This window comes from Sinohyriopsis cumingii, chromosome 16 (assembly GCF_028554795.1).
Source record: "Sinohyriopsis cumingii isolate HCF-2022 chromosome 16, ASM2855479v2, whole genome shotgun sequence".
In the NCBI taxonomy this organism is placed as follows: Eukaryota; Metazoa; Mollusca; class Bivalvia; order Unionida; family Unionidae; genus Sinohyriopsis; species Sinohyriopsis cumingii.
This window is the reverse complement of record NC_142976.1, coordinates 6,886,582-7,174,939: the sequence shown is the minus strand read 5'-3', so window position 1 is coordinate 7,174,939 and position 288,358 is coordinate 6,886,582. Positions and strand designations below refer to the sequence as shown.

General features: G+C 36.1%; 3 protein-coding genes across 7 annotated transcripts; 1 reads left to right on the top strand and 2 right to left on the bottom strand.

Moving 5' to 3' along the window:
• Positions 1–15,438: 15,438 nt before the first annotated feature.
• LOC149779890 (uncharacterized) lies at positions 15,439–98,936 on the bottom strand. 4 transcript variants are annotated; one of them, XM_089936575.1, is made up of 18 exons: positions 98,711–98,936; positions 95,985–96,094; positions 93,639–93,753; positions 81,238–81,311; positions 73,343–73,363; positions 61,670–61,761; positions 59,685–59,738; positions 58,335–58,413; positions 55,694–55,775; positions 47,057–47,177; positions 45,179–45,261; positions 43,314–43,377; positions 41,665–41,793; positions 33,862–33,934; positions 30,330–30,459; positions 22,596–22,740; positions 21,298–21,381; positions 15,439–18,771 (listed from the first exon to the last, which is right to left on the bottom strand). In XM_089936575.1, exons 1-18 carry the CDS (start codon positions 98,809–98,811, stop codon positions 18,601–18,603), a joined length of 1,728 nt encoding a protein of 575 aa, XP_089792701.1. In that variant the 5' UTR covers positions 98,812–98,936; the 3' UTR covers positions 15,439–18,600. The 4 variants fall into 4 exon arrangements, with proteins under 4 accessions (XP_089792701.1, XP_089792702.1, XP_089792703.1 ...); XM_089936576.1 differs by having other exon boundaries at positions 59,685–59,735; XM_089936577.1 differs by lacking the exon at positions 73,343–73,363.
• A 28,917-nt stretch (positions 98,937–127,853) lies between these two features.
• On the top strand, positions 127,854–214,637 carry LOC149779889 (valine--tRNA ligase-like). Its single transcript, XM_089936572.1, has 25 exons — positions 127,854–127,981; positions 132,591–132,672; positions 135,946–136,052; positions 136,807–136,931; positions 137,346–137,513; positions 139,759–139,840; positions 141,296–141,415; positions 144,572–144,680; positions 147,741–147,920; positions 154,530–154,758; positions 162,974–163,055; positions 163,985–164,061; positions 166,236–166,308; positions 168,928–169,033; positions 171,418–171,488; positions 172,874–172,999; positions 173,533–173,637; positions 175,012–175,159; positions 179,767–179,891; positions 182,232–182,387; positions 185,876–186,082; positions 186,676–186,787; positions 192,760–192,935; positions 212,669–212,818; positions 214,432–214,637. The coding sequence occupies exons 1-25, from the start codon at positions 127,862–127,864 to the stop codon at positions 214,498–214,500; spliced, it is 3,105 nt and encodes a 1,034-aa protein (XP_089792698.1). The 5' UTR covers positions 127,854–127,861; the 3' UTR covers positions 214,501–214,637.
• A 4,676-nt stretch (positions 214,638–219,313) lies between these two features.
• On the bottom strand, positions 219,314–253,125 carry LOC149779888 (uncharacterized). 2 transcript variants are annotated; one of them, XM_089936574.1, is made up of 3 exons: positions 252,866–253,125; positions 227,662–229,065; positions 219,314–225,112 (listed from the first exon to the last, which is right to left on the bottom strand). In XM_089936574.1, exons 2-3 carry the CDS (start codon positions 228,977–228,979, stop codon positions 224,796–224,798), a joined length of 1,635 nt encoding a protein of 544 aa, XP_089792700.1. In that variant the 5' UTR covers positions 228,980–229,065; positions 252,866–253,125; the 3' UTR covers positions 219,314–224,795. The 2 variants fall into 2 exon arrangements, with proteins under 2 accessions (XP_089792700.1, XP_089792699.1); XM_089936573.1 differs by lacking the exon at positions 252,866–253,125 and adding an exon at positions 239,790–239,967.
• Positions 253,126–288,358: the final 35,233 nt, after the last annotated feature.

The following is a 288,358-nucleotide window of genomic DNA, read 5'->3' as shown; positions in this document are numbered from 1 at the left end:
CGGATTGCAAATATCACAGCTAGATTTTAATACTCGCTATCCTATCTATTACTTTTCCCTGGAGCATCTCGACCTGATAAAGCAATCCGTTGTTGATATTCATTTCAAAGCTAGAATTCGCACAGGAAATAATTTATATAGAGCCATCGCGGTGATCCTCAGCGATAGAACAATGATCTTGGAAGGAATCAGCGGCAGAATGAGAGTCATCGATGCTCCTGTCGAAAACATGTGACAAATTCCAAATTTAGATTAAGCGATTATTAATATGCCATACGAACACGTCAGTGTAACTCTGACCCCGGGTCAGATAAAAAAACTCCAATCAGCGATATCAAAGCGATGCGGTATGAAATTAACACTGAAAAACGATCAGATTCACGGTGGGCCTAACAAACTGTCGCTAACTAGAGGTCAACGTGAACGATTTACCAAGGCCAAATCAGCAAATTCTGGCGTTCATGTGAGCCTTTCCATAGGCGCCATCAGAGATATGGTCAAAACAGGCGGTATTTTTCCTCTATTTGCCGCTCTTCCGGGACTGCTAGCTGGGATTCTTCCGGCAGCCGCAAAAGCAGTAGGATTAAGTGCGCTCGGAGGTATAGGTTCCAAATTAGCACAAAAAGTGATGGGAGGAAGATACGGTAAAAAAAAGGGGAACGGCCTTTATCTAAGACGCCCCCCATATGGATCCGGCCTAAGATTAGCACGGCCTATTCAAATTTAGATCTACTTAGCGAAGCAAAGAATAAAAAAATAAAATTTTTCAGAGGCGTATTTATGCGGGATCAACTACCAGAAAAACCAAACCCTACCGAGACGGGAATAATAAATCTCGATAAAAATACCGGCCCTGGCACGCATTGGGTTGCCTACGCGATTAATCCTCGCGAAGTCGTTTATTTTGACTCATATGGATTAGCACCACCGAAAGAATTTATCAACTACGTGTCTTCGCTGAATATTCCGATTTGGTATTCGACTCTTCCAACACAAACATTAGCGGATCCACCGATATGCGGCCCAGAGTCAATTGATGTTCTTGACGCAATTTCAAAATCATCCGACCCTTATAACAAAATTTTATTTGAATATACCGTAGATAAATATCATGGTTGACATTTATGGTAGATCCCTCTACAGGAAGGAAAAAACAGAAACAGGCGACATCGATACATCAAAATTTGCAACCAAGAGCGATATTAACAATCTCCTATCGCTGTCAGAAGTAGATCCTGGCGAAGTTGCTGTTTTTCAAAATACCGAGGGAAGATTACACACCAGCAATGTCAAAATAACTGATATAATCAAGCAAGAAGAATATAACGATCATATCAGTCAATTTACTCGCCAATCTGAGATGGTATTAAAATCTATCGCTGATATCGCCGATATTATCGCGAGGTTCCCACCAAAGGCCGATCTCGTGGATATAAAACAAAAAAATAGTGAGTTATCAGCGGCGATGCTTCTAAAGTCCGATAAGGCACCAACCGATGATTTCCAGGAAAAAATAACAAAAAGATTTAACAAGCTAAATAGTGATCTTAAAAAACTCGAGGAGGTATCAAAAAATCTCAGTAAAAAACTCGACGAGGATATAAAACAATTCATCGATACCTCCTCAACTACACACAGCGATCTCAGTGAGAAAATAAAAAAAATCAACGAGGAAATTACTAATATTCTTGCCGAAATTAACGAAATAAATATCTCGTTGGGTCAGAGAACAACAATCGACGATCTCAACAAAAAAATCAGCGAGGAAATTAATAAACTCAGCGATGTTGTTGTTCCCGAATTTACCAAGGGGTTTAACGCGGCGCGTGAATCGACAGATGAGAAAATAAAAAAAATCAACGAGGATATTAACGCGGTACGTGAATTAGCGCGTCAAAAGGTCGATACATCAGTGTATGACGGAGAAATTCGAGACTTAAATGCGAAACTTCTCGACGCAACTACAAAAATTAACGATATTAGCACAAAAATATCGTCAATGAATCTTGGAAGATTATCGCGTATTTCGATACCAACGGAGGTAGAAACAAAAAATCTACCCTGTCATGTGCCATTTGTGTTTAGGACATATAATCTTACCTGGACACCTGCGAGTAACGAAATTACTTTTACCGCGCCAATTACTGGTGTATATCGAGTATATATTATCTCCGAGATAAAATTTAAGGTACGACCAGTACAAGAAAGACAACCAAATTCTGGTTATAAATTTCATGAATTTTACCCCGGATTTTTTATTATTTCGTTAAAAGAAAATAGCAACACTTTTTTCATGTTAGATCCACCAGATAGATCTTTCACAGAACAAATTGCCTATTTTGCAATTTTCGAATATCTATCCCGGATAAACACAATTGGTAATCCGTAATTGTTATCGTAGATTAATAAATGACCGCATCCGATTACCGCTACAATCAGGCGAGGTCATGGCAGGATTCGCTAAAAAAACTCCTAGACGAGTATCAGATAAAAATAAAAAAATACCAGCGTAGATTAGTTATCATTGACGTCGCCGTGTACGCGGTATCCGCGGTAGTCGCTGGTGCTGGAATAATTTTATCCGCGGTAACAACGATAGCGCCGATCGTAGCAACGATAATAATCTCGTCAACAACGACAATCGCTGGTGTTCTCAATATCGTAGCGAAAAAGATATCCTCGTGCATGAGTGAAAAGTTATCATTGTACAAAAACAAATTATCCCAGGTCAACGACGCGTATTCGAAATTATGATCGCTGCTTTCCGAGAGTCTCAACGATGGCGTTATCTCCGATCTAGAATTTTCGGCAATGATCAGTATTTACTCGGAGATTGAACAAATGAATATTAATAATGTCCGAACTAGCCCAGATCGTGACAAACACGACACCGCCGACAACAACACTAATATCGTTAAGCTCAACCAATCCAGAATTTAGCATTAATTTTTCAACACCAATCAGCGTCAAAGAAATTGCGTTAACACAATTGCGTGTCTACAATAGCTGGCCCAATGTTAGATCGAAATCATTTGGCAAATTATTATCAAACAATTCACTTGTTTTTGCCAACAAAAGCAAACCCGATGGAACACCTGATTGGATCGTCGTTGGCATACCAACAGGCAGTTACGAAATTGAGCAACTAGGTAAGGAATTTACCACCAGAATATCAAATATAACCGGCGATGCTACTCCGGGAATAAAGATATCCTCGCACGATCCCACGCTGTCATCGATGATAGAAGTGAAATCACCTTACATGGTAGATATTTACCAATCATCGATTAGGACCATATTAGGTTGGCCTGAAATCGCACCTCTGGCAAAACCAGAAAAACCAGATGTTTTTATTCCAGGTTTTCACGAGGAAGCTCCTCCAGAGCAACCGGAGCCAAAAAAAGAAGATTTTACCACCGACGAAGGATGGTACGGAGATATCAAACACAAGTCTCTAATCCACACTGCCATCAGCTTCGTGAACATCCACAAATTTAACATGTTAATGTTCGCTTTTACTTTTAGGGACGAAAAAATTCTCTCGTGGTTGGTTCTTCCCAAAATTTACCCCGGTGTGAAAATCTTCGACGCTACCCACATTAACAGGAAAATATTCCCCATAGACGGTATCTTGGTAAGAAGAACCCTCGACGAATTTAATCAAGAACATAAATTACATTTAAATTTATTGCGGGAATCCTTTCATGAATGCATCTTAAATAAATCAGGCTCATGTAGCGAAATTATCGGACGCGTGAAAATTTTAAATCAACTCGCGAATGATGTTGAATATTATCATGGTATGTTTATTCAGGCGATAGTCGACGATATATAAATTGCCGATTATGTTCTTCCTATTAGCAAATTCGAGTTGATCAGAAATTCAGGAGAAAAACAAAAATTCATGAGAGTATTTGGTTTAACCGAGGAAACGCTACCAAATTTCAAATTTCCCGATTATGATGTTGATAAAATGAGAAAATCTGTTACTGATACCATCGATGATTTATTTCCGAAGTTACATGCCGCGTGGACTAAAAAAATACAATCAGAATCGATTCCCAAACACAATAACGATCCTGCCGGGCAGGGGCGGCATATCTCGCCAGGTATCGTTAACATAACGGAAGTTATCGCGATTTATCTTCACGCGGATGTTGTCGAGGGCAGCTACAATGTTGATTCGTCAGAGTCAAATCAAGCACAGCAGGGATTTATATTGTATTCGTTTTCACCTAGCGCATCTCCTGGTTATTTGATAATAAAAGAACCAGTGAATCCGTTTTACCTGCGATGCCACAATCGATTATTGTCGAGGATAAATTTCAAACTAACAGATCAGAAAGGAAATTTGCTTGATATACGCGGGGAAACGATAAGTATCAATCTGCTGGTAAAATCGTGAGAATCGCAGATTTTTTGAATCTGTACACCAGGGAAAAATGGGCCAAAAAAATAAATAAAAACCGGGGAAATTTTCAAAATTGGAAGAATTTTTTAATTTTTGTTTTTTTTTGTTTGCGGAAATCTTCAGGAAAATTCAAGGATCAGAAATTTCCTTGGCCTTGCTCTCATCGACAAGTTTTTTCAGTTGTCTGACACGCGAGCTTGTAATTTTTTTTGATTCATATGCATCCGATAAAATCAACCTAGCTTTTTCTACCAGCGTCGATAATTTAACAAAATCCTCGATTTGATCATCGCTGACTGTCGCAAGTGATTGATACATGGCAATTTGGATCTTTTTTATTAATTTGTACTCTGACGGCAGCGTGTATTTATATTCGAGTTTTCCCTGAACAATCGTCTCGAATTCGGATCGGATTTTATTCGCGTCCAACTCCGAGGGAAGATTTATTTTTTTCTTTCTCAGATCATCGATGGCTTCGATGATGTTATTTATATTTTCTTCGTCCATATATAATTTTTGTAATATTCAATTAATTTTCTTCGGATATTATCGGAATATAGTAAAACTCGATCCATTCGCCAAATTCATAGGAAAATGCTGCGTTGATTATTTTTTCTGCCGCGCGTTGCACCGATGCTTGATTAATACCAAAATACCTTGCGGCGGCGTTCATCGACGTGAATACAATTTCTTCATTTGTTTCTCGATTTAATGATTTTACCGCCTTAGCTGATCGATATCCGCCATTAAATTTACAATTTACACTTTGAGTTACAGCCCGGAGATTGGAGAGTTTGTTGTTAAGTTTATTTCCGTCAATGTGGTCGATAACAAGACCGATTTTTATTGGTCCGTGATAACACTCGTATACGAACCTGTGACAGAAATAAGTCGTATATCTTCGTTTTTTATCATTACCGATGGTAATTTTGAGATATCCAAATCTATTAACACTACCGACTTGATTTTTCGTTTTGATATTTCTGACAACACCATCCGAAGATGCTTCATATCCATCAATGGTTGGATGAGATCTATACTCGTGCGTGATTGTTGCTGGAGGAATCGTCGATTTCAGTTCCATATACAATATTCTGTTTGTTTAAATCATAATTTGCCTTGAATCGATTAATATAATCTTCTTCGCATGTTATTATCGAGGAAGATTTCTTTTTGTAATATCGGCGCAATTCTCGATAATTTTTCCCTCCACAGGATAAACACAATCGAGTTTTTCCTCGCGTGCCAACTTGGCAAACTAAACACCGTTGTGGTCCTTTACTGCCTCGTCGAATTGCATATATGTGAGCGCCACAATAATCGCCTCTGCAGGATTTGTCGCATGATTTTGTTGATCCGATTGGTATCCATTTGCATTGCATTATATAATTTAAACATTTGTCTAAAATATAATAATGGATGCATTTGATCTTGATGAGGCAGAATATATCATTCCTGAGGTTGATCGTGCCAAAAAAGAATTTTTCGATGATGGAGCGGTTCACACTTGGTCGACATGGAAAACTAACTCTGTTGATGCTACGATGAATCTGGAGCGAGCGAAGAAGATAATCGAGCATATAAAAAACGAACATAAAGAAGAACGATTTATCTTCGGAATAAAATTTATTGCACAAATGCCTGACGATACTTGGATTATTCGTGATAAACGAGATCCAGTGCGTGGCAGTAAGAAAAACGTCGTTCTTGATAAAAATTCGAAGCCAGGATTATTATTGGGAATTGACGGTCCTTATTATGCTAGGGCGTATCCATCTAGCGCTGTTGTTTATGGAATTTATCGGCTAAATAATAATCCCGACATGAAAAATCTACCTGCGATGAAAGAATCGCCGATGATAAATTGCGTGGCTGAGCGTGTTATCGAGCATATGAAAAACGCTCGTCGTGGATCTGGATTGACACAGTTGAGATTGAATAAAATTAATTCATGGGCGAAGACAGTTGTTGATGGCGCATCGATTGACGATGTTGCTGTGTTGAGCAAGAAACTTAAATTTCCTAATACCGTGAAAACGCTATCGGGAGAAATATTATATTCGTCGCCGTATAGATCTCGAGGAGTACCAATCGAAATTGTTGATCATAATTCACATGCGTGGTCGCAGTCGGTAATGATATTTCCGCGAGATCGGGTTGTTAAATTTTATCCCGTGGAAGGCGCAAAGGACAATTCCGATGCTATGTTCCGATATATCAAAATATTAGCCGCATCTGATCCGATATCGGTTTGGTTATTTTCGAGCGAAGAAAGATATGATCAGTTTATATTGCCGCGAGGAGATATTTACCGTGATGAAAAATTACATGAATCTATGAAAAATATCGCGGTGAAATATTCGTCAAATCCTGATCAGTTATTAACGAATTGTTTTACGGTTCCGTCTGTTGCTGCTCACGCTGCCAGAGAAAGAAATTCGTGGAAACCTACGAGAAACGAATACCTCACTGATATTCAACTTAGTTGTATCGAATACGGCCATGGCGGATTGTGGAATACCAAGTATTATTTCGAAGATATGATCTCCGTTGATATGAGCGCGTGCTATCCTGGAAGTTTCCTCGGATATGGTGATTGTGCGGATTATTTTGCTAAATTTGGCCATCCCACCAACGAAATGACAAGGGTAGCAATTAACGGACCGTTGCCTGATTTTGTCATGACGGGATTCGCTTATGTAACTTCATTCGAGTTTGCTGAAAATTTACATAAAATTTGTTATATTTGGTTCGGTCGGCATTTATCTCAACGCAGATGGGTCCCTACGGTGTTGTTGAGGTATATGCTGGATTCGTCAATGTTAGTATCGTTGACGGTGAGCGAGGCGATTATATCATATAGGAAACAAACTGAAGTATGGCTACCGACGGATTGTGAAAACGCGAAAGATATCGGAAGAAAAATAATTGGCAAATTTACTCAAGGAGGATCCGTTGATCATAAACACCGACACGCTAGGTTGTTTATCAACGATGCCGAGATGGACTTTATTATTGCCGATACAGTGTCGCGAGGAATATTCTGCAACAGAGAAAATATTATTATTGACGGAGTAAAGTTGGGTACCGTAATTAGCTATCTCGACGGAGAATCAGCGCAGTATACGCATTTGAGATCATCGATGCTCGCTTATGTGAGCATAAATTTACTGTCGATGATAAATAAATTTTCTGATATCGCGGTAAGGGTCGCAACGGACTCGTTTTATATCGATAAGAAATACCAGTATAGGCTGGATAATTTAATCGCTGATGGTTCTTGGGGAACTTGGAGGATAAAAAACGAGGATATCCTAGATTACTGTGAGGACGCTGATGTCGAAGATTGCGATAAATTTCATCGAGATAAATGCGAGGAAATATCGACGGCTGCATCTGCATTTGACCCGATTTCACGTAACAAATTCGTTTACATGAATGGTCCTGGTGGTAGCGGTAAAACAACGCGAGCGATAAATTTATTTGCGAAATCTGATATGATAGTGTTGACTCCAACTCACAGATTAGCGCGAGAAATAAGGCAACGCGACGTTGATTCTTGCACGTATCACAGTTATTTCAAATACGGCGGTGGATTGTGGGATTCGGCTCGCATGGGAAATAAATATATCAATAAAATTATAATATTTGATGAAATTTGCACAGTAAATTTAGTTGTATTAAAATCGTTCCTGACCTGGCTGGAGGGGAAAAATACCGCCGTGGTAATGTGCGGAGATCATGGCCAGCCTGATCCTATTGATGGAGAATCTCCTCACGAATGGCTCAGGAATTTCGTTGACTATTACGAGGAAATTGACGCCGATTATAGATCCGATGATATTTTACTGACTGAGTTTAAGAAAATAATTCGATTACAACCGAATAAGTTTCAATGCGATGTGATGAGAAGAATAATCGACGAGACTCCGATGGATATTTTTCTAAATTTGTGGCGTCCCGATCATCTGATTGTTGCTAGTAGGAAAATTGTTCGCGATGTTATTCAGGATATGTTATTCAAGCTTCATTGCGAGAAATTTCCAACATTGCAGGTGCCGTTGTGTTACAGGCCCGCTGATACCAGGAAACAAAATATCAGTGTTACTCTACCCTGCGGAGAGGAAAAGATCTTGGTACTGAACGATATTATTCTTGTTAATGACGCGATAAACGCAGAAAGATCGCCATGGAAATTAGGATATGCAACAACGATACACTCGTCGCAGGGATTAACCGTAGATGGCCAAGTTTGGATTGTCGATGATAGAATTTCCTGGTCAAATTTAGTGTATTTAGCCGTGTCAAGAGTAAGAAAATTATCTCAGTTAGGTAGAATTCGGTTTCACATTAATGACGCTGGCGGTAGTTGAGTATCTTTCGGTATTATTTGTAATTCTTCCTTGGTAAATCCGCGTTGTGGCGCTAGCGAATCTAGGAAATAAATTGCTGGTCTTCCCGATGATCTTGTTACGGCGGATATTTTATGTGTTGTAACGCTCCAATTTGGATCGGTTGCTCTTTTTCTTCCTCCTTCGGCCTCGCCTTCTTTATATAAATACCGGACAGTGACGCTACCTAGTACAGGCGGAATTGTAGAATCTCGCTTTAGGGGTATATTCGATTTTGTAATTGCAATTGCGGGTTTCATTGCTATTGTTCGTGTTACTTCGTTATTTAGTGCGTTAATCACATGAGGCAATCTTGATACCCAATCATGAGATCGATTATCTTGAATAAATTCACGCGCGTATTGGTATCCGAATAATCGTTCTGCAAGAGTTTTGTTGAATCTCTCAACGATAGCTTGATTGTGATGAACACCTACAATACCGCGACGGATTTTAACATTATTCTTTTTCATCAGTGAAGTAACCGCGCCAAGAAATTCTCGACCTGGATCAACCTGGAGAAGCTTCGGCCATGTTAATGGAGATCGTGAATAAATTTCGCTAAACGCCTTAGCGATCTCCGTTGCTGTTTTATTCGATAACGGTTCCGCCTCCTTGTATCTGCTAGCGATATCAACAACCGTCAACACGTATTTGTATGTGACTCCGTCGACGGTATCGTGAGGAAGAAACATTAAATCAGCCTGATGAACTTCATTAGGGATACTGACAGAGAAACTCGCGTACGGTATTTTCTTAGGCGGGGGAAGATAAATTTGCCAGACTGCCTGTTTCGATAGCCACGATTCAGCAACGGATTGTTTTACTTTAGCGGCCTTGGCGAGTTTGGCTATTGCTGATTTTCCTCGCCAGAATCCTCGCGGAGAATAATATATTTGCTCCATTATTATTTACCAGCGCCGAGTACTAATTTACCTTTCATCGCGCCTTTTATCAACCAGGTTGCCAATTTTTCTTTGAAACTTTTGTTAGGAATCGCGTCTATTGCATGAATTAACCTAATATCAGCGAGATGTTTTTGTTGTAAATCCCCACTACGATACGCAAGATCGTGATAGTAACACGCGTTATCGATGGCGTTTACTGGATCCTCGCCGGGATTTGGTTGATTATTATCGTTGAGTCTTATATCGAGCCTTGTGCCGGGTCCGCAGTAATTGTATCCTGGCAGATGCTTTTCTCCGGGATATTTCGCCCAGGGAGTTCCGGGTAGATTTGACAAGGAGGCGGCAATGTCTCCTCCGATTTTTCTACTTTTTTTTTTACAAATCTGAACTTGCGTGTCTTGCAAACTTCGCATTCTCCTGCAATTGCGTTCCTGTTGTTGCGTGTGATGATTTCGGTTGGATTTATCGTAGCTGTGCGCGTGCGACACTTAACACAATATAGATCCATGTATTCTAGTAACATGAATGTAATTGATTTTTCAGCCACGAAGAAACGCGAGCAGGTGAAACACAACGCGGTGTTACCGAATTCGATAAGGATGATAATTATTGGCCCGTCTGGTTCTGGAAAGACGCAGTTGTTGCTAAATTTGATAATGCGATGGCTAAAATGGGATAAGTTGTATTTGGTTGCACCGTCCGTTGATGATCAACGTTGTTATCAAGTGCTAAAGGAATTTAGCGACAATACCGACGAAGGCACAATCGAATTCATCACAGACATCAATGAAGCTCCATCAGTGGAAAATTTAGATGGCGATGTTAATAATCTTGTTGTTTTCGATGATGTTATGCTGGATAAGCAAACTAATCCGGCTAGGATATTCTCGCGTGGCCGACACAAGAACACCGATGTTATTTACGTGACGCAGCGATATACGCAAATTCCAAAGGTAATTAGGGACAATTGCAATATCTTGTCGGTGTTCAATGGCGTTGATACTCACACGCTAAGAAATATTCATCAGACCTGGTGTAACGGCGACATGGACATAAACAATTTCAAAAATTTCTTCAGCCGCGCCCAGGCAACACCACATGGCTTTATCACGATTAATCTTCATGATCCGCGTAGTAGATATCGAATCGGTCTCGATCAAATTTATTCATGAGACTTGCAGCCAAACTTTGCAAACTTCGTCGACACCAGAATAAATTTCCCCCCCCCAAAAATCTTCGTTTTTTACTTGTCCAGAATCATCGAATTTGCACACAAAAATTGCACTCGAGGACGAATTTACGCAAATTAATTTTCGTGGGAAGGCTTATTTTTGAAATCTGAGGCTTCTACGGAGAAAGTTCTCGTAGGAAGCTTTATTTTGGCGGAACCGTCTGGTCTGTAGAACTTCCCTGCTGCTATCATACGTAATAATAAAAAGCCCGCAAAAACTGTAAATAACCATACTGAATTTGAGAATTTAAACGCAGATGAGTGGAATAAGTTTTTTCCTCGACTCACAGGAAAACAGGTTGTCTTAGACTTCAGCTGTTTCAAAATAAGTTCCTGCTCACAACTGCGGCAAAGAATAATTTTCGCGAAATATTAGAAACATTTCAAATAATTTGTGCTCACTTTGCAAAAACTCTGATTAAGTTTTATGACATTTTTTTTGTCCAGAACCAAATTTATTGAAATGACGAGTGCATGAAGTGAAATCATTTCCACAACTTGTTTCGCAGACAGAATTTCTGCTTATTATATTAGATAAAAGAAAAGTTGAGGATGGGAATTGTCACAGAATAAGGCAAGAAATAACTTCCTTTCGCCTTAGAACGATTTGATAATTTTCGTCGTACTTGCGTACAACTTTACCTAGGGTGAATAACTGTTTTTCTAGATAAGCAACTGAACTAACATGTACCTCGTCGTAGATCTGATTGCGGCGAACTAAAAGCACGGTAAGCACCGGTATTTGACCCTGACTAATACTCACTCTCCTGTGAATTTAAGGCAAGTTCTGTTTCTAACTGACACACTGGTCTATGGATCTTGTCAAGGTGTGGACGTTCTCCAGCCAAAGGGGTAAGCATTACATCAGTATTTTATTTTGACATGTGAAGCGTATTCAGTTTTTAATGTCCTATCGTGAAATTATGCCTTTATTACTAAGCAGATTTGAAACGTTGTGAATTTTGAATTACAAGGTGCTATTGGAGTTTAATTTAGCAGCAATCCACGCCTACGCCAAACACTTTTTGATGGTTATTAATTTTTATTTTGAAAAAAATGACATAAGTACTGCCCTGGGGCATACCCTTCTTTTTGTTTGAACATATCAGAGCTGAACCCACTCATACTAGCCTTTTCTGAAATAAAGCTGATATTTGAGTGGACACACTGCTTTTTAAACCCAGATTGTACAAGTCCTTCATTATTCCATACTTGTGTATGGTATCATTCTTTTGCAGCTTGTTCTTTTGTGATACAAGGATTGCATTGCGAATGTTTCAAGTTGAACCAGATGATCGTTAGTATTTCGGCCATTTTGGAAGCCACTTAGAAAGGAAATATTAAACTTTTAGCCTCCAACTACAAAACACTCCTTAGTTTTTACACATTTAAATCTATGACGTTTAAATCTATGCCTTTATGCAATGTATTATACATGTTCATTCATTTTCAATAAATGTATTTTTGCATATTTTATACTTGCTGTTTGTTTCATTGTATATACCTACTGAGAACCAGTCTGTTGAAATGACTTGTGTCATATCAGTCAAATAACACTCCCAGAACAAATGTTTTGTTACTGAAGACTTAAATTAAATGTATTGCATCTTGTATGAACACCTTGTTGTTGTACTCTTCCTAATATATTTCTGGACCAATTTTTCCCCCCAAAAGACCGGAATGTATTTATACCAGGCCATACTGCTAGACATAAGAAAATTTTAAACATGCATATGAATTGATGTACATTTAATTTTAAAATTCTTAAGTTTCCATTATCCCTGACTGTGATGCTTTATGTCAGCCTTTTAGCATTTTTTACACCACTGTACAACATTACTTTGGATTTGCCTGGTTAATATTCCAAATGCACCTTTTTCCAGTTTTGAACAAAATAGGATCACACAAGTATAGCTTCCAAAATGTCAGATTACCCAAAATGTTTTTGATAAAATCCTATACTAAATCAGATAAGAACTATGGCTCCACAAGAGATAAGGTTGTCAAACTGTGATAAGAAATGTGGCTTCTAGAGTGGTAATAATATTATTGTCAGCAAAACAGATGCTTGATCACAATGATTTAAGCAAACATTCCAAGTTTGATCAAAATCGATAATAAATTTGGAATGAGGGTAAAAATGTCATCCAACCAGATGCACAATTATCACATTATGTGTGCACTGAATCATTATCAAATACATCGAAGATCTTGATAATATAAGCTCTATTTCAAGTTTGAACAAAATCTGATCAGAAGTATCAACCTCAGCCAGTCAGGAACAACAGGCATAAGACTGCCACACTAATAATAAATATGCATGAATCTCACTTATTATTGGACTTGTCAAAGATCTTGATGAGAAAAGCACATTATATTTCAAGTTGATCAAAATCTCTGAAATATGGGTTCCAGAGTGATAATAAACTAAACCATTCAGGGCCATCCTTTTAGTATGTATGCAAAAATCTAGCAAAGCTTGACCCCTCCCCCTCCCTGTACACATTCATACTCTTTTACAACCCCTACTTGCATACGTACGCTTAATGCACACCCCAACCCCAGAATTCTATAGAACAGCCTATATTTAATCCACACAGAAACTATCACGGATTAATAAAACAGATAGTCCACCAATGTTGAATGTCTGGCTGCATCAAAGAAATGAGCTGCATAACTTTAAAAAGTTTGTCTAATGTCCGATAAAATTCAAACGCCAACTGAACCCAATCGAACAGGTTACATATTAGACAAATTATCAAGGTTTCACCCCCCCCCTTTCCTATGCGTGCATGCATTATCAGTAGACCACCCTATATGCAAGCGTTTGCATTTGGGTAACCCCCCCCCTCCCTTCCAGGCATACATACTAAATGGACAGACGCTTAGGTGCGTGATCACCTCATTGTTATTAGTCTCACTCATTATCAAAATTATATAAGCAAACATTCCAAGTTTGATCAAAATCAGATTCAAAATATGGCCTTCTGAGTGGAAACAAGCAACTGGTGATTCATGGGCAATGGATGACACAAGACTGATAATGGATTCAGGGCCACACCATAAAACTTGACCTTACAGCCAGGTGGGCTAAGAATAATAATAATCATCATCATCATTATTAATTACTGCTTTGAGAAACAGTATTGCTTGTTAATGTCAGTCTCTGCTTACACTCAAAGCTGTTGAGTAAAGCTGATGCAAACAGAATGTGCAAGATGAGCTAACACCAGCATAACATCAGTACATTTTTGTTTTTATTGAAAATCAGGATCCCAGTTTAGAAAAATTCCAAAAAACTTCACTTTGAATATTTTCCTATATAATGACATTACCAAGATCAAATTCGTAAAAACAAATAGAACATCACTGGATAATTACTGACACATTACAAAAAGATTGGATAATTATTGACTAGTTAAGAAAAGACTGGACAATTGCTGACTTTTTTTATGAAAAGAATAGCAATCCAGAAAACCCATGTGCTTAACTTGAAAACTGAAGATAAGGAGGAAAGACTGTTTTTACTTCTTTTTCTCTGTGGAAGAACAAAGCTTAATGTTTATCAATTTTCACAACTCTTTTCACTTCAAAAATATGTATTAACTTTAGTTTTTTGTAGCTTTTCATTTACAAATAATACACAAGTACATCAAATGAATATGAACTGCTAAAAGGGTTCCAATAAAACACCATGTTCCACCTTCTAACAAAGATAGTATAGACGTGCCTGTGGTTTTACTTTCACTTCATTATCAAATAAAAAATGGCATCAATTTAACCTCATCAAATTTTAAGGAGTAAAACAAAAAAAAATTTGATACCCAAACTTTGAACAATCAAAAAATTAATAAAAGTAAATTCACCCTATGCAGTATAAATTACCATGAATTTGCTATCATTTATTGGGTACCAGTTTCCATAGATACCAATTTTCATGGATAACAGTTTTCATAGATACCAATTTTCAAAAGAAATCGGTTTTCACAGAAACCAGTATTCACAGATTTCAATTATCAGATACCAATTTTCATGGATATAACTTAAGTGATTGTGCAGAAACACTCTTCTTTCAGTCCAGTTTACTTGACCTTACAGCTTCTGACCCTGGAATCAATAGGGTTCTTCTCTACCCCAAAGTTCAAAGCAATTCGCAAAGCTTGGTAGCACCTTTGCTATCAGTGGAGTAATACCTATCCTTTGTTAATGGATTATACAGGTGAGACAGTAAAATGGGGCTGAATCATAGCAAGTGCATAGTGTGACAGCTCTATAATATACACTTGCTATAACATATATATATATTGTTAAAAACTAAGAAATATATTTCTTAAATACAAAATGCTCCACCAGTACCTAAACACAAACATCTATCAGTCTGTAATGTCTGGATGGACAGACGGCTGCACAGACATACAGAAAATAGTAACAATTATGCCCTACCACCATCATGGTTTGCCATATAAAAAGAAATTATAAAAAATTACAAGATCACCAAAAGCTTAAACTTTTATATCTTCAAAATCTTCAAAAAGATGTAAGTTTAAATAATGCACAATTTAAACTGATGCAAGTTTAAACAGTCACACCTATTTCTTTGGCAACAAAACAAAATAAAACAAAGCATACCAAACATGTCCCATGTCAATCATTCACACATATAAATAAAACATCAAACTATACAAATATCTGTATAGAAAGTGGACACATCTGGGAAGAGGTCTTTGTTGATGAGTTCTGGAATTGAAAATCTATCACAAAGAATTATTCCTTTCCTATTTACATTACTTATCTATGCATCATGAATATACAGCTGCCAAGAAAGTAAATCTAGATACAGTCTTCTATTACTATAACACTATTCAAGAAAGCTATAAAATGAGTACAGGGATATAGGCAAGGTCATATTATATATAATGAGGTACATTAGACATCACATTACAATGAGGTATATTATACAATGGCTCCTCGCTATAACACTGTTCAAGGAAGCCAGAAAAGGGTATAAGGATACATACAAGGTTACATTAAAATGGGGTACATACTATGAAGACCCTCACTACAATACTACTCAGGGGTGTAATACAAGATTACAGGAATATAGTGAGGTCACATTGTAATGGGGTACATAATATGAAGGCTCCTCATTATAACACTATTCAAGAGAGCCACAGAAGGGTACAGGGATATAGACATGGGCATATTATAATGAGGTACATTATACACAGGTCCCTCATTATAACACTATTCAAGAGAGCCAGATAAGGATACAAGCAAGGATACATTAGTATGGGGTACATTCTATGAAGGCCATTCACTACAACACTACTCAGGTAAGCCATAAAAGAGCATTGTGATACGATGGGTACATTATAAGGAAAAATACTTTTTTAGCGAAAATAACAGGACCCTATGACCATTAAAATTTTGAGTCTTGGAACTCAAACTTAAGTCACGTGCTACAAAAGGTTTTAGGAATATGTAAATTTCATACTGTTCTGTTTGCTGTCTGGGTTATGCTCTACAAGGTTATAAGAACACCTAGCTAGATCTGACACTGTTATATTTGCAGTGGGGGGTGGGGGTAATGTTCCAAAAAGGTTACAAAAATATTTTGCTAGATCACCTATAGGAGTCTGAAACTACCCCGATATTTTCCAAGATCACCTAGAATAGACAAAACCTACTATGGATATTTTTTCCAGACCATCTTGGTATAAATTATGGAGCATTCTGAAAGGTTTTGGCAAGAGAAAGTGACAATCTTGGTCTTCATGAAAGTTGTAGTTAGTTTCAAAAGATTCTTTCAACAAGAAATTGTAAACATTTCTTCCATTTCTTTTGGTTTAGGATTGGTTGTTTCTTTTTGTACAAACAGAAGTAATATAACTGGTGGCAAATTGATGCCACCCAGCCTTGCAATGGAGATAGGTTCAAGACTCAAACAGGCAAGCCCAGGTTCAGTATCCAAACAGGCCATCCCAGGTTCAATACCCAAACAGGCCAGTCCAGACTGGCTACCTCAGTGTATCATCTGGAAAGGCACTAGGCTCTCATATCATAAACATGATGTAGCTAACATTGTGCTGATAATGTGTTCAAAGGAGCATTAAAAACCAACCAACATATTGAAGAATTGTCTCTGTTGTTTGATGATAAATCTGACATTTCTCAACAATTCTTTGACATATTGATTGATAATTATGACATATTTCTTGATTGTGTGGTCCTCTTGTGTTAAAATATGGACTTATTCTATATCTTACTTTTCTAGATGATTAGGAATAAATACTGTGAAATCTGTAGATATAAGATACTCATACCTTCACAATGTGTTCTTTATTAATTGGTTGGAGCCCCAAGTGGCCAAGTCGTCTAAAGCACTCACCATTACGGATCAATGATGTCTCGCCTGTCTGAGTGGGTTGGAGTCTCAAGCTTGGCCAATGTCGATATGTGAGAAAGCTTGCCAGTAGCTTCTCGTGGGTTAGTGGTTCTTTCTGGAGGTTTACCAGGTTCTTCCTCCACCACTGATATTGGCCACCATGTATAGCCTATCTTGTGCTGAAAAATGGTGTTAAACCCTACAACATGTTAAATATATGAATTAAGAAAAAAAGGGTTGATGTGTGTTGTCCTTTGAACAGGTACCTTAATTCAGAGGTTAAACATTTAAGTAAGTTAAAAGAAAGGGTTGGATGTTCTTTGTTCCATGAACGGGGATTCTTTCTTAACAGGTTTGATATAGAGTTGAGGGAAAGGATTTGAAGTGCTTTGTCCTGTGAGAACAGGTGTGCTCAACCCAGAGATTAAATATTTAAGTGATTTAAGAGAAAGGGGTTGATACATATTGTCCTGTATGAACAGATCCCCTTTATATTAAGGGATCCACTAAGACAGGTTTCAATAGGCTGATTGCTAAAACAATAATCAGACATTACTAATACAGTCAAATATTTATCATTCAGACTCCTTGCAGGAACAATAATTTTATCTGAGATCAGTAATAATATAACATAATACAATATCGTGTATCCCAACATAATATATTATAAATCAAATAATGGAAGGAAATACCAATCCAAACATTCCCTCAGTCTGGATATTTACTCTATGGATAATACATGGTTTAATTTATATTTCTTATGTTTAAACAGGTGAGAGAAAAAAAGAGCTACAAAACAACATAAAGTCAATTCAGTCATAATGATATCATTGTGGAAGACTGATGCCCTGTTTTTTAATTGCTAAATTAGCTACATCAAAACAATGCACTATTTACATGGCAATTTATGAGTTTACAGAATCCAGATGTGGAATGAAAATTATCCTCAGAAATTGTAAATTGTGGCTACCTTGACTGGTCCTGTCTGTAGTGAACATTTCCCAGTGCCATATGGGAAATGCCAATCTGACTGAAACTCTAACAAGAAATCAGTTTAGAGGTTTTCCTAGACTGCCAACCTGCAGGCAATAAGGAAAGCAAATGCCTCACTCAAAAATACAAAAGAAGGTTTAAATAGTTGGTCAGGCATGAACCAGAACAGCAGTAATGCATTTTGTTCTTCTGAATTGTCACTCGGGCATGAGCTGGAACAATGGTAGCTCATTCTGTTTCTCTGCTCCATAAAGACTGAAAAAAATGAGACAAAAGCAGTCCTAAAAATGTGAAGGTTCCTGGCATGCACTGGCATGCCCATGAGCTAGGGATGTGATAACACAGGTGACAGCTTCCATCACATCCTCAAACAATGGAACTCCCTCCCGATTGGCCAAGTCACACAGATAGTCACGCCCCCTATTGTAGTCCTTGATGCCATTGTCTGTCATCTGCAGCAGAAAAGATTCACAAGTTTGAATCTCTTGCAAGATTTTAATCCATGTATAATAAAACATTAAAGTTAAAACCATGATGATAGCCAAGTAACCAATTACAAAAATAATTCCATCAGCTATGTTTTTTAAGTGTGTATTGCATGATAATGGCAGTTTTATCCCAATTAGCATGTTCTGTTTTATTATGTCAGCAGTATTCAAACTTCAGAATTGCATGTGGTGTTTGAGTACTGTTTCTTACTGACTAAACACCTCCTTTTTTGTAAGAATATGTTGGATAACGTGTGTCCTCAATCACTAATCATGTGAGAATTACACATAATTAGCTGTGGACAAAGGTTAGCTGCAGCCATGCTCTACAAAGGTTACCTGCCTTCATGCTCTACAAATATTACTTGCAGCCATGCTCTACAAAGGTTAGCTGCAGTCATGCTCTACAAAGGTTAGCTGTAGTCATGCTCTACAAAGGTTAGCTGCAGTCACTCTACAAATATTACTTGCAGTCATGCTCTACAAAGGTTAGCTGTAGTCATGCTCTACAGAAGTTACATGCAGTCATACTCTACAAAGGATTGCTGGAGCACTTGGAAAGACTACCAGCCCTTAGATTCATGGTCTCCCCTTATACTAGAGAAACATCTGCACAAATCAATCAGTTATTATTATTATTCATCCTTGCTCATACAGTGCATGTGTGCACAACAAAATATACAGAATTATACAAGGAATGATTTAACACGTGCATTGTAAGAAAATAAAGGATACATTAGTATATGCATTCATTCTTTTTCATTCACTTTCTCTCAAACAAGACAATAGTCATTATTACCAATACTCTACAACATCAAAATGCATAACTGAAATAACATCAATACTCTAAAGTATTTAAAAATATTGGGCTCTCTCGGAGGGGGGGGGGATACTCATGGGATACAGTCTGAATGTACAAGACCGATTCCCAATCAGTGCTAGGCTGATCCCAGCATTACAGTGTATTCTGGGCTGATCCAAGCTGAAGCAGAATTGGTGCTAGATTTATCCCAGCTCAAGTATAATCTGCGCTAGGCTAAGCCCAGCATTTGAGTGCATTCTGGGCTGATCTCAGCATAATGGTGTATTCTGTAGGGCCGATCCCATCTTCAAGTATATCTATGCTAGGCTGATCCCAGCATTATAGTGTATTCTGGGCTGATCCCAGCTTCCATAGACTGTGCTAGGCTGATCTCAGCATAATGGTGTATTCTGTAGGGCCGATCCCATCTTCAAGTATATCTATGCTAGGCTGATCCCAGCATTATAGTGTATTCTGGGCTGATCCCAGCTTCCGTAGACTGTGCTAGGCTTATCCCAGCTCAAGTAAAATCAGTGCTAGGCTGATCCCAGCATTCAAGTGTATTATAGGCTGGTCTCAGCTTAAGTAAACTATGTGCTTGGCTGATCCCAGCATAATAATGTATTCTGGGCTGATCCCATCTCAACTAAATCTATGCTAAGCCGATTCCCATATTCCAGATTAGGAGAATAGAGCTAAACTGATCCCAACATGAATTATTATTATTTTTTTATTATTTAAGACCGTAAAAAGAGATGTATTAAATGGGCATGGCCATTATGTTATTAGTATAACATATGAGCATCTGATTGGGGGAAAATGCCAAACTAAACTTTATTAAAATATATCAAATGTGAGCCCCAAGAATAGATCATGAATAAGTGTGCTGTGTGCTGTACATGTGTTGTTTGAGTGTTGCATGTGCAGTGATAAGATGGTTAACATAGTCCTTATCAACATCTCAGACTTTGAAATAAATATAGCATTGTCAGGGCCATGAATCAACCCAATATGGCTGTCCATGACACGATTTTTTCTGTACGACAATATTGCAAAAAAAACTGAAAGCAAGGTTGAATTAAATAATGAATCTGCAACATGTAACTGTAAGAGAGAACTTGTGTACTGTTATTGATTTCCTTTCCTGATTAAAGAATACAATATAGTCTTGGTAAAAAAAAAACACTACTGTATATTTTGATCTCATTTCAGATTTTGGTTTCCTATAGACCAAGTCGGCTATAGTAAGTCACGCAGGTCATGTAAGCACATTTACTGATTTAAAATTAAACAATAATATAGTTGTAGCAACATTTATTCAATCATTTTTGAGTGATCTGCACATTAATTGTCATTACAAAAATTCTAGACAAATATTATCGATCACTATGGACTTTTACAATGGTTGTTTGGCTGGGTCAACAATGAGCTATGTGAGTTGCATTAATGAAGTTTGACTTCCTTCTGGAAAGACAAGAATTAACTTTATTACACAGAACTGTTTTTGCCACACTCACATGACCAGTTCAGTTAAATTTTATGATCTGATTTCCAAACATTTTGAAGTGTAACTATGGCAACTGAAATCAACAGAATGCAAATGACAACCATGCTGTAATGCTGGTACAGAAATATTGAAAAAATGAAATACATCAACAAAAAGGTATTAAGTGCATGATGAATCTCACCTGTTCTCCACCAAGGAGATGATCTTTCTGAAGTTTCTGTACACACAAGACCAGTTTACAGCCCATTCCAATGTAATACCCAGCCTGAAATAAAACACTCTAGCACATAAATATTATAAAAGTTCTTTCTATGTAATAAACATTATAGTTCCACGTAGGACAGATGAAACACACTGTATCTTCAGCTGGAACAACTGAGACAAGAGACTTCACTGTAACTTTAACATTGGGACACTGTAAAAGGCTAGCATACAGTACACTAGCTGGTAACACTGGGACAAAATAATATATTCTAACTCATAAAATTGGGACAAGAGACTACACTGCAACTGGTAACATTGGGACACTGTACTAGGCTAACATACAGTACATTGCACTTTTAGCTGTTAAATTGGGATATGATACAACATTATAACTTGTAAGGTTGGGATATTGTACAAGGCTGGCATACAGTACATTGTATTTTTAGCTGGTAAAATTGGAACAAAATGCTCCATTGTAAATGATAATATTGTGACACTGTACAAAGCTTATATACAGTACATTGTATTTTTAGCTGGTAAAATTGGGACAATGTACTACATTGTAGCTGGTAATATTGGGATATTACACAATACAAGGATCAGTACACTGTAATTTTAGCTGGTAAAATTGAAACAAGATGCTCCATTGTAAATGATAACATTGTGACACTGTATAAAGCTTATATACAGTACATTGTATTTTTAGCTGGTAAAATTGGGACAATGTACTACATTGTAGCTGGTAATATTGGGATATTACACAATACAAGGATCAGTACACTGTAATTTTAGCTGGTAAAATTGAAACGAGATGCTTTGTTATTTGGTTCTGGCCATTACCCAGTTAGCAAAAGTTCTTAATCTTTAGAATTTTAAATGTAGCACAACCATATTAGCACGCTGTTCACTCCACTATGCTATGACCTGTCTGGGGGAGTTGGATGTGGTGACTAAGTGAGTCAAAAAACAGTGGATCAAAATGTTGAAACAAGACTGCTTTCCTGCAAGTTCAAATATATAAAACACTAATTAGCAAATTCTGTGAGAACCTTCAACTACTGAACACATTTTACATGGTAAAGATGATGATAAGGATTCAAGAAGTATAACTCTATAAACAATTATAAATTCCTGGAAAATATTCTGCACAAACTTTCTGCACTAAACAAACATGCAAAACATAATACAAAGATATATTATTTTACAGCATATGAAATGCATTGCTTATTTAACATAAATTGGCAATAAAAAATAATTATTCTGATGCATATATACCTCAATCATGGAGGCAATAGACCGTGTCTCATTGGTGATGATATACAGAAACATTCTACATTTCTCCCTGGAAGCCACCAGAATTGGAATCAGTTTCCGAGACCATCCATTTCCACAGGGGTTGATATATGACAGTCCCTGTTTCCTAAGAAACAAAGAGCAGACTGTAATTTTATTTATTTTTTGCAGAGTCCATGATGGTTTTGCAAAATATTACTTTTCAGTACGTAAGTTCATTACTGTAGAAGGCACCCTACAAGCTTTCTGAATGGATCAGTGTCATGGAGAAAAATGAGGTACATTTATTTATCCACATACTGCCTGTCTTGCAGAGCATCATAGTAACCCTGATCATAACATCTTAATTCTGAAATCATCATGTTCTTTTTTTTGTCTCATTAAGGGCAACCTACCTGTGAGTTTCTCTCATCAAGAACAACATACCTGACAGTTTGTCTCACTGGAGACAACCTACCCATGAGTTCGTCTTATTAGGACATCCTACATGTGAGTTTATCTAATTAAAAGCAATCTAATTTTTGAACTTGTCCATTAAGGTCAACCTACCTGTGAGTTTGGGGAAGGTAAAGTTATTATACAATCACTTATTTCCTTTTTTTCATATTGTGGTGACCTGACCACCAAGCTTTAGATGTAAAATTAATTACTTAGGCTTACTGGTATTGTCACAAACTGACTCAAAATTATTCCTTTCTTTTATTTATGCATTATAAAAGTTTAGATTCTCAGTATAATAAAGAGCTGAAAATATGTTATCTGAAGTCAACTCTGTTAAAACATATAATCTGAAGTAAGTAATATGATCATGATGGTGGCACAATAGTTCTCACCAGGCGAGAAGCTTGTGCACTTCATGATACCTGCAATGGGTCTGTATAAAGCGACCATATGCAATGTATAACTTGGGCAGTCAAATGTTCAGTTACTATGGACAGGGGCTAAAGCCTGGACATTTAGAACAGACAGATTAAGGTAGGAAATCTCTTTATTTCTTTTATTACTCTGAATAATATCAGGAAAGTATTGCAACTGGAAATTATACTATTGGGAGGTAAAGATTTTTTTCTATTTTTGTTTATATAGAATAGGAGTAGTGTTTTGAGGATTTTATTTTATTCATTACAACTCGGTCTAGTAGACTGTTTTCACTACTTACGTATTTATTATTATAAGTCATTGTTTATAATCTACAAACTATTATGTTTATCAAATACACTCATTGTAATTCATATTAAAGTACGGAATGCTAGTACATTGAATATCCTATGCTTTTATGTTGTAATGTACTTGTATAGGTCAGCTGCAACATAAATATTTCATATTTTCATTGTCTTGTATTCATAAAATGTCCAGTTTACTTTCATATAGTGCACAGAGATAAATATAATTGTAGACACGACATAAAAAGAGCATTGGAATAAAACTGAGCACAAGGGCACTCTACACAAGTCACTCAATGTAATTTATGCATTAACCATACAATATATGACTCAAAACGACTTTTATTTTGTAGCCGCTTCCAACCCTAGAGAGAACAGAAGATGGTGCTACCAAGGAAATCTGCCACAAGGACAGACAAACTCTGGACATCCTAAGAATGTCACATGAACTGCTTAGTTAGGGCCAGTTTGAGAGACTGCTGAAGGGAGTTGTGCTAGCCAGGGAATCCTGCCACAAGGGTGGACAAACCCAGGAAGTTCTAACAATGTTGGGACACAGGTGCCCTGGTCACAAGAATTACCCTATAATTCACTACACAGTGGAGAAGTCATAGGAAGACACACCTACACAATGAATGAGCCCATTGGAGGGTATATGTAATCGGTGAATAATAATTCAGTGAAGATAAATTATTCTTAAGAACTTTCAGAATAGACAATATTTAGAATGATATAACTGCAGTTTATTTGTTTAGCTTTTTTTAATATTATGCAATATAAATTTTTTAATTCATCATTTAGCTTTTTTAAAATATTTTGCAAAATAATTTTTTTCATTCATCACAATCATCAAATTAAATCGTCTTAATTTTTGTGTGTTGTCCCTATATTCTCCATAAGGAGTATTCCAACCATCCATTCATCTGTCCTGTGACAGGTGACAGATATCATAAAAGGCAACAGAAGAAGTGTTGATGCAGGTCTATTTAGTTACATGGAAAGTATATTTCATTCTCAGGTCATGGTGACCCTGGCCTTTAATAACTGGGCCTCAAAATTAATCTTCTTTTACTCTCATAAAGGCATCCTGTCTTTTGAAACATTGGTTGGTCAAGAACAAAGTCACTGCACAGAAAATATTTTGCCATGGATGGTCAAAGTGGCCTTCCCCACTGACCTTTGGACCCACAAATCAAAAGGTTTCTATATCACAGAGTTACACACCTATAGTGTTTGGAAGATGGGCAATTTGTTGTTTCACCTAGCTGCAAAAAGACCTATCACCAGGTGGCACCATAGGTCACAAACTCGACTGAATGTGAAGGGATGGAGAGATCACTGTGTGCCATAGTTGTCCTCTCTTCGACAATGAGTCAGCCACAACAATGAGCCATCCTGGTATGTGGCAGACCTGAATATTTATCAAGAATTTGGCACACCACCATGTGCAATCCCACACCATGACACAAAAGTTCAGTGACTTTGTCTCTTACCTGTTTGAAAAGGTACATGACCACTTAACAACTTCCAACAGTATTAGGACTGTATGTCTGCACAAGCATTCAAACCAATTGTTGAAAGCATTGAGGATTGTTTTCAATTCCAGTAGTAGAGTGTTCTCCAGCCCGACAAACTGGCATCTGAAAAACAAATGATTTCCAGTTGTGGGTTTTCAAGGGGTATTCCTGCTGTAATATTCAACCTTCCACATCATCTATGGGCCACAATGAAACTCTTTCGGACAGGACAGGGTTGTTGTGCAGTCAACCTTGTTTGATGGGGCCAGGCCACTAACCCTTACTGCTGCTGTGGAGCTCTTCAGACCATGTCACACATTGTGGACAACTGTACACTAACAAAGTTCCCTGGTGGACTGCAGGCTCTGCACCTTGCTGACGATGACGTTAAATGGCTGAACATGCACTGCACATGATAATAACTGTAATATTCTGATCTAGGTGACCTCTCAAAGGTCACAGATGTAAAGGAGGCCATGGTGTAACAAATCTGCAGCTATGTTTTGTTTTGTTTTGTTTGAAATCCTCTCCAATGCGTAAATGATGTTTTTGATCCATTTGGGAGGGTGGCATATGAGACAGGAGTGTGCAAGGAATTCCAAGATGAATAAAATGAAGAGAAGGAATCAGGTGAGACTTCTCCATGTTTATTATCTGCCCTAGATTGTGTATGAGGGTAAGAAAGTTGTTCATATACCAAAATCAAATTACCCTATGTTTTAAAAAAATCTTGTCCTGATACACTGAAGTCACTCTGGAATGAGGTCATCCTGAATAATGAGATCAAAGTCTAATGTTCTCATAAAAGCCCATGGGTTAAAGGTGAGATCAAAAGGAAGAACACGGAGTTGATATACTGTATCCTGATAGGCAATGCAAAGATTTATGCATGATGTCATATTGATTGGATTGTGAAAATACATATCAACAGGTCTAATCTGATTGCATATTTGTTGCATCACACTGAAAGATAGACAGACTTCAGCATCTCAGAATGAATTGGATAAGCTTGCTGAGGTCAATCACAGGTCGCAATTTTCCACTGAACTTCATCGCCAGAAAAAGTCTGGATTACAAGCCTTGAGTATATGGCTTTCATATAACTTCCACCACACTTTGAGTAAAACATTTATCTCTTTAGTATATCTTGCTGCTTTCATGGGATCACTTAGGGTTTCCATCCTAAATGAGACACTGAAAATGAATGAAGTCTGAGAAATGATATACTAAGGCCCTCCAACATGACTTGGATCACCCAATAATTTTGCTCAAAAGATTGATCCAAGCTTGATGAAAAATGTGTCTGAAGCCAAAGAGGGCGGGAGTTGCCCATGGGTGGTGAAAAGATTAAGCCACTGATAAGTGGAGGAGGAGAAATATTTCCTACCTCCTTTTGCAGCCTGATGGCACGAAAAAGGAGTGACCTCCTATAATTTGCCAGGCCACAGCTATTCTGTTGTCTTTGGGAATTACCTCTACTCTCTACCTGCTGAGAATTCCTGAGTAGGAAGTCCAAATAAGAAGTTCGCGCTGGCAGATATACTGGTAACTCTTGTGCCATCTGCTTTCTGGCTTCCTCAATTCAACCTCTGAAGAGAAGGGAGGAGCCTAATTGGAAGGTGCGCAAGGCTGCTGCATGGTGCAACTATAAGGAGAAAAAATGCAAAAGTGCATTTCATCTGACTTAGTCAATGTTGCAGGAGGCCATCAGGGCATTAGCCAAGGTGTAGTGAGAAGATCTATTCATGACATCGGTGATATGGCTCATTGAATCCCAGATATGATCACTAGTCATTTTCAATGAGACAAAATATCAAGCCAATTAATGAGGAAGTTTATATAACTATAACAGATTGCCAGATCGCCAGTCTGAGATAAGTGAACTGTGACCACTGCCGTTGTATATTGCACATATTTATGGTTGGCCTGGTTAATCAACCATTTAAATGGCATATGGTGGATGATATATGCCATAATGGTATATGGCATTGCTGGGCATATCTACCATCCTTCCATCTGTACAAATCAAATTGCAGATCATTTGGTCTGTCTGTCTGGGTCAAATAATACACCCTCACATTCAGCAAGAACACTGTCCTGCACAGAGTACAGGATATTGCATATTGCATATTCATGCCTCATGGGCAGAAATATGTATTATTATGTACCCTCAGTCCCCTCAGGCAGGCTTACGTTTGACTTTGAAATGTCACACATGTGCAGGGATAAAGGCTTATCCCAAATTGGAATATGAAATATTCAGTGTTATGTCATTGACAATCTTGACAATAAAGCTTTATTTACTGGAGAAAGCATGTATGATTCCAACTCTTAGTTCGACTCTCATTGCAACTGTATTACGATCTGTCCTTGTCTTTGGAATCTTAAGGCGGGGGGATGGAGGGGGCATCTCAGCATCTCCCATGAGACTTTACAGAGATTATTAAGTGGGATACAGGCTCAGTACCACATGCTGAGAATTATATATATATATATATATATATATATATATATATATATATATATATATATATGTGTGTGTGTATGTGTGTGTGTGTGTGTTAATTAAATGGCAACTGCATTATAAATTAATTATATTTAGAGTAAATTAATAGGAACAATGTCGGGGAAATTCCACGGGTTAAATATGTTGCCATTCGATGTCAAATGTGAAGAAAGAAAAGAGTATGCTAATTAAAAAAAATATCAGTCAATTCACCAGATTTTACAAAAAAAGGTTGTTATATAACATTTTTACTTACTGTACCACTGAAAAAGAAAAGTGAATGATTAAATTTAACATATACAGTTTTAAAGAATTAAATAGATTGTTGGAGAATATCCTAGCATATGGAGTGAAAATGAAAAACTGGTTTAAACTGGTATTCAAACAGTGGGTAGAAGAGGAGATAACCTGTAAAAGTTGCTTCCCTTTTTCTAGATAATCATTATATTAATAATAATAATAATAATATAGACAAAAAGACATTTTTTCTATAATAATAATATAGACAAAAAGACATTTTTTGTATTTCTGGGAGGGCTGAATATGGAAGCAGCAAATAAAGTTATCCTAATGTAATGTGATCAGGTAATGTATTTGCAGGAGAAGAACCAATACTGTTGTTATCTTACTCCACATTACCATATTCTTAAATAAGGCTGACACTTTTTCCACAAGGTTTCTTGGTTATAACTTAACAGGCATATCTAACTATGCCATAACCTCAAATGACATACAAATGGAAGTGACTAGCATTCACTTTAACAAATCTGTATCAAAAAAAGTCCCAACAATTTGATTTATCTCGCTGTCTATAACCGTCAAAATAATGCTATCATTCCCTTGTCTAATCCCCACTGGAGCCTCTTACAATATCCTACCAGAAACACTTCAAACACTATGAAATGAGCCTTGGATGTAAACTTTCCTAGCTATTCAGCTCATGATACCTTCAGAGAGGCAAAACTTTACAATGCAATAGCTGCAAATCATGTGTATGGGTATAATGCCCATACGCATCGAAGAAATCGTGTCACTAACAGAGATACAAGCAAAAATGAGTTACTGTTGTTATACACTCTTCCTTTATAAAACTGATATTCATGTACATAATATTTTCGTTAAACCTCAAAGAGTGACACTTGACCACTAGCTGCTAGGACTTGCCAAAATGTAAGTCCTCTAAGATCCTACTCTATTCACTTATTATGACCTGGAGTGGGGAGGAGGGTTGTGGCCTGGGAGACAAAGAGAGGGGAAGGGATCAAACTTGAAATAAAATACACTTGCTCCTGACTTTTAGAACAAAGTTTTGACATGCATCAAGACCATTATTTTTATCTAAATGTTAAACACTAGAGACCAGATGTACACAATACTATGTGAACTTAACATCACATGTGTTTCTCAGTCCAAATTTTCTTTTTCACAAACTAACATCTTTTTAGTTTTATGCTGTGTTGTGTTGATATTTTATTTAACAACTAATATACATTTGCAACACTAAATCATGACATCGAATAGCAGCTTGGTACATGCAGGAACTGTCCCGACTGACTTGTCATTGACTGGAGGTGCAGTAGCCGGTATAGTGGCCAACTTCAAGTGAGACTGTGACTCCACAGCCGATGCCTAGTGATTCATGTTGATTTCTTTTCTTAAAAAGTCGGGATTTGTATGGCTAACAGTTAATACAGTGTACAGAATTCCGTGCATTTAAAAAATTGTTGTATTCATGAACAATGTTATTTTTTAAATTTAAAGGTAAAAGTAAAGAAAAATCTTTTCATAGTATAGCTGATGTATCCTTTTTATTTTAGAAAATGATGCCATATTATTCTTGTAGAATAAACTTGAGAAAGTACTGACATACCTGTCATAATGTTCAATTGTTCTGATTGTACTTGGCCAATACAAATAGCATGGCATTTGTTTGTAATCTCTTTTTGAGTTTTATATGTATTACTGCTTTCAATAATTCTTGGAAATAGTATGGAAATAAAAGAGAAACTATCACAAATTAAATGAAAAATAGCAAAGAAATGTTAACACTTTATAGTTTCTACAGGTAAATGTATTAAACTGACCCCTGCCAGGGTCGGGTCTTTGGTATTGGGGTTTCTCCCATCTGTGCACTTAGTGTGTTGACCTGCAGAGCAAATACAATAGAACTGGTAAGAGGTGCCATAAAACCCACTAAGGCTGCTTTAAAATTGACCCCTGCCAGGGTTGGGTCTTTGGTATTGGGGTTTCTCCCATACCACAGAACTGGTAACAGGTGCCACAAAACCCGCAATAAAATCTGAGAGACTTCCAGCAGAATGAGCAAATTTTCAACTAGACTGGAGGTGAAACTGACCAGGCTGAATGGACTTCCACAACTCATAGTAAGCATTTAATCACCTGCCCCTCTGTCCACATCCACTAGATTGAGTGGGCAATCCACAAATCATGATGTGTGTACTGACTCTAAATTAATTCTCCATGTAAATTGTCTAGTGAAAACAAAAAAAGTCAATTAATTCTTTGTTACCTAAACAACGGTTCAGCAATGTCTTCCCTCCAGCGAGATCCACCACAGGTTCCTCCGAGGTAAACATCCCTAACATCCTCAATATTCTCACCCTCAAGCAGGCAGGGAGGGCGAGGTTGAGAGGAGATTTCTGTGATATAAAGAGAGGAGTGACGGCAAACAGAATCTACAACTACTACATTGCAAATAACAAACTTCAAGGTGCAAGCATATATTAAATTAAAAAAAATGTTGTAACTGTTTTATTCTAATGTTTTATTTATGCATAGGTAGGCAAGACAAACATTCAATCTAAGTACAAAGGTTCACATTCTAACCATGAGATAACATAATTCTAGACTGTAACCATGCGATAACATAATCCCACACTCTAGCCCTGAGATAACATAGTTCCACACTGTAACACTGAGATAAGTCTCACACTCTAGCTTTGAGATAACATAGTTCAACATTGCAAACTTGGGATAACATAGTCCAAGAATGTAACTTTGAGATAACATAGTTTCACACTGTAACCTCAAGATAACACAGTTCCACAATGTAACCCTGAGACACCATAGTTCCATGTAAACTTGAAATAAACATCACTTAACATTGTGACCATGAGGTAACATTGTTCCACACTGTAAACTTGTAATAACATTCCATATGATTCAATGGTTATAAAAATGTTTTTATTATAAGAAAGTTTCATACACCATATCTACTCGCTTTTAAGTAGAGTCCAAATGTAACATTACAGATACATACTGATGTTGTTTGTTCCTATCAGACTGATCTGCATAAAGACATAAAAACTGCAACATAGAAACTGAAGTTGGTGTATCAGATGAAAGAGATACTTGACTGGCAAAAGACTTAAGTCAACTACTTGTTGTTATTATTGTATGGTTTAATGCCATTTTTCAGCACAAAATAGGCTATACATGGCGACCAGTATAACTGGTGGAGGAAGAACCCTGGAAAACCCTGGGAAGAACCACCAACCCACGCGAAGCTGCTGGCAAGCTTTCTCACATACCCATATTAACCAAGCCTGAGACTCGGACCCAGACAGACAGATGTGAGATGGCAGTGATCTGGAATGGTAAGCACTTTAGACCACTTGGGACCCCGTTGTTGATGGTACCAGGCATTCTGAAGAAATTTCAAGTAAAGGAGATCCTTTACACTAAACGGGAGTGTAGTCTAAACAAGTAGGTCATGGAGGAACCTCAAAATGGGCAGGAAGTCACTAGAAATGCCCTTAGCTGTGATGAATAATTTAAAGTTTCATGTGGATGGTGAATGCAGTTTATGTGACACTACATTCTCACACTTAGTGCATGTACAGAGCCCAGAAATTGCCTCTGGATGTTGATGAAAAAGTTGATTGTTCATTTAATTTTGTTTTAAATGAGACAAAACAGAATGACTGACTGTATGGCACACACTGAAAAAATTGACAAAAATCCCATTTTTGTTCATATGCCAGGAAATTATATTGTACATCAAATTGGAGGACAAAACCATAACAGTAACAATAAGTAACAACTGCAAACAACATTTATCTGTGGTATTAAGCTGCTTAGTAAATGGCACAACAACTGAAGCTCCTAGTTGTGTTTAATTGGAAGGCTACACCTAAATAACGGATGCAAAGTTCAGTTGTTGTAACTGTTACCCATAAGAGATGGGTAGATGAGGCAATTTGTTTGGTCTGGACTGAAGTGTGATGTGATTTGGATTTTTAATGTAGCTTTAACAATTTTTCAGTCATATCACTACGATGTCTGCAATGTGGCAGTTTATAGTGATGTCTAGCACTGGGGCATCATGCCACAGACATGTAGCATGATGTCCCACCCAGTCACATTATCCTGACACCGGGCCGACCAGTCCTAACACTAACCTCTTAATGCTGAGCGCCAAGCGAGGCAGCTGTTAGTTCCAATTTTGTAAGTCTTTGGTATGACTCGACTGGGGATCAAACCCATGACCTCCCAAATCCGAGGCAGATGCTCTAACCACTAGGCCACCGGAGCGGACTGAAAACATATGGAACACAAGACCAGTTGCACTGTTGAAACCAAAGACATTGCTTGTATGGAACATCTTTAGAGTGCATTCGATGTAGTCTGTGAAACAGAAGTGACATCAAGCATAACAAGCTGTGATTCATGGCAGTCCCATATCTGTACTGCAACCATTGGATGTTCCCTTAAACAAGCCTTTTTAGACAAATATGCAAACACAGTGAAACCACTGCATTGCAGAAGGTCCCAAGGAATTGACAAAAGCAACAAATCTGAAGTGTCCAGGAACTGATTTAGTATCTCAGTGAGTAATGCATGAGAGGAATTCCAGTGGAGATAATGTAAAGTCATTCAATAAATGTGGAATTTTCAATGCAGCTATGGATGAGATGGCAGATAACGTACTATTCAGTGATTTCTTTCTGTGTAAGACCAGCACTGAAGCATTCACCAGTGACTTTGAAGACAAGGAATTGGAATCAGACAAATAAACAGATGAGGAATCAGAGTTGGACAGTATTTTACATTGACTGGATGACTGTGGAGGATTTCAGAAAATTATTTAGTTAATCAGATGATGAGGATGAATTTAGGGCTGTGTACCAGATGACGACATAGGATACTGTGAACTAAAAAAAGCATGGACTTTACTTTTGCTGTTTATTTGTGAGACATTTGGAATTAACATATTAAGAGACACTGTGAATCAGATCATTCTGAAGTATAATTTGTAGACATGTATGTGACCTATGACTGAATTCATGAATTTATCATACAAAGCGATTTCAAAATTGTTAAACATTATGGAGTTTCACTGCATGAAGATAGACATATGTAAGTCCTCAATCTTTTCTGTGACATATTCCACTCAATACTATAGTTGTATTTATTTTACACTGGTCTTGAATTTATTTGATTTGCTTATTTTTTCAAAGTGCATCTTGGACTCGCTGATGACAAGTCACCTGTTACAGGTGGATTTAATTTGCAAAGTACACCCCAACTTATAGGAGGGTCAAAGAAAAAACTAGCTTTTAGCAGCTCTAAAAGGGGGAGACATCAAATTATATTAAAGTATCTTATAACAGAATATATATGATAATAGTACATTATGACCCTAGCTGACATCATGATGTCATGAGGCAAAAGTGTATTGATCGAGGATTTCATTTTAAAGTAATTCCATTACATGTATACTATTCTGCAGTTTTGTCAGATAAGATGACCTCACTTGTAACATATTACTTATAACATATCTCAGTATAAGGCAACAACACTTATGCAAATGCAGACTTTTATGGCTTCCAAAAATGGTTTTATAATAAAGAAGCACTGCATCTATTATAAAAACCAACTGTTTAATAATATAAATTGAACAATCTGACTTCTTGAAAACAGATTTAAAAAAATGGATATGACAGTTTTATTAAATGAAGATGAATAATTATTTTAATCCAGTTATTCCATAACTATTAATAAATCAAAACAATTGTCCAAAAAATGGATCAAGTACTTACTTCTAAGGATCCATCTTAAGGGACTAGACATTATATTTGATACCAGCCTCTCTAAAAGGGTGTCATGATGAACCTAAAAGATGAAGTGGTGCACTCTATATTATCACAGCTTACTATTTTTGATGCACTCTATACTATCAAAAGTTACTATTTTTGATGCACTCTACTATCAAACTTACTATTACTGATGCACTCTGTATTATCACAGCTTACTATTTTTGATGCACTCCACTATCACAACTTACTATTACTGATGCACTCTGTATTATCACAGCCTAATATTACTGATGTACTCTACTATCACAGCCTACTATTACTGATGCACTCTACTATCACAGCCTACTATTACTGATGCACTCTACTATCACAGCTTACTATTTTTGATGCACTCCACTATCACAACTTACTATTACTGATGCACTCTGTATTATCACAGCTTACTATTACTGATGCACTCTGTATTATCACAGCCTACTATTACTGATGCACTCTACTATCACAGCCTACTATTACTGATGCACTCTACTATCACAGCCTACTATTACTGATGTACTCTATTATCACAGCTTACTATTTTTGATGCACTCCACTACCACAACTTACTATTACTGATGCACTCTGTATTATCACAGCCTACTATTACTGATGCACTCTGTATTATCACAGCCTACTATTACTGATGCACTCTACTATCACAGCCTACTATTACTGATGCACTCTACTATCACAGCCTACTATTGCTGATGTACTCTACTATCACAACTTACTATTACTGATGCACTCTGTATTATCATAGCTTACTATTACCGATGTACTCTATTATCACAGCTTACTATTTTTGATGCACTCTACTATCACAACTTACTATTACTGATGCACTCTGTATTATCACAGCTTACTATTACTGATGTACTCTACTATCACAGCCTATTACTGATGTACTCTATTATCACAGCTTACTATTTTTGATGCACTCTACTATCACAGCCTACTATTACTGATGTACTCTGTATTACCACACCTTACTAGTTTTGATGTACTCTATTATCACAGCTTACTAATACTGATGCATTCTACTATCACAACTTACTATTACAGATGCACTCTGTATTATCACAGCTTACTATTTTTTATGCACTATGTATTATCACAGGTTACTATTACTGATGCACTCTGTAATGTTACAACTTAGTGTAACAGGAGCATATATTTTATAATTTTATATATTCATGTTTTAATTAGGCAGAAGTAGGTATTTATTATTTGATGTAATTAATGTTCATTGATGAGTGAAATAAAGTTATCAGTTGCAATTATTGTTATTCTCATTTTATGCATATTTAGCCATTTAGGTAACCTTGAACCAGGATTACCTGTTGAGTTTTGTTCACTGAGCAATGAAGCTACCCTGATTACTGTTCTATTGTATAACAACTGCTAAGTTACTTTCTGATTAGTTAGTTTGCTACTTGTCAGTATAAACAATTTAGTATGAACAGCATATTAGTGGTGGTCATTCCTTTGGAGCTTCTGAAGGGAACTGGCCATGGCATTGCAGTAACAAAAGTGCCTGAGGATTCTTTTGCTTCAAGGAAAATGGGACTTGACCTTTGTCCCATATGATAAGGTAAATATATTTATAATATGGTTAATGTAACAGTTTATTTTATACGTACTCTGTATATTTCTCTAGAATGAATGTTGATGTATTTTAGTACCTTTAATAGGTTATCAACCTGCATATTCTTGTATGAGCCTATCATTCTGTCCATTTGATTGTCTGTCTGTCTGCTCTCTAGTTTTGCTCTACACACCGATTGTTGTGTTTAGGTTTATTTGGTCCACTATCTCTCTAGATGGATAATTGTTAATTATATGGTGTTGTATGTTATTCATACTGAATGTACAGTTAACATGCAGAACAATAATGCATTGATGATGGTATTATTTATTGTTGTAGTATTAGTATTTTTATTGTATTTGCAGGGTGTAACAAAGCAGGAGAAATGTATTTTAACAACCTCGTGCACAATAAAACCCAATTTCTTGACTGGACTTATATCATTTATTCTGTGAGTACAGGGCAAGTTCTGTAACATTACTATTACTGATGCCCTCTGTATGATCACAACTTACTATTTTTGATGCACTCTGTACTATTACAACTTACTATTACTGATGCACTCTACTATCACAGATTAGTATTACTAATGCACTCTACTATGACAACTTACTATTACTGATGCACTCTACTATGACAACTTACTATTACTGATGCACTCTACTATTACAGCCTACTATTACTGATGCACTCTAGTATCACAGCTTACTATTACTGATGCACTCTACTATGACAACTTACTATTACTGATGCCCTCTACTATGACAACTTACTATTACTGATGCCCTCTACTATGACAACTTACTATTACTGATGCCCTCTACTATGACAACTTACTATTACTGATGCCCTCTACTATGACAACGTACTATTACTGATGCCCTCTACTATCACAGCTTACTATTACTGATGCACTCTACTATGACAACTTACTATTACTGATGCACTCTACTATTACTGATGCACTCTACTATCACAACTTACTATTACTGATGCACTCTACTATAACAGATTAGTATTACTAATGCACTCCATGACAACTTACTATTACTGATGCACTCTACTATGACAACTTACTATTACTGATGCCCTCTACTATGACAACTTACTATTACTGATGCACTCTACTATGACAACTTACTATTACTGATGCACTCTACTATGACAACTTACTATTACTGATGCACTATACTATGACAACTTACTATTACTGATGCACTCTACTATCACAACTTACTATTACTGATGCACTCTACTATGACAACTTACTATTACTGATGCCCTCTACTATGACAACTTACTATTACTGATGCACTCTACTATGACAACTTACTATTACTGATGCACTCTACTATCACAACTTACTATTACTGATGCACTCTACTATGACAACTTACTATTACTGATGCACTCATCTATTACTGAGCCCTCTACTATGACAACTTACTATTATTGATGCACTCTACTATGACAACTTACTATTACTGATGCACTATACTATGACAACTTACTATTACTGATGCACTCTACTATGACAACTTACTATTACTGATGCACTCTACTATCACAACTTACTATTACTGATGCACTCTACTATGACAACTTACTATTACTGATGCACTCTACTATGACAACTTACTATTACTGATGCACTCTACTATGACATCTTACTATTACTGATGCACTCTACTATTACAGCCTACTACTACTGATGCACTCTACTATGACAGCTTACTATTACTGATGCACTCTACTATGACAGCTTACTATTACTGATGCACTCTACTATCACAGCTTACTATTACTGATGCACTCTACTATCACAACTTACTATTACTGATGCACTCTACTATCACAACTTACTATTACTGATGCACTCTACTATGACAACTTACTATTACTGATGCACTATACTATGACAACTTCCTATTACTGATGCCCTCTACTATGACAACTTACTATTACTGATGCCCTCTACTATGACAACTTACTATTACTGATGCCCTCTACTATGACAACTTACTATTACTGATGCACTCTACTATTACAGCCTACTATTACTGATGCACTCTACTATTACAACTTACTATTACTGATGCACTCAACTATGACAGCTTACTATTACTGATGCACTCTACTATCACAACTTACTATTACTAATGCACTCTGAATTGTTACAACTTACTATTTCTGATACACTCTGTACTGATAAAATTTACTACTTTTTGTGCACTCTGTATTATCACACCTTACTATTTTTTGTGCACTCTGTACTATCACAGCTTTACTATTTTTAATGCACTCTGTATTATCACACCTTACTATTTCTGATGCACTCTGTATCATTACATCTTATTATTTTTGATGCACTCTTTATTAAAACTCCTTACTATTTTTTATGCACTCTACTATCAAAGCTTACTATTTTTGACACACTCTGTATTGTCACTGCACTGTCTTGTCACTGCACTCTGTATTGTCCCAGCTTACTATCTGTTATGCTCTTTGTATTATCAGCTTTTTATTTTCCAAGGACTTGACTCAAAAAAATATGAAGATTTTACATGTTTTTCCTCACAATGTTAGAATTTGACATATACATAAAAATGCCATTATTAAGAAAAGAACAAAATATTCATAACATTATATCAAGGATTTAACATCTATTCTTTTCATCCCAACTTTTAAAAAAGGCAATCCTACTGTAGACTGCAGAATGTTTATTGTGTCTCATTTTAAAATGTTGATTTATGACACAGCAGAAGTTTTTGAAAACCTTAAGTGCTGCAGGCCCCCTTTATAGGCGAGATTTCATATCTAAACCTGTAGTGCTGTATGGACCCTTTTTATGTGAGATTTCAGTGAATACTTGGAGGGCTGCTGACACTCATTTTATGTGAGATTTCATATGAGAACTTGGAGTGCTGTAAGCCATTTTTTGTGAGATTTCATGTTGTTGCTGTCGAGTGTTTAATGCCATTTTTCAGCACATGATAGGCTATAAATGGCGGAGGAAGAACCCAGGAAATCCCCAGAAAGAACCACCGACCCACGAGAAGCTACTGGCAAGCTTTCTCACATACTCACATTGGCCGATTCGGAGACTCAAACCCACACAGACAAGTGAGATGGCAGTGATCCGTAACAGAGCACTTTAGACCACTCAACCACTCGGGGCCCCTGAGATTTCATGTGAAAACCTGGCAAGCTGTAAGACCCCTTTTTATTTGAGATTTCATGTGAAAACCTGGCAAAATACAAACCCCCTTTTTATTCAAGATTTCCAAAGAAAACCTGGCATGCTGCATGTCCCCTTTCTATGTGATATAGACTATTTATATATGAATGATATCTAAATTACTGAATTCTTAGAACTCTCATAGGACTTTGACCCTCGTTCCTCACAAATATGGGGTTCTGATAGGAAAACGGAAAGGTTGAGGTGATTAAAAGAGGAGACCATCAATGTGTATATAATCATTACATGCAAATAAAATTAATGAAACTTTAGCAACTTTATTATACTGAATCTTACTGACTAAACTTTTTGGCCATCTTAATATATCTTGTAAAATTGGACTTTATCTCTGCTTCACTTTTTGAATATAAAAATATGTTATTCCAGTCCACATAATTATCTTTCTGGCCAATTAAAGGCTTTCTTTTGCAACCTATCAGAGAAATTATAATTTCATAAGATTCCGCCTCAGAAAAGTCCGGATCCAATGCTAGTTATTGTGGGTCTATAGGATTCACAATAACAGTAAAGATGTCAGACTAGGATCTGAAGGTCCAGGATACACTAGAAGTGCTTACAGAGTGCTCAGTAAGTTTTAAACTCAATATCCAATTAATTAATCAAAAACATACAAACTTAACCAGGAGGCAATACTGAAATTATGCTTTGTTTCTTGTTTTAATTCTGCTCATGTGGCTGTTATCTGACTTGCATAAACCGATCAACTTTCAATATGTTTCTCAGTTTTTAAAGCAAAAATTATTGATGCAAATTCAATCTCATATTTTACATAAATCTTTCTATTGCTAAAAATATTTATTATGCAACATCTTACCTTTAAATCTAAATAAAAGAAATATATTTTCTTCACGCTTATATTTAAAATTAAAAATGTTAATATCGCACTTAAATATAAAGAACTTCTGGTGTTGCAGTTAGAACTGGCACATAAATCAGTGTAAAGAAGTAGGGCACTGTGCAGTATGCTTGGAGGGCAGTGCGCATTATGATTGGAGGGCAATGTACAATATGTTAATGTACAATAGGATAGGAGGACATTGTACATTATGGTCAGAGGGCAATATATGGCATACAGTATGAAAATTTAAAGCCAGCTCTGTATCATTCTATATTTTCAGTTGATGACCCAAATTACAGACAACAAGCTTCCAAAAGTTATTATCAGTCCATATTTAGACATGCTGACAAGTACAAATTGTCATTTGGTGATATATAAATCTACATTGTATTTTTCTTATATAACAAAACAAATGAAATTAAACAGTTTACAATGTAGATCATTTACTCATTAATGCAGTAGGTGTGGTCTGAAGGCGTGATCCAATTCAGTTCCAGCATTGGTCTACCTCCTTTAAATACTTTTGTTGTGAATTATTCTCATTAGTCTCATTGCTACAGCAGAATTCTAAATTGGACATACTATCCACTTGACTGAAACATACCAAATAAACAACTTATAAGATGCTCAAATTTTGCATAATCGAGCATTTGACAATTTTACTAGGCAGGCTAATGCAAAATTTAAGAACAAAGAAAACAATGCTATGTAATCTGCCTAACTTTTATGTGATGTTGATTTATAACAGTCTGATAAAATATATTTCCAAAGATAAAGTTATAACTGATTTACAAAGATCTTGCTTACAACTGAACTCATCCAAGACCTTAATTATGTATTTAACATTCTATCAAAATCAATCATCATAAGAGGGGTAATAAGCTCTGATCTCGCTTATTACATAATCTGTCAAAGGCCATGATCAATAAGTTTATTTACTAGGTCTGACAATATCTGATTAAAAAGTACAATCTTTAGAGGGGTAACAACCTCATCCAATCAGATGCAAGATTAATTCATAAATGAACTTACATCTTGCCCATAATCAAACTCATCCAATCGGATACAAGATTAACTCACAGATGAGCTTAGAACAGATGAGCTTAGATCTTGCTCATATCAAAATTATCCAATTAAGTACAAGATTAACTCATAGATGAGCTCAGATCTTGCTCATATCAAAATTGTCCAATTAAATACGAGATTAACTCAAAGATGAGCTTAGATCTTGGTCATATCAAAATTGTCCAATTAAGTACAAGATTAACTCACAGATGAGCTTAGATCTTGCTCATATCAAAATTGTCCAATTAAGTACAAGATTAACTCACAGATGAGCTTAGATCTTGCTCATGTCAAAATTGTCCAATTAAATACAAGATTAACTCATAGATCTTGCTCATAATCAAACTCAACCAACATCTTTAAGATTATTAAGTAAGTTCTTATCAGAAATTGTGTGTGCTAGATTGCTGACAAACTCAGCCAATCAGAATGCAAGATCACCTCATTAATATAGGTCGATCTCACTCAATATCAAAATCATCTGACATCTTGATAAGTTTATATTCCATGTTTTATCAAAATGTCATAAGAATATGGCCTCCAGAGTGGTAAAAAAAATCAACCAATCAGAAGCAAGATCATCATATACATCTTTTACAATCCTGGCCAAGACCTTGAGGAAAAAAGATGTTCCATGTTTATAAAAATCAAATCAAAATTACGGTCTCCAGAATAGTAACACACTCATCCTACTGGATGTAAATTATTTCACTGATATGTCTGTATTTTGTTCATTATTTAACTCTTGATGATATTAGTTCAAATTCCAAGTCTATCAAAATTAGATCAGAAATATGGCTTCACAGTGGCAACAAGCAATAGCTGATAGATGATGGATACAAGACCATATCTGTAAGCTCACCTTGTACTCTAAAAATTACACAAAGAAAAAGATACTGACAGATGGGACTTAAGATTACTTTTGAACATTCATGAGGTGATGAATGCATCTCACTTGAAAATTTGTAATAAATTACAATCATTTTACTGAAAATAAATGGAAAGGACATAAAAACTTACATTTTCTCTGTTTTCTGTTACTATGCAGCAAAATTCTTCAAACAAATAATCATCAGTTAGTTTCTGTTTGCGCTTTAACCATTCGATGTCCAGATCCTCACCAGTACAGCACTTATAGGCCAGACAAATCTAATTGAATGAAAAAACATTGGAAAGTGAGTGAACGACTTCTGTAACCTTGACCAAAGACATTAACATGTCAGGTAGCACTAAACAGTTTTCAGTAACAGCTCGAGTCAAGAACATACCAATGAAAATGTACCCTCTCTTACCTCTGAAGCCACCTGTTATTCAAGTAAATTTCCAGTCAACAACATGTATATATTTTATCATTTTTCATAAAGAAACAAAATCAGTAGAAAAGATTAGTATGGCACAGCTGAGTCTTCTCAGAAACTTTTTTGAGACACAGACCCAGGACAAGTGACTTTAAAACAATCACAAGCTTTTACTCCAATTCCAGGTGCCGTAAAGGGCCCAATTTATTTACTATTACTTTGATACAACATCAAAATTGCTTTACTTCAAATACAAAACGAAATCAATAAAAATCATATTAATCTGAATCATGTTTTTATTTACCTGCTAAAATATTTCACACAATGTTTTCCTCCAGGTCATGATGGCAAATTAGTTAACATTTTTTGGGAGGCCCAATGGTCTATTAACTATTAACACAAGATGGCCTTAATCAAGATTTTGATTTAAGTCCTCTCCCCCAAAACTTGAAAATTCAGTAAAACTCAAAAATTATAACAGAAACTCCACAAAGAATCTATACTGAACAAAATCAGAGATTTCAATCACATAAGGTGGTGACAATTCCACCCCTGATATTACTTAATTAACACAAAATTGGACCAATTTCTTACAAAATCAGAACACAGAGTCCCAATAATGCATAAATACAGAGCAAGAAGGCGATGTGAAATTGTTTAAGCAAATTGTAGGCCTAAATTTCATTTTAATTTGCTAAGCACAAATGTGTTTCTGCATAGAATCATCTTGATGTACATACATTAGGAAATTTTTCTTGATGCCACTGTAAATAACAAGGGGAAAAACATAAAGATAAAGTCTGGATTTCTCTTGAATTAAACATCTCCTACACTACCTCAGATCACATACAAAATCTTTCATGTTGCTTAATGATGACAGTCCAAACATTTAGCCAGACAGTAAAACAATTTCAAACAATTTTCACCACAATTAAAATTTTAATAGATGATTGTAATTTAGAGCACATCCAAGCCATTTAATGCAGGTGCTGTGATTATAATATAAGAAAATCATAAGTTACTCTGAATTGTGCAACTATATCATGCTGTGAAACTTCCCTATATTTTTGGCTTGGCAACTAATAAGGAAAGAAACTCTATATGGCTAGCAGATTAAATAAGTACAGATAGGTTATTAAAATTTTAATTCTATCCCTCCCTATTTCTTAATTTTAAACCTTTTTCCAGGGTAAGGCATTTCTTTAAAACATCGCCAAGTAAGATGACAGTAATGTCAAGGTATATTTTACCAAAATAATAAGACTGCTCATGAGAAACTTGTCTTTCGCCACTGTTTTTCTTTGGAGTGGAGGCAATGGGAAGTCTCTCAAAACAGGTATAACTGATGGGGAAAAAGAGAAGAAGACTTACATCTTTTGCACTTAATTTGTCCCTCTTTGTACTGTCAACTGAGTTAAATGCTTCCCTGAGTTGTCTGAAAATGTAAATACATACTTCAGATGTACATAGAGTAAATCATAGCTTTGTTACTGGATCAAGTTTAGCACAGTAAAACATAGACTTAACACTGGATTAGTTTTATTTATAAATCAAGGTTAGCACAGGAAATCATATACTTATTAGCATGTCAAGCTTAGCACAGTAAAATCATAGCTTTATTACTGGAGGGTGGTCTAAAGCGCTCTCTGTTACGGATCACTGCCATCTCACCTCTGTCTGCATGGGTTCGAGTCTCGGATTCGGCAAATGTGGGTATGTGAGAAAGCTTGCCAGTAGCTTCTCGTGGGTCGGTGGTTCTTTCTGGGGTTTTCCCGGGTTCTTCCTCCACCATTAATACTGGCCGCCATGTATAGCCTATCGTGTGCTGAAAAATGGCGTTAAACCCTATAACAACAATTACTGGATCAAGGTTAGCACGGTAATAACTTTAATACTGGATCAAGGGTAACAAAATAAATAAGATTTATTACTGGATCAAGGTTAACCATAACTTTATTACTGGATCTAGGTTAGCACATTAAACCATAACTTTATTACTGGATCAAGGTTAGCAGACTAAATCATAACTTTATTACTGGATCAAGGTTTGCACAGAAAATCATAACTTTATTGCTGGATCTAGGTTTGCACCATAAATCATAACTTTATTACTGGATCTAAGTAACAATCAAAAGTCACTGCTGTCATATTTTCTTTGTGGTCTTTCCCCAAGCTTGTAAGGATTCTATCTCCCCTTAAAAGCTGAACCAACATAATTTATTGGATAATGACACAAGTTGGATAATACAGTCAAACCTCTGTTTGTGAAAAGGCACATCTGGCCATTGTACACAGATGACTGCTGTAAACAGGGTCAGCTTTTAAATTTGGTTTTTGAACCAATACCACGCATCAAATATTATAATTAAAATTATTATTATTATTAATATTTTTTATTATTATTATTATTATCCAATTGTTCTATGTGCACTGTACAACAAAATCATATTTATAGGTATATGTTGTTCTCTTCCAAATGTATGTTCCATATAAGACTACTGTATCCTGTTCACTTTAATCCATAATATAGACGAAATCATCACCAATATAATATATATATATTACTGTAAGTGAACAGTATTACTGATTACTCCATACAAACAGTATAGACCCATATCTGTCATCAAATAATGAAACAGCAGATCTGTATTTATGCTGTCTGTTCTACTGATTACTCCATACAAACTGTACAGATCCTGATCTACTGGCACATTATGCAGTGAGAGCTGGGTTCATTCAGTTTGAAAATGGACTTGACTCATAAGCGAGTATAAACAGTAGGGCTTTTTCTTCACACTTTATGTAATTTCATAAACAAATGAATGCTGCGATCCATCCTGTGCATCTGTTCATTTATAATTTTGCCTCCCCATCTTTATATTTTTTTTAATGATATCTCTGTTCACTTACAATAATGCCTCCCCCTGTTTTAGAATTTTAATGGTATTACTGTTTACTTACAATAATGATTTTCCAGTTTTAGAACATTTTAAAATCTGTTCACTGACAATAATGCCTTCAGAATATTTTAATGATATCTCTATCCACTGACAGTAATGCATTCAGAATATTTTAATGATATCTCTGTCCACTGACAGTAATGCCTTCAGAATATTTTAATGATATCTCTGTCCACTGACAATAATGCCTTCAGAATATTTTAATGATATCTCTGTCCACTGACAGTAATGCATCCTCCAGTTTATAATTTTTTAATTACATTTCTGTTCACTTACAATAATGCCTCCCCCAGTTTTAGGAAGCCATATCTAACAGGTTGTGCTCCATCCTTCAATGTCAAATCTTGTACCCGTATACCCTGTCAAGAAACAAAACAAAAAAATCTCAAACTGTAAAACTTGTAACAAAGCTAAACTAATAAAATTCATTTTATTTTTCTTGATTTTTGTGGGTATGCTTTTTAGTGAATAACGTGTTACAGACCCTGAAGCAGGTAATGTTACAGAATCTATATTTCAGTTTTGTTCCATTTGCATTTAATTCGTATTTATGTCCTATTTGCATTCCATTCACATCTGCATTTCATTTGTGTTCTATATGTATTCCATTTAGATTTGCATTTCATTTGTATTCCATTTACATTTGCATTACAGCAATCATCTCATCATTTTTCATCTAGAGTCTCAGAAATACATTCTTCTTTTTCCTTTTTCACTTCTTTTCATTGCTTCCTTTCATTTTTGTGTATATGAAATATATTTTAACTAAGATGGGATTTCCATTTTCAGTACTATTAAACAGAAGAACTACTGCTTTCAAACTTGTTTTATTACAAGTGTACTTTTAAAAAATAGAAAATGCCGACAATTCAAAACAGCACTGAGTTTACAATAGAAATATAACAGTTACTGCAATTGCCATAAATGAAACAATATAGTTGTCACATATCTGTCAGCAAATTTTTTTCTTATTTCATTTAGATCAAAATGATGACTGAACAGATACAACTAAGGTAAACAGTGATGACATCATCACATCAATCATGGTTATTAGAACAATTTTATTGTTTTTAACACATTAACCCCTAGCGGTGACTTAATGGGGCAGAAGGTAGTAGCCTACTGCTGAGCTCTGTAGCGTCATGGTCATGCACACTAAAGTGGGTGGTATTATAGAAAGGTAGTCAGATGTAGCTCTACAATGATACCAAATAATCTGAAATTTCTAGTTGCACTACAAAATAAAGAGGGAAAAACCTCATAATTGAGACCCGATTTTTTTCTACCCAAAACTGGTCCGTGGTCGGAATCCGATTTTGTGTCTGAATTTTAGACTTTTTGGTCTCAGATTTAAGGCAAACTGGTATGAACTGCAAAGAGACAGATGAGCCTTTGCAAAAAGTAGGATAAGATGGCCATTTGGAATAAAGAGAAGTCTCCATACAAAAATAATGGTTCCATTTAGCAAAAAAAAAAAAAAGAACTTTTATCCTTCTGCTCATGTGCGAGTCAAATAGCCAATGAAAAACAATGTTTCTAACACAACTAGGCAGCATGTTATTGAAAGATGACTGGGGATTTGGTGTTTTCGAGTCTATTCAGAAATAGCTTTCAAAATGTGTTTCCTACTCGATTTTCAGGTGAAAATGACAAAAAGCTCCAGGGGTTAATGTGTTAAAGAGTGAAATTTTTTCACTGTTAGTGCAAAGAAGACCACATGCACATTAACATGTTCAATATGGGAACTTTTTTGCAATACCACAGTAATTAAGTTGGAACTTTAGACATCTGGACTTGTGAAAAAACTGTTAGGACTATTTTGGATTTATTTCACGATACTGTAAATTCTTTTTAATTTTTCACAATGTATTCTAGGGAAATAAAGTAATAGTTAAATTTTACAAAACCTTTTTCCCAACTTTTTCTGTTATTTAAAGACCACATAGTTGTAATAAAATCTATGATTGACATAACATTCAAAATTTATGTCTACATATGCCTCTTAATTAAAGACTGGAAAAAATTCAAAAACCAGTACAAGGTCTCAACAATAAGAATTATAAAGAATCATTTTTTTTCAAAATGTATGGGAATTTTAGGCAAAAACTCTTTTTATAGGTAAATTTGAAGTGGAATGAAGTAGGTTACTGCTACCTTTGAAAGTATTATTTTTGTCCCCTCTAAGGCAGGATCAAGAGAGGTAAAGACTGGAACTGAATTCCTCTCTGCCAAATCTGTCAATACCAAACGTGCTCTCTCAAGGTCAGACAGCTCGCTAGAATGAAACATGAATCAGCAAATAATTTAATCAAAAGTGTATATCCAACCTCTTGTCCTATTTTTCATTTCAACTCAACCACCACTATCAACCCCAAAGACAGCATAGTATATCTAATGTGAAGACTAATACTTTCAAGTTTCCATGAAATCATTGTTTTAAAAAATGTGACCTTGACATCAAGGTCAAATGGCTTAACAAAGAATTTTGCAAAATTCATATTCATAATGAATCATCCCAAATATGAACAAACTCCACCACAAAGATTCAATAACATAAGTAAATTAACAAAATCTTAACAAAAACCTAAATATAGATCATGTATGGCAGCTGCAACTTTGACTCCAAGCCCAAAGAGGGTGAGCATGCTGCAGAATAAATTATCTTAATTTCATAATGCTTAATCCAAGCTATGAAAAAATCCATTAAATGATTGGGAAAATGTAAGCAATTGAAATAAAAACATGAGCCAAATACCTGAACATACATTTTCTGAAACTCTTAAACTTTATCTCAAGGTCAAAGTGGCAAGAAAGCATGTTGCAGAACTAATCATCTTGGCTTCAAAATAATCACCTCCAAATATGACAAGAATCTATACAGGAAATATAAACAAAATGAAAAAAACTGTAACCAAAATCTAAACACAAATTTCAGATCACTGTGAACTTGATCCCAAGGTCAAAGAAGCAAACAAGAATGTCATTGACTGAATAATCTTGGCTTGATGATGATTCATGCCAAATATGATGAGAATCTATTGAGGGGTTTAGGAAATGTATGCAGCTAAAAAAAACTTTAACCAAAACTTTAACAAATTGTTTGTGATGACTGTAAAACAATTTGATACTAATAACAAAGCCACATGCCAAGTCTGGTCAAATCTACAATCAATATTTGTTTCGAGAAAAAAAATCAACAAGTTACTAAGTCGCATTATTCAATGCATTTTTCTAATACATGCAACAACCAGGTTTGATAGAAATCCATTGATACATCATGTGTTTTCATGTTGACAAGCCAATAAAGATAAAAACAATAGTCAACCCCCCTCATCTTAAAGTCAATGTCAGAGTTCTGACTATCAACTTATTCATTGGAAATGTGACTATGTACAAGTCTATTAAAAGTCATATGTAAATGTACATGTTTCTAAGCACAATGAAAAACAAAAAATTTATCAACAACCTCTAACTTGACCGCAAGGTCATTTAAGTCTTTTTCCAAAAGGTCTACTCAAAAGTGCATATATATTCAAGCTAGTGGTTCAATCTGCATCATTTTCATTCAGAATCAATTAAATACTGCAAGGACCGTCTTTGCAAAAATTTTCATGCCAGTGACACTATTCACTGCTCTTGTTTTTATTATCACAACAAGACATCTTAGATGGCCACTACAATGCTATGTTGGATGTCTAATGAGCACCATTTTTTATTCCGAACAAGATACATAATTCTGTAGCAATGTAGTGAAAATCCCATGTCAATATGACAATTAGCAAAAACCATTTGTTCAGGAGCTACAAAAAGATTTTCAAGATGGCTACCTTGGAAGTCTGATCTGCACCATTTTCATTTATGACCAATTACATATCATATATAAATTGAAGAGAAGTAATAACACAAATTTTATTCAGAAGGCTGTACATTGTGGCAATACTTGAGGTAAGACTGGCACAATTTCATTTACAGTCAACTACACAGCATAATGTGTTTTAGTGAAAATTATAATATAACCATCCATTATGAAAAAGTAACACTATTTTATAGATAGTCATCATGGTGCAGTGTCATATTGGATATTAAAGGATCACAATTTTTAACTCAGAATCAATAAAACATCATAAGAAACCATTTAGGGAAAGAAAAAAAAATGTACATAATGTACATACAACCATTGATCTGGATGGAAAAAATTTTTCTTCAAAAAGACTGCTGTAGTGGCCATATTGGATGTATAAGCTGCATTATTTTCATACATGACGAATTAGTATTATAAGAAATCTTCAGTGAGAAACCAAGTCAACAAGACAACTCAATGAGGAGTGATGGTAGCAAGATTTTCATGATGGCTACCAAAAATGTATTCAATGTCAGATTGCCACCATTTTCATTTTAGGTCCAACCTGAAAATAAATGAGATCTTGGAGGAAAAAGCCTACGTCAAAATGACCATCCACTCAGGATAAGTAGCAGTATTAAATTTCCAAGATGGCCACCATGACATCCATGTTGAATGTTGGATCAGCACCATTTTCACTTAGGACCAACTAGACAACATAATATGTCTTGCAGTGAAAAGCTCAAGTTAGAATAAAGATTCATCCAGCTGGAGTTGCTAGATGATGATTTTCAAGTTGGCCACCAAGATGGTCATTTTCATTTCAGACCAACTAAACCTTGGGATGAATGTGCCTATCAAATTATATGGCAATCCTCCCACTAGTTAGAACCAGCATGAACAGGTAAAGGATGCTGGACAGATATGAACTTTATACTGATGAAGGAATAAAACCATCACTGGTACATGACCATGAAAGCTAAAACCCAACCCAATAATTGTCACAAGATCATTACAATCTATAGGAACACATAACTGCAAAATCTAAATAGCTTCACCCACTTATCACTCCTATCCATTTGATCTGTTGCCATGGGGATGGACATCAAATCTTAAACCGTTCCATACAGTTATCACTCCAATCCCTTTCATCTGTTGCCATGGGGATGGGCATCAAATCTTAAATTGTTCCACACACTTATCACTCCTATCCCTTTGATCTGTTGCCATGGGGATGGACATCAAATCTTAAATTGTTCCCCACACTTATCACTCCCTCCCTTAACCTACAGCTATGAAGATGGGTGACAAATATGTGCTTGCTGACTGGGTGAAAACTGTATAAAATGATACATATATGCTTGCTGACTTAATGGAAACTGTACAAAGTGATACATATATGCTTGCTGACTGGGTCGAACTGTACAAAGTGATATATATGCTTGCTGACTGAGTGGAAAGTGTACAAAGTGATATATATATATATATTGGGGGGTGCGTGGCCTGAGCCTGACGTCCCGCTTGCCAAAGGAAAGTGAAGCGTCTCTCATAGCCTCTCCTTCCCAGGTGTAGTGATCGCCGCAGGACCACTGTCTCACTCTGCGGGGCGGGAGGTTACTTGCATATGGCCTCTCCTACACTATTGTGTCCACAGCAGCACCTTCACGCAGTGCCCCCTGTTTTAACAGAGCCTGCTGTGTGGCGCGACCGAGTACCCGGCGGTATAACTGGGTGGGCAGACTGGGCTCATTAGCCTTGGCAGGCAACCAGTCTAAGAGAAGGGAAACTCTGACCCCAAACCCGGGCAGATGAAGCTCGTTAGCCTTGTCAGGCAGTTCATCTAGGAGAAGGAAACTCTGATTCAAAACCAACCAAGTCCCATCCATTGGATTATGGCTCCACTGCCTTGTGGATATCTTTGGGAGAAGGAAAGACTACGGGAGTAAACCCAGACAGAAAATCAGGAGTGGAGCCCCTAAGGCGGCTGGGGGTCGACTACGACCTCCTTCCGGCAGCTCCTGCATCCAAACTGGTGCCAAATGTCATGCTCAGCATTCCTTTGGACCCCATCAGCAAGGACGAGAGGGGGATCCTGACGTCTGGGCAGCCCAGGATCTCCATACTCCATGCCCAGGCTTGCGCCCTGGAGAGGACACTCCAGTCTCGCTACTAAGTGAGGAAACAACACGGAAGCTGACAGTTTACAGGTTATAAGTCCCACCCGATTGGCGTAGGGAAGGGGCGCCACGGGTCAGCTTTGACGGTGGGAGGGATCATCGTGTCCCACTGGCCAACTATCGCCCGCCTCAAGCCGCGCAGCCCCCGGTCAATAAGGTGTTGACCCGCCATCGTCTGCCTGCTCCAGTGGGTGTCTGGAGCTCAGTGTGTTGTTCAGCATGACAAGCAGACGGTAATTCCACACCAGACAAAAGAAACAAGAACCACTATTCCTCCTCGGCAACTTTAATGCCAGAGTAGGTGCGGACCATGAGTCCTGGCCTACCTGCCTCGGATATCATGGCACTGGAAAGACCAACAAAAACGGCCAGAGACTGCTGGAGCTATGCACCTACCATGGCCTGTGCATCACAAACACCTTCTTCAAGTGTAAGCCACAACACAAAGTGTCATGGAAACACCCCAGGTCTCATCACTGGCACCAACTCGACTTGGTCATCACCAGGCGCTCTGCCCTTAACAGTGTCCTCTCCACCAGAACCTACCACAGTGCAGACTGTGACTCCGACCATGCCCTTGTGAGCAGCAGAGTGCGACTACAGCCACACGCGCTACACCGCTCAAAACCAAAAGGACGTCCTCGCATAAACACTGCACAGATGTCAGTCCCTGCCAAGGTGGAGGAGTATGTGTCTGCCCTGAACAAGGCTCTCCAGGACCTGCCTGAGTATGACGCTACAGCCAAGTGGAACGCGATGAAGGGTACCATCTACAGTACAGCTATGTCAGCGTTTGGCAAGAAGGAACGACCCAGCCAGGACTGGTTCAATGCACACCTATCAAGGATTGAACCATAAATCGAGGAGAAACGAAAAGCCTTCATAGCTTACAAAAAATGCCCTAATGAACGGACGCTTGCTGCTCTCAGAAGTGCCCGAAGTAACACCCAACGCATTGCTAGACAGTGTGCGAACGAGTACTGGCAACAACTGTGTGAAGGGATCCAGCGCAGTGCCGAGTCCGGACATGTCCAAGGCATGTACAGTGGCATCAAGAAGGCTCTAGGCCCTACAGTGAAAGGGGTCGCTCCCCTGAAATCCCTGATGGGAGAGAAGATCACAGACCGTGGGCAACAGATGGCCAGATGGGTGGAGCACTACTCAGAACTATACTCCCGAGAAACGTCAGTCACTGATGCAGCCCTCAGCAGCATAAAGAATCTGCCCACCATGGAAGAGCTCGACAAAGTGACAACCTTAGAGGAGCTCAGCAAAGCAATCGACTGCCTTCCAAACGACAAAGTACCAGGTAGTGACAGCATCCCACCCGAAGCTATCAAACGTGGAAAACCAGCATTGATTAAACCACTGCATGAGCTACTTTGCCGCTGCTGGGAGGAAGGAGTAGTCCCCCAAGACATGCGTGATGCCACAATTGTGACCCTTTACAAAAACAAGGGCGACAGCAGTGACTGTAATAATTACAGAGGGATCTCGCTCTTGAGTATTGTTGGTAAAGTGTACGCCCGCATCATACTCAACAGGCTGCAGTTGCTGGCAGATCGTGTGTACCAGGAATCACAGTGCGGCTTCAGAGCAGGCAGGTCGACAACAGACATGATCTTCTCCCTATGACAACTCCAAGAGAAGAGCAGAGAGCAAGGTCAACCACTCTACATGATGTTCATCGACCTCACCAAGGCCTTTGACTTGGTCAGCAGGAAGGGCCTTTTTGAACTTCTGAGTAAGATCGGTTGCCCCCCAAAACTCCTCAGCATGATAATCTCTTTCCATGCAGATATGAAGGGAACAGTCCTGTATGATGGATCATCCTCAACTTCCTTCCCAATTAACAGTGGTGTGAAGCAGGGCTGCGTGCTGGCACCAACACTTTTTGGGATCTTCTTCGCCCTGCTCCTGTCCTACGCCTTCGACATGTCCACGGATGGCATATATCTACACACCAGGTCTGATGGGAGGCTGTTCAACCTGGCACGACTGCGCTCAAAGACCAAAGTGAGAGCTGTGCTCATCAGGGAGATGCTTTTTGCAGATGACGCAGCTCTTGTGGCCCATACCGAGGAAGCCCTCCAGAGACTGGGAGACCGTTTTGCTGTTGCCTGCATGCAGTTTGGTCTCACAATCAGCTTGGAAAAAACAAATGTCAGCGTGCAAGATACCACCATTGCCCCTTCAATCAAAATCAACGGTGTCACCCTGGAAGCAGTCAACAACTTTACCTACCTAGGGTCAACCATCAGCAACACTCTCTCGATTGATATGGAGCTGGACAGAAGGCTTGGAAAGGCAAACACCATCATGGCTTGATTAACAAAGAGGGTTTGGGAAAACAACGCGCTGACAGAGCACACCAAGGTCCGAGTCTACCAGGCCTGCGTTCTCAGCACCCTTCTATATGGAAGTGAGACGTGGAGTACCTACATGAGGCAAGAATGCCGGCTCAACTCCTTCCATATACGGTGCCTAAAACGCATCCTGAAAATCAGCTGGCAAGACCGTGTTCCACACAGCGAGATCCTGCAGCGTGCAAGTACCCCCAGCATGTACTCCCTGCTAATTAAACGCCGCCTTCGATGGCTGGGTCATGTCCGACGCATGGAGGATGGAAGGCTGCCAAAGGACATCTTATATGGACAGCTGTCCACTGGCATGAGAAGAGTCGGACGCCCCTCACTCCGTTTCAAAGATGTGTGCAAGAGGGACATGAAAGCATGCAGCATTTCACCCGATGGCTGGGAAGAGCTGGCTGAGGACCGAGGCACCTGGAGACTGATGGTAAACAATGGTATATCAGTCGCTGATGCGAGGAGAGGCCAGTTGGTGGCAGAGAAACGTAAGAGAAAGAAGAATGCAACAGCAACCACAGTAACGCAGACTTCCCAGTATGTCTGCACCAACTGCAGTAGGGACTGTCACTCACGTATAGGCCTGCACAGCCACATCAGACGTTGCCAACAGAGACAGACAACACCCCAAGGGCGCTATTCGCATGGTCTTTCGAGACCGAGTCGCCAATGATGATGATATATATATATGCTTACTGACTGGGTGGAAACTGTACAAAGTGATACATATATGCTTACTGACTGGGAGGAAACTGTACAAAATGATACTATGATTGCTAACTGAGTGGAAACTGTACAAAGTGATACATATATGCTTGCTGACTGGGAGGAAACTGTATGTCATACTATGCTTGCTAACTGGGTGGAAACTGTACAAAGTGATACATATATGCTTGCTAACTGGGTGGAAACTGTACAAAGTGATACATATATGCTTGATGACTGGAATGAAACTGTACAAAGTGATACTATGATTGCTGACTGGGTGGAAACTGTACAAAGTGATACATATATGCTTGCTGACTGGGAGGAAACTGTACAAAGTGATACCATGCTTGCTGACTGGGTGGAAACTGTAAAAAGTGATACATATATGCTTGTTGACTTGGTGGAACTGTACAAAATGATGCAAGCAGTATATGCTTGCACAATTGGTGGAAACTGTACAAAGCGATACATATATGCAAGCAGAATAGGTAGAAACAGTACAAAGTGATACATATACGCAGGTAGAAACAGTACAAAGTGATACATATATGCAGGCAGAATAGGTAGAAACAGTACAAAGTGATACATATATGCATGCAGAATCGATAGAAAAAGTACAAAGTGATACATAAATGCTTGCTTATTGCTGGTACAAAATAAGTTAAAGCAACTGTCAGAGTAAAATGTTTTTTTTCAATAACACTCACCCAAATATAACAAAAGTACATCCACCACAACATTAATACAGCCCTCTCAAACTAAAAATGCCACACATTTTGGCTTGTTTTAGCAACAAAAATGTTCAAAGATCATTTGTGTGCTGAGGCACAAGTCAGACTAGAGTGATCTCCCCTTACAAGGATTAGCTGTACAGTTCCATCAAATATCTAACTGAAGTAGTTTTGTGCACTCTTCCAAGAACGTACAAGCAGGTTGAGTTTGGAAACACTGAAAACACTAATTGTAACATGTAAACCTTACTGCAGCAAATATTTTTATAAACATTAAAATAAAGTATGAAGTGCATATTGAATATAACATAAAACATACACATTTTGCAAAACACAAGCATATTTTATAAAGTTCTTCCAGCAGAACTTATGGAATTTATTAACATGTGATGCAAGCTTTTAAAATAGCTTCAAATGTAAAGGAAGCCTTGTATATAACATACTCAGCAATAACAAACTTTCTGAAAGTCTACAGTCATGCGGTATTTAAATTTCTTTACTAGTAGGGAAAGCAATGTTAGAGCTCCTGCATATCAACCCTTGTGAATCAACCCAACCCATGTGAATCAACCCAGCTCATGTGAATCAACCCATGTGCAATGCAAGAAAATTGATTACTTCTGAGAGTTAGTAAAGTGCAGCCCATTTTTAAATTGATACCTGTATTCTTACAAAGACTATCAAATTAATAAATATGTTGATCAGCATCAACCATCTATCCCACAGAAGTAAAACAATCAATAGTAAACATCTGATAAAATTGTGATACTTATGTCTATTGTTGACAACAGGCGTTCATGTCAACAAAAAAACCTGTGTTATTGGTCTTTTCATTGATGCATTGTTATACTAATGTAAACTATCTAGTGATTTAGACTTGACCATCATTCACAGTAACACCCTGATATTTTGAAAACATGCTTAATGATTGGTAGATTGGAAAAAAGGTTTTGTGTACAATTCATTACCTGTCACAGATTTTTTCTTCAGATATCATCACTGAGGGCTTCTGATATTCTGGGATAACCATCACCACCTGCCTCTTACAGGCTGAAATACACAGGCAGTTTAATACTGAATGCTCTGTCAAAGTTTATTCTTTAATCAATAAGTTCTACAACTTATTCCACATTCTCTCACACAAAAATGAAAAACAGAATATGAGGTCTTTGATGCGGTGGAAACCAGAATCACCAGTGCAGAGATGATATTTGCTTAAAATAAGAATTAGATATATTTCATCAAGTGGGTAAAACTACTTTTTTTTTTCACCCAAGAGCTGAAATATATGTTATTCACTCCAAGCAAGCAAATTTTCTTTTCATTTTATATTCAAACATATGGGCTAGCCATACTTACCACCAGACCACACAAGCACCTAAAAACAGCTCTGATTACTTGGTTATAATGTTGGCATTGAAAATATTAACCATATTTCACTCCAGTGAATTAACACAATTATTTCACTTGGAAGATCCAGTAATTCAGTCTAGCATAAAATAAAAGAATGTATTTGAGTACAGCAGTAAAATTAAATTACAATTAACATTAATAAATGATGCTGTTCTCTGATTATTATAATGTGGTTCATGGGAGTCAAATAAACTGTACCTGTTATAAGTGAGGTCATGTTATACTTAAATATTTTACCAGCAAGACTGCAACATAACTTGGGTATGTAGTTACAAAAAGAAACAAAAACACAAGAAAGGGAATTTAATGATGTAAAACCACGCTGTAGTTGGTATTCATCATAAAAAACAGAAATTAAATAAATCAGGTAGTCATGAAAGAACTAAATCAAACCAATTTAATGGGATCCATATCCATCTTACATGAGGGACTGCTTCATTGAAAGAAGATGCCGATTAAGTGAATGACAGCATAATAAGCATCCGAGTTGTATAAAGGCTTCACTGAAAGAAGATACCAATTAAGTGAATGACAGCATAATAAGCATCCGAGTTGTCCAAAGGCTTCATTGAAAGAAGATGCCAATTAAGTGAATGACAGCACAAAAAGCATCCGAGTTGTCCAAAGGCTTCACTGAAAGAAGATAACAATTAAGTGAATGACAGCATAATAAGCATCCGAGTTGTCCAAAGGCTTCATTGAAAGAAGATACCAATTAAGTGAATGACAGCATAATAAGCATCTGAATTGCCCAAAGGCTTGTGAAACCTCTGAGAGCAAACATTTTCCATGTATACTTTGTCAACTTTTTTACATTTATCCAACTGGTATGAAGTTTACTGAGACATAGTATATATGCTAGCGACACCATGAGAAAAAAAGTAAAGACTTCCCGAAGGAAATTAAAGATCCACCAGTCACAAACTACCAAAAGTACTGTTTTTGTGAAGGTGATTGAACTGTGCTTGAAAATTCTATAATTAGTAACACCTATAAGTATGAATATTTTCAAACTCTAAATATACAGTAAGCTCAATACTTTAGTTTCATTGCTGTCAATACTTTAGCTACCTGTCGACGCTGAACTGAAGCATTAAAGTCCATCATCGAATGAACTAGATCCCTATTTCCAAATGAATCACTATACAGCCAAGAATACAAATGATGCCATAGGAATGCATCTAATTTTAGAAACAGAGATTTTTCCTAATATAACCACACATATTTTAATTTTGCTACAACCACGTGAAATGATTGGAAATTTTATGTTTTAATATTTGTGTATGTACTTATAACGGTGTTGCCTATTTGTTTAATATGATTTGCTTGGCTATTTTTATTTTAATTTTATTTTCACAAAATAAGTGACGAAAGAAAACAACCATGACCTTATATATCACACTGAATTCTCCAACACTGCACTGCTCAAAATATTTTGTTTTATTTCTTTTCGCTAAATATTGAATCACATATTTAGATTAAGCTTTTTATGAATTCTATATTTTCCATAATGTATGTGCCAGATGAGTTACAAATACAGCCAGTCTAATGAAGAGGTACTGCTTAGATACAGAGATGTCCGCAATATTGTTCTGCCTGTCGACAGGTTTACTTGTGGTTTGAGACTGATATTAAGCAGAATATAACACAAGCACTGCAGTAAAAAATTTCACAAAAAAAAGTTTAAAAAATGCTTTCATCATGTATGGTGATTAAAGACATATTGGTATTTACATACTGATGTTTTAAGTTTCAGAGTTCAAGTTGGAATGTATTTTCAACAAGAAATGATGATAAATAATAACTTGCGGAAATCAGGCAATGATAATAAATGTGGTGGACGTGACTGGGTTATTTACAGCATTTTTTTTAAGTCGATGTTGCCTTACACTTTGCGTTTTTCTTTGGAAGCAAGACTATGACATCATGAACATCATATGTGAGGCACAGGCAAGAGTGTTAGATTTTTATATGGGAAGCAAAGGGTTAATATCATTTTTACACTGGGGATGCAGTGTACAGAGGGGGTTTACAGTGAGATTCAACAATACATATTCATATCAGTGTTACAAGACAAGCTGCATTGTACTGAGGGAGTTTATAGTGAGGGGCATATATACAACATAAAGATGAATTCAAGCATTATAGAAAGTATGGTTTACAGATAAAGTAATAACTTGGCATAGGAGCACTTACCTATCAAGTAAGCTGTCTCAATCATAGAGGCAACTGCCCGAGTTTCCGTATCAATCACAAAGAAAAGGACATCTGCCATCTGAAAATAAAAGCAACCACATACACACACATATATACACATATATGATAATTCTCTCAATATTCATACAGTTCATCTGGTTTGTGGAGATTCATTTTGTGACAAAGACTGTTTCTATTACAATGAAACCTTAGTCAAAACATCAATGTAAAGGACACCTGCTATTACAGGACATTACAATTATAAAATCTTTACATCAGAGGCTGACACTCTAACCTAGTGGTTAGAGCATCCACCTCGGATGCAAGAAGTTGTGGGTTCATTACCCGGCTGAGTCATAAGAAAGACTTATAAAAATGGTACTAACAGCTGCCTGGTGTCAGGATAATGTGACTGGGTGGGACATCATGCTACATGTCTGAGACATGATGCCCCAGTGCTAGACATCACTATAAACCATCACAATGCAGACATTGTAGCGATATGACTGAAAAATTGTTAAGCTACGTTAAAAAAATCCAAATCCAAATCATACATTAAATTTACATATAACTGAACCTGTCAATAAAGGCTTCACTCAATTCTTAAAATAACACACTTTAGCGCTGGTAATCAGTTGAAATTAAACAATTCTTAGTGAAATTAACAATCATTAATTGAGTCATCACAACCAATTAAATTCAATGGATGAAGCGTTACAGTAAACTATAGATTGAAATCGGTTGAAGGTATATTCTATATTTTTCTCTCAGACGATGTTATTTTTACATACTTGGTATTTGTTATTTTGTGTCTCTCTTAATGGTGTTTGGCTTACACTAAGCAACATGAGGCTACATTAACTGGAAGTTATCATTAAAATATTTTCTTTTCCTGCAGGTTTTTATCTGTTGAAATAATAGTGACTGATATTTCAACTGCAAGATATTTCACAAAATTTCTAAAACCAATTGTAATTTTTCATATACTCAGCCTTATGTACAAATAAAATATGTTTCAATTACAAAGTTCTGCAATCAACCACTGCTAACATGTTTTTTCCTTGGCATTTAGTAAATTTACATTACTGAGACATTTAGCCATTTGAATTTGAGGTTGAGTAATGGGCTGTCATCAAAAGATAACTAGGGTTCAACTGAAGCAAAAGTCCATTCATAGAAAATCCAAACCTTCCTCTGATCTGAGGTTTTAACAGTGAGGGTCTACCCTTTTTTAACTAAATCAATATCTCCTGGCAGTTGGGACAAATTAACTCTTTACACTTTTAAATCATGTATCTGATAAAAGATTTCAAATATATAAAAGGAAAAAAGGTATCAATCAAATCCCACCTGTTTGGCTTGAGCCTCCAGCTCCATAAGCTCAGGAATCCAGCTTTGTACCTGCTAAGAAAATCAGTATTATCAATATTAGCATATCTTTGAAGCTTCTTACATACCTATTTAATCTGACATGGCTGATCTGGTGTTCAATATGGACGTTCATAAATTCTATTTTGCACACCCACAATGGAACTATTTAGGTGTTTTTGGTAACTAAAAACACTGTGTTGCTATCACTTTCCATTAAGGAAGAGTAGCAATAACAAGACTCTCAAGACAACAACTAAGGTATCAATACTGGATAACAAATTAGCACCGGTTTCATTTTGGACCAACCAGATGTGATATGAAGTCCTTCAGAGGAAACTCCATGTTGATATGACCAACAGTTCAGGAACAAAAGCAACAACAAGGTTTTCGAGATGGTCACTGTGATGGCCATTTTGTTTGTGTCCATGAATTCCCATTTTTATGTAGGACCATTCTGGGTGTGTCCAAGAATTCCCATTTTTATGTAGGACTAAGTCCAAGAATTCTCCTTTTTATGTAGTACCATTTTGTGTGTGTCCATCCATTTGTATTTAAGACTAAGTCCAAGAATTCCCATTTTTATGTTGGACTAAGCCCAAGAATTTTCATTTTTTTGTTGAACAAAGTCAATCTTGGGTATAAATTGTCTGTAAATTTCATGGCAATCCTTCAATTAGTTTAGGAGTAACAGACAGATGATGGACAACAGGTCATACTATTAGCTACTCTAGTCTATGACCATTAAAGCTAAAAAGTGCACACACAAATTACAAACATTAGACATTCTTCCTTGGTTCTAGTGATTCATTAATACAGGAGTAGTCCATAGAAATTGTTTGAACAAATGATACCCTACAAATTCTTAAAAAAAGCCTCAAAATAAGGCCTATTGTAAACATGTTACAATGTTTTGCACATTAACATAAGTTAAACTGAACAATCCTGAAAATAAGCCACTTAAAATGTCTGATGCTAATGATACATAAGTTAATGTGAAAACAACTTACATCTTCATAGGAGAAACACAGATACTGACAATTTTAGGTCAAAATTTTCCTGTCAAATCGTGTATCAATTAAGATAGAATTTATGTTCTATAAAAGCAGTTTTGAGAAGAATGTATTTTTAACAAGTCATTCATGTTTTTTTTAAATGTAGTGTTCAATGTTGATATAATTAAACTATTTTCCAATTATTTATCAATTTCTTTTACTAAAAATGCACCTAGCTAAAAATAACCATGATCCCAGAACTAAACCTTACAAAAATTATCAATGAACAGTACATGCCACTGCCTATTTTCAAGCTGTTAAGTAATTTTTTCTGTTAGTTTGACTGCATGTATTGTGTAGTCTAGCTTAAAGGATTGTAAGAAAATGTGTTGTGTAGTCTAGCTTACATGATTGTGAAAAGTTGTGTTGTGTGCTTTAACTTACAGGATTGTGAAAAGACGTGTTGTGTAGTCTTGCTCACAGAATTGTAAAACTATGCATTGTGTTGTTTTGCTTAAAGGATTGTAAAAATATGCTGTGTGTGTAGTCATGCTTAGAGGACTGTACAAATATACATTGTTTAATCTTACTTAGAGGATTGTATGCAATGTTAAGTATTGCTTACAGGATTGTAAAAATATGCTGAGTGTAGTCTTGCTTAGAGGATTGTAAAAATATGCATTGTGTAATCTTACTTAGAGGATTGTAAAAATATGCAATATGTAATCTTACTTAGAGGATTGTAAAACTTTGCATTGTGTAGTCTTACTTAGAGGTAACTGTAACAAGATGTGTTGTGTATTCTAGCTTACATGATTGTAAAAAGATGTGTAGTCCAGCTTACAGGATTGTAAAAAGATGTGTAGTCAAGTTTACAGGATTGTAAAAAGATGCGTAGTCAAGCTTACAGGATTGTAAAAAGATGTGTAGTCTAGCTTACAGGATTGTAAAAAGATGTGTAGTCAAGCTTACAGGATTGTAAAAAGTGATTTCATGATCCTTGAAGAAAGGGATTGCTTTATCTGCTCGCCATGTTGTTGGGTTGCATGACCCACCCAGAAAAACTGGAAGATAGAAATTAGAAGAAAATTACAAATCTTTACAAATACTATTTTATATTACATGTAAAAGTTATAAATACAATAAGATTGATCTCTTGAACCTTTTTGTACATTTTACAAATAATGTGTATTTATTCACCTATAGCCATAAAAAGAGCCTTGGTAACTCAGTGGTCATCATGTCAAACTCAAAACCAAAATGGTGCTGGTTCGAATCCTACCAACAGACCAGTATGGCTCAGCAACTGTAGTATGTCCATAGGCAAGGCACTTTCCTCCAACTGCCATGGCACTAAATAACCTACTTCTGTTGCTGTACCATGAAGCACCAAACCAAATCACCTACATAAGCACAATTAAACGATTCAATCAACAGGCCTCCACTGGAAATGTTTATTCATTACTGATTTACAGCAGTAGTAATACAGTATTATTTTAAAACATCTCCATCTTCCATTATCTGTGTTTGCCATATTATCAGAATATGAATTAAAAGTCTTATAGGACTTTGTCTTGACAGAATCATTCCTGAAGATTGCACCTACATACAGGATACAGACTATAATAAAGGAAATTCCCAACAAACAGGATACAGACTATATTAAAGGAAATTCCCAACAAACAGGATACATACTATATTAAAGGAAATTCCCAACAAACAGGATACTGACTATAATAACAGAAATTCCCAACATACAGGATACAGACTATAATAAAGGAAATTCCCAACAAACAGGATACTGACTATAATAACAGAAATTCCCAACAAACAGGTTACAGACTATATTAAAGGAATTCCGAACATACAGGATACTGACTATAATAAAGGAAATTCCGAACATATAGGATACAGACTATAATAAAGGAAATTCCCAACAAACATGATACAGACTATAATAACAGAAATTCCCAACAAACAGGATACAGACTATAATAACAGAAATTCCCAACAAACAGGATACAGACTATAATAACAGAAATTCCCAACAAACAGGATACAGACTATATTAAAGGAAATTCCCAACATACAGGATACAGACTATAATAAAGGAAATTCTGAACATACAGGATACAGACTATAATAACAGAAATTCCCAACAAACAGGATACAGACTATATTAAAGGAAATTCCCAACATACAGGATACAGACTATAATAAAGGAAATTCCCAACAAACAGGATACTGACTATAATAAAGGAAATTCCCAACAAACAGGATACAGATGATAATAAAGGAAATTCCCAACAAACAGGATACAGACTATAATAATGGAAATTCCCAGCATACAGGATACTGACCACTAATAAGGGAAACTGCCAACAAACAGTATAATGACCACTACTAAAGGAAACTGCTGACATAGAGGATACTGACTCCTAATAAGGGAAACCGCCAACAATCACTACAATGACCACTAATAAGGGAAACTGCCAAACAGTATAATTACTACTACTAAAGGCAACAAACAGTACAATGACCACTACTAAAGGAAACTGCTGACATACAGGATATTGACTCCTAATAAGGGAAACTGCCAACAAACAGTACAATGACCAATAACAAAGGAAACTGCCAAAAAACAGTACATTGACCACTATTAATGGAAATTCCCAGCATACAGGATACTGACCACTAATAAGGGAAACTGCCAACAAACAGTACAATGACGACTACTAAAGGAAACTGCCAACAAACAGTACATTGATCACTATTAATGGAAACCCCCAACATACAGGATACTGACCACTAATTTGGGAACATGCCAACTTAAAGAACATTGACAATAAGGGGAATAACCAACATATAGGGTATTAAGTTAATACTATTAAATATTGCCAACAAACAATGTATTAATCACTGATAAGGAAAACTGCCAACAAACAGCATAATTATCACTGATAAGGGAAACTGGCAACAAACTGCATATTAATCACTGATAAGGAAAACTGCCAACAAACAGTGTATCACTGACAAGGAAAACTGCCAACAAACAGTGTAAGTATCACTGATAAGGAAAACTGCTAACAAACAGCGTATTAATCACTGATAAGGAAAACTGCCAATAAACAGTGTATTAATCACTGATAAGGAAAACTGCCAACAAACAGCATATTAATTACTGATAAGGAAAACTGCCAAAAAAACAGCGTATTAATCACTGATAAGGAAACCTGCAAACAGTATGTTAATCGATGACAAGGAAAACTGCCAAAAGTGTATTAATCACTGATAAGGAAAACTGCCAACAAAGAGTGTAAGTGTCACTGATAAGGAAAACTGCCAACAAACAGTGTATTAATCGCTGATAAGGAAAACTGCCAACAAACAGTATATTAATTACTGATAAGGAAGCCTGCCAACAAACAGCTTATTAATCACTGATAAGGAAAACTGCAAACAAACAGTGTATTGATCACTGACAAGGAAAACTGCTAACAAACAGTGTATTAATCACTGATAAGGAAAACTGCCAACAAACAGCGCATCAATCACTGATAACGAAAACTGCATACAAACAGGGTATCAGTCACTGATAAGGAGGCCTGTGTACAAACAGCGTATTAATCACTGATAAGGAAAACTGCCAACAGTGTATTAATCACTGACAAGGAAAACTGCCAACAAACAATGTATTAGTCACTGCTAAGGAAAACTGCGTACAAACAGCGTAATAATCACTGACAAGAAAAGCTGCCAACAAACAGCGTATTAATCACTGCTAAGGAAAACTGCGTACAAACAGCGTATTAATCACTGATAAGGAAAACTGCCAACAGTGTATTAATCACTGATAAGGAAAACTGCCAACAAACACTGTAATAATCACTGATAAAGAAAACTGCCAACAAACAGCGTATTAGTCACTGATAAGGAAAACTGCCAACAGTGTATTAATCACTGACAAGGAAAACTGCCAAAAGTGCATTAATCACTGATATGGAAAACTGCCAACAAACTGCGTATTAATCACTGATAAGGAAAACTGCAAACAAACAGTGTATTAATCACTGACAAGGAAAACTGCCAACATACAACACATTAATCACTGATAAGAAAAAATGCCAATTGTATTAATCACTGACAAGGAAAACTGCCAACAAACAGTGTATCAATCACTGATAAGGAAAACTGCATACAAACAGCGTATTAGTCACTGATAAGGAAAACTGCCAACAGTGTATTAATCACTGACAAGGAAAACTGCCAACAAACAATGTATTAATCACCGATAAGGAAACCTGCCGACAAACAGCGTACTAATCACTGATAAGGAAAACTGCCAACAGTGTATTAATCACTGACAAGGAAAAGTGCCAGCAAACAGTATATTAATCACTGATAAGGAAAACTGCCAACAGTGTATTAATCACTGATAAGGAAAAGTGCCAACAAACAGTATATTAATCACTGATAAGGAAAACTGCCAACAATGTATTAATCACTGATATGGAAAACTGCGTACAAACAGTGTGTCAATCACTGATAAGGAAAACTGCATACAAACAGCATATTAATGACTGATAAGGAAAACTGCCAACAAACAGCGTATCAATCACTGATAAGGAAAACTGCCAACAAAGTGTATTAATCACTGATAAGGAAAACTGCCAACAATCAGCGTATCAATCACTGATAAGGAAAACTGTGTACAATCAGCGTATCAATCACTGATAAGGAAAACTGTGTACAAACAGCGTATCAATCACTGATAAGGAAAACTGCATACAAACAGCGTATTAATTACTGATAAGGAGAACTGCATACAAACAGAGTATTAATCACTGATAGGGAAAACTGCCAACAAACAGCGTATTAATCACTGATAAGGAAAACTGCATACAAATAGCGTATCAATCACTGATAAAGAAAACTGCCAACAAACAGTGTATTAATCACTGATAAGGAAAACTGCCAACAAACAGTTGTTGTTGTTGTTGTGGGGTTTAATGCCATTTTTCAGCACACGATAGGCTATACATGGCAGCCAGTATTAATGGTGGAGGAAGAACCCTGGAAAACCCTGGAAAGAACCACCAACCCACAAGAAGCTACCAGCAAGCTTTCTCACATACCCACACTGGCTGAATCTGAGACTCAAACCGGCGCAGACAGAGGTGAGATGGCAGTGATCCATAACGGAGAGCGCTTTAGACCACTCGGGGCCCCCCAACAAACAGTACAATGACCACTAATAAAGGAAACTGCTGACATACAGGATATTGACAACTAATAAGGGGAACAACCAACATACAGGGTATTAAGTTAATGCTATTAAATACTTCCAACAAACAGTGTATTAATCACTGATAAGGAAAACTGCTGCCAAACAGTGTATTAATCACTGATAAGGAAAATTGCTGACAAACAGCGTAATTTTCACTGATAAGGAAATCTGCTAACAAACAGTGTATTAATCACTGATAAGGAAAACTGCCAACAAACAGCATATTACTCACTAATAAGGAAATCTGCCAAAATAGTATCATTACTACGGGGCCTTTGGATTTTGGTAGCTAATATACTTTAACACCTTCTATATCCCATGATTTTACTACTTCTACCTCAACTGTTAAATCCATGTGCATACAATATGGGGCAGTATAATATAATTCTAACTCTTGCATAAAAGATGCAAAATCAGCAGGCATGAAAGTATGTATTTTTTTTAATTAACTTTTAGGAAATATAATTTCTACAACAATGGCATGTCAAAACACTGTCAGTTCTGTCTTTGCATATACAGTGTCTTTTTGTTGTAACCATTTACATTTCTAAACTGATACTCTTCACAAACACACTAGATAATATTCACTCGCATGTATGTCTGTGTGTGTATATATGTCTATATATCTATAAGCATATCTATCTATATATATCTATATACACACAAACACAAATGGAGACTAAGATACATATACCAGTCATAGAGGCTGGAGTGAGTGCTAGAATAAGTAATGAAAGTAATCAACCATTACCTGCACTCAATAACAAGTAATCAACCATTACCTGTACTCAATAACAAGTAATCAACCATTACCTGTACTCAATAACAAATAATCAACCATTACCTGTACTCAATAACAAGTAATCAACCATTACCTGCACTCAATAACAAATAATCAACCATTACCTGTACTCAATAATAAAGAATGTAATTTTCATTGGATGCTGTTCTCTAATGTTACTTAACATACACATGTATAAACATGTAACATAGTAGAAAGTGAGAATTTCAATTACTATAGGCTAATCCCTTTACCAAAGCAAGGACTGAAATATGCATCAATGCATATATATATATATATATATATATATATATATATATATATATATATATATATATATATATATATATATATGAGAGCACAGTATCAATGGTTAACATTTGAGATAAATATTAATTAACAGAACTTCAATTATAGATTTTGCCCAAGAGGGTAAATATTATCTCAATTTATGTTTAAAAGTGTTTCTAAAAATGTCAAATTTTTGGGATGAGATAAACAATATTTCTCTTTTCTTCATGAGATATAGGAGTATGGAGCTTAATAAGAAATATTCATAATGCTACACCATTATATGCTAATAAAAAGAAATTAAAGTGATTAGCAAAATACTAGGTCTTAACACTGAAAGCAGGCCTCCTGGAAAGCGTTTAAGAATTAGTTATAAAGGTTTATTTTTTCCCAAATGGATCTAGGGTGATGCATAACAGTGACAATCTGACTATCACTCCTTTAACATACATTATGGGCATAGTGTACTGTTATAGATTATTACTCCTTCACTTACATTATGGGCATAGTGTACTGTTATAGATTATTACTCCTTCACTTACATTATGGGCATAGTGTACTGTTATAGATTATTACTCCGACAGTTTACATTATGGGCATGGTGTACTGTTATAGATTATTATTCTTCACTTACATTATGGGCATAGTGTACTGTTATAGATTATTACTCATTCACTTACATTATGGGCATAGTGTACTGTTATAGATTATTACTCTTCACTTACATTATGGGCATAGTGTACTGTTATAGATTATTACTCCTACAGTTTACATTATGGACATAGTGTACTGTTATAGATTATTACTCCTACAGTTTACATTATGGACATAGTGTATCCATCTTAACAATGTGAAAACTAATTAAAATTAACTAATTAACCCACCTAAATTATGATTATGCTGAGTGTACTGGGAAAAATTATGTCAGGGTCTCAAAAATCAAGTGACATTCCAGTTGTGTATAAACTGAAAATATAGACATGATAATTTGTCCATAAGGTAATATGTTTGTCAGTGCTTGTGGCTTCAGCTTTGTGAGAAGTCCTCAGCAATAAGTGAGGAATGTTGATGAAAACATCATCTGAATTCACACTACAAAACATTAAAACTAACTGACTGTACACCACACACAATATCATTCTATTAAACATGCACCAACTATAATTAATTACTGCCCATACCAAATTCTGAAAATGCAAATTTAGCTGTGCTAAAGCAAGGCTGAGAAAGCTCTTTGTTTTCTGGGATGAATAATAGGTCTTGTTTTCTGAGATGAATAATAGGTCTTGTTTTATTTAAGGTGAATAATAGGTCTTGTTTTATTTAAGACAGTGTTAGCACATTTTTTTAATTCAAGCATGAAAGTAATACTACACATTAATTACTTTCTCTGTAAAGTATAATGACATGAAGTGTCTTCCAAAAGAATTCTGAGTTCAACAAATAAATTGATTTGAAAGAATCTTAAGAAAATGTCACATAATGGAAAAATATTGTGAGAGAATACCAGAGAAATTACCATTTATTCATATCCCCTTGTCAGCTATGGCCCTGGGTAGGATACACATGCTTTAAGGTTAAAATCAATTTTAGTAACTTATTTATTGGGTTCACCAAAAAATAATAACTGGTTAATATTTTGTAGCACTGTCACTAACTACTGTATCTGTCCAATAAAATAATACCAATTACAGTTAAAAACAGTCTATCCAGTATTTTCCGAAAGGAGATGGCAACACTTCCCGATTAATCATGATCATATCCATTCACACTATTTCCTGATTAATTATGATCATTTCCATTCACGCTATTTCCTGATTAATTATGATCATTTCCATTCAGACTATTTCCTGATTAATAATGATCATTTCCATTTACACTATTTCCTGATTAATTATGATCATTTCCATTCACACTATTTCCTGATTAATTATGATCATTTCCATTCACACTATTTCCTGATTAATTATGATCATTTCCATTCAGTTTCCTGATTAATTATGATCATTTCCATTCACACTATTTCCTGATTAATAATGATCATTTCCATTTCCACTGTTTCCTGATTAATAATGATCATCTCCATTTCCACTGTTTCCTGATTAATAATGATCATTTCTGTTTACACTGTTTCCTGATTAATTATGATCATTTCCATTTACACTGTTTCCTGATTAATAATGATCATTTCCATTTACACTGTTTCCAGATTAATAATGATCATTTCCATTTACAGTTTCCTGATTAATAATGATCATTTCCATTTACACTATTTCCTGATTAATAATAATCATTTTCCATTCACACTGTTTCCTGATTAATAATGATCATTTCCATTTACACTGTTTCCTGATTAATCATGATCATGTCCATTTCCACTGTTTCCTGATTAACCATGATCATTTCCATTTATAGTGCTTCTTGATTAATCAAGATCATTTCTATTTACAGTTTCCTGATTAATCATGATCATTTCCATTTACACTGTTTCCAGATAAATTATGATCATTTACATTTACACTGTTTCCTGATTAATAATGATCATTTCCATTCACACTATTTCCTGATTAATTATGATCATTTCCATTTACACTATTTCCTGATTAATAATGATCATTTCCATTTACAATGTTTCCTGATTAATCATGATCATTTCCATTTACAGTTTCCTGATTAATAAAGATCATTTCCATTTACACTGTTTCCTGATTAATAATGATCATTTCCATCTACACTGTTTCCTGATTAATCATGATCATTTCCATTTACACTGTTTCCTGATTATGATCATTTCCATTTACAGTTTCCGATTAATCATGATCATTTCCATTTACAATGTTTCTTGATTAATCATGATCATCTCCATTTCCACTGTTTCCTGATTAACCATGATAATTTCCATTTACAGTGCTTCTTGATTAATCAAGATCATTTCCATTTACAGTGCTTCTTGATTAATCAAGATCATTTCCATTTACAGTTTCCTGAGTATCCATTATCATTTCCATTTACACAGTTTCCTGATTAATCATGATCATCTCCATTTCCACTGTTTCCTGATTAACCATGATCATTTCCATTTACAGTGCTTCTTGATTAATCATAATTATTTCCATTATCACTGTTTCTGGATTAATCATGATCATTTCCATTTACAGTGCTTCCTGATTAAACACGATCATTTTCATTTACACTGTTTCCTGATTAATTATCATTTCCATTTACAGTACCTCCTAATTACAAAGCTTTCATTATGATATGGTCACAGATACAATTTAGGTATAATCATGGATCCCCTGTCATTTTAAATATAGACAGCCCAGGGTGATCAATCCTTTTCATTCTGCATTGAACTTTGGCATACATCAACCCTTGGCACATGTGGCTAGCCAATGGTCACTGCCCTACTTTATTCTGCATTGAGTGTAAACATATTTGGCTAGACAATGGTCATCCTCCTGATATGCTCCTCTAAAAGGATGCAGTCTCTTTTATAAAGCCACTGTACAAATCATCGAAATAGTTTATTCAAATTAGTCTCTTGCCATCATGAGACCACCATGTTCATAAGGCCACTTTTTTTACTATAGATGAAGCTACCTTCTATAAGGGCAATGACTGTCAGAACATGAATTATAATCTTTTTGCTTAAATATGGCAATATTGTGATAACATCTGTCGATCTACTCAACCATATGTCTGTCTGTCTGTGTGTCCATAACCATCTCTCCTCCTAATTTATTTGGTACACGAACAACCTATGTGGTAGCTATCTGTAAGAGCTGTATTGCTTTGGTCCATTTTTCATGGGTTCATTAGAGGGAGTTAAGGTCAAACATACAAAAATTACAATTATAGTGACATTTTTGTATATTTCTTGACCAAAACTGTAAATATATCATCACAACAGAAGGACACATATTTGAGTTAAAACTCCTGGTTCACAGCTTGGAAACAAAAAGTATGTGTGTGGGGTGGGGAGATTAAATGTAATAAAAAGTATGGAATCATCATCATTGGAGAGAACATGTAATAAAAGGTGTAGAGGCTGGTAATGGTTGGAGAGAATATGTAATAAAAGGTGTAGAGGCTGGTAATGGTTGGAGAGAATATGTAATGAAAAGCACAGGGATTTGAATTTTAGTTCCAGTGAAGTAATGTTGGATTTTTTGTTTGTATTCATCATGCAATGAACAGGATTGAACTTGGCAGTAATAACAATATATCATTAAACAAGTACACTGCTACCAAGATCTACTCATCAAAAACATCAAATGAAAAATCCTGGTGAAATGAAAGAAAACCTTGATGTGAAAAGTAACCATGCCAGTATATAAGCTGATGCAAAGCTAAGCTACTGACCAAGCAATGGAAAACTGTACCACAATTTGAGTCACAATATTGTGTATGCTCATGTACAAGTCCAACTGCACACAAACAGACCCTGAATTACCAGTGCATTATACAATGGCAGATCATGGTTTATGCTGATTGTTGTACTGATTACTCCTAACAAACTGCATTGAGCCAGATCTGGCAGTGCAATATGTGATGGTAGCTGTAGGCCTATGCAGTTGATCTGACTTAATTATGGTACCTATTCAAAAGTGCCATTTATCATACACAAATATATTTAAATTAAAATCTAGATGGTTGTTTTGAAGAGAAATATTAAAAGCTTTTCAGCAGAAATGCAGGTTAAAGTTAAAATTTATGAAGTGCTACATGAAGCGTGAATATATATTCCATCCAAATATAGTTACAAGACACCATGGTAGGATATATTAATGGTTGATACTGCAAAGCAGTCGGTTTGCTTACAAAGGGAAGGTTGCATATGCTACACATTGTGTGATTGGTCAAGCCAGTAGACTTTAGTGCTTCTTAACCACATGAATCAATCAGGATGTGATAAAACCTAATGACCTTGTAAAGAATGGTGTTGTAGGCCGATTGTCTCCCCTAAACAGTCAATCAACACTGACAATAATGAATCAGGTATCAAGCTTCACTGTCAATCACTTTCAGGTAGTAACACAGGTCAACCAGCCAATCACTTTCAGGTAGTAACACAGGTCAACCAGCCATTCACTCTCAGGCAGTAATACAGGTCAACCAGCCAATCACTCTCAGGCAGTAACACAGGTCAACCAGCCAATCACTTCCAGGCAGTAATACAGGTCAACCAGCCAATCACTTTCAGGTAGTAACACAGGTCAACCAGCCAATCACTTTCAGGTAGTAACACAGGTCAACTAGCCAATCACTTTCTGGCAGTAACACAGGTCAACCAGCCAATCAGATCCTGATCAGAAGCAATTTTCTTTATGACAGCTAAGTTTGGAGTAACCATCACTGACATTTTCCCCTTTGTAGTGGAATCTGCCTTTAACTGCTGATGCCAATGAACTCTCTTGTGAATAAGGAGCCAGTTCAATCTGATCTTCACAAATGAAATAATTGGTAAGTTGTTGCATTATTTACTGAATGGGACACAGAATGAAATACTGTTACTGGTCATTTTGAACAATTAAAAGCATTATCATGTTAGAATATGCAATTACTCCACTACATAAGAGTGAGACATGATTATGACTATCAAACTTAGTTTCTCAATATTAATGGAAAAAATAATATGAAGATCTACTAATTCAAAAATTAATAAATGTTTTAGACTGCTATAAGTGTGGTTTATTAAGGTTTAATGCACTTTTACAAAACAACTACAGCAATATCAGGGGTTGAAAATTTTGTTCTTGACCTCTGGATCCAAATATTTATCTAAAGTCACCAGGCCTATGACATCTTGGGCTATATATTATTCTTACTTCAACCCAAGCTTACAATACAGTAGATACAATTCTTTGCATTGCTTGGTATAAGGTATAATGGTAAATATATTTACTTGTTACAAACCAATATCTCATTTCTGCACACACACACATATATATATATATATATATATATATATATATATATATATATATATATATATATATATATATATATATTTATATTACTGTTACACGTGATTGTTTCATTTGTCATCCCCACCTATCAACATGGTTCAATATACCTGTTATGATTCAACTGAGACTAAGTCAGCCAGATTTGGGGGGGGGGATGGGTCTCAAATGTCAGGCTTAAAATATTTCCAGCCCCTGTGAATATGTGCAAAGTATTTAAAAAAAATACATTCACAAACAATACCAGATTTATGTTATGAAAATTGCACAAAATATCTAAATAATATTGAATGCATACACTACAGGGTGTTACAGAATACCTTGACAGTGTGCTAGGCTCCCTGAAAGTACAGAAAGATTAAAAAGTCATCTTTACAAAGGGAAACATATCTGTGATGTTTCATCACATCTAAAGATCTTTGCAACAGCTACTATATTGTTGCTATAAGTAAAGCAAGAATGCCAGTAAAGTGAAGCAAGGATTAAAATATAGTGATAATATGAACCATAATTATAGTTATTCCTTTTAAAGGCAGAATCCAAAACCAGTCAGTCACTGGTAAGTATTAAATACTGCAAGCCAATTATGACTGTTTGAATAAGTAAAACTTAGTGAATATATAAAACAATGTGTAATAGGCAAACTTCATCAATCTTGTTGTGTACCAAAGCCAACTAAATAACAGCTTCTACAACCAATTAACACTGACAGGTGACCAATTAATACCAACTTGACCAACTTGTGACCAGTTAACACCAACAGGTGACCAACTGCTGCTACTGAAGCTTCACCTATCAGTCCCTACATCAGGTAGCTACAAATGCCTAAGACAGATCATGATAAGCACAGGCAGAAAAAGCCAATTCCTGGGAGTTCTGGACAACTAAAATCATTGCTGGGCAACCATCTCACTAATGTGAAAGATGACAGGGGCACCTGAAAGTATTATTTTTTAAAAATGAATGTCACAAATTATAATGGAATTGTAAACATTTCCTGGTGACAACCATTTGATAAATAAATTGTCCACTTTGGTGCCCTAATTAGCTCCATATAATTCATGGTTAATTGTCGGGTAATCATTATCAGCAAGTGGGCACACTAACGCTCATGTCAGCTACCAGTGCTCATTATCGGATAATCACTGTCCACATTATCTGCTTCAACCTTTAAAGAAAACAATATTCACAAATGTTGGAATACAGTAGTGGCTTTTTTCATCTTGAGCTTGACACACTTAATGCCTATGATCTAGTATTACATCTTGGGCTTGACACACTTAAGGCCTATGATCTATTATTATATTTCATCACTGGTGTGTTGAAGAAATGGGCATTTGCTGTAGACTGTTTTACAGTTGCTTCCACTGGTTAACTACAGCAATGTGAATACTGCAAGCAATCAGACCAGTCAGAATTGTTGTTGCATACAATACTGGTTTGTTAGGTTAAGGCTAAACTAAAATTCCACATGGAAAGTTCACAGCAACAGTTTAGACAGTGGATTAATAGTATAGGATTAACAATAATGTAAACTATAATAATGTAAAGCAAAACATACAGAAAAGTTCCTGGGAAACATTAAGAAAACTTATGAATGACAGAATACCTCAAAAAATGAAATTGCATTGATTATCTTTTATATCCTGATTTGAAATAGATTAAATCTGTGTGTAAAGTTGTGAAACTTTCCGTTAGAAGGAATGATGGAGTTACGTGATTGTGTGCAATTAGACCTGACTAGTATAAACATGACAAAAATTGTTAAATAAGTTACACAACTGCAGTCTTGGGGAAGGGGCCAAGTTCTGTAATTTACTGGTTAAACATAAATCTCTACTTTGAAAATCTGGTTGCCCAGAGACTTTCATAATTTTTCTATCATTGACAAGGACCAACCAAATTTAAACTATATGAAATGGGCAAGACATTCCCTTTTATACTGGTGTCTTTTTTAATGGCTGTGCATAGATGCAAGTCAAAGAAGATAACTCTGTGTGTGTGTTTGTTTGTGCAGGCACATATATATATATATATATATATATATATATATATATATATATATATATATATATATATATATATATATATAAACACATACAGAAACAGAGACACAGAAACCACATTTATAACAAAGCATACATGAACATGTGAATCTTCTAGTGATAGGCCAATAATACTGCTTCATAAACCATCTACAACACATACTGTTTTATAGTTGAAATCTACCACTTTCGAAAATTGAAATAAATTTTGTTTTGACTGAATAAAAGACTATTTTTACATATTCTATCTGCACATAAAAAACATGCCAGAACCAGTCAATTGGAGACTGGAAATGTTATGCTAGTACAATGACAGGTGTGAATGGCGAAATAATTGAATTTGAATTGTAAAAAGAATAGCTAACATATGTACACAATGAGCTGTTAATCAATTATCTTATTATTGTAACTTGGGGTGTTTAATGTCAAGTGTCGCATGTACAGTATTTCTGCAGCGTTATAAATAATAAGAGATTAAATGGTGGTCCATTATGTCTTCTTAGCCTTTGATGTCATTAAACCAACCATTGGAGAAGAGGAGACAAAAGAGACCGAACATAAAACTTATTTTGGCAGACACACTAGAGTAAGTATTTTGATTTTTATTTTGTCTTGCTTAGTTATTATTGGTTGAGATGTGTTAAAAGGACAGCTCTTGGACGTCAGAGTTTAGGTGTATGCAGTCGAGAAGCAAAGTTCCTGAGTTTGTATTTCTATTTCAAAGGTAGGCATCTTTTGTATTTCATAAACTATTTGAAGTTTTCATGCACATAAATTAAGTTCAAGTCTTGGATAAAATATATCATTTACAATTTATTACAAGATAATTAATTTTAAAGCTGGGATAAATTATTAATAAAAGAATAAATACATCATCTGTTTTTCATCACCTATTTCAGGTCTGAATCAAACTTTATTAATTTTTTTTGTTTACAGTGGTGAAACTTTCCAATAGATGTTTGGATCAGATAAAGATGCCCATGATGGTGAAGGTCACAAACACATTGCAAGTCCATCTCAAGAACTTCTCATTGGGATGAACACGGCTTGTATGAGTACTGGCAAGCAACAGGATAGCTTTAAGTGTGGCACTCAATATTCAATGAATGTCATAAATGGTCACCAGATAGCAATCGTGTCAAGGAAACAAAAAGTGCTGCTGGATTTTATTTTTAAAAATAACTGCAGTGAGCTATATGATAAACAACTCTTTCTTTTTCATTAATTGACAATATACTGATTCATATATATTATTATTGTCACATTTTCCATCCAAATCAGAAATTGATTTATGTTCAATAACTTACTGTTTTGTTATAGTATCAAAGAATACATATTATGCAAAAAATGCACTTGTTTTGTTTTGTTTTCAACTGTTAACAATTTACATGAACAACTAAACTGGCCAAAACAGAATAGTCTTGAATGTCTGAAATGTTTCTTTCCTTCCTGTATTCTTTTAAACTTCTGGAGCCTGAAGGCTGTTAAGATATATTTGATAAATCCAAACAAACAAAAAAGAAATTTAATGTCTGAGTTAATACATTCACAAGATCTGTACAGTGAAAAAAAATGAACGTGATGCCATGTATAGAAGATCGTTGACAATGTCCAAGATACTGTCAAATTATTCATATATATATGAATATATACATATATATATAAATGAACTTGTCCATGATATTGTCAAGACATTTATACATGTATAAACGATCATTGAACATGTCTAAGATGCTGTCAAGATTTTCATCAATGTAAAGATCGCTGAACTTGTCTAAGATACTGTCAAAATATTCAAAAATGTACATAATATCACTGAACTTGTCCAATATACTTGTCAAGATATTCATAGATGTCTAGTGGATCAATAAACTTGTCCCAGATATTTATACATGCTAAGTAAGTTAAAATCAATAATTAATTCAACCAAGAGACATAAATGCTGTAATCACAGGTTAAAAGCCTAAGTTATAAAAATTTAGCTAGCACTTGTTCAAGGTAATCTTCAGCTAAATCCACAAACCAGGTTATGCAACAATCCATTCACACAAGTCTATGTTATCATGTGCAAAACTCATTACAAATAAAAACTGGAGTCATAACCCATGACCTTGAACTCAATATCATCATGTTGACTATCAACTTGTTTGTTGCAATACAACAGAATGAAAAAATCTATCATTCATTGTTAATAAGCCCAATGAAGTACAAATATCTAAAAGTAACTTTCAATCTTAACCCTAGGATCAAGCAAGGAGGCTTATCAAGGTCATTCACAATTGTGTGCAGAAAAAGTTATTGTTGTTGTTGTTGGGTTTAATGCCATTTTTTAGCAAATGATAGGCTATGCATGACAGCCAGTATTAATGGTAGAGGAAGAACACTTGAAAACTCTAGGAAGAACCATTGACCCACAAGAAGCTACTGGCAATATTTCTCACATACCCAACTGGCAGAATCCTAGACTCGAACCCAAGCAGACAGGTGAGATGGCAGTGATCCGTAATGGACAGCACTTAGACCACTCAGCCACTCAAGGCCCCAAAAAAGTTATTAAGTTGGCACAAAGTCTATTCTGATTTATCAGTGTCATGGTATTCAAAAGTCATTGCAGAATACCCATAATACAGCCCCTTTAGTAAAACTTAATGTTTTTAAGTCCATTCTACCAGAAGGAGATAAAAGATGTTAAAGATGGCCACGGTGGCAGCCATTTTTGAGATTACATCAACATCAGTTTCATTTACATCAACTATAAAGAATTCTGAGTATTTTAGCAAAAGTCAGCTTAATATTTCCTTTAGGTTTAGCAATAACATGATCTTCAAGCTGACCAAAATTGCAGCCATCTTTGAAGTTCTATCTCCATTACTTTCATTTAAGATCAACTTCACATTATAAAAATCATTCAGTCAACATTTCATGCCAAAATGACAGCAATAACAAGATTTTCAAGATGCTTTCCATGTTGTACAATTTTAATTTAGAACCACATACTGCAGGTTAGAATATTTTATTAACCCAGAAGTCAACATGGCTTTCTTTTCAAGATGACTAGCCATGACAAGATTTTCAGGATAGCTACTGTAGTTTCCAAATGTAAATCATATAAATATTGTAATTTTAAAAACAATGTCACAGAATCTTAAACTAATTTGAAGTAATTTCATGTGTCCTATATGAAACTTTGACTTTGATGTCTAAAATATGCATCAGGTTTGTTCACAGCCAATGTGTCCTATATGTAACTTTGACCTTGATGTCTAAAATATGTGTCAGGTTTGTTCATAGCCAAAAATACTGTTTAGACCCAAGTGAGGTAAAATTCAATTTTAGAAGTCTTTCATCTGACTGAACTATTTAGTAAGTCTAAACCAATAACTATTTAAGTTTTTTATTGTTAGAAAGTGTGTAATATTTAACTGACTACATTCTCACTCAAACAAACGTTTGAATACTTTCATAAAAACAGTATCCTATTTTGAGATCTCTTGTGACTATATATTGTACAAGAGAGAGAGAGAAAGTACAAGAAAGACAGATGAAAATAAGCTTGGGATTGGATACTGAAATAGCAAAAGCTGCATGAAAGAGCAGAGGGACTTTGATCAGAGAAACAAACAAACAAAACAACCAAAAAAAAAAAATATATATATATATATATATATATATATATATATATATATATATATATATATATATATATATATATATATATATATATATATATATGTGTGTGTGTGTGTGTGTGTGTGTGTGTGATGATACAAAATAACAATACATATCATGGCATTCATATCTTACTGCTTTGATGTTCTGACCAAATTAAATACAGACATTAAAGTTTCAGCATCAGGAAAACTAATGAAAATGTGGACTGCTCTGTCATCAGAGATTACATGATGAATGGAAAATATCTGACAATAAAAAAGAGGTTAGCTTCTTAAAACTATTTCCAACTACATAATTTTCAGTTCTGATATTGTTCAGATCCAAGCTTGCACAAATTGTCCCTGTTACCATCCTTTGAAACTGAACTAATGTTAGTGTCGATTGTTTCAGATTTTGTTTTGCTTACCTGAGACACCAAGCCTTGCTCTTATTGTCAAAGTGGATGCTGGTGTTTGACTTACAAAATGCTACAAAAATCATACCGACAGACATGCGAGTCTTTGTATTTAATATAGTCCTAAACCATCAACTTCAAGTCATTTCAATCATTTCTTCCGCAATATAATTTTTTTTTAAGGAAAACTCTGAAAAGAAACCAACAATCTGCTTCTCCAACAAATATGGCATATTGCTGCCTTTAACAGTAAATTCAATATGGCATTGATATTGAGTGTCAACATGCCCCCCAAATATTACCCAAAATTCCATTCTATTTTGGGGAAAAGGTTCACTGAAATGTATTAGTGTTGAGGACATGACTGGTTACAGTAAACATGCTACCCTGCATTTAGTGCTCTGCACTTCAGTTACCTGGTAATGGCTTTGCATGGGATGTTGATAAATCTGATGACAATACATCACAGTGGTGATATAAGGTAACACAGTCAGTAGGAATAACAAGATTTTTAAAATGGATACAGTGGCAGTTATGTTAACAAGATTTCATTATCATGTACAGTAGCAGTAGCAGTCAAGTTTAAAGCCAGGATGGTACCATTGATCTGGGACCCTCCAAAGAAATGTTAATGAAATCGCATGTCAATGCAATATCCATACAGAAGGATTAGCAATAACATTTTAAAAATGGCTGCCAAGAACATCATGCTGGAGTTGAGATGGGCACCATTCTGATTCAGGGTAGTTTTATTTTCAAAACTGATGTGAGCATTTGTTCAAGAGAAAAGTAGTCAAAATAAAAATGTCTCATTTTCATCTAATAAAATCATTAGTGACCACCCCAGGTTGATATGACCTTGAAAACCCCATGTTGATATGACCTTGAAAACCCCATGTTGATTTGAAAAATTTGAAAACACCATGTTGATATGACCATTTGAAAACCCCATGTTGATACGACCTTGAAAACCCCATGTTGATTTGACCATTTGAAAACCCCATGTTGATATGACCATTTGAAAACCCCATGTTGATTTGACCATTTGACAACCCCATGTTGACATGACCATTTTATTAAGAGGTTTAACACTAACATGAGGGTAGCAAATATTTGGATGCATGAGAACACCTTTTTCATTTAGGATGAACAAGACTTCAGATAGACTTTAGGATGAACTAGACTTCAGATTGACTTTAGGATGAACTAGACTTCAGATAGAAATATTACCAAGTTTTATGATCTTCTTTCAAGTAGATAAAGAGGAGTACTGATAACAAGCCATTGCCAATTGGCACAAGATTCCGGACCACTGCCAACTGGCACCAGATGCAGGACCATTGCCAACTGGTACCAGATGCAGGACTACTGCCAACTGGCACCAGATGCAGGACCACTGTCAATTGGCACCAGATGCAGGACCATTGCCAACTGGCACCAGATGCAGGACCACTGTCAAATGGCACCAAATGCAGAACCACTGCATTTTAAACTGTTCAGGTCTTCAACCAGCAAAGCTAATAAAACCATAAAATAGTGTAAACTAATCGTTTTTATGTACAAGTACATTTAGATACCTAGATACATTCCTCTTGCACAATGTCATTACTAACTTCATAAGTTGTATATAAATGTGACTACAGAGAACTGACTACAGACAATATCCTCTGGTTTTAGGGAACTAAAATAAGAGCAGTCATGGGATTAACATAAATAATATAACATTAGTTTATGAATAAGTAGTCATGTGATTAAAACCAATAATGTACATGAATGAGGTTCTTGAGTAAATGAAGTAGTGATTTCTCTGTATACTAACATTGGTCAAATTTTCATAAACACCATGTAAGATTTAGTGCACAGAGTGAAAAATAAAAATAAATGGACTAAACTCACAAAGAAAAAAAGCAAACAAATTCAGTTTTCTTATGCTAGATGTTTTTCCCTTAATTGTAGCCATTATATGTAAGGATGTCTTCACATACACATGAAGGGATGAACATGAATCCTAGCTGCCTTTAGAATAAGAAATGGTAGTCATAGAATAGTGCACATTTAAAAGTATGGTAACATCTGAAACATTTTAGTTTATTTTCAACCCTACCTCTTCTTTTCTTTTTTCCTCCAAACATCTCTATCCTCTCTTTGAAATGACTTCTGGGTCTGGGACTCACCGGGCTGCATGGAAAGGGAGACAACTTTGAGTAATACTTGTACAATGGCTGCTCTGAAATGTCATTACATACCCTGTCCAACCCCAAGAAAAGTTCAAAAAAGCTACCAAATGTGAAAATAGTGCATTAAAATTTCAACCTAACATTTATTTCTTAGTTAAATCCTTTCTGCCAATCCTCATGAAACATTCACAGCACGGGGATAAAATATGTACAAGATAGTGAATATACAACAATATCAGGAATATTTTAGTATGCATTAAGTCATGTTTGCTTTTACCTTCCAAAACTGATAAAAAGCAGAGAAATTTTGCCAAAAATTTCGTAAACTTTTCAAGTAAAAGACTAGAATTGTACTTGATCTTACTCTGTGTTCCCGCGGCAGAAATTCTAGTTCCACATAAAAATCTGCAGTGTTGTTCCAGAACATACTGGTAATAGTCAAAAAGCATACAAGTTTTAAGATGGCTACCACTAATAGCGCCAAAGTTATTTCATTTCATTTAAATTACCAATCTTCTAGGATGTGTGACAGCAGGTTTCATGCTAATTTCTAAGAAAAAGAACATGCTGAAGAATCAGCTGTGTTAAAATCATGTATTACATTTTCAAGCACAACCATTATTTCCTTATAAAATACCTCAATTCTCCACTTCTTCAATTAACAGAGGGGAATTTCCCCCATCATAGAACCAGATCTTCAAATATCATGGGGAATTTCCCCCTGTATGTATGTATGTATGTATACATGTGTGTATGCAAATGTGTGTGTGTGATTTGGATTTTTAACATAGATTTAACAATTTTTCAGTCATATCACTATGATGTCTGCAGTGTGGCAGTTTATAGTGATGTCTAGCAATGAGGCATCATGCTGCATGATGTTGAGCACTAAGCGAGGAAGCTATTAGTACCATTTTGTAAGTCTTTGGTAGGACTCGGCTGGGGATCAAACCCACAACCTCCTGCATCCAAGGTGGACGCCCCAACCACCAAGCTACCAAGCAGTCTGTATGGATGTGTGTGTGTGTGTGTGTATATATGTATGTATGGGTTTTTTGTTTGGGGGGTGTAATCGTATCATTATATATGGGTTTTTTAAGGTGTTGTCTAATGTTGTAAAGTGCTTAATGCTTTTAAAGATTAGGCGCTACACAAAGTCCTCATATTATTATTATTATTATGTATGAATGTACATGGAGGATTGATGGATGGATGAATGGATAGGCAGACTGCTTGTTTGTGGATTTTACTGCACACCAGCACTGTAAGGCTATATAGCACCACAAAAAAGGTATATGATAAAAATGTATCAAAGGTTTTTTGCCAACATGTGATAAAAGTACAAAAACATATTGAGATGGTGAGGATGAAATATGAAGGTTTCTGATCAATGAGGGATGTAAATGGTATGCATAAATTGTAATTAGATTAAAAAAAAGGTTGAATTTATGCGATTATCAGTAAACATGTTGGTTTTAAAATCTCAAAGGATACAGGCTGCAAACAAGCTATATTTTCAAATAAATGCTATCTTCCTGTTTCATGTGCCGAACATTGTAGTAACAATCTTGTGTAGGTTAAGATCAAAGCAATCTATTATAAAGTGTATCATGGTGATGGGTTAATTGCATGATAAGCACACAGTGGGTCTTGGCCCTATAGGACTCACGGTACTAATTCAACTCCAATGGTAAACATATAGAAACACTATCATATTCAAAGTTCAATAACTTAAAATTTCTGGGTGCTGATAATGACACCTATAATTCTTCATGCACATCTAACTTTGGTGCAAGCTTATGTGTGGAGAACACCATATGACCCGCGGCACTTTGTTTACATACTGCACCAAATGAATCAGGTGCTACTTTCGGTATTGAGTACTCCTGAGTCAAGCCTGTAAAAATGCTAAAATTGCATCAGTAGAAATTTGTCAATATTTTTTTTACATTACATATAGGATAAGCTCTCAAAAGATACTTTTCCTAAAATTTTAATTTTCATTATTAACCAATTATGGACCACCAAACCTGCAAATACTCTATTATTTCTTCACCCATTTCTAGACTGATTCACAGTTCTTCCATATAATTAGTACCGTGTGTCCTTTAATACATAGGACTGGGTAACATAAATGTGACCAAATCTAATTCTTGCAATGTATACATCATCCCCATGGATACTTTGGTAGTATGGAGGTCATTCATCTAAGATATGTTTGATTACGTGGAGCTTGTTATTGTTAGTATCATTCCACGACCAATTATAAAAAATATTTTTGGATAACAGATTTAAAATCAGTGCATAGTATTTTAAAATTTAGATAGAATCATTTTAACAGCATGGTCTGCTTTTTCATCAGCTGTTATACCAAAATGGCATAGTAACCAACAGAATACTATACTGTGAGAGGTATACATTTCAGGCAAGGTATAACACCCTCATTTTGGCTGAAAATGTTGTGCCATCTAGCAAGTGAACTTTTGCAGAGTAATTTCCACTAATGAAGGTTTCAGCAGCCTTTCAACATCCTTCGTGCCATACATGTAAATTCTTGTGTCATTCTTAAATTTGGAGAGAAGTTCCTTATAAGAGTTATAGAAGGATCTGTCTCTGATATTTTTCTTTCTTCCTGCATTAAAAGTACTTTTGGTTGTTTTAGAAACCAGGGGAGTGTTACAGTATCAAAAAGGTTTTTGGACATTTCAAAGGTCAAATTTTATGTTATAATGGCTGGAAGATATTCTAATGCCAAAGGTAGGAATGGCATTGTGTTTATTCTGGTATAATGTCTGTATATGTGCTGGAAAACAGATGCACAAGCAAGGTTTAAATGGCTGGATCTTAATTTTAGGGCATATTGTAAAGATAATGTTTCTCTGCTCATTCTCTTCACCCAAAGTCTCTTAACACATTAACCCCTGGCGAAAGTTAACGTGGCAGGAGGTGGTAGCCTACTGCCAAGCTCTGTAGCGTCATGGTCATGCATGATACACTAAAGTGGTGGCATTATGGAAAGGCTGACAGATGTAGCTCTACAATGATATAAAAAAATCTGGAATTTCAAGTTGCACTACAAAATACAGATGAAAAAACCTCATTTTTTGGACCCGATTTTTTTTAACCCAAAATTGGCCTACGGTCGGAATCTGATTTAGTGTCAGGATTTTAGACTTTTTGGACTCAGATCTAAGGCAAACGAGTATGAACTGCAAACAGACAGACGAATATTTGAAAAAGTAGGTTAAGATTGGCATTTGGAATAAAGAGTGGTCTCCATACAAAAATAATGGGTCCATTTAGCAAAAAAAAACCTTTTAACCTTTCTGCTCATGCGTGAGTCAAATAGCCAATGAAAAACGATGCAGTATGTCATTGAAAGATTACCTGGGATTTTGTGTTTTCAGATGTATTCAGAAATAGCTTTCAAAATGTGTTTCCTACTTGAATTTCAGGCAAAACTGACAAAAACCTCCAGGGGTTAATGTGTTAAATGGGAATGTCTTAGATGCTCCCAAAGTGAGATATGTTGATTGATGGTAAATTAGATTGATAAATTTTGATATTAGCCATACAAAAAAAGACAACATCAAAGAATCTTTTCAAAAAAATATTATATAATGTAATATATTTGCTCATTCAATTTCAAGCACCTTGCCCATGGCCTCCTTTAGGTCTCAGGTGAAAATACGTCCCATTCTGTATCACTGTCAACGTCCATATTGCACAACTGTTTCTCATGTCTGATCTGCATGTTTTCACTTCCACCCAGATTGATAATGACTCCACATGCATTTAAAAGATTGTATTATCATTGTGTGGTTTTCCTTCTGTGTTTCAACAGCATTTAGAACTCAGTCAACCATAGTCTGTTTGATGAATGTCTTAATCTGTCTGATAAATGTCTTAATCTGTCTGCTGGATGACTTAATTTGTCTGCTGGATGTCATAATCTGTCTGCTGGATGTCTTAATCTGTCTGTTGGATGTCTTACTTTGTCTGCTGCATGTTTTAATTTGTCTGCTGGATGTCTTAATCTGTCTGCTGTATGTCTTACTTTGTTCATGTAAAGAGGCTGCATACAGATGTGCAGCCTCTGGGTATTATTGATTGCAATATATTTCTGCACTGCAAATGCTTCTTCACCTGATCAGTAACATAAGCCTGGAATGATTGCATTAGTAAAAGTGAAAGCCATCCTCTTGGTGTCTTAGGATCAAGATTTTATTTTAACTTTAAAAGAATCATAGTGTCATAGTGGAATATATCCCCGGAATTTGAAATGGCTAAAATGACAGTAATATGGCTCCTATCTGAGCCAGTGGTACAACTGTATAATACTTTTCATTCCTACTTTGTCCACTATTTTTCCTGGCATAAGATCAAAGTAAATAGGTGTCTCATTATCCACATTAATAATTATACTGTCTTCAAAATTGTCCGCACATCTATCCACCACAAACTTGTCCTCAGCCATCTATCCATCACAAACTTGTCCTCAGCCATCTAGCCACCACAAACTTGTCCTCAGCCATCTAGCCATCACAAACTTGTCCTCAGCCATCTATCCACCACAAACTTGTCCTCAGCCATCTATCCACCACAAACTTGTCCTCAGCCATCTAGCCATCACAAACTTGTCCTCAGCCATCTATCCACCACAAACTTGTCCTCAGCCATCTAGCCATCACAAACTTGTCCTCAGCCATCTATCCACCACAAACTTGTCCTCAGCCATCTAGCCATCACAAACTTGTCCTCAGCCATCTAGCCATCACAACTTTTTATCTTAACATCTATCCTTCACAAACCTGTCCTCACATCTTTATATAACAAACTTGTCATAACATCCATATATAACAAACTTGTCATGACATCTACATACATGCCAACCCTTGGAGAGGAAAAAGTGTAATCCAAGTGGACAAAACGAGTAATTTGAGTGGAAAAAGAGTAAGTTACATATAGCACAAAAAAACTCAATGAGCATATGTAAAAAATGATTTATTTATCCCTCTGGACTTTTAACATCAATTACTGCTTCAAGTTTTTGTATATAACACTTTGAGCTTTAAAAAGCAACAGATTCTCATACTGCATTTCAAAACACTTTGTACCAGCTGAGATAATAAATGTTTTGCACACCAGTAGAGCCTTAAGTGCTGGGTTACAGAGCCTGGATTTGAATTCAGTTTCTTTTGTTAGTACTGAACAATCTCTCACAGTCAGCATTAGAATGATAAAGAAAAAATATTCCTTTCATAACCTGACAAGGAAGAAGAAATATATATCTTCCAGTTATTGGGTCTTTTAGCTGGGAAATAAGGTACCATTGCACATCTGCATGAAGTACATTGTCAGGTAGAATGCCAACTTGATACTTCTGGAGTTCTCCTTCTAATTTATCGGTAGGCTTTCCTGCATCCCGGTGCATAATATGAGAGGGACAACCTGATATGTACACTAATGAAGCCATTTTTCAAAATACAGAATGCAACTCTTTTCTGAATTCGAGTCATCATTGATGCATTATCAGCTGAAAACCCCATACAGTTCAGTTCTGCCAACTTATGTTTATTCAAAGCATTATTAAGCAAATAAATAATGTTTTCTCTTGTTGAATCTACTGTTAATTCCGGTAATGAAAGAAAAACACTCTGACTTTGCCCTTTTCTTTGTCAACGTCTCTTACACAGACTGGGTACAACTTTCTGTCATCATAATCACTGCTCCTGTCTGTTGCAATACTAAACAGTCCCAATTTTCATGGCTTCTGCAATTTTAAGTGAATTATCTTCTGCTAAACACATAACAATATTAGATGATTTTGTTCTTGCACATGCATATTTTCTGCAATTTTGGAATCCGGAAACATTTGTTTGAACAAACCAATGTAGTCTTCTACTGCTACATGGTAGTCCGAATTCTACTAAGACTCGATAAATAACGCCTCTGCATTTATAAAATTTGTATCCACAATATACTTCTGCTGTATAAAAAAAGTTACCTTAGTAGTGGAGTTAGTAAAACGAGCTAATTCAAGGTTTCTTTGGTTTACCACCTTGACCAATATTAAAATCCTTTCCACACTGCCTGCAATGAAACTCCCCTAGAATGGAACTCTGTATTGTGTAATTCATGTATTCATCTTTGAATCAGTTTTTCGTCTTTTTCTAATCCATCTGTGAAATTATTTGAAAAACATTTTTGCTCTAATAAATGCAAAACTAGAATATTTTTAGTGCCAAATACCTACAGACTGGTTCTGTACCAGATTTGAATTAGAACAAAGAATCTGTAAGCAAAGATTAAAAGTTAGAAAACCAGTCTGTTCTAACATAACTAAGCCACACAGCTGCTGTCAATAGAAATGGAGGTCAAAAGTTTGAAATTCGAAACCAGCATGTTTCTTGGAAATAGGGCAGCTGCTACAAATAGAACATAATACTGTTAGGAAAGTGCATGCAAGTCTATGGACAAGCATACTCTTATGTCGTAGTTACATAGAAGTCACCTTTTCTTGAGTATGGTCTGTGGGATCAATGGGATGTTAATAAAACTGAGAAAACAAATTAATTTTGTTGGGAGGGGGATATACTAAAAACACATAATCCAAATACATTTACACATAAAGAGTAATTTAGTGGGAAAAAATGTAATGATTACACCAAATGCTTAATGATTGGCATGTATGCATCTATCCATCACAAACTTGTACTCACATTGTTGTATATCTAATGTTTTTTTGTTTAAAGTTTTTTAATATTTTTAAAAAATTTCATTATATGCAATCGTAAAGTAACATTGTATGTTAGACTTGACCTTGTTCAAAATCTATGTTCATTTTCTATTTCACCCGAATTATTGACTTTTTATATATTCTGTAAACAGCTAATACATAGCTAAAATATTCTCAATGTGTATGGGTTTAATATGAGGATCATTATTAACAGAAGTAAACATATTTATTTGGGTCTGGGTCTAGGTTATTGGAATTCTACTACAAATATACCTGGCATACCTGACATATTCCATATTCTAAATTATAAATTTAGTAATAGACATTCTAATTATAACTAAGATTTTATTTTGTAAATATGATGAAGCTTTTAGAAGGTTATTTTTAACTAGGCAATAGTCTTTTCTAGAAAGTGCTTATTGTGACCTGAGGTCAAGTAGAGGACTATATAATCTTGTTTTTCTACAAATTATTCAATTGTACTTTATGATCTTAGCAGAATCAATTGTATTATTGTGTCTAGAAATTCATTTGAGCTGGAATTTTATTTATTCAAGTTATTCTTCTCTGTAAATACAAAGTGCTCTTTAAAAATAACATTCTTAGAAATAGAGACTTGAACTTATAGTGAAATTTCAAATAAGGAGTTAATTCTTGGATTGTATTCTTGTAATCCAACAAAAGACTGTTGGTACATTAAAACGACTTGGACCTCCTCTTTCAGCATTGGATTTAATTTGGATTTCCACTAAAGTTTATTCAATACTTTAATAATTAAGACTTGTGTCTGTGATTCTAGGATTATTGGGATTTAATTCACAATACTATAAGTTCTGTTTTTTTCATTTTCACTTTGTTTTATAGGGAAATAAATTATTTGTTGATTTTTACAAAGTTTGTTGCTTCTTGTTCTTTTCTGTTACTTATTTTAAGATCACTGAGTCATTATAAAATTTTTCCATCAAAAACTTATCCTCATATTTATCCATCACAAACTTGTCCTCACATCTATCACCAATAATGAAGCTATTTAATCTTCAAATACTTGTGTAAACTCTAATAAACCTGTGAGTTTTCATGAAACAAGTATATATAAAAAAGAGAAAAGAAGAAAACAGAACCAAGATGCTTGCTAAATGTGGATTATCATTATTGTAACTATCAACTATATTATTTGTAAGTCACACTCTGTGGCCACCCACTGAACTATACTGTCATTAATATCTCATCCACACAAAACAGATTAAAGACAACAAAAAAGGCATTATTATTTTACTTAGAAACCACGATCCACCATATTATCTTTTTAAACAATATATCCAAGAGTTGGTATGCATAGTAAATTCAAATGAATTGTGAAACAAAACAAATCCAGTCTCCTTGTCTGTGGTACCATATGCCATGGATTCAGCAAAGTTACTGTTCTATGGGTATTTAACCAGTTGTTTGTTTTATAAGAAGTGAAAATAAAGAGAAAAAATAAAACAGAACCATAATGCTTGCTAAATGTTGATTAACACCATTGTAACTAGCAAATATGTCATCCTATTTTATTGCATTAAACAATATGTCAATGAGCTGATATGCACTGGCAATTTCAAAGGAATCATTTAACAAAACAGAAATGTATCCTTGTCAGCAACATTATTCAGTGTGGATTAAACAAATCATTTTCATGCAGCTAAGAAACCAATTCTTTCATTTAGAAACAACTACACAATAAAAGAAAAGAAAGAGAAACAAAGGAAAGAAAAGAAAGGCAAACCACAACTAATTGGTCACATTTATTTAAGAACACTGCCATAATAATCACAATGATCTCTATATTGATAATTGGTATTTACCCTTCCTCGGCATGCTTACAATACAATCCCCTAGGGATCCTCTCTCTTGATGCTTCAAGACTGACCATCATACATGTATTTCCTCTGTTCATACCAAAATATACATGCATTTTTTGTCACAAATAGCTTTTGAAGCTTCAGTCAATCAAAACTCTCTTGTTTAAGTTTGTTTTCATTTCTTACTTACACAGATATAAAGCCTGAGAGTGTTTAAAAGGTAGATTTCAATGCATACTGATTAACTTTAGGTTAAACAATTGATTAAGAGATTCAAATTATGGCATTTCTTCTGGAAAATAGACATAAAATTATATATTTAAAACATGTTTTGCTGCACTTTTCTGATTGTTGGCCATATTTCAAAATATAAAAAAAATAGTTAAGTATAGACTTTTTAAACTCATTACATGAAGCTAAAATATTTCGCATTTTACTTTATTATATCACATCATCGTGGGTGTCAACTTCATTACTGGTGGATGGGCAATATTTGTCTTCTATTTTAAAAAATTTCAGACACCAAATCAAAGAATTTAATATGTTTTTGGACAGTCGACAAAAGAAGCAATTTTCCTGCCATCCAAAAACATGAAGAAAATACTGTGCAGTATCTTGCTTTCCATAATCCTGTACTAAATTTAAAAAATTATGAAAACTTATTTGGCCAACATTGAATCACTGACCAATCAGATGTCAAATATTTGAGATTGGGATGGGTTTGATCATAAGCATCAGATGAAGAATATTTAAACTACAAGAAGAATCTAATTATTTTGTGTTTACATTTCTATCACTAGAAAATGTAAGGGGATAAAATTTAGTAAATAGTGTATTGCATTTCTTCTACATGTTAATTGTTACAGCAGATCTACCAAATACATCATGAGTAAAAGTTTACATTTATGTAATAAGAATTCCATAAAATGCTATGGGGGCACTCACCAGTTATTATGTACTTTTGAGAGAGAGTGACAAATGTAAGGTGAAGTCTGCATTTGAAACATGCACTAGAGAGAATGCTGACATACCTCTAAGCTACTTTGTTGTAATGTGGCTGACATTTCTTTTGATATTGTACTTGTGGAAACAGTACATGACCTATTCACACTGCTAACTAAAATGACTGTACCCTTGTACTCAAAAACTCTAAAATACATTACGTTTAGCAACTATTAAAATAGGGAAAATGAATTTTGCCAGACTAGACAGTACCAGTTTCTGAAAGTGCAATGAATGAATTACCAAATATATAACATGTATAAAATTATCGGCTCTTTTTTAATTATTTGTTTCTTAAGTCCAGGAAGTAAAAATAATCAAGTGGAGCAAGCAGTTTTTTTAAAAGGTGCACTACCGGAGTTAAGCCAAGCTGCATAATCTATAACCCATCAATCATACACCAAAATAAAGGGCATTAAAGACAGTACCTAATATATACAAGGTCTTCTTCAATTAGCCAGGATAACCAGTGAAGAAACCTGAGGAAATTCTTTTTCTTTAAAATTCTATCCCTATGCAATTACAAAACTGCAGAGCGCCACCTATGACTTGCACATTCAGCAATGGCATAATATATAACAAATTATGCTGATCTTCCATGCAATATGGCTGGCATCACTAAACAAGTGGTCCCAGTGACCATAAGATCACTCACCTGGCTGGCACCTCCCATACAGCCAAATGTAAGAGCAATCAATTATCTGGTCTGTATGATGATTACTTCCAAGGTTTATCTGATTTTTCTATTTTCATCTATTTTTTACAATATATTGTCACTTGTCTAATTGTCCATGCAAGGATTCTTTCTGTCAGAGTTGGTCAAATTCTGTTGAGTACTTTTGTGGTAATGTTTGATAACAGATTAACAGGAGTTGTAGGATGTCTTCTGTTCAGAGGTTTTTCAAATAAAGTCATAAAGATTTTTCTAGTTTTAATAACTGTTATAGCTGCCATATTTGATAACATATTGGATCATTTGCAAGAATTTAAAAGCTCTTCAATCCAGGATAATTGATGAGAAACTTGGTCTGAGAAGATGTCATGAAGATGTATTCCAAGTTTTAGTAACAGCAGCTATATTTGATGATATTTAGAACTTTTGATAAAGTCTCTTAAACGTTTTTTAGAACAGCACCAATATTTAATGACCAATTTGTCACCTGTATAACACTAAAAATCCTTCAAGTCAAGATGTTTTCTTTCAAAAATTGTAAAATTCTGCCTAGTAGTTTTTGTGAAAGTCATTCAATGGATTTTCTAGTTTCAATAATAGAAGCCACACTTGATGGCATATTGACAACTTTTGTATACAAATGTAAAACCTTTAATGCCAGGATACTTTATGTCAAATCTGTGTCAAAGCCTACTGGGAAATTTTAAAGAAATAATAGTTTGTATATACTTAGTAATGGTGGCCAAATCTGACAACAGATTAGTATCACCTGTATAAATTTTAAATGCTTATACTTTCTGTTAAATTTAGACACATTCTCAAAAGCAGTGTTTGAGAAGAAACCTTTCAGAGTTCATTTTATTATTTTTAGTAATGATGGAAGTGTTTGAGAGCGAATCAGCCTGATCTGTGTAAAAATAACAGCTCTTCAACCCAGGATGCCCTCTTCCAAGTTTTGTTGAGACTGGTCCAGTGCTTCTGAGAAGTTGATGCATGATGACTACTGCATGACACACAATGGCAAAAGGGTCATACTATTTGTTGACCTAATTCCAAGGTTAACTAAAAATCTACCAAAGTCACCTGAACACAAAAAGTAGGTCACTGTGATCTTCTCTTGCTAGTGGTGACTGTTACCCTCTGAGATGAATATATCCATCAAGATTCATGACTATTCAAGCAAAAGTGTCATAGAAACCAATCTAAATGCAAATATGTAACATGATCACTGGACCATAAAAAGTAAGTTAATGTGACCTCGCTTTTGCCTGTGATAAGCAGTATCCTCCACAATCTCAAGTTTAATGTATGTACATACATCATTTTTTAGAAAATGAGGTAAATTCAAGAATTTAACACTGATGCCTGGACATCAACCATCAAAGACAAAACTTCCATCAGAGTCAAATTAGAAAATAACAAAGAGACTTCCAAAAATGTCATCATACAAATGAAGTTTACTGATTGTTTACAATAATGACTCACTACCCTGCATAGATAATTTATAAAAACAGGTCCTGACATTATAAGTTTTGTTCTTGTTTTTATAATAGGAATTTTCATCTGGTACAGTGGTTTTCAGTGTAGCACAGCTTATGGTAACACGTAATGTTTTAAAAGACCAGGTAATTCATTACTGATGATACAATCAGGATTGTGACATAACAAGATATATTTAAAACAACACAAACCCACAAAAATAGTATATTAAACAATATAAAACCAGTCTAATTGGTTTTCATCTGCAATCAACTTTTTTTAAAAAGTGAAATTAACCCAATATAATAAAATTCAACCTGAAACGTGAAGAAATGCATTATTCTGTTGGGCTTTACTATAAAGAATCGACGAGCTCTTGACATGAAACTTGATGAAAAGTGACTTTCTTTATGAACTTTTTACCACAGACTTATCAGATATGTGCATCTTTATATTTTCTAGGCTGTCAGTTTTTATGAATTTGACTGGGTATCATGTCTAGACTGAGAATTCTGCAGTAAAAACCAGTGTTGTCGACACCATATCAAACAGCATGTTATTGTCACACTTTCATTAGAGCACCATTCTGATTACCTTAAGGAGTAATAGTTCTGAAGTTCTGAGATGAGAACACAGAACTCCCCAAATGTGATGTGGTCTGGCTTACACGGACTTCCATACTCTACAGCACACTGTACCATCTCATAAACTAGAAACAAAAGAACAAGAAATTAGTTCTTAAATTAGCTGACATATTTTCTAAAATAGGCCTCAAAATTAATTTTGTTAGTACTAAGACCATATTTTCAACTGGCAAATATCAGATAATATTCAAATATCATATTTGACATTTTGAAATAAAAAAATTAAAATAAACAAAAAAGAAACTTCTAATTCCTTTTAATTTTTCAGCTAGTAGTATCATAAGTGTAAGCAGCAAAATACTAGTTTTTAGTGCCAATTTCAAGTCCTGATAATACTTGGTTTGTCTCTACATAACCAGGCTTCAGTCAAGTTGCCAATTTCAGGTCCTGAAAAAGCTTGGTTTCCCACTAAGGTGGCGCTCTACGGTTTCGCATTTTGCATAGGGTTAGAATTTTAAAGAAAAAGAATTTCCCTGGCTTTCCTCACTGGTAGTATAACCAGTATAGGTTATTTTAAAAAAAATTTAAGGAGAACATAGGTATTATTATTGTATGATTTAATTTTGATTGTATGGCTGAAACATTTAAGTCGCAAGCATCAAAACAGTCCTTTTGAATCATTCTCCTGTATTTCCCCCACAGAACAGTATTTATGAGTGTCTGAGTCTCTAACAAGTCCAGCCTCCCCCACCCATGATAAAAATTGCTATTTTAAAAATGCACATTACATTTTGTCAACATAGCAACCAATGTTATGCTGAATGACAGGAACATGAAACTAGCCAGAATTATCTACTTCTGAGATATCAACGATGAATTTTACAGTTTGAAAAGGGATGGAACAGATCAGGTTCATAAAGGTCAAAGTGTAAAATATTTGCCTATTGCTTAATATTGAAGAAGCGAATTTGCCTTCTCATCATTTATTTTTTATTTCATTGCAAATAAATGAAAAGAAACATTTTCACTATATATTTCTTTTACTTATTGCAACAGTTTTAAATTTAAGTTGACTCTATTCCTATATTCTAAGACTTCTAATTTCCCCATAATTAAGGTTACTACTCACACAAACATGCCTCATGGCAAATTATGTAAGCAAGAGCAAAATGAGCATAATTAGCTTATTTTCATGCTTAACATCAATATTAATGTACCATTTTATTCAGAACATCATACATAATGATATGAAAATAAAAAAATTAATTGCATTTTTATATTTGTTTTAAGGTGGCACTCTACAGTTTTGCATTTTGCATAGGGTTAGAATTTTAAAGAAAAAGAATTTCCCTGGATTTCCTCACTGGTTATACTGGCTATTTAAAAAAGACCTTGTACATCTTAGGTATAATTCAAAGAACCTGTAATTCTCTTTATTTTGGTATATGATTGATGGGTGTAATATGGGTTATAGAGTATACAGCTTGGCCTTACTCCAGATGTGCACCTTTTAAAAAAGTGCTAGCTCCACTTGGTCATTTTCACTTCCTGAACTTCAGAGGTAAATTGTACAAAAAAAGAGCCAATAACATTTTTTTACATTCTATATATATCGTAATTCATTCATTGCACTTTCAGAAGAAGGTATTGTCTAGTCTGGCAAAGTCCATCCACACCACCAATCACTCCCATCATGGCAAAAATCTGTGTCATTTATCCCCTACATTTACTGTAAGTGAAAAATGACTGCATGACCTTTAAAAAAGGCCTTTTCAGTATTACTCAAAAGCATGTTTTACAATGATTTGATATATTCATTTTATAATTACGTAAATAATCTGTCTTTGTTTGACATAAGTTGCAGTAACTGAAGTCAAACATGATTTGCATGCAGCATGCAAATGTAGCTGTAACTGAATCATTGTTTCAACTTTATGTCATTTAGGCAATTAAATATTTGGAAAAACAGCAAGTATCATATTGAATGTGATTTCAAAAACTAATTTAAATTCAAAGTGAACCCTATAAAGAAAGATTTTTTGTTATTTTTATTTTTTGAATCTAGATCAGTGTGAGATTTGGATTTTTAACATAACTTTAAAAAAAAATCAGTCATTCACTATGATGTCTGCAGTGTGGAAGTTTAGAGTGATGTCTAGCACTGTGGCATAATGTCCCACCCAGTGAAATTATCCTGACACCAGGCCAACCAGTCCTCCAAATGCTGAGTGCCTAGCAAGGTAGCTTTAAGTAACATATTTATAAGTCTTTGGTATGCCTCAGCCAGGGTTTGAACCCATGACCTCCCACATCTGATATACGATAGCACATGCCATGTTTCCTGGATGGCACTGACCTTGACATTTGGATGGTAGTAGACCAAGTTCGTTACATGCCAGTCGCAGCTTCTGCAAGGGGACATGATCCTGTGCATCTTTGTACTTCTTAAATACCTTCCACAGGTTCCTGAAATACATAGCAATAAGCCTTCTGCATTGTAACATTCTAACACGACATGTCAAAGCAGATCAGGTCAGTTTAATGTCAAACATAGCTTTACACGTTATTTTTCTGGATCAATGAATAAATGTTATAATGAAATAATCTGTGAAGCAAACAGAGCACTTAAGCAAATTGTTCACCCTTTAAGAAGAAAAAACTGGAACTACATGAATAATGTATCACAAATACCATTTTCAAAACAGAATGTTCAGGAACATTAATTTAATGAGTCATTTTTGAATTTTACAAATGTGAAATTCATTCTAACAGCGACTGAAAGGAATCTGATACATAAGAACTAGTTTGGCTTCTTTCTACACACATGATAATGACTTTTATACTAAATTTATTCATCAGAACAAAATTATTGTTGACTCATTTTTTTACCCCAGTTTCCTTTCATTTATCAAATTTGACCTATTCAATAATTTCTGTCAATGTTTACATCATAATAATACAGCAGAACCTGTCTTGATAGACGATCCTTTCTGCCACAAAATTATGATCTCTCAAAACTGGTGGTCTCTCATAACAGGTCATAACATTATATAATCAATAAATCTATGTATTGAGAAAGAATCTTTCAAGACAAGAGGTCTCACATAACCGGTCTTTCAAGACAGCTTTTACTGTAATTTGGGAATTAAAGTCATGCTGTGTTCAACTGGTGTATTCTTTATAATGTGAAAAATCAAATTCAGCTTTCTAGCACTGCTCATGTTGTCAAGTGGATTGTAATTATTGGACTCAAATTGGAAAAGGCAAAACTGGTCATTGCAAACAGAGTCTTGAACAATTGCCATGATGTATGAGGTTAACTAATCATGTGATATGTGTGTAAAAGGATGGTAATATCATTACTTATTATGTGGACCAGGAAAATTTTCAAGCAATGTAACACTAATTCACAACTCAATTATACATCACTCAAAGGGAATATAAAACTTTAGTTCCCAAAAGCCAACCCACTTTAACTCTTTAGGGGTCATTAAAATTTTTATTTGCCATATCATAATAATTGTATTGCTTTATAATAGCAGAAGGCAAAATGTGTGAAATTTTAACTGAAATTAAAGAACAATTATAAAAGAGCATGAATTTGTTTTTTTTAGTTTATCTACACCTGTCAGAACCGCTGACGGTCATCATCACCTACTTCTACCTCAGGTCAACAATTAAAATTCAATACAGTATTTGGAGTTCCTTGAAACCATTTCTCCACATGTTCCCTGGCCTCATATTACCACGTTTCCTGGCCTAATATTAACTTATTAAGGACCTTAGCTTTCAGTTTCTTCTGCTAATAGTTTATATTAATCAAACCTTAGACATAAATAGGATGGAAAGTAGTTTTACTGCCAACAGTTTCTGCCTTTCTCCCATTGACCGCAGAGATAATATATTATACTGGTCACTTTCAAAAGGCTGCAGAGAAGACTAGTCATATCCAACCATATCAACTTCATGTAGGGAGTTACTCAATCAAAATACTGTCAATGGTTTTAGTGGTGCAACTCTTATATGCCACCACTACTGTTTTGAAACACTGGCCTTATAAAGGAGGTGGTCTCTTGCAAAAGAGATAAAATCATTAAATATCCTGTTTTAAAGTACACATGATACATGTCTTGTGGCACTAACTATATCAGCTGTAGGTGTCATTTTGAGAATGGGATGAGATACACCTTTAAGTGGTGATTATTTATTCTGAGCAATATCCCTTGCAAGATCATTATATCCAGGAGATAAAGCCAATAAAATCAGTGTTGAAGTGTGTGGGCAGTTTTACACAAGGTCGGCCAAGTGAGTGTGGTACAGTATTATGTAGCTATGTCATATGGGAAGAAAACTGCACTAACCCTGCACTGGTTAGACCTGTTGTCTGCTTTTGGTATTCACCTGCCGTTGTAATTCTTTAATGCAATCAAAGCACAAATTCTTAGGCATTCCCTGTTTTATAATGACATCTAAAGTATAGGAATCAAGGATTTCTATAAATCTATATTAGTACTGAACTTTAGAACAACAGTAAAGATTTTATTCAGATCAAGGTGTCTAAATGAGCACGCTGTTGTACAATTAAGTATCTCGGCAAGTTGGCCTCAACAAGGGATAGCCTTTCTTTAGAAGGATTTAGTCATTCATGAGGTGGAAAACTTCATATTCTTGTAATTAGAAAGTATTTGGGTAGTTTTCTATTTTTGCATTATAATCGTGAAGGTCAACAGAGGTTGACCATTTTCACTTGCTAATTCTTATATTTCTGTTGCAACTTGGGAGTGCTGTCATAAAGAATGAAACTGCAGCTTAATGAAACAAATTATGTTTTATTTACTATACGTCCAAGTTTTACTGATACATCCAAATAACATGGTTGGAAAAGGTCAGCAGAAACCAGGACTAAACGTGAGTGAATATGGTTCTGTAGTATCGTAACAGTCGCCTTAGATGACTATTGACGGCTTTATTTTTGTTCCTGGCATAACCATAACATGGCTACAGACAGAGAGAGAAAATGAGTTCCAACAAAACTGATGAAGGAAAAAAACTATCATCGAAAATAAGGAGTAGCGTGATAACCTTGTTATTGGACCCCAAATTCGGGCTTTCTCGCTTGCTGAATCATCATTAGCGTTATCTCCTGAAAATGTGTGAAACATGTAACTAATAAGACTAGCCATGGAACACGATCATCTCCGACATTTCAATAATAAGACATAATGAAAACAGCCCACTTTCATTTCCCACATATACACAAAGAACTTCTTCAAAGAGAAACTCTTATTTTTTCTATCCTTGTAGCTCAATCGGAACAACCTATGTTTTTTCCTTCGCAAAGTATAAAAATCGGATATCCAAATATTTACCGGAACAATCCAGAACAAACCGAAAATTCCGGAAGAAACCGCAAATACCAGAACAAACAATTAAATATTTTAGAAAATACTCACTATTTTATTGTTTTCTTACATGTATGTTAATTATTCACTTAACGCCTTCACCAGATAAGATATCTAAACTTTTAGTTACAGTAATAACCAGGTGAATATCCCATTTACCTAACCCTTTTTATATTGTTCTCCTCATTCAGCTTCCGCCTGCACACGGTCATCATTTGTGCTCAGAGAGTTCAAAGCTAAGCGGCACACTTATATACCTATGCACGTAACACCATTTTCTCGTGCAAGATTTAAACTTTTGTCAGCGGTCATCTACGTGTAAATTTTAAGGCTATGTTCATTTAGTTTCCATCGGCTTACATTTACTTAATTATAGTTGTTTTGCTCCATTGCTTTCCATGATCCGGAAGAAAGTATTGTAACAGTCCAGCGGGGTTTCTATACCGAGCGATTTCGACTCTGGCGTGAATCCCGCTAGAAGTAATATTTTCACCCTGATTTCAAAGACTTTCATGCAACTACTGTTGTGATCTTTAAATACCAACGCGTCCAGACTATAAATAAATTCACTCTATAATTAATACATGACCACATATCTCACAACTTCAACCTCACAACTACATGGTTTGTCCTCATTAATTTTCCTTAATGTACCGTCAGTATTCCACGCCGTGAAACTACAACTCAGTCACCTAATACAGGGAACTATTTTTTTACTACGCCACCTTAGGTCAGTCAAAACATAATTTTAAGGCACATTTCGCCTGTAACCTACACTATATTTACCACCTTAGCAACAATAAATGGCACATGCCGACGATTTAACAGTCCCATCTCGTTTATTCCATTGTATAATTTACCAGTCTTCAATCATAAATACTGCACCTGGAGTCACACAATAATTTCACAGAATTATGTTTGAATAGGGACCAAGAACACTCATGCGGCTCGGACCTGAATTCACCAAAAGTAAACCATGACATCATGAAGTCTCACTAGCACTTCACTCCGTGAGGCTTGCTCCTAGTAATTAGTTAATTATTCGGTTTGAAGACTACATCTGCAGCACCGACCTCCCATAATCAAACAAGTAATCACGAAAATCTAAGAAATCCTTAAGATGGAGTACTATAAACAAATGCGCATATTGCAATAAGTGTCCTATTCAGCAATTGAAGGAAAACACTATCTTATAAAGGGAGGTGGATAACACCTTATTGTCTACAACGCTCATTAAGGTGCCAATTATTTAAGGTGCCTGTTATCTTTGAAGTGACCGTCTGATTTACACACTTACCGATACGTTCTGGGATGGGATTGGGGGTGAGGGTTGTTAGTTTGTTTTTTTTATTTAAGGCCTACAAAAAGTCTAATAAAATCAGACTGAACACAACAAATACTGTTACATACACGTTAATCTATCGCTAATTTGAGGGGCCAAACTAGCCCTGATCGGACCTGGATCAAATTCTCATGGAACAAATAAAATATAATGTAAATGAACCTTGTCGAGAGCAACGTATTAAAAAATCGTGGCCGAACAATAGCTGTGAATATTTCAACCATATAACGAAACTAAGAGGAGACTGGAAATCTAGACCTTTACTGGACTTTATATATGCCATAAATGAAACTGTAGAAGCTCAGCCTACGAATGGCCCTCTTAAGTACCAGATAAAATAGACTAGTGGACAATCACAGACATTTATAGACTAGCGGACAGTCACAGACATGTATAGACTAACGGACAGTGATGGGCATTTCCTGATATTTAAAGTCGTGTTGGCAGCCAAAACAAATGATATTCGTGATAAACATTATGTAACCTTTCGCAAATTCATCTAAAAGGATGCAAAAAATGGCGATTTCTTCCGATGGGACAACCACAACTATTCGTGTGACAAAGATAATAATGTTTTCTATTTGGAAATTCTGTTTCACAAATTATGATAGTAGCAGTTGCAGATGTATAAATTGTCGGGTTGCTGAATAGGTTGATCAATACTAGTACTTTTGAGTAGTGTTGAACATTTTCAGTAATGAAATTACATCTCTGGTAGACAAAGCAGAGCATACAGACTGCTCTTGCATCTTACTAAAAGAAAGCAACTGCGTAACAGATGAAAGTATCGCAAGATTACATAAAAACAGTATAGTACTTTATCTGCTAATATTTAGAACAGTCTTACACGTTATATTTCGACAGAAAATAAACTATTGGATGGAGCTGTCAGTTGTCAGAGAACACTGTAACGGCACAACAGAAAACGTTATCATGAAATTGGAACATGCTGGTATGTATTTTGCTTACCAGTGACATGATAATACGGGCTATATCATTAACGATAACAAAAATAATTTATAGAAATACAGCAATTCATTTAAACTAGAATTAAATCTCATCAATACCGAAGGAATAAAGAAAGGTATTCCAAAGGTTGCCAAATAGTATGCTTCAGTACGACAAGAGATGTAGGAAAGAAGAAACAACATAAGTTCCTCTGGGACGTCGACAGTGTTGACCTTAGTACACGTCTTACCGTTCCTACTGGTAAGTCACTTTCAGCCCAAATCTTACTCCATGACGCACAGCAATCAGAAAGAGCAGGCAAAATCCAAGTTAGAAACTTAAAGAAAATCCAATTACAATAATTACCGCATTGCGCATACAAAGTCAGACCATGAAATAAACTGTCATTAATTTTATTTTAATGGTTGTGGAAGCTGGTATAATTTTTTTTAATAGGTTACGTTTTTTTTTGAAGAAACAAGTTAACTGTGTTGACAAACCTGTTATTCAGCTTTCATCAAAAATACAAATAACAAACCCACAGTTCCGAAATGAGTATAAAAGCATGTTCCGCAAGGAAACAAATAATTTTCAAAGCTTGCCTGTTAACAACTTTTGATGCCATCAATAATTCCAGGTAATGCTGTGCTGCTTTTTCTGGCTAATCCGAATAAACAATCAACTAAAATTCTTCAATTCAATTTTTTACTATTATAAAAACACGCATGTAGTAAGAAATTCAAGCAGAGGAACATGTTCAGCCAACACAGTTGCAGTATATTTTACCAAATTTACCACAGACACAGGATCTGTGGATACTGTCGTTGCTATTGTTGTAGGTATAGCAGCTATTGTTACACCATTCCACGGAGCAACAATATTAATCTTTCCACTAGAAAATGTTTCCTTCTGAGCAACGTTTTTCTTCATTCTTTTTCATATTGAACTTGTCATTATATTAAAAGTGTCGAAATATTGAACTTGTCATTATATTAAAAGTGTCAAAATATTTAACTTAATATTTAACTTGTCATTATATTAAAAGTGTTAAAATATTTAACTTGTCATTATATTAAAAGTGTCAAAATATTTAACTTGCCATTATATTAAGTGTCAAAATATTTAACTTGTCATTATATTAAAAGTGTCAAAATATTTAACTTGTCATTATATTAAAAGTGTCAAAATATTTAACTTATCATTATATTAAAAGTGTCGAAATATTTAACTTGCCATTATATTAAAAGTGTCAAAATATTTAACTTGTCATTATATTAAAAGTGTCAAAATATTTAACTTGTCATTATATTAAAAGTGTCAAAATATTTAACTTGTCATTATATTAAAACTGTCGAAATATTTAACTTGCCATTATATTAAAAGTGTCGAAATATTTAACTTGCCATTATATTAAAAGTGTCAAATATTTAACTTGCCATTATATTAAAAGTGTCGAAATATTTAAAAGTGTCAAAATATATAACTTGTCATTATATCAAAAGTGTCGAAATATTTAACTTGTCATTATATTAAAAGTGTCAAAATATTTAACTTGTCATTATATTAAAAGTGTCAAAATATTTAACTTGCCATTATATTAAAAGTGTCGAAATATTTAACTTGCAATTATATTAAAAGTGTCGAAATATTTAACTTGCCATTATATTAAAAGTGTCAAAATATTTAACTTGTCATTATATTAAAAGTGTCAAATATTTAATTTGCCATTATATTAAAAGTGTCGAAATATTTAAAAGTGTCAAAATATTTTACTTGTCATTATATTAAAAGTGTCGAAATATTTAACTTGTCATTATATTAAATGTGTCAAAATATTTAACTTGTCATTATATTAAAAGTGTCGAAATATTTAACTTGCCATTATATTAAAAGTGTCAAAATATTTAACTTGTCATTATATTAAAAGTGTCGAAATATTTAACTTGTTCAGATCTTGTAATTATATAATTGTCCAGTTGAAGTTTGTAATACTGCAGCAATAACAACAGCATCTTCATATCCACCCATCTCTCTTTGTTCCTGTTCGAAAATAATTTTCGGAGAATTTTCTAGTCGTATAGTGAAAGTGAAATTCTATCAATTTATTCTTCATCTTCAGGCAAATATTTTAATCTTTGTGTTTCATACAACAATTTATCTCTTCCAGTTTCCAGTTCTTTTAGTCTATTATTAAAGTTTGCTGAATTTGAGGGGCTATAATTATTCACCTGTATGTCCTAAACTACTCTTAACTGGTTGCCTTTGTAACACAACAGTAGGTTCAATCAAATATTTCAAATTCATTTCATTTTTATCTCTTCTATTTAAGCTACTATATACTTGTTGTACTATGTGGAAGCATTAATATAGTGTTCATGTGATAAATCCTAATTGTTTCATTTGCAGATAAAGATAAAATGTCTCCAGCTTGTCTCTTTACTGAACTAGTAGATAAACATTTTGTAATTAAACATTTTGATTGATACCAACATTAACCACATTGCGGTATCTGGCTTTGGATTTGAACAATATTTAATCTTAACTACTATTGAAATGAGACAAACTCAGACAGCACTTTCTGTTATTTGAACGGTGGTGCAGTAGCAGCTTTAAGCATCCATGTCATATGATTAAAATGCAAAATGGTTTCTTCACAGATTCATTAACATCATGTTGTAACACAGATTGGAATTGAAGAAAATTCGTCACCGCAAACGAGGCCTCCATGGGAACAATATAATCCTGCATTAACAATGGACACTCGACCACGGCGCAACAAAAAAGAATCCACTTGTGCCAGTTTCTAGATGTTTTATTTTTTCATTTCAAACTCAACTGCACATAAAATTTTAAATTTCTGCAATGAATTATATACTTTTCTTTCTTGTTCAATTTGGGTGAAATTCTGTTTGTACCATTGTAATCAAGAAATAAACAAATTTCCAAGGAAGATAATTCAAGTCAAATTATATTAATTTCTATGGATCCAAACAGTAGTCCTTGAAATGATGATTGAGTAGTAATAGAATCCCCAAGCCTCCTTCTAATATGCCAGCAGAATAGCTATTGTCAGATATTTCGAGTAGATCTACATCTAATATGCCACCAGAATCGCTTTTATCAGGTATTTCGACCAGACCTACTTCTAATATACAACCATAATCACTATTGTCAGGTATTTCTACCAGGACTACTTCTAATATACAACCAGAATCACTATTGTCAGGTATTTAGACCAGATCTACTACTATCAATCACATTAGTTCAACATTTGCATATTTGCAATTGTTCTTGGCATGGATTGTCTCTTTCTCAATTCATACAGATAATTAGCGTCTAGATACAACATACATTCTGTTAGTTTTATGTTATCAAATTTTCCGTTTTGTTCTTTCTTCCTTCGTCGCGCACATAAAATTAATTATTTGCTCTAGTGTTGCTATGTGGTGTCATACTAAATCCGATAAGAATTCCAATTTCAACCAATCAAAACATGTCGGAGTCAAGTTTTGTGTCTTATCTTGAAACCCGCACCATTAACTAAACCGGGAGTGATGTAACAGTGCACTGAATCTAAATTATAGTGTCCAATATATGCATTTATAATGCATTTATAACTTCTTTCAAGAATCATACAACATTAAAAAACATTTGTCGATCTTCGGTTTTATTTTTACCTCTTCATCCTCGTGACATGTGGATAACTGTAATGACTGAACATGTTAACAATGGATCGAGTTATCCGAAATTGAAACTATTAGTTACAAGCAGGCTCTCTGACCCTTCCTGTTAAGTGATTGTGATCTCTAAATTTGCTTTTAAATATATTTTTCAGACAGACTGTACATGTATTTCTTAAAGTAAAATGTTTTTTGTCATCTTCTGTGAACTCCATACGTGTTACTTCTTCAGCCTTAATTTAGTCATAAACCGGCTGTGCAATCATTTCCAACCTGTTGTAACCGACATCTGTAGTTAATGAATAGTCTGTAACATTTTATCAATTGAATTATGAATGTAGTTGGATGTTTGGATTTTGCGTGATATATCTGATTGATGGATGGTCTGTTGCAATTCTGAGTCATGATGATGTATTTAAAATCACTGGAAACAATGCGCAGAAATTTTGGATTTTGTAACTGAATACTTTTCAGGCATTATATTTGTCGAGTTGTCGACTTTAACATATTCTGTCGTACTCTGATAACTTTTCTGGTCTTTATAAACTAATGCACAACATCCAAGCTAACCTAACAATTTGCTTACCTCCTACAGCAGAACAACTCTATAACTGCCTGCATTCATTGCTTGACAGACATGCCCCAGCTACCAAGTGCAGAGTATCAGTTCAAAAGTGTTATCCATGGTATAGCAGTGTTAGGGACCAGCTTCACACTGCTAAAAGAGACCGCCGTAAATCTGAGAGGCTTTGGCTTTCCACCAGACTCACTATTCATAAGCAAATCTACGAAGCCCCTAAGAAGAATGTCAAAAATATAGTCCATGCAGCGAAATCAGCCCACTATACTACTAAGATCATGGAAAGTTCCAGCTGAAAAGAGTTCTTCGAGATTACTAACAAGCCAATGTCAAGGAACAAATCTACACCACTTCCAACTACCTTCTCTCCAGTCGACCTTCCGGACATGTTTGCAAATTTCTTCCGTGACAAAGTACAAACCATCAGAGATAAGCTTGACAAGGTGTAGAGAGGTGCATTTCTGATATGAAACATGTAACAAGCTGCAGATGAATGATGATAAAACTGAGGCCATTCTGATCAAAACACAAAGACTTTCTCATTCACATCCTTTACCTCAAACAATAAAGATTAGCAACACCAACATTAAATTCACACAATCAGTACGAAACCTAGGTGTTACTCTGGATAGTACTCTCATATTGCACCAACATATCATGAACATATGCAAGGCTGCATATATTGAGCTGAGACGCATCAGCTCAGTTCGAAAATATCTTTCAGTTGATGCCACTAAAACACTTGTGTGTTCATTAGTACTTTCAAGATTGGACTAGTGTAACTCAATTCTTTCTGGTTCATCTCAATATCTGCTCCAGAAACTTCAAAAAGTTCAAAACACAGCTGCTCGGATCATACTTAGAGTACCACGATCAGTGCACACCTCCCCGCTGCTCTGTACACTACACTGGCTATCCATTTGATCCAGAATCAAACACAAAATTTGTTCTCTGTGCTCCGTTTCACTGTCAGACTCAAGTCTAACATACCTATCCGACCTCACCCATGTGTACACACCAGCAAGATACTTACGTTCCTCTTCGTATACTCATTATTCCCACTATGAAAACAAAGTCATACGGACAACGTTCTTTTGCATACCAGGGCCCAGCAACGTGGAATGAATTGCCCACTGAACTTAGACACAAAGACACAGTGATCACATTCAAGTGGGCTCTCAAAACTCACTTATTTCGACTGCAAGAACAAACTTAAAGACCTAATATTGTTTCCTACCTTAAATATTCTCAGTATGTTTTTTAATGTTTTCTAATTTCATGGTAGTAGTGAAGGGGGCCACTTTAGCGTCAATGGGAATTAGCATTACAGACCCCCCCCCCCCGGGCCACTATAGCGTCAAGGGAAATTTAACATGGAGAAAAACCCTGGGCCACTATAGCGTCAAGGGAAATTGAACATGGAGAAAAACCCTGGGCCGCTATAGCGTCAAGGGGAATTGAACATGGGGAATAGAGTTTGGGTCTGTCTAGGGACAAGGGGAATTTAAATTTTTTTTAAAAAAAAAAATTAAAAAAGGGTAGGCAATCGAAAGTCATTCTCTTTTCGAGAAATGTGGGTGGCCCTAAAAAGGGCCTTTGGTTTTATGTTAATATTAACATAGATGGCATCTGTCACATCTTCTTTTTCTTCTTACACTCCTTCTAACTGCAGGTCCATACACAAGTACCCTCTTGAGACATCCTTGTCTTTCTATGTAAACTCTTCTCATCCATAGACTAGTATCTGTCCTATCAACAACAGTCCACTTGGACCGGACATACATGAGCATGTCCGTCCTAAACATCATTGAAGACACAAGGGTGGATGATTCGACTGTGGTCCACATCTTGAGGCGACGAGAACAGGTGAATCAATGCAGTGAACTGCGCTTATTTATAGGTAGAGGCAGGATTGAAACGGATTGAGTTCATTCACCAATCCGAACACGCGTTACAAAATTCAGTCAGCCCGCATCCAATCCGAAGAGAACAGTCTGTGACGTCACGTGGTCTATATAGATTCGCTAGCGCCTGTGTGCAGTTAATCTATGCGACAGTGATTCAACATGACGGAAACTCAGTAAACGATTCTTTGGGGTGCACCAGCAGTGGAGACCGCCCAAGGGAACCCGGACTTACTTTCAGAAGAGGTACATTGGGATTTTGTGGATTTTCTTACCTCGCAAGAATTTGTTCCGGAACCTTCGTTACCTTCTTCATTACCGCAAGTGGAGAATTTTAGACAGAGACAGAAAGAAGAATTGGAGAAATTTATACAACAACAAAAGGAAGCGGAACAAGCTTTTCTCCTACAGCAACAGCAGCAAGAAGAAGAGGTAAGAAAAAAAAAAACAACAACAACAACAAGAAGTAGCAGCAAAGCAACAAGAGGGTGAAAATCAAACGGTTACAGTACTGTTGGACATTTTAGCGGAGTTAAGAAGTCTGAAACAAATGTATCAGACTTCTTTATTACGACCGAAGAGAATACGACCTTCCCGAGCTAAACACGACAACCCTGTGACTAAGCCTACCGTACCACCCTTAGTGATTTCAACCCAATCATCATCAACAGTACGCAGTCCAGAAGTAGGCCTTGGCCGTGGCAAAGGCTTAAGGCAGTTAAAGTTGATTGCTTAAACTCACCCCTACACCGAAAAAAAGGCCCTTTTTCAGGGCCAACCACGTCTCTCGAAAAGAAATACAATTTCAATTTGCCAATAATTAAAAAATCAACAAAAAAGCCCATTTTACCCCTATAGTACGTGTATATGAGTGCGTGAGTGTAGCTTCTTATTTTAAAATCAAAACTCAAAGACACTTACCTTATATAATTAATTTATTCTTTTATCCATAGTTACAATCCAATTCACAATTCACAACAGAGCACTTTAAAAAGTTCATAGACTTCTTCTGTCTCACTCTTTAGTCTCTCTGTTTTTTCAATTTCTTCACCGTCACAATCTTTTCATCCTCTTCCTCACTTTCTTCCCTTCTTCTTTTCTTCTCTTTGCCTCTTGTAAATAGAATTGTCTTCTTTCTTCCTCTTCTTCCTCTGAAGAATCCCTCTCTTCTTCTGACTCCTTTTGTTTCTTTTTTGCGCAATCTGGAGACCAATGTCCTTTTTCTTGACAATAATAACAGGTATCTTGACTTTTATCTTTTTTAGCTCCTTTTTTTTCTTTTTGACGGTCTGGACACTCTGAAGACCAATGCCCTTTCTTCTGACAGATATAGCAAGTATCTTGACTTTTATCTCGAAGGAAGGAGAGTAGTCCGTCGGCTGGTCTGAAGAGAATTTCTAATGACCCCTCGCAAAGCTCTGATGAAACGTTCGATTTGGCTAGTCTCTTCCATCGTTGTGCTCGGTTAGAGAGTAAAATGAATAGTGAAAGGACAAAGACACACACCCTTTTATATACGCTGGTCTGCCATGACTATAAATTAGTTTATGTTGTTTAAACTTGAGTCATTTGACGTTTTGCACTCAAGATGAAACGATCCAATTCATTCGAGAAGAAAGAAGAAGAAAGTAAGAGGCAGAAACGTGATCTATCGCCTCGTACCAGGGCTGAAGTCTTGGCACAAATTCATGCCAGTGATTTTGAAGAGGACATGAGTGAACCAGAATCCGAACCCTCTAAACCAAGTTCGCCACCCTTAGTCAACCCTGAAAAATACTATTCCATTCGAGAGACGGAAAAGCGCTCCTCTAGAAAATTTAGAACCACAGCTTACAAACACACGGTGAAGTTTAAAGATTTCAAGTCCGAAGTACCGTTAGAGAAAGCAGAAGGGTTCATCACCGGAGTGTGGGATTCTTTGCTCACCACACTCAAGCGACAATGTCAACCCAAAGAAGACGATCGCTTGAGACTTTCCATACAACACGACGGTTTGAAATCCCCTGTTTGGATCGAGTTTAGTACCCCTGCAGAATTGACCACTTCCCCCTGCAGAATTGACCACTTCCAAAGTCATGGACAAAATTCAACACGTGCAACAATCTAATGACCAGTTTGACATCACCGATGGAAAAGCCACGTCTCTCCTCCTCAAGGGACTGGACGCAATAAGGTGTTACTGGTGGACGACCTTCGCAGCACCAAAAAGAGTCTCGTCCAAATTAACAACCCTCAAGACCAGATGTGTTTAGCCCGTGCCATCGTGGTGGGACGAACCTATGCCAACAAGAACGATACGGTAGAATGGAAAAGAGCCTGGAAAACTATTAAACAATCAGACCGGGCCAAACAACGAAACGAAGCAGAACTCCTGTTGCAACAAGCTGGCCTGTCCAAAGACACACCCTGCGGCATTCCTGAAATGCAAAAATTGCAAGATGTCCTAGCTCCACGATACACCTTGAAAGTGCACCCTCAAGAAGTGCGTGGGCCTCTGTTGTTTCGAGGCCAAGATTTTAAGGATGGAAAATACATTCATGTCTATTATCACGATGAACATTTCGATACCATTACCAGTATCACCGGATTTCTAAGATACAGATATTACTGTGAGAAATGTGACCATGGTTATAATAATCGAGAGCAACACAAGCATTGTGGATTGAAATGCTCAGGATGTTTGGCCTCTCCACCCTGTCTGAGCGAAGGACCAGTGCCTTGTTCAACTTGTCTGCGCACGTTTGTCAGCCCTACCTGTTACCAACAACATTTGAAGACACAAGGTTCACAGCAGAAATGCGCTTGTCAACTGCTGAGATTGTGCCCTACATGTGGACAAGGCATATGTACCAATAATGCTAAGGCACACGTATGTTCAAGAAAGAAAAAATGTCACATTTGTCACCACATCGTGGACTTGGAACGCCAATGCTACGTGCAAAAATACCAACCCCCACCAGAGAAAGAGGACGGTCAAAAGAAGAAAGGCAATTTCATCTTTTTTGATTTCGAATGCATGCAAGAGACTGGCATTCACATTCCTAATTTCTGCGTGGCTCATCGAGCGTGCGAGAAGTGCATTCAGGAACCTATCTTCAGTCATTGCCCTCACTGTAGCAAGATTCCCGGAGGGCGTGAAAAAATCTTTCGAGGACCGAACACGTTAGCCGATTTTGCCCAAAGGGTTTTAGACCCCATCGACAAGACATGGAGCCAAGAGGACATCGAACGTTACGGAGATTGTCATCGTCATGCCACGGTGATGGCTCACAATTTTTCCGGATACGATGGACAGTTTCTTTTGAGATGCTATACGGAACAAGGCACCGAGCGTCCTAAAGTCACTTTGAACGGAGCCAAAATCATTTTCATGCAAGTGGGACAAGTACAGTTTAAAGATTCGATGAGCTATTTGGCTATGCCTTTGAGGCGAATACCTAAAACGTTTGGAATGACAGAAATGGCTAAAGGGTACTTTCCACACTTTTTCAATACGGAAGCCAATCAACACGCCGTTCTACCCCATTTACCTGAGGCTCACTATTACGACCCCGACAACATGCGTACCGAACAACGAGAAGCTTTCTACGCTTGGTACCAGGCTCACGCCTCGGACCCTTTCGACTTCCAGGAAGAAATGCTAAAGTATTGTCGTTCCGACGTGGACATTTTACGGCGTTGCTGTGGAAAATTTCGAGAACTGTTCATGGAACACGGAGGGGTCGATCCTTTGAAAGAAGCTTGCACCATTGCCAAAGCGTGTTCCTTAGTGTATCGACAACGATTCATGCCTGAAAACACCGTAGCTGTCATCAGTCCTCAAACGACCCACTATGTCAAACGTCAATACTCGGTCAAAGCCCTACGTTGGTTACATTACTTGTGCGACAAGGAAGACAAATGGATTCAGCTTGCTCGCAACGGAGGGGGTGAAAAGACCATCGGAACGTATTCGGTAGATGGCTGGGACTTAGAAAACCCCAAGATCGTGTACGAGTTTAACGGTTGCTTATTTCACGGATGTCCCGTCTGTTACCCTGACCGTGGCACTAAAAATCAGTTTTTACAACGAACCATGGAAGACTTGTACCAGGACACTTGTCAGCGGCGCCTAAAGTTAGAACAGGAAGGATACCAAGTGGTGGAAATGTGGGAACACGAGTACGATCACCGTATGAAAACCGATCCCGAGTTTAAACGCCTCGTGGAAAGTTACCAGTTCATGGACCCGCTGAACCCAAGGGATAGTTTGTACGGAGGAAGGACCAATGCCACCTGTTTGCTGTACCAAGCCGACGAAGAGAAAGGAGAAGAAATCAAATACTTGGACGTGTGTTCGCTGTATCCCTACGTGTGCAAATATTGTCGCTTTCCTGTAGGGCACCCGCAATTGTTCACGGAACACATCGACCTGAAAAACATTCGACAATACGAAGGCTTGATCAAGTGTAAAGTTTTGCCTCCCACGGACTTGTACCATCCCGTGTTACCTCACCATTGTCAAGGCAAACTGATGTTTCCATTGTGCCGTACTTGTACCGACAACGTGCAACCAAGACCAACCTTGTCAGCACACCCAGGAAGAACGGGCCTTGACGGGAACCTGGGTCAGCGTAGAATTGTTCAAAGCTCTGGACATGGGATACCAACTGTTAGAAGTGTACGAAATTTGCCACTTTCCCAAGACACAACAATACCACAAGGGTGATCCCAGTCAGAAAGGAATTTTCGCTGACTACGTGGATGCCTTTTTGAAACTGAAGCAAGAAGCCAGCGGCTATCCTTCCTGGTGTCACACTCCCGAAGACCAAATACAATTCAAAGAGAAATACTATGAACAAGAAGGCATCTCTTTAGACCACATCGAGAAAAACGAAGGCAGGCGATCGTTTGCCAAAGTGATGTTAAACTGCTTGTGGGGTAAAATGGCACAACGACCGTGTTTACCCAAGACGTTATATTTGACAGAACCTTCCCGCTACTTCCAGATGATTCACGACAAAACCAAATACATGAAACACGTGGACGTCGTTCGCGAGGATTTGATCTTGGTCAATTACGAAGAAGATCTGGACTTTGTACAAGACGACCCTTTTGGAAATGTCATCATTGCGGCTTACGTGACAGCTCATGCTCGCTTAAAATTGTACGAAGCTTTAGAACTGTTAAGGGAACGCGTCCTGTACTTTGACACGGACAGTTGCATTTACATCCATCACCCGAGTCAACAGCACCCTGACATCGAAGGAGACAGTTTAGGAGCCTGGACAGACGAGCATCCCGACGACAAGATTCTAAGTTTCGTCAGTGGCGGTCCCAAAAATTACGGCTACGAATACCGGGACCCACAAGGAGAAGTGCACACGGCGTGCAAAGTGAAAGGACTGACTCTGAATTATCGTACCAGTCGAGTGGTCAACTTTGGGGTATTGAAAGAAGCCTTGTAATCGGGAGAGGATGCAAACTTTAAAGTGACCACCTATCAACCGAACAAGATTGTACGTTTACCCACTCAGCACATCGTCAGTCGGCCCTTGGAAAAAGTCTATCAAATCGTGTACCAGAAGCGAGTGCGACTTCCCAATCACTTTACGTTGCCGTATGGACACGTCGGTATTGGTCTGTATATAAAAAGGAACCCTAGGCAAGTTCGATAGTTCATTGTGACTACCAAGACCGAGCGAACAGGATGAATACTTTCAGAGAAACACAAAACAAGTTTAGAAAGGCACACTTCAAGTGTGGGACTTCTGAAGTGGAATGCGATTGTGAGCCTTGCGATGGGTACGATGCTGTACGTTGTGACCTTAGCGATGCCGTAAAGCATCGTGGGAACTTTGTTCTCACTACCCCTATCATGGAAAGTGATGCTGTGCGTGTCAAACCTGAGGGATGCGAAAGCGATGCCGCTCGTCCTCTTGGACATTTTACTGGGTTTCGTTTTAAAGGGGGATGTTCACCTTCACGTCTACCCCCTACGGATGTCATCCAGCCCTGAGCAAACTCCTGCCCATGTCACTCAACCCTCATCGAAACGAACCTGTGAAAGACGAATATTCGTTTCCTGTGCGTTTGTCGGAATACTGCGACTTTGAAAATCGACTTCAATCGTTCAAAGGAAAATGGCCTAAGTATCTGGGAGGACCGACCCCCGAAGAATTAGCCAGAGCCGGATTTTTCTACTTGGGCGAAGGAGATAAAGTCAAGTGCTTCAGTTGCGGTGTGTCACTCCATTACTGGGGACCGCAAGATTCGGCCTACGTAGAACATGCTCGATGGTCACCGAATTGTCATTACTTACCCTTAGTGGGACCGAGACATTGAAGTAACTTACCATAATCTGTTCATGGATACTTTACACGAGAACATTCGTGCATTGCCTGTGGAGTTGAGAGAACGCATTTACCGAGAGCTGGTGAAAATACAAGTGAAACGTAAAGAATAGTTGCATCCGTTACGTCACCGGTGTTTGAACCACTGGTACCTGAATGTTGACTGATTCAGTTGAAAGTGTTCCATTGGACAGACATTGATCAACGATCCCCTGGTTTTAAAAAGGAATGGTCTGCTCTGGATGATTCTATCTACTACATTGTAAACGTACTGCATCGAATTCCAGAGGAAGAGTTAACGAATTACCAACATCTTTTACGCAATGTCGACTTAGTGAAAGGGGAAACTTCTGAACGAATTGTAACGTGTAAATTAGTAACTAAACGATTTAGATTCGACAATGAATTAAAACCATGTCTGTGCAAACAGTACATGTCTTGTGTCAGACAAAAGAGGATTTAGTATGACCTATTCATGGATACTTTGCTAGAGAACATTCGTGCTTTGCCTGTGGAGTTGAGAGAACGCATTTACCGAGAACTGATCAAAATACAAGTGAAACGCAAACGCAAAGTTATTCATCCGTTTTTAAATTATGCTCTGTTCCAAAGTATAAGAAGACTGATTATGAGTGGATATTACATCAGGCACAAAGGTAAACGAGGCTATTGGCCACCACCCAAGGATTCCAAAAACAGTGTATATACTTATGGATACTTTACAAGAGAACATTTTGGGCTTGCCTGTGGAGTTGAGAGAAAGGATTTACCGAGAGCTGGTCAAAATACAAGTCAAACGTAAAGAACAATTGCATCCGTTACGTCACCAGATCTTTAACCACTGGTACCTGAATGGTATAAGAGGACTGATTCGTCAGAAATTATTTCAGTGGTAAGACCTTGTTGAACACTTTCAGTTTGTGAATGATGAACTAGACGTTCGTAATTTTGGTTACTTCGAAATTCACCTACTGCAACGTATTGAGGAAAACGAGTTAAAGGATTACCAACATCTGTTACGTGGAATCTGCTTAGCGGAAGACGAAACATCTAGACAAACTCTGACGTTTCGGTTACAGTATGTAACATTTAAATTCCCTACTGGAGAACGAACATGTCTAGTTAGAAATTACCTTTATTGCTTCCGAAACAAAGAGACTATCAAATCAGGCTGCCATGCCACGGATTATGTCACATATCATTGAACAGATTCCGTGGAAGGAACTCAATGACCATATTCAAACCGTGGATCATTACCATCGATTATTACAAGAACTGTATCCATTCAATTTGGGTCGACAAGTGGTGTGTGTTTTAGTGACTTGTTTTCTGGGATTTCGTTTACCAGCCGATTTTTTGTGGACTCTTTACGATCAGTACTTACCACCTCAATGGCCTTAAATGGTCACGAAAGACTCCTTTTGCTCAAAGCCTTGCGGTTTCATCTGGATACTTCTCGACCTCTACGGGAAAAAAAGATTCGTCAACTTTTAGCTACCCAAGACGTGTATGACGATGTGTGTGTAGCTTGTGACTTACATCCCCACTGGACAGATGTCCGTGCCTGGAAAGAATGGGATTTTGAGGCTTGGACCCAAGAAGTGGCCCAGTATGCACGAGAGTTGTTCAAGGAAAAAAGTTACTTTTCAACCCGTGTTAGTGACGGTGCCAGAAGAACCCTTCACCCAGGACGGGACGGTCGTGGACAGTCCTGAAAGACCCTTTCGGGAGGACACTTGTGTGACCTTACCCCCTACTATAGAACTGGTCAGAACATTACCCAAAACATGTCGTACAGACACTTGTGTTTATTCCACGTTAATGGTCATCATGTGCCTTTTATCCTTCTACTTAAGCCTTTGGCTTTTATGTATTTTTGTCTTTCGTATTCATGTTTAAAACATTCAATAAACGTGTTCTGAATAAAGTATATAAACTCTCGTCTTCTTTGTTTTCGCGTCACAAGTGACATTCCTAACACTATGGCTACCTCTGCTGTCTCTGCTCCCTCTTCCTCCACTGTCAAAGTCATCGACGAACACTTAGATCGTGCCAGTTGGGAGGCTTTGTATCTTCGCCATCCCTTTAACATGCTCATTGCTGGACCTAGCGGTTCAGGCAAAACCGAATTCGTCAAACGTGTGATCGAACATAAACATCATTTGATCGATCGGCCACCTCAGCGGATCGTGTGGTGTTACAAAGAGTGGCAATCGGCGTACAGCCTCTTGCGAGAAAGTCAAGGCGATTCCATCGTGTTTGTGGAAGGCATTCCTAAAGAAGACGACGGCATCGTCTCTGACTCCCGTCAAACCCATTTGGTCATTTTCGACGACATGTTAGCAGAAGACGAAGAAGAAATTAAACTGTGCAAAGGGCATCACCGTAATGCCAGTGTCGTTTATATCACCCAAAATTTGTTTCAACAAAGTAAAGCCCATCACACCATCAGTCTCAATGCGCATTACTTGGTCTTGTTTAAAAGCCCTCGAGATAAATTGCAAGTGCAAGTCTTAGCCAAACAGTTAGGAACGCCTTGGCTGACTCAGGCGTACGACGATGCCACTCAAACGCCACACGCCTATTTACTCGTCGATTTGAAACCTACGACCACCGAGGATTTGCGATTTCGTACCCACTTGTTTCACCACTGGGGCCAAGACGGAGGGCCTGTCCTGTACACGTCTCCGTCTTCGACTTAATTTCACTCCACATAAAAAAATCTATAAAAACCTCAGACCCTTTTCATCTGTCTCACACACATTTTGAACATGACGTCCCTTCAGTCGCATCTTCCCGTCAAATTGATTCGTGCCTTGTATGGCGTCAGTCGAGAAAAAAATCCACAAATACGAGCTCGTGTGTTAGAAGCTAGTCTCAAAGAAGTCTTACGATGTTTCACGGTGACGGCACGTCAAATACTCCAAGGAATCATTGAGATTCCTCATCAAACCAAACGCTTTTTCGATCGAAACAAAGTCGCTTTGGTCCAACTGGCCGATCCCCGCATCGACACTCAAACCAAAAAAACAAATCATTTTGAAACCTGGAGGGAGCGGTACTCTAGGAGGGGTCATCATTCGCTCTCTCTTAAGATGGGATCCTAATGCCCCCAAACTTCTCCCCAAGAAAAAAGTCAAACGAAGCTCCAAGAAGAAGAAAAAGACCAGGTCCCCAAGAAGGAGAACTTCTCCAGTGGCGGGACCCTCCTCTTACCAGACACCACCACCACCCCGGATAAAGAAAAGAAGCCCTCAGAAAAAGAAACAGAGAAAAAGTCCCCAGAAAAAGAAAAGCCCACAGAAGAAAACTAGTCGCAAAAGAGGCACTTCTTCGGCCATGACGCAACCTTACACTCGCAAACCACGACCTGCCACGGCGGTGACTGCGTCTCCGGCAGCCTCACGTTCATCCACTTCTCCGTTGATGACTCCAAGAACTGAAGAGTACTTGAAGACGTTGATCACACCAAGAACATCTCCGTTGATGACCCCAAAAAGAACTTCCCCAGTGGCAGGACCCTCCAATTTAGTAGCAGTGGCTGCTGCTCACGAAGTACCTGCTTCCAAAATCAAAGTTCAAGAAAGATCGGGCATGTTACAAAGTTTACTGGATTTGTCCAAGCAAGAAATGGCTCGATTTAGTCCGTTGCGTACCCCTCCACGACGTGTCATGCCTGTCCTCAAACTGATACGACGTAAAGACAATCAGTGTCGACGCGTTCCAGTATAAAAAAAGGTGTGTGACCAAGTAGGGTATCAGTGTTTTGGTGCTCCTGAAGATGTCACCCTCCAGAAAACCCCAAGGAAAGAAAAGGAAAGGACTACCACCACGTTTAGTCAAACATGGAGACATGTTTTCTGTCCTGTCCAAAGCTTCTCCACCTCTACGAAAAAAACTCATTCAATCGGCCTCCAAAGAGGTCATCGATACTGTGTGCGAATGCTGTTTGAACGTCTTGAAAGGCACGATCCCTTTGTCCAAACACCAGAAACAATGCTTAAGCAAACATCGTCACGTTCTTCGCCAAATGGTTCAAAAGAAAATTCCGATTCGTCAAAAAAAGAAAATGTTGGTCCAACGTGGAGGTATTTTACCCCTCTTGTTAGGTCCCTTGCTGAAAGGAGTCTTGGGAACCATGTTGGGAGGACTGGTGGGAGCAAGATAAAAAGGCCCTCGGAAGTCCCAATATCTCAGAATCGTCCCTGACAACCCAATGGAAGGACGAAAACTAGCTTTAGTGCCTTACAAACGATGGATGGAATACCATCGGTGGCAAGAACAACGCATCCCGCATTTACCTCCCAATCCCCATTTGAGCGAGATGTCCCAGTTACAACACGAATTGCAGTCCTTGATGGATCGCCAAGATTTGTCTGAAATAGAAAAATCGCAAAAGTACGGTCAACTCTTGCAACGACTGCAACTCTATCACCAGAAAGCTTTAGACGAAACAGCTCCACCCACTCTGAAAGATTTTAAGACCTTGATGAAAAGTCCAGCACCATCACCAGTACCAGTGCCAGTGACCAAGACAGAAAAAGGAGAAGAAGAAGAAGGGTTTCAAACTCCACCAGAAAAAGTACGCAAGTTAACAACACCACCTACCTCCAGAATTGGATGGATTAAAAAGATGATGACCACCCCTTCTTCCTCACAAGAGAAAAAGAAAGTGAAGACAGAAGTGAAGACAGAAGTGAAACAAGAACCGATATCCCCCGCTCAGACGTCCTCCTGTTCAACACCTATTACTGGTCGCACACGCAAAGCATTGCAATCCAAGAAAATACCCCAAGAGAAAAAGAGTAGCATCCTCCAAGAGTGGGTGCCTTATTAACACACAAACACAAAAAAATGGAAAAAGTCTTAGCCAGCATTTACTACGATCCCTCGCATCCTGCAGGTTACGCAGGAGTTCAAAAATTGTATCGTGCTGCCAAAACGCGACTGAAAAGTCTCCGTTTACCTCAAGTGCAACGATGGTTACAAGAACAAGCTACCTACACTTTACACAAACTAACTCGACGCAAGTTTGCCAGAAGTCGCACCCGAGTGGAAGGCATCGATCATCAATGGCAAGCCGATTTAGCCGATGTCTCTCATTTGGCCAGCTACAATCGTGGCTACAAATATTTGTTTTGTGTCATCGACGTCTTTTCCAAATTTGCCTGGGTCGTGCCATTGACTTCCAAATCGAGCAGCGAGTTAGTGCGAGCCCTGCAACGGGTGTTGAAACAAAGCGGTCGTCACTCTCTTCGATGGCAAACGGACAAAGGCACCGAATTTCTGAACCAAGCTTTCCAAAAAGAATTAAAGAAACGTGACATTCATTTTTTTACCACCGAGAATCCCGAAACCAAAGCCAGCATCGTGGAACGTTTTCAACGCACTTTGAAAGAACGCATGTGGAAATATTTTACGCATCACCACACTCTGAAGTACATCGACATCTTACCGCACCTGGTGCAAGCGTACAACCAATTTTACCATCGAAGCATCGGACGCGCCCCGCAAGAAGTGACTCCCGACAACGAAGTGCTGGTGTTTGAGCGCCTGTTTGGTACGTCCCCGACGAGGGCTGTCCCCAAGAAAAGTGGAGAGTTGGCCGTAGGAGATTGGGTGCGCATTGGCAAAACCAAACGCACTTTCGACAAAGGTTACTTACCTAACTGGACGACCGAATTGTTTCGTGTCACTGGACGAGTGCATGGTCGTCATCCTGCCGTCTATAAATTGGAAGACATGAACGGAGAAGTGCTCAAAGGAACGTTTTATTTGCACGAGTTACAACGTGTGACCAAAAAAGAAGACGTGTACGACATCGAAAGCATTCTCGAACGCAGAACCCGTAAAGTAGGCAAACGACGTGTCAAAGAAGTGAAAGTACGTTGGAAAGGATATCCACCCAGTTTTGATTCTTGGATCGACGCTTCGCAAGTCATCGCCTATAAAAAGAAGTGACCATCATGCCCTTCCACACAGACGCAGCTACGTCGACCACTCCTTCACGTAGTTCTTCTGTGCAAGATTTACAAAAACAACCTTTGTGGGTGTGGTGCGGAGAACGTGTGCCTAAAACGGAAATCGTCTTTTTCTGCCAAATCTTCGTGGTGTATTGTGTCATCGGTGCAGCCATTGCGAATTTGAGTTTGCAACAAGGAGACAAACAATTGTGGACCATTTTATTGAGCAGTTTCATCGGTTACCTGCTTCCCAATCCCTCCCTGAAATTTTCTTCCAACGGGAACCACGGGAACCTTGTGTCCAGTGCCAGTGTCAGTCACCACTCCAATAACAACAACCCCATTTTGGGCGGAGACACGCCTCTGACGTCCACTAACCCCTCGGACAGCCACAGAACTCTGGAATTATGAGTCACCAAAACCAATTTTACTTAACCTTACCCAGTGACAGTTCCATGGAGGTGTTTCCCCACAACACGTTGTGCTGTTACACGGCCAAATTACCTCAGGCCATCCCCTTAGATCACGAAGCTCATTGGGAAGTGGCTTTCTTAGAAATGATTCACCCAACACAAATCAAAAACATCACTGAAACTCAAAACACTTTTGACGTCGAAATTCTGGACCTAACAGTGCAGCAAAACATGACGAACAGTCCTCAACATAGATCATTTCTTGCGAAGGAGCCATTACCCCGTAACAGCAGTGAAACTTCTCCTCCTCTTTACGTTTATCACTTTAAAATTAACATTATTTTAGTGGTCAACATCTGGTGGAGGCCATCGCTGACAAATTCTATGCAGCATTTGACAAAGTTCTGACCAAACTAAATACACGTGTCACCATGGAGTACCACAAACTGTCTCACCGTCTACTCATCAGATTTGAAAGTGAGGATAGAAGTATACGTATTAAATTTTGCCCTGAATTGTATGACATTTTGGGTAGAGACCTCAATTTGGTCACGGATAAGCAGACCAAAAAGATTAACATAGCAGACGGGCATTTTGCAAGGTATTTTCGTTTCCCGGTAGAACTGAACCAGGGACTGAATTTGATGTTTGTGTACTCCGATGTGGTGGAGTACAACGTGCTGGGACACACCTCCGTGTCGTTACTGCGTGTCATTCCTTTCAAAGTAAATTCTGCCACGGCCACTGACGAGGAAGGTGGAAACACTTACCACGTCCACCGCGAATTTGTACATCCTCACTATTTGCCTGTCAGCAAGTCGTATTTGGACACGGTCAACATTGCTATAAAAGGAGATTTGGGACAAAATATTCCATTCACCAAAGGAAAAGTCACGGTGAAACTCCATTTTCGAAAACGGTTCTCTCACGACTCTTAAGTCATGTATCCAGTGTACCGAGGGGTTGCTCGACAGCGAGGACACGGTTTAGGAGATATGTTAAAATCGGCCTTTCGTTCGGTGGCCCCAGTGTTGAAACCGATGGTGACACGCGGATTGCACGCCTTGAAAGATGCGGCACTGACGCAAGGCAAAGAATTTCTCCAAAATGTCATCATCGACAAACAAAACCCCAAAGAAGCCTTCATGAGGGCAGGCAAAAATGTCTTGCTGCAAACGGGTAAAGACCTTTTGGGCCGACAAGAAACACCTATAAATGCCCTGCACGCTACCGAGTCAGGCATTCAGCAAGGACAAGGCAGAAAGAGACGACGAAGAAAACACCTTTTCACCAGACTTCACACGTCTAAAGCGAGAAAGGCCAAGAAAAGAAGAACCGTTCGAGACTTAGACGTTTTCGATTATTGAGAAACAGCAACAAAAAATGATGCACCGAGAGTCTTGCGCCTGTTCCAAGACGGAACTTGATCTGTTTGCCATGCCCCCCACCATGATGACGATGCAAGAATCCCAATGGGTGGAATTTCATCCAGTCTCCTCATTGACCGATTCCGCTCCCATCGAGTTTGAAATCAAAGGACAGCCCGAAGATTACATCGATCTAAATAGCAGTTACTTGTACTTGAAAGTCAAAGTTCAAGATAAGGATAGAAATGCTATAGACACTGAGCCAGTAGCTCCCGTCAACAATTTCATGCATTCCTTGTTTAGCGGAGTGGACTTGTACTTGAATAACAAACTAGTCAGTAGCATCATGGATACTTACCCTTATCGAGCGTACCTGGAAAATCTCTTGACGTACGGAATAGACGCCAAGAACACTCATCTCAATGCCTGTGTGGTATGGGAAGCTGACGATGCAGGCGAATTTGAAACATTCAGAACTGATGCAACCAAAGACCACAATGCGGGATTTGTAGAACGAAGAGACAGAATCAAAGACGGACACAGTTTAGAACTGATGGATCGTTTGCATTTGGACATGTGGTTGCAAGAAAAGTATTTGCTGAACGGGGTGGATGTCCGCCTGAGACTGAATCGTAGCAGTACCGCTTTCCATTTAATGGCTGATAGTGACGATAATTACAAAACCAAAATCCAAGAAGCCAGACTCTACGTACGACGCGTGGAAGTGTTACCCAAAGTGGGAAACGACATCAGTCAGACGTTGAGCAGAACGACCGCCAAGTATCCGATCCGACGTGTGGAAGTGAAAACCTTCACTATTCCTGCTGGACAGCGATCCATGATCCAAGATCATCTGTTCCAAGGACAGTTACCCAAACGTTTAATCATTGGTATGGTCCTGAATGAAGCCTTCAACGGAGTCTTCGCTAAAAATCCTTTCTACTTTCAACACTTTGGCGTGTCCAAGATCGAAGTCAGTCGCGATGGCAAGACCTTGTGTACCCGACCTTTTGAACCTGACTTTACCAAGAAGAATTACTTGAGATCGTACTTGTCCCTGTACGAAGCCACCGGACAGTTAGGAACCAACACCAGTCACGGCATTACGTACGAGGATTATGCAAAAGGCTATGCTTTGTGGGCTTTTGATTTCACTCCAGACCAAGGCAGCGACGAGGGACATTTCCATCCTATAAAATCCGGCCAGATTCGTGGGGAAATTCAGTTTGCAAAACGAGACCCTGATGAAACGGTGAACGTCATCCTGTATGCAGAATTCGATAATACCATAGAAATTAACAGTTTGAGAGAAGTCATTCTAGATTACTAGAAGCCATGGAAGACTGTTATCCCTCTTTACCTAGTGGAGAAACTTTGAAGATGGAATGTGAGGAGACCGTGGAAAAAGAAGAAGTGATCATGATGAAGTCCCGATGGCCAGAACAAGAAGCACATTTAGTCTCCTGTTTTGCCAAACACTTGGTCGAAAAAATGACGGAGTTGATCAAGAAAGATTGCTATGGATGTCAAAACGATCATCCCAGTCAAATTCAACACGATAAATGCCTGATGTTGAGTCAAGAAGAAAAATTGGACGAGTATCTGGACGAAGCTTGGAGTCTCATCTCGGACGAAGACGTGTTGCATCAGTGGTATAAAGACTTGCGTGAACATTCTTGTCCGCAATTAACCACTCAAGAGATCCATCGTATCGAAGCTCTCTTGAATCAGAGTGAGAAGACGAAACGAAGAAACGGTTATTTGTCAGACATTTTCAAGCAAAAAGTCAGGATCGAATTGATGACTTATTATTACCTGTGAAGAAGAAGAAGAAAAAAAACCACACAAATAAATGGATACCTGGGAACTTTATTAACTTTTGAACCACAGTTCGTATACGGCTTCTTGGAATCCTGTCGTCTGTGCTAAAGATGAACTCCCTGATCGCAAACCTCAAGACCATCTAGCTTACGTGATCAACACGGACGACAGTCATCTCCCTGGAACCCACTGGGTAGCCGTCTACCTTCCTCAAGAAGGATGTGTGGAATATTTCGATTCGTACGGATTGCCCCCTTTGGAAGACGATATCATTGACTTTATGAGAAGAAATGCTCAAACCACCCGATTCAATAATGTGAAATTACAAGGCACAGATTCCTTGGTGTGTGGACAGTACTGTGTGTATTTTCTGCATCATCGCAGCCTCGGCTATTCCTTAGAACATTTAGTGACTCATTTTGATCCTCGTTCTTCTTCAAGAAACGATGTGAAAATAGATCGATGGTTTTGTGACCATTATGCTTATCTTTTGTCTCAAGCTAGGAAACGTAGTGTTCATCAATGGCCTAATGACTTCCAATAGTGGAAATCACAATTTCATTCACAACGTTGCCAACCCTGTTTAAAGTAGAGTGTGAATTGAAAAAAAAAAGTTTGTCATTTGAAAAAAAATGTTTGATGTTATATGGTTGGATTATTGTTAAAAATGTTAGAGTTGTTGGTTAGTGTTAAGTGATTTTTGAATAAAAAAATGTTGTGTTTTGAAAAAAATACCTTTGTCTTTTGTTTGGCTATAAGAATGTTTGATTCATGCTCTTTGACTTCTTACTATCCCTCTCATGACACTCATTGAACGTTGCGACTCAAAAACCGTAGAGGGATGTTTTCCTTCACGTCCGCGCTTTGACTTTAAGAACCGGGAAAGTTTTAAGTCTAACCATCCATTGTCGACTCATCCTCCTACGAAGATGTGCTCCAAACTAGCTAAGCTAAACGAAGCCTACGTGAATTTGCATAGGGTCAGACACAGTCTGATACCAAAAGCTGAAGAGATAGAGAATGTGAGAATGCTAAAAGTCACTGAAGACCTGATAGAAGAGCTCTTCAGAGAAGAAGTGAACAGGAAGAAGGAAGAATGGACAGAGACGTACAGACTTCAGAGACAGCAGCAGCAACAGCAACAACAACAACAACAGCAGCAGCAGCAGCAGCAGCAGGAACCTAAACCTGACAGAGGCTTTGTCGATTGTCGTATCGACACCAAAGAGTTCTTCTTCTCTTTCCGAAGAAGCAGACCTATCGTCAGAAAGTCTATCCTCAGAGGACGTCGCATTCTTAGAAACTAAAGATTGCCACAGCAAACAAAAAAACAAAAAAACAAAAAAAAAACCAGCCCTTTTCATGGCTACCCCAATACTCTAGAAAAGAAATAACAATCGATTTGTCAATGTGTGTAGGTAGAGTAGTGTGAATAGAAACACTGACTCTTTTTTCCTAGTGTGAGGGTATGTGTTTGTGTATAGGATTGTGTGTTTGTAAGTGCTCACGTACGTTGGTGTTAGTTAGTTAGTTAGTTGGATTATAGTGGTTTTCGTTCTTTTGAACATGTACCACTTTTTTATTCACGCACTGCGTGATTTTTAATTACTCCTGGGGGAAGGAAAAGGAGCCTCATCCCCCAGGCTTTTATGTACTCAAAGAGTACTTTTTAATTTAGCCACTCAGGTGTAGGACTAACTAGTCCTTAACAACCTGACTGAAAGGCTAATAGACATGAGTGGGAATAGTCACACCACACACTCGTGTTTCTTAGTTGGATTGAAATGCCCCAGGTGTCAAACCAAGCAGTATGTGACTCCCGCCAGGATTGGTCGGCAGCGATGAGGTCACATTAGGACACCCGGTCTTGTGGCATTGACGAAGTGGTCCGCTTTTTTGATATCATCAATTGCCTTTCCCAGTCCGATATTCCGGTAGACAGAGCCTTGTGGGGAGAGTAGATTTGGGGTTTGATTGCTTTGCGTATGTTGATAGTATATTGAAGTGATTATTGAAAATATTTAGAATAGGAATGGGTAGTATAAAAAAGTGAGTGAGTGTTTCTTTTAGGTCCGCGCGTTGTTTGGTCATGATCTAGGTAAGATCAATTGTATGTCTTAGGGGATGTTTTCCATCACGTCCGCGCTTTTACTATAAATTGAAACTCGCTGGGCAGTCTAGCTACCCTGTTCATTCGTTGACAAGACAATGAATACCAGAATTGTGAAACTGCTAGAACTCCAGATGCACCTGGAATATGCCAGGCGCATACTAAATGAACTGGCCGCGGAGGCCATTGTCGAAGAGGCAAGGATGAAAGAGGACGAGGAGGAAAGAAGAAAAAAAGAAGAGGAGGAAAAGGAGAGAGGAAATTTCAGAATCCCAGAGACAGAAAATTGGGATTCTGAAGCCACATATCCCGCCTCTGCACTCCCAAGAAGAAAGGTAAAAGGAGACTGGGGAAGAAGATGCGTGTGTGGCGCTAGGCCAGGAAGGTGCCATCATTAGATAGGTGCATCTGGAGTTCAAAATAAAAAACAGCCCTTATCAGGGCTTCCCAATACTCTAGAAAAGAAATAACAATCAATTTGCCAATGTGTAGGTAGAGTAGTGTGAATATAAACACTGACTCTTTTTTAGTGTGAGTGTATGTGTTTGTGTGTTTGTGTTTGTAAGCGCTCACGTACGTTTGTGTGAATAGTAGATAATGGTTTGTTTATTGTTTCTTAGCGTATGTGGAGAGTATAGTTTGGGTTTTCTAACGGCTCACGTAAGATTGTGTGGATAGTAGATTATGGATTTTGTTTTAATGATTTGCGTGTGTAAATAGTAGATGTGGGGTTTGTTTATTGCTGGTTCACGTATGTGGATAGTAGATCATATGACATGAGAAAGTAGGGGGATGTTTTCCTTCACGTCCGCGCGTTGTTTGGTCATGATCCAGGTAAGATCAATTTTATGTCTAAGGGGGATGTTTTCCATCACGTCCGCGCTTTTCGTATAAGAACCCACAGTATTCGTCGTTCAAACCATTCTACAGAGAAGATGGCTTCAAACCACCTGGATAAAATGCAAACATTGCAAGACGTCCTGGACAATTTGGGCATGATGGAACAAATGCTAGTGAGACTAAATGAAGACCACTATTCTTATAGTCCCCATCGAGTAAAGATGGAGATTAATAACTTAAGAAAAGTAAAGGACATGATAAGTAGTGTGATGAAAGAAATAAAGGAGGGGAAGGAGGATGAAGAGGAAAGGATAAGGATAAGAGAATGGAATGAAAAAATTGAAAAAGAAGAAGAAAATGAGAAGAGGAAGAAAGAAGAGGAGGAGAAGAAAGAAGAGGAGGAGAAAAAAAAAGAAAGAAAAGAAGAGAAAGAGTGTAGGAGAGAAAATAAGAAGTTGGTGGAGAAAAAGAAGAAATTAGAAGCAGAAGAAACCCAAAGGCCCTTTTCAGGGCCACCCACATTTCTCGAAAAGAGAATGACTTTCGATTGCCTACCCTTTTTTAATTTTTTTTTTTTTTAAATTTAAATTTCCCTTGTCCCTAGACAGACCCAAACTCTATTCCCCATGTTCAATTCCCCTTGACGCTATAGGCGCTATACAAAGTCTTCATAACAAGAACATTAAAGTAATTTTTTTTTAAAAAAAAAAAAAACAGATATATGCATGTCTGTAGTGCCAATTTGTAATGACACCAAATTTGCTAAATCGTTATTCCAACGTAACGGCACAGTTCGTCATTGTAGCTGTTAGGGCCATCGCATGAGGTGAATACGACAAACATGTCCACGTATCTGACTTTCGCTGTTAGGGCCATCGCATGAGGTGAATAAGACAAACATGTCCACGTATCTGACTTTCGCTGTTAGGGCCATCGCATGAGGTGAATAAGACAAACATGTCAACGTATCTGACTTTCGCTGTTAGGGCCATCGCATGAGGTGAATAAGACAAACATGTCAACGTATCTGACTTTCGCTGTTAGGGTCATCGCATGAGGTGAATAAGACAAACATGTCAACGTATCTGACTTTCGCTGTCAATGCTATTAGTTTAATGTAATTTGATCAGTTGTGCTGACGTTATTCATTCATAAAAAACAAAAGGAGGCTTAGTAGCAACATCTTCCCCTTAGAATATTTCATACATAAGTTCGGTATTGTTGAATTAATTCTCAATTTTTAAAACTTTATATTTCTAACCGAATATGTATTGAATGAAACGACTGTACCATCCAAACTCAAATTTGATCGTCTTTCTAAACGCTTACTTGTTCTTTTTAATGCAGATTCCAGGGGATAAACGGAACATCTATCATCGTTATTTTTCACACCAATAACTTGTTTGGTTTTTAACCCAATTCAGGCAAAACTATAAAGGACTATAAGCACCTGGTATTTTCCGAATTTTATGTACATACATTTTTAAAAATAGAACGTTTAATCCAAGCGTTTTCACGACTTCGACGAAATATGGCGACCACCTGGTGCAGTGTGCGATGGATCTGTCAAAACTTTGGTGTTAAGTTGCATAAATGGCCAAAACATTCTGAGAGGATTCAGTTTTTGCATTTATCTTCACCAACTTCATCTGTAAATAAGCATATCAATATGTGTTGTATTAAATGCCGTTTTTGCTGAGTCAATATATACGGAGCGTTGAATTTGCTTATGTTGATAGACATAGTATTGCCACTTTGTATGAGTGATGTCCCTTTGAATAATTTGGCGATCATTAAGGGTAGACTTGTGTTAATCTCAATGGGGTATTCATTCATCTTTGTCATTAAAATATTTAAGAAAAGAAATGGAGAATCTTTTTGTTTGACATTAACTTTTATATAACATACCTAATTTTGCATCTTTACTAGCTACATTCAAGGTATTTTGAAAAAAGCATTTTCATTCAACTTTTGGGGATTCAGTGGAATTTAATTGTTACGTATTTTATTCTTTTCACCTCATAACCAAATTGGAGATCTAAATATAGCATGTAGTCAAATTTTCTGACAGTTTTAAATAAGTAGGTTTCTCAGCAAAATGAAATTTCCAAACAAGTTAAAACTAAAAACATATTTTATAATACCTTAAACAAAGTAAATGTTTTTCCTGTGTGCAGTAATTTGAGGTAAATATTCCCCAATTATGCATAAGAATTCACTTCCCTTTGATTTACTCCAAAATAAAAGCATAATCCAGATTAGTCCTATAATATAAGACATAGCACATGTTGGTTTTGTTTTAGTACTATGTCTTACTATCCAAATAACGACCTTGTATTGCATGTTCTGCTGTTGTTGACATCGGAATGAGTAGTCAAAGTTTCAGGAATATCTCACACATATGGCAGCATATATCGACACTCTTCCACTAATTTATGTGTAATTAATTTGCTTACTATGCTATTTCCTGGCAGAATGAAAATATGACACTAGCAAATGGATGCATTTTCATGTTCCACTGACATACATTTGAATTTGTTGCAATGCGATGCTAGTCGAGGTATGCCGAAGTATGGTTAAATATGTTCATGTGGCAGATATGTTTCTTGAACGAAATGAAACGTTGCTTTACAGTTCCAATAGGCATAATATATTTTTATTCATTTCATTAAAGAATAATATTTCAACTTAACCCGATTTTGGCATTCCATGCTTTTGTCACTTTCCAGTCAACTGAAATGTAGACCAATGAAATGTGAAAACAGGTCCATTTCTTTTGTGAGAATTTGAATTTATTAGAGAAAAGACATCAGAGTAAGTAAAGTCTGACTAAAACATCATTACTTTACTGTGTAGAAGAGTGCCATTATTTAAGTTGCCAGTTGTGTGAGATATTCCTAAAAATTTGACTTTTGTTACAATGTTAGTCGACATCAAAACACACTGCACAGCGCTGTTAGTTAGGCAGTAAGACCCAGACACCCAAAATATAAATATCAGTGTCAAGGTCTTACATGTAGGACTAAATCCATATGAAACCTAGAATCCAAGTGTGTGTTACTATTCATTTTTACAATTTCATATAGGCTTGTAGCTGAAAAATAGTAAATGCTGATAAAATACTTAACAGCACGTTCCCATGATGGCAAAGGGGTTAACTCATGTTAGTAAGTTAAAGTTCTCTTTGCTTTCTTCACTTGCACTCTCACATTTTTATAGTTTTTTTTTCATTTACTAGCATTAGTGCCATTTTCACAAGTCTATTCTGATCCAGTGGGACACATCCTTCCACAGCCTGATTTTCACATTACATTCCCAAAACCAATGCAGTTTTGTTCCGGGACATTTTTACAGAAAGTACATTTATCAGTATCAGATAATTTTATTTTATACAGAAATGAATTCATTGGTAAAATTCATTGAGTAGCACAAAACTGAAACTGTTGCAATTTTAAGTTATTATTTTAAAAACCTTAACATTTTTAAATTTCATTCTATTTATTTTCACTAGTTGGTTTAACATCCTTATTTTCTAAATGGAACGGGATAAATGGTCTGGCTAGTGTCATTATATCTAACTTTACCTTTTTACATATGGACTTTACACTACACATTGAATTATACCTTGAAAGGCAAGGAAGTTTGTGTTAAGACCATATTTAGCTTTAATTCTATCAAAATCACTAATATTTCCTTGATCTGTTAGCATATCACAGTACAGATTACATTATGTTCAAACCATTTTATATAGAAAATTTGTACTTCATTTACCTTTATAGGGAGTTCATCCATAAATTTCTTTTCATAATATTTTCTCTTGTCCAGGGTATACTTTTCTCTATTTCTATTAACAGTTCCCAAGACAGTAAAACATCATGCCAAAAAACATTTTAAAAGTCTTTTTGAATAATGTCATCACATTTTTCATCTAATATGAACAGGTACTTAAACTCGCATATTTCATATTCAAATAAATTGAGCAGTTTTCTGAGGTAGAAGAACTGACCAGATCCATGTTATTTTCAAAGCTAGTATAAATTTATCATTATCTATCATTGCCAAGCCACCTATATTTTTATTAAATGTCATCGTGGTTGTGATTATGTGAGTGTACATATGTGTAAGTGTATTGTGATTTTGATTTTTTTTTAAACGTAGCTTTAGCAATTTTTCAGTCATATCACTATGATGTCTGCAGTGTTACAGTTTATAGTGATGTCTAGCACTGGGGCATCATGCCGCAGACATGTAGCATGATGTCCCACCCAGTCACATTATCCTGACACCAGGCCGACCAGTCCTAATACTAACCTCTTAATGCTGAGCGCCAAGCGAGGCAGCTGTTAATACCATTTTTGCAAGTCTTTGGTATGACCCGGCCTGGGATTGAACCCACAATCTCCCGCATCTGAAGCAGATGCTCTAACCACAAGGCCACCGGAGCAGTTTAAGTGTATTGTGGCAATATTTGACAATACTAAGTATACCAACTATTTTTTTCTCTTTGTAAGTGTATTAAATGCTTTGAACAAGACAGTCAAGTTAATTTTAGATTTAATTTTCAATTCTTTACTATAGGCTTTCATGAATGTTAGCTTATTCTCAATTGGAAAACACTTCTTTGGGCACCTACACTGCCCCCTCCCCCTCCGGGACCTCAAAATACTCTTTTTTGAGCCTCAAAAAAAAAGAAAAAACAGTCAGGGAATATGGCAGGTATGGACATCAAAGTCCATCTGAGCAAAGCTACAAAGGCATAGTTCTAGACAGTTTACATTTAGAGTTGATGCTTAAAGTGTTATAAGAACAGTAGAGTAGTAAAAGGGTAAAGATACAATCCTAATTAATCCTTTCTTATCTGTGTTTATTAATTTTTTAGGTGTTTAGCTCTTGTGAAAATAACAAAGGCAATGCTAGAAAGGCACACATTGAATGTTACCACATGTGATGCATTAAACCTCTGGAGGTATAATATGTCAGAATCTGTGCGGGCAGGCACACCCCAAGGATGGCAGGGTACACCCCAGAGAGAGCAGGGTGTAGCGCCCTCCAAAAATGAGGTTAGGGACAAAACTGTAATCAAGTTCAAGGTCAAAGAATATCACAAAGACTTTTATACTGTTTTGTGATTAATACCATTTCTCAGCAAAAGACAGACTATATATGGCATCCAGTAACTGATGGAGGAAGAACCTTGGAAACCCCAATGAGAACCACTGACCCACAGGAAACCACTATCGAACTTTCTTACATACCCACATTGGCCGAGCTTGAGAGTCAACCCCACATGGAAAGAGGTGGAATGCAGTGATCCATAAAGTTGACCACTCTACCACCATTGGCCCCCTTTTAAGTACTTCCCAGGTGAACATATTAACTCAGACATATAAAAAAAAATATTTCTTTTTTATAGCAAATTTGGTATTTTGGAATTTACCAGGAAAATCTGAGATGATTTCAGTACTCAGCAATCAAAAGTATTAAAGAAGGGAAGAAAGATGCATCTTGTAATTCTAGCAAATTGTTTTTGGGCAGCACAGAATCATTCCCTTAAATGGACTTGCATCTGTTCCTTAATTACTCACAAAACTCCTTAAATTTGTTTCTATTCATGCATCACTTATGAATGTGCATTGTGTTAATCTATTTTTAATTTTGGCAATGTGATATTTCTTCTTGGTTCTTAGTTGTTTATCTTATAAATTGACTCTGGGGACTGATGATGTTTATATCTGTCATGTGTAAGCAGCAGAATCAGTTATGTGCCGTGATGACTCCATGTCTCCAGATGGAAGAAGATGGAATATAAATACTCACACTACATTTGGGACCTTTTGTAGTGTATAATGGAGCTGAATAAAAGACTGGTTATCACTAAAAGAAAAAAGATATCTTTCTGGTTTTCCAACTGTCCATATATTGTATGCATTGACTCTTTTACTTTTCATCTACTACCTTAAGAAAAACAGAATAATAGAATCCTGTAATATTTTCACAACTATAAATTAAGTTTCATATATATTTGTTCATGTTGATATAGTTGAGGTACCATTGTGATTAAGGCAATTGTTTTTATTCATTGAAGTATCTGCTTAGATCTAAATTAGTAAAAAATGGGCACCTGTCAAGCTGTGTTCTATTTATAGCCAGCTTTATTTTCAGTGTGGTCACATAATTTTAAATACATATTGGTCTGTATAGAATGAACAATTCCTAGAAGACATTAGTTTACCAGATTCCATTTTTAATTCTTGTTTCAGGAAGCTGCCAGTGTGAAGAAAAAGTCCAAATTGTATGAGGCTGTTACGTATGATTATCCCACACCAAATGGAGAGAAAAAAGGTAAACAGTGTAAAATAATGATTATCCCACACCAAATGGAGAGAAAAAAGGCAAACAGTGTAAAATAATGATTATCCCACACCAAATGGAGAGAAAAAAGGTAAACAGTGTAAAATAATGATTATCCCACACCAAATGGAGAGAAAAAAGGTAAACAGTGTAAAATAACGGAACATTGGGCCAAATTATTCATTTGGATTTTTTGGTAATAGTGAACATGGTAATCATTCATATGCTAACTCTAAATAAAAACTGGAATTCTTCATTGAGCTAGATATGTATTAATGTAAAGCAGAGCAAGCACAAAAGTGAAAACAGGGGCCATAATTCTGAGTTTGTTTTAGGAAATAATGAAAATTGAAAAATTGAAGTTGACCTAAGGCTCAGACCAAATTTGGTTTCAATCTATGAAGTCCATCAGAAATTACCAGTATTCGGCAGAAAAGAAATTCATGATGAACAAAATGTGATAGGACATGATTAATAGACATGTATAATAAAAGATACAACAGGATGCGGCTGATGGATGTGGGCAACACTACATGTTCCCCTTTATACATATGTCATACTGAAGATCTATAATAAGATGTAACAGGACATGTCTAATTGATAGATTTAACACTATATGACCCCCCCACTTATTCATGTTATACAGGACATCTGTAAAAAGATGTGACAGGACTTGGCAGATGTGCATATGCAATACTGTATGATCCCCCACCATGCATATGCTTGTGGCAAATAAAAGAACTGGAATCCTCATGAAAATATAAAAAAATTAATTGGTCTGTTGGCATTCCTACTTCGTTTTTGTGTTGTTTCATTTTCTAGTGTTTTTATTTTCATTTTCTGAAAATCAAATTGTTTTATAAGAAAACTACTATACTTTTGAACTTAGCAATCAGTTTATTTTGTTATCTAATGCCTTGAATAATGTACAACTATGTAAAATACTGTATTTTTAAGATGGCATTTTGTCTGAGCTTTGAAAAATTGACAAAATCTAAAGGAGTGTTATAACTCAGTTTGTGTATTTGAATTATATTTGGATTTTGGATTATTATTACTTGGAAGACATATTAGGGGCGTTTTATGGCACAGCCAATCTTTGGAGGTTTTACAGTATTGAAGCAAGTATTGTAATGCACCTGGATTAATCTTGTCATGAATCAAAGACCTTAACCACAGCTTTTAGCTTGAAGAAGTGTGGTAATTGTTATAGATATTTAATTTGTATTTGTTAGCTTTTTCTCCATGTTTATATATTACGTATAATTGCATTTTGGATTTGATCTTGTCCAAAATCAAGTTCATTGTGTACCTGACCAGTAACTTTTATTTTGTAAACAAACAATACATACATATTTCTCTATGACTGGATCAGTTATTATGTTTATTTGAGTCTGTGTCTTGGACCTTGGAATTCTTTTATGGGTTAGCCTTTGTCTACCTGATGTTTGCCATGAGCTTTATTATAATTTTAGTAACAGATTTTATCTTTATGACAACTTAGAATATTCCAGAAATGAACTTTTGACCCTCATCCTTGTTCTACAATTTTGTTTTAGTTTTATATAATGTTTTTACTTAAACAGTTACTCATTCTTGCATTTAACATCTGAAACAGAAGCAATCTCCCTGTCATGTTCAGCATTTCCTTTGAGTGGATTTTTATTCAAATTATTATTCACTGGAAATACAAAGTGTTTATCGATAATATTCATGTATTGGAACATTAATTTGTAATTATAGTGATTTCAGACAGGACTATTTTGGGATTATATTATTGTGATACATCAAAAGATTGTTAGCACATTGCCACACCTCAGGCCACAGGCACATTAGTATATTCGAGACTGCAGGCAAATCAAACACATACAGTATTGAAACTTATTTGGAATACCACTGGAATTCAGATGGAACTTGATACATTTAGACTTGTGATAAATCTTTTAGGACTGTTTGGAATTTAATTTGTATTACTGTAAGTGCTTTTAAAATTTTCAATTTGTATTCTAGGGAAAATAATCAGACACAGGGAAGTATCACTTTATTACATTGTCTGCTTTTGTAAACCATTGTGCAAATATTTTCAAGAAAATATACAAAATTGGTAGAAAGTGAAGTCTTTACTCCAACTTTTCCTTGTTCATCTCTGACTTCTCCCTGTTCTGTTCAAAAGGAGATGATATTTCTCCCTAAAATTAAATTCTAGCTTGATCCCCTGTTAGAACTAGGTTTGGTGTCTGAATCCAAACTGTACAGTTTCATTCTGATGGCTCAGAGATACAAATGACTCATCCTGGTTTCCTCTCCAGAACAGGCTGCAGTCAGAAATAATCTTGATCTTGCCATTGAGAGAGGCATAGCTGCACAACCTGGTTTGCAATCTCTCATGCTGAGGTGCCCACCTGTAAGAAGCATTTGTTACCAATTAAAAGGGGAATGCAAGACGTGTGTTGACATCATAAATGAAATCTTTTATTATATTGCATACTCAGATCTCGTAGGATAAGCCTCATGTATTTCTAAGTTCACACAATATGAATGATTTTGATAAGCCTGGCCTTTTAAGAGAATGTTTGAATTTGAGATGTAGTTGAGTCAGTTGGCTGGCATGCCCAGTCTCCTATGTATGGGACATGGCTTTGCAAAGGAAAGGGCTGAATCTCATAGGGATTGGGCTGCTCAGATAATTACCTTGGTATATTCACATTAGCTTCATTTTCACTGCCTTCACAGTATAAGTTCATTGAATCAGTTGAGCAGTCATTGTAGAAGGTAATATTGGTAGAGATTTAATACCCATGCTTGTCCACCCTCTGTTATATATTCTCCTAATGTTAATGTGTTTGGATAATGTATTCAGCAGAGAAGGAATCTTTGCTGGTCAATTTGGTTTCTCTGAGAATACTTACCTGATCACATTACTATCAACCCCTCAGACTGTTCCCTTTGAAATGATTTTGTGCAAGTTTAAACTGGTTAACATTTGGGATACCATTGTCAGCATGTAATAAGTAGAAGTTACTAACCTTTGCCTATGCACATTGACAGGCCAATGAAAAGACAATTTTTGGATTTTTAGTGAAGGCTGGGTATAAAGGTATCATTTACCTTCCTGATGTTAATTTTAGCCAGTAAGTATTCTTGGATAAACATAATTTACTAAAATGTCTCTTTTGTATTGTATATTGTGTCATCTTAGTTGCTTGTCATGGTCTGTATCATGTATGACAAAATATTCATACTGGTGTTTTACCACTACATCAGATATCAGCTGCCCTCTTCCCCTGGCCTACAGTCCACAATATGTGGAAGCAGCTTGGTATGACTGGTGGGTCAAGCAGGGATATTTCTCACCAGAATACCATGCCAAGGTGAGTCTTCACTTATGTCTACTTTTGGTTTTCAGGGTCAATAATTGGTCATTTATTATAGTGCAATCTTTAGCAGTAGTTACAAAGTTTGCAGCAACATTAAAAAATTTAAAGTTTAAATTCAGTGTTAAGGATTTTGAAAGTCATGTATCTCGTTCATTCTTTACTCAGACAATAATATAGCTTTATGTCTAAACTGTTACGTGATAACATTCATACAAGGGCTTTCTCTCTTTCTTCAGTACAGAAAAATTTTATGAGCAGGCTGGTTTAAGTTTGTGCACTTGTGTCTCTCTGTGTCCTCTTTGAGAAAACACTGAAATTTGTCTTTGTGGACATCTCCAAGTAAAGGATGTTATTTCCATACAGAACAACATTAATCCCTTTTTCTAATTTCATTTCATTTTCATGTTTTTCAAAAAGGAATAAATTTGTTGTTGCTTGTGGTGTTGAGGATTGAGCATTTGTTGACACGTGGCAATGAATAGTCACAGATCAGTTTTCCCATATCATCTGTTGACAATCAAGTTCTGGCATTGAGTTCATTCTTTCACACGTTACAGAAAAGTCATCCCATGTCATCTGTTGATAATCAAGTACTGGCATTGAATTCATTTTTTCACATGTTAATCAAGAATGAAGAGTCACTGTTATGTTGTACTAATGACACAATAATTTTCTACATGTTGTGATTTCTGATGAAAAGTCACCTTGGTTGAACTTCATAAACGCTAGATTTTACCTGTGTTTTCAGATTAGTAAAAGGGAGTCAAAAGATGGAAAGCCATTTGTGATTTGTCTACCACCACCAAATGTCACCGGCACGCTACATCTTGGCCATGCTCTAACCAACTCCATACAGGATGCCATTATACGGTGGTATGTATATGTTGAGATGGAAATCTCATTTCTCAATCTTTTTTCAGGTCAATTTAGGCAATTTGTTATTCCCATGCTTTAGATGGATGTTGTGATACCCACCATTAGACTGTCTGTCAATCCATATGTCTGTAGATCATCTTCTAAATCACTGGTAGAATTAACCAAACTGTGTGCATAGGATTCACATTTGTGACCATCTGTGAAAGGGTTCACTTGTTTGGACCCTTCCAAAGGGGTCCCATTAGGGGCTCAGAAGTCCATTATATAAACAATTGCAAGTACAATAAAATTTCCTTATTAAATTTAAAAAAATTGGCTGACACATTCATAAGGTATCTTATCACTTTTTGTTATGGCTTCATATTTACATTTCCTGTTTGAAAAATGTAAAAACTTCATTGCTATGTACAGGACACGCATGAGGGGGTATGTTCCAGTTTTGTGGATACCTGGATGTGACCATGCAGGAATTGCTACACAAGTTGTGGTGGAGAAAAAACTCTGGCAGGAGAGAAAAGTAACAAGGCATCAACTGGGTCGAGAGGAGTTTGTGAAAGAAGTGTGGAAATGGAAACTTGAGTAAGTTTTGAAAATGTGATGCACATGATTCAAAGTAAAACTATTTATCTTTGATTCCAATAAATAAGAAGTTTCTCAGTGCAGGAATTGCTATAAACATTGAGACCATATCTTCAAAATAGAATCCTTATAACTTAGAATTTAATTTGTTCAGCTAGGCCTTTTAATAATCAAGGATTATATTTTTGCAATCATAAAACAATTGATTATAATTTCAAGCTTGATATTTGTCAAATGATGCTAATTTTGGAAGGTTGTTTCTGCTTCAGATACATTCCCTAATCACATTAATGTTAGGAACATAAGCCCATCACCTGATGAATCCATCGGTTGTCCTGCTCTCAAGTTAGGCAAGTGGGTTATTTGTTATATAGGGAATTCAGTATTTTTCCCTTAAGGATACCCAATATATAGGTAATAAGCTGATTATTTCCTCATCCTATTAATGAATATCTTAATGTTACTATGATCAGGTAACATATTTGGAGGAGAAAGCAAATTTTACAATAAATTTTTCTTCTCCAAAATTACTTGCCTGATCACATTGCTTCAGTACCCTTCCATCCTCAACACAATGTGAACATTCTCTTCACAATGTTCTGCTTCGCTTAAAACATGTGCAACCTGGCAATCACAAGGGGAGGTAATTGGCAAGGTTTACTGTCCTTTGTCTGGACTGGTAAGACACTTGTCTTTTTTTGATAGTGCTGGATTCAATAGGTAGCAGGCATATGTTCCTGACATTAATGTGATCTGGTAAGTATTTTTGGAGAAACATAATTCACTGAAAAATTTGCTTTCCAATTGCTTAATATAAATACATGGTCTGAGACTCAGACTTAGAGATTTTTATGAGCTCTAAGCCAAATCTTAAAGTTTAAATCTAAAAGATAAGTCACCTGATTCATTCATTTTGTCATTTTCTTTCACAGGATTACTGTTTGTGATTATTTAATTGTATAAGGAGTTTTCTTTTCATTTTTTAACAAATAACATAATTTGCAATCACACCATCGCACATCCAGTCTCAGAGTTCACAGTTCTGTGATACACCTTGTTTAAAAGAGTAATGTACTGATGTCATCACTTTAAGTAGTCAGCACTAATTTTACCAAAGCAGTCTACATTGAAGTCTAAATCCAGACTTAAAACATCTGATTGGTTGATGTTAAATCAGATGTAGATTTCATCCAATCAGAAATTTTCTGGATTCTACAATTACATTTAAGTCTACATTTAAGTTCTGTTGGTGAAATCCACACCTGAAATCAATGTAATTTTCCCAAGTCAGGTTTAAGAAAAGCAATTTGATAGTCATCATCCAAGTCATCTACATTTTTCTCTTATCCATAGGCAAGTACTTATATTTTGAAATAAGTACATTTTCTTAAGTTGTTGTTGTTATAGGGTTTAACGCCATTTTTCAGCACAAGATAGGCTATACATGGCGGCCAGTATAAATGGTGGAGGAAGAACCTGGGAAACCCCTGGAAAGAACCACCGACCCACAAGAAGCTACTGGCAAGCTTTCTCACATATCCACATTAGCCGAATCCGAGACTCGAACTCATGCAGACAGAGGTGAGATGGCAGTGATCCGTAACGGTGAGCGCTTTAGACCACTCGGCCACTCGGGGCCCTCATTTTTTTTTTTTTTTTTTCTTCTTAAGTAGATATCTAATTAAATCTACAGGCCATTACAGCAATTTGTCAATCTTTTACACATTTAACAATTTGGGACGTCTTTAACAAAAAAACATTTAGCAAAATCACATGATGTAAGTCAAATTGAATATTTGTCTTTGTATTTATATTTAAAAGTCAGATTTGATTTTTAGGCTATTAGGCAGTGGTTCAATTTTTGGGAATGTTTAAATGAAGACTTTAAACAAACAAAAAGAAACAATTGTAATACAGTTTAGCAAACAACACTTAATGTAAATTAAATTTGGTATGTGTGCTGGTATGCATGGGTAATGTAAATTAAATTTGGTATGTATGTGTAAATCACCTGATATAATTTTCATGTTATTTTGCAATTATTTACAAAATTTGCTTCATTTATTTTTTTAATGTACTTTTACATTATTGGTTTGCAGTGGGAAAATATATATTTTACAAGGACATGTCATGTTCAGTTTATATGAATCAAAATTTGGGAATATACTAAACTAGTTTAAATATAAAGATATTGAATAGTTTCATTTTAAGATATCCAGCTGCTAATTACCTGTATATGTTTCAGGAAGGGAAACCAGATCTATTCCCAAATGAAGCAGCTGGGATCATCATTAGACTGGCAGAGACAAGCATTTACCATGGATGAGGTTAGGGAGCATCATTTTTACCCTTCATGCCATTTTATTAGAGTTACAGTATTTTACTCGACCAACTATGGACACTATAGACCTGCATAGGCTGCCAAAATACACCCAAACCAACTGACCCAGCAGACTCACATATTTTATCCCAGCAGACAGCTGCTCCTTTGGCCTAAGTAGTTAGAGTGGTCAGATATGTGAGATTGTGGGTTCAAACCCCAGCCAAATCGTACCAAGAACTAATAAAAAATGGTACTAGCAGCTGCCTTGCTTGATGGTCAGCTTTAAGAGGTTAATGTTAAGACTGGTTGGCCTGTCAGGATAATGTGACTGGGTGGGACATGATGCTGCCTGTCTGCAGCATGATGCCATAGTGCTAAACATCACTATAAAAACTACCACGCTGCAGACATCATATTGATATGACTAAAAGAAATGTTTAAGCTGGGCTAAAAATCTAAATCACAGACACTCGTATCCCAGCAGACCTAAATCTACTGTTCTATAATTTGTTGGCAGATTTGTATCAGTATCGGTCATAAATTGTATATGTTATTGAAGTCACCTTCATCCATCAGTTATTTTAGTCTCAGTGATTTTTGTTTGCTTATGAAATTGAACTGTAGTTTGCAGGTAAAATACTGTCCTCAGATATTTTAAGTTTGAATAATTTTGACAGTGGGGAGAATCAATCAGATTCTTTAAATTTTTTTATCAAAGAATTATTTTTTTTTCAAAAAATAGTTTGAAAAATTAGGAGCATTTGAATTGTGACAAATAAAAAAGAACTGAGTGAACATTGTTTATGAGGTAAGGGAAAATCCTCAGCCAAGACTTATACTTTCTTTTGGTTTTCTCATTACTTTATTAGAAGATATAGGAATTCCAAATTTAATAATATTTTTTTTATTGAAAACACTATTCTTTTTATATGAGGAAAACATGTGATTGATTGTAGTTGTATTAGAGAATCAATTCAGTGTAACCTATTTCAGTTAAATACATACCTTGGTCAGGCATTTATATAAAGACTTTTAAGATCAGTGAAGATGTTATGATTATGTGCTTTAGGAGGAGAAATTGACGTATTTTCTTGTTATTATTATTATTATTATTTATTATTATTATTATCATTATGTTGCCCCAGGCAGAAAAATGATGCTTGGATTGAGGTACATGAATCTGTCAACCTAAATATACACAAAAATATAATGACCTCTGCAACAACTTGAAAATGATGCCCATAAAAAACATATGAGTTAGCAGTATATACATATATATATTCATCAAAAAATGTTATTCTGAATAAAATCTTAACAAAAATTGGTTTTACTTCCTGATTTTGCAGAAATTTTATATAGACTATTTTTTATATGCAGTAAGTGGAAGCATTATTTTTGTATGCAGGCTAAATTTGTCAGGTCCTGTAAAGTAACTGAGAATCATCATCTTGTGTTTCAGAAGCTGTCACGAGCAGTTGTCGAGGCATTTGTAAGACTTCATGACCAAGGTCTCATTTATCGTAGTAGCAGGCTGGTGAACTGGTCATGTTATTTGAAGTCTACCATATCTGACATAGAGGTAACTCTTACATTATCGAGAATAAAATGATTGTAAACTTGTCAAGGATGATTACAAAGTCAGTTAGGGTTGCTCCTAAGCAACGGTAGACTTGTCATGCATGAATACATGGTCATTCAGGGTTGCTTCTAAGCAAACATAGACTTGTCTTGGATGAATACATGGTCATTCAGGGTTGTTCCTAAGCAAATGTAGACTTGTCATGGATGAATACATGGTCATTCAGGGTTGCTTCTAAGCAACTATAGAATTGTCATGGATGAATACATGGTCATTCAGGGTTGCTTTTAAGCAACTGTAGACTTTTCATGGATGAACACATGGTCATTCAGGGTTGCTCCTAAGCAAATGTAGACATGTCATGGATGAATACATGGTCATTCATGGTTGCTTCTAAGCAACTGTAGACTTGTCATGGATGAATACATGGTCATTCAGGGTTGTTCCTAAGCAACTGTAGACTTGTCATAGATGAATGCATGGTCATTCAGGGTTGCTCCTAATTGGACTATAAAAATGTTACTGTTTGGTTGTATCTCACCTGGCTCTAAAGTTGAAAGTAAATGTGCCCATCTGGTTGAGCTCACCCGGGCATGGAGTTGATGGTAAATATGCCTGTTTGGACTTAGTGCATCTGGCCATAAAGTGGATAATAAATATGCCTGTCTGGTCTTAGCTCACTTGGTCATAATGTTAACAAAAGTGTCAATAATTAATGTTATCTATATGTTAGAAATTGGATACAAGAGAGAGAGAAAGAGAGATGGTCCTGCAAACTTTGAAATGCATGTTTGCTCTGAAGAGTTTTTATTGAACAATTAATTTGCCCGATTTTATGTTGGATAACTTAATTTTAAAACTGCATATTTTGTAAAGAGGAAAGCTTTGTTTACATATCATAGACGACAGGATAGGCCTATTATATAGTTAAACCTGTCTTGAGAGACCATCACCCCTTTCTGCCAGCATAAAGTGGTCTCTCATGTGTATATATACACACACTAGATACTAGATTAATCAGTACATTTAGAATGTGACTTCTGAAGACAGTTAGTCTTTCTTGGTAGCTGTCTCACTTTTGATAACTACTGAAATATAGTTTATTTACTGTATAATTTATGTATTTCCATAACTTTATTCCTACCTATCCAGAAATGATATTTGAAGCCAAAATTACAAAATGTATTGACAGTGTTGGATATGTTCTTAGTATTTATGCTAAATATCTTCCACAAACTTCTGAGCATGTTTAGTATGTCCCATTGACAACCAGTATGGCAACCATGACGGTCATTTTGGAAGCAACTCCTGAATGGCTAATTTATCAACATGGGGTTATCACTAAAAGACTTATTATTGGCACTAAATGAAAATGGTGCCCTTCAGATGTCCAGAGAATTTGGCCTTCGCTGATATTTTGTCCATGATATCAGCTTTAAGGTCAGAGGCCTTGACAATTTTCCCTGCACTTACAAGTATCTTGTGAACATGCTTGACTCAGACATAAAAGAAGATATTTTTAGTACCAAATTAGGTATGCTACAGTTTGTCAAAACTGGCTGAAGTATTTCAATACTTAGAAGTTATCAACTAAAATCTTCACATGTTGTCTAGTTGGAGCTAAATGAAATGGTGCTGATACGACATCCAGCATGGTCACCACAACATCCACCTAAATCAAAAGTGATACCAACATGGGGTTTTCACCAGAAGATTTCTTATGCTATCTAATTGGTCCTAAATGAAATGGTGCTGATTTGACATCCAATCACATCACTCTATGTTGGTCATCTTTAAAATCTTCTTAATGCTGCTCATTCTGGATTGATACTCATTTCAACATTGGGTTTTCACTAAAAGACTATCTTTCATATCTAATTGGTCCTAATTGAAAATGGTGTTGATATGATATCCAGTATGCCCACCCTGTTATGATGTTGTCTATCCATCAGTCTGTTACCAGCTTAATTTCTAGACAATAATTTGTGTCTTTCACCAACTACAGTTACCAAATTTTGTGGGTGGTTTGCACATATAGTAAGGAAGAACTCAGTTGATTTTGGGGTCGAACGTTTTACTGTCAAGGTCACTGCAACTGAATGAAGAAAAGTTGTTTCTACTCAAAAAGCTTTAGTTCACCATTGTCTGCAGTTACCAAACTTTGTGGATGGCTTTCACTTGATATGGATGAAACTATTGATTTTCAGGCTTAAAAGCTCAAACATCAGGTCAAGGTAATGAAAAGAATAAATATTGTTATTGCAAAATTACACAAGTTCTGTATCACAGATTGGTCCAGACTGTGTGACTGGCTTACACTTGGTTTTAAGAATGAAGTCTGTCAGTTTTGAGGTAAAAACATTTATGGTCATGGTCACTATCTAACAGAAGAAAAATTGTTTCAGTATAGTAATTCAGTTATCTGCATAGAAGTGTTATGTATATCTATATTGTATGTTTAACTTTTATCCATGATTGGAGGTTGTAGATTAAGCTAATGATCGTTGTAAACAAATGTTTAGACAGCTAACTTTAGTCCATGATTGTGGGTTGTACTTTAAAATACAGTTTGAAAGTTAACTTATGACCAACACACTTGGTCATCTTATTGGGTCTTAGGTTTTTATTTAAGGTTCTTTTAAACAAAATTATTAATTCCTATTTTAATACCAGTTTTTTGTGGAATCACTTCTAGCTGTGTTCAGGTATAACTGGAGAGGAATTCTTTTTTAAATCATTCATTGGAATTACTAAAGTGCTCACTCACTGGTTTAACACTGTTTTGGGATTATTTTGAATTCATTCAAAGACATTCTGGATTATATCACTGTGATATCAAGACTGTTGGTACATCAAACTAGTCAAGACTTTTGATACATCAAATTCAGGCGTCTAATTCATCCTTCGGAACACTCTATACTTTTGGACTTTTGGACTTGTGATATAACATTTAGGAATTTTTTGGATTTAATTCACAATACTGTTAGTTCCTCGTAAATTTTCACTATGTAGTCTAGAAAAATAAATTGTTTGTTGAATTTTACAAAAGTTTAAGACCACAGTAATAGAAAACTGTTACTCATAGGAGGGGCATATGTGTTGTTCACAAAACTCCTTTTCTTTCATACCTCATTGAACGTTATTTATCTATTTCAGGTAGAGAAAATTCCCATACCAGGTAGATGTAAGCTTGAAGTCCCAGGATACAGCTCACCTGTAGAATTTGGCACCTTGACTTCATTTGCATATCGCGTCAAAGGGACAGGTAACTTTATATTTCTTGGTATATGCAGTATATTCCAGAGCTAGGATATACAATAACAGTCTAGTACTTGGTCTATATGGCAGAGTGCCAGTGCTTGCATTATGCAGTAACAAGCCAGAGCGAGGAATATATATATTAACATGCTGAATTGAGAAATATATGGTAATGTCCAATCACTAACATGCTGGAGCCAGGAATATGCAGTGTGGGTATGTGAGAAAGCTTGCCAGTAGCTTCTCGTGGGTTGGTGGTTCTTTCCGGGGTTTTCCCCGGGTTCTTCCTCCACCATTAATACTGGCTGCCATGTATAGCCTATTGTGTGCTGAAAAATGGCGTTAAACCCTACAACCACAACATGTATAAAATTTATGTGCATGAATTCAACCTTGCATGAAAACATATTAAGATAATAGGCAATCCCTAAGATGGCTTTTTGTTCAGTTTTCAATATCTAGGTTGCAGTAAGTTGTATTTGTTTGAGTCTCCATAGTATGAGTTTGCTTTATCTCTTTTAAACTCATTTTTACATATTTTAAAATTTAAGTTGGGGTGTGGGGTTCGTATGTATTGCCTATCAAATAGTTGGAATTTAGCGACACCTCACTGTGTTGGCATAGGATAGTCACTTTCAGATTGCCTACTAAACTTAAACAACCTTACATTGAGTCATACCTGCTTCAACAGACTACCTAATAGTTGTCAGTGGTTTTAATTCACTATTTAGGCCATTTCACTCAGCTCCTTTTGATCAGATGCAGGGCTCACTTTGGTCAGCATTCTCTTTGCTCTCTGCTGCATGAATGCTTTAAAAACATCTTATTTCATCTCTTCACTTGCATTTGGAAGGCATTATGATTTTATTTTCAAAACAGACGAATAATGTACAACTTCTGAGTGTAGTGAAAATCTTACTTAGAACAAGTCCAAGTGTGCGAGTGGAGATGACTTAACAATCAGTCCCGTCATATTGTACTTAGTGCATATGCAAAACAACTGCCAGGACCACAGGTACTCATTTCTGTCAGTGAAAAAGGAAATTATTGACAACTGCCATGACCACAGGTACTCATTTCTGCCAGTGGAAAAGGAAATTATTGACAACTGCCATGACCACAGGTACTCATTTCTGTCAGTAAAAAAGGATATTATTGACAACAGCCACTTGCCTTCTGTAAATTAACATGGTGAATGTAATTCATGCAGTTTGAAATCAGCTTCCTCACCAATCCTGTGCTCATTATTTTTTTATTGCATCAGTATATTCAGTCAGTGAGTACATATGTCATTGTAAAAGGAGATCTTTCAAACTTGTTTCCCATGAACAACTTAGCACTTCACAGATCATTTAATAGCCACTTTTGCAAGAAGCTTATCTGTTGCTTTGTTCCTATTTGGATAAAGTTTTGATGCAGTTCTTTAGGTTTGTCATGCAGCGAACAAGCTGCTCTGATTGAAGGTTATTGTTTTACCCTGCACTTGAACAAAACATAACCACCTATCAGAATTGAATGTGACATATTTCAATCAAAGATACACCGGAAGCATAGCTGTTAAATTTAATCCAAGTAGACATGATACGCATAAAATAGGTTATTCAATGATCAGTAAATTATTTAAATATAACACATGATGACCAGGTCTGAAACATCTCCTTTACATGTTGATGTATGTTATCAGTGACTGAACAAGCTGACAGGATGATATAATTAGTGTGGAACTGGCAAGGTGTTATGACTTTATGGTTTTAAACTAAGTAACAGAAAAGAGTGAAAGCCATCAATTTTTTTAAAAATTCAACCAGTAATTTATTTCCCTAGAATAAATAGTGAAAATTTAAAAAAGAACTTTCAGTATTGTGTATTAAATCCCAAATATTCCTAAAGGTTCTACCACAAGCCCAAAAGTATAGTGTTTTGAATGAATTCCAGTGGTGTTCCACATGAATTACAATCTTGAATGTGCTGATGTACCAACAACCTGGAATAGTTTGATGTGCTAACAATCTTGGTGTATTACAATGATATAAATCAGAAGGTCCTTGAATGAATTCATAATAATTCCAAAATAGTTATTTGTCTGAATAATCTCAATGAGCATTTTATAATTCCAATGACTATTTTAAATAAAAGATTCCTCTCAAATTAAATCTGAACATAACTGAACTTAAAGATAGGGATGAATAATTCTGATGTAAACAACCCTAATATAAAACCTAAGACACCATAAAAGGGCCAGGATGAGCATCAAAAGTTCATTTTCTAAATTTCTAATTTGTAAACAATCTTATATAGATCCCCACTTTATCTTTGTCACAGTAACTATTTTCCCAAAAATAGCTGTCATCTTAATGGAAATTTCCTTCAAACTGTAAACAAATTTTGTTCTAGAAAATTCTAAAGTCAGAATCAAAGCTGTATGTAGAATTCCAGTCATATAGGCCCAAACTCCTACCCTCAGTTAGAGACAAAGATCTAAGCAGGCAATGCAGATTTAATATACATAATTGCTGGGCATGAGAGATTTCAGATCATGTGTATCAGTATCAAAAAAATATAGATGCATCAATATATTGCTTAATTGTTTCACCAATACTCGATACACACCTTATGTCAAGTCTAAAACATTAAGTAATCTATTACTCCAGTATGGGTCATGTGACCAGTTTCCCAATTAAGATTAATGCTATTTTTAGAAAGTAGAACATGTGATCACTTGTCAAGAAATCTGATATATATATATATATATATATATATATATATATATATATATATATATATATATATATATGAATATGTTATTTTTGAAGAGGACTTTAAAATATGTTATAAAGTTTCCAATATTTTAAATAACAAAATATATATGAAGGTTACAGTTTACCAGTTTATATGTATTTCATTATTGGTACAGAATTCAAATTTAATGACATAACAAAGAAGAACCCCTTTCTCCAACACTAAATTTAAGAACTGAAAAAAACATATTGTTTGGAAAAAACCACGAAAAATGATACCAGCAGAAATTAATTCACAGTAGTTTCATGAAGTCCACATCTATTTTCAGAAGAAGAGATTATCATTTACACAACACGACCTGAGACGATGCTTGGGGACGTAGCCGTAGCTGTCCATCCAGATGATAGCAGATATAAACAACTTCATGGCAAGATGCTGTTACATCCCTTTGAGGGCAGAGAGTTGCCAGTTATATGTGATACTGCAGTAGACATGACTTTTGGATCAGGTAGGTTATTATTTTCTGTCGAACCCATCCCTATGTAAACTTGGAACAACACATTTTGCTTTTAGGTCACCTGGTCAAAGGCCAACTGAGTTTATGGTATAGCCATATGTCCATCATCCATTGTCTGCCATTTGATTTGTAGTCCATGAATACTTTTCTTTTGAACGCTATAGAAATTTAATTTATGATTAGATTTTGTTCAAACTTTGTATGAAAGCTTGCAATATCAAGATCTTGGATGAGAGTTGTTGACATTGTTTACCATTAAAATGGTTGAATTTGTGAACACTGGCATTACATTTCTAATCAGATTTTAATGTGATTTAGTATGTAAGCTTATAACATCAAGACCTCAAAATATTTCCATTATGAGCAACATTCATTCATATCAGTGAGTTGATCTTGCATCTGTTGGACTGAGCTTGTGAACAGTATAGAGGCTATATTTCTGATCAGTTTGGTATGTGAGCTTAAATCATCAAGCTTTTGTATGAGTTTGATAATGAATGACAATCTTATTAGTAAGGTTGATCTAGCATCCGATTGGTTGAGCTTGTGATCACTCTAAAGATCATATTTCTGATCAAACATGGAATGTAAGCTCACATCTTGAAGATCTCAGATGACTTTCAATTGCATAGATCATCCACACATTAACGCAGTGATATTACATTTTTTTGAGCTTGTGAGCACTTAAGAAGTCATTTTTTTTAATTAGATTTTGATTAGGTTTTGCCATCAAGATCATGAAATTTTGATTATGAGCAAAATCCACACATATTAATGAGGTGATCTTGCATCTGATTGGCTGAACTTGTGAATGCTCTGGAGGCCAGATTTCTGATTTGATCGGTGTTGGTATGTAGGCTTGTATCAGCAAGACCAAAGATGAGTTCATGAGGTGATCCATCAACTCCTTTGTATGTATGCATGTATGTGTATATGTCTGTATGTCTTTTCATGTGTATGTATGTATGTATGTATGTATGTATGTATGTATGTATGACACTTCAGCACAATGTTGGCTATTGATGCAGATTAACAGTAAAGTTCTATGACTGTAAGTATGAACAGTTTGCACACAAACATTCCAGAAGATAAAACCTTCCAAAGAAACTTAAACATGAAGTACTGCAAAGAAGATAAAAGTAGAGTTGTTTCAAATCTGTACAATACGTAAAAATGCTAAAGGTAAAAAGTATAAAATCTTTCAAACACAGGGTCAAAATGATATATTTGCATGCTCTCAAAAAGTCCAAGATTTTCACCAGAGAAAATCTTGGACTTTTTGAGAGCATGCAAATATATAATTTTCATACGTCAGCATAATTTTTTTAATTGAATGAACTTTATTTTTAAAAAAAACTTTAAAAAAGTTGATACACTCCACAAGAATGAGTTCCACAGTCAATGTATGCACACTGGTTGAGGTTCACCCATCTGAAATTATTATGTTACTTTTTTTCTCTGTTAATTTTACATTGTCATTTTACATTGTCATAATTTTGTGCAGTACTTTTCCATATTTTTTCATACTGCATCACATGTGTGTCTAAAAATAGTACAGTGTATTAGTAAATACTTTGTAAACAAACAATCTGTGCTCATTTAGTACACGCTTTAACTTTTGGTTTATTAGATTTGTTTGTGGAGGAACTAAACAAGCTGTTTTCATCCATTTGAAAGCAATGATGATAAAGTTAATGATGTGGATGAGTTAACTGAGTCGCAGGTGAAAGTTTCAAACAAGTAATTCACAATACCATTGTGATCATTTAAACAGTTATTTTGGAGAAATATTCGCAATTAAATGGATCAGACTATGACCAGTGCTCTCTAGGGTCTATAAATATAGCTTAGAAAAGCACATTGTGGTCAAGGGCTATTGCATATCTATCAGATACGTACCATTTTACTAGTCAGTCAAAACACTGAATTCAAGAAAAAAATGCAACTGAAGGTTTTGGTAGGAAACTAAGAGCATTAGAGCCAATAAGTCAAGATAATGAAAAAATATTATTTCTGCTGGCCAAATGGACTGTCACACAACAGCTGCTTTGCAATTTTCCCCATTTAACTTTCTGGATACAATGTTAAGCTAGTGATAGAAGACATACCCTCTGTGATACAGGTCATAGCTGGCGTCCCTCCAACAGCAAACATGCAAGTGACAAGGCATAAACATATGTCTTCTTTAGCTGGTAATAAGAATGGTAATAAATATACTTATATTTATTCATCTTGAATTTCCTCAAAATGTTCTTTCTTAGTTCTGCAAATCTAAATGACATCACCCATTTCATGGAAAACATGATACACATCAAAATTATGCTGTAATTTCGACCCAAAATAAATTAAGTCCCTCATAAGCAGAAAAGCAGAAGTGAGTTGGGTCAGCAGAAAAACAAAATCCATCCATTCCAGATAGTCGCAAAAGTTTTTTCAATGCACATTCATTCAGAATATAACTATAAATTTGAAGTTTATGTAGACCAAAATGAGAATTTTTTAAAAACTATTGTCAATTTCATGGCAAAGTTCAAACGTTGTGGTTCTATGTGTGCATTAATATTGTTACTGTGTATTGATGAATATACAGTTGTGTATGTTTTTTTTCAATACAGCATAAATTCAGTTACTTTGTTTCTTGTAGTGTATTCCTTTATTATTAAGCCTTAGGTTGGAAAATGAAACAGGCATATCATAAAAAGGTTACTGCACTGTATGGAAAATTTGTGTTTTTGGACAAGTACTTTACTCCCAAAGGTCATGCAGTTATGCTCAGAAGTAACTTGTTCATATTTTCCTATTCAAATGCATTAATCTACAAGCATGCATGAGTCATTATGCTTGTTCTTTATCTGATGTGTGCAATACAACCTCGTCTCTGTGGTTTATTCTATATGATGGATGCCACTCTTCCATGATTGGTTTGATGTTATGAAGCATGTTTAATTTTCATTCAACACACATAGAACATGGTGATTTATATAATATTATAACATCTAAAGTCAATATATGGTATCTTCCATTTGGAAATAGGTAGCATTGGCTGCTTGATCTGTCCTTCATTACCATTAATACCAATGTGACTAGGAATTTAGTGGTACAGAATGCAATTTCCAGAAAATAAGTAAATAACATCGTTGTAAGATTTGGGATTTTAGTAGTTAGTCCCATTAAAGGTTTTCAGTGTGAATAAGGAATCCCAACAAGATGAAGGCATTTTTTTTGGAGATATTTCAGTGCAGTACATAGATTTTAGTATGGCTCTCAATTTTGTGGTAAAAATGAAGGCTTGGGCTGGTAAACCACTCAAGCGGATACCATGGAGGGCCTGCCAACTGGTATGATTTGACTGTAAGTGTTACGGAAATGATGCTTAAATTATGGACTTGCAGAATAATAGCAAAATAATTATGGAAATACAATTGTTACAGTACTGCAATGTCAGTGTTTGATTCAAATCTGAGTTTCATATTAGATTCAGTAGAGCTTGGTAAGGGAACTAGACTAACGTTACAGAAGTACCACAGATGTGTAAAACTGCGCATATTTTCATGAAAAATATGTATGAAAAAGCTGTTCCATACATAATTGTCTAAAAGTGGCATCCAACAAATGATACATGTTCAAGATGATTTGGACAATAAGCTTCTTAAAAAGTTTAAATAGTACAGAAGCATAAAAAGGAGTATTCAGATTCTTGGGATTAAACCACTAAGGCCAACAGGTTACATTTAAGGGACATCATGTGTTGATTTGAGTATGTCTCACGGCATGAGAGATGATTGCCTATTGCTGTTATTATGTAAAATTGAGAGAGATGGCAAGAAACCATTGAGCTCCATGGGGTGTGGTACTGCAGTTTGTGAAACTGAACTGGAGCTAATTAAGGTCTAAGGATATTTTTTAAACTTTTGTTGAGCATATTGTTTGCTTTCGCTTCACTGGTGTCCAGTCACACTTCTGAACTTTTAAATTCAAGTTTTCCAACTTGAAAGTATCAATACATTTTGTTACACCTTTTTGAATATTTGTCTAACATATGGAAAAGTATGAACTGCCTTAATGAGAAGGTCTTGTTATGGTTGGCAGGTCTGCCATGGGTTGTTGTAACTACAGCACAGACCTATATCCATTTTCGAATCATCAGTATACAGGGATATATGGCCATGATGGGAAGCTCACATTTCATTGAATTTGCTGTAAAAATAAGAGTATTTGTTTAAATTGGCAAACCAACGTGTTGATTACTGTTTTGTGATTTTGCAACATTCATTTTTTGCAGCTTCTAGGTGAGGACAAATTTATACATCAAATTGTGGAACTAAATTTGATTTCTGAGCATTAAAGATTTGGTATTTAGGCCTAACAACCACATCATGGATTAGACAGGTTAGAGGATAGTTTGATAGTGTACTGAAGAACCATTTTCATTCATTAGAGTGATGGCTAATTGGCCTCAATGAATGGTTCGTTGGCCACAGTGAAGAGTTCATTGGCCTCAGTGAAGAGTTTTTTTAAGAGGAAGCTCTGAATGCTGCTAGACAAGTCAGAGTCCTTGACTGTGTGGCACATTAAGCATCTACAGTAACCTGATCCATATATTGAGCCATGGGCAAGTTTTGATCATTCTATCAAGCAACTACAGTAACCTGATCCATATATTGAGCCATGTTCAAGTTTTGATCATTCTATCAAGCAAATACAGTAACCTGATCCATATATTGAGCCATGTTCAAGTTTTGATCATTCTATCAAGCAAATACAGTAACCTGATCCATATATTGAGCCATGGGCAAGTTTTGATCATTCTTTCAAGCAACTACAGTAACCTGATCCACATATTGAGCCATGTTCAAATTTAGATCTTTCTATCAAGCAAATACAGTAACCTGATCCATATATTGAGCCATGGTCAAATTTTGATCATTCTGTCAAGCATCTACAGTAACCTGATCCATATATTGAGCCATGGTCAAGTTTTGATCTTTCTATCAAGCAAATACAGTAACCTGATCCATATATTGAGCCATGGTCAAGTTTTGATCATTCTATCAAGCATCTACAGTAACCTGATCCATATATTGAGCCTTGGTCAAGTTTTGATCATTCTATCAAGAATCTACAGTAACCTGATCCATATATTGAGCCATGGTCAAGTTTTGATCTTTATATCAAGCATATACAGATGATGTGAGCTGATCCATATACAGTTGATCCATGGTCAAGTTTAGATCTCACAAAAATCCTGTATCACCAGAGCGTGACCTTCCTGTCTGCTCCATAATTGGTTGTGTTTATGAACACTGTGCCCCATAGTTCTGATCAGATTTTGACTAGATTTGGGATGTAAACTTACATCATCAAGATCTCATATGTTCAGTTTTTAGTGACTTCCATACCTAATAATGAAGTTGTCTTGCATCTGATTGGCAGAGCTTCTGAAGTCCATAATTCTGATCAAATTTTGTTGTAGATCTTAAAGGAGTTTGATTATGTGTGATGCTAATAAGGTAATAATTTTCATCTAATTGGCTGAGCATGTGATCACACTAGAAGCCATATTTCTGATCAGATTTTAATCATCAAGATCTCATTTTGACTTTGATTAAGAGCAGTATCCATGCATATCAATAAATTGATCTTGCATCGATGTGACTGAGCTAGAGAACACTCTAGAAGCCATGTTTCTTACCAGGTTTTGATCAGATTTGGTATTTAAACATGTTTTTAGACCATAGATAAGTTCCATTATGAATGACATTCCTATGTATGAGTTACCTTATAGTGCACTGATTGGCTGCATCTGTAAGATTTTGATTTTGATTGGTTGCATCTGTGAACACTAGTGTCTGTAAGATTTTGATTTTGATTGGCTGCATCTGTGAACACTAGGGTCTGTAAAATTTTGATCAGGCTTGTTGTGTAAGATTGTATCATGAAAATCTCAGCATGATTAGTGCATGCTAATGATCAGATGGAATGAATCAAACTCACAGACATCTGGTTTTCTAGTTATGCCTCTAGGGAGGTAAGGAAAGACATAGAAATCCATGCTGACTGCACAGATTAGTCCCCCCCCCCTTTTAATGACAAGTAAATGTGTGCTTTAAGGAGTGACTGTTAACAATTTCTGAGCTCTGATTCAAAGCCTACACCATTAGGGGCAGGGAGAGACCCAGAGGACAATTCTGGTTGTATAAATGACTTGATCTTTTATGACTAGGAAGTGATCCTGTATATTTTTTCAAGGAAAGAAAATAAATGATATGAACACTAATAAACAGAATAGCAGCTGTGTTCCAAGATTTTTCTTTTCAGTTTCAGTATGTGGGTGAATTTGCCTACACAAGGTGACATGTCATGTGACTGTCTAGTTGATCTTTAACAGATGCATTTAGGCCTCTTGTTGGAATACAGGATGGAAAACTTATTATAACAGAAGAAAATGGCTCAGTTACTTCATTATTGCAGCCACAGTGTTTATGCTGTTGTCCTCTATAACTTAGCCAAGATTTACCTCCCTTTTGTAATGATTTCTCTATATTAGATCAGAGTTGCAGTAGCTGTCTGCAATACAGGTTTTGTTTTTGTATTGTACAGGTGCAGTTAAGATAACTCCAGCTCATGACCAAAATGACTATGACATAGCCATCAGACACAATCTACCATTTATAGACATTCTGGATGACAGTGGTCACATGATTAATGTATGTGATAAGTTCAAAGGTCAAAAGAGGTTTGAAGTCAGAACTAGACTGGTTCAGAATTTGAAAGAAATTGGACTATTCAGGGGAAGTGAAAGCCATGAAATGGTGCTGCCAGTCTGCAGGTATGTCTGATTATTTTTTTACAATAGTTTGTTTTCAGGATATAAATATACAACACTTTCCTTATATTTGGACAATTTTTTTGGAGTAATCCCTTGGTCCCCAGGTCTTATGGAAGAAATACTTTGTTACATGGTTCACTTTTAAGAGGCCACTCATTAAGTAATCACCATTCCTACCCCTTATGAGAGACTACCTCACCCTGTACCAAATTACCTTCAATTAGTGACTACCACATCCTGTACCAATTTGTCCCAATTAGAGACTAGCTCACCCTATATCTAACTTCCTCAAATGAGAAACTACTTCACTCTGTACCAAAATACCCCTACTGAGACACTACCCTGTTATATACTAACATCCCCAATTAGAGACTACTTCACCCACTACCAATATACCCCATAGAGGTCACTTCATCCTGTATCAAAATATTAATTTTTACCATTTTATTCCTCTTGCACAAGGCCACATCTCTGAGGAGGCCAGCATTCCTTTGTTGAAGTGATGACTTCATAGGAGTATTTTTGTCTTGCCTGTGAATGGCAAAAGATAACAGATTCAAGTTACAACAGTAATGATGGCTTTGTCAGCCATAATGATGGTTGTGTCGTCAGTGATGATGGCTGTGTCAAACAGTAATGATATCTGTGTCAACATTTAATGATGGCTGTGTCAACAGTAATGATGGCTGTGTCAACAGTAAAGATAGCTGTGTCAACAGTTAATGATGGCTGTGTTACTACTACTACTACTACTACTAATAATAATAATAAAGACTTTATTTAGAGAAGGTAACTTGATTAGTTACAGAACTAATCTAGAAGGTAACTCAATTAGTTATAGAACCAATCTACCTTAAGGCCTTCTATCTGTTATGTACAATATATACAGTATATACAACATGATGTGAAGAGTCTGGCTTGACAATAAATAATTAAGAAATTTTAAAATTCAAAGTATCAAGCCTGGAACACATACGCAGTCATCTTGGAGAACATAAACATATATAAAGCATAATATGTCATACTGCATTGAAAAATTCAACTATGAAAATGATGCAAAATTACAGAAAAGCAGGCAGTATTTTTTGTACTCGAATTGTTCAATTTTCTAAAGATTTCATCCATTTAAGACATTGATTATTAAAAGAAGAAATGCTAGGAGCCTGCCTTATGTCACTGGGAATGTTGTTCCATACCAGTGGACCAGTATATTGAAAACTTTTGTTTAAACAATTCCTTCTTTGGCCTTGGTATAATGTAATTTTTACTTCTCACAGACCTTAAATTTGGAGTACCATCAGCATCTCTTTGGTGACAGATTTGGCTTAGATAGGAATGGCTTTTCTGGATACTTTGTACATCAGTTTGGCCTTTCTAAAAATATTCTTTCATATATTGTGAAAAACTTTATATTATTCATTGCATCCAGAAAATTGTCTTTACATTGATCTAGTATTAAATGGCAAGTCTTCTTTTAGAGTCTTAAAAGTTTTGTTATGTTTGAATTAGAGGTATTACCCCAAATTACATTACAGTAGTCCAGATATGGCTGAATATAACTTTAATAAAAGATGACCCTATACTGAAGAGGAATGTATGTTTTGATTTTCCTCAGTAGCCAAAGATAAGGATTAACCTTTTTTGAATTATGTTTTATGTGAATAGCCCAAGTAAGATTGTTATTTTTGAATACACCAAGAATTCTATCTTGAGAGGTCATATTAAGGCTCACGTTGTCAAATAGAACGTGGAGTTTGTCGCTATCTAACCTTACTCGTTTTTGTTGTGTTGTAACTAGTAGGTCTTTTGTTTTTTCTGTATTTATGATCATACTGTTTTCCTTGCACCATACTTTGAGAGCATCTTGTAAGTTATTGACTGTAATGATGATTGTTAATATTTATATGCTGTATTCGTTTGAAACTTTGGCTGACATTACTGTTGGTTTGGAGTGTTTGCCCTGATATGAGTCTTTTCATTCTTCTCAGAGTAGAAAGCTTGGTGGCATTTTCAAAAGACACATGTCATCTATATCATTTGCTGTATTCAGTTAAAACACCACTGATGAAGCCACTATTTCATTGTCAAGTATGTCAAGAAATGTGGATATAATGATTACTATTGAATTTTATTTTCATCTCATGTGAGTGTAAAGACAAGTGAGATTATGGTATGACCCTGTGTGTTTCACGCATTGTGTGCTTTCTTTTGATTTTGCTTTCAGTCACCAATTGCCTGTCCTTTAGTACATACATTGTCTTGGCATGAAGACTTTGTAAATTTATGCAAATGCTACCAATCTGGCATCAAGTTTAACTGCATTACTGCCACTGGTGCATGTCATGTACATTTGATTTAATTTATATTTGATTTAACTTAATTGTTTGTTTGTTAGTTTTATTTCCTTTTTCATTACATGCTATTGTGATGTACTGTATACACTCACATATAAGCCCGTTCATGTATAAGCCGACCCCAAACTGAACAGGTATAAACACTAAAAAGTGCATGACTCACATATGAGCCAACATACAACTCTGAGACATCTTAAGATGCACGAGGTAACTTCTAAATGCATTTATTTAGGCAAACTTATTTTTTTTAAAATTGCATGTATACTTATCGAATTTGGCGTGCATGATTATTAAAAAGCAATGGTATAAACTTCTTTGAAAAGTAATTTATTTATTTTCTGTTTTCTTCTTGTTTCTGCCTAATTTAGATCCTTATATTTTCCTAAATTATTTGACTTATATGCAAGTATGTATGGTAATTTTATTTACTGGATTTGATATTTTCCAGAAATTCATTTCAGTTTTTTGAAAACCTAATATTAGAACTTTTTTTTGTATAAAATCTGACCTAGTTCCTGACCTTGACTCAGAATCAGAGTTGAAGTAAACAACTTCTTTTATTTAATTTTTTTAATTCATTCTTCGTGTGGTATTTATAGAGTGGAATTTAGGCTGTACTGGGAGTATGTGACTTTAAACATGTAGCAATTATTTAGAAATTCTGGTTTTACTGGAGGGAATGACCCTTATCCGGGCAGTAGCCAGATTTGATAGTGATGTTTTGAGAAACAATTTCAGTTGGGCTTTTAAACACTTAGATGTCAAGGTGTTTTTTCTGTTGTGACCAGTTGGAATTAAGTTTAAATTTTTCTTCAAATTATTTGGATTCTAAAGATTAATTCTTTTCCTTGGGAATATTTAAGTGCTCATACAGATTTCTTGAACAAAGACATTTATTGAAATTTTATTTGGAATTCAAAACTGGAATATTATTTTCTGTGGTTCAACAAAGATCTTTTGACACTTCAGTACTATGCTGATTATAGTATACATCATCGCCTTCCATTTTGGATGTTTGTCCATACTCGAACTCAAATTCATTAGAAAAACATTTTATAACTAGGACTTCTAATTTTCAATTCTTGGATTATTTTTGTATTTGATTCTTAAAACTATAATTTCCTTTTCTCATTTTGACCTTGTTTTTTTAGGGAAATAAATTTTTTCAAAACTTGTTATCTTCACTTTTCTCTTTTTATTCTTTATGAGAGCCTAAGCACGTGACATGCTACAAGAGGGAAAGGGGAGATTTTGTTGACTGACACTCAAACACTTCACAAAGTTGGCAGAATCATGATCATTTATCTATCCCACTGTCTGTCCATTAATCAGTGCTATATTCTTTAAAAAATAACTTCACTTTGAATTATTGGATATTGACCAAAGTTAGGTATGACGTCTTATGTTGATGAAACCTTGAAAGTGACTGATTTTCAGCCTTCTCTGTCATCATTAGTAGAAGTTAAAGCCCTTATTGCATGATCTTCAATTTTATGTGGTTTCACTTTTTAAAAAATTGTTTTCAGCCAAACAGTTGACATGAAAATTAACATTGATAAATCCTTGAATGAGTTTAATTAAAAATCCTTGAATGAGTTTAATTAAAAATCCTTGAATGAGTTTAATTAAAAATCCTTGAATGAGTTTAATTAATAGGATGACATTATTTACAGGATTTATATCTGTAGATAGTCTATCCTTATAACTTTGTTTCAGGAGCTAAATTTTACCATGGTTTGTTAGATTTTCCAAATAGTTTACATACAACTTTATGTTGATAAAACCTTAAATTAATTTAAATGTCAACTTCCATGCCATAATTTACATATGTTATTCCCTCCCTCTTACTTTGGGTTTTGCAGCATAACTTTACCATGAGTTTTAAATTTTAGCATTTCACAAATTAAGTGACAGAAGTTATACCCCTTGGTGGACTGTCCTCCTAACTTTGGTTTCCACATCACAACTTCACAAACATTTGTTAAATTTCAATCGGATTTGACTTGCAGCTTTAGATTGACAAGTCTAGCAGTGTTGGATGGATTAAAACACACAATCTTGTGATCACAATCAGTCCAGCAGTGTTGGATGGATTAATAATAATAATGATAATAATAATAATAATAATAATGAGGACTTTGTATAGCGCCTAATATTTAGAAACACCTATAACATAAAAACATATATAATGATATAATTACAAAAACAAACACAATGAAATTAGAAAACATGAAAAACATGCTAAAAATATTTAAGGTAGGAAACATTATTAGGTCTTTAAGTTTGTTCTTGCAGTCAAAATAAGTGAGTTTTAAGAGCACTCTTGAATGGGATCACTCTGTCTTTGTGTCAGTGGGCAATTCATTCCACGTTGCTGGGCCCTGGTATGCAAAAGAACGCTGTCCATATGACTTTGTTTTCATAGTGGGAATGATGAGTATATGATTGTCAGAAGTGGAGCGTAAGTATCTTGCTGGTGTGTAAACATGGGTGAGGTCGGATAGGTATGTTCAACTAGAATCCATCAGTGAAACATAGCACAGAGAACAAATTTTGTGTTTGATTCTGGATCGAATGGATAGCTAGTGTCGATTACAGAGCAGTGGGGACGTGTGCTCTGATCGTGGTACTCTAAGTATGATCCGAGCAGCTGTGTTTTGAACATTTTGAAGTTTCTGGAGTAGATATTGAGATGAACTAGACATAATTGAGTTACAGTAATCCAGTCTTGAAAGTACTAATGAACACACACGTGTTTAAGTGGCATCAACTGAAAGATATTTGTGAATGGAGCTGATGCATCTCAGCTCAAGATATGCAGCCTTGCATATGTTCATGACATGTTGGTGCAATGTGAGAGTACTGTCCAGAGTAACACCTAGGTTTCATACTGATTGTGTGAATTTAATGTTGGTGTTGCTGATATTTATTGCTTGATTAAAGGATGTGAATGAGAAAGTCTTTGTGTTGTGATCAGAATGGCCTCAGTTTTATCATCATTCATCTGCAGTTTGTTACATGTCATCCATGATTTCACATCAGAAATGCACCTCTCTACATCTTGGTAGCATCAACTTCAGTTGGGTGGCTAGATTTGTATAGTTGGGTGTTATCAGCATACAATTGGTGAGACACTGCATGATGATCAATGAGACTTGAGAGCGGCTGAGTGTATATAATGAAGAGAACAGGTCCAAGAACAGACCCCTGTGGAACACCACAATATAGATTAACTGGGCTGGAGTTTATTCCATTTGCAGACATAATTTGTGTCCTGTTGACCAAGTAGGACTTGAACCACAGTAAGGCTGTATCATGAATGCCAAATACATGCTGGAGATGGCGAAGTTATAGATCATGGTCTATTGTGTCAAATGCTGCAGACAAATCAAGGCGGGTGAGGACTGTAATCTTTCCGCTATCCAACGCAGAGAGAATGTCATTAACTACTTTTAGAAGAGTAGTTTCAGTACTGTGGCAAGGGCGATATGCAGATTGTACATTGCTAAAAAAGTACCTTTTGAATTTAGATGAGATACAAACTGGGATAGAACAACCTTTTCTAAGATTTTTTATATGAATGGGAGATTAGAAAGTGGGCGGTAGTTCTTTAAATCGTTATGGTCTATTGTTGGTTTCTTCAGCAGAGGCTTAACAATGTCAGTTTTTGAAAAATGATGGGAATTCCCAGGATGAGAGAGAGGTATTAATAACATCAGTTAGTGAAGGCAATACTGGATCTAAGCACTCAAGCAGCAGTGATGTTGGAATTGTATTAAAACACAGTCTTGTGATTATAATCAGTCCAGCAGTGTTTGATGGATTAAAACACATACTCTTGTGATCACAGTTAGTCCAGCCATGTTTGATGGATTCACACACAGTCTTGTGATCACAATCAGTCCAGCAGTGTTTGATGAACTAAACACACAATCTTGTGATCACAATCTGTCCAGCAGTGTTGGATGGATTCACGCACACAATCTTGTGATCACAGTTAGTCCAGCAGTGTTTGATGGATTAAAGCTTTTTGGCCCTTCCATGTTAATATTTTACAATTTTTACTTATTTTCATTACAGTTTAATGTGAAAAGTTAAGATTTTATCTTTGCTATATTATTATGTTTCTTTAAGGCCAGCCTTTTGATAGCTTTCAGAGAACACAAAACCATTTTTGTGTGATCCAGGCACTCTCACTTATCAGGCCTTGTAGTTTAGTGTGTGAATCTAGCTTGGTGAAACTAACCTGTTCTGCTGGGGGCAGGTCACTATGACCTACAACTGACCTCAAGCTGCAGTTCTTTTGCTTTGTTCATATGGTCCTTGTGTCATTCATCTTTAAATATACACTCATATAGCTTTGTTTATGAGTTTTTTATAAACTAGATCATCAAAGTTGATCACTGTAGCCTGCATTTAATGCATCTATGACTTGAATTGAGTTACCTGATAAGGTCATTTTCTCAGTCTTATTGTAGGACTATGTATCTGTGTGTCCTTACTTTGTGTTTGACATCATTCCAAAAAAAGGTCACTGTGATATAAATTTTATGCTTCATTCACTTTTATCATAGTTGTTTCTATTTGGGAGCAGTGTTATTGAGGTACTATTGACTCTACAGGTACATGTATACATCTGTTTATTGGTCATGATGAGTAATAAGCAGATAGCGAGGACTGTTTATCTGACCCCATTCAGCTGCTGCTGCTATTTGCTCAAATTCCAATACAAAATGTCTTGTTAACTATTCTTCAGAATGCAAGCTGTGTTTGCAGTGATTCATGATGCAGAACCTTTATGATGAAGAAAATATGTTAAAAAGCAATTACCAGCTTTGACTTCTCAAGAAATTGAAACAATTTGGTCTTCATCAAATGTTACAGGTTGGCATTCGTGTATAGACAGGCTCTTGATGTATGAGTTATTGCTCTTTTTGACTTGGATGCAATCTGTGATGCAATCTTGTGTCAGCTACTGTTCTCACTTATTAGTAGATTTCTCTAATACTTGCTATATTTTGGTCATTATCCAAAATTGAATTATTTTCAATTTGTCATTACTTGACTGTTGACTCTAGGTCTTAAACTTTGTAACAAAAAGAACAAAACTAGCAATTTTAATAAATGAATAAATAATTCACATTCCTAAAATGCAAATTGAAAATTCAAGTTAAATTGCAGATAATCCTAAATGTTCTTTCACAAGTCCTAAAGTATAGAATGTTCTGAATGAATCCTGGTAGTTGTGAATGTCTTGATGTATCACAATGATATAATCCAGAATGTCTTTGAATGAGTCTACAAAGTCAAAGAGCATTTTGTAATTCCAATGAATAATTTAAATAAATGATTGCTTTCAAATTATATTTGAACACAGCTAAAAATGATTTCACAGACTGAATAATTGTTTACCAAATCGTATACATGTATATGCTAATTTCACTTGACCTAAGACCCAATACAATTTAGTAGGGAAAAAAACAATGTCTTGAACTCAAATTCAGGTAAACATCTTGACTGTTTACTTCATAGAATCGTGACAAAAATCATGTAGGCATTACTCTCGCCCATGAACAAAATATTAAGGATATACATAACATTGACTATCAAGATAGGTATAACCATTGATCCATCAGTTTCATACAAATTGATGCTTGTCAAACTAGCACAGTCACTTGATCAAACTCTGACAATTACTTGACTATTTTTTCAGTCTTTCTTTCATTCAAAGAGTGCTAGAATATTTAATTGAAGAAATATTATTTTAATTAATTTATCTCTATTTGTTCATGTATATTTTTAATTTACAGCACTGATTGTTAAATTATATTTGTGGAAAATTTATATTTTGACCATTTCAGCCGTTCAAAAGATGTAGTAGAGCCAAGATTGAAAGAACAGTGGTACGTTGATTGCACAGAGATGGCTCAAAAAGCTTTACAGGTAAATATGGATTTACTTGTAACCAGTGTTTGTGTATTCACATGTACATAATGAGTGAACTGTATATATGTATCTATGTATGTGTTCATCTATAATAATAATAATGATAATAATAATAATGTGTAATTTAAAGTATGTTTAGTAGAACCTCACTTGTTTGATCTGATTATGGGGAGGGTGAGTCTAAAATGGTTTGGGGATTTTGAGTTACAGAGTTCTAGAGGGTCACATCTTTGTTCATTACCACCTGTGAGAAGTAGATAATGGTTCGTTAAAAGAGAGGATGACATTCATGAGAAGTTCATTTTTTGTTTAAATTCATTGTGGGAGATTTCAAAATGTGACAGTGTAAGACAGGTGATTGCTTAATAGAGGGTTCATTGTGTATTGTAAAAGATGTTAATAGGTCACAGGAACCTTATTTATTGACTACATTTTTTTAGAGGAGCTTTACTTATTTTACTTGATTTAATATAAACATAGATGTAAAATAAAAGTGTTTAATTTTAAGGTGTCTACAAGGATACATATATACAGCACAGGAATCTGTTATGTTCATGTTTGCTCAATTTTTCATTATAATTTTTGTATAGAAATTGAATGTCATTTTCATCTATCACCTGGCAAAATGACACATAATAATACAAGTGACATTTTTCATAATGTGTTCTCTTCTGTTTTTAATGGCTGTGAGAGGGTTATAATGACTTTTTATCCATTCTGTTTGTAGTAGGTTGCTGAGAGGGAGAATTAACCCATAATCTATTATGTATGTAATACTGCAGGTTGTTGAGAGGGGAGAATTAACATTTAATCCATTCTGTTTGTAATACATTGCTGAGAGTGGAGAATTAACCTTTAATCCATTCTGTTTATAATAGGTTGTTGAGAGCAGAGAATTAACATTTAATCCTTTCTGTTTGTAATAGGCTGTTGAAAGTGGAGAATTAATCTTAGATCCCGAATGGTATGCCAAAATCTGGTTTGAGTGGCTCAAAAATATAAAGTGAGTATTCCATTTTTATATTCAGTAAGTATTACAATATAAATAATACCAACATATAATACATTTATATTATAATAGACTGCTCTAGTGGCCTAGCGGTTAGAGCATCTGCCTTGGATGCTCTAGGTCACGGGTTCAAACACGGCTGAGTCATACCAAAGACTTATACAAATGATACTTACAGCTTCTTCGCTTGGTGCTCAGCATTAAGAGGTTAGTGTTAGGACTGGATGGCCTGGTGTCAGCATAATGTGACTGGGTGGGATATCATGCTACATGTCTGGTGCATGATGCCCCATTGCTAGACATCATTATAAACTGCCACACTGCAAATATCCAAGCGATATGACTGAAAAATTGTCAAAGCTATGTTAAAAATCCAAATCACACATGCACACACACACACACACACACACACACACACACACACACACTTTTATATTATAATATATTTTTAAATTATATTATAATTTTAATTTTATTTTAAATTCAAATTTTACATTCAGGGGTTTTGAAACACAATCTTATTGTGCACATTTAAATGACAATCCCATAATGCAGCAGCATTACAAGTTGGAGGTCAAGGCAAGATCAAGACAGGTTAATATCATAGTATGGAAAAGGATCAAGCTTGCATTCCTTAGATGAGAAGGAAACATTTGGACAAATCATTCTGTTATTGTTATTGAGACATGAAACAATGTGCAACATGCTTAAGTCTCAAAATTATTGTATATTATGCTACTTCAAATAAAAATACATTTTCTTGTATATAAACGTTCTGTATAGCAGATTATTTTAGCAGTTAAGAAATTTGGTGATTTAGTGGTCTCAGATTAGGAATGCGAAAATAAATCTAGTAAAAATGTTTTATCCACTGAAATAATTGTACCCAAGAATTATTATCATTTTAAGAAATGCAGTGAAACAGTCCCTCATGTTTTTTCACTGAAAATTTTCAGTATTTTCCATTCTCATTACATATATACTTGTTAAAGTGACTCAACAATGAATATAAATCATATCCTAAGTAAAGTTATCCTTTTTCCTCGAGTAACCTAGTGTTTAATAATGATAATAATAAAAAGAATGATGACTTTATTTAAAGAAGCTCATTTGGTCAACTGACCAATCTTTGTTTGGTACATCTATCTATCTATCTGTCTATCTATCTATCTATCTAATCCATCCATCCATCCATCCATCCAAGTGGTCTAAAGCGCTGTCTGTCACAGATCACTGCCATCTCACCTCTGTCTGCGTGGGTTCGAGTCTCAGGCTCAGCAAATGTGGATATGTGAGAAAGCTTGCCGGTAGCTTCTCGTGGGTCGGTGGTTCTTTCCGGGGTTTTCCCAGGTTCTTCCTCCACCATTAATACTGGTCACCATGTATAGCCTATCTTGTGCTGAAACATGGCGTTAAACCCTATAACAACAACAACATCTATCATGTATCTAATTACCTACTTATCTACCTACCTACCCACCCACCTATCTACCCACCTACCTACCTACCTACCTACCTATCCATCAGTATTGTACCCTATCCACCATTCATACCATGTGACTTGATTGGCATTTCTTAGGACACAATAGCCAGTCAAGCCCAGAATAAAATGTTCAGAGAATATTTGTGTTTCCAGTCCTAGATGACAGCTCTCATTTTCCGCAGCATAGCTTTAGCTTGCTGTGGTCTTATTTTCTTGAGCTTGATATATAGCTCTCCCATGGGTAAAAGCAGAACCTATCAAGTTTAGTACTGCCTGGTCCTAGGTCAAGGTCACTGGAACTGAACGTGTGATTTTCCTTTCTGCATAAATCAGGTTTCTTTAACTTATAGTGCATAAGTAGCCAGCACTTGGTCAGAGGTATATACCTTTTTATTTTTTAGCCCAGAGGTCAAAGGACAAGATCACATGAGCTAAAATTTATATTATTTGGTTCCACATGATAAATCAACACTAGTAAAGTTTCCCTCACCAAGTTTTCGTAAACTTCATATTTATATCACTTTTGATGAAGGGTGGTTGACTATTGAGTCTGTGATAAATAGCTTAAAGGTCAAGGTCACTGAACATAAAATTGCAAATTATGTTAATTTTGCATTGGTATTACCTATGGTCTGTTGGGGGGAATTAACCATTCTTCTGATGACTTATTTTTTTCATTTTGTAGAGACTGGTGTATATCTCGCCAGCTATGGTGGGGTCATCAGATTCCAGTGTACTTTGCCAGGAATACAGCACAGGTTTGATGTTCAAGACATACACAAAACTGCATGTATATTTTTCTTCCAAGTTGGCATGAAGAACAAATTTTGATATGGCACTAATGGGATTTCAAATATTAATAACATAACCACACTCCCTCAATCCAATACCCATTATGATTTCCACACACTTGAAGTTTTATACTGTATTGTAAATAGAACTCATACACTTTAAAATTTATTAAAGATTAATTTTTTGGGTACGTCTAAGAATATCTTGTGGATAACATTGTCAACACTGTAATACTCCCTAGAATGAGAATATTTGGACAGATTGAACATCCATGTTGAACAGTATATAAAAATGTAAAATTATATAGTTATGTAATACACATATTGTACCTTTCACATAATCTTTAATTAAGTGAAAGATTATTTTCATGTCATTGAATATTTCATAGTTCAGTATAAATTATGAGTATGCACAGGGACTGTTTTAAATAATATGAATAATTTTTAATGTTAAATCTCATGTTGAAAGAAACATGATAACTGTAAACATTAATTTCAAAGTTAGCAGTTGTATAGTGCTTGTTTGAATTTCATTTAAAACTGTCATGCACTAACTAGCCTTTTTGAAGATGGCCTGAGATTTTCCTGAATTTTTGGAGAAAATATTGGGAGAGGCATTTTGCTCTCCTTGTATGCACTGCCATGTTAACAGTAGAGTGCATCTAGTAAATGGCTCAATAAGTCGGCTGAAAGCATTGTAGAACCAGTCTGTGCTTACAGATATAGTGCAACCCTGCTATAATGCGCCTCGCTATAACTTGAATTTGGATATAACGCGGTCACAGCATGGCTCCCGAAATACCTTATATTTGTTCGCACATAAAAAACATTTTTTTCCAAAGTACATGAAACAGTGTATAAAAAATATATTATCATTATGGGGAAGAGATCGCGTATGAATTCAAATTTAATATGATTGTAGCGTGCTTCCAGAAATTTAAAATACATGTGTATTTTTCTCATACGGGGAAAAAAAATTCTTCTTTTTTTTAGGTATGAGAAATAGTGTGTAAAACGTTTATTATCATTCTGGGGAAGAGTTCGCTTATGAATTTTAATATAATACGATCGTGGTGTAGCTTCTGAAATTTAACAATATTACCAGGTTCTTGAAGTGTTATGCCAAAATAAACATTTTAGGAAATGCTATTTATTATTGATCCATGAGTAAAGTCCGTAAGTCGTCCTTGTCATTGTCTTCAATTAATTCTGTATACAATCATTGCTCAAACAATAGCCAACATGTATTTCTTCTTTAATTGCATACACAACCAAGCATCAGACAATGCTGTGGTTGATAAAAAATTCTCACAGTTTAATAAATATCAAAAAATGAAAGCCACTAACATGTTTGCTTGGCATGGCAGTGTTATTAGATGCAATCAGTCGACTAGTAAAATATGCCTACTTTATTAGCTGGAAATTGAAAGGGTATGAAATTGTACATGCGATCAGCTTTAAAAAAATTTTTTATAAAAGTGACTCGTGGCCATTGCAGACCTACTGCACTTAGTTATTGGGTTTACTTATGAACTCGTTATTAATTTCCTATTTTTTTTATAAAAAATATTTTACCATTATGGAAACTCAAGTTCACAAACGCAATTCGTTCTCTGCACTTTGCACAAAAAACAAATTACATTATCATTTTGGGGAAGAGATCACATATGAATTCGAGTATAAGACGATATAGAATACAATCGTAGCGTGGTTCCTGAAATTTTAAATAATGTACGTGTATTTTTCTCGTGCCGGGAAAATACTTTTTTTAAAGGTGCGAGAAATAGTGTGTCACAGATAGGCACTTTTCAAATCAGCTGCTAGAGTAAAATTTGTCATAACTAGGCGCACTTTAAAATCAGATGTTAGAGTATGGCTGATGTCACAGATAGGCACATTTCAAATTGTCTGCTAGAGTTTGATTTGTCATAACTAGGCACACTTCCAAATCAGATGTTCGAGTATGGCTGATGTCACAGATAGGCACTTTTGAAATTGTTTGCTAGAGTATGATTTATGTCATAACTAGGCGCACTTTAAAATCAGATGTTAGAGTATGGCTGATGTCACAGATAGGCACATTTAAAATTGTCTGCTAGAGTTTGATTTGTCATAACTAGGCACACTTCCAAATCAGATGTTCGAGTATGGCTGATGTCACAGATAGGCACATTTCAAATTGTCTGCTAGAATATGATTTATGTCATAACTAGGCGCACTTTAATATCAGATATTAGAGTATGGCTGATGTCACAGATAGGCACATTTCACAGTCTGCTAGAGTATGATTTATGTCATAACTAGGCGCACTTTAAAATTAGATGTTAGAGTATGGCTGATGTCACAGATAGGCACTTTTCAAATCAGCTGCTAGAGTATGATTTGTCATAACTAGGCACACTTCAAAATCAGATATTAGAGTATGGCTGATGTTACAGATAGGCACACTTTGAATCAGCAGGAACTGGACCAATCATGTAAGAATTACAAAACTAAGTATATTTGTAGAAAATGGTCTCACAGTATTGATTACATTTATAAACTTAGTGAGCTTTTGCCTTGTCACACTATTGGGTTTTTATTCAGAAAGATAGTGCTGGCATGTGGGTGAGTGGTAGAAATAAAGAGGAGGCACTGGAAAAAGCTGTGGCCAGACTTCAGATATCACCAGATCAGATACATATGACACAGGGTAAGGATAAAGGAAGGAAGTGATGATGGAAGATTTTGTGTTATTGGAACTTGCATACAATATATATCAGAGGAGTAATTGCCAGGTTGTCCTTTAATTCATATTTGTCTTATTGGCCTGTTAATCATATCTGTTTTATTGGCCTTTAAATCATATTTGTCTTACTGTCCTATTAATCATATCTGTTTTATTGGCCTATAAATCATATTTGTCTTACTGGTCTATTAATCATATCTGTCTTATTGGCCTGTAAATCATATTTATCTTATTGGCCTATAAATCATATTAGTCTTATTGGTCTATAAATCATATTTGACTCACTGGCCTATAAATCATATTAGTCTTATTGGTCTATAAATCATATTAGTCTTATTGGCCTATATATCATATTTGACTCATTGGCCTATAAGTCATATTTATCTTATTGGCCTATAAATCATATTAGTCTTATTGGTCTATAAATCATATTAGTCTTATTGGTCTATAAATCATATTTGACTCACTGGTCTATAAATCATATTTCTCTTACTGATTTATCAGTCATATTTGTCTTATTGGCTTAAAAATTATATTTGTCTTATTGATTTATCAGTCATATTTGTCTTATTGGCTTAAAAATTATATTTGTCTTACTGATTTATCAGTCATATTTGTCTTATTGGCTTAAAAATTATATTTGTCTTATTGATTTATCAGTCATATTTGTCTTATTGGCTTAAAAATTATATTTGTCTTACTGATTTATCAGTCATATTTGTCTTATTGGCTTAAAAATTATATTTGTCTTATTGATTTATCAGTCATATTTGTCTTATTGGCTTAAAAATTATATTTGTCTTATTGATCTATAAATCATATTTGACTCACTGGCCTATAAATCATATTTCTCTTACTGATTTATCAGACATATTTGTCTTATTGGCTTAAAAATTATATTTGTCTTATTGATTTAACAGTCATATTTGTCTTATTGGCTTAAAAATTATATTTGTCTTATTGATTTATCAGTCATATTTGTCTTATTGGCTTAAAAATTATATTTGTCTTACTGATTTATCAGTCATATTTGTCTTATCGGCTTAAAAATTATATTTGTCTTATTGATTTATCAATCATATTTGTCTTATTGGCTTAAAAATTATATTTGTCTTATTGATTTATCAGTCATATTTGTCTTATTGGCTTAAAAATTATATTTGTCTTACTGATTTATCAGTCATATTTGTCTTATTGGCTTAAAAATTATATTTGTCTTACTGATTTATCAGTCATATTTGTCTTATTGGCTTAAAAATTATATTTGTCTTATTGATTTATCAGTCATATTTGTCTTATTGGCTTAAAAATTATATTTGTCTTATTGATTTATCATATTTGTCTTATTGATTTATCAATCATATTCTTCTTGTTGGCCTATCAATCATATTTGTCTTATTAGCCTATAAATCATATTTTTCTTATTGGCCTTTAAATCATATTTTTATTACATTTTTCTTTGAGAGATATAGTGAGTATGATGTAATTTATAGTTGCTGACATTGTTAGTGACAGCAGTGTAGTGGACAATCCGTTTGTTCTTCCACATGGTAGTGAATATAATTTTGAAAGTACAAAATATAGATTAAGGGAGTGGCAAAGATGACCCAGGTCTTTAGCTATCAATCCATCACTTTATGGATGCACACAACACATGCCTGCAAGTAAACAATGGGGTAGCTTGATCTTTGAAGCAGGTACACTTTGATTGTTGTTCTAGCTAAGGATTACTGCAAAGACAGTGAAGCTTGATACAATTTTAATTTGGTTGTACTTTAAGTAGCCGTCATCATGGCCTCTCTAAGTATACCTACAGAAAGGAATTTTTGGTAAGTGAAGGCCCATGTGTTATGTTTTGCAGACAGCTCACCATGTTTCAAGATTGACTGTTACCAGCAGTACCTACTGTAAGAATATTTGGTATGCAGAAGTGTACTAATGAGATATAAACTTGTTTATGAACCAAGGATCACAAGTTTGTAAAATTTGTATTTGGAAGAATATTGAAGAATATGCATAATGGCAGGTAGACATTTTATATAATCACAAAATTTCTAAGACTAAACTTCACTAATTTTATTTTTAAATTACTGTACCAAATGTGAAAAGGTGGAGTTACTTTAAACCAGGAAATTACTTAGATTTGCTTATTTTAAAAATTCGTGAAATTTCACAGATAAAAAATGAAATATACCTTATGGTTTCCAATTTGGTCAATTTTTATTGCCCTGGGTTGGGGGGGTATCATGACTTCAGCATCTGGTTTGGACATACTTATAGGGGTATGAGTGGATGATGAAAATGTGTAAGTTAAATTACATAGATGATTTGTTGATGTTTCTTTACAGATGAGGATGTTTTGGACACCTGGTTTTCCTCAGCTCTATTTCCTTTCTCAGCACTAGGGTGGCCAGACATGGTGAGTTTTCATTTGTTGAATTTCCATCGTTTGAATGGACACTTCTTGTGATAACTGTCTTTATTCCTCATCAACAAAAAGGGAGACAGTAGTGATTTTAGATACAGGTTCAGTTTGTTCAAAATTTACCAATATGCCGAGTCCATGTAGGTTTTCTGCTCACTTTATCATTTGATACTGGGTCACTACCAAATAATAATACCCTACCCTTCACCTTAACATATTTCCTCCACATTTCTTGGGGGTTTCTTGTAGTTATAGCCTTTCTTACGAATGGAAGACAATGTCTCCAATGTTGGAAAAACAAACTAACCAAATTTTACTTTTTCTCCAAATGGTTTGCATGTGCAAGCAAAGACAAGAAGCACTGAAAAAGTAAATATAAATGTCTCAATATGTCACAATGACAGTAGTTTTCCAAAAATTTCCCAAGGCAGCAACATCCTATATTCCTTAGATCAGCTGAGATGAATCTACAGTGTCTTCATGTTAATATTCTAAATACAAGATCTAACTTTAAGGAGAACAGGTTAAGTCAGAAATCATTAATTACTGTACAAGAAAGATTTGAAAGACCTGACATATCCATTTTGGTCATACCCTGCATCAAGGAGTAAGCTCTCAGGAATTATTTTATCATTCTTTTACTTATAATCAATATGATCACACTTTGCATTTGGGGGTCTCGCGTGGCCAAGTGGTCTAAAGCGCTCTCCGTTGCAGATCACTGCCATCTCACCTCTGTCTGCATGGGTTCGAGTCTCAAATTCAGTCAATGTGGGTATGTGAAAAAGCTTGCCAGTAGCTTCTCGAGGGTTGGTGGTTCTTTCCGGGGATTTCCTGGGTTCTTCCTCCACCATTAATACTGGCCGCCATGTATAGCCTATTGTGTGCTGAAAATTAGCATTAAACCCTACAACAACAACATCAATAACTTTGCATATGAACTGCTGGATACAACCCTACTGTGTGATTTATCTAACTTTAAGTGTAATATTTACATAAATATTTTGTACTCTATTTTCCTTGTTGGATTTTGGGAATTGTTGGAGAAAAATATGGATATACACTTTTTCTGCAAAGTTATTGTTTTTAATTATCTTGTAATCTCTCTAGTGAAAATTAACATTGATTTGGATGCATTCTTTATTGCTATTTTGAAAGAAGGTATATAACATTGCAGAGTAAGACTTCTTAAAGTGATGTTCATTGACATGTGTACATTAATCAAAGAATTGATGCAGATATGATAAAGTTTAACAGTACAGAGGAATAACACGAGACAAAAATATAACTGTACTTTTAATAATGGGAAAGTAGTCATTGATGAATGATTTTTTTTAAGATTTGCATAATTACTTGTGTAAGTTTTCTTCTTAAAATAGACCAGTGATTTTCAAAAGTATTATCCCAGCAGCCTTTTGGAAACAGGAAGTGACATCATATTCTTCTGGGTGGCAAGGATGGTGATGCTTGGGCAAACTCTTACTGGAAAACTACCATTTTCTCAGGTAAAGAAGATACATATTAGTTGCCTTATGATGAGCATCAGTAAATATTTTGTAGGAAAATGTATTTGCCCAACATAAGATGAACAAAGTATTTTGTGACAGTTATGATACTGATTTCTAATTAATTTGTTTATCCTTCAAAGTCTTCCACACAGGTAATGTAATGTTGTATGGGCAATTATGAATTAAAATATTCAATAATAATTTGTCCAGTAAGTGCTGATTTTCAGAAACATTGAATTGTAATTTTATAAACAAAATAATAGGCTTCCTTGTGTAAAGGCTCCATGTCACACAAATGTTTATAAAAAAACAAGAACATTCTGTACATATTCAAGCTCATTTTTGCCAGTGAAGGTTAACATCTTATTATATAATATGGGAATGTTTCTACCTTGAAATTTGTGAGTTTAAAAAAAATTGAGAATTTGTTTTAAATAGCTAATAGTATATGATTATGTTATGATCATAAATGTCAGACCTTGACAGGTTAATTTTCCTGCAGATTCTCACTTATTTAGTCCTGTTTTCAGGTTTTGTTCCATGGAATTCTCCGTGATGCTCATGGCAGAAAGATGAGCAAGTCTCTTGGAAATGTTGTAGATCCAATGGATGTTATTCATGGCATTTCATTGGAGGTAAATAACATGAAAACCTTTGTATTTGTGTGGCTTTACCTTATTTTTAGGGACAAAATTACTCAGCCAGTATACCAAACTATAGATTTCAATTAAAATTTGTATCTTGTGTTGGATTACTTTTTTGTAGCAAAAGAGTTAATAATAATAATAATGACTGCTTCAGTGGCCTAGTGATTAGAGTGTCCGCCTCAGATGCAGGAGGTCGTGGGTTTGATCCCCGGTCAAGTCATACCAAAGACTTACACAAATGTTTATAAAATTCCTTTTAAATATTCAAGCCTTGTATTTTTTTATACTTTGTTGATTTTAGTTGAAAAGCACATGACTGCAGTGTCTGCGGCGGTTCGAGTCTAAGATTCAGCCAATGTGGGCATGTGAGAAAGCCTGCCAGTAGCTTCTCGTGGGTCGGTGGTTCTTTCCGGGGTTTTCCGGGTTCTTCCTCCACCATTAATACTGGCCGCCATGTATAGCCTATCGTGCTGAAAAATGGCGTTAAACCCCACAACAACAACAACAACAACAACATGACTGCAGCATGATGCCCCAATGCTAGACATTATAAACTGCCACACTGCAGACATCGTAGCGATATGACTGAAAAATTGTTAAAGCTACGTAAAAGATTCAAATCACACACACACACACACACACACACACAATAATAAAAAAAATATATTAATAATAATTTAAAATACACTTTATTTATTTGGAGTGTACTTTTGAGTCCTAGGCTTATCTATCACAAGTATTATCAAAGACAGGAGGCAATAAAATAAAGCAGATTCATTAAAAATAACTATACAATTATTTTTTGACCAACAAGAATACTTTACATTTGTGTTTAAAAAAATCAAAGGTTACAGAAGATGTAAAATTTGTAAAGACATTCTGTATTAAAACACATGTTTATAAAATTCCTTTAAAATATTCAAGCCTTGTATTTTTTTATACTTTGTTGATTTTAGTTGAAAAGCACATGATTTGACTGAACTTTTGAGACTGGTGAAAAATGTTCAGATAATCTGATATCAGCTTGTTTTGAACTTTGTACACATGGACTGAATTATTGCATTTTATTCAATCTTTAAAAAGTAACCAGACTAAAAGTGGTTCCAGAATACCTTGTTTCTTTGGAAGACTAGCAGAATAAAGGTGGTACTCTGAAAGAGATACATTAATTGAGAATTTGTGGTGGATGGGTTCTTTAAAATTCATCCATGTCAAGATAGCATAACTAATTTACTGTACAAACATAACACAAATTTATGCATGACCAACCTGATTTAATTCCCAAATCAACTTTTAGATTCTTTAATTTTAAGCAGCAGAGACGTGGAGTGATGAGGCTAATTACAGAATTTAATATTGCAGGACCTACAAAAAAAATTACAGCACAGTAACCTGGATGAGGCGGAGATTAAGAAAGCCAAGGAAGGACAGAGACGTGATTTTCCAGAAGGCATTCCAGAATGTGGGGCTGATGCGCTACGCTTTACTCTCTGTTCATATGATTTTAAAGGTAATTTGACTGTGATGATGACATTCATTCATTCAAATCTTTCGACAGTAACCATTGATCTGATGTTATTTTACTTGTTTATGATTCAAGGATCAAAGAAGAAATGTCTAGTTGGATTAAACAAGTACACAATCAAACTATTGGAAGATGTTCATATATATATATATATATATATATATATATATATATATATATATATATATATATATATATATATATATACACATACATACATACATACATACATGCATACATACACTTTACAAAATTTCAGACTGCTTCGGTGGCCTAATGGTTAGAGTGTCTGTCTCAGATGTTGGAGGCTGCAAGTTCAAACTCCAGCCAAGTCATACCAAAGACTTATAAATGTGGTACTAACAGCTGCCTTACTTGGCACTCAGCATTAAGAGTTTTGTATTAGGACTGGTCGGCCTAGTGTCAGGATAATGTGACTGGGTGGGACATCATGATGCCCTATTGCTAGACATCACTGTAAACTGCCACGCTGCAGACATTGTAGTGATATGACTGAAAAATTGTTAAAATTATGTTAAAACTTCAAATCACACACACACATACAAGATTTCATACACAGCTTTGCTCCTTCATTGTATAAATCATGCCAGGTGGCATAGTTAGCAGTGTGTGATCTATTATTTGCATTCCAGAAGAGATGTAACATAAATTGAATTGTAATAAAGTTAGGTCATTTCTTTTCAGTCTTGGTCCAGTTAGGTCACTTTCTTTGCCAGTAGCTTCTCGTGGGTCAGTGGTTCTTCCCGGGGTTTTCCCGGGTTCTTCCTCCACCATTAATACTGGCCGCCATGCATAGCCTATCGTGTGCTGAAATATGGCGTTAAACCCAACAACAACAAGAAGGTCACTTTCTTGGGTGCTGTGGTGGGGAATATAGTGTTATCTTTGTCCAGTTAAGTCACTTTCTTGGGTCCTGTGGTTGGGAATATAGTGTTATTTTTGTCCAGTTAGGTCACTTTCTTGAGTGCTGTAATGGAGAATATAGTGTTATCTTTGTACAGTTAGGTCACTTTCTCTAGTGTTGTAGTGGGACATAGAGTGCTATCTTTGCAGTTAGGTCACTGTCTTTGTCACTGTAGTGGGACATATAGTGCTATCTTTGTACAGTTAGGTCACTTTCTTAGTCACTGTGGTGGGGATATAGTACTCTTTGTACAGTTAGGTCACTTTCATAGTCACTGGAAGGGCATATAGTGCTGTCTTTGTACAGTTAGGTCACTTTCTTTGTCATTGGTGGGGGATATAGTGCTCTTTGTATGGTTAGATCACTTTCTTAGTCACTGTGATGGGACATATAGTGCTATCTTTGTACAGTTAGGTCACTTTCTTAGGTGCTGTGGTGGGGAATATAGTGTTATCTTTGTACATTTAGGTCACTTTCTCTAGTGCTGTAGTGTGACATATAGTGCTATCTTTGTACAGTTAGGTGACATTCTTAGTCACTGTGGTGGTGGACATAGTGCTCTTTGTACAGTTAGGTTGCTTTCTTAGTCACTGGTAGGGCATATAGTGCTGTCTTTGTACAATTAGGTCACCTTCTTAGTCACTGTGGTGGGGGATATAGTGCTCTTTGTACAATTAGGTCGCTTTCTTAGTCACTGGTGGGGCATATAGTGCTGTCTTTGTACAATTAGGTTACTTTCTTAGTCACTGTGGTGGGGGACATAGTGCTCTTTGTACAATTAGGTCACTTTCTTAGTCACTGTGGTGGGGGATATAGTGTTATCTTTGTACAGTTAAGTCACTTTCTTGGGCACTATGGTTGGGCATATGGTTGGGTGATGTAGTGGGACACAATATTATCCTTGTCTGTCCACTTAGGTATTTTCTTGGGTGCTGTAGTCAGGCACAGAGGGTTATCTTTGTCTCTCCAGTTAAGTCACTTTCTTGGGTACTGTGGCTATGTATATAGTTCTGTCTTTGTTAAGTCAGTATTTTGGGTGATGTTGTGGGGCATAATGTTGTCTTTGTCCAGTTAAGTCACTGTCTTGGGCACTTCACTGGGGCAAATTGTGCTATCCTTGACTGTCCAGTTAGGTAATTTTATATGGTGCTATGGTTGGGCATATAGTGTTATGTTTATTTGTCCAATTAGGTCACTTTCTGTGATACTATGGTAGGGTATATAATTATTTTAATTGTCAAATTTGGTCACTTTCTAAGGCAGTATTGTTAGTCATGTAGTGTTATATTTGTCCACTTAGGTCACTTTCTCAGGTACTGTAGTGACACGTTTGTGCTACATGAATTTTTTTTCTTGTTTCAGAGGTCAAAATAGGATGTCATCATATTTTGTAATGAAATTTTGTCACGCCATTTTGTACTAGTGACATTAAAGTAAGAATCCAGTGAACAGATTCCTCATCTCAGTTACATTTCAGTGTGTATATTAGTTGTAATAATCACAAGGAGTAGGTTCTTTATCTCAGTTAATAGTGTCATTGTGTGTATTAGTTGTAATAATCATAAGGGATTGATTTCCGATCTCAGTAAATAGTGTCATTGTGTGTTTCTCAGTTGTAATAGTCACAAGGGATTGATTCCTTATCTCAGTTAACAGTATCAGTGCATGTATCAGTTGTGATAATCAAAAGGGATTGATTCCATATTTTAATTATAGTGTCATTGTGTGTTTCTCGATTGTAATAGTCACAAGGGATTTATTCCTTATCTCCATTAACAGTATCATTGTGTGTACTAGTTGTAATAGTCATAAGGGATTGATTTCCGATCTCAGTAAATAGTGTCATTGTGTGTTTCTCAGTTGTAATAGTCACAGGGGATTGATTCCTTATCTCAGTTAACAGTATCAGTACATGTATCAGTTGTGATAATCAAAAGGGATTGATTCCATATTTCAGTTATAGTGTCGTGTGTTTCTCGTTTGTAATAGTCACAAGGGATTGATTCCTTATCTCCATTAACAGTGTCATTTTGTGTAATTACCATTAGAAGAGGTTAATATTTGATTAGCTGAGGATGCCTTTGTTCTAAATTTGGACCTTTGAATTCTTGTTTTGGACAGTAGATATTGGACCTGATGTCGATAACAATATAATGATCTCCGTATAGGTAAAATCTTGAAGTTCCCAATATGATGGTATCATTGAAATATGATGAAGAAACTCCACAACTAAAGCTTTTAAGTTTATATTGTTATGGTAGGAAGAGATTGTAATTGTGAATAAAACCGCTGTTGAGTTTTCTTGAAAAAGTTGAATTTTGTATTGGTATATATGTTATTCAGCTTAGAAATGTTTGCAAGAGTAATATAGTCCGTCCAGTTTAACAGACTTTCGACCATGTACATTTAGTGTCAGTTTGAAAATAATAGATTTTCAACTACATTAATGAAATGCACTTAAATTTACTATTCATTGTTCTGTGTTTTGCCTTTGCTGTTTTCTTCAAAATGCATGTATCATTTCATCTGCATTCATTCCATGTTTCATTTACATGAATTCTGGTTTTTATATTCATTTCACTACTAGAATTACCAGTTTTATGATTTACAGAACATTTGTTTTAATGATTCCACAATATTTGAAACTTTCTGATCTGTGCTAACATAAATCCTATAACGTTTTGTTATGTCATGAACCTAAATACTAACAATGGGCATACAAAATGGATGGTCAAAGCACTCAGCACAAAGGCAGTCTCAGCTAAAATTAGTTTATAGTTTCCATCTCAGTCCAGTCATCAGTACCTAACATTAGACAATGCCATCCCAATCCAGTCATCAGTACCTAACATTAGACTATGCCATCCAAATCCAGTCATCAATACCTAACATTAGACCATGCCATCCCAATCCAGTCATCAATACCTAACATTAGACCATGCCATCCCAAGCCAGAGATTTTAGTACCTATCATCAAGTCATGCCATCCCAATCCAGTCTTTATTGCCTAACCATAGACCATGCCATGCCAATCCAGTCTTTATTGCCTAACTATAGACCATGCCATCCCAATTCAGTCTGTATAGCCTAACCAAAGACCATGCCATCCCAATCCAGTCTGTATTGCCTAACCAAAAACCATACCATCCCAATCCAGTCTTTATTGCCTAACCATAGACCATGCCATCCCAAAGCCAGAGTCTTTGGAACCTAAGATTAGGTCATGCCATCCAACTCCAATCTGAATTGCCTAACCATTGACCATGCCATCCCAATCCAGTCTTTAGTGCCTGACATTAAGCCATGCCATCCCAGTCCAGAGTCTTTAGTGCCAGTTACACCATACCATCCCGATCGAGCATCTTTAGTACCCAACATAAAGAATGTCATCCTAATCCAGAATCTTTAGAGCCTAACATTAAGTCTTAGCATTCCAGTCCATAATCTCAAATGCCTAACATTAGATCATACCATCCCAATCCAATCTTTATTGCCTTACATTACACCATGCCATTCTAATCTAGAATCTTTCATGCCTGACATTATGCCATGCCATCTTAATCACGTGTTTAATGCCAAACATAAGGACATGCTGCCATTACTTTAAGGTAGAATACCAAACACAAGATCGATTTCTATTCAGTCCTTATTGTACATTTGATTCCAGGTGCTGAAATAAACATGGATATCAACCATGTACAGAGTAATCGGCACTTCTCTAACAAGATTTGGCAGGGATACAACTTTGTGGCATCAAAACTGGAAGGTTTCACTCCCTTGCCAACTTTCATGGTAAAATTTATCTTTTCCTGTTCCATTACAACAATAGTAGGGTATTGTGCTGTGTTACCTTTGTCCATATGTCTGTCTGTCACACCTTAGTCAATGTTTGCATTTCATTCTGTTTTCAGACACTGTGATTGGCCATCCATTTGTACATGAACATGTTTCTGTTTGTTTTGTAGCTTTTCTTTCACGGAACTTTAAAAGCCAACAGTTGTGTCACCACTACCAAAGGGAATGGAATTACCATCTCTTATTTAGTTTATTTTATATTTTCATTCAGTTTTAACTCAAATGTCATAGACCAGAAGAACTTATGGGATGGCCTGTTGTCCCTCATCCATCCATCTATTACCACAAGTTTGTTATTGTTACTCCTTCTAAAACCACTTCAAGCATTGACATGAAACTTTGCACACACATTCATGCTAGGATCTAATTGGTCAGAAATGAAAATCACGCTGCTCACACATCCACTATCTGTAATGTCTTTTTATCACTATTCCGCCTGGATGAATGGTCATATCAACATGAAGTTTTAGCTTTAAGACTTGGGATGACCAGTTGATCCTAAATGTTGACCATCTGAAATTTGATATGGCCTCCATAGCAGCCATCTTGAAAGTATTGTTATTGCTACTCCTTCTAATTAAATGGAAATATTGACATGGGGTTTTATCCAGAGGACTGTTTATGATGTCCAGTTGATCCTGAATGAAAATGATGCCGCTTCAACATGCTGTTTTGAAATTGCTTCTCCTCTTGAATGGATGATGGTATCAAGATGGGGATTTCACCTAATGGCTTCTTATGATACCTAATTGGTCCTAAATTTAAATGGTGCCGATCTGACATCCAGTACGGCCACCATGGTAGCGATGTTTAGAATTATGTTATTGCTACTCCTCCTGAACAGAAAAATCATAATGGCACTGTGTTTTTCACCAGGTAGCTCCTTCATAGGTATTACAGATCTTAAGGGAAGATGTTGCTACTAAGACATCAAATAGTGGACACAGTGGCCTTTTTAAAAATATTTTTTTTGGTGCCATTCCCCTAAATGCACAGTCATATCAGCATTACTAACATATGTCGTATGATGTTCAGTTCGTCCTAAATGCATGGTCATATCAGCATCACTAACATATGTTGTGTAGTGTTTAGGTGGCCCAAAATGCATGGTCATATCAGCATCACTAACATGGCATGTGATGTTCAGTTGGCCCTAAATGCATGGTCATATCAGCATCACTAACATGGCATGTGATGTTCAGTTGGCCCTAAATGCATGGTCGTATCAGCATCACTAACATATGTTGTGTGGTGTTCAGTTGACCCAAAATGCATGGTCATATCAGCATCACTAACATATGTTGTGTGGTGTTCAGTTGGCCCAAAATGCATGGTCATATCAGCATCACTAACATGTCATGTGATGTTCAGTTGGCCCAAAATGCATGGTCATATCAGCATCACTAACATATGTCATGTGATGTTCAGTTGGCCCAAAATGCATGGTCATGTCAGCATCACTAACATATGTCATGTGATGTTCAGTTGGCCCTAAATGCATGGTCATATCAGCATCACTAACATATGTCGTATGATGTTCAGTTGGCCCAAAATGCATGGTCATATCAGCATCACTAACATATATTGTGTGATGTTCAGTTGGCCCAAATATGAAAATAATGCTGATCAGACAGCCACCTGGCAGCCATCTTGAAAATCTTGTTATTGTAACTCCTACTGGAAGGAAAATAATATCAACATGGGCTTAACCAAAGACTGCAGGACTTCTTTTGGTGCCTGTCTGACATCCAAGTTAGTAACAGCCATCTTAAAAATCTTTTGTTATTTCTACTTCTCCTGAATGAAAGTCATATCATCATGTGGTTTCCCTCACTGAAACCCTTCTTATGATGTCAGGTTGGTTCCAAATGAAAACCATGCTGATCTGACCTATGATGTAGCCACCATACTGGCCATCTTGAAACTCTTGTTATATTGATGATACTCCTAGATGAATGGTCATATTGACATGGGGTTTCCCTCAAAGACTTCTTGTGATACCTAGTTACATCTGAATGGAAATAGTGATGTTGTATCGCCATCTGACATCCAGTATGGTTACCATGGCAGCCATCTTCAGAACCTTGTTATTGCTACATGTCAACAATTTAAATATAATAGTCTACTGACGTTCATAGATTTGTACAATGTTTAATGTTACTGAGTCATTTTTAAACATTGCAAAATAAGTGTTTCAAACTTTGTCAGTAGAATTGTATATACCTATATGTAATATCAAAACATATGAGCCATTTGTTCTTTTCTTTTCCTTGGCAGCCATGTGGGTCAGAGACTCCTGTTGATTGGTGGATTCTGAGTAGGTTGAGTCACATGATTGAGTCATGTGATCAGTACTTTAGGTCACATGACCTGCATTTTGTGACGAAAGCATTAAGACATTTTTGGATTGGAGAATTCTGTGATGTATATGTGGTAAGTTGTTATTGTTTTAAATTAAGCTTGTAATAGATATATTAACACCAAAACATGTCTCTTGTATCAAATCATGCTCTGTAATTCCAAAAAGTTATTCATGTAGTTTTGAATTCTTTTAAAAAAATTCAAAAAATTAGGAAATAATGAATGAAAAGAACAAAACTGAAAACAACATTTTTTTCTGCCTATACTGCCTTCCTCCTAGTAGAAAAAAACAAGCTGGGAGACTCTCTCTTTTTGGAGCAGTTTCCGAATCTCCTGGACTATGGAAATTATATAGGTGGCAACCTGATTATTCATGGAGATTTCACCTTTCACTTTGACTGTCCCGGAAACTCAAATGCATCAAACCTCCTAGATTCCATCAATGTTTTCAATCTCAAACAGTCAGTTAACCAACCCACCCATAAACATTGTCACATTTTAGACTGGATTCTTCATAGACCTGATGATAACATTCTACCATCCTCCCTGGTATCCCATGAACTTGCATCAGATCACCTCTGCATTATATGCCATCTTGACGTATCAGTCCCTAACCTTCCACCTTTATCTGCGACTAAGAGATAATTCTGTATCATAAATAGAACCAAACTAATGCATGACATCCAAGCAGACCTAACAACTTGCTTACCTCCTACAGCAGAACAACTCAATAACTGCCTGCATTCATTGCTCGACAAACATGCCCCAGCTACCAAGTGCAGAGTATCTTTTCAAAAGTGTTCTCCATGGTATAACAGTGTTAAGGACCAGCTTCGCACTGCTAAAAGAGACCACCATAAAGCTGAGATGCTCTGGCTTTCCACCAGACTCACTATTCATAAGCAAATCAGGGGCCCCGAGTGGCCGAGTGGTCTAAAGCGCTCACCGTTCCGGATCACTGCCATCTCACCTCTGTCTGCGTGGGTTCGAGTCCAAGGCTCGGCTAGCGTGGGTACGTGGGAAAGCCTGCCAGTAGCTTCTCGTGGGTCGGTGGTTCTTCCTTGGGTTTTCCAGGGTTCTTCCTCCACCAGTTATACTGGCCGCCATGTATAGCCTATCTTGTGCTGAAAAATGGCGTTAAACCCTAGAACAACAACAACAACAACAACATAAGCAAATCTATGAAGCTGCTAAGAAGAATCTCACAAATGTAGCCCATGCAGTGAAATCAGCCAACTACACTACTAAGATCATGGAAAGTTCCAGCTGCAAAGAGCTCTTCGAGATTACTAACAAGCTAATGTCAAGGAACAGATCTACACCACTTCCAACTACCTTCTCTCCAGTGGACCTTCTGGACATGTTTGCAAATTTCTTCCGTGACAAAGTACAAACCATTAGAGATAAGCTTGACACCACAATTTCAATTGACCCATCGTCACCATACAGTTGTGATACAGAATTTGAGCGGCAACCATTAGCAGCATTTGAACCTGTCTCTATGGATTTCGTATGTACAATCCTGATGAAGAGTACATCAAAGTCATGTGAACTTGATCCACTTCCAACATCACTGCTGCTTGAGTGCTTAGAACCAGTATTGTCTTCACTAACTGATGTTATTAATACCTCTCTCTCATCCGGGGAATTCCCATCATTTTTCAAAACTGCCATTGTAAAGCCTATGCTAAAGAAACCATCACTAGGCCATAACAATTTAAAGAACTACCGCCCAGTTTCCAAACTCCCATTTGTATAAAAAATCTTAGAAAAGGTTGTTCTATCCCAGCTTGTATCACATCAAAATTCAAACAGTCTTTTTAGCAGTGTACACTCTGCATATCGCCCTTGCCACAGTACTGAAACTACTCTTCTAAAAGTAGCTTATGACATTATCTCTGCGTTGGATAGCGGAAAGATTACAGTCCTCACCCGCCTTGATTTGTCTGCAGCATATGACAAAATAGACCATGATATATTACTTCACTGTCTCCAGCATGTATTTCGCATTCATGATACAGCCTTAGTGTGGTTCAAGTCCTACTTGGTCAACAGGACACAAATTATATCTGCAAATGGAATACACTCCAGCCCAGTTGATCTGTGTTGTGGTGTTCCACAGGGGTCTGTTGTTGGACCTGTTTTCTTCATTCTGTACACTCAGTTGCTCTCGTGTGTCATAGATTATCATCTAGTGTCTCACCAATTGTACGCTGATGACACCCAAATATACAAACCTAGCCACCCAACTGAAGTTGATGCTACCATCCAAGGTGTAGAGAGGTGCATTTCTGATGTGAAGTCATGGATGGCATGTAACAAGCTGCAGACGAATGATAATAAAACTGAGGCCATTCTGATCACAACACAAAGACTTTCTGATTCACATCCATTACCTCAAACAATAAATATCAGCTACACCAACATTAAATTCACACAATCAGAATGAAACCTAAGTGTTACTCTGGACAGTACTCTCACATTGCACCAACATGTCATGAACATATGCAAGGCTGCATATCTTGAGCTGAGATGCATCAGCCCCATTCACAAATATCTTTCAGTTGATGCCACTTAAACACGTGTGTGTTTATTAATACTTTCAAGACTGGACTATTGTAACTCAATTATGTCTGGTTCATCTCAATATCTGCTCCAGAAACTTCAAAAAGTTCAAAACACAGCTGTTCAGATCATACTTAGAGTACCACGATCAGAGCTCACCTCATTGCTGCTCTGTACCCTACACTGGCTATCTATTCGATCCAAAATCAAACACAAAATTTGTTCTCTGTGCTTTGTTTCACTGTCGGACTCTAGTCCAACATGCCTATCCAACCTCATCCATGTGTACACACCAGCAAGATACTTACGCTCCACTTCTGACAATCGTATACTCATTATTCCCACTATGAAAACAAAGTCATATGGACAGCGTTCTTTTGCATACCAGTGCCCAGCAACATGGAATGAATTGCCCACTGAACTTAGACACAAAGACACAGGATCGCATTCAAGAGGGCTCTCAAAACTCACTTATTTCGACTGCAAGAACAAACTTAAAGACCTAATAATGTTTCCTACCTTAAATATTCTCAGCATGTTTTTTTTTAATGTTTTCTAATTTCATGGTGTTTGTTTTTTGTAATCATATCATTATATGTTTTTTATCTTATAGGTGTTGTCTAATGTTGTAAAGCGCTTAGAGCTTCTAAAGATTAGGCGCTTTACAAAGTCGTCATTATTATTATTATTATTGTAAGAGATCATGAAAATCCTTTTGTCAGAACTGTCTTAGTTTAGTTGGTAGGGCATCAGGCTCATAAATTAAGGGTTTGGGGTTTGATTCCCAGCCAGACCAACTCAGGTCAGCTGCCTTGTTGTGTCATTGGGAAAAGCACTTAGTTCCTATTGCCTTTTAGACAGTTATGTTGACCAAGAACAAAAGATAAAAGTCTATTCATAATGCTAATTCTGTGCCATTTTAGTCCTGGTGATTTAAATGTCTTTTGATTATCATGATTGTTTTGCTGTATCTTTTATTCCATCTTTCTTTTCAGGAATGTATCAAACCAGTTTTTCTGTCTGAAAGGGAAGATATGAAAAATTCTACAAGAGAGATTCTACATTTCTGTATGGACACTTATCTTCGAGCCCTTAGTCCTTTTATGCCCTTTTTGTCAGAAGAGCTGTTTCAGAGACTAACACCAAGGGGAGATAACTGGCCAGAGAGTATCTGTATCAGCGCTTATCCTGACCCACAGAAGGTAAAGCAACAGTCTCCTCAGTCTTTCATTAAAACTCACTGTAAACATATATTCTATATTTAGTATTTGATCAAAGATAAATTTTTATGATATATTTGTATTTAAATACCTTATTTATTTTCTCAGCAACCTTTAAATATGAAATAACAATGTGGTCAGTAAATATTAGCTGATTCTAACATGTGATACTGGTTAGGCTTTTAAAGGTTAATACGATTTTTTTATCTCAGTGAATGTACTAACAATGAGCAGTGCTTTGAAAAGTATATATGTAGAGAGGTGGAGACAAAAATATGATGGGAATGACTTGAGCTGGGAAAGTAGAATGGATAAGTAGCAATAAAAATTAAATAAAAGGTTTTTGACAGTACAAGATAATCAGCTGTCATTCAAAATATATTTGGATAGGTCAGTAGGAAAGAGGTGTTACTCTTTGAAACATAAAACATGAAGAACAAACAAACCTGGCATATGGTTATAGGGAAATAGATATAATATTTTGATGTTATCCTATTGTTAATTACAATACCAGTACACAATTGAACAGGTTATTTTTGTACATATTTCTTATTTTTATACATAATTCTTCTCAGTATATTTGGAATGACTCAGACATTGACCTTGAAATGTCCTTGGTGAAGGAGATTTGCACAGGAGCCTTGTCCCTAATGGAAGACTACCAGCTGAAGAAAGGCACAGCAGATGGTAGGGACAAGACAGTGTATCTGTAATTAGTTACTGTTGCATGATGGTCTATGGGATTTGTTAGGAGCTTTGTCCCTAATGGGAAACAAGCAGCTGTAGAAGGACCCTACAGATGGTAGAGATGGGGCACTATAATTCTAATTAGCTAGTATTGCATTATTGCTTGTAATAAAATACACAAAGTAAGTACCATTTTGTGTTGTTTGCATTCCATGGAGACAGTAATGGAAGACTGGCATACAACCATGATGGTAAACTGTATGTGCTGTATCTCATTTCACTGATTGACAGTGTATGATGAGTTACATTTGGCTGAGTGGTATCACATTTGACAGATTGACAATGCATATGATGAACAACATTTGACTGAGTGTCATCTCATTTGATTAATTTGATTAAATATAGTTTGAATAACACACAGTGCATCCTTCGCTGGACCCATGTTGGGCCCCTCTTTGTCTATCATGGTTGCTCTGCCAGACATGATGTCATTGCAGCCAGTATATGTTAATAAGCTAGTAACTAACTTTACATATGTTGTCATGTTGAACCAATCAGATGACTGAGTTGGAGAACGTGAACAAACATTGTCAGTTGTTTGAGGCATTCATTCAGCAACTGGGATGCTTGTAGAGAAGTGTACATTTCAGTGTTGAGGCTGCATGTAACCTAAAAATTATCTGCGCAAAGAATCCCCACCTTCCCTCTAATCACCATGTCATTTGTTTTGGGGCATTACCTGCATAGCATACTGTTCCAGTTCTGTTCTCAGGTGCCATTGTCAACTTTGCTTGAACCCCAAGTTTGTTAGTACTTGAATAAATTCAACTTTTAGGCCATATATACTTCATGCACGCTTCCCATGGTGCATGTATGAAGTATCGGTTGTTGTTTGTTATCATGGAAATCCTCAGGATCAGATTTATCAAGTTTTGGTTGTCAATGTCCCCATATACCTCGTATCAGCCCCTTGTAGCTCCACATACAGGTGTGGGACACTTCACAACCCTACAAACTTCCCAGAGTCTGTCTTCCTGAGGTGGGGCCACAAGTGGCCAAGTGGTCTAAAGCGCTTTCTGTTATGGATCACTGCCATCTCACTTATGTCTGCTTAGGTTCAAGTCTCAGATTTGGCCAATGTGGGTATGTGAGAAAGCTTGCCAGTAGCTTCTCGAGGGTTGATGGTTCTTTCCGGGGATTTCCCAGGTTCTTCCTCCACCATTTATACTGGCTGCTATACATAGCCTATCATGTGCTGAAAAATGGCGTTAAACCCTACAACAACAACAACTCTTCTTGAGGTATTCCTATGGAACAAAGGGCCATTGCCAAGTTTCGTGCATTCACAACTTTGCTTTTGAACCCCCAATTTGTGTCAGTACTTAAATGTACTCAGCTATTATGCCCATGTATACTTCATACCTGCTTCCAAAGGTGCTTGTATGGAGTATTGGCTGATGGTTGTTATCATGGCATCCTCAGGATCAGACTTGTCGAGTTTCAGTTATCAGTGTCCCTATATACATAGTATCAGCCCCTTGCGGCTCCACATGCGGGTGTCAGACACCCTTCACAACCCTACAAACTCCCACAAGTCTCTCTTCCTGAGGCATTCCTCTAGAACAAAAAATTCAGAGCTGGGCTGGTGCAGTGTGCTTTGACAGGACTCCCCCTCCCCTTCCCGTTATGCCAAAGATTATTTTATATGTACAATAAAGTGTCTGTTGAACCTATGTATTGTGTGTTATTTAAAAGTCCATGATATGCCACAGTTTAAACTGAGTGTTATCTCATTGATTAATTGAGGGCAATAGAAACCACATTTGACTGAGTGGTATCTCATTTGACTAAACAAGGACAAGAGAAACTACATTTGACTTGAGTGGTCATTTGACAAATTAACATGGCATGAGAAGTCACATTTGACTGAGTAGTATCACATTTGACTGATCGACAGTGTATGATAGTAATGTACCTCAGAGAAAACAAAGACCTACTATGGCAAAGGGTGAACGGTTCAAGGCAAGGAAGCTGTGAGAAAATCAACTACTTTGCTCTATTCTAAATTTCCTAATTTTATATCTAATTTTGATATTTTCACTTTCATAGAAACAAATTTAGATGAATCCAGTTAAATTTCATTTCTAACACACAATATTATGACAAAATTAGGAAAATTGGGCCATTTTGAAATGTACCTGGTGGTTTGACATTACATCATAAGGAGATGTGAAACTCTATACAATAAGTGAAATAAAAAGTGAATCCATAAGTTTTTAATTTGACTATCATTTCCAAAATCTCCAAAATAATTTTCAAAAACAAAGATTGATTTTCTAATTAGTGTAGTTTAAAAACCACCAGAAGAATCGATTAATTGGCAGCTGTACAAGTAAGATCAAACAATTATTGGCTTTGTGATTGCTGTACACATAAAGACCAAACATTTATTATTCACAGCTATTGCAATACAAGTAAGCATCAGTTGTTATTGACTGCTGTTGCTGTTAAAGAGTAAACAGTTACTGACTGCGCTATTGCTATACAAGTAAAGATCAAACAATTCTTATTGCCTGTTCTGTTGCTATGCAAGTAGAGATCAAACAATATCTGACTGCTATTGCTGTACAAGTAATGGTCAAGCAATTGCTGCTATTGCTATACACGTAAAGGTCAAACAATTTCTGATTGTTCTATTGTGATACAAGTAAAGATCAGGCATTTACTGATTGTTCTGCTGCTATTCAAGTAAAGATCAAACAATTCTTACTGACTGTTCTATTACTGTACAAGTAAAGATCAAACAATGTCTGACTGATATTGCTATACAAGGTAAAGGTCAAGCAGTTACTGACTGCTTTTGCTAATCAAGTTCAAACAATTTTTGACTGTTCTATTTCTGTACAAGTAAAGGTCAAGCAATTACTGACTTCTAAAGATCAAGCAAGTATTGACTGTTCTAAAGATAAGCAGTTATTGACTGTTTTAAAAATCAAGCAGTTATTGACTGTTCTAAAAACCAAGCAATTACTGACTCTTCTATTGCTATACAAGTAAAGATCAGATAGCTTTTATTGACTGTTATTTATATACAAGTAAAGATCAAACAATTACTGACTGTGCTACTGCTGTTATAAATGTATTTTAAGTGGAAACATCTAAGGTATATGATTTTTACCCTCAGTTATCTGATACCCATTCATCAATATTTTTGACCATATAAAGTTTTAAAATGCTAGCAAAGGTAATGATGAAGATTCTGGTTGTTGTAATGATGATAATTATGCTGCTGATGATGATGACAGTGTGGATGGAATATTTTATGAAAACATTTTATGATTTGGAATGTTAGAAAATGAATAACATTGATATTAGGTTAAGCGAAACAAATTAATTGATACTTTGAATATTCAAATTGATTTCCATTAAGGTGCAGTTAAAATGATTTCAGGACATATATGTGAAATATTTAATACAGTTGCTAATATTAGTTTTAGGTCCTGCTTGCTCAAAGAAAGTTGGGAAAACCTGGCCTTCTTTTAGTTCTGAATATACAGTAGATCAACATAAATATTATATTACTAGAAAATGTCACCAACTTAATGGCTGTAGCAAGTAAGTAATATAGAAAGTCCCACATAAAGATATAAATAAACACTAAATAAGTATGCAAAATAATCTACAAAAATTAAGCCCCATTCAACCTTAGGAATATTGGAGACTCTTGAAATAAGCCTCTGACAGAAAATGATTACAAAATGTCCATACAAATGTTTTATGAATATTTCAGGCTGATAAATAAAGATTCTAATAATAATGACACTATTGGTAATAATTCATTAGATGTTGACATAAATAACCAAATTTTCTTTAATCTTCTCCTCCTGTAACACTTCATTTATGTTCAATAATGCTTTAATGTACTAATGTTCTCATTTGCACTTTGTGTTCTGTAATGCTTTAATGTACTAATGTTATCATTTTTTACTTCATTTGCATTTTGTAATGCTTTAATGGTCTCATTTTGCACTTCATTTGTGTTTTGTAATACTTTAATGGTTTCATTTTGCACTTCATTTGTGTTTTGTAATGCTTTAATGGTCTCATTTTGTGTTTCATTTGTGTTTTGTAACGCTTTAATGGTTTCATTTTGCACTTCATTTGTGTTTTTTAATGCTTTAATGGTCTCATTTTGCACTTCATTTGTGTTTTGTAATGCTTTAATGGTCTAATTTTGCACTTCATTTGTGTTTTGTAAAGCTTTAATGGTCTCATTTTGCACTTCATTTGTGTTTTGTAATGCTTTAATGGTCTCATTTTGCACTTCATTTGTGTTTTGTAATGCTTTAATGGTTTCATTCTGCACTTCGATTGTGTTTTGTAATGCTTTAATGGTTTCATTCTGCACTTCGTTTGTGTTTTGTAATGCTTTGCACTTCATTTGTGTTTTATAATGCTTTAATGGTCTCATTTTGCACTTCATTTGTGTTTTGTAATGCTTTAATGGTTTCATTTTGCACTTCATTTGTGTTTTGTAATGCTTTAATGGTTTTACTTTGCACTTCGTTTGTGTTTTGTAATGCTTTAATGGTCTCATTTTGCACTTCATTTGTGTTTTGTAATGCTTTAATGGTCTCATCTTGCACTTCATTTGTGTTTTGTAATGCTTTAATGGTTTCATTTTGCACTTCATTTGTGTTTTGTAATGCTTTAATGGTCTCATTTTGCACTTCATTTGTGTTTTGTAATGCTTTAATGGTCTAATTTTGCACTTCATTTGTGTTTTGTAATGCTTTAATGGTCTCATCTTGCACTTCATTTGTGTTTTGTAATGCTTTAATGGTTTCATTTTGCACTTCATTTGTGTTTTGTAATGCTTTAATGGTCTCATCTTGCACTTCATTTGTGTTTTGTAATGCTTTAATGGTTTCATTTTGCACTTCATTTGTGTTTTGTAATGCTTTAATGGTCTCATTTTGCACTTCATTTGTGTTTTGTAATGCTTTAATGGTTTTACTTTGCACTTCGTTTGTGTTTTGTAATGCTTTAATGGTCTCATTTTGCACTTCATTTGTGTTTTGTAATGCTTTAATGGTCTCATTTTGTGTTTCATTTATGTTCTGTAATGCTTTAAATATACTAATGTTCTCCATGTACAATTAATTTGTGTCCTGTAATGTTAAAATGTTCCCAAGTAATACTTCATTTATGTTCAGTACTGCTCTCATGTTCTAATATTACACTTCATTTGTGGAATTCTGTAACGTTCTCCACATAAACCACTAAATAAAGCTAAATTTAACTGATATATTTGATTTTTACATCTCAGAAGAGACATCTTTTGACATTGTGAATGCCAAATTTACAGTACATTGGAATACAGTATAATCATTCTTCATATTCATTAGTCATTTCTTTCTTTCTCTTATTGATATTTTCATATTCTCTTTCTTTGGGGGAGGGAGGGGCTGAGTGGCCAAGTGGTCTAACACACTTTCAGTTACAGGTCACTGCCATATCACCTATGTCTGTATGGGTTCAGATCTCAGGTTCGGCAAATGTGAGAAAGTTTGCCAGTAGCTTCTCATGAGTCAGTGATTCTTCCTGGGATTTTCCTGGGTTCTTCATCAGTTATACTGGCTGCCATGTATAGCCTATCATGTGCTGATGAATGGCATTAAACCCATAACAAAACAGTAATAGTTCTCTTCAATTCGTTGTTTCTTATTCTCTTTCATTCATCATTTCTTATTCTCTTAAACAGACAATTCATCATATCAGTTCTTTTAATGATTTATCTTTCTCTTTTAATGTTACATTATGGTTAGAGCATTTTTTAGAATGGAGATGGGGGAAGGGCAAAAGGCACTTTAATCAAATATGGATTTATTGATTGTGGGATTATTTAAGACTATTAAAATACTTATCAAAACAGCTACTATTAGGTTATAATTACATACGTTATTTTGCAGTGTTTGTCCGTGTGTCTGACAAGAAATGGCTGCAAGTTCTCCCCAAGTATATTGATCCACTTCACATTCTATCCAGGGCAAAGTCAGTAACAGTGCATGAAGTTATGGACACAATACAGGACGGAGTTGCCATCAACATTGTTAGACCAGAGATTCATGTTCAGATTGCATTGAAGGTATGTAATATTCTTGAAAAGCAAACATGATTCATGCCTTTGAATAGATTAAGTGCTAATGTCCCAAAGTATGAAGAAAAAGTTATGTTGTTATGGCAGAGTTATAACTCCTGATGATAAATTATTAAAAGTCCTAGTGTGAGGTTGAAGACAGAGTTATAACCCCTGATTGGAAGTTAATACTGTATTTACCATATATGTTGGGACATGATAAAATAATTATATTTTTCCTGTCCCAGAAATTATGGTGAAACATTTTTCACATTGGTCATATGTCCCAAGACTTAAAGAAATGAAAAATATTTGTATTGCATTTGTGCTCCCCCTCCACTGCATGTTGCAATAAAATAAATAAATAAAATGCTTAATTGATAGCAAAAAGAAAGAAACTAACCTTGTATTGTTATCATTTATTCCTTTTTTCAACATGAGCATTAAAGAAAATATATCCACAAAATCCATATAAGTAGTGTAGGCTTCCATACTGTAGCATGTATCAATTATGTCCAATACCACATACCATGTTATTCATAGACATGAACATTGAGAAACAATTGTGTGTGGTTGTGCTCAACGAAATCGCAAACAAGAGGGAATAGTCAACCGATATCTTGAAGACGCCATTCACACATGACACGGTGTTGGGTGCAAAATAATCAAGATTGAATTATATCCAGGTCTACTGTATGACAGTATCTCGCAGATAAAATCATCATTTGAAAACACATTCACTTGAGTGTAATTGACAATCTTTTCACCAGCTCGGGTTACAAAATTATCCTTACTATTTACCCACAGACATCAATGCTCCTTTGTATTAATTGTAAACACATATGCCAAGATCATAGAAGCCCTGGTGGTGAATAAACACAACTGGCGGCAAGCAGTTAACTCCTTCTTTGAACCTACCGACAGGATATCAAAGACAAAAGGTTATTTTTATTACAAAGCAAGCCGATCTCAGAAGCTGACTTTGGTTACTTTTTTGTAAAGGATATCAATACAAAGGTTATTTTGTTGCAAAGCAAGCCAACATTGGAAGCTGACTACGGATTCTGTGAAGTGAGCCGGGGTTTTTTTTTGGAATGTACAAAGACGGCCAAGATATGGAAGCAAACTTGGGTTCCTTTTCACCTGTATTCACGGGAATTTTGAAAATAAATTGAAACAATGGAACAAATTTTAAAATGACACAATATAGTGCTTTGTGCACAGATGTCGATGACCCAGCATCACCCAGAATATTTGGAGAAAATAAAATCATGTGATGAATTTGTGAAAGCCAGAAGAGAAGCAAACGATTTCGCAAGCAAGAGGGAAATAATCAACCAATATATTGAAGACAACTGCCATTCATGCATGACACGTGTTAGGTACAAAATAGCCAAGATTGAATTATATCCAGGTCTACTGTATGACAGTATCTCGCAAATGAAAATCATTATTTGAAAACACATTCACTTGAGTGCAAGTGACGAACTTTTCACCAGCACAGGTTACAAAAGTATCATTTCTATTTACCTGCAGACATCAGTGCATCTTTGTATTAATTATTACTACAGATGTCAAGCACATAGAAGCCCTGGTGGTAAATAAACACAACTGGCAGCCAGCAGTAAATTTCTTCTTTGAACTTACCGACAGGACATCAAAGACAAAAGGTTATTTTTATTACAAAACAAGCCAACCTCGGAAGCTGACTTTAGACTCAGAAGTCGGAAATTTTTTAAAGGATATCAATACAAAGGTTATTTTATTGCAAAGCAAGCTGACCTCGGAATCCGACTATGGATTCTTTTAAGTGTGCTGATATTTTTATTTTTTATTTTTGAATATACAAAGACAGCCGAGATATGTGAAACAATGGAACAGTTTTTAAAGTAACACAGTATAGTGCTTCGTGCTTCGTGCATGAACATCGATGACCCAGCATCACCCGGAAGATTTGGAGAAAATAAAATCATGTGATGAATTCGTGGAGGCTAGAAGAGAAACAGATCATTTAGCCGACAATATGATCATTAACATGGATGAAACTCTAGTGTACTTTGATCACATTCCTGGATGGAATGATGATAAGATGGGGGTCAGAAGTGTGAAAATTAGCAAGACTAGTGCAGATTTGAAAAAATCTGACTTTTGTTCTTGCAGTTTCCGCTTTAGGTGATGTGTTGCCTCTAACAATTTTTCAAGGTATGAGAAAGCTAAAAAAATATTTGTGTACCGAAAGAATGGATCATACATGTACAGGAGAAGGGTTGTGTGGATGAGATGCTGCTGCATTGAATTAAAGAGTTTTATCTCAAGTACACAGTTTTATATTTTTTATAATAAAATTTCAGTTGGATTGCATTTTCCGACATGTAATTTTTGAATGATTTAAAAGGTGTCCCCCAACTTATGACTCTAAAAAAACAATGTATCCCAGAACATACAGTGCACAAAAAAATTACTTTTAAAATTAATTTATGGTGTCCCAACAAATACAGTGTCCCAACATATATGGTAAATACGGTAGTCCCTGAGAGTAAAGTTGAAGACAGAGTTACAACCCCTGATTGATGGTTGTTAAAGGTCGGTGATCAATTAGTAGAATCTTTGTCATGAATAGGCAAAAATTTATGTCTCAGTAATGTAGGTAGCGTTAATATCCTGTAGTTTCTGGCCATGAACATCTCAGCAAAACTCCCTAAAAGCTTGCCAGAAAATTCTAGAAACAGCAAAAAGCCCCCAGCTGATGAGTTTACATCCTGAAATAAGAGAAATGATAACTGTCCCACATGAGTATGTCAAACAAGCACAGCTTGAGTATCACTTGGTAATGTTTATCGAATGCATAGTGGACCAGCTGATAAACATTACTTTCTGGTTTTTCTTTCTAGGCTGTCATAATTGACTGAATCTTGGCAAGTAACACAACAAACAACAAAATCAATAAAGATGAAGAAAACTAATTTTTCACTCTTACTTTTACTTAGTCATCAAAACAGGTATACTATGCAAACAACACTTTAACTGTACAGACCAAGTATGCACACAATCTTGATTACAAAATATTTCCATGACATAATGTGATTCTGCAGTCATGGTATTTTGACTAATTGGTCTTAAAATTAGTAATAAGAAAGAGTGACAACCAACAAGCTTTGTAAAATTTAACAAATTATTTATTTCCTTAGATTACAAAGTGAAATTTTTTGTAAATAACTTACAGTATTGTGAATTAAATCCAAAATAAATCATGAATTTCGAACACAAGTCTTAATGATTAAACTTCTGAATAAACTTTAGTGGTATTCTAAAATAAATCCAATGCTGGAAGTGTTGATGTGCCTGTGTGTCCCATGTAGTGGTGATGTGCCATCAGTCTTTTGTTGAATGACAATAATACAATCCAAGAAATTTCACTATAAATCCAAGTTTCTATTTCCAAGAGTGTTTTTTTTTCATAAGCACTTTGTATTTGCATTGAATAAATAAATTCCACCTCAAATGAAATACTTGACACAACAGTGATACAAATGTTTCTGCTTGATCTTAAAGGATGAATAAATAGTCTTTTCAGTAACAAGATTATATAGTCCTTTACCTGACCTCAGGTTACAGTTAGCATTTTCTAAAAAAAAACATTACCTAATGGAATATTTCATTCGAGTAGGTTTCAAATGTTTACAAGATAAAATCTTAGTTATAATTAAAAGTCTGATACAAAAATTATGATAAAGAAAATGATAAACACATTGTACTTGACTCAGGCAAAGATAATAATCCTAATAGTTAACCCATTCTCACAGAGAAAATATTTGCTTTGTATTAGTTCTTTATAAAATATAAAAACAATCAATGATTTAGGTTAGATAGAAAATGAACTTTGATTTTGGACAAGGTGAAGTCCAAAATACAGTAATTCTTATCATATAATGAAGAAAACAAATTAAAAAATAACTAACAAACAATTCAAATTAAATCTGCATAACAAATGGTCTTAGTGGTTTCCTCTAGTGTATGACAAACTACCAAGTCAGAACTTATTGTCAGCCAATAGATGTTACTTTACACTCACTCACCCTTCTTGAGCGACTTCTGCTATGAGCAACCACCTATCATAAATGGTCCCAATCATCATGCATGGATTGATTTTATTATATAAATGCACTATCATCAGTGACTACTTGCAGAATGTGACCAGTGCCCATGATTTTCTGGCAAAAAATGCATTTGAGACTGCTATAAACAGTCATTTTGTAAAACCATATGAACACTGTTGATGTTTATTAAATCCAATTCAACCATGGTTTCTTAGGAGTGACTGGAGACTATGTGCAGATTGTTCTAAAATAACACTGCTCTGCATCGCATTACAAAAACAGATAGATACCCCTAACCTTTATTTAATCCTTTGAAGCTACAACCATTTATATGAGTGTTTATGCTATAAAAACTTTTTCAAAAATAGTTGAGTCTGGCTACTGGTTCCTGAAATCTTGGGTTGACACAGGTAGCCATTGTATGCTTCAGCCTGTAAATCAAAGTATGTGTCTCTGATGGCCATTGTAGTGCCTAAATCCTGTAAATCCTCGTTATGATTAATCATTGCTTCTTTAATAGGAGCAATATCAGATAAACATGCTAGTCAATTCAGAGGTTTGTATTCTGTATTTATCTTTATTGAAAAACTGCAAAACTCTGTCTTGCCCAAACGAAAACTCTTCTGAAAGGATGTCTTTTGTCACTGGAGTTGATCCATAATGCCTGGGGTGAATGAGGTCTTTGCCTTCATCTTTAATAAGTGATCATCATTTTCAAGATTTCATTGTCATTGTATAAGGTTTGTGCTGTTTGTTGATTTTTTAAAAATGTTATTATTAACATCCACACCAAGTCGTCACTGTGTTGCAGGCCGATGTGTGTCAACTTAACCTCTCTATGTTGTCTTTGAATTAATTTATTTTGATTTTGATTCTGGATGGGTTAATTCTGTCTTTTGATTTCATTCATTAGTACATATATATATACCATATTTACCTGAAACCTCATCAATCCCGCTAATTCGTACACAGGATGAGCAAGTGTTATCATAGCTAACTGTGCAGTTCTTACACTGCATTTGAATTGAGTCTGATATTTATGGGCATGTCAAGCTAACCTATGGACAGGATAAATAAATATTACCTTATTAACTTTACAGTTCATATGTTAACCTACATGTACACATGACCTTCAAATATAATTGTGAACGTGTTACAATACATGCATATCTTTATTCCTGTCCAGAATTACTTTGAGTTGAAATGATTGCAATCAAACAGTGAATAATAAAGTGGTTGTACAGCAATTGTCAATATTTTCCCTTCTTAAACCTGCTGCATTTTAACCCTGAAAAATGATAATCTTGTACAAATCTGTTATGAAAGACCACTGGTCTTGAGAGACAACTTTTTGTTGTAGAGGAGGTGGTCTCACAAGACAGGATTTACTCTACTGCCTATTTCATGTTACTAAGGAGGAATGCTTATTCATGTAGCTGGCAGAGGTATTTAATACCCTTGATTCTGTTAACTCCATCAAATTCTGTATGTAGCTCTGTTTTGATTAGACTCCAGAAGAGTTTTGTTTCCAGGATTGTGGGGTATCGTGCAACAGTTATGCCCCTTGATTACCCTTCGTAAGAGCTCAGAAAACAGTTTCCTAAGCACTCACCCCTGGTACAAGTGAGTTTCAAGAGTTACTCTTCCTTTTCCTCATTATACTCATGCAATACATAGCTCTACTTTGCTGATTACACTTATTTACTACCGAACAATAGGTTACTGATGTAAATGTTATGCAGAAATGGGTCAGAATCATAAAACTAGTTTGTCAGTACATGGCACCTTAGATAAATATAAAATAATATACAAGTTTCTAGCTTGAGAAATTACAGTTACACACACAGCCCTTGATGTTTTAGTGGTATCAGAGGTTACAGCAAAATGTTTCAGTAATCAAGGTGTCATAATTTTCATTATCACTGAGTTATATTACATATTTAAGAGTTAGTTATGGGAAACTTTAAGAGATAGAGAATTTCAAAATTCTGTGATTTTCATCTGGTCAGACATTCTTACGCTTTCCCCAGGTCACCAATATTTTCAAGACTGCAGCATTTTAATACATTATTGTGCCAAAGTAAATATGCCATCAGATATTTATACAAGTCTATCATTACCTTGAAGAAAAATGTCAGTAACTTGCTTTTGAAAAAAGAATTCATCAATCTCAATTTTCCACTAACTTTTGAACTAAATGATCCATTTTGTTCAAGCCTCAATTCTAGTGAGCTATGCACAGGCACCGTGAAAAGGAAGATTGCTGATAGGCAAAAATAATTGGAACATTTCTAGGTCATTACCCTAAATAGATTTCAACCAATCAGCTGTTGCCTTGACATTCTCTACTTCTGACTCATAAATGTGTGTGATAATTCATTGAAAGGGAAACTGTCTTCACATCAAAATGGTGCCTAATTACTGAAAACAAAATGTCAGGGTAAACACAGACACTAGAATTCAGGGACTAAGTATAAACTGCAACATAACACGTTCATAATAAGTACCTATTTTAGTATCAAGCTGACATCCAGTACCAGTGTAAATATAAATAAAGTCTTTTCCTTTTCAGCATGTTCTAAACTGACATAAAATAGGAAGATTTATTCATAGATTATTTATATCTGATACACACCAAATGTAATGTGATGTTTGATATAGTGTTACAAGTCTATGCTCTTAAAATAAGTAACAGAAAAGAGTGAAGTCAACAAGCTTTGTAAAATTTAACAAATAATTTATTTCCCTATACTACAAAGTAAAAAAGAATAAGAAAAAGGAACTTACGTTATTGCAGATTAAATCCAAATTGTAATCCAAGAATTAAAACACAAGTCCTATCAATGAAAAGTTCTAAGTGAATCACATTTCAAATCCTGATGAAAGTCCAATATGGAAGGTGATGATGTATGTAGTAGTCTGCATTGTACTGATGTGTCAACAGTCTCTTGTTGAATCACAGAAAATATTATTCCAGTTTTTGAATTCCATATAAATTCAGGTTAATGTCTTTGTCCAAGAATTATCAGAGCACTTTAGTATTTCCAGGGAAAACAATCACTTGAAATTCAATAATTTGAAGAAATTAAAAATTCAGCCCCAAACTGGACACAATTTAAAACAACTTGACTTCTCAAGTGTTAAGGCACGACTGATAGAATTCATATCATGACACCAGTTATAACATTAACTAAAACGCAAAACAGATTCCCAGATGGGGGTCAAGAGTTCATCATTCTAGAAAAAATAGAAGTTTGTTTATGAATTAACACATGCCTCATGCCACATGGTCCAGGTATGACCTTGACTCAACTCAGTGATTCTTGCTCTGAGACAGATATAAAAAAAGAAGAAAAAAAATTGTTTACCAAAACTGTCACTGATTTTGGAACAAGGTCAGCAACAATATACAATGTTTCAATTCTGGACAATGTCAAATCCAGCAAACAATGTTACATTACAATAGCATGTAATGGAATACAAAAATATTTTAAAACTAACAGACAAACAATTATTTTAAATGTACATAACAATAGGCACTTATTTAGGGTAGAAAATGTACTTAGATATTTTTGTAAAGTTGCAAATCTGCATCTACCTGGCCCAGTGGTATAGTAGATAATATTACAGGAATGGAATGTTATCTACCACCAATAGTACAGATATAGAGTGTTATCTATCACCAATAGTACAAGCATAGAGTGTTATCTATCACCAATAGTATAGGCATAGAGTGTTACCTACAACCAGTTGTACAGGCATAGTGTTACTTATCACCAACAATACAGGCATTGTGTTACCTACCACCAGTAGTACATCAGTCCATCTGTTCATTATAACTTGGTTAAGTGTTACATTTAGGTCAGTTTTCAAACACGGTAGTGATGCATCCATGTTCCATTAACATGTTTCTAGTTGGGGTTTTTATATGCCCATCAAAATCTATGGCATATAATGTTATGTCATGTGATTGAGACTATTATGACACATTCAGTAGTGTAGAGATCATGATAAAAAAAATAGAACAATTGTTTCTACACAATATCTTGAATATTGAACATCAGATCTTAGTCAAACTTTTGTATATTGCATGCACAGCCAGCAAGAAAGATACCCAATGATGTTTAACCCATCATTTCAAAGGTCATTGTCATTGAAGAAGGAACACTGACTGGATTACTCACAGTAACTTTAGATCAACAATATTTACCTAACATGATGGAGAGTTTGTTCTTCAGGCAAGCAGGACATAATGCTGTTTGGATCAAACAGTCAAGGTCATGAAGACCTGTAGTAATGATTTCCACACACACCAATTAAATCATACAGTACATACTGTAAGCACACTTTGTTGATGGATTGCAAAACAAAAAGGAAACCAGTTGAATATAGAACCAAAAAATAACTTTTGAAATACACAAATATGGAAGCCTAGATAACATTATGCAGGTGAATGAATGTATCAGCCACTATACTTTTGGTTTTAGACTCTAGACTAATGGAATGTTTCTAGGCATAGTTTTTTTTTTATTTATACATCATTATAGGAATCATACACCATTTGCCAAGTTCAAACATGTGCCAGATCATGATGAAAGAGTTTTAACTGATGTGTGCATAGTCTTTACTGAGTATTCTGACAAATATGTACTCTCAGGAAAATATACAAGGTTTCTAGCTCACCTGGCTGTCAGGCCAGGGATATTTCTTAGGACATGATTTATCAAAATTGTGTCCAGGGTACTCAGTTAGCAAAGATGTGCCTTAAATTCAAACATCTTGAAAACGCATCTTCAACTTCTTTTCCGGAATGATGGAGTACATTTTGATTAACTGTTTTGTCAGAATCTTGTTCTGGGTGGCTCATGTATCAACAGTGTGGCTTTCTTAGTAACTGGTTGGAAAACCCATTTTCGACTTCATCAAAATCTCCATAATGCCTTAGCTAGTTTTGCAGTGATGTGGCTTCTTCAGCAACCAGCTGGAAAAACTGTTTTCATTTTCATCTTTAAAACAGCTGAACCAGTTGTACTATGTGGATTTCTTAGGACACAACAAAATTTTATCTAGGGTGGCTCTTCTTGCAATGGTGTGGCTTCCATAGCAGCGGGGTGGAAAATCTATGTTCTATTTCTCCGTTAAAATTGGCTGAACCAGTGTTTATAAATCTTGGTAAGAACATTTGTTAGGATCGCTCTATCAATTTTTTTTTTAGGGTTCCTCCCATAAAAACCATGTGGCTTCCTTAGGAACAATGTGCAGAATTTTCTACTGCTTTAGAAGAAAGAAGCCATTTTCAGTCAGACTTTGTAGAAGTGTTTCCTATGCCATGTTTTATCAACATTTCTCTGGGTTGGCTCTCCCAGCAACATTGTGGCTTCTGTAGCAATCAGACTGAAAACTTATTTTTGACTTCTCTTGAATGGCTAATCAGTTTTAATTAAGCTTGGAAAGAATGTTTGTAAGGATTTGGTTTCTTAAAATTTTATTCAGGGCTGCTCCCATAGCAATGGTATGACATCCATAGGAGCCATATGGAAAACTTATTCTGAACTTCTCTGGAAGCTGTGACCAGTTTCAGTCACACTTGGTAGGAATTTTCTGAAGACATTCTTTGTGAAAATCTTGTTTGGATTGGCTCCCCTAACATAGGTGTGACTTCCTTAGCAACTAGTCAGAAAACCAATTTTCAAGTTTTCCTATAAAATGCTGGACCCAGTTTCAATCAGACTTGGTAGGAATGTTTCTTAGAACATAATGTCTGGGTTGACTCCCCTTGCAATGATGTGACTTCCATGGCAACCATATGGAAACTATTTCCATCTTTTGTAAAATGCCAGAGCCAGTTTTTTTAAAACTTGGCAGAAATGTTTTGTTATGACATGCTTTATCAAGATTTTATCCCTAGTAGCTCCACCAGCAATGTATCAAGAGTGTGGCTTCTATAGCAGCTGGGTGGAAAATCTACAAATGATACCTATCTCCCATCAAGTATATCAAGTGACTACCATATATCACCATCAGATGTAAACAGTGTCATAGACTCTGCCTCCAAATCTTCCTCACCATATCCCCAGATGTGTCCAGAAGTATTTAACACAATAACACTGAAACACAGTAAAATATCTTGTTAAATACCACCAGTTCCTATCAAATAGCAAGAAAGTATTCTTACATGAGAGTCCTTCAGCCAAAAGTATGTTCTACTACATTTTCCTTTTAGACCATTCTATGCAGATGAGAGATATCAGGCTCACATGGGCTTTACGTTATTCTTACAGGACAAATTGCCCAGTAATGGGAGTTTTATTTTTAAATTATATATGATATAAACTCCCATATACATAAGACCCAACATAAAACAACACATAATGCCATGGCAGATCTGGGTCTATGTTGTTAACTCTACAGATTGGTCCTAACAACCTGCACAGATCCAGATATACTGGTACATTATGTGAATGAAAATCTGGGTCTATATTGTTTGTTCTGCTGATTGGTCCTAACAGACTGCACAGACCCAGATCTGCTGGTGCATTACATGAATGAAGATCAGGGTCTGTGTTGTTTATTCTGCAGATTGGTCCTTACAAACTACATAGACCCAGATGTTTTGGTGCATAATGCTAAGGCAGAACTAGGCATGTGAAATTTGCAGTTGAATATGACATGCGACATATGAGAGTATATACAGTGCTCAATTAGCATGTGTAGGTCTTGAATGCTCAATTAGCATGTGTAGGTCTTGAGTGCTTATTCAGAATGTGTAGGTCATGAGTGTTCAGTTATGTGTAGGTCTTGAATACTCATTTAGTATGTACCAATTTTGAGTGTTCATTTAGTATGTACAGGTCTTGAGTCTTTAGTACTCAATTAGCATGTGTAGGTCTTGAGTACTTATTTAGCATTTGCATGTCATGAGTGTTCAGTTAGCATTACGGGTCTTAAGTATTCAAATTAGCATGTACAGGTCTCATACGCTCAGTTAGCATATGCAGGTCTTGAATACTCAGTTATCATGTGTAAGTCTTGAGTGCTCATTTAGATTTTTTGGTCTGAAGTGTACAGTTAGCATGTTCAGGTCTTGATTGCTCAGTTAGCATGTACAGGTCTTGAACACTCAGCATGTATGGGTCTTGAGTACTAGGTTAGCATGTATGGTTCTTGAGTGGTCATTTAGCATGCGCAGGTCTTGAGTGCTCTTTTTGGATGTGTAGGTCTTGAATACTCTATTAGCATTGCAGGTCTTGTGTACTCAGCATGTGCAAGTCTTGAGTGTTCATTTAGCATGTGTACATCTTGAATACTGAATTAGTGTGTTCAGGTCTTGAGCACTAAGCATGTATAGTTCATGAGTACTCATCTAGCATATGCAGATCTTGAGTACTTGGCATGTACAGGTCTTAAGTACTCATTTAACATATGGATGTCTTGAGTACTCAGTTAGCATGTTCAAGTCTTGAGTGGAGCTTAACTGTTAAGATTATTGAAGATCTGCAAAGTCGTATCTGTTTTACTAGACATAAATAACCAGAAACCTATCTGTTCTGCTTGGAAAGTATAAGTTTAGATAGTTTAAATTCAGGTCTTATAGAACTTTGACATCTCCATGTGCCCATCTTTTGTGCAGGTTTGGTTTGTTTCATCAACAGTCTTTCCATCAGAAATTTTTTAAATCACTGTTTACAATCTGCATTGAATAGAAGTACTTGGGAATTACATTACTGAGAGACATGTAGGTCACTTGATATGTTAATTAAGATAAAATAGGAAAGAATTCTTTGTTTGGTATGTATATTATATTGTTGTCTTTTTTCCACAAACATTAATTTATATTTACTTTATCAACTTGTTTAGTCAGCGAACCAGATAAGCTCTCCTTTCCATAACTAATGTTACAACTTATTTAAGGTAAAACTGTGATGTGCTACATATAGTTACATTTCTGAATCAATATTATCAGCATAAGTGGCCATTAGTAAAGACATGGTTTTCCTTTTTAGCATGAATCGAAATGCGCTTTCAAGCCTGTTCATGACAAGCTGTTTTTATGCTAATCAGTATCTTAAGGCTAGTTAAAGTGTAATGACTATAGAGTTCTGATAGAATGAAGAAAAAAAATCATCAGAGAATGAGGACAACTTCAGCATCATATGTGTACATACAGACTGTCACATTGCATGCATGAACTGGGTGTAAGAGGCAACTGACAAAGGCAGCCTGACCAGGAGGCATTCCAAATTGATGTTCATGTGAAAATCTTGGCCTTTTGAAAACAGTTACATTTATATGAAAACTTTACTTTGTATTTTAAGGATGTACTCTGGGGTTTTTTCCATTATCTTTGAATACCTATTTTGGGATGTCTTAATTTTCTCAGTAATATACAGTCAGAATTATGCTGATGTATTGTTAAATCCTATACATTCACACTTGTTTAACATACAGTGAAAAACTACTTTGGGACAACACCAACATCAATTAGGAAGTTTAAGGTTATCGTTTTCTGCATATTTTGTGTCAGTTCCCAAATGCATTGCAAATAACATACAAAGATGTTTTATTGGCAGCTAGGGCTTTGTACTGCAATAAATGCAGAAGAAATACCCAAACAATTAATGTCTTTTTGTTGCAACCTTAAACACACATTTATTAAAACTACTTTATGATTCTTTAATTTTCATCTCTGCGTTTTCCTTCTTTTACCTTTGAAACCTTTTAATGTAACAATATTCTCCACTTTTGAAACAGATAATTTCCTCAAAGAAAAATCCTTGTCAGTTTGACAGTCTCTACATTAGGAAGTTAAAATTAATCAGATATGGGATTTTTTTAATTAGAGAACATTTCGATCTGACCACGCATTTATCATAACGAATTACCATATATCCTTACTTAGAAGTCAAATCCAGCTACAAACAACATAGACTTTAATCAACCATTGTATAATGCACTGGTAGATAAGAGTCTATTTTCAGTAGTTATTCATGAATATAAGCAGCTGATTGTTGATATTATGCTGGGGTCTTAATCCATGAAATTACACATTACATGAACTATTTATATTATTTGCAATTATTTTTTCTGACATCATTTAAATGTTTTGTATAAGGGAACATGTACATACTCTGTTTGTACAAAGGAAGTTGTTTCATTGCATGGAATATTAATTTCTTCAATGAACATAAAATGTAAATATTCATAGCACACCAGAAACGAGAGGTATTTCTCCCTAACAATTGTACTGCTCTCACTATTATTACCAATCACATAATGTAGACTGTTCATTCCATGATTAGTAAATGACCTTTAAAGATTGACACACTTTGATTGGATACAATTGTTTGTTTCATTAGCAAATGGGCTGTAGAGATTCACACACTTTGATTGGATAAAATTGCATGTTTTCTGGTAGTGTAGACACTCTCATGATATGTAACATGCTGATTGGTTAAAAAAATGATCATGTCACTGGTCATTGTCATTTGTCAACTCTGATGTATTTCCACCTGAAACACTGTCATATTATATCAAAACCCATGAGAATCAATATCTCCTTTTAATATTGTCCAGGAGGTCTTGAGCAATGCCTTGACTTGATTAACATGTTGTAGTTCTTCAGAAGATTGATTGTCAGGCAACTTCACCAGGTGAATGCTGTGGTACATCCATTTATTCATATAATTGGTTGTTATACATTTTTCCCTATTCTTTAGAGAGCATGATGTTATGGCTGCCTATGGGCAACCCTTTGTGTTGATCCAGGGCTTCCACTGGAATTGAGACTTGCAGCCATATCAAACAGTTACACAGTAAATAGATTTGAATACTTTCATTGCAAAAATGATTACGGTACTAGATTAAATTCATAGGCAGTTAATAACTTGCTTTAAGTCACTTCAAGGCTCAAAACTGCTTCGTCCTGTCACTGTAGAAACTGACCTTAAAAAAACAGAATCCTTTTATTTAAATGGGGCAATATTTGATTGGTCAATCACTAGCAAAGACCTTCCTTGCATAATTAGTCATATTCAGCAAGATTTAAAACAATCAACATGCCCTAACTATATTTCTTCTTATCCTAAATAATCAGATTTTTTTACTTTTATTTTCACAGTGTTAAATTTGGTATATGTGTAATAACTTTTTAAAATAATGCATTAAATTTACTCATTTGATGTATTTATTTGCATTTCATAGTATTGTACTTTAGAATATAAAAAAATGATGTGACCTTATCGTACTGAATTTTATTTTATTTGATATAATTTCATCATGTCCTGATGTAAACCAGTACTGAATACAAAATAGTTTATGTATTACAGTATTTTCCAACACCAAACATGTCTGACTTTGTTCACTAGAATTTTGATTCCATTTAACTTAAACCAATGATTTCTGCCAGGTCCCGGTGTCAGCTAGCATTCTGTTGCTCTATTAATGTCTGTCTTACTGATTGGATTGGCGGAGTTGATATCCATGTGTATTTCAAGTTTTACTGCTTTAATCAGTTTCTCTTTATACTTAGTACTGAGACAGAAGGGGCCTCAGATGTCCAAGGTGCTTGTCTCTAAAGATCACTAACATCTTACCTCTTTGTGGGTTCAGGTCTTTGCTCAGATAAGATGGGTAAATGAGAAAGCTTGCCACAAGCTTCCCATGGATCAGTGATTATTCCTATCTTTATACCTGTTTTCTTCCATGGAATATACTGGCTTCTTTGTATAGCAAATGGTCAGCATAGCATGTGCTACAAATGATTTTAAAAACAAACAAAAAACAATCATGAAACTGAGTCCTTATTCATGTTCTGCTGTAGCGGGGCTTGAATTGAATACGACTTCCAGCAATTTCACAATTTCTGTATGTTCAGGTGTAGAATTCTTGATAATTCATCTCAGTTCTTGGAATCTGACTTTATGTCTCCAGCTTTGCCTTTAGGTTGATGTATTGGCTGCATATTTCTTTATCATCTATGGTAGGGAAGAGTGTTAGGTGAACGATGAAGTAGTTTCATTTTCTGAACACTGCAAATGTTGCTCTTACAAAGCTGAAAACAGACATCAAAGAGCCATAGGTCTTTTTTATCATTCAGTGAAAACAGTTCAAGTTTTTTTTTTAATACTTTTATGAGAGTACACTTAGATGCATCTCAATTAATGAAAATACTTGCTGCATATATAATTCAGTAAATTCTGTGGCTATCAACTCCTTGAACTAAAAGGAGTAAAATGCGATGAGTTTATGTCTTTTCCAGAAAGACGTTGTCTTGGATGCTTTTATAAGCTGCTAATCTCTTAGCTTAAAATAAATTTTTATACAATGATACAGGTATTACTTCATGTATATAACTACTGATACATTACCCTGTAAGTGTGAGCAAGGATAGCCCGTTATTATTCGTGATGGACAAAGGAGTGCTAATTATAGGTTACCAGTCAAAATACAAAGAACAGAAATAGCATTATTCTCCATTCATAGGTCATGTACTTTACTGGTCCTTGCTTTCTATGATGTCACAGGTGCTGTGGTATCACAGTATTAAAAGTTTTCAGTGTCTTTCAGCATAGCACAACCTATTATGTGCTTATCTTGTATACACTGAAAAACCTTAAGTTACTAGTTCTGCATCACCATTTGATTTCAGAAAAATGTCGGGATAGCCAGTGAGTACACTATTTTAAAGAATTAATTGCACCCATTTCCAAACATGGCCATACCCAAATGATCTCAAACAGAATCTGTATCTTCTTAAAATCGATATTACTGTAATGAATCGGTTAATAAGTTTATTGTCTGATAATGTTCAATGATATGATGCAAAAGTCAGATCACATGATTACTATATTTGTCAAGAAGCAAGAGATTGAATATAATATAGCATATAAGAGTCAAAATGCAAAGTAGGTGATTGTTGATGTTTTCCATAAGTTCTGGTGGCTGACAGGTGTTGACTTTAAAACTTTGTCTTTATCTCTTAGAGCATTAAAAACATTTATCACTTGTATGCTTTTATTCAAATAAAATCATTTCTTATGCAATATGACTTTAAGAATTTTTTTAAAAATAATGTGCACTTTCAAATACATGTACAACTCTGTGTGTGTGTGTGTTTGTGTGTGCATATGTGTGTATGTGTGTGTGTGTGTGTGTGTGTACATATATACGTGCACAGCATCAATCTATCTACATGAAGAAATCAACAGAAGAATGCTCTTGCCACAGTCTTATAAGAACAGAATAAAGCAGTAACATTGTATGAGGTGATGTCATCTGTCAAAGAAGCCAGACAAAAAGAAATCACATTGCAAAGTTCTGATAGTATCATAAGAGTCCATTCCTCACGTTTTTTTGGACAGAATTATTCCAAATGCTAATCTAAACTATTTTTTAAATGTTAGTTTTGAGGACAATGTTTTCAGGCTTCCTTACTGTTTAAAAAATAATTAAAGATGTGTTAATTTAAATACTGTACTGTAAATATATCAGTTTGCTGGTGGTTTGTTTTATTTAATCAACTTCCAGTGTGTTTCAAGTTGATGTACACTTTGTGCTGTATATACATCAAGTTCCCAACATTAAAATACGTATATACCATTGTGAAAATTTTTTGGTATTACCATGATATCAGAGTAACTCCCGCTGTGTAACGCTGTCTAACACAGCATCTGTTCATCGATTGTTTCCCACAATCATCTGATTTAATATAGAAATTAAATGCATTTTAGTAAGAGCAAGAAACAACAAGTAGATATATATAATACCTTGATGGTAAGTGTCTTTTTCACCAGTTGCTAATTTCATGACTTGAAATACCATAGTACCCTTAGCTAATCAGCCTGTCATCATAAAGATGAGGGGCCTACCAGTGCAGCTCCAAAGGATATCACATAGTTTACTAGCATTTTTGAAGAATTTAAATGAAACTTTTGCATTTTTTGTGTGCAAGGTTTTGTAAGGCAAATGGCCTACTCACATTGAATCCCGGAGGGACCTAATCTAGATTTACAGGGGCCCAGGGCATTGTGATATCTTATTATTTAGCACTTATGTATGTTTCTGCAGCGTAAATGAATAAAAATGGTTAATTTCTGTGACTATTAAAGCTTCTTATTGTTCTCCCCATCCATATTCTCAAGTCATATTGCTTACATTGTAACTTTGGAATAATTTTGGAATCATTTTAAAAGAGAAACTTGTTCATTATGGGATTAATCTGAACATTTATGAATGATTTGTTTTCCTCAGAAAGGAGTTCTTTGTATGATTTATTTTTCTTGCAAATTTATGGGATTTAGATTTCATTGTTTCTATACTGACCAAAAATAATGCATCATTTTGGAGAATGTATTTGTACGATTTGAGACAACGGTCTTCCTGAAAGACTTGCAACTTACACTAAATTTCCTAAAGAGTAATGCATTTCTATTTGGACAATTATAGAATATTGTAATGGTTTACAAAATTTTACATTTCTCCAATAAGTTCTTGTTTTGGAAAGCTTATATTTTATTTGATATTTGGGATTTGATGTTACTTATATATTGTGTACAAGATTTTTTTGTAGTATACAAGCTATTCATTGTGTATAACTAATTTTGTGTCTCACGTATTGCACATGGTTTGATTATTGCCTCTCAATTTTATTTGAGATTTTAATTGCCTGTTATGTATTGCAGGTACATAGTTTGGTATATCACATTGACACAGTACATTACATTTGTAAAGACCTGTCTCAGTGATCAGATTAGCCCATGAAAACCTCTATGTGGGCGTGTTCATTTCATTCAGTATTTAATTTACATTCCAACCGTCATGCTGGTATCATGTCACTCAGGAAACATTATTTCGACTAATCTGTTTGATCTGCTTTCACTTCTTTCCAAGGTAGATAACAGCTGTTCAGAAATGCAAAATCAATACATTTATGAAATTGCTTGCCAGGGAAAGATTGCTGGGAACTTTAAAAGCTATGGCTTAACTTATCCTATCCCTTAATCCCTTGGGATTTGGGATGCTTGATATGGCCTTAGCAACCTGGCCATAGAATGGTATTGGTGGTAGTATTGTTGAAGGCCAATGGGAAGGCTCTTCATTGTGGAGTTGGATTATGGTGTATTTAAGTGATGTTCAGTGCACACCTTAGTAGAAATAGCCTAATCAGACTTAGGCCAGATTAGTGGAGATTTACCAGATATACATGCTGCTAGGTTTGTCCAGAAATACTGGGCCCAGTTTTCAGTTGGCAAACATGTACTTAAAGAGTTCTCACTTTCCTTAGTAACTTCTGAAGAAAATTATTAAAAAAACATATCAGCCCTGGCAGCTTCTAAAAAATAATAATAATATCAGCTGTAATTATTACCTGGCAGCTTATAAATAAAATAAAAATATTAGCTGTAAATAATACCTAGCAACTTTTAAAGAAAGTAAAAAATATCAGCTGTAATTATTACCTGGCAGCTTCTAAAGAATATAAAAATATCAGCTGTAATTATTACCTGACAACCTCTGACAAAAATTTAAAAAATATCACCTGTAATTATTACCTGGTAGCTTCTATAAAACATAAAAATATCAGCCATAATTATTACCTGGCAAATTATACCTTTTGTTACTACTGCTGTGGTACCCACTGCCATTGCTGCTGCTGATGTTGTCTTTGTTGATGTTGATCATAACATGTTCATCATCATCATCATCATCATTGTTGTCATCATCATCATCGTTTCATTTTTAAATACATCTAATAGTCATAATGACCACAACAAATTAATTTGCACCTCTGCCAGGTAAATTATGATCATTAACACTTACACTCAGCACTTAAAGAACAATTCCTTCTCCTTCTCCTCTTAATATTTCTCTTTTCTTCATCCTTTGATCCACATCTCCCTCTCAATTCCTTTGTCCTTTCCTTTTCTTGCTCCTCTGATGCCCCCTCCTCTTTCATCATCTTATCTCCTGCCCCATATCCTCCTCCTGCCCTGTACTGAATTCAGTACTGATACTACTACCTGTACAACTACCACCAGTGCCATCACTACTGTAACTACAACTGCTTATATTTCTTACACCATCGTATTCATTAAAATGAAATGCCATCACTGCCATCATAAATTTCTAGGCCATATGTTGCCACCACCACCATCGCTATTACAACTACTGATATTATTACTGTTATTACCGCTTGCTGTAATGCTGTGGCTAATCTCAGTCCTACATCATCTGCTTCCTCTGCGACTGCAATGCAATTTTGTTTATCTAAGTCTAATTTTAGCCACAAAAAAATGTTCGATAAAGTTGATTGCAGAATAGGCAGATTCATTTTATTACTGACTTTTAAGAAGTGATACCATATAAAAGCCATTTCCAGATAAGCACGTTGCAAATAGATGAGACTGTTTTAATATGATGCTTCTCATCCTCTCCAAGGGGCCTGGGTGACCGAGTGATCAAAGTTGCTAATCTTTACCAATCACTGTGATCTCACCTCTGTTGGCATGTGCTCAAATTTTGGATTTGGCCTGTGTGGGTTTGTAAGAAAGCTTGCCAGTAGCTTATGATGGGTCAGTGTTTCTTCCCTGTGGTTTTCCCAAGTTCTTCCTCCCTGCCTGCATTCTGTCTATATTTCTCTAATTTCAGGGTTTAGTTAATCCACAGAAAGAGCTGGAGAAATTCCATAAAAAGTTACAGAAAGAGGAAGAAATATTGATCAGTCTGGTGAAGAAAACTGAGACTAAGAAATTCCAGGAACACACTGTTCCAGAGATTCAGGAGAGTCATTTTCAGAAGGTGGGCATAATTGATAGTTCTATTTAGAGCTGTAGATCAAGCCATACTCATTTGCATTTTTAAAAATCATTCTAGTTGAACATAAATTCTTAAGTCAAAGTGAGTGAACTTAAAACTGTATCTAAATCCAGTTTTAAAAAATCTCAGTTTTCAAAGCTCCAAAATACTTTAGATTATTTATTTTAGCTGAACTTGTGTGATTTTGTCTGTAAATGGTGACACAAGCTGACCTAATTTTTATAACATTGTAATTACTCATGCCAGGTAGCAGATGGTTGACTGTTGGTCATGCCAGGCAGCAGCTGGTAGACTGACTATTGGTCATGCCAGGCAGCAGCTGTATACTGACTATTGGTCATGCCAGGCAGCAGCTGTATACTGACTATTGGTCATGCCAGGCAGCAGCTGTATACTGACTATTGGTCATGCCAGGCAGCAGCTGTATACTGACTATTGGTCATGCCAGGCAGCAGCTGTATACTGACTATTAGTCATGCCAGGCAGCAGCTGTATACTGACTATTAGTCATGCCAAGCAGCAGCTGTATACTGACTATTAGTCATGCCAGGCAGCAGCTGTATACTGACTATTGGTCATGCCAGGCAGCAGCTGTATACTGACTATTAATCATGCCAGGCAGCAGCTGTATACTGACTGTTAGTCATGCCAGGCAGCAGCTGGTAGACTGACTATTGCTTATGCCTGGTAGCAGATGGTTGACTGATTCTTAGTCATACCAGGTAGCAGCTGGTAGACTGAATGTCAGTCATAGCTAATAAGCTAAGGAGGTGCTAGATCAGTGTGATCAACAATTTTCTTGGGAAGCTTTGTATTTTTGTGCAGTGTGTAACAGCTGCAAATAGCATTAATGCAATTTGCATCAAAAAATCAGAGTCAACTCCAACCCATCAGTTTGATGATCCATCAAATCAGTCATAGATTGTTCTGGAAAAGTTGATCATTGATAAATGATTTGAGTTTGTCTTTTATAAACTATTCAAAATTTTGGAATGAAATCTTATTGGAAAATTTAAACAACTGGACAAATGGTTCCACTTATTTTGTTTGTAGAACCCAAGAGGCAGCCATATGGCAGACAAGAAATTGCCATGGAAACCATTAGAATTACATGATACAAGCAACTTTAATACCTAAGTGTATGAGAGTTAAATTGTCCATGAATAAATACAGAAAATATTTCTAACTGAATAAATTCAGTTATTGATAAATTCTGATGAACCAACCACTGATTTTTAAATTTCAGTTGATTTTAACTCTACCCCTGTTACATGAAATCATGCACTAGTACCACTGTTTATAATGAATGCTTCTTTGATGATATATAGAATTATAATAAGGTATCACTGTATTATGTGATAGGAATACTGTTTATAATATGCCATATTTACATCACTTAACAGTACTGTAGTTTTATATCTTCATTGAAGAGTGTTATAATGAGGTATCACTATGCAAGCATTTACTTTTCATGGTAGTTGGTGAAGTGGGGTGATGGTACTTGTGTGTGTTTGAGGAACTAAGTCTAAAAAATAATTTTAGGCCACTCAAATTATTTCATTTTGATAAATTGATAAAACTTTCATCTTTTTCAGATTTCACAGAAAAAGGAAGATATAGAGAGAATTATGGGACTGATTGAAATGATGAAGAAGCTTGCTTGATTTAAAATTTCACCTTATCTGGGTCCTGAAACAATATTTCTTATCAGTGGAAAAATAATGATGACAAATACACTCCAGTGTTATAATATGCATAGTTGGGTTGTGTCAGAATTTTCTTGCATAAAGACATTTCTGAATCTCTGATTCACATTTTATGTAATGCCTTATTGTGGGTGGTATAAAAACAAATAAAAAGAAAAAATTAATCAGTCAGTGCAGCATATTAACTTTGTAAATAAATTATGAGATTTATTTTCCATAGTTCAAAAACTTTACACTTTAATATTAGACTGAGAAGAATAAGCAATAAAATTAGTACCAAAAGATGTCTATACATTTTTTGGTTTCTTTATAAACCAATTTGCCACATCAGTATTTTGAAAAATTGTTCCAGGTCATATGATATGGGCATTTTTCAACTAGGGGTGGGTGTGGTGTGGCTCACACCAACTTTGTTTTTTTGGCCCACACACCGAGCAGATAGAACGTGGCATTGAAGTAGCCTCCATGTCAGTTGAAAACACCAAGCTGTACATCACACTTAAGATGGTCTGAAATGCGTGAAGTCACATTTATGAAAATTATAGTATATTTTTTAATAAAGTTGTGTATTATATAACTAAATTAAAAAGCTCTCTCCATTCTTTTCTTTCAAGATAAAAAATATAGAATTGTTAGGTCAGATGTTATCGGGGAGAACAATATGTATTGCATAGGATGTTTTTATTACTGTAATAATAACAATAATAATGACTTTTATTTAAAGAGGGTAACACAAATAGCTAAGAACTAATCTACTTTGAGGCCCTCATACAAAGGAATTTATTTATTTTAGCTGCATCTCTGAAGCCACTGGACATATTGGGTTTGGAAGAAGGAAATAGAGTGGGCATTTCTAATCTCAACTGGAATACATACTATTCCAGAGCAAAGTTCCAGAGTATTCGAAACTTTTTTTAAAATAATTCCTTATTTTGTTTGGGAATTTTATACTGTTTGGTAGACATGGATCACAGGTGGGGAGTATTGACAGGTAACCTATATTGGAATAGTGATTGTAAATATGCATGGGCACTATTATTGACTATCCTTTACATTAATTTGGCTTTTCTCAAACTTTTCCCTCTGTCTTTGATAAGTTTAGAATAAGTTCCAAAAAATACCAGTAAGACTGGTTCTAAAAAATACCAGTAAGAATGGTTCCAAAAATATTCAGTTAGACTGGTTCCAAAAAGTACCCAGTAAGACTTTTGCCAAAAGATGCTCAGTAAGCCTGGTTCCAAAATATATGCAGTTAGACTGGTTCCTAAATATATGCAGTAAGACTGGTTCCAAAAGATACCCACTAAGACTGGTTCCAAAAGATAACCAGTAAAACTGATTCCAAAAGATGCCCACTAAGACTGGTTCCAAAAGATACCCAGTAAGACTGGTTGCAAAAGATAGCAACTAAGACTGGTTCCAAAAGATACCCAGTAAGGGTGGCGCTATACAGTTTCGCATTTTGCATAGGGTTAGGATTTTAAAGAAAAAGAATGTCCCCGGCTTTCCTCACTGGTTATACTGGCTATTTAAAAAAGACCTTGTATATCTTAGGTATAATGCAAAGAACCTTTAATTCCCTTTATTTTGGTGTATGATTGATGGGTGTACTATGGGTTATAGAGTATACAGCTTGGCCTTACTTCAAATGTGCACCTTTCAAAAAAGTGCTAGCTCTACTTGGTCATTTTCACTTTCTGAACTTCAGAGGTAAATTGTATAAAAAAGAGCCGATAACTTTTTTTACATTTTATATATTTGGTAATTCATTCATTGCACTTTCAGAAGCTGGTATTGTCTAGTCTGGCAAAATTCATTTTCCCTATTTTATTAGCTGCTATGTATAGTGTACTTTAGACTAATTCAGACTGATTTTTTAACACAAGGGAGCAGTCATTTTAGTTAGCAGTGTGCTTAAATCATGTAAAATTTCCAAAAGTACAATATCCAAAAGAAATATCATCCACATTAAATTAATTTAGCATAGAGGTATGCCAACATTCTCTCCACTGTGCATGTTTTAAATGCGAACTACTTCACCTTACATACGTCACTCTCTCAAAAGTACATATTATCTGGTGAGTGCCACCAAGACTGGTTCCAAAAGATACCCATTAAGACTGGTTCCAAAAGATTCTCAGTAAGACTGGTTCCAAAGATACTCATTAAGACTGTTCAAAAAGATAGTAAGACTGGTTCCAAAAGATACTCAGTAAGACTGGTTCCAAAAGATAGTAAGATTGGTTCCAAAATATACCCAGTAAGACAGGTTTATATCCGAGGACTTTACCTATTAAAATAATTTAATTCAGTTATAACAGTAAGTTTCTGCAATCATACTTTTAAATTAACATTATGGGTTCACCCTAAAAACAGCCAGCTACTTACCACATTTGCTATATATTGTTTACTGAGATTTTTAGGTCACTGTATATGGTTCTAAGCCAGTTGTTAAGTCAGTATCAAAATTTTAAAAAATAAAGATTAATAAATGGGAAATGTTCAGAATGACGACTCAAAGAGTCTCTCGCAGAACTATTCAGATGGTTGGTTGTTATTGAACTGCACATGAACAGTTGGAGTGATGTGCCGTGCCCCAGATCTGATCGTTTTGGTTCTGGAACTCTTAGTGAAATTAGTACAGTACTAATAAGCTATGAAAAATTAAAAGAAGGACAGGATTTCAATCCATTGAAAGAATCAAACTTGTGTGAATTGTGTTAAATTAGACATGATTTTTTCATGTTTGTTAGTTCTTTTCATAACTAGAGGCATACAACGCATTGAATGCAATTTGTAACTAATATGTTATGTTAAAGAAGAGAAAGACTGGAAAAGTTCATAACAATATTTGTACTTTAGAAAGTTGTTTTTATTTTAATTCCTAAAAATGTTTCACTTCTAAAGTTTCCAAACGGATATCTTGTTAAAGTTAATGAGACAGTATAGTGTTTATGTCAACACCTTGATAAAATGTGGCTGGTGACTTTGATAGATTAATGCATTATACATATAGGTCGGATAGATATAACAAGGTTGGTTCTCTTTTTGGTGTTGCAGAATTAAATCCAAACTTATAAAATCCTTCAACAGAAACAACATTATGCAAAAATGTTATTCAGTGACACCTGTGTTTAATATGAATATGGTAGGCAGGTGCTTTCTTTCTTTGAGTCCAGACATGAAATCTTAACTAAACATAGAGTTCTTATTGATGACTCTTAAAGTTCTTATTGATGACTCTTAAAGTTCTTATTGATGACTCTTAAAGTTCTTATTGATGGCTCTTAATTATCCAGTGAATATTTCTTTTTTGTTAAGGACAAGGACAAGGCTGAGCGTAATTGATATTTGTCCTAAAAGAAATTGAAGCAAAAAATAAATTTTGAGAAGTAAAAAATTAGTGGGAATTTTTGCATACACAGTTTTTGAGACCGTGAAAAATGCCAAGAACAAAGCTTTAATTTAAAGTCAGATTATGAAATAATTTTTTCACCATTCTTGTTTTTTGTTTTATGGGGTTATTCCTGACTTGTAAAATAATATTTTCCATAAAGCTTCATAGATTTTGCAGTAATAATTCTTGTAATAAACATTTTCATCAGAAAGATAAATTGCAAGTGTGCTGTCCACTTAAAAGTTACTTCATAGAAAAAAAATGCTCTTTGAATCTTTGAATGTATTACAATCATTATCAAATTTTCAACAGTATATGTTCAGATATATCTCAGCAGATCAAATGAATGGACTACTTTTCAGATATATCAAGTTCAGATCCTGTCTGCATTCTTTTTCTTTGTAGTTTCAGCTGTCACAATAAATTTTTCTCTACAAAAACGATATATCACTCTATTTCAGTTCTTGCTTTTGTTTTCTAAACAAAATAATTGTTACATTGCAATTATTATAGTAGGCTTTTGTACCATCATTAAAAATGTAATAATTATACCGACTTATCACATACTAGATATAGGACTTGAATGTGATTTCATGCACATGTAAACGGACCTATCAAAATACATGTCATGGCTCATGTCACCAATCATGTCAAGATCTGGTGTAATCTGGGCTTGCTCCATTCCTGAAATACCGGTTCAAACATATCACTATTCTCCTTCTCAATAGTTCTTTTCAATAGATTGCAAAGAATAACGTGGATACTACTTAATATTGTTTTGTTCTAGTGAAAAGAAAAAAAGAACAAACAGACTGGATTTGCACTGATTTGCCAGACTTTTTCATAACTCCAATAGAAGGTTTATTTTGGGAATGGTTTGCCACACCTTTTCATAACCGCAGTATTAATTTTGGGACTGGTTTGCCACACTTTTTTTAAACCACAGAATCGTTAAACTGTTCTCATTGTAAAACTCCTACTCACTTCAGAACTATGACTTTATGATTATTCTGACCATTAAAAGTCACATAATTGTAAAATTCTAAAACCTTTCAATATGACACTGAAATTAAGTTTGCAGTTGGGGAGACTAACAATCATCAAAGTTATACTAATTTTTAACATTGTTCCAGTTATTAATTTATTGGTAAACAACATGCAATATATTTGAAATGGATTTGTTCAAATTTCTTTTGCAGAAGAAATTTCTTGGTTTTAGTCGACAGTTTTAGATGTATTTTATGATCAGTTTTGTACTTTAAACTGCTAATAAACATACAATTTCAGCAATTAGTTGCTGTGCTGGCTGTCACCTGTGTTTTAAGGGAGAGAGAGAATGGGGAGTGTTAAAAATTATACAACAAAATGAGAAGGCACAATCCATAATTTATTCACATGTGATTATCAGTCTCTTTCTTTTAAATATTAAATAATGTGAAATCAGCAGGTCCAACTTCATAAAGATTTACAAAATAAATAAATACTATAATCAAAATGAAATATAGAGCTAGCATGTAAGAGTCAAGCAGACTACACATACAAAGCAGTTATGATAACCATCTCCATGACTACGAGTATATAACAGATCAAAAATACAACATAGCATCATAGTAGATTATTTGCCCATTACAAGAGTTATGGTTCATAATACATTTTATCAATTTCACACATGTATGGCAAAAAATGTACCATCCATTTTTGTCTTGTGTGAGTGAAATTATTTTATCTGATAACCAACATTTTAAGACATTTTACATTATACCTTCTGAAAAACGCTCGGCTATATGCAAATTCAAATTATATTTTTGGTTGAAAATTTGAACATGGTCAGATAACGCAAAGTGTTATTTATGTCTCTTTGTCAGGTGCAATGGCTAGTAAATAGAAGAAAAAAATAGTCTATTCACTTTAGGTTCGAAATCAGCATGTCCAATGCAGGAAGACTGGCTGGGGGAAAATGTATAGTTAACAAAATGCAATACCTTTGTCAGATGTAATAAATTTCAAAAACTTGATGCCAGCCAGATAGGAATTGCTTACTCTTTCTTGCAGAAGAGATCTTTCCATAATTCATGAGTTGTCTTGGCATACATTCACATCTCTCTTGCAATCAGCAATACATATATTTTTAAAAGCATTTTGTTGTCCAGTACCCATCAAGCAAGAATTCATGAAATTGTAGATTAATTTTGTAGACGCAAGTTTACAAAAATACGTAGTGAAATATAAGTGATACATGTATAATGTATTTATGTCATTGGTTCACATCGTGGAATGAGTGACTGATGGAATAGCATGTAGGAGAAATGTCAATGGGACACGTGCTTAACGTTTTTTCTCGGACCTTCAGAATAGTTAAATGACTCACAACTTGTTGGATATAAAGCAGTCTTTCCAGAAACCCTCGTTTTTCCTAATGTTTGTGTCAGATGCCCTTTTGTCCTACTATCTGTGTCAGATGCCTTTTTTCCCTATTTTTCCAAAAATGGCCCAATTATCCATTCTGTTTTATAATGTTTTTTTGTTAGAATATTCGACTACATGCTTCATTAATGGAAATGGCGAAGCAACTACAAATATGGTCTCTCTGATATGGGAGCAGAGGCAGTCTAGACCGAAAAGACGGATAATACGCCATGAAGAACGCGCTTTTGTTCAAGTTTGCGACGATTAGTCAAACGGATTTATTTTTTAGTTTTCAGTAATTTACATAAATTTCATATTTTTTTCTTTACAAATTAATCTTATTTACCCCGATCTTTTTTTTTTTAAATAGCTCAACTATATCCCTACGATATCGCCAAGGGTTGTTGAAAAGACTATGTAAAATAAAAAAATGGTGATCTACGATTGTTGACTTTTCGTGTCCAACATCAAGGTCTTGTTATGCAAATACTATTTTCGTACAAAATGAATTGAATTATAATTTTTGTCACATTATACTCGTCATTTAAAACCCCATTAATGGACCAAATTTTATTCATAGCTAGAATTTAGATTGTGTGACATAAACGTCACGCCAAAGTAGTCATTATTGGGTGATTACATTTTCAGAATAATAACCAGTACAATGCCGAATGTCTCCTTTTTTATCCGGAATGTTTCGATTGTTTTCTTATAACATTATTCTGAGCTTCACTTGTTTCAGATTTAATTTTTACATTTCATATGGTCACTGCTGTCGTCATGAAGTTCAGGTTCCAAATTCGCAATGCAGTGATAGTCTGTTGGCTAGGTGTTAATACAAGATTATATTACGTGAGAACGAAAGTGAGAGTATCTCCACATTCCTGTAAATTCCTGAACTCAGTGCCCAGGATGAATCGCACAATCCGTTTTTAAAACAAGGATTGGACAATATTTGAATTTTCCTTTTTCGACATTTTCAAAAGAATATAATATAGTCCAAATAACTCATTGATTTTACGAGTGTAACTTTTACTTGATTATCTTTTTGTGATCTAATTGTTTGTGGCTTCGAGTTTACATACCAATTTATTGATGAGAAGACTTGCAACACAATGCCCATTTTTATAGCATTTTTGTCTATTTTTGGATATATTATTAGCCTACACGACTGTTTTGAACTCTGGCGTGTAGGAAATCAATAAATGTAGCATAATACGACAAGAGATTTTGAGGCTTTTAATGTTGCACCATTCAGCGCTTTACCCCAAAACGAACTTGAAAGCGACATTCATTAACTATAGGTGAGACACTGCGTAGCCAAACGACGGCCTTCCTTCCACGTCCATTAATTTTCAAAACGATTAGAAGCCCGCTAAAATACGACACATAATCACAGATAAATGGTAGGAAAATGATTGCATGATAACATAAATAATCAGTGCCAAACAGAGTCTTGTTTCAATTGATACTATTCTGAAAGCTTTTCAGTGTCTTGTTATAACCTTGCAAAATCAATTATCCGATACAAACAAGATAATATGAAACCGTGACGCTGACTCTTGGTATGCACGAAAGATTTTCTTTATTCGTAGCGATTCAAGAAGCTGTCTTTTATTTGTGAAATGAAGAGCTTGATAAATATTTCATTACAACATGATGGGTCATATCGAAAAGTTTCATTTACGGAAGGTTAGCTTATCCCGGCACCTCCTTGATAAGGTTAGACGTCCATAGAGCACTTTATTTTTTCCTAAATCAGTAATGGTACATAGTTATTTGAGTTCGAAGCAGTTGGTCGGAAAATAGACTTTCATTAATCTAGTATCTTGTTTGGAATCCAAATAACTAATGTATTTGCACTCTATTCAAAAGTGACGATTTTGTACCAAATACAACCGTATTAGTTTTATTTATACCGGTGTATTCTTTTCCTTGCTGTTGCTTTAGGTTCGTATTTTATTTGCCGAATGTCAAAGGAGTGAGTTTATAATGTTACCCACGTCAGTGTCGCCAAATAACGACCCTCACCAATTAATTTTCACTCGATGACTTTTGAAGGGCTACCTTGATTGATATTAAATTTTGTCTAAGGCTTTACATGTCAAGGTCGATTTTCATCGTCATCCCGCAAAATATTACAGAGTTGTGGCCCCAGTTTGACTTAAAAACATGCCCCTCCTGTTTCCATTTAACAACGTTTTAACTACTTCACAGAGTTTAACTAGATTTTATAAGAACGTCAACATTAAGACGACTTGGTTACAGTTTAATTTTCACCTTCGCTGGCAAAAAGTTTTTGGACTTTTGTCCTCATGCTTACGCTCAATAATTTCATGAATTGAAACTAAAATTGGTATACGAATTTTCAGTAAGAATGCGTATTTAAGTTTGTTTTCAATATTTTAGGCACGATAGTCCTTATCTGAGTTTTTTTTAAATAAAAATCTTTACCCTTTAATTGCACCATATTTGTTTTGGCATCCGCGTCATGTGGACACCTTTACCCGACGCCTTTTAGATTACTGAGCTTCGCTTAAAATGTGCCCATCAGCCTGGCTGCGTAATTTTTGGTTAGAATGTAGACATGTTGAGCTACTATTGTCGATTGTACTTCTATTTCGCAAAAAATTCAAAACGACCGGGCCACTAACAATGAAAGAAAGACGTGTCGTTTGTATATTCCTGAGTTTCCCTTCAGGAAAAGCAGTTTCATTGAGGGTTGCTATCTGTTAGTGAAATCATTGATCATACAAAACGTATTTTTGAGTTATTGTACCGTTTTGACTTAAAGTTGTAATTCGGTCAGCTCTACACTCGTTGTCAACGTTTTTCAACTTGGATAATTAATTAATTATTTTTTTATCACAATCAGTTATATACTGTAAGGTTGCAATATATCCGTTAACAAAAGTCTTAAGTTTCCTGTCACAATAAAAAATGTTTTCCGTAAATGAAATATTGATATTTGCCAAGAGTACAGTGGGAACACAGTCGGGTCTTTCCGGATATGACCTTTATGACCTTATAAGTACACCGCCTTCTACGTCATGACGTCACGAACCAATGAAGCGTTCATCAAGGCAAAAAATCGACTGTGGTGATTAATTCTTGGTCAAAACATTCACTATTTTCTCTTTCTAAGTTTGAACTTTATACTAAAATGTGTTTCTGCTTATGCAACTAGATGCTCAAAGTAACTAATTTGTTTAAGAACGTAACTGGTTTACCTAACGTAATGTACTTCTGTTATAATCTGCTGATTTTCAACTTTTCACACTGTGTCGCTCTATATAAATATTTTTGAGGTGGAATTTTGGTAGAAACGTATCGAGATGATCCGATTGAAGAGTAGTATTGCTTGGTGGGAGGTCGGGCGGGCGCCTTGGACCAAAAGCGATTGTTCCAACTGAGAATCAGTGAATCAGTAACGTGGACCTTTTCACATGTGAAAATTCTCTCACTAACGACAAGCTTAGTGTTCCTGAGAAACCTAAGTTCAGGAGGACAAAGATGGCCCAAAATGATAAACGTGATAGGCTATGTTTATTGTTTTAAAGTTGATCCTATAAGTTAAGACGATTTCAGACGCAAACATGTAAGAACGTGTTCTTCGAGTTTAACTGAAGATTCCATAACAGGTAGCTCCAAAACAGTCAGGTAGAGAAGTAAAAGTAATGGACTTCCTGTCCGCCATCTTGCTTCAGTACATGGCTAAAAACGGCGATCCCAACTTGGCACGCCATCTTGCTTTTGCTTCAATTGAATCTTGTATAATTTTCGGCATATGCATAGGACTGAACAATAAGACAACAACCAAAAAGCCTATACCTTATGTTTACCTTTTCCCAAACTGACTGCACATCTGTATTGTTTTGTTTTTTTTGTTGTTGTTTTTTTACAATGATTCCTAGTTTACATATTGGTTTCTTCTTGAGCTTACTGACAATTACCATCGTTGTCAGTTAGCATAATGGATAGCAAAATCAGCTGCCGTCTTGGGGTGTGAGAACCTTGACAAAAATAGTATAGTCAGTATATTTACTGTCAAATACATATGTTTTAATAACGGAGACAAATCCTCATACTCAAAATAAAAAGTAGCAAAATCCATCGTCAGCTTATGATTGGAGCAAGAGGCGGACCAAGAACATTGTCCAAGATATAAAAAAAAAGCATACAGAAAATTCTTTCTTTAGTGGCTAACTGAACCCCTGTATTGTCCAATTAGAATGCCAAATCTTAAAAGATTCCCCAGTAAGCCACAAATCTTGATTCGTGACGAAAGTTCATCACGACCTCTTTTCAGCCCTTGCTCTCGGCAAGGACGCCTGTTGCAGATGTGAATAAATTGGCGTTTTTTGGCCTTGATGTATTCCATGATACGGAGACAGCATACACTGGCACAAGGTTTATAATGTAAAGAAAAAGAATTAAGAATGGAAGTCATTCATCCGTAAGCACTTGCATCCACGAACTTTGTCTCGACCTTCTGTGCTAGCTCTAATTTATTTAGTTGTCGCAGACTTCGCACTAGTTGACTTATGTCGGCGTGTCGTCTGTTAAAAACCCTCCATTTTTCCAAAGACTTTAGCGCCTGCTCGGGAATGGTTTTGTCCCGCCTGCCGGCGATCATGTCGATAATCTCAACATCGTGTTGGAGTTTAGAGTTGTCACGGACCGGCACGAAAGGAAGCTTGATATATAGTTTTTTCCAGTCATCACCGATAAATTGGGCGACGAAATGGCATGCTTCGTTCAACTGTCCTGTAAAACAAGTAGATTAGCTTTTACTTTTTATGCAACGTCGTTGAAAAAAAAGAAATATGAATTAAAAGTGTACACAAATATTACACTTAAACACAAATATCACACTTTTTACGAAAATCGGGGCTGTCAGAAAGCTGGAATTGTAGTTCTAACCTAAATGGTCAAGATTCATAACTAATATATTCTGATACGTCCGTCAGACTGTATCATATACAAATACCAATGACCGGTTGGCAATAGTATCGCTGGCAAAAAAATGAGGTATTACATAACTACAGGCACACTGACAACTTGTGGAAGCGTTCTCTGATACTCCGACACCTAGATGACTATCACTATATGTCACGTGTAAATTCAGACGGTCAAAACCTTTCCAGCTAATTTTTTTTTCTTATTATTATTTATGTATTTATTTTTATATTCACAGTTTAACTTATAATGGTATAATTCATCCTAAAACAAAGATAACAAAATAAGTAAATAAACGTATGCTTTAAGCTGGGACCACTGACTCTAATGAAAATGTTGATTTAAAACAGTGAAGCAATTTCAGTTCAATCTGAAAGTTATTTACAGAGTTTGCAAGTGATACACAAATAAATCCGTTTACTTCGCAAATGATCCCTATCAACCCAACAAAAATATCTCCAGACATGAAATTTCAATGAAGTTTTATTCCACATACATGTATAATGTTAGATCTAAAGCAGTTAGGACCATGACGTGAGACCTAAGCTGGCCCGTTGCTCAAAATCATAGAAAGAAAAAAAGAAATATATATATATATATATATATATATATATATATATATATATATATATATATATATATATATATATATATATATATATATATATATATATAATTTCATTGTGAGACATTGCAGTATAATATCAGCGGGGGGGGAAATATCACCATAGTGGCGATATCATTTTTGAAAATACTTTTTAACTGTTCAGTAAAGAGATCTGCTTTTATGTACGTTATTCAAATATATATTTCCATATTTAAATCTATTTTCATTTTTCTGCTTCTGCTTCTTCTTTCTATCTCCCACCCTTCCTCACTCTCGGTTCGCCACAGAATGTACAGATCTTAAAATTTGTCATCTGTGGACCCTCTACTCCATAGTGCTCATTTATGCAATCAATGAAATACCATAAGGAAATGCCTAAAAACGAATTCCAAACACAAAACGTGGACGTCAAATAATTACCTCTCTAATAATTAGCAATCTAAATGAATTATGGAAACTGTTAGTGACTGAACTTGCATGACTTGTTACTATGTCACCCATTATTATAAAGCTATAATACTATAAGACAAAACGGTACACACTTTTAAGATGAAGAAAAAAATGTTGATTTAATATAGTACTAACCAGTTGAAGTAAATTGGACTTTAATTAGTTCTGATTGAAAACAGAAATTAAGTGATACTCAAAAATTGAGTGCAGCGTCAGTTAGTAGGGATGGACGGGTATTTTGCCGGGTTCCCAGCCGAGGTCGATTAGGTTTTAAACGGGTTGTTCGGTTTCTCCGCCGTCTCTCTCACGCACCATTTTGTATATACCATAAAATAATGTTTTTCTTTAACTTTATATTATTGCTGCCGGGGGGGGGGGGGGGGACTGGACCTGGCAAGATCAAACTTTCGTAATTTAACCAGGCCAGGTCTGGGTGGCTGGGTCGAACCGGGTACCCGTCCATCCCTATAAGCTTTCTTACAGTCGATAGTTTTAAAAGTGCGAGGTTTTGTTTATATGTGTTATCAAAGCTTAAGTGAGAAGTAATGAAACACGTGTTCTCCTGGTAAACTGCATGGGCATATTCTACGCCTCAAGTCTAAATGATTGAGTGGTTGATTGATATGGGTTTAACGAAATATCAACCCATGAACGACTTTTTAGTGCCGTGACATAGGAAATCAAGTTATTTATATTCGCCAATAAACGCACCACAGCAGTCGATCCAGAATTGTCGAGGAAAATTTTCCAACTCGCAACCCGCTGATCGTGAATCGACACGCTTGCCATTCTGTCACAGTGGACACCTTGATTGCATGTTAGTAGCATCTTAAGCAAATACTGAAAGCTCGTCTATGATTTTGCAGATATTAGGCTGGTTAACATTGTAATTAACCGTCACAACTTGAAAGGCTTATCCAACTGAAATCTACAAATTATGCACAGGACCATCGCAAGTTGTAACCTCCCAACCTAAATGTCGTTAGAGGCAGAGTAAGAATAAATCTTTCATTGTGACCAATATGTCCCTATGTCTGCAACTTTTGACGAAGAAAGGAAACAAAAGCAGATAATAGAAAATGAAGTACTAACAATATAGTGTCAATCTCTTCCCCGAAAGACAAGTTATTCGATTTATCCAACCTTAGTTAACTTGTTAAATGTTGTTAACGGCACTAAAAGGTATCTGGTCCTAATATGCAATTAGAGTTTTGAACATATATCGTAACACAGATAATAATACGAATAAAATATATAATTTGCTTATTGATTAAAGTACAAGAAATGTACAGTTTTTTACCGTGTTGCTGGTATTCCCGCCGACGCCGATGAAGTTTTCTGAGTGTTTCCGGTGAAACCTTCAGGACCCTTATGTTTTTTATGACGTTGGTTTTCCGGTCTATGGCGTCAATCCTGTCCCTAAGTGACTTTTCTTCCAGATCCATGCCCACCAGGCTTTGATTTATCTCTTCCTGATCGTGTCTATTGGTGATTACCTCAACCTTCAATTCATATGTCCTATCAGATACTTCCTTCAGGTCCCTTTCGAGCCTCATTTTCTGACGCTCCATCACCTCAAGTCTTTCATATAATCTCTCGTACTCTTTGAGGTCGGAATGGAGTTTGAGTTGCATGTCTACTTGTTGCCGTGGCGTTATCATCCTCTTGTTAGTCAACATTTCCTTTGCATCTTCTATTTCTCCATTCATATTATCAATTTGTCTCTGGAACTTTTCAATCTTGCCACAAACTGTTTGCAGACTATTTTTCAATTTAATTTTTTCACGTCTATAAATTAAATATTCCTTTTCAAGTTTGGAAGTGAATTTTTGTTTCCTTTCGAGACTCTTTGATAAAGACGAACTCCTTTTATGAAGCTTTACGACGTCCTCGTGTAATTTTTCTTTATAAGAATTATTGAAAAACACTTCCTGTTCTAATTTGTCCGGGTAAGCTGCATCGTCGCTAGCCCAGGTTTTCAGTACGTGAGATATTTCAACAATCTGAATGCATATTTCTTCCATTAATGTTCCTACACTGGCGCCATCTTCTATGAATTTTTCTAAAGGAGTTTTCATCTCTCCATACTTTAAAATATCAGCATTCATTGAATCCACTTTAATATTTATGTCTTTCTGGTAGCTTCTAATGGCCTCTTCATACTCGTGGACCGGTCTAGCATCCACCCCTTCAGCCTCTTCCACGAAGCTTACACAGTATTTATGAACATGCTCCTTTAAACAATTCACCAGTCTTTCTCTTAGTTGAGGTATAAGACTTTCAAATACTCTTGATCTTTCACACAGTCCTACCAAATCTCTGACATCTTCATTGTCTTTCATACCGTTATCAACATTTCTGACTTTGGTCTTTTCAAATAAATCTTTCCAAGTCTCAGTTTTAGAAGGCTGCCAATTCCATTGTTTGCACAGCTCCCTCAGGCAGTTTGCGCATGCGTCGTAGTTAATTTTCCTCTTACTAAAGTGCTCTTTTGCATACGCCTTTATTTCCATACAAATGTCGTTCACGGTGTCTGAGATGAACTTGTACTCCGTCTCACGAGAGCTTGGCGCCCTCAGACCGATAACATGATTTCGATCTTGATAGTTTGGGGGCATGCTTCGAATATTTCATCATATACTGGTCCAGCATTCACTTATCTTGGTCGATATGTTCATCCTTTGACACTGTTCTGGCCCTCGTGCTGAAAAGATGCAAGAGCTCTAATCGTTACGGGTCGCAAAAGCTTGAAATTATTCAACTCGTTTAATAAATTCATTATATTTGAGATTATCTGTTACTCGTATATCTACTATACTAGTTACGTTAATATACCAATATCAAAACTTTCTTACCTGGAAAACGAGTAATGACGTCTCATTTCGTCATAACGTCATGCAAACGAAGTGCGTAACGGCCGAATCATTTAAACACACTTCAAAGTCAATTCACTACATTATCATGCGGTTGGGTCAAGTAAAATTGTTGTTTCAGTCGTAAGATAAATAGAGCCTTGCATTTATTTTCATTTAAAATTAAATTTATGAAACTGTCGGATAATTTCAGTCTTTTGCTTGCCAAGGTTCGCGAATGGTGTAAATTATTATGCACGAACTTAGTAATCCCTTTATACTACATTAAAACCTATATGCATAAGTATAAGTAATAGTCATTGTCAACAGAAGGGTTCTAAACTACTACATGCTACAAATAATTGTTTTCCAATCACCTAATGACCACACTTCACAAAAATCTAATTTCACACTTGCATGGTTTTTCTTGTTTCAAACTGGTATGATTCTTCAGGAAGATTTTCCAAGCCGAAGATTAGAACTTTGCACCTTGCGCCGCAAAACACGACCTTAACAAACAATACAAAGAATTATGTGCTATCTCAAATAACTACACATGTATACATAATAAAAAAATATCCAGAGAGTTCACTACGTTAAGACATTAGGGAGGGTCGAATGTATGAAACTAATCTTTGAAACTAATCCATGCTACTATAAAGCCTAGTTAATGATGTACATTATGACGTCTGCTTCTTAAAAATGGTTAATTACTCCGTCTGAGATAACCCTTCCCAACACCGACTACCTGTACTGAGCAAATCATCATGAAAATCTATTAAAGCTATAAACGGAGACGTAAGTACAAATAGCAAATACTTATGTTTTGCTACAATACATACGAAGTTATAAACCAATATACATAAATACAGACGAGAGTGCGTACAGAAAATACATGCATTTTGCAAGATATGGTATCATGCATGTGATGTTAATTTTCTCAGTGATTTCAAACTTGTTTGATCTTCCAAAGTTACCAAACTTGGTCTCATCTTTATATGTTCTTAACACACCAATTTTGAACATTTTTTATGGATTGTATAGGAAGTTATGGTGTCGCTGTTTTGATTAAAATGAAAAAGTATTATGTTTGAAAGCGTATCTACTTTTGATATATAGTATGTGGAATAATGAAAGTCAGGGAAGCAAAGGCTCAAAGGTTGCAAATTGCACAAGGTGTGTGAATGAATATTGAATGAAAATATAGTTATGTTGTTGTGAAAGATAACGGAAATCGATGAAAAATCGGTCAAAACTATATAACACTATACAATTCTTTGAAGAAAACAATTTGTCTGAGAATAAAGACTGACAGGATGCTTAAGTTTCATATGTGTGTCCGTTTCCTTGGCAACAAGACTGATTGTCCCAAAATTGACGAACATGAATTAAGTCATCAGAAATGAGTCAATCCCAAAATCAGATCTCGCTCTCATCCCATCCAGTGAACATTCTGGGTGAATTCGGTTGCTGGAAATACGAATATAAATCGCATCTTTGTGTCCAGCTACACGATTAATTCAGTATATACATATAAAACAGAAAATGCAGCGAAAGCTATAAAAAAATAAAAAAATAAAAATAAAAAAACGAGGTAAGAATTTAAAACCGCACGAACGCAAAAACAGAGACCGCTCCAGTGGCCTAGTGGTTAGAGCGTCCGCTTCGGATGCGGGAGGTCGTGAGTTCGATCCCCGGCCGAGTCATACCAAAGACTTACAAAAATAGTACCTAAATAAACCACACACACATACAGATACACACACTTTTTTGTCGAACGGAACGTACGCAATAATTACTGAAGCTGAGACGCCTAACTGAACCACACACACACGCGCATTTTTCGAATAGAATGTACACAATAATTACTGAAGGCAGTCCAAGGTTTAAATGCACGTCGTAAATAATAGTTTGGTTTTTACAATTATACCAATAAAAGGAAATATTTCCTTTGAACAAAATCCCAACACCCTATCACATTACCAATATCTTTTGATTCCCGTGCAAAAGTTGAAATGATTGTTGATGTGTATGAGGTTTTACCATCAGTGTGAATACCGGATTGAAAACGCATCCTTCTAATTCCTTCTGTCAAAAGCTTTGTTGCCAACGTTGTATTTGTTTATCGTAATTGAAGTGCCGGAAGCTCTATTTTTAATCTTCCTAACTGTTGTGCCATCGATGTCAAAGGATTTGACATATAATCTCCGTTAAAGCTACAGCCGTTTCCGAGGACACATCAAAACAAACAGAAGTCATTATTAAATCGGCTCTGTACGCCCTTAGACAAGTCAAGAACAACTAATATAGTGCGCGTCATTATCATTATATCTGCCACCAGGAGACAGTATGAAAGGCCAACAGTGCGTAGGTCTGTAGAAACATGCATCAGCCGGAAGAAGGACCAAACAATAATCAACTCAAGTGGAAATCTTGTTACATTCAAAATGGTGCCATATACATTTAGGAATACGTCACGTGTATACGTTTATACCACAAAATAGATGTCAGAAAGGAACGGTAGGGTCGCCAATATACATGCATGTACCATGATGCATTAAAAGAGTTAACAAATCACACACACACACACACACACACACACACACGAAAAATACTCAAACAAATAAATGTGTAAACACAAAAGTACACAATTTTATTTAAGAAATATTTAAACTCGTTTTGTTCCGTCCCCACATATGTACACATAAAAAGCAGAGAATTTTTATTTTTTAAAAATCCATATGAAAGGTCAATGACAGTGCAAAGGCCACTGTTTACAAGGAAAGGTTACCAGTAATTGTCAATATTGAAAACATGTAGCGCTTCATTAATGCGAGTTACGGTTATATTGTACATACATCAGCTTTTATTTTAAGGACATGCTTCCATGTTTGCATTGCTATGACTACAGATGTGAGAACATTGATGGTATATTCCAGTGCTCCCAAAACTTATAACATTCGCGTACCCTATGGGGATCGGTCTTATCGGCGTACCCCTTTTGGGGATCGATCTTATCGACGTACCCCTTCTGCCAGTGCCGTAGTGTTTATTTTAGTGTGAATTTTAGTGATTTATTTTCTGCTACGCACCCGCTGAGAACATTCAGCGTACCATCGGTGGTACGAGTACCACACTTTGTGAAACACGATTACATTACTTGGTCAACAGTTGAAAAGATGTTTTTTTTAAATCGCACAAGCACACGGGTCATTCCTTACTAATCGACAATATCAATCCAAAAATCAATTATGTGTATGCCACTTTCTCCTGATGATAGAAAATGGTATTATCAACAATACAAAGGTTGCAATTTACGGAATTTTTTTAGTAGAATGGGGAAAAATCTATTTATGTATTGGTCATAATATCCATTAGTATTTAAATCATTATTATATTGGGGCTACACAGACTTTGATGAACTTGGCTTCTAAACCAACGACAACATAACAGCCGTACAAACAATGCCCAGTATATAATGCATCCCAATAAGGTCATACAGTAATAAAGTTATAAAACGAAAACATACAAATAAACTTCACAAGTTCAAAGTATGGCATTAAACATCATAATATGCAGGGGATACGTTTTGTATATAAGAATCGGAGGACAATTGATATTAGCAACAATAAAACCACCATTAACATCTTCAAAGACAGGCATTCCCATTCTAGCAACCATCGGAAATGTTTGTTGAGACGACTAAATATCTTATTCTCCATGATACTGCATCACGCGGAGCGTCATGACAACAAAATCACATCAAGTTTTTTCACAGGATGCGGTGCTCCAATTTTTGACGTTTGACCATTCAGTCCCGGTTTTCTGCAGATGTTTAAATAATTTCTTTATCATGTATAACCATTTATTGTGCGTGTATTTGACTTTACGCTCGTTCAGAAATGCATTACGTCATTGCACAAAGAAAAAAAAAGAGAGAGAAAAAAATAAACATTGTTTAAATGTAAAAAATTAGATGCATGAAAATATTACTCGGTAAAAGACAAAATAGACACTTTTACATTCTTATATATCCACTATCGGTCGACTAACCTTACAATAGAGTTTTAAACGTTGACTGTGGGTTTACAAGTAAAACGGGGATAAAAAAAAAAGCACCGAATCATTCTCGTCGTCCCAGAACATTACAGAATAATCTTCAAGGGACCCCTTCTTTCACTCAGTGAAAATTTGCTTTGAATAAAATCTATACAATCCGTGTCAGGAATTCCACTCGAAAATGGAATTCTTTTAGACATCATATTTACTTTATCCACCCTATTAAATGGTTTTTATTTAAATTATGCTACGCATTAAGTAATTTTCAATTACAAACTACCCATCTATATTGACAATGAACAGGCAACCAACGGAGAGAAGATTTCCTCCTTTAACTTTCTATTCAGCCATATCCAAGTAGAAAAGAAACGGTCACATTATTACACTGACATTATTCCAGTTCTGTCTACGTTTATTTACTCTTACTACAGCGTAGAGAAACATGGAGCAAGAGTCAATACATTTTATATAATCGATACTATATCTGACACAGGTGATCTGGAATTGGTTCCATTTTCATCTGACAAAATTGCATGTAGCATTAGACAACGTGCCAAATGTCCGAAGAAGGCCCTGTGAAACACTTCAGAAACAATTTCAATCAGCTTAATAACAGCAGCAGCAGCAGCAGCAGCGGTAACAACAACAACAACAACAACAACAACAATAATAATAATAATAATAATAATGTCTTTATTTAATGAAGGTGACTAATGAAATGATATCTTGCTTTATCTTTCGCATTTGCATTAATATTCTGGATCCTCTGAAACGCCATGGATGGACGGTAAGGGAAATTTTATCGAGTACACGGTACGAGGTACCGGGCTGGAAATAACCCGAGCGGGTCGGTGTTTACCGGGTAGGGTTTCTCTACTACACATTCTCCAACATTCCCAACCCACCCGCCCTCTCTCGCCCCCATTTTCGTAAACCATAAAACAACGTGATATTTTATTTTGCTTTTTATTTTATTACTTGGAGGGGGGAGGAGACAAACCCGACACGATAACATTTTATTTTAAAATCGGATCGGGTATTACAGGGTAGTGGAAAACCTTGCCAGGTCCGGGTATCCGTCCATCCCTATATATATGTAAACGCATTGAAGGCATTTTAGAAAAACAATTAAAGTAAAATAGAAAATGGTGATACACAGGAAAAATGTGCTAGTAATCTGTATAAACAAATTTGAAGAAAAAAATGCAATTACAAGATAAATGCACCCGAGTAATGAGCTCCCTATAATCTTTATGATGTTATTTACAACGAAGGAAGCAATGTATATATATATATATATATATATATATATATATATATATATATATATATATATATATATATATATATATATATATACAGATATGTCTGTGTCTGTGTCTGTGTCTGTGTGTGTCTCTGTAAATTTAATTTCTTCCACAAAATTTTAAGTAATAGAAAAGGATCGGAAAATAGCAAAGTACGCACGTTGATAAATTGACAAGATGATAGCTCTACTACGTTCAATGGCGTCCGGCAACAATCAAGTACCGAAACGTTTGTTTTTGCGCAATACAAGTGTCGTTGCGAAGTCTGTTGCTAGGACTGAATTACCATAACCTCTGCTGACACCCCTATAATATGTTAGCCTTGCTCGCTTAAAGGCAGATTGTGTACACAGAGAAAAATGTACCGAAGTTTGCAGCACTTGTGGATGTGCGGAGTCACACTTGAACCTGTCACACACAGAGAGAGAGAGAGAGAGAGAGAGAGAGAGAGAGAGAGAGAGATGAATAATGTTGCTGTTTTAAATCTCTTTCCGAGCTGGTTTTTTTTTTGTTTTTTTGTTTTTACATTTCCCTTTTGATGCCTGTATTGTTATTTAATTCAAGCATGTGTGGACAGTTCGTATGAAACAGATTAGGTTATAGAATATACCATTTGCACTCATGTGAGATTCGGAAATTCAACCGAAGGGTCACAGTTTACATGCAGGCACAAGCCTTAGACAAGTTATTGCCCAGAAATTCTGATCCCGGTGGTGGGATTTCTCTATCCCACAAAAGCGCATGTGATGAACCATTTCCATCTTTGTTTATACGTGTGTGTATGTGTGTGAGTACTCACGTGTGTGTTGTGCGCTCAGCACACACACACAATACATATTTAGCTTTTATCTTGAGGTATTCAATTGTATCACATAAAATATTTGTATTTGATTATCAATGTCACCTGCATTTATATCCCAAAAAGTTTGAAAAGAAGTGTTCATCAGAACGTGATAAAATATAAGACTAATTAAACCGTACACGGAAAAGCATTTATTATTTACAGGCCATAGACGGGCAAAGCACAAAGAATAAATAAATTGGAATATTATTTTTAACTACACGACCAAACTCAACATCTAAAGCATGTTTAGATTTACTAATGAAAAACGCACGTGACTACAAATTAACATATTTTACATGGAAAGTTCCCGAGCACGAAATAGTCAAACGTGTCACACGCTACAAGAAATAAAGTACAGAATAAGTTAGTCCAAAAGGTAACAGGTGGTACGTCAATGTTTTACATATCTGTATATGAATTACACACATATGAGATGAACGGAAGTTATTGATACTTAATGACTAAATGAGCTTAACGAGCTTTGTACAAACTCATCGTGGGTGGTTACCCATATGGCTTGCATTTGCATTATTTATATCTCATTAATATGGAGTCTCCTAATAGGTGCCAAAGATCAGAAGTCCTTGTATAGACTCAAGTCCTTGTATAGACTCAAGTCCTTGTATAGACTCAAGTCCTTGTATAGACTTAAGTCCTTGCATAGACTCAAGTCCTTGTATAGACTCAAGTCCTTGTATAGACTCAAGTCCTTGTATAGACTTAAGTCCTTGTATAGACTCAAGTCCTTGTATAGACATGCTAATGCGGTAACTACCTCTAAATCGAATAATAAAAGTTACGCCACAGCAGCAAATGATCATTAAATGCGGAAATGCAAGTATCAGGACGCAACAACGAAAAAAGCGTGTTACCCGAAATCAGTACACTTTTTTGTTATCGAAATTTTGATTAAGAACTCGCATAGAAAGTTCTGAGAAACGTCTCAGCACAGAAACTACGTTCTTAATTATTCTAGTCGAATTTTTTACAAATGTAAAATCTATACTATTTTGTTTAAAAAGTGTGCAGAAAAGAGGAAGAATCTTTTATAAAAAGAAAATAATTCTTATCTTGATGAGTGGTGTATACCTTAATCATTTTGTTGGACGATAACCCTGTCTTTGAAATGTTGCAGGCGTTTTTCCTTTTTATGATGGAAAATTCATTACAAAAATTCTTGGTAAGAAATTTTACTAGGAGGCGTTCTAAAATCTTTGTATCTGTTAATTATCGTATGGTCGGTTTGAAAGTTACTGCTATAGGTTGATATATATTACTGTCTTTAAGATCAGTATTGATTCCCATTAACATGTGGGAACTTCGTTATAACATAAAACAGCATATGCTAAACGTGTGTTCACTTTGCTTGTGTGCCACGAAGAGACTGTAAATAGTTGTAGATGAACAAAATGCGAAATGTAAAAAATGTTTAATGATTTTATTACAGATAAAGATGAAGACGCAAATTGGTAGCCGATTCGAACAACACATTTAATTAGTGGAGGTGTTTTCGTGTTAGTTTATATTCTAATTTATACTGTTTTATTCAGTGTTTAATACAGTTCATTTTGTAAAAACAGATGGGTATGCCATTTCTTTTGCAGAAGAAAGGACCAAGTAATTATATTTAAACTTTTAAGATGTATTACCCTACTGAGTTAGATTGGAAAACTTGTTACAAGTATATTGAACGTTAGGCTGATGAATTTGGTGGAAGGATTTTATTTTCATGTCTTTCTCCATTTTTTTTTTTTTGTATTTGTGTTATTGTATGACATAGAAGATGAATGTTAAATTAACTATTGTATATCGAATCCCTCATAAGTAGGACGAAATTGTGTTTATTTTGTATGATGGTGTTGTAATTTTTGTCTAACTCAGCAATTTGTTTGCACGAAGATTTTGACACTTTGCAATTATAATGCGACGAAACATGTCGGTAAATAGTTCAAAAATAAAAGCAATGATATTAGGAAAATGGTAGGAATATTTTGAGATTGTACATTTTTCTTAGAACGTAAGGAGGCGGGGGTTGCAGATTGTTACACTTGGTGACTCTTTCTCGGAAGTTCCAAAACATCTTTGACCGGGCTCAGAAAGTAGTCTATATATTATGTACAGATCTTTACTAATTCACCGATGTTTATATAAGTCACGTTCTGTGTTTATTTGACAAAAGTAACACTCCTGTATTAAATTTAGTTACGGAGCAGAAGCATTGGGATTTGCAAACGTGAACCTCATTCAAAAGGAACAATTACAGTTTATTAAGAAATTATTTGGTGTCAATCATTATGAACAAAATACTATTATTTATGATAAAGTTGGTAGAATATCATTAGTATTCTAAAATACTTTATGAAGATTAAAGATTGGTAAGAAATTGCTCAGCTAGATGAAATAATAATATACAATACTTGCATTCAATATGATCTTAATTGATTTTTCTATTTTACCTGGAAAGGTAAATTGGTCTATTGTGATTAGATTTCTACTTTCCTGTCTAGGTTTAGTTTTTATAAAGCTTACTTTTCCATGGTTTAGGTGATACAATTGCGCCTGTAACTATTGTAAAACAAATGTTTCAGATAATTTTATTAAAAACTGGAATGTTAGTTTTACGAATTCATCAAAAGCTATTGTGTACAAAACTAGTGCATATTGTTATTGTCAGTCATATTTCAAAGACATCATTAATATTACGTTAAATAAATCAAGAATATCGGCACAGATTGGAAAATGAATATGTTAAGTGGAGTAGACCAAATAAGACGGAGCAAATATATGTGGTAAATAGCACAGACAAAATAAAACAGATACAAAAATAGGATGTGAAAAAATTTGCTAATTTCTAGAAGATAAATATCGTTTTCTCATCAAATGTCCATTGTATTCGGAACCTTGGAAGAAACATAGACCTATGCATAATTGGAGAAAACCTAATATGCTTACATTTGTCACTTTAATCTCTAGCTCTAACACGTGTCTTGTTTGGAACATGAGTTGTTTTATTTATAAAGCTTTTAAATGAGAAAACAAAGTATAATTTGAGTTATCTGCCTAGATTGGTACATTTCATTACATAACGAATATACTATACGTATAACTGTATTAATTCGAATCAATATTATCTTACAAGATACAAGACAGGTAAGTAGTCACTTTCTCTTTATCTGAGGTTACTGTGATGATGCCTATCTTACAGATGCAATATACCGTTCCGGTGACCTAAGCGGTTAGAGCGTCAGTCTCGGATGCGCGGTTCGCGGGTCCGAACACCGGCCATGTCATACCAAAGACTTATTTAAAAAAATGGCACTGATAGCTGACTCGCTAGGCGCTAAGCATTAAAAGGTTAGTGTTAGGCCTGGTCGGCCTGGTGTAAGGATAATATGAGTGGGTGGGTCATGATGCTACATGTCAGATGCACGATGAACCAGCGCTAGAGATCACTATAAGCTGTCACACTGTAGACATCGTAGCGATATGAAAAACTGTTAAAGCTACGTTAAAAATACAAATCTCACACACACACACACACACACACACACACACACACACATCTTCTATATGTTTTGAATATGCATTGGGGGTGGGAGAGCGTTGGGGGGGTGTTTTTAAAGAAAATGATTAACTTTATTTCTGGAGACTAACTGTAAAAGATATATATCTATTATACATGAGGCCCCTTCCCAATATAAAAAAGGTGTTTGATGGGAATTTTGAGCCCTACTGGGCTTGCCCAACCTTAACCCCCGCATCACTTGCGTTTTATTTCGGGGGGCTGATAGTTCAGTTATATATATATATATATATATATATATATATATATATATATATATATATATATATATATATATATATATATATATATATATATATATATATATATATATATATATATATATATATATATATATATATATATATATATATATATATATATATATATATATATATGTGTGTGTGTGTGTGTGTGTGTGTGTGTGTGTGTGTGTGTGCAAATGAGGCGGTAGGTTGATAGAAAATGATAATAATGAGAATAAATGTAACTTAAAGTAAGTCACGTAAACATAAGTTCAAAAGAGGATAATGTTGAGACTCCTTCCAATCCATTTTGTTACGATAGTCTTCAAAATAGTCAAGAAGATATAATAATAACAATTGCTTGAATGGTTTTGGGGGTCCCCCGAATTGATGTAAATATTACTGAGTGTTAGCAAGCAAGACATACTACTCTTGCAGGCCACTTACACAACTGAAAAAAACAAAGATATTGGAAAGAAATTCGTTATAGGACTAAAAGACAATCATGTACAAGAAATTTGCTATGATAGAACACTTCCTAAACGTGCATTATTCATACCTTACTTTCTTCATATTCAGGTATTTGCCAACCGACACGGTATTTAAAACAGATATTCCTCCTTGAATGGAAAAATCTGGACCGAATTCCCTTTTGAACTGAAACCACAAGAAAACCAGCCTGTCAGCGCATTTTCCATTGCTGGTAACAGCGCTGATCTTCGACTTACAGCAGTGACTGAAAGTTACACAGTCACGAATCGACCCTTTCAAAATAGGGTCTGATATAGCTCGTAGAGACATCAATGAGAGCGTACCTTGACACGATTTTATAGGAAATTTATTTCCCGTATTTGATTGATTAGTGGGCTGGCAGGGTCAAGTATCTATACGCGTGGTAGCTACCCAGTACAAATACTGTACATTGTGAGATACAGTATTCAACCGAAGCAATCATTATATATAGTACGTGCTATGATTAAAGGTAAACAAGTAATTTTCAAGTTGTCGGGACATAACATCATTTGTATTCGTATTTTAAAAAAAAATCTATTAGCACAGAGTTATGGAAATGTAACACGCGTAAAATCAAAAGTATATCATCACATCACCCATGATGATTTGATATTTGCATGATTATATTAGCTATTTAGTATAATTGTTCCCAGCTTACGTTTGTTTAGTAAATGCGTCCTAAATTTATATATGCCAGTGGCGTAGTGTACTTAGGATGTGTACGCAGGAAATAACCAAAACTGGAAGAAAAATAAATCTTTTGTGTTCTCATTTTTATTGCACTGTAATTGCGCATTTTAGTTGTAACGCACAGGTAGCTGCGCAACTGCATGCAGTCCTTTGCTATTTCAACCATCAAATGTGTTATAAATATGTTACCAGCGTACCGTTATTTTGGTAAGTATGTCCTACAGAGGTAAAAATAATCGATAATGTTCGAAAGCTGTAATAAGCTTCAAGTCGAGCAACACATATTTTGGTAATGTCAACTTTATATGCAATGTTTTGAATATATTGATTTGATTGCTCATTTACTACCGTCGAGCGTTACCTTTTAATTCATAGTTGCTGGATATTTTGTGGATCGAAGTTTCTTCTGTTGCATATGTTCCCTTTAAAGGATATTAAATTCAAACGTTACCTCGTGAAAAAGGAAATGTCAAAGATACGAATCGCTATATTACTGGCAGGGTGCGCGCGGTTAATGTTAAGGATAACAACATAAAACCCCATATTTACCGTTATCCTCAAAGATCTTAGCCTAATAATTTCAAACAAGTCTTACGTCTATCTGAATTTAGTCATGAAGAACTGTATGTAACTCCACAGAGTATATACAGGAACCAAACCTATTCAGTATAATTCTCGTGATGTGAACCAATCAATGTACAGAATTAATAATACGTAATTCGAGTATACATTCCACTGGATTCCTGATGTAATGTTAATTAACTATTTTCCATGTTGCCATGTATTGGTCTTTCAGTTGCAACGGCCAAACTCGTCGCTTATTTCAAGCATAAAATTATGTTGTTGTGATCAATTGTCGCTTACATTCACCAGGTGCGCGTATTGGGTTGCCTGGACTTGTAAATGTCACGCCTGACATAGATAGGACCTGCTGGGCTCAATCCAAATTGATGGTAACATGGTTTGATGGTGAAGCGCTTGTAATTTAAAAAAGGGGGAAAACAAAGAAAGAATCAAACAGTATGTGACAAGTTGGATGGGAATAGTATTCTGTATATATGCAAGCTGGATAAACATTTTGCATGGAAGTAAAACAAAAGTATTCCTTAAATAATTATAACGGAAAGGGACACATTATTAAGCTACGGTTGGGATTTAAACTCGGGTCTTGTTCATGGTAATCAGGCCCAGAAAGTAACTAGACTACAATTTCTGGACACTTTACTTTTGTGGTGTTTTGTGACATGACTAACTGGATCGATCCTTTCGTCCTCGTTCCTTACAATGGGTCCCCGAATAACCCATCATCGTCAATATGCTGTCAATTTGTGCGAGTTTTTCGGCCGTTTTGATGAGTAGAACTGGTTGTTTGAGATTCGGGGAAAAAACTCGGGATAAGAGAGAAGATAAATAAGAACTTACAAAATGGATACCAAACTTGAACTTTAAGTGGGTAGTAATATCCAACGGATCATTTTAATCTGCCCCAAGAATTCTGCAATATATTTCAGGAGAGATATATTAAACGTAAACGTTTATTGGCATAAACAAAGTACAACAAACAATCATACAAAATCTCCTTACAAAGCCCAGACGGTACAAAATTAAATTAAAATGTAACAAGACAGTCAATTTTGTCCATTTTATACGTGTATTAGTACATTTTAGGCCCGTTTTAGTTATCATAAATTCTCTTCCGTTGTTGAATAAATGCTTTAATTTAATGCACCATATACATATGTTATCATTAGGCTATATTATATCTAATTAGTGTTTTGTAAACAGAAAGGAGATTGCTCATCTTTATTGACCAGATAATTTGAACCATTTGCCGCGACCAGTGTAAATTTTGTCATTCCGGAAGTTGTCAGGCAGACTGATAAACAGTCCTGCCATTTCAAGAGGAGAAATATTTACAAATGGATCGCCCTTTAGAACCAAATAATAATAAAGTCGGGACTGGCTTCTGGTCGTTGACACCGTTGAAAAGCTTAAAATCCAGGGGACTGAGTTAGAAAGAAAAAAAAAAAAATTGGTATCCTACAATGGCAATCGGATCATCTCAAGGCTTTGTACCAAAATCTCAGGTTGGAAAAAAACTCATTGCAATAATAACACACATAAAAGATCGAATGCGTACGTGTGTGTGCGTGTGTGTGTGATATGGATTTTTAACGTAGCTTTAAAAAAATCCAGTCATATCGCTACGATGTCTGCAGTATTATGGCAGATTATAGTCACGTCTAGCGCTGGGGCATCATACCTCATGTCCCACATAGTCACATTATCCTGACACCGGGCCGACAAGTCATATCACTAACCTCTTAATGCTGAGCGCCAAACGAGACATCTGCTAGTACCATTTTTATAAGTCTTTGGTATGATTCGGTCAGGGTTCGAACCCGCTATCTTCCGTATCCGAGACGAACGCTCAAACCACGTGGGCAAATGTTGAAGTACACGCTGACAGCAATACCATGCTGTAAACATGATGATAACGTGGCAGAATTATTCACACAACTTAAGTAATCGAAAGTCTACAACAATTTTAATGAAATGAGAAAGTTATAAATACCTCGGACAAAATGTAGTCACCTCAGTCAATGAGTGGACTTGATTAAAGTTTTGCTGCATAACGTAATCTATTTTATTGTGGCGGGTGTAATATATTTTCTTCTGGTCATAGTCTTGGAATCCCATACTACATTCCTCACTCATTCCGTCTGACGACAGAAAAGAGCGAAGGAGAGTTCCATCCTTCATTCAGTGTTAAAGTTTGGCTTTCTCGCGTATGACTAAGAATGGATCGATTGCAAAAACTCCATTGATAAGTGACACCGTAATTTGCCGAATACGAGTCCTTATTTGGGAATCAGGATGTAAATAAGTCATACCTAAATAATTTCACTATGTTTTCGAAATTAGTATTCATTTAAACTTTCAACTGTGTTGAGAAAAGCTTTCATCGTCAAATATTTTAGAGTGGATTTGGGGTTGGAAAATATTTAGTGTCCGCTTTCATAAAGGTCTCAAATCAAAACGCTAAAACGTAATTCAATTCTTATGTGTCACTAATTGAACACATTTATAGAAAATTATTTCGACAAACTTACGTTACTGGAATGATTATTTATTTATTTATTTATTTATCTATTTATTTATTTATTTATTTATTTATTTATTTATTATACCCTAGCTTTTTAGGAACAGTAAGAATAGCGTGAAACTCTCCGTAGTTTGTCAATCTTTGTGTCCGTAATTATATCATCTCAAAAATCGCCGGGTAGAAATTCAAGACACTTTGTGGCTATGTTGCTCGTGCTGATACCCTTTGCAAAAGGGGTGCCAGCCTTAGTTCCCACTCTGGATCCCTGGGAGGGAATAAAATGTCAGATTTTCCCCACCCCACCCCACCCCTTCAATTACAATGACGTTTTCAAATATTTCATTACCAAGGTTTATCTATGCGGTAGTAGCAGAAAGACACATTATGCGTGTGACGGATTTTGTATTATGTACCGGGGTTCACTTTCTAAGGGTGGGGGTGAGTACGAAGGTGAGGGTGGAATATGCAGCAGAAAACGGGACATTTGTGATATCAGTCCATGACCGTAGCTATAGTGTATTTTTGTCAAAGCATACATATATGAGCAGTATAACTTCTCAGATGCTTTTAGTCAAGTAAGTACTAATGGTATTGCAAAGAAGACAAAATGCCAAGATAACTGTCTTTGCAGGATAACTTTGCATTAACCTTGAAATTATTTAAAAATATTTCTCTTTATAACTGATTTTTTTTAATACGTTGAATGGCAAAGCGGTTCGCTAGTTTGGTAACGATATCGACTACTGTATTGAGATATTCATTCTTTCAGGAGATACGACTGAAGGTATTTAAATTCTATATGTAAGAGTTAATAACCAACTAAACTGACATAATAAAGGCATGTTAATTGATTGTTCATGTGCAGAGTAGATAATTGATCACAAGCTTATTGAATTTCATTTCAAGACGAACTTCAGTGCGATCGATATATACATTTGTGTGAATACTGCTGTATTATTCTATGCATAAGGTAAGATTCTTTTTTACACATTCCCGCCCCCACCACAAAAAATCTCTAACAACAACACAAAAATGATAATCGAAGTAAAAACGGCTTTCTTTGTATACTTGTGTGATTTTCATACAATAAAACACGCATTGAAAATGCCATCATCTTACGATAGAGAGCAAAAATTTACCTTTAAACTAAACTTTAATGACGTTTAAATGCATATTTGAGTTCAAAGAATAGTGGTTTAGACCACTAAGGTAATGGAATTGCAGGGCATCATAACTATGTACTAACGATAGTGTAAGCGACCCACAGTCCACTTTGTAGAAACCTTACACAAAGTCCCCTCTTCTTGCAAGAGGTTTGTGGGTTGGCGGATTGTACCTTCTTTCAAGGTGTCCGCTTAATTTGGTTCTCGTTATCTAGAGGTTGACCACTCTCGATGTTATTGCCCGGTTCGAGTAAATATAAATTTAAGTGGTGAAACTTATAGGTGGACTAGATAGAGATCTGAGCACTCTGCTTCTAGAAATAAAACTTTCATCGAATTACCAAAACACAAATATATTTAAATAAAGTAGCCGATCTGTTTTACTGATAGATTAATTTCATCATAGGATCGAGTGAACAATCGAAGCCAATGCCTTGTACAATTGCATAACCTGCTTCTCCGGTTCACTCCACTTCCACTGTACCTGTTCCTTCGACTCCCCTCTGTCTTGTCTCTTTCGGTCTCAAATCTGTGCGTAGCACGTAGATTCACAGATACCTGGATCTCGGATAATACGTCTCACTATACGTTTCAGAGATAATGCGTCACAGGATACGTCTCAGAGATAATGCGTCACAGGATACGTCTCAGAGATAATACGTCTCATGATACGTCTCAGAATACGTTTTTGAGTTAATACGTCGCAGGATACGTCCCAGAGTTAATACGTCACAGGAGCTATTTTCTCCCTTTTAAAAAATATAAATAGAGACAACCTATTTTTTTGTATGATGACAGTGGCTTGCATTATCCCCCGTCTCGTTATCAGATCTTACTATTGGTGCTAAACAGATGCTAAGGCTATCAGTCGACTCCACATGTTCTATAATGACCCTAGTTAGTTTAATGGCTAATTCATCACGCATTAACACCACACATTAACACCACACGAGGCATAACGGTTCCGAGCCAGCCTCAATTTACACAAGTGAATAAATGAGATACATTACATGGTTACTATGTCATTTCAGTCAACACACACTCAACCTTAATCATACGTGAAATCTTCTAAATTTGATGAATTCACACGGATTCTCGTAACTCATATTAACTAATGCAATGCATGAAATTCTTAGAACCTAATTCTTATGCAAACAAGACAACAAATTCAAACAATTCGTCAAACTTATCTAAAGATTAATGTACGACTTCCTATGCATCAACTCAACACAGCTATACTTCATAAAGCAAATTGATATACGAATGTAGAAATTAAATTCATGTAAATGTAAGTAAATAAATTCAGCAAAGCATTATATATGGGCATCACAAACTATATGGAATTGTCATAAATACCTTTGAGCTTTCAGCGTTCCTCGCTTCTACTGCCAAATTTGTTCGTTGGTTTTCCTCGACAACAGTCCTCTTGGACAACATTTTTACGAGAGAATTTCTCCCACATTTACTCTTAGTGTCTTCTTACTTGTTTTCTCTTGCAGAAAAGCTTAGACTGATTAAAATTTTCGATGTGGCGATATTAAAACAAGGCAATTTAGTGTGGGAAACACGCCCCTTATTTAGTGTAACCAATCAGAATCATATATATCTGCCGCCTTTTTTCAGAGGCGCCAAAGTCGTGGTCAACTTGACCTTGTAGTTTGTGTAACAGTGTTCTGCAATCTTTCAATCCTGACATTTACACTACGGAATCGAAGTTAGCATTTGTTTCCACCAGTCTTCTGTTGGCTAAATAAACGAATGCTTAATTAAGAATAAAATTCCCCCCTCGAAAAGACATTACCGAACACAACAGTATGGCGATTTGATACGCGCCTGTCCCCATAAATCTAATTAATTGTTCTCTGGCAGAAGTTAATGTGTACTTCATAGATTGCCTGAAATTTGCCCCTTCAGAGATAGCTTGCGCAATTATACCAATATGAACAATTAAAAATGAAGTCAGTTTTTATTAATAAAATTAATCGACAGGCAAAAAGAAGATGATATTGTCCAAGATTTAGCATAATGAAAATATGAATTTCGAATTAAAAAATAAAAATAAAAACAACTACATCAGCGGCTTTTCGACTCGAAATCGAACTATGTAAACATTCGAAACTTCGAGGTCAGTCTCATGAATCAATCTCGAATGTATGCCAATAGCAGCCATTGGGACCATTTCGGCTATTTATGAAACAAGGATTGAGCCTAGAGTTACAAATGCAACTTTTATTTCATTGCATTCGCAACTTCTCTGTCAGTATAGCTGAGGTGGTCAGAATAGATTGTGTGTTTTTTCTTGCAGAGTAATTTCCGTGAAACAAAATGTATATTTTTCTCCACGTCGACATGCGTCCGAGACATGTTTCCGTCTTGCGGTTTTCGAGGTTTCGGATAATTTTCTGCATAGCACCAGCAATCGTGTGATTATATTATGCACACTGTATGATCACTGTTATATATATTTAATTTTGCATTGTTTGATAGTTTTGTTTTTAAATTTCATTTTATGTAATTGTAATGTAACATTGTATGTTTGACTTGATCTTGTCCAAAATCAAGTTCATTTTCTACCTGACCTGAGTCATTGATTCTTTTAATTCTGTAAACAACTAGTACGTAGCTAAAGTATTTTCTCTGTGTATGAGTTTAATAGTAGGATCATTATTAATAGAAGTAAACGTTTACTTAGGTCTTGGTCCAGGTTATTGGGATTTCCCTATAAATAAACCTGGCCTACCTGATATAGTCCACATCCTATATTATACTTTTAGTAACAGACCTTCTAATTATAACTAAGATTTTATTTTGTAAACATTAAGAGGTTTCTAGAAGGTTATTATCCAGTGGATAATAGTTTTTTTAAACAGAAAATACTAGTTGTGACCTGAGGTCAAGTAGAGAGCTATATAATCTTGTTATTGGAAAAGTTATTCATTTTGTGCTGTAAAATCTTGGCATAATCAGATGTATTATTGTTGTGTCCAAAAATTAATTTGGGCTGAAATTTTATTTATTCAGATTATTTAATTCAAGCGATTCTTCTCTGGAAATACAAAGTGCTCTTAAAAAAATAACATTCTTGGAAATAGAGACCTGAATTTATAGCGAAATTTCAAATAAGGATTTAGTTCGTGGATTGTATCATTGTGATCCAACACATCACCACGTCACGGGCCAACACAGGGGCATCAGCACTTTGAGTGCTGGATTTATCTTGGATTTCCACTAAAGTTTATTCAGAGCTTTAATTTTTATGACATGTGTCTATTATTCTAAGATTATTTGAGATTTAATTCGCAATACCATATGTTCTTTTTCCCCCTACATTTTCACTTTGTATTCTAGAGAAATAATTATTTGTTGAATTTTGCCAAGCTTGTTGCCTCACACTCCTTTGTATTACTTATTTTAAGATCTTAGAGTCGTAATACCATAAGCTATTAGTTCTGCTTCACCAGTTTTATTTCGTGAAAATGCCGGAACTGCTGTCGAGTACACTATTTTAAAATGCACTCATGAATTTAACTTTTTTTCAAAACATGACCGTACCTCATGTTCTCAAATAAAATGTATATTTTCTTAAAATCGATATCACTATGACGAATCGATTAACCAGTTTGCCGTCTGGTAATATCCAGTGATTTTATGCAAGAATCAGATCACATGATTGCGATATTTATCAAGAAGCAAGAGATCAAATCTATAGTTGCAATTAAGGTCAAAATATGAAGCATGTTAATGTTGTTTTCTGGTGACTTTCTGAATTGAAAGGTGTTGACGTAAAAACTTTGTTGTACGCGATTTATTACTTTTCGTTGTAACACCTGGTTTTGTTTAAAGTCTGCAAATGATATGTAGTTTCATAATTATTTTGGTGTGTCCATTCTCACCGAAAATCATGGCGCCACCCCACGTCACAAGTGGTTACATATGCATTGTTTTAATTTTCTCTGGTAAGTTTGTGCTGTTGGAGGACACTGCTGACAGAATAAGAGCCATTGAAGTAGCATCCATTTTTCAAATTGATTTACAATTTGTGCAGCATATACATCAATATCCTATCATTAGGACAAGCATGTGCCATCGTAAAAATATTTATTCGGTATGATCGCTATAACGGAAGAATGCCACTTGCATAACCCGGAATCTATATGGCGTCTGTTTATCGATCGTTTCCCACAACCATCTGATTTAAACTGGAAATTAAATGTGTATTAGTACAGAGCAAGGAAAACCAAATCGAGATATATAATATCTTGAAGGTCATTGTCTTTATTTATTTATTCGCCGATCGCTAATTTAAAGACCCGCGATCCCATAGCACTCCAGTATAAATGTAGCACAATCGATCAGTGCGAAACGTTCTGTTTACGTGACGTTAACTTTAAGCGGTGTTTTATTTAGTATGTAGATATGTTTTATTTACTGTTTGTCTTGATTATTTTTAAATAAAAGACTCAAATGATGGAAATCGGTGAGTTTTTGCACTATTCTGGCAGTAGAGTGTCATATGATGAAATACAAATCACGTAATAAAAAAGATATCCTCAATATGTTTTCCACACGAGAAAACACTCTCATACACATATAGAAATGTGAGAAATGCGAAAGACCGACCACTTTATGTCATTCAAACTGTATCATCCTCCGTTAGGTACGAACTGGCGACCAAGACTTTCACTTTGAAAGTGTGTTAGGCATTGAGTAATTACAACCACGCTGAAAGTTTGTCAGACAATTGTGGATGATCTCCGTCAAGTAGATGACTATCACTTTATTTCATATGCAAATTCAAACGGTTATAACTGACATTTTCAACAAGATTTTTACATTCTTAGTATAGTCGAAAAACTTATATCATTTCATCCGGGGAATAATTGTGACATTTTTGGTTTAAAAGATGATTTTTTTTTATGGAGTGCTGTGTCAGTGAGTAGATATGGACGATGATTGTTTCTGCTCTGCTGATTTGTCAATTTATATTTCTGGCAATATTTAAGTTTTGATCCTAATAAATTTTAGAAACAGTATTCACTTGTTAAAAAGTTTACCACGAGTGTCTTGTGTAGTTAATTCACTGCCCTATCGGCAGAGGCGAGATAACCACGCCATGCTGATTAGCATAATATACACCATCAATACATTGTTTTCTTTGTGTTGATAGTTAACCCATGTGAATTATAGTTAATGTTTACTGAAAATTTAATGCAAAATACTTGAAAAATGTTTAGGTCTGATGATTTGAGTTTGTATCTGATACAGTGTGCTAGTCTCAAAGATGACGTGTATATTAAACCTGAATTTCTGAAAAAATGCCAGTGCGCATAATGGCAAATACACAGGCACTTGATTCCGGGGTAAACTAATGTGTACACTCACCAATTAGCAGTTAATTGGCGATTGTACACATTAGTTCAACCCGGAATCCAGCGCCTCTGCAACACAAAAGTGATGCTCGCACTTTTTTAGTGTTAGTATTGGTCGCCGGTCATAGATATCGGCACGTATTAGGATTTGAGTGTCAGAGGGCGGTACGTTAATTTGCGGCAGCGAAAAAGACAACGTTAAATGCAAATTTTCCCCAAGTATTTCGATATAAAAGGGGTACATCTCTGGCATATTTTATGTACCTCTCTTACATGACATTGACGATCTCTCTCCAGGTTAACAAGGTATTTGTTCTAACTAAATGCTACAAGATAAAAGTCATTTACAAAAATCTGTTCCCGACCTCGTAACGGCATATTTGGTTTTCGCAAGCTGTGCTTTGCACCGCATTATTGTCAGTTAAGCAACACACGGGGCAAATGGTGGGCGAACGACGATTCCGTTTAGCACGAAGTCTTGTGTGAGTGTGTGTGTGTGTGTGTGTTTTTATTTTTTACTTATTTTTAACGGGGCCCCGAGTGGCCGATTGGTCTAAAGCGGTCACCGTTACGAATCATTGCCACCTCACCTCTGTTTGCTTGGGTTCGAGTCTCGGATTCGGCCATTGTGGGTATGTGAGAAAGCTTGCCAGTAGCTTCTGGTGGGTCGGTGGTTCTTTCCGGGTTTTCCCTGGTTCTTTCTCCACCATTTATACTGGCCGCAATATATAGCCTATCTTGTGCTGAAAATGGCCTCAAAACCCTATAAAAACAACAAAATTTAATAATAATAACTTATTTCAAGAGGGTGATACGGTTAGCGCTATAAACGGAATTTTTTTTTATATTAAAAAAACCCCACAAAAACTGGATAACTAAGCTGTTTTCCTATCATAGATTTTTATCTTTGCCAGTTTCAAATGTGGGCGAGAAATTTGCCACACATCATCATTATGTGTTCGAAATGTGATGCTTTACAGTAAACATCTCCAGTGAATCAGAAATTTATTTTCCACTAAAACAGCACAAATACACAATCTTCAACAAAACAATCCATTGGAAAACGTGATAACTTAAAACTGACGTGTCAAGCAACATATAAACTCTCTCTCTCTCTCTCTCTCTCGATTGCTTATTTGAGAGTGCTCAACTTTCAAAGGACTCTATACGGCTCATATACCATTATGTATAGAGAATTGTGGTTTCAAGGTTAATTTTACTGAATGGCTGTTAATGTTTGTTTTGTGGTTTAAAAGGTTTTCCAGAAGATAAATATTCGGTAAGTGGCTCTCAGCATGATTTAATAGGGTCGCGGAACGCGGGTCATGACCGAGAACAGTGCCGAATTTAAATATTTTTCAAGAGCTCTCGGCACATGAAAATGCTACTACTTTGGTGTGTCGCTTTTCGTGGATTTTGACAATCAACGATTATACCGCCTTGATAGAGAGATGAAAGATAACATTGGAGAAACGCTGACGAAAATTAAATTAGTTGTCAATAAGATTTACTCAGTGATTTTTGAACAAAATTCTTTTGTGTTTTGAGTTTTACCTTTAGATAGAACTTCTAGCCTTCAACCCTACTGAGTAGTATACGCATCTTCCAATCATGGTTCAGTGAGATCTTAGACCTTGACATACCCAAGCAGATGTTTCTTCAATTATAGGGAAATTTGTGCCACAATCAAAGAAAATCTTACATGGTTTCATTCACGTATGAAGATCTTAGATCTTAACATACCCGAGCAAATGTTTGCTAAATTATAGGGAAATACATGCCACAATCAAAGGAAAACTTGCTTTGTTTCATTCACGTCAATACTTATAAGAATTGTTTTCTCTGGTGGATTATATACTCTTGGGATGATGAATACACATTTATTTATTTATTTATCTGGACAATCATTCAACAATGCACCCCACCCCACAACCATCAGCTGCCAAAAAGACACATTATATAATTTCTGTACAACTAGGCTCAAACAAAATGAAATGACGTTTTAGTAAAATCATGAACAGAAGAAGCACATTACAAAAATACTTATGGATTCATGAAGAGTCAACATAAATGAATGTCATCGCTAGATTGTAATTTTGCGTTGGCTAAAGAAAGGAAATTGCTTTGGTCTTGGCTTAGTTGAGGATCAGCTTATATTAAATATGCGATAGCATAGGATTTACGATGGGAAAATATCATTAATTTCTTTCTCCATTATTTCAGCTGGAAACTTGACGTGTTGCTCTCTATAGAACCGTTTGGGAATGTAGTGTTCTTTCAATTGGATGACGTCGGCATCACATTATAAAAGTACCAATAATGTGACTAATGCAACCTTTTTCTGTAGGGTCACTGGGAACCGAGGCCGAGATGCAAAACCAATGCTCTACCATTTCATCATCAAGGTTAAATGGGGAAAAAACAGGATTGTCAATACATATTTGTCTAAAATGCTAGGAGAAAATCTAGTGCTGACGTTTTCAAAACAAACTTACGTGTCATCAGTAATTAATGAAATCGAGGAATAAAATACATCTGCTATATTGAAGAAAATAAATCCTTCTCTTTGGATTTGGCCTAGGTGAGAAGTCGAAATATAGTTTTTATAATTTATAGGAGTGTTTAAAAAAGACGTGAGTAAAATAATTTTACACCATTTATATCTTATTTCTATGGATCTAACTGTTACGTCATCAATCGGAAAACATGCTTTTAAAACATGATCAACCCTATCTGAACTTTTTAATTTTTTAAATTAGAAAAGTGACCTACGCGGTAAGCAATTTAAACTTACCTATTAATTAGTTGAACAGTTTAGTCCTCGTGTGTCTAACAGGGTTGTAATATCCATGGCAACGCATTGAAATGAACATACTTGCTTCCATGTTATTACTCTGTATTGAATATCGAATATCATTGTGTGAAGCAGACGACAGCTGCATCCGCGTTTGGTTCTGATTCTGTCTCGGTCTGCAGTAATATAGGTACAGATACTGTCTCACGCGGCTAGGCGTTTTACTGTTTACAGAACAGGTGTATATATTTTAAGGCAACACTCAGAGAGAAACGTTCAAATATTGATATTTTCGTTAGTCTACGCTTTTGTTTAAACGAGAAGGAACCATGGTTCTTGCAATGTGTTCACATACAATTTTACTGGCACGAAACTTTTCGGATCAAAAGACCCTATTTATGTCCTTATCTTTCAGGTATTACCTACTGTGTATACCGTATTTACCTGATTATAAACATTCTTTCACGTCTCCTAAAGCAAGGAAAGTGTAAATTACACACAGGCAGTCAGTTTTATTCAAGTAACGATGTAGGTATACAACATTGTTATTAAGGATTAGATATTGAAAAATATTATTAGCCATGTTTGTTTTGCCTTTGTAAAAGAATATGTGTAAAAAAAACAACCGTTTTCCGGTACATTATTTTAACACTGAACTGTAAAGATTTAGTGCTAAATTGGATGACATTAAATCGCTTGAGATAGAGTAGGTGGGGGAGCAAGTAGGCTTCCACCCCCACCAGCACCACCACCACCACCCAAAAAAAGAGAAAGGAAAAAAAACACAAAAAAAACAAGGGCGTGAAACAGCCGGACACCAGGAAAGTTAACAAGGGTACATTTTCCTTACAGTTAGATAGCAGTAATTTTGCTCTGGAAACGCTTACTGTACTGATAGAACGGCTTTAGATCACAAAAATGGGATTGTTCTCATCTCTTGAGAAAGAAAGGTTCAGAAAATATTGAACAAGCTATTAAGTTGTGTCTAACCGTAGGTAACATTAGAGGTTGCTGAATACACCTCATCGTAATCTGTGTCTAATCGTAGGTATCATCAGAGGTTTATATAGCGTGCGATCAATCATCAAACATCATTCAACCGCTAGATTTAGAAGGGGTTGTCAAGGACTTGGGAGCAAGCAAATGAGAGAGAGACAGAGGGGGTATTGAAAATACGTTTTCCCCTTTTCAAAGGGTGCATGCAAAAAAAAAACATCACATCTGAGTAGTGAATGGGGGCGATATAGGATCTATGGGATTTCTGTGTTAAATTTGGTCGTTTGCACCATGGGGTCTATGGGGCTTTAACATGGGTGGGTCTGTCTAGGGTCAAGGGGAATTTAACATAGGGAGTGGGTTGGGCCTGTATTTATAGGTTACTGCATTTGTATGGGAAAATATAAACGAGTTTTCGGATGGAATACTGCACGACCTTGGGTGTGTAGTATTTCCATTCGATAAAACGAGTTTATATTTTCCCATACAAATGCAGTAACCTTATTATTATATGCTCATTTTCTTATTCTACCTAATGCTTAATTATATTAACAAAATACACTACAAGAAACAAAGGAACTGAATGTATGCCGTATTCCAAACTAAATACACAAGCGCAGATTCATCATTACACAACACCAACATTATTACTGCGCACATAACTTCACCCACATAAATTTGAACTTAGTCGCGAGCTACACATAACTTTCGAAAGAAAATGGCATGTCTAGTTAAAATGGAAATTCGGAGTCATATTGTGAATGAATGCGCAATGCAACAACTTTTCCATTTGATCTGGAATGAATAGATTTTGGTATTTTTGTCGATTCTATGAAATTTGGTGTTTATGGACTGGATTTATATATGACAATTCCACATGAAATACATCGGATTAAAGGAAGCGAGGGAGAAGCGTGTTGACATCTGCAAATGTGTTTCTGCTTCTGTCAATGTATGTTTGAAGTCATAATGTGGAAAACATATATGAAGTTTTCCAATTGCAATTATCAAAAAGACGCTAAGGAAATTTAATGCTTACTTCATTTTGAGTGCAGTAAGGAGGATGTAATTGCACTTATATTGCGAAATTACAGTACAATTTCGAAATGTGTAATCAAAATTGAGAACCTATGACATGGCTCATGTAATTCGGATTTGCAGAACTATGAAAGTACAGATTGAGGAAATTCAGGATGCAAAACTGTAAGTATATTTTTTTTTGTTATTCTTATTACCAGCTAAAGAAGACATTTATGCCTTGTCACTTGGATGTTATTTGTAAGGACCCTTTCTGGCGTCTACTGTATAGCTAGCCTAAATCCGAAAGACTGTATCAAATAAATTAACGCGGAATGTGCCAAATCAGCTGACATGTGGCAGTCCACGAAACAACTGCTTTACTTTATTCAGAAACAAATTTAATCAACCAAAACGTAAAGCGCATACTACGCGACTGTATATGATTTGTTACAAATCAAAAGCGCTAGCGTCTGCGTCCATCGTTTGTTTACAATAGAAGGTAGTTCCTTTATGAATGCAAAATGAAGTTGTGCGCGAGTTCAGTATCGTAAAATATTGAACGATTCTGACAATGCAAAGTAAACGGAGAAAAAAATGAGCATATAATAAAGGGTCAATATCAGTTGAACAGGGGTGACGTCACGGTGCTGAACACTGGCAACAATGTTGCAAGTGGCAGACCTCAATCGGGTGGAACAGTGTGGCAAAGGGGGACTGACCTGAATACGCGTTACTGTAGGGACAAATGGAGACATAGACACAGAGACATAGACATAGAGACAGGGTTAGAGACATAGACATTGACGTGGACATATTACACAAACATAGAGTTTTGAACATAAATCTATCACATAAAAATCGACTAAAATTCATTTTAGGCAAGGGAATCAATCTTGTCGAGACAATGGCGTGGCCTCGTTTCCAAAGGGCCGTCTCGGTGATCTGGGTAATTACCCATGGTGATTTGACATAAATGGGATAGTCCGGGTTCAACAGAATCGACGATAGGAGGGTAGACGATTAAACGTTAGTCCACATCTTGTGACGAGAACAGGTGAAGGGAATGAAGTTAATCGCAGTTATTTAAAGTGCAAGATCGGATCGAAACGGATGGAGTTCTTTCACCAATCCTGAAACGACAATATCGAGTCAACGAAGACGATCGCTTGACCCTTTCCATTTATCACGACAGTCTGAAGTCACCCGTTTGATTCAAGTTCAGCAGGCCATAAAAACTGACACCTTCCAAAGTCATCGACAAGATCCAACACGTGCAGCAGTCCAACGACAAGTTTCACATCACATATGGAAAAGCGACACTGTACATGGCCCACTTTTCTCAACCTAAAGGGACCGGACAACGCAACAATGTGTTATTGGTGGACAACCTTCGCGGTATCAAGCATAGCCTCGTCCAAATTAATAACACTCAAGACAAGATGTGTTTAACCCGTGCCATTGTGGTGGGACGAACGTGTGTTGACAAGAACGATACTACAAAATGGAAAAGTGCCATGGAGAACATTTGACAATCGGACCGAACCAAACAACAAAATTAAGCGGCACTCCTGTTACAGCAAGCGGGCCTATCTAAAGATGCACCCTGTGACATTCCTGAAATTCAAAAATTGTAAGTTGTCTTGTCTCTACGCTACATGTTAAAAGTGCATCCTTAAGAAGTGCGAGGAACTCTGTTGTTTCGAGACAAAAATGTCAAAGACGGAAAACACATTCACGTCAATCACCACGATGAACACTTCGATGCCGTTACCAGTATCACCGGATTCCTGTGACACAGTTATAATTTTGAGAAATGTGACTATGGGTATAACAATCGAGAGCAACACAAGCATTGCGGATCGAAATGTGAGGGATGTTTGGCCTCTAAACCCTGTCTTGACGAATGACAAGAACAAGTGAATTACCCAGCTTGTCCGCGAACTTTTGTCAGCCGTACCTTTTACCATCAACATCTGAAGACGCAAGGTTCACAGCGGAAAAGTGCTTGTCAACTCCTGAGATTGTGCCCTACTTGTGGACAAGGCATACATACCAATAGTGCCAAGGCACACATATGTCCAGAAAAGAAACGATGTCACATTTGTCAACAAATCGTAGACTTGGGACACGAATGCCACACTAAAAAATATCAATCCCCACAGGAGGAAGAAGAAGACGACCAGAAGGAAGGCAATTTCATCTTTTTCGATTTTGAGTGCATGCAAGATACCGGCATTCACATTCCTAATGTCTGCGTGGCTCATCGGGCGTGCGAGAAGTGCATCCAAGGACCAATCTTTTGTCATTTCCCCACTGAATCAAGATTCCTGGAGGACGTGAAAAAATCTTTCCGGGACCGAACACGTTGGTTGATTTCGCCTAATGGATCTTAGACCCTATTGACGAAACGTTGAGTCAAGAGGATATCGAACGTTACGGAGATTGCCATCGCTATGCCACGGTGATGACTCACCATTTCTCGGGATACGATCGACAGTTTCTTTTGAAATACTATACGGAACAAAGTACCGAACGTCCGAACGTGACTTTGAACGAAGCCAAGCTCATTTCCATGCAAGTGGGGCAAATGCATTTTAAAGAGTCGATGAGTTACTTGGCCATGCAAACCGCTCTGGTGGCATATTGGTAAGAGCGTCCGCCTCGGATGCGGGAGGTCGTGGGTTCTATCCCCGGTCGAGTCATACCAAAGACTTACAAAAATGATACTAACAGCTGCCTCACTAAACTCGGCGGGGCCCCGAGTGGCCGAGTGGTCTAAAGCGCTCTCCGTTACGGATCACTGCCATCTCACCTCTGTCTGCGGCGGTTCGAGTCTAGGATTCAGCCAATGTGGGTATGTGAGAAAGCTTGCCAGTAGCTTCTCGTGGGTCGGTGGTTCTTTCCGGGGTTTTCCCGGGTTCCTCCTCCACCATTAATACTGGCCGCCATGTATAGCCTATCGTGTGCTGAAAAATGGCGTTAAGTCCCAAAACAACAACAACAACAACAACAACTAAACTCGGCATTAAGAGGTTAGTGTTAGGACTGGTCGGCCTGGTGTCAGGATAATGTAACTGGGTGACATCGTGCTACATGTCTACGACATGATGTCCCAGTGCTAGACAACACTATAAACTGCAACACTGCAGACATCGTAGCGATATGACTGAAAAATTGTTAAAGCTACGTTAAAAATAATTAAAAACACACATACACACACACATTTGGCCATGCCTTGGAGTCGAATGCCTAAAACATTTGGTATGACAGAAATTGCCAAAGGCTATTTTCCGTACTTTTTTCAATACTGAAGCCAACCAACGTGCCGTTCTATCCCATTTCCCTGATGCCCCCTTCTTCCACCCCGACAACATGCGCACCGAACAACGAGAAGCTTTCAACGCTTGGTACTACACCCATGCTCGGACCCCTTCGACTTCCAGGAAGAAATGTTAATGTATATTAAATAGGAAGTGAACAGGGGTTGATCATTTGAAGAAAGCCTGCACCATTGCCAAAGCGTGTTCCTTTGTGTATCGCAAACGATTCGTACTCAAGAAGACACTCGCTGTCATTCGACCTCAAACGACCAATTTTGTCAAACGTCAATACTCGATCAAAGCTCTACGCTGGTTACATTACTTGTGTAACAAGGAGACAAATGGATCCAACACGCCCGCAACGGAGGAGGTGGACAGACTATTGGAACGTACTCCGTGGATGCTTGGCACTTAGAAAACCCCAAGATTGTGTACAAGTTTAACGGTTGCTTATTTTACGGATGTCCGACCTGTTACCCTCAACGGTACCTCAAAAACCAGTTTTTACAACGTACTATGGAAGCCTTGATCCTGATCAATTACGAGGAAGAACTGGACTTTGTACAGGCCGACGAATTTGGAAATGTCATCACTGCAGCCTACATGACAGCCAATTCTCGCTTAAAATTGTACGAAGCTTTAGAACTGTTAGGATACCGTGCGCTGTATTTTGGCACGGACATTTGCATCTACATCGATCACCTGGGTCACCGTCACCCTGACATCGAAGAAGACTGTTTTGGTACCTGGACGGACGAGCATCCCGACAAGATTCTAAGTTTTGCTTTTGCTAGTCATCCTCCACTTGAAACCATGCGGCTACCACCCTACATATATCATCCATGTCTGCGCAAACTACTGCTGGTTTCACCGTACCTTCATCAAAATAAGCACGTGAAAGAAGAATATTCATTCCATGTGCGTTTGTTTGAATACTGCGACTTTTAAAGTCGTTTCTAAACCTTGCAAGGAAAGTGGTCTAAATGTATGGGAGGACCTAACCCCGAAGAATTAGCCAGAGTGGGATTTATCTACATGGGCGAAGGTGATCACTTCAAGTGCTTCAGTTGCAGTGTGTCACTACAACAGTGGGATCAGAAAGAATGACCTAGAACATGCTAGATGGTCTCCGCACTGTCACTACATACATTTAGTGGGACGAACTCAGTAATCTCTTGATGGATTACATGAAAACATTCGTGGTTTGCCTGTGGAGTTGAGAGAACGCATTTACCGAGAATTCGTCAACATATAAATCAAACGCAAGAAACAATTGCATCCCAACAGTCATCACATTTTAAATTACTGCTGATGCCTGAATGCTATCAGAGGACTGATTCATGTAAAGCGTACCAATGGTCTGACATTGATCAACTACCCAAGGGTCAGAAGACTTTGGTTGCTACTCATTCTACTTACAAGGTATCCATACTTGCTGTGAATGTCTAGTTGACAGAAGTACATTCAGAATCTACCTCTGGAACTGAGAGAACGCATTTACCATGAGTTTGATAAAATACAAGTCAAAGGAAAAGAACAATTACATCCTTACGTCACCGATGTTGGAACCACTGGTAGCCGAATGGTATAAGAGGAATGATTCATTTGAAAGCGTTCCAATAGTCAGACATTGATTAACTGACCGAGGACCAGATTACTTTGGTTGCTACTCATCTTACTTCTTACAAGCAAACCATACTACACCGAATTCCAACGGAAGAGTTAGTAGATTACAAAAATCGTTTACACGAACAAATCTTGGTTCAAGAGGAAACTTCTGTTCGACATGTGGTATGCGAGTTAGTGACTAAACAATTTTGGTACGTTACTGAACTATAAGTTCTGTACAAAAAGTACGTTTATTACCTTCAATTAAAGAGGGTATAAAAACTTGCTACTATGCCACGACCGTTATCATTAGTGATACAACAATTGCCGTGGAAGGAAATCAATGACAGTATTCAGACTGTGACGGATTACCAACTCCAATGAATTTGGGTCGTCGTGCGGTATGTGTATTAGTGACTTCCTATCTGGGATTTCGTTTAGCAGACGATTCCTTGTTGGATCTGTACGATCTGTACCTCACAGTACCACCAAAAACATGAGGGTGGTACCTTTAAATGTACACGAGAGAGTCATTCTGTTAAAAGCCTTGTGCTTTCGTCTCGAAACTTCTTGATCTCTACGGGAAAAAAGATTCGTCAACTTTTAGTCACTGAAGATGCTTACGAAGATGTGTGTGTAGCTTGTAATATTCACTCTCCCTGGCACGATGCATTTGATTGGAAAAGTTTTGATTTTGAGGCTTGGACAAAAGAAGTGGCAAACTATGCCCAATATTTGTGATAATAAATTCAAACGTTCAATTAAAAAAAGTAACTTTTAAACTTGTGTTAGCCAAAGTGCTAGAAGAAGAAACCGACACCGAGGAATACCACTCCGTTCAGGCCAGGACTGTCATCAACGTGGATATTCCCGAAAGACCATTCCGGGAGGACCCCTGTGTGACTGTACCAAGTGGTGTAGGGACTCTAAGAATATTACAAACTGTAAACACCACGCCGTCGTCACCAAAAATGTTCAGTGACTTGTTTATATTCCACTTTGATCGTTTTGATGTCTATTCTATCGATGTACTTAACCAATGGCTTTTATGTATTTTTTTTTCGTGTTCACTTTTAAACATTTTTTAAATAAACGTGTCCTGAACAAGTATAAAACTCTTCTCTTGTCTGTCTTTGTATCAAAAGGGACATTTCATGTACAATGGCTATCTCTGTTGTCTCTGCTCTCTTGTCCTCCACTTTCAAAGTCATCGACGAACACTTAGACCGTGCTATTTGGGAGGTCTTTTATTTTTGCCCTCCCTTTAACATGTTAATTGCTGAACCGCGCGGTTCAGGCGAAACCGAATGTGTCAAACGTACGTTTGATCAAACATAAAAATCATTTAATCGATCGTCCGCTTCAAAGTATCGTCTGGTGTTACAAAGAGTGGCAATCGGCCTACAGTCACCTGCGAGAAAGTTAAGGCGATTCCATCGTGTTTGGGGAAGGCATTCCTGTCGAAGACGACGGGATCGTGTCTGACCCAGTCAAACTCATCTGGTAATCTTCGAAGGCATGTTAGGAGAAAACGTAGAAGAAATTAAACCTGTGGTTTACGCGTAAAGGGCATCGTCTTAGTGACAGTGTCATTTACATTACCCAAACTTTGCTTCAACAAAGTAAAGCCCATTGCACAATCAGTCTCAATGCTCATTACGATATCTTATTAAAGCCCTACATATAAATTTCAAGTGCAAGTGTTAGCCAAACAGTTAGGAACTCCTTGGCTGACTCATGCGTACGACGATGCCACTCAGACCCCTCACGTCTATTTACTCGTGATTTAAAACCCACCACTCTCGTTTATTTGTGATTTCGAACCCATCTGTTTAATCACTAGTGCTAAGACGGAGGGCCTGTTGTGTACATGTCCCCGTCGACGAAAACCCATTCGACGAAAATGTTCCAGAAATCGCACCCGAGTGGAGAGTATAGATCATCAATGGCGAAACGATTTAGCCGATATCTCTCATTTGGCCACCTACACTCGTGGTTACACATATTTGTTTTGTGCCATCGACGTATTTTCCCGGGTCGTGCCATTGCCTTCCAAATCGAGCACTGAATGCGAGCCCTAAAACTGGTGTGACAACAAAATAGTCGTCACCCTCTTTGATGGCAAGCCAACAAAGGCACCGAATCTCTGAGCCAAGCTTTCCAAAAAGAATTAAAGAAACGAGACTTTTTTTACCACCGATATTCCAGAAACCAAAGGCAGCATCGTAGAACGTTTTCAACGCACCTTGAATGAATGCATATGGAAATATTTTACTCATCAACACACTCTCAAGTACGTCAACGTCTTACCGCACCTGGTCAAAGCGTACAACCAATCTTACAATTGGAGCATTGGATGTGCCACCAACCCCAAGAAATAACTCCCTACAACCAAGTGACTGTCTTTGAGCGCCTGTTTGGTACGTCCCCGACTGTGAGTGATCCCCAGAAAGGTGGAATGTTGACAACGGGAGATTGGGTGCGCATTAGCAAAACCAAATGCACTTTCGACAAAGGTTACCCATCTGGACCACCCAATTGTTTTGTGCTACTAGAGCATTGTCTGGCCGTCGTCCTGTCGTCTGTAAATTGGAAGACATGAAAGGAGAAGTGTTAAAAGGAACTTTTACGTGCCCGAGTTACAACGAGTGACCAAGAAAGAAGACGAAGTGTTAGACATCGAAATTATTCTGGAACTAAAAACCCGTAATGTGGGAAAACGACGTGTCATACAAGTCAAAGTGCGTCGGAAAGGATATCATCCCAGTTTTGATTCTTGAAACCACGCTTCGCACGTCATCGACTATCAAAAGAAGTAACCATCATGCCCTTCAACACAGCCTCATCCACCACAGCGACCACCCCTTCTCTGAGTTCTATGCAAGATCGACAAAAGCAACCATTCTGGGTGTGGTGTATAAAAGTGTACCTAAACCTCAAATCGTCCTTTTCTGCCCAATCTTTGTGGTGTATTTTGTCATCGGTTCTGCCATTGCAAATTTGAGTTTGCAACAAGGAGACAAACAATTGTGGGCCATTTTACAAAGCAGTTGCATCAGTTACCTTCTTCCCAATCCTTCCCTGAAATAATCTAACGGTAACAACGAGATCCTTGCGACCAACGTTAGTCACCCTCTCAACAGTCACCATTAAAACAACAACAGCAACCCTCTTTTGGACACTCCTCTGACTTCGAGTGATCCATCGGACAGCAGAACTCTCTAATTATGAATAACCAATTTTACTTAACTTTACCCAGTGACAGTATAATGGATGTGTTTCCCCACAATAAATTGTGCTGTTTCACGGTCAAATTACATCAGACCATCTAATTGGATCACGAAGCCCATTGGGAAGTCGGCTTTGGTCCAAATCATTCATCCCACACAATTCAAAAACATCACTAAAAGTCAAAACGCTTTCGACGACGAAATCATGAACGAACAAGTGCAAAAAGCCATGGATGAAATCGTGTTTTAAGGTATCAAAAATTCAGCATGAAATCAACCATTCACTACCTATACTGTGAAAATTTCGACAGGCTATTATTTTAACGTCAACATTTGGTGGACACGATTGCTTCCAGGCTCGAAGAAGTGTTTGGCAAAGTCCTGTACAAAGCCAAGTGAAGTGTCACCATCAAGTACCATCAAGTGGCTCGTCGCATGCTGATGATATGTAACGATGCCGAATCGTTGTCCATCAGTTTTTATCGTAGTTTGTTTGAAACGTTCGGTGGAGATACAAAAATGGCACCGAATTTCAACCCTTAGATCAACAGCAATATAGAATTATACAAGTATGTTTGATCTCCTGTAGACCTGAACGAGAGACTGAATTTGATATTTTTGTACTCCGATGTAGTGGAGTACAACGTGGTGGGACATACATCCGTACCGTTATTGCGAGTCATTCCTTTCAAAGTGGATTCTGCCACGACCAATGACGAGGAAGGTGGAAACACCTATCACGTTCATCGCGAATTTGTACATCCTCACTATTTACTCATCAGTATGTTGTAAAAGTCCAAGTGATTACAACGGACGGCAGCGCTCTGGGATCCGAGCTAGAGATGCTCCCGTTAACAACTTTATGCATTCCTTGTTCAGCGAAGTGGATTTGTACTTGAATAACAAACTAATCAGCAGTAGCATGGATACGTACCCTTACCAAGCCTACCTCAAAAATCTCTTGACGTACGGAAAAGATGACACGAACACTCATCTGGATCCTTGCGTGGTATGGAAACCTGACATAGCAGGCGAGGACAAGTTTAACGACATTGCCGTGATAGCAGCTGACGATCCTGCAAGGTATTTGCTGAACGGGGTGGATATCCGACTGAAACTGAATCGTAGCAGTACCGCTTTCCATTTGATGGCTAATGCCAACGAGTACAAAACCATCATCCAAGAAACAAGACTGTACGTGCGACGCGTTACCGAAAGTGGGAAACGACATCAGTCACACTTTGATCAGAACGACCACCTAGTATCCGATACGACGCGTGGAAGTGAAAACTTTCACCATTGCCACTTTACTCCGATTCAAGATCGAAGATCATCTGTCCTAAGGACAGTTATCTAAATGTTTAATCATTGGCATCCTTAGCAACGAAGCCCTCAACGGAGCCCACGAACAATATCCTTTCGAGTTTAATCACTACAGAGTGTCCAAGATGGAGGTCAGTCGCGATGCCAAAACCTTGTGTATCAGACCCCCGAACCTAACTTTACTGAGAAGAATTATTTGAGATCGTATGAAGCGGATCTCAAAGACATTGTGGGTATTGTTATTTTTGTGTAAGGATGTTTTCCTTCACATCGGCGCTTCAGGGATATAAAGCGAAGCGTTCGTCAGTCTGGCTACCCATCGTTGACTAGTCAAAATCCAAAATGAACAGAATCAGTAAACTGTTGGAGCTTCAGATTTACCTGGAGTATGCCAGGCGCTTGCTGGACTAGTTGGAAACAGATGCGATTCAGGGAAGTGCCAGGATAGAAGAGGAGGAGAAGGAGAGCTAAAGCAAAAACAAAAGAGGATGAAAAAGAAGACCGATTTTACCTCACCTCATTCTAAGGCAGACCTGTTAGTTCAAACCTGAAGTAGGGACGCCATCACCACCACAGCGTCAGCCACAGCCAGTACCACCAGCAGAGAGCCGCTGTCTCCCAGACAGAAAACTGGGAGAAGGAGAGCAGCGGCAAGAGTGGGAACCTCAGCATCCCCCACAAGTAAGGAGGCAACCTCAACATCTACAGGCAGGACGAGGGATCGTAAGGGAGAGACACTTCAGAATCCCACAAACTGAAGCTTGGGGATCTGAAGCCAGTCAAGTTGCCTCCGCACTTGCAGTCACACACATTGATTGGGAGAATGATTGGAGTGAGAGATGTCTGTGTGGGGCCAGACCTGGGAGATATGAACATTAAACAGGTAGATATGCAGCTCAATAAAACAGCCATTCTCAGGGCTAACCGGACTATTCAAGTTGCCAAAAATATCAGTGTTGTGCCTGTGAGTTTGTCTGTGTGTTTGTGTGCGCGCGTACGTTTGTGTGTTTGTTTTATATCTTAACAAAGAAACCTTGTACCTGCACAAGCGTATGTTTGTGTGTCTGTGATTTTTGTATATGTATGTGTGCGCGTGTACGTTTGTATGCTTGTGTGCGTTCGTTTGTGTGTCTGTGTGTTTGTTTTTTACCTGAGCAAAAAACATTGTCCCTGCACAATTTTTCTTCCCACTATCTTGTCCCTGCACAATTTTTCTATGTATATACCACTTGAAGCGTTCGTCATTCTTAGTATTTAATGAGTGCAACAAATATCAAGCACAACGGGACATCTTTAAGACAAATCAAAAACACATAGGACACACAACAACCTACCCGGAATTCCTGTCGTCCAGTAACCTTAACATCAGTTCTACAGATAATAATATCCTATTTTTCCTGAAAGAACTTGGCAAACAAAGAAAAATTTAACCCTTTATGATCATCCCCTCACTCCACTCCACTTAGAGCCATAAAATATCAAATGATACAAATAAAAACCAAATGAAATAAAGTAGAACTTAATCACAAACAAAACAATATACATATTCCCATCAAATAATATATATAACATAATTATTATTATTATTCCTTTCCTTCTTTTTTCACTCTATCCAACAGCACATATACAATCTTTAAAAATTCAGCCAGACGCTGTTTACTCTGGAAATTGGGATAAAATTTAACTCTGGATGTCAGAAACAGCTCCCGTCCTATTTATACCCCTGCCTTTCTACCCTCAACCAGACATTCAGCCATACTATGCTAGCACGTATTAAACCTACTACCCCGATGAACGTGCCATCATGGTACTGGGGTAGCGCTATATGTGGGGTGTAATTCCCAATAAGCGAAGCAACTGATACAGACTAAAAACGATGAGCTTGGCTGCTCATATTCCCGCTCGTCGTTTGTCCCGTGGGATTACATTATCTCGAAATCGGACACAACTAAGTAGCACAATTTGTGTGCATTAAAGCACTGGGGGATGAGGCTCTTTTTCCGTCCCCCTCAAACAATTAATTAGTCCCCTATTGCGGAATTTAAATCGTCGCGCATGCATTATGTGCGAAGGCGACGCTAATCAAATCTCATCGTCATCATCATTTTTAGTATTAGTCACGTTGAAAAAGATAGAAGCACAAGAGTGATGGAAGAAAACACTGCAACACAAAGAGTGAGTGGCGTGGCACCAAGGTGGCTAACAGCAATTGCAGTTATACCAGCTCCAGCACTAAGAGCCATTTAAGCTCTTGGCAAAAAACAAGCTTCAAACTGGAGTTTGAGAGCAGGAGAAAAGAGAACAACTCTATTACTGGTCTAGACTTCTAACAATGAGGCTGAGGACCTACATGTCGGAGATGGGGGAGACTACTGGATAGCCAAAAAGAAAAAATAGCGAAAGGAAGTATAAACAGAGAAGGAAACTTGTCCACAAAGAGGCAGCTAACCACTCTGCTATTCCTGCTAATAACTTAGGCAGTATACATGGACACCAACACCCGATACAGGCTCCCCCATTGGTTAGAATTGCTACACCTACACAGACCAGCGATCGACAGCAAACGAAAACGAAGGATGCAGAAACGCAAACGGACGTAACCACAAGTGATGCTACCACCATCACGGAGATAGAAGAGAAGAACTCAGGAGAGCTAGCAACAACGTCATCGGAATAAGAAAGCACTGACGATGAATGAAGGGGGTCACGATTGAACAATGATCTGAGGAATTGGATTTAAAGGAAACTTTAAGTGACCCCAAAAAGGCCAAGAACTTTATCAGTATCTCTTGGTTTTGATTTTTAGAATATGGACCTACACTCACGCACTCACACATGTACATCAAATATTCTAGCAACGTCGGCACCACAAGTACCACATCTAGAGTTGCAACAGCAGAAATGCAATATACCAATGGGATAACAATTATGGAGGCCGCCTCAACTTACCAGTAATAACAACAACAACATCAACTGACTCTGTAAACAATACTCAATAAGCAGAGGCATCCTAAAGGGAAAAGGAGGTTAAAAATAAAAATAAAACACCAGAAGCAACTAAGGGGGCTGAGGCAATGGAGGTTAACCGAATCAACGGAAACGTCATAGAAAACAAGAAAGAAATACCGAAAGACATCCACAAAGGATCAAGGACATTGTCTTTACTACTTACTCCAACAACAACACCACCATCAACAACGACTGAGGTAAATCAAATCATCGCCATGGCAGGGAAAATTCTACATGAGCAACCAATAGTCGACCCGAAGGCACCAATGATACAGTCACTTACGGATCTAACAACAACAACAACAACACCAGTTCAATTTTCCAGGACAGGCCAAACCAAAAACAATATCAGCAGCAGCAGTACCATCATCATCATCAACAACAACAACAACAACAAAACGACGTAAAACCAAACCCACATCTAAACAAACTGCAGATGTGGTCAATTACATATTTGACCAGACAGAACGAACTGGAATAGGCTATATGATCGATGACGAAACAAGTACAACAAAATTCGTCCAAGAACTACAATTGGTGGTGGATAGATACCAAAGTAGAGAACACACTGATGCACTTTCTCAACCAAGGGAAATGCCTTTCCTGAAAGCAGAAGCTAGCCTTCATCGAACAAATGAGTTCTTCCTTCTAACTCCAATGCCACTTGTGATATTGATTGTCAATGAATTGATCAAGGTACACAGCATGGATACCCAAAAATTCCAATTCACATCTGAACTTATACAATATAGCAAATCGTCTGTTCAAGAATCATTGCGCTACAAGAAGATGACAGATTTCACCACAAAAACATCTGAAGGGTCTACTATTTCCGGGGGAGGATAAACCTCAGCCCTTCTCAGGGCTATGTAATCATTGCCTCTTACTAAGAGATTTCAATTTGGCATGAAATCTCGACTTGATAATACTTTGATACCTACTTTGATCCTTTGACCACCGTTCTAAATCAAAACCACAATTCCTAACTTGACATTCAAAAATTTCATTTGGTCTCTTAGACCTAAATTTCTTTTGATTTAAAGAATTAATGCAAATTTTGTGCATTTGGAATCAATTAAGATAGGACAATTTAATACCTTTCCGGGGCTTTCCTGGGTTCTTTTTCCACCAATAATACTGGCCGCCATGCATAGCTTATCGTGTGCTAAAAATTGACGTTAAACCCCACAACAATTTAATACTTAAATTCGAGACTCCAATTGCGAGTGTGGCTAACACAGAATTGGTAATAGGGAATGCCCGTTATATAAGTAACTGGGTTGAATTTGGCAATATTAATCTTGGCGTTTCAGGCACGTTCTGGCGACGTCTGGACCTCTCCTCAGCGTCCCTTTTCTGCCTGCCCGCTCGGACATTTAATGACGAGTGTGTGGGCCGATACACACTCGTCTATAATCATGTGCCCCGATGAGCTTGTAAGCACAGAACCTGGGTGACGTCATAATATCTGTGCCCAATCCTGTGAGACGTCTTATCCTATTATATCTTCTAACACATACATTTATTTATTTAACTTGAGTGTGTGTTGGGTCCAATCCCACTCGAGTTAGCCTTACATACAGGTCGAAAGGGATTTATTGTCCCACGACCTGTCGGCTAATCAATCAACACTCGAAGAGTGCAGTAATACGTTGAGGGAGGTGGCATTATTCCCTTCCCCTCGAAAACATATATCATTCCCAAATGGGAAATAAACCGGTCGTACATGCCCGAAAGGGCGATAAACGACCTTAATTCAACCAGTCAGTCAGTCAGTCAGTAATTTTTGCCAACAAAATATGGCAAGCAACCATTTCGACAAAATGGTCAAGCTGCAGGAAGTGGTTGATGCTATTGGGATGGTTGAGGAACTGTTGGCAAGATGTTGGAGAATGGTTTTTGTCGTCCTAACTGTCTCAAAATGGAGATAAATAATTTAAGGAAGCTAACGAAACGCTAAGAGAACGAACTAAACAAGAAATAGAAGAAACGGAAGACATAGAGGACATAAAGAGAACGAGAAGATGGAATGAAAAAACGATGAAAGAAAAATAATGAAGGTAGAGGAAAACGAAAAGAAGAAAAAAGAGGAGATAGAGGTAAAGGAAGATGAAGTGGTGAAGAAAGATGAGAAGAAAAAGAAGAATGTAATTCAGAAAATAAGAGGTTGGTGGAGGAGAGGAGAAAATATTTGGTCGATTTTTTGTGTGATAGGTTTATGCTCATAAATCTGTTTTCGTGATGTGTCTAGGCCTCTGTCTATGTCTCTAACCCTGTCTCTATGCCTATGTCTTTATTTGTCCCTACAGTAACGCGTATTCAGGTCAGTCCCCCTTGTCCACACTGTTCCACCCGATTGAGGTCAGCGACATGCAACATTGTTGCCAATGTTCAGTACCGTGACGTCACCCCTGTTCAATTCTTATAGACCCTAGACAGACCTCCTCCATTGCCTATGTTAAATTCCCCATGACCATAGACAGACCCACCCATGTTAAAGCCCCATAGACCCCATAGTGCAAACGACCGAATTAAACATAGAAGTCCCATAGACCATATATCGCCCCCATTCACTACTGGTCTGTTCCTTTTTTTTTAACCTTTTGCTTTACCGATTGACGAAGGAGAAATAAATATCTTTCTCGAACAAGGTTTTGTTAGATTTAATTATAGGAAGTCGATGTTGTGGGAATATTTATCAAACCATGTAATTGCACAATTTTTAAAGCCGACGTCAAGAGGTAAAGTATTCACGAGTCAATATGATATTATTGATTATATTCTTTTTTAAATTAACCCTACCTAATTTCTTAACATAATAGATTCCCTGGATACTTTAATATGTCAATGTTTAGTAGTGTTTCATAAGAATAATGACTTTTCATTGTGTTTAGGTCATGTGGTCCATGGCGTAAAGAATCAGTATTCAACTTGGAAATGCTTGATGATTGGTCATACAACTGTGAAGCAAGAACACCTATGAAAATATGAAATTAGAGTTTCACGATGTGTTCATTAGGATATCAGAGGAAAACTTATTTCAGCATTTGCGCGTTTATGAAACTCTTCAGTTGACAACGTCTGTTGTCTTGAGGTTCTTGGAAATAGAGGAAACATTAGACATTAAGCTAGACACACACACATTGTTTGATCAGTTAGGTGGTGAGACCTCTAGTGTGTAACATTATATAACATAACGAAAGCTACTATGAGAAGAGTAAGGAGTAAAGCGATACGTAGAGAGACCCAAGGAAAAATTACAAAATGAGTATTTAATGAATCCCCCTAGAATGCTAAATGGGGGGTGGGGTGCTAGAGAAAGAGTAGAAATAGTCATTACAGAGTTATCCGAAGGTAAACACCGACAAAAAGGGGAGTTTTTAAACAAGTATCCACGTATATTTGCAACAAACCCGGTCCTACCGTATTATAAAAGATGAACTAAACTTAAATAACCCAGAGCCAATCAGAATTAAACTAATATCCGATATTTTTTAATGCAAGGGAGATAATCAATGAGAAAGAAAATAAAATGATGGACTTGGAAGTGATTGAACCCTTCTTATATTTGTCCACCGTTTTGGTGGCCAGAAATAACAAGAGCTTTTGAATAGACTTTAGCTAATGAAATGATGCCAGACCGATGCCAGATATCGAGGGCTAGTTTTCAAAGTTGACACGTATCTCCGACGACGCCCGCGTTTTATCGGCATTCGCCATCCTGAAGGAACAAACTCGAGTGCGCATAAAATATTGAACACAATTTAACATTTACATAATTAGCAGCATCTACGCTACTAATCTAATTTTACCATGGCACAATAAAATTGTGCATTTATTTCTTTGCTATCGTCTGCTTGCATTTAGCGCTGAACTGTGCGCGCACTCGAGCTTGTTCGAATCTTACATTTCGGTCAGTGGTGAATTCCAAGACTATCCGAATGCAAAACGGCACTTCTAGTCGGCTGTTGTCCCAACGTCCAAATCGGCGAACAATTATTGCATTTTCTCCATTATGTCACAAATTGAACGAAGTGTGTGGAGCTGTTTTTAAAATTGAACTATTCTTGATTACGACTGGCCTAAGCTGGAAATTAGCAGACGCAATTAGGATAAACTAGCAGCGTTGAAACTACCGAGGGATGCGGATCGGTGTCTTCCCTTGTATTATATCGTTACAGGTTGGAACCCCCATCCCTTGATTTTCTTTGTAACGAGCCCCTGTGCTCTAACCTGTCGTCCGCGTGGCGGCTATGAGATTTACCACGAAGATAGGGGACAATGATGAGCCACCAGCCTAACTGAAACGTATGCCCGGGACAGCCAGAAACAGTGCAGGAACACCCTAGGATATAACCAAAGCAATAACCGGAGCGCCGACCGCCATACGATATGGGAAGAGATAGGAGCGATAAAGCGTGCTGCACGTGGGCCACAACGAACCATTAAAATAGCAAAAAAGGGAGCGTGGCAAATATACATGTGAAAGCCGCTCGCGGGAACCTGTCGACTTACCTCGTTGGGTCTACACAGACAAAAAGAGCTGGGACTTAATGTGGTGGAAGGCGTTATTAGCGCAGTATTAACGCTGCGTCTGAAAAAAATTATCATGACTGGGAAAAGATGGCAGACCTTGTTTGAAGATGCCACTTAGTGATACCCACAAGCCAGGGACATGCCTGCTGATTACCAGTGTAGACCATATCTGGACAAGATACGACACTCCTGAACTCGAGATGTATTGCCGAGTTACTTTCAAGTTACCTGGTCGACTAATCTTGGTTCTCATTTTGGCTAGAGAACCTATTTGATAATATCTATTTTAACAACAAACCTAATTTGATTTGTTTCTTACCACCATCAAAAGTTTAATCTCTTATTTTTACTTATGCGTGATACAAACTTTTTATAAGTCATTTCGACTTTACTGATTTGTATTTAATTAGCATATCGAATGTACACTTTGTTCACTAAATTCAAACTTAGAATGAATCATTTTTCAAATTTTTTAGACTTGCTGGATTTAATCTAATTGCACAGGTGTATACACATTATTGGTATTCTTTTATTGTCCAATAGAGAAACTGGACTAGATTTGAAATAAGTACGGGCTGGCGTTTTTGGGAGTGCACGACATCTGTGGCTGGATTTCCGAGACCCTTCTTCCAGAACTCACTCGGACATCGTACCATTGATGGAATGTGCGACCATTTCCACCCGTCAAAAAACCCAGGTGTTCTAATGTGACGTCATCGCTGCCGACCAATCGTAGCGGACGTTACATACTGCTTGGGTTGACACCTGGTGCGTTCAATCGTAACTGAATTCCAACTTTTCAATCATGAGTGCGTGTTGGGTTCATTCCCACTCATGACGGCCCTACATTCATGTCGTAGGGGACTAATTAGTCCCACGATCTGATGGCCAAATTAATCAGTGTTCTTTGAATACATAAAAGCCTGGGGGATGAGGCATTAATTCCTTTTCCCAGGAGTAATTAAACATCCAGCTGTGCTGGAATAAAGGTCGATCATGCCCTAAACGGGCGCAATCGACGTTAATTCAACTTACCTACCTACCATTAATTGTGTTCTATCCTCATAATGACCCACGATGTTCACATGCTGACTCTCCTGTTACAATATCCATAAATACCGATAGTAACACATATTCTTAGGGGCCCCGAGTGACCGAGTGGTCTAAAGCGCTCGCCGTTATGGATCACTGCCATCTCACCTCTGTCTACATGAGTTCGAGTCTCAGCCTCGGCTAACGTTGGTACGTGAGAAAGCTTGCCAGTAGCTTCTCGTGGGTCGGTGGTTCTTCCCGGGGTTTTCCAGGGTTCTTCCTCCACCAGTTATACTGGCCGCCATGTATAGCCTATCTTGTGCTGAAAAATGGCGTTAAACCCTACACCACCAACAACAACATATTCTTAAATTCCGACAGACACCCACAGTAACCCTCCATATTAAACATATGGACGTTTTTAACATTAAATCCCCATTTGACCCTTTTCATAGGGCCCCATGGTGATCTTTGGGACCTCACAAATACCCCCTAAGCTAAATTACTCCTATGGTCCCATTCAACAGTTTCGTAAGTTTTAAAAAAGAAAAAGTGAATAAAGAAATTTAAACACTTTGGTGATTTGCAGAATCCACGAATGCTAATGTTTATGCGAATCCGTTTTTTGTTTAAGTGTTCACTTTCGTGCTAGATACTGCGGTTATCGGATTCAGTATGATTACTACAGGGTTCGAATGCGCATAGGCGGAATGCCTCGATTCGAAAATGAAATATGTACATCAAATGTTCATTTGTTCTCCTGATAAATGTAAAAATACTAAGAATAAGTAAAAACTATATTAAAATATATTCTGTTTTGAAGCCTAAAGTAAATAACAAATGCGAGATTGTATCAAGTTTAATTGATTAAACAACACATATATAAAATGGTATCTAGGCAACCGATGTATCCATGCAACAGACTAGCACTATGAGCCTATGAAGCTAGAAATATTTTGAAATGGGAATGATTCTGTATTGAAGAAAACAAGCATTGGGTTTGTCAATGACGGTAAGAATATTTGTGTTCCAAACAATTTATTATTTAATTATGTTAAAAATCGGTGGAAAATCCGATCATGCATCATAGGAATAATCATGAAAAATATTCTGCGTCAATTTACTTTTAAAACGTACAAAAACACTATTTTCCATTTCGACTTTTTTTTCCTATATACTGAAATCGTGTTGTAGTACAATGCCAATTCTCCGAAACATCACTTCGGTGAAAATCAATATATTTCGTGCAGAATCTGTCTATTAGTTTTGTAATAACAACAACAAAAATAGACCAAATCAATTACATGCTAGCTGTGTATCATTACGTGATAGTGTCACCGGTCGAAAGCTTGGCCAACCAAACTGGCAAATAGAAAGAATTTTACTCTATAACTCATACAAGTTTAGTTCTTGATAACTTCGACATTTTTCATCAACTTTTCATCTTATTTTCATCAAATTTACATGTCATTTTTATCTATTTACATGATATTTTCATCAAGTTTCGATGATATATTTACAATATAATTTTGAGTATTCGTTTAATTACCTGAATGTTTTCAATACTACAGATGTACGTTAAGTTTGTCATCCATTCATGATTGTGAAAATTAGGATTCTATATTCCACCTTCGTATGGCCAATGGATTTAAGTTTGCTAAAAGTTCGCTTCTGTAAAGATATGAGAGGCCTCGGTAGTTCACGTGACGAAGCTTAGCTCCAGTAATCTAAGAATCGTGGTCTCGATATCCGCTCTAGCTATCCTGCCATGGTTGCCTGGCGAAAAGCAATTGGCTCCCATGTCTTAATGTCATAATATTGACAATAATGTGTTGACAGTGCCGTTATAAAAAAAACAGCAAACACCTGGAACTTGTTTTGTTATGGTCATATAGAGATGTCAGTTGGGAATGGTTTATTCCAGAATGTGTGGAACATAATGGTTAATCGTGAAATCGCTCTACAGCCTACAACTGCACATAATGTTATTCATTGGCACAAAAGTAACAGTCAAGACTATTTCTCACCGTAGGGTTGCAAAGGAAAATAACCATTTGCTTGTCATTTTTTTTACGAAAATGGAGACCGTTAATTACAGATGGAAGCACACAACTTGGTCGTGTACTCTCGTGAGTGGCTGAAAACATCTTATCACCGACGTCGGTATATTTAACCGTAATTGCATTTTCTATGAATATATATTATATGTCTGAAAACGTGTTGTTTCAGGTCAGGAACTAGGTGCGAAGGCGGTGCACATCGGCAATAAAATGGTGAAAACGCGTCAGTCATCACACTACAATGATTCGTAATACTTTCCTTTTTTATTATCAATGTTCACATTTGCATTGCAAATAGGTCGTATATGTCCTAAAATTAAGTTCATTTCAGTAAGGGTATAATTTTTTTTTTTAAAAGTTCCAGAAAGTGTAGGGTAGAAATTTATGATAGAAGTTCACGTTTCTTTCGAAAACGGCATCATTTTTTTATATCATTTTTTCTGCCGGATGAGAAAAGTGAGAATGAAATTGATTGGTCTACCTTCGATCAGTGTAATTTTGTCAAGAAACTAATTACCTCCGAGTTCTTCCAATGTACAGAAATTCTAGCCTTCGCTAGCGTGAATTGGTTTCTGAGTTGAGATCACAGCTGCCTTTGCCTGCGTGTATTGGTTTCTCAGTTAAGATCACAGCTTCAGCAGAGCACAAACCTTCTTTAACAGAACAAAGATGATAAAAAAGATATCAGGTGACGGTCAAGTATTAGTGAATCTGTTAAACCAGAGCAGCAGGTGAGTGTGTGGGTGTGGGGTGAACCAAAGCCTCTAACTGATCGAGATTTTCTCTAATTGGGTTAGCTCATTTTGTTACTATATTTTTTACGCTTGTGTTTTCGCAACAATCCAAATTCAATCTAAATTATGCCAACAGAATTTAATGGCAGTGTCTAATTTGGATTTATTTCATCATAATAACGAGTGGTGAAGGAGCGCAATGTCCATGACTGATTGCATCACCTTCCTCCCTTGACCATGTATAAACGTCTTCCTGTTGCCTGGAGCCTTCATATTCTCTACTCTAATTTACCCTTCCCAGTCGTAAGCAGCGGCTCCTAAATTATCCCAAGATAACCATTTCTTCCGTCAGATTTCAGACAGCATAGAATCTGTGAAGTACTGGGCATATCAATTTACCTTTGAAAATGATAATTTGACGCGGGTTCCTATCAAGCGGTTATTGGTGGTAGCTCAGATGTTTACTTTCTCAGGATAGCGAGGCAATGCCCTGTTGAAATCTCACTCAGTCATAAATTCTAGCCTTTCAAGTTTTAACACTGACGGGGGGGGGGGGGGAGAAAAGGAGATAGGTCGAAGTGACCCTTCACAGAGACTTTTCTGGCGTAAATGTGATAAAGTTTTAATGCTCAATGCATTCAACTTTAAGTTCAATACCATTCAAAATTCGACACTTTACAATCATGTGCCGGGATCATGGTCAACCGCCACCTTTTGCTGGATTGTCTCTGCATGAATGGTTAAAAACATTTGTGGATTATTATGAAGAAATAAATGACGATTTTAGAGTGCTTGATGAACCAATAAAGAACTAAAGAGGTTGACTAGATTACAGCCAAACAGAGATCAACACGAAATGATGCGCGGAGTAATCCCATTGACGCCATATGAAAACTTCGTAAAAGCATGGAGACCTGGCGATTTCATTATTTCGAGTTAGAAAAACACTCGTGACAAACTTCAACAACGATAAAGAAAAATTCGCAGAATTACCCCTACCATTCTGTTATAGACCAAGAAATTCACGGTGACAGAATATCGAAGTTGATATACCAGGTGGTGATCGACAGGTTTTTGTAATGAATGATATCGTCCAGTTTCCATTAAGTGTAGCAGATGAAGCGCTAAAAATAATAAAATCTGGTCGCTTGGATAGCTATAACGATCCATTCGTCACAAGGATTGAATACCTCGGACACGAATATCTGGATCGTCGATAATATAATTGATTGGTCAAACTTAATTTATCTCGCAGTGTCTCGAGTCAGAAGAATACATCAATTAAGAAAAATTATACCAACTGAATTATTATAATAAAATTACTTTCGGAAGAATTCTTGACAACTGATGATATATTTTGTAGACCCTACTTAATTTTGACAATACCTCGTTCGCGTACACTGAGGGTAACCCTTTTTGTTGTGTTAATTATTTTAGCCATCCTTGTTTTGTGCAATAGCGACAACCAAAAATGAGTGTCCAGGTGGGTAAACTAACACAAATACAAATTTGAAAACACAAGCGTCAACAATAAAGTAACAAAATGAGCTAACCCAATTAGAGAAAACCTAGATCAGTTAGCTGCTTTGGTTTGACGTTATTGACCTTGTATTTTTCATTTTCGTAGGAAGCTTTTATTTTCAAGGAAGACTTGTTCCAAAATTGGTCTGTTCCCTCCCCCCCCCCCAAACTGCTATCAGAGAGCCATGATGGACACATCTTCTTCAAGTAGTATAGATAATTGACAAATTCTAAGCCACCAGCGACTGTTCTCATTAATTTGTTCATTTTTAAAAGTGTCTTTGAGGAAATAGAGATCAAACTTTGTCAGATGTTTTATTAACAACTTCGTTTCACTCCGCTACTACACAAACATGAACTTACATTAGACTGTACTATTTAATACCGCCAGTTTATATATATATATATATATATATATATATATATATATATATATATATATATATATATATATATATATATGTGTGTGTGTGTGTGTGTGTGTGTGTGTGTGTGTGCAACCTTCTCCACCCATCAAAAAAGACCAACTAAATAAACAAGCGAAGGGAAGTAACTTAAAACCCATAAAGTATATGATACTATGCTCATATTTCAAAGATAAAGACGAGTGAACTAGGACTGTCGACACTAACACAATACTATGTCAGAATGGGAGGGAAAGAAACATTACTAATTAAATATTACCATTGATCAAATAGGCAAAACCTACAAATACAATTAGCTGCATCATAGTCTGTATGGTGATCCAGTTTTGAATTCTACAATGTTCCTTTGTACCAAAAAAAAAAAAGCAGAGGTAGAAAGTAGTCTCCCTTTTATATTCGAGCCGAATAACGAAACAAATAATGTAATATATTGTAAAATTTAAAAAAACAAACCTCACTTAACCCGTTTTCACAATCAATAAGGCTTGAAGATTTGATAATTTTTAATTATAGCTGAACCTTGCAAACCTGTTTTCTTGCACTGATTTCTGTATCTCACACATACTGATTTCTGCATCTCACACATACTGATTTCTGTATCTCAAGATCATACCAATTTTCTTCCAGTAGTTGGATCCATCACTTTTTCTGGCGGTGTAAGTGTTTTAACTGCATTCTGAAAACTGAGTCAAAACGGTATAAGGTGTTCCATTTGTTCTCTATTATTGTCTAATTCTTCCTCAAATTTGTCTGTCTCACAGAAATATTATTTTCATGCATCAATTAACATTTGACTAACATGTTTATGGTGTTTAATATGCCACCATTGCGTACGTTTATTTCTTTGTACTGGGGTTAGATGAAGTATGTTTATCCAGGATGTGTATTACTAACGATTTTAACTAACTTGGAGATATTTTATTTTACGAAATATTCATTCAACTGTAAATTACATCAATAATTCCACTATGACCGTTTGAAAACAGTTGTAGCAGAATCATTTGGGAATTCACGCGCAGTATGTTTACACGCCAACCTACTAGTATGCAGATATGACAGCACAATTAAAGGTAAATCATTTTTTAGCACTGGCCCAGCTCTACAATCGTGCGATTTACAAAAAGTGGAGATGATATTAATGATAACAGTTTGTAGCATTATTAAAGGGAATGATCATCAACACATGTTATGCTTAATCAAACGTTGCTGCTTGGATACAGAAATAACTTCATAGTTTTATTTTTCGTTTGTAGCAACAAAGACCGCTTGAGGCGTAATGCATAGGATTACAGATGAAAAGATTAGAACTTGTTGGCGGAAAAATAAACGGCTTGGACTAGAGTAGAGTCAATCAATCTCATAGCACGCAAGTTGAAATAATAACATTGTTTCAATCAGTATACACGAATGAGTTGTTTTAGGGTAGTCCGTGGAAGAAGTGAGTTAACAAAACATCACTAAAGTTATGACCAAAGAATGTGGGACACGGTGCACGGCGTTGTCGAATGGTTGATCTGTTAGTTCGAACACAACCTCCATTTCACTTCGCTGTCTGTCTGTCTGTCTGTCTGTCTCTCTTCATTTAGGGGATTTACTATACAGACTTTATTGACTTTCACATCATTAAAAATTAATCGAAAAAGATATAAATATTGATTGTTAATAAGTCAAACGAAAAATTCAGCCAGTGGCATTCTAATTACAAAGCAAAAAGGAGAAGAAAACAACTGCCTTTATTATGTTATGAAAAGTAGAAAAGAATTATGGAGGATTAAAAGACAGATTTTCAGCAGATTCATAGAGAAAATACATACAGATTCATTAAAAGAAATGTCATCTATTACAAGTTTTACGGTGGTAACAATTAAGATATGAATTTTTTTCAATGATACGAAGTATTATGTAACGAAGACCAGTCAAAGAAAGTGGTACGGTAAATGTTCAACTATAACGATCAGACAAATAAAGAGACACACTGGAGCAGGAGAAAAGATTGGGTACGTGTTATTACAACAAAACAAGCCCTCTAAATATATTTAATAACGACTAAAGTGCAATGTCACTGAAAACATATTTGGCAGTTTAAATATCAAATTTGGACAATAAATAAGTAAACATGCTATATGGATGCTTGACACAATTGCACATTTAGCATTACACTTAGTTACCAGCCGCTCACATGGAACTGTCTCTTGATGGGTTAATAACAAAACGCTTGCATTAAGGTAAAATAAAGACAATAACTTTTTATTTTATGATATTGAATCATTTAAAAAAAGCTAAAAACAAGATCCTAAGAAACCGTCAAATTACATATTTGGTAAATATAGTCACTGGTTGGATAGGTGTCCCTTAGAAAAGATAGAGGACATTAGCAAATTTGAAAACTAGTTTAATCTGCAATTTTATGCAACGAGTATGAACTCACATGTATAGAACAGAACATAACTGTATTGATTTGACGTATGCAAAAAAGTACAAGGTCACTATCTTATATAATTCACATACAATGCACTGTTGCATAAATGAATGTATAATGGCAATAAAAACCCGAAGGCACATATTTCCTCGGAGAGAGAGAAAGAGCTGGACGTGCTTTCAGCCAACGTTTCACTTGGTTTACAATAGTACTGGCAATGTCTAATTTCCACTTTTTAGATTCAGAAAAAAAATATGGGAAATTTTAATTTCTCATGCCTCAGACATCGAGCTCTAATTACTGGTTTTTTGCTGTAACGTACACTACTTTATTCATTTCTCTCGAACCTGTTTAATTCCTTAAATTGCAGTGCCAGTTTAATCCAATCGATTCTGATGCATCCTTTATATCACTGCTTTGTATTCATGCTTTCTGTCAGCTTTTCGGTTATATTTGCAACAGTGTAAAACAGGTTACATCTATGTGTGTATGATTTGGATTTTAACGTAGTTTTAACAATTTTTCAGTCATATCGCTAAGATGTCTGTAGTGTGGCAGTTTATAGTCATGTCTAGCACTGGGGTGTCATACCGCAACACGTAGCATGATCTCCCAACCACATTATCCTGACACCAGGCCGACCAGTCCTCACACTAACCTCGTAATGCTGAGCGCCAAGCGAGGCAGCTGTTAGTACCATTTTTATTAATCTTTGGTATGACTCGGCCGGGGATCGAGCCCACGAACTCCCGCATCTGAGGTGGACGCTCTAACCATTGGGCCACCGGAGCAGTCAGGTTACATCTCTAACACACACTGCCTTTGGCTCAATTGTATAGCCTAATTATTTGTGTATTTTAGTTTCACTTACTACGACTACACGTCTAATGAAAGCAGATTTTCCTCCTCAAAATCCATGTCTGCACACTATGAAAGGTGTATTTGTTTTAGTTCTTTCATATGGTATTAAAAACACCTCTTTCCATATAAAATAACTTTCGTTGAGTATGAAGTAATTCTTCGTAACAGATTCACAGATGTAATGAATTTGTACAAAACAAATTTGCCATGTTAAATAATTTTCTGAAGAAGAAAAAAAATGCCTTATTTTATAGAGCATGTACAGTTGGCACAACTACTCTACCTCCTTCATATAAAATTGACTAGAAAATGAAATGTCCCCATGATTGCACGAACATTCATCTGATTTTCATTACGCTTTTTTTTTCATAATCTCTAATACTTGTTTCTGTACTGTATGTTTTCAGCATTTTGAGACGAAGTTAAATGGTTTGATTTGGTGTGTGTGTGTGATTTCAATTTTTAACGTAGCTTTAACATTGTCATATCGCAATGGTGTCTGCAGTGTGGCAGTTTATAGTGATGTCATGCACCGGGGCATCATGCCGCATACATGTGGCATGACGTCCCACCCAGTCACATGATCCTGACACCAGGCCGACCAGTCTGAACACTAACCTTTTAATGCTGAGTGCCTATCAAGGCAGCTGTTAGTACCTTTTTTATGTCTTTGATATGACTCGGCTGGGGTTCGAACCCGCGACCTCCTGCCCGAGGAGGACGCTCTAACCACTATACCACAGTAGTGTTGGTTTGATTTGGTTTTGTAGGATTTAACATCATAATCAGCACAGGATAGGTTATACATGGTGGCCTGTATATTTGGTAAAGGAAGGGCTAAGGAAGACCCTGGGAAGAACCACCGAGTACAAAAGAGTTTGAGAAGCTTTCTCACATGGTCATGTTGGTCGAACGGAGGCTCAAGCGCACAGAGGTGAGATTTGTGATCTGTAAGGTTAGTACCTTAGACAATTCAGCCACCTAGGACCCCTTCATAGTTCTGAGCATTACCATTTCTTCAGTAATATAAGTACTTACTCTGCAATGGCTTTGTGTAAACTGTAATTACCTTAACATGTACTCCCCTCCATTGTTTTGTGATCAATATGAATTCGCACAGCATACATTTTTAACACATTCGTCTTTGAATGCATTTTTATTTTCAAGATATGACACATTATAAAACGCATTTTTCAAACACCCAGTTTTTATTTAGGTTATACTTCTTTGTATTGCTCTTCCTCTATTTATCTTTATGACATGTTTTCATCTTGTTCGCAACTGTTAATAGACCTGTCATATTCTTTTTATCTGCCTGCATCAAAGCAGAGCAAACTATGTTCTGATTTTGTACATCTCTTACAAATTTCATTTCCACAGAGCAACAGCTAGCAAACACAGTGAATGGCTTGCACATTAGGCAAGGAAGAAGCCTATCGATTTTGGGGTGAAAAGGTTACAGGTCACTGTGACAGAAAGAAAATTGGGTTTTACATGAAAAGTGTTCAGTCCTCGAAAATGAACATTAGGCAAAATTTTGTCAATGGCTTACACATTTGGTAAAAAAGGGAACTCGTCATTTATACTGAAGAAAAAATTGTTATAGCATAATGAACTCGGCTATAGAACACTGTTGCCAAGAGTGTGGAACGGCTGCGCTTAAAATACGAATGAGGCCAGCTACATAAGAGATCAAAGGTGAATGTTCAGGGTCATTGTGCTCGAATGAAAAATGGATTCTGCTGAAGCCTTTTCTTGAAAAGTATCAGGTCACTGAAACCCAATTGTAAATAACCTCCTAAATCAACCAAGCCCTACCAGTGCTTAAATAGAAGACTATTAATTGGGGGCGAGTGTATATTCTATAGTTCACAATACTAACTATATATTGGGCAAATATGTCTTTTTCACCATTCATCTATTTTGTTGTTTTTTAAAAATTATTTCAACGCCGTACTTCTTGTCTGCCATGCAAATTTAATTTTAGCTTGTAAAACATGCTCTTGATATCCTACTTCTTCAAGTCATCCATCAACACAAATGTTAAAAGATCTCACACGTTAGAAAAGGCCTTTCCAATACAATTAATAAAAAATTTACACGGATAGTGACATTAAATTAATATGAAGATAGAGAGAAAGAGAAACATGAAAAAAATTAACGATCATTGCAGGAAATGGGCAAAAGTAGACACACCAAAATAAATACAATGAAAAACATTGATTTTAAATATTTTATATGTACTGATAGTTACTATTTACCTTGCTGTCAGGTTCATGATACTTATCTCTGTTACTGTCAATTTGCAATTTTTTCAAACAACAAAATATATCTTTTTACTTCTCAAAAAAAGCACTTAGATCTTTTATTCTCTTGATTTTATATATATATATATATATATATATATATATATATATATATATATATATATATTGTAATTTTTTATCATGACTTTGAATTGTGATTATCTATAAAGAAGATATTACATAGCTAAATTTTGAACATGGGTATAGATTCTATTTTTAGATGAGTGCCTGTAGCTTGCATAGGATCTATAAATAGATTTAAAGTTTCAAATAGTAAAACCTGTTGACAAATTTGGGGTAATTTCTTATTGGCTGGTGGGATCAGAAAGGTTCTTAGAATAATTATTTCCCACTGGATGTCTGGATGTGAAGGTTACACAAGCAGATATTGTGCAATATTAGCTTGAGTAGTAAGGTTTGTCACATGGGGTGTATTGCAACATATAGTCATAATATACACTTGGAGATGTAAGTAAGGAAAGAACTGAGCAATTAATTAATTTCTATTTCTTATGTTCTTATAGTAACATCAGTCTTCAGATGTGTTTAATGTTGTGTTTAAATATTATTTGAGAGAAAAGATTTGATTGGATTATTCATTTGAACTTCAAAGTGCTCACTGGATTAACACATTAATCCCTAGCGACGACTTTACGGGGCAGGAGGTAGTAGCTTACTGTCGTGCTCTGTAGCGTCATGGTAATGCATGATCACTAACGTGGGTGGTATTATAGAAAGGTAGACAGATGTAGCTCTACAATGATACCAAATAAGCTGGAATATCTAGTTGCACTACAAAACACAGATAGAAAAACCTCATTTTTTGGACCCCACTTTTTTAACGCAAAATTCGCCCGTGGTCGGAATCCCATTTTGTGTCCGGATTTTAGACTTTTTGGTCTCAGATCTAAGGCAAACCGGTATGAACTGCAAACAGATAGATGAGCCTTTGCAAAAAGGAGGATAACATGGGCATTTGGAATAAAGAGTGGTCTCCATACAAAAATAATGGCTCCGTTTAGCAACAAAAAAAAAAAAAAAAAACTACCAAAAAAAAATTAAAAAAAAAAGAAGTCCAACTTTTACCCTTCTGCTCATGCGCCAGTCAAATAGCCAACGAAAAATGATGTTTCTAACACAACTAGGCAGTATGTTATTGAAAGATGACCGGGATTTGGTGTTTTCGAGTCTATTCAGAAATAGCTTTCAAAATGTGTTTCCTACTCGATTTTCAGGCAAAAATGGCAAAAAGCTCCAGGGGTTAATGTGTTAAACATTATTCTGGTAATGTTGTGATTTATTCAAATGAGCTCTGGACAATGCCATTTTGACACATCAGGACTGTTGGCAGACCATTGCAGGATCTGAAATTTATGATAATTTTTGTTTCAATTCATAATACTGTAAGTTCCTCTTAAATTTTCATGTTATAGCTTTGATAATTAAATTATTTGTTAAGTTTAAAAAAACATGTTAGTTTGGCATCTTTCTGTTACTTAGTTTATGACCATAAAGTTGTAACAACATAACTAAATTGTCTGTCAATGCAGTCATTTATGTACATCTCCTCATATAGAATATTAATCGTTCTCAAATTTAATAATAATATACATGTAGTTCTACAAGTCTACCGATCTTCCTAATTGCTGAATGATATATGCCTTAAATCTAATTAAAATAACTTCCAGACAAAGATTACTGATCACTTTGGACCTTTGCAATGTTGGTAATGCACTAAATGGTGGTAATGCACTAAACTGGGCCAAGAAAAGAGATGTTGAGTCAATCATAAAACAGAAAAACACAATTTGTTTTTCAAACATGCAGAGTTTTCATTGTGACATCACAGCATGCAACATTTAATCTGGTTTGTGCTGGATCACAACATTAGGCTGACCTCATCCAAATATATCCACATACTTTAACATTGATTTTGCTGTATGTATTTATAAGGATGTGTATATTACAATCTTCCAACAAATATGGATGTACAAGGATTGAAATAAAGTGAATAATTGCCATGTAAGGGCATATGTAATCAAAATCTAAAAATGAAATTACACTCATTACTGAAATAGTCATACTTAATGAATACATGACTTATATGACTTTAACTATAGCTCTGACACCAATTATATCTCATTTCAAATTTGACAAAAATACTGGCATTATCTATAGATACCGACATTATTGCTTTCCTGTTAAAACTCATTATCATCACTTCTCTAAAATACCACTGAATTCAACATAACATAGCCAATGTGCCCTTGTTCATAATTTGTAAATATTTCAAATTATGGAGATTTCACTTAACTGCTTTCAATTTATTTGCATAACACTTAAGACTCAGCAACTGCACTAGCGAAGTTTAATACCACAACTGTAGCATTTTACTTCTGTTACTGTAAAAGCAAGATCTGAAATAGCATGAAGGAAGGGTTGTGCTGGTGTGCTTTAAATTTTATATTTTTTTATTTTAGTGCAAATGTTGTTATATCCTTATATAAATGGGTTTGGTGTTAAAATATTATGACATTCATGAATTTCAACATACTATCAAATAAAACTTGATGGCATGATCATCCCACTCCTTCATAGCTTTCAAGGTCTTACTGAGATTGTAGTTTTATCTCCAGATATGTATAGTCCAAAAGTCAATTGTTCTTGTAAGATCTTACACATTATGAAAAAAAATCCTTTTTTTCTCAGTAACTATTCTGATGCAAGCTTTTCATTCCTCTGTCTTTTCAGGATGGAAAAAAGAAGGAATAGAAATGGCAAAGCAGGTGATACTAATGGATTGTTGATTTTTCAACTGATAACACAGAATTAAAGTGCTGCACTCATTAATCAGATAATCTGACCATCTCATCTTTACTATAGTATATTGTGCACAATTACGGAATGCCTTAATTTTGTACACTTGTATGCACCTTACTAAGTTTGAATTCATCTTCCTGTGTTAAAGTGAATAAAGTCATCATGTACCACTGTTAAAGTAAATAAAGTCATCATGTACCACTGTTAAAGTGAATAAAGTCATCATGTACCATTGTGTTAAAGTGAATAAAGTCATCATGTACCATTGTGCAAAGTAAATAAGGTCATGATGTACCACTGTTAAAGTGAATAAAGTCATCATGTACCATTGTGTTAAAGTGAATAAAGTCATCATGTACCATTGTGCAAAGTGAATAAAGTCATCATGTACCACTGTTAAAGTGAATAAAGTCATCATGTACCATTGTGCAAAGTAAATAAGGTCATGATGTACCACTGTTAAAGTGAATAAAGTCATCATGTACCATTGTGCAAAGTAAATAAGGTCATGATGTACCACTGTCAAAGCGAATAAAGTCATGATACCATTGTTAAAATAAATAAGATCATGATGTACCACTGTTAAAGTGAATAAAATCATCATGTACCACTGTTAAAGTGAATAAAGTCATGATGCACCATTGTGTTAAAGTAAATAAGGTCTTGATGTACATCTGTTAAAATGAATAGTCATCATGTACCACTGTTAAAGCAAATAAAGGCATCATATACCACTGTTAAGGTGAATGAAGTCATCATGTACCACTGTTAAAGTGAATAAAGTCATCATGTACCACTGTTAAAGTAAATAAGGTCATGATGATGCACCATTGTACTAAATCGAATAAAGTCATCATCTGCCATTGTGTAAACAGTGAATCAAGTTGTTATGACGTTGCTGTTGTTATAGGATTTAATGCCATTTTTCAGCACAAGATAGGCCATACATGGCGGCCAGTATAATTGGTGGAGGAAGAACACGGTAAAGCCCCTGAAAGAACCACGAACCCACAAGAAGCTACTTGCAAGCTTCCTCACATACTCACATTGGCCAAACCTGAGACTCTAATCCACGCAGACATAGGTGAGATGGCAGTGATCCATAACTGTGAGTGCTTCAGACCACTCTGTCCCTCGTGATGACGTGCCATTGTGTTAAAGTGAATAAAGTCCTGATGATGTACCATTGTGCTAAAGTTAATTAAGTCATGATGATTTACCATTGTGTTAAAGTGAATAATGTCATGATGATATACCATTGTGTTAAAGTGAATAAAGTCATGATGTACCATTGTGTTAAAGTCAGTTAAGTCATGATGATGTACCATTGTGTTAAAGTGAATAAAGCCATGATGTACCATTGTGTTAAAGTGAATACATTTTGGATGATGTACCATTGTGTTAAAGTGAATAAAGTCATGATGATGTACCATTGTGTTAAAGTGAATAAAGTCATGATGATGTACTATTGTGTTAAAGTGAATAATGTCATGATGTACCATTGTGTTAAAGTGAATAAAGTCATGATGATGTACCACTGTGTTAAAGTAAATAATGTCATGATGTACCATTGTGTTAAAGTGAATAATGTCATGATGTACCATTGTGTTAAAGTGAATAAAGTCATGATGATGTACCACTGTGTTAAAGTAAATAATGTCATGATGTACTATTGTGTTAAAGTGAATAATGTCATGATGTACCATTGTGTTAAAGTGAATAAAGTCATGATGATGTACCATTGTGCTAAAGTAAATAAGGTCATGATGATGTACCACTGTGTTAAAGTAAATAAGGTCATGATGTACCATTGTGTTAAAGTAAATAAGGTCATGATGTACCATTGTGTTAAAGTGAATAAAGTCATGATGATGTACCGTTGTGTTAAAGTGAATAAATGTTCTTCCACCTACTTCACTGATATATTTCATATCAACAAATTTAATTATCAAATACTGCAACTAAAGTATCAAAATTAAACCATTCATACTTTTACCATTAATCACCAGCAATGAAGCTGTATGTACAAGAAATCCCCATTTTTGTAAGACAAAGGGAGATAATTAAGGTAAAGTTTGTCAGAATGTGTGGCAGAGTTGGTTAGTGACAAATATTGTTAAAACAATTGTGTTAAATGTGACTGTTTCAATTCATATAATTTTCGAAGGCACATTGACTGAAGCTTTACTTTAAAATAATAGTTAAATGGGCATTCAAATGTAACAATCATTCTCTTTTAGTTAATTCCAGTTTCCCATAAAATCAGATAACAC

Excerpts from the sequence above, each read along its gene's own strand:
- LOC149779890 (XM_089936575.1), bottom strand. The coding sequence starts at position 98,811 with ATGGCTAGTCTTATTAGTTACATGTTTCACACATTTTCAGGAGATAAC. Across the intron at positions 59,739-61,669 it reads AAATCACTTTTTACAATCCT|CAGGTACAAAGCTGGATTCC; the intron begins GTAAGCTTGACT and ends TGATTTTCTTAG. Across the intron at positions 30,460-33,861 it reads CTTAAGATGGATCCTTAGAA|AAATCTCCTCTCAACCTCGC; the intron begins GTAAGTACTTGA and ends TTTATATCACAG.
- LOC149779889 (XM_089936572.1), top strand. The coding sequence starts at position 127,862 with ATGGCGACCACCTGGTGCAGTGTGCGATGGATCTGTCAAAACTTTGGT. Across the intron at positions 169,034-171,417 it reads TCAGATACATATGACACAGG|ATGAGGATGTTTTGGACACC; the intron begins GTAAGGATAAAG and ends GTTTCTTTACAG. Across the intron at positions 186,788-192,759 it reads GAAGAAAGGCACAGCAGATG|TGTTTGTCCGTGTGTCTGAC; the intron begins GTAGGGACAAGA and ends GTTATTTTGCAG.
- LOC149779888 (XM_089936574.1), bottom strand. The coding sequence starts at position 228,979 with ATGCCCCCAAACTATCAAGATCGAAATCATGTTATCGGTCTGAGGGCG. Across the intron at positions 225,113-227,661 it reads GCGGGAATACCAGCAACACG|GACAGTTGAACGAAGCATGC; the intron begins GTAAAAAACTGT and ends CTTGTTTTACAG.